Source organism: Rutilus rutilus (genome assembly GCF_951802725.1).
Source record: "Rutilus rutilus genome assembly, chromosome: 7".
NCBI lineage: Eukaryota > Metazoa > Chordata > Actinopteri > Cypriniformes > Leuciscidae > Rutilus > Rutilus rutilus.
The window spans coordinates 41,443,847-41,665,924 of NC_140221.1; the positions used below are offsets into that span (position 1 = coordinate 41,443,847).

General features: G+C 36.9%; 7 protein-coding genes across 16 annotated transcripts; 5 read left to right on the forward strand and 2 right to left on the reverse strand.

The window, feature by feature from the left end:
- Positions 1-2,109: 2,109 nt before the first annotated feature.
- cldn26 (claudin 26) lies at positions 2,110-2,772 on the forward strand (the record flags this gene model as incomplete). The annotated part of the gene is made up of 1 exon (XM_084414257.1): positions 2,110-2,772. The coding sequence occupies one exon, from the start codon at positions 2,110-2,112 to the stop codon at positions 2,770-2,772; it is 663 nt and encodes a 220-aa protein (XP_084270383.1).
- A 9,451-nt stretch (positions 2,773-12,223) lies between these two features.
- On the forward strand, positions 12,224-50,108 carry aifm3 (AIF family member 3). Of its 4 annotated transcripts, none has more exons than XM_084415329.1 (20): positions 12,224-12,411; positions 26,097-26,323; positions 34,803-35,016; positions 37,544-37,653; positions 38,468-38,577; positions 39,060-39,104; positions 39,205-39,301; positions 40,869-40,981; positions 41,140-41,226; positions 42,191-42,282; positions 42,370-42,500; positions 44,682-44,797; positions 45,627-45,698; positions 46,116-46,179; positions 46,730-46,806; positions 47,052-47,169; positions 47,273-47,371; positions 47,501-47,576; positions 49,290-49,394; positions 49,652-50,108. In XM_084415329.1, exons 2-20 carry the CDS (start codon positions 26,293-26,295, stop codon positions 49,692-49,694), a joined length of 1,800 nt encoding a protein of 599 aa, XP_084271455.1. In that variant the 5' UTR covers positions 12,224-12,411; positions 26,097-26,292; the 3' UTR covers positions 49,695-50,108. The 4 variants fall into 4 exon arrangements, with proteins under 4 accessions (XP_084271455.1, XP_084271457.1, XP_084271456.1 ...); XM_084415331.1 differs by having other exon boundaries at positions 45,627-45,668; XM_084415330.1 differs by having other exon boundaries at positions 34,806-35,016.
- A 1,201-nt stretch (positions 50,109-51,309) lies between these two features.
- LOC311294444 (uncharacterized protein) lies at positions 51,310-68,452 on the reverse strand. Its single transcript, XM_084415332.1, has 12 exons — positions 68,293-68,452; positions 67,555-67,666; positions 67,012-67,105; positions 63,656-63,710; positions 60,296-60,436; positions 58,000-58,160; positions 57,539-57,637; positions 56,211-56,356; positions 55,944-56,115; positions 54,362-54,474; positions 53,705-53,792; positions 51,310-52,684 (listed from the first exon to the last, which is right to left on the reverse strand). The coding sequence occupies exons 1-12, from the start codon at positions 68,405-68,407 to the stop codon at positions 52,631-52,633; spliced, it is 1,350 nt and encodes a 449-aa protein (XP_084271458.1). The 5' UTR covers positions 68,408-68,452; the 3' UTR covers positions 51,310-52,630.
- A 364-nt stretch (positions 68,453-68,816) lies between these two features.
- On the forward strand, positions 68,817-77,498 carry vsig10 (V-set and immunoglobulin domain containing 10). Of its 2 annotated transcripts, XM_084414213.1 has the most exons (9): positions 68,817-69,407; positions 69,534-69,691; positions 69,972-70,262; positions 70,903-71,208; positions 71,352-71,636; positions 72,767-73,045; positions 73,931-74,048; positions 75,879-76,021; positions 77,006-77,498. In XM_084414213.1, the coding sequence occupies exons 2-9, from the start codon at positions 69,616-69,618 to the stop codon at positions 77,095-77,097; spliced, it is 1,590 nt and encodes a 529-aa protein (XP_084270339.1). In that variant the 5' UTR covers positions 68,817-69,407; positions 69,534-69,615; the 3' UTR covers positions 77,098-77,498. The 2 variants fall into 2 exon arrangements, with proteins under 2 accessions (XP_084270339.1, XP_084270338.1); XM_084414212.1 differs by lacking the exon at positions 68,817-69,407 and having other exon boundaries at positions 69,437-69,691.
- A 370-nt stretch (positions 77,499-77,868) lies between these two features.
- Positions 77,869-83,013, forward strand: wsb2 (WD repeat and SOCS box containing 2). The gene is made up of 9 exons (XM_084414214.1): positions 77,869-78,004; positions 78,151-78,325; positions 79,775-79,959; positions 80,097-80,228; positions 80,689-80,789; positions 81,292-81,482; positions 82,354-82,446; positions 82,562-82,675; positions 82,811-83,013. The coding sequence occupies exons 1-9, from the start codon at positions 77,971-77,973 to the stop codon at positions 83,010-83,012; spliced, it is 1,227 nt and encodes a 408-aa protein (XP_084270340.1). The 5' UTR covers positions 77,869-77,970; the 3' UTR covers position 83,013.
- A 101-nt stretch (positions 83,014-83,114) lies between these two features.
- On the reverse strand, positions 83,115-92,982 carry rfc5 (replication factor C (activator 1) 5). Its single transcript, XM_084414215.1, has 11 exons — positions 92,847-92,982; positions 92,216-92,280; positions 91,838-91,974; positions 89,378-89,457; positions 89,084-89,157; positions 87,342-87,501; positions 86,794-86,875; positions 86,566-86,695; positions 84,854-84,931; positions 84,396-84,450; positions 83,115-83,461 (listed from the first exon to the last, which is right to left on the reverse strand). Exons 1-11 carry the CDS (start codon positions 92,891-92,893, stop codon positions 83,365-83,367), a joined length of 1,005 nt encoding a protein of 334 aa, XP_084270341.1. The 5' UTR covers positions 92,894-92,982; the 3' UTR covers positions 83,115-83,364.
- A 1,435-nt stretch (positions 92,983-94,417) lies between these two features.
- ksr2 (kinase suppressor of ras 2) lies at positions 94,418-205,170 on the forward strand. 6 transcript variants are annotated; one of them, XM_084413830.1, is made up of 23 exons: positions 94,418-95,071; positions 105,015-105,155; positions 109,316-109,466; positions 123,280-123,315; positions 124,666-125,176; positions 146,472-146,647; positions 161,539-161,608; positions 163,729-163,812; positions 165,274-165,359; positions 165,849-165,866; positions 166,408-166,440; positions 166,718-166,827; positions 168,636-168,804; positions 169,865-169,906; positions 171,218-171,284; positions 173,634-173,682; positions 174,613-174,980; positions 178,151-178,247; positions 178,679-178,812; positions 186,126-186,260; positions 190,700-190,829; positions 191,095-191,228; positions 201,557-205,170. In XM_084413830.1, exons 1-23 carry the CDS (start codon positions 94,895-94,897, stop codon positions 201,561-201,563), a joined length of 2,925 nt encoding a protein of 974 aa, XP_084269956.1. In that variant the 5' UTR covers positions 94,418-94,894; the 3' UTR covers positions 201,564-205,170. The 6 variants fall into 6 exon arrangements, with proteins under 6 accessions (XP_084269956.1, XP_084269955.1, XP_084269957.1 ...); XM_084413829.1 differs by lacking the exon at positions 201,557-205,170 and having other exon boundaries at positions 191,095-193,480; XM_084413831.1 differs by lacking the exon at positions 201,557-205,170 and having other exon boundaries at positions 165,274-165,341; positions 191,095-193,480.
- Positions 205,171-222,078: the final 16,908 nt, after the last annotated feature.

Here is a 222,078-nt window from a genome sequence, read left to right on the forward strand (position 1 = left end):
CTGAAGCCCAATGCTCTTTTTCAGCCAATCAGAAAACTGCAGTCAAATACAGCACCTCTGATGAAATTATTCAAATGATAAGTTGACAGAGATGTAAAGAGTCCCTGAAAACCAAAGTAAGTTAAAGCTGAGATACAGCAAACAACTGAGATTTTACTCATCACACCTGCATTGGAGTAAAAGAGTACATATACCTATTCAAACAATGCAGTCAAGTAGAAAAGTTGCTAATATCTTTGATGCTTTCAAAGTACCCAGAATTATACTTAAAGTACAGTAACTAATTACATTTACTCAATGCTTTACACCACTGTAAGTTGAACACTTCACTTAAAAAGTCAAAATCGCTGACGTTCTCAAACAATATTGAATACAATATAAGCATTATTAACTGAAATGCTCGTTTGCTGTCATTCTCAACAGAACACCATAAAAGCTGAGCCTCAGACAGGGGTGATGAAAGAAAAATGAGCAGTTTTGGATGGCAGTACAAAGAGGATCATTCTCTTCAGAGTAGCACACACGCTGCCAGGGGCTGCAAGTGCATCTGGGCATCTCTCAGGCCACCCGGACTTTATTATTATCTGCCATTGTTAGTGATCGAACATATCTCGGATCATTAGCATCATTTTACAGTCGACTGAAGAGGCCCTTTTACATTAACCAGTTTTATTATTGCATTTTCACATAAGGTTTAGGGTTAAGACCAAAACCCCTATAGAGGCTCAGTTCTAAAGCGAAACTTGCCAATGATGGTCAAAGCATAGATCAATCCTTGACCTTTAACCAGCCAAATTATCTTCGTTTCAGCGTGTGGATCTGGTTACATCAGATATGGGAAGATAAGCCTGTGTAATGAAGTCTTCTAAGAGTAAGAAAATTTAGCAATGGTATTTAAGTGTAAGTTTAATTTAAAGTATTAACTTTTTTCTTATAGCAATTATGCAAGTTTCATTAACATCCATCTTGAAGTTTGACAGATTTTTTTTTTTTTTAACGAGCAAAGATGGAGGCATATTTTGTCAGGCTTTCAAAATAGAACTTTAACTTATGCCATTACCAGTAAAAAAACAAACCTCCCAATTATCTTATGGTAAGTAGATATGGCTGGGGTTTCTCCTTAAGTGTAATGTAAATTTATGCACCTCTTGATGGAAATACATATTGTGATGTTACTTCCATTGAGAGATGCATCAATTTTTGGTCAAGATCTTCTATTGACAATGCAAGAGTCAAGAACTCTGTAAAGTCTCCTCCGGCACGTCCTAAAGACTTTGAAGCTCAGAGATGCCAATTCATGTGTGAAAATCAAGTCTACTAAAGTCTAATTTAATTAGACTATTCATCTCTTTCAAAATATAATAATAATAATTGAAAAAAATCTTACTGACCTCAAACTTTTGAATGCTAGTGTATGTCTGTTTCACATTAATAACCTATGAGAGGTTAACACTTAAGGTTAGAGGTTTGCCATCTTTAAGCCTATAAAGGGGGAGATTGGGTGTTCAAGGACAAATGGTGAGGATGAGTATGGATGAGTTCAGCTCAGCGTGTAGGACAAGGTGTCCGATTTCCTGCCACTGGTCTCCGAAAATCAGAGGAGCTTCGGTGACAAAAAACCTGTGGTACATAGTGTTCTCAAAGCAAAATGCTGTTCATTCAGCTGCTACACGACACTTTGCAAAGTAACAGTATATCCTAAAACTCTTTAGAAACGCTTCTGAGTTATTATCAGCCAAAATTAGTAAGTGCATAGGCTTTTTTTATTTTTTAAATAAGTTTCTTTGAAGCTCCACCTAATCTTTTCTTTTCCCCTCAATTTCAATAATGTCTTATTGCGCTCTATTCAGGCTTCTTGCACAGACTTAAACCTGGACATATCGTATTTCCTCTTTAAAAAGCAGTTATTGTCCTCTGTTACGATATTCATCGGTTTGAAAAACAGTCCCGTCGTTGTGAAGGGCTGCGGGATTATCCGGCAAGAACAGGTGGGTTTTTATTAAAGCAAAGGAGGAGCCAGTCCAGACTAGACGAGAAAGGACGAGTTGAAAATCTGAGACCGCATCAGATGGATAGACAGACAAAGCCAGAGAACTGACGAGTGTTAATATGGTGCTGTTCACCACTAAGTTTGTCCAGAGAGCTTCGCTCTTTGTGTCCTTCGGAGGTTTAATCACAACGTTTATTACAACCTTCCTGCCACTATGGAAGACGATGAACTCTGATTTGAATGAGATGGAGAACTGGTATGAGGGTCTCTGGCACATGTGTATCTACACGGAGGAAGTCGGACTGCACTGCAAAGCCTTCGAGTCTTTCTTGGCCCTGCCACTAGACACTTTAGCTTCACGGGTTCTCATGTGCATTTCCATTGCAACGGGATTCCTCGGTGTGGCGGCTGCTTTTTTTGGACTCCAGGGTGTTGAGATTGGTGCCGGGCGGGAGAGGATGAAGAGGGCTCTGCTTATCCTCGGTGGAGTGTTTATCGTTGTGTCAGGGATCACGACCCTCGCACCCGTTTCATTGATGGCGTACATAATGGTAGTGGAATTCTGGGATGAGAATCTTCCTGATGTGATGCCCAGATGGGAGTATGGAGAGGCCATGTTTTCTGCCTGGTTTGCTGGACTTCTGTTGGTTGTTGGAGGGGCTTTTCTCTTTGTTGCCGTCTGCATGGGCGATCATGAAGAAAAGCTGCAAAGTAAGATTCTCGCTCGTAATCAAGAACAGCGGCCGAGAACTCAGTATTACCGAAAGACGGAAATCTTATAGCTTCGATTTCATCTTAAGGCTGGAAAAATTCAAGAATGAAACTAAATTTAAAAAAAGGCCGGACTTGTTATGAAATATTGAATTTGTTTGAATCAGAATTATGATTGCAATAAGAAGATTTTTCATGATGATCATCACCCTCAAATGCTTCAGTTCTTATTTCATTACAATTGGTCTCTGCAGACTTGAGAGATTTGAGAGTCGTCATCCTGTAAAGAATACTAAAACTCTGCAAATCTTTTGGGTTAGGGTTGCACAGGATGGCAGCTGATGCATTTGCTCTTGCATTGCACCAAATCCTCATGTAATGTTATGCATGACTTGGAAGAATCTGGACAGAATTATTCATGTTCTGAAGCTTTTACGTGACTTTCAAAACTCTATGGAAAACAAATCAGTGGCCTCTTGGTACTTTTACATACTGATAGATTTAAAAACATTAATAAAAATAAATCAAATAAAAATGTGCAATAAAAAATTAAGAATGTGAAATTTGTCTTTTTTGTTTATCAATTTATTTGATTTTACATTTATTTTGTTTTATTTATTTTATGTTGTTTTGATTTGTGTGTAAATTTTTTTGTCACATTTTTTATTATCTAACATGTTTATCAATAACGATAGCAGTGCCAGTTATAGTTAATGCTGTAATGCAAGTTTTGCGATTTGAAAAAATAGGAAAATTTTGGGATCTGAGACTATTCTGTGCAGAGTCTTTGTATGACATAAAACTCATAAGAACTGAAAATGACAAATATTTGAATGGTCTATTTGTCCTAGTCAAAATATTTGTTCCTAAAGGGATAGTTGATGAAAGTCTGTCATCATTTATTTACCATCAAGCCGTTCCATCTTCTTATCTTATCATCTTTCTTTGTGTTTCACAGAAGAAAGTAAGTAATAAGGTTTGGAGGTACATGAGGGTGACAGAATTTTCATTTTTAGATGAACTCTCTTTATGTTGAATTCTGTATAATTACTGTTAAATCAAGCAAGGTATTGTATAAATTGATGAATCATTGAGGTTATACAAAATAAAAGTGTGTGATTTGATCAGGCCTCACTCCAAAGGCCTTCATTGTTGTGTAGTGTTTTGGGATAGAAAAGATTGTGTAGCCATCCCTAATGGATATTTTGGCATCAGTTAGAACAACATTAAAAGAAGTATAAAGGAAATGAAAGAAGGCAGATTGGGAGCGACAGACCACAGTTGAAGCACAAGTTGGAAAACAATGAATTCTTTTTCCTCGTCTAGGACAGACATGCTACCTTTTAGCCGTCGGCTAATCTTGGCAGCGAAAGAGAGCTAGTGTAGAGTTCAGATAAGAGTTTCCTCTGAAACACAGAGGTGAGTGGGTTCAAATGTAGAGAAGGTGTGCCTTTGGCTTACGGTCAATGAGGGTACATTCCTTAAGAGCTATACTCTACATCAGAATTTGCCTACTTCTATATATAGTAGGTGAAAAACATTATGTGAGCTGACTGCTATGTCCGAATTCATAGTACTCATAAAACAATCGGTGAAAAGTACCCAGATGACCTACTAGATCTGGTGAGATCCTTAAGAGAGAGAGAAATTAATACTTTCATTAATCAAAGACACATTAAATTGATCATAAGTGACAACGTTACAAACTTTTTTGTGTGTACCATTTCCACAAAAAAGCAGCACAACTGTGCTGTGCAACTGCGCACAACATTGATAGTAAAAATAATGTTTCTTGAGCAGAAAATCAGCATATTAGAATGATTTCTGAAGAATCATGATGTGACACTGAAGACTGGAGTAATGATGCTGAAAATTCAGCTTTGCATCACAGGAATAAATTACATTTTAAAATATATTCAAATAGAAAACAGTACTTTTAATTTGTAATAATATTTCACAATATTACTGTTTTTGCTGCATTTTAGATTAAATAAATGCAGCCTTAATAAGCAAAAGAGATTACTTTCAAAAACATTAAAAAATAATGTTTAATGTTAATTAAAGTTTTCAAACTTTTTACAGGTACTGTATATTTTTGGAAAGAGATTAATACTTTAAGCAAGGAAGCATTACATTGATCAAAAGTGACAGTATAGATATTTAGAAAATATTTCAATTTCAAATAAATGCTGTTCTTTTTAACTTTCTATTTATGTAGGCCTGTCAGGGTTTCTACAAAAACATTAAAGGTATAGTGGAGGATTTTCTTTTTCCGGGTGGATCATCAAGACTATTGGTCCTCCTAGTTGTCAATCATTCTGGTGATATGTTTACGTAAGGCCGTCGTACGTGCTCGTCCCTAGGTAATTTTCGCTTTCTGCGCATGCGCACTTTCAGGTGTATATGTGTGGTGAGCTAGCCTACGGTTTCAGCCATTCATTGAAGCTCGCCGTTCTCACCGGGTTTTTTCAAAATGTCTGAGGGTCGCAAGAGAAAAAGTGTCTACGAATTGTATGACAAGAAGAGAAAGGCCTCTGAAAAAAGAAACAAGACCAGAGTGTTTTGGGGAGAATATTTCACACGCTGGCGCAGTGGCGTAACGAGCCAACACCAGGCCCTTAAGCAGGATTATCAAGGTGGGCCCCCCTACTACAACACGTGATGACGCTACGCGCACAAAAAAAATAAATAAAAAAAAAACTGCTGGTGATGGCGCACCATAATAACACATTGTTACTGTTACTGTTACTGTCACTGCTATATACACATAGGCCTAGGTCCAAATACATAAAAAAAGATGCTCCCTTACATTATAGCTGCATTTAACCACGGAGCTGCTACTACCAACGGTCGCTTCAGGTGCTTTACTCGCTTCACTCTCTTGCTCCATCTCGATCTCCCCCTGTGTCATCTTTTTAAAGAAGCTTCCTATTTTTGGTAATTTATTAATTCATTTATCAAATTCCTCTTTTCGTTTGCGCTTTTGAAAGCCACTTTTGTGTTTAAAATTTGACGACTCCATATCTGTCTCAGGTTCAACGTTTTTTACTGTTTTGCACGCAATGCGGGGATTCCCCAGTCCCAATTCGAAACAAATTACACCAAATTCATCATTGTTCGTTTCAAACATTTATTTAATGATCAGTCAAATATGTTGTTGTCATTATTTATTCAAATCAATTCGCAAAAAATTAAAATGCGATCAGACTAAAAGTAGTAAAATGTGATAGGGGGACCCGGCTGTCAATCAATATCTTCCAGTAACGCGGGCGGGCCCCTGATTGGTCCGGGCCCGTAAGCAACCGCTTACCCTGCTTACCGATAGTTACGCCTGTGCGCTGGCGTGCGCTAAAAGCACAGGTTGGGCTTCCCACTGATGCCTCAGTCGTGAAGTTTCTACTCGACAGGTAAAGTTTGGCATGCTATTTGGAGAAATCCATTTAAAATCACTGCTAGTAAAAGTTAATGTAAGCTATGATTAGCGATGCTAGCCCTGGCACAAGTCACGCACTCGGCTCGTGCATGCTCTCTCGTGCACGCGTTTAATAGGCGTTCCCTCTCGGGAGCAGCTAGAGTGTTGCGCATGTGCATTTTTTCAAAAAGTGGAGAGGGCGGTTCTTTTCTAAAATTCGGGAAAATCCTCCACTATACCTTTAATAAGCAGCACAACTGTTTTCAACATTGATAATAAGATACATTTCAAATCAGCATATTAGAATGATTTCTTAAGGATCATGTGACACTGAAGATGTGACATCTTTCCAACCCCAAAATTTTAATATTAATATCTAATTTAATCTAATATATTTTCATAAATATATTTTAAATGTCATTGTATTAAACATGCTGTTTTTTACTGTTTTTTTTTTTTTACTATCCAACTAGGTATAATAACCTGATAAATAAGTTATTGTGCCCTTGAAAATCTACAGCTATTGATTCTTCCAGGACATCCACTGTCTCCAGAGGGGTTTTAGGCTGAAAAGCATCCCTACCGGAAGAAGACATTAACATTCATAGCAGAGAATGAGGCTAATTCATAATTCATTAGATCTCTGATCTACTGCATAATATGTTGTGACCTGTATGGCTCTTTATACTGGGACAGGCCATGTCTGGGACACTTTGGTGAAGGGAATGAACTCCTTATGAAATGATGTTTGTCCCTTTATCCTTGAGGTGATGTTTCCTCAGCTCTCCTTTTACCAGCAGAGGGCCTCACAAGTAGATGTTCTACCAGGATCTTTGCTTCCTGATGGAGGAAGGCCTAACTTTGTTTGTACCTGCTGCCAGATGTTGCAAAGATGTCAGATGGCTGTAGTAAAATCAGACTGCTGGTTTCAAGGCTGAATCCCTAATGCATTGGTTGTTATTTATTGCTGCCTTATAATGCATTGTGAGAGCATACTGTTTTATTGTACAAAAGTGTTGTTTTAATCTAAATGGCGAGCACAACTTTAATCAGTGAATCATTATTTCAGGTTTCTTTTAGATGAGGTGCGCCCTTTCCCATAGCAAACTATTCTCTGATCCAACAGCATATTTAATGAATATGAAATCAGAGAGGTTCCCTTTTGTGATGACCACAGCAAAAAGGGTTTCTCAAAGCCTCATGACCCTTTAAATAATATTTCAAATGTAAGTATCTTCAGACATCCTTTTACTTTGCCCCTTTTACAAAGGCAGTCAGACACACACAAAGGAGAAAAGACAAATCAACATTTTTGCATAAGGGGTGGTTGCTAAAGTTAGTGCATAGCCTAGATGGTTGCTAGGGCCTGATTATTAGCACATTGCAATGCAGGGTGTTTTTGTTTATGTTTCTATGCAGTTTTTTAGGGTGTTCTGGGTGTATTTTAGCCAGCTAGGGAGTTCTGACTGTTTCTTTAGCACATTGCTATGCAGTTGTCACTGTTTTAGTTTTTTTGCATGTTGCTATGCAGTTGCTAGGATGTTCTGGGAATGTTTTAGTAAACTATGTAGTTATTAGTTATGTGTTCTGGGTGTTTTTTAGTTGAGCTGGGTAAAAAAAATCCATTTCTCGATTTTAATCGATTCTTATTTTGAAGAACCGATATCGATTCTTAAATCCCAAGAATGGCTCTTTCAGTTTATGCTGTTTTTATTGTTGTTTTATCATGCCTGAATATTGTAGTGCTCATGACATCCCATAAATCGCAATAAGGTTTGATACTACTGATATAAAACAATGTCTCAGCTTTCACATTCTGTCAATTTTATTACGAAATTCAAATAATATAGCCTACCGTTTTGGCGCTCTTTAATGTGACGCGCGGCCTTCAGTTCAAACGAAGCGCACGTGAACTTATCATCTCTTCCTCTTTATTGCTAGTAGTTACAGCAGGAAGTAAACATGAACGAACATCCGAAGGTATGTTGACAGATACAGTAAAACTTACCGAAATCCGTATCATGTCTCATGAAATCGCTCAATCTGTGTTTGAACCGCGGAAAGATGTCAATTAAACCGCTACTAAACAATCGGTCAAGAAATTACATTTAACGTTACCTAATAAAAACCATTCAGTGTCCAAAAACTCGTCAGTCATCTTGGAAAATTAACTTTTTGATATATGCACTATATTGCTGCTGCATATTCATTGCATTTCTAACGTTAACTGTTCAATAACTTCAATATTTAATATAGGCTATGTTTTTTTTTTTTTTTTTTTTTTTTTTTTTTTTTATTAATCCTCAATAACATAAGAACATTGACATGGAATTACATACAGATACAAATACATATTTGTAGGCTATGTTTGAATAAATCCGTCATGTTTTTATGACCACCATTTAACTCTTTCCCCGCCAACGTTTTTTAAATAAATGTGCCAGCCAGTAGAAACATAATTATGTCATTAAAAATGTATTATATATATATATATATATATATATATATATATATATATATATATAATATAAAAACTTCCTTTTAAAATCAGATAATTTAACCTTTATTATAGTGGTGTACCAACTTTGATACCAACCAAACTGCTTGTTTCCACCACAGAATAAAAAATTAAAAAAGGTAGGCCCTAATTGCGACTTTTTATCTTACACTTTTGACTTTTTTCTCGCAATTGCAAGTTTATATCTCAGAATTCTGAGTTAATAGGCTAGCACGCAATTGCGAGTTAAGTCAGAAGTGTGAGATACAAACTTGCAATTGTGAGAAAAAAGTCAGAATTGTGAGATAAAAAGTCGCAATTTGCCCACCTTTTTAATTTTTATTCAGTGACGGAAACAAGCTTCCATAGTTTACAGCATTCGTTGAGAGAATTTTTTGTGCCATACTGTACCTGATAGGCCCCAATTAATTGATATCAAATTGAAATTGAATCAAATAGCAAGTTTGTCAATTGAAATCGAATCATGAAATTTGTGTCAATGCCTAGCCCTATTTTTAGGGCATGCTGATACATGTTCTGGGTGGGTTTTAGTGTATTGATATGCAGTAGCTAGGGTGAAAATCCATTTGCTTAAAGCTGCAGTCCGTAACTTTTTGGGGTTAGAAGAAATGATCCAAAATAAATGTTTGAGCAAGTACATAACCAGTAGGGGTGGGGAAAAAAATCGATTCTTAGATGAATCGCGATTCGGGACGTGGACGATTCTGAATCGATTCACAAATGTCAAAAATCGATTTTCTAAAAAAAAAAAAAAAAAAAAAAAAAAAATTAATAACGTAACATTGAAGGAACGCAAAAGGCGGAACTCTGAAGCGGACGTGCAGTGCGCGGACAGTCTGTGGCGTGCACATAACAGAGACGCGCACATAACAGACGCATGATGGCTGAGCGCCAAATCCGAACGGCACCAGAGAATATCTTCGTTAAAAGCTAACGTATGGAACATTGGCAATTTCATTGTGATCTATTTAGTATTTTTTTTGTATGAGAGCTAATTTCTGTATTGTTTAGTTTTCACATCAATATGCTGTGTAAACCGATCTGATCTGTATGCAATATGTGCAATGCCAGTCACAAAAAGTTACATTTTGACTGTAAGTTACTCTCTGCACTCTGCAGATGTTCATTCACTTTCTTTGCTATTTTTGATTGTGGTATACAGCAAACATTTCAAGTCATAACTCTTTATTATTTAGTTGTGTATAAGTCAAGAGCGACTTTGTATGTAACTAATTATTCAGAATATGCATAAGTCCACAAGCATTATACGTTATGATAGCTTCTGGTACATAATTCTATATTTTTGAACGAAAACTGTTTGTGAATTTGCTACAGCAAAACGTTTTTTTTTTTTTTTGTCTGAAGGATTATATTGCTCATTGGAAATTACAAGAGGATGTTGGTTAGAAGTCTATTATTAAATTCTAGAGATTCAGAATATGCTGAAGTTTGTATTAATTTACTACAAGTATGCTGCTAGTACAGGCACACATTTATTTTCCTGTTGGTTCTCAGCAATGTTGGGACATATGCTGGCAAATGTAACCTTACAGGTGACTTGCCAAATCACTTCCATTTGTTTTATTAATACAATTAATATAGGAAGTATTGGAAGTAAGTTCGTTATGGGTCATCATAAATACTTTGCTTTAAAAGTACCAAGTTAAAATATTTTTTTTGATAAAAGGCACTTCCCTGAGAATTGAACTTAATAAATGTGAAAAAGACACTTTAATGTCTCCGTTTGTCATTCTGTATTGCAAAGCAGATGAGAGTAGATCATGATCAGAAACCTGATTAGAAATCATTATGAATAAAATCGAATTGTTTTGAATCGAAAATCTTTTTGAATCGAAAATCGATTTTGAATCGAATCGTGGCCTCAAGAATCGGAATCGAATCGAATCGTGAGATGGTAAAAGATTCCCACCCCTAATAACCAGCCAGTGTTCAAAACTATCTGCTTGCCTTAGCTCGATTCAAAACGGTAAGCTTGTAATAATGTTTTTAATTCCAGTGGTACTGGTGGATTTCCACTGGAAATTCGAGCACGTCTTTGCGTCATTACGTCACATCTGTACACATAAAGAAGGTGTCTTGGCTAGTAGGCTACATTGTGTGTGAGGATGTTGGAGGTGGAGATTTATTGTCTTTTCTCTCAGCACTTGATATAGCCTAAGTAAACGTATCAATTTGATAGCGGATCCAGAAAGGTTCAAACGACAATCACCAGTGACAACTGGAGATTCACCCGTTGTAACACGCAAAAGACTTCGGAAAGTGGCTACAGAAAAAAAGAGACTGCAACCGGGCCCATGCGGAAACAAGGACAAATATCGGAAGGGCATTAAATGTAGTCACGCAATGCTGATGTTGTTAACGTTAACAATTTGAGAACAAAGTATAATTTGCACGGTTTGACGTGATATGATAAGCGATCGTTAGATTTAATCAGCGCGATTTACTGCAATGTTTTTTTTTTCTTAGTTGGTCATAACAAAAGTGGATGTTACTTGTTCAGATGACATTTTCCGGTGAAAATTCTTATGTTGGTAATACCTCCAAAAAGTAGAATCTGTGATTGCGAATGACAGTATCCACACCGGCACGGCGACTGACAGCCGCACATTCTCCTCAAAACATTGGATTCATCCGCGCTGCGCCGTGCCGAGGCACAACCCACGTAAAGTTGATAATTCCGCGGATAACTGCAATTGCAGATTTCGAACAGAGATGGCGACAAAGAGGAAAAACTACGGACTGCAGCTTTAAAAATAATAGCGCACTTCTTTTCCACACCTATCTTTTAGTTATTTTCCACAGCACAAACAGTCCAGGGTGAGAAAAGCACCTGCATCGATTAGTGTTACACAGAGATTTTTTCAAATTCCTAAACCTAAGTATGAGCATAAATAAGAGTGATAGTCTTAGCAAGTGCCACTAATGAGCACTAATGATCCAGAATGATCATCTATTCTACAGGGACGCAGACAGGCAGCATGCAGCAATGAAGTGCGAACCTGAGATTTGATCTGCTAAAATGGCAAGTTAGCCCCATGACGTGGTACATTTAGGAGAGAACAAGCTCAATAAAAACTAAGGAGAGTAAAAGAGATCACGGGTGCAGAGTGATTTAGATAGCGGTCAGCTAAAGGGAAGCAGATTGATAGGTTGGGGGAGTGACACAAAGGAGAGACGGAGTTGCAGGAGGGGGTGAAGAGCGAAAAGGGAAAGTGGAGCGCTGGGAAAATTCATGCTGTGTTAGCATCCCTGAGCAACTCTATCAATACTGCATACAGCTGAGTTACTGGCAAGAGTCCTGCTGCTGCAAGCCTGCAACCCCAACCTCCGCCAGAGAGAGAGAGAGAGTGAGAGAGAGAGAGAGAGAGAGAGAGAGCAGGAGTGAGTAAAAAGAAAGAAGGGGGTAAAAAGAGAGGGTGTTTATGAAAGACAAGCACAAAAGTGAGTGAGAGAGAGAGAGAGAGAGTAAGAGAGAACAGTTCTTACAAGCGCCTCTGCTTTCTGCTGCGTGTGTGTGTGTGTGTGTGTCAGAGGTTTGTGGTGGGACTGTGTCTTGATCTTGGGCTACTGCAGTAAAAGCGCGAGGAGGAGGCAGGAGAGGAGAGTGCTGCGCTCTGGAATTCTCCACAGGAAAGAGGAATAACACCAATCCAGCTTCACAGATAACATCTGACTGAAAACCTAGCGAAATTTCAGCGGGATCCACGCCTCTTGCCTTATGCAGAAAACTCTGAGCACACCTGATTGAGACAGGACCAGGTGAGTAGAGATCATGAACTCTCAGTTTGTTAATGTTATGCAATTCAGATTGTAATCTGCTAGAACATGGAACTGTGTCTTATCAGATTTAATGACTTCTGCAAGAAGATAAGATAAAGGAAAGCTCAGTACGTGTGATATATTGAGGTTGAATTTTGCACTGGGAAGCGGTTTGGTCATGCAGATTTGAGGTCCACAGCATTGGAATAGTACAGCATGGTGCATTGAGATCTCAGGTGATGGATGAACTTGTGTAAACTTTAATTCTCTGACGTCAGCTTCAGTTTTTCTTTCTATTTACCCTATTTGGGGTTCTCACAATGATGAAAACGATTGAGGACCCCCATGAAAACGAGATGTTTCATCTCATGGGGTTTATCCTCTAATAAATGTTCATAAATAAATAAAAACCTAGAAATATCAGGAGTTTTGAAATTGTGAATTCTCCAGGCATGGAAAAGCCATGGGAATTTCTATTGTCAATTTTACTTTTAATTTACATTTAAGACATTAAATTAAGATTTAATCTAGACAAATGGCTCTTTGTGGGTGCAATCATTATACATAATAAAAAAAAATTATTAAATCTTCTAAAAAATGAAGAGTTAAGATGCAAAAGCCTCTAAATGCCATCTGAAATTTTCTTCTAGAATGATAATTTTTATCAAGCTTGTATATTTAAATTCAATCATTTCACTTAAGTGGCAATGAAGATTACCTATTAATTGTCATTTAAGTGAAATTACTGACCTTAAATATACAAGCTTGATAAAAATGATCATTCTAGAAGAAAATTTCAGATGGCACTTAGAGGCTTTTGCATCTGAACTCTTCAAATACACATTTAAATCCTTATTAAGTAATCAATAATGACTGGAAAATCATAGGAATGTGTGGGAACTTTTTTCTATATCCGTTTAAAAGACATGAAAAATTTAGATATTTTCATGTTTTACACTGTAAAAAAAAAATCTATTTCTAAGTGAAAGTTGCTTCAAAGTAAATCCTACACCCATTTTTTTTATCAGAGTATTAAAGATAAAAAGGATATGAAAGTACAGCTGAGCTTTACAGTATAATAAAATCTTTGATATTAAAGGATATATCAAGATTTCTCCCATTCCTGTTCAGACTTAAAACACAGTGTTGCCTGTATTCTTTTTGTTTCCCTTGTGGTTTGTATGAAAATATAAAGATTGTTTTGTCTTTGAACGTTTTGGACACACACTTTTTCAAGCACCATTTTGCTTTGACGGTTAAAGTGAATATGCAAGTGTGTGCCTTAACCTATCTAAATTCCACAACCAGATCAGCGCTGAACTCCACTGAACTTCTGATTATGGCAAAGGCTTACAACGAGTCACACACAACTTCCAGCTGAACTCATATATCAGAAGAAGCCAGAGGCCCACTTGGGTCATGATGTTTGTTTGTTTCTTCTTTTCAGAGCTCGTAATGAGGAATCTGATTAGCTGTAAGCCAGTATTTGAATTTCATTTGCACTGTAATAATCCTGTGGCAGCTCGGAGTGATAAACTAAGTCAAACAAAAGCCTCTTTACATCTCACTACAACTCAAGACCGCTATTGTAGTTTTGGGGATTAACAAAGGAAAATTTTATTGCTCAGACACTGTTCTTTAAGGGGCCTACGGATGGACCCTGGGGGCCCTTGGATCTGTGACCTTCACTGTAAAAAATTATCGTAATTTTAACGGTAAAAGACTGTAAAAATGCTACAGTGAAAAACTGTTAATTGGTTAACAGAAAGTTTCCGTACTATATACGGTAAATAACTGTGATAGATCTAACCGTACATTTAATGTAATTTTACTGTAACATACCGTTAAATTTACAGTTTTTGAAAGTGAAAAAACAACTCATTGTATCATTTACAGTGAAAAACCGTAAATTGACATTCCCACAATTCCCTGTGACACTTCACATTTGGTGTATTTTTGTTGAAATAACTATGTTTGTTTCTTCATAGTTTTCTTCATTTTTTCTAATCAGTTATGTACATTAGGGGTTTATGTTACATTTAATGTTGTTAAATTAATGTTTATTGCATTTTTAAAATTTCATGTGTTACCGTGATGGTGTTTAATGTTTGTGTGAATGACACTGTGCAGCTTCTATATATATTAGTATTAGCTCTCTTGTGGAAGAACTGCTTATGTTGAGCTTTGATTGATCATGTGACTCTCATCACTGCTGTGATTGGTGGTTATCAGTGTAAAAAACAGATATTAATACTTCAATAGGACGGGAAATTAACATTATATCATATTACCGAAATCCAATGTTAAATATACAGTTTTTTTCCGTAAAAACAACGGGAAGAAAGACCATTTTTTTACAGTATTTTTCCGTTTTTTAACAGGAATTTTCTGGCGCCCCAGCTGCCAGAAAATTACCGTTTTTTTACGGGTTTTTTTTTTACAGTGTTGCTTATTTAGATAGTCCACTTGAGACATTCCACTTAATATGAGTAACTTTACCACTACATGTCAACTAGCAGTCATTAGAGTATTAGGAGACTGTCTTTCTTAAAGGGATACTTCACCTCTGGGAAGATGAATGTGTATTTAAAATAGGTCATTTAAGTAGAAGAAATGTGAAGAAATTTTTGAATTTGGAGCTTTCTAGACTGAGAAAAGCCAGAAAATGTATTTTTGGCTTATGTGGATGAAAGACAACAACTCCCAGAATGCACTTGCTTCGCTGTCTTAGGAGGCCACGCCTACCGGTAAGAGTGCGCAGTTTAAAACAACAAAGCTAGCCTACGTGTACGTGATGAGTTTGCGAGGGATTTAGAGATAGCCCAAAATGTCCGGGATTCGGCTTTTGCGTTGTACAGTCGCCATTCATTCATCATGTTTACTGTGGCGAGCAGGACGAGGCTGACGGCCGCGGGAGAATAGCGCGAGGCCGGTGGCATGATTACTGAGACGCGCCGGGTCTCCCATCTCTCACGGAGGAGCGGGAATTTTTCTTAGCAATGGTAAAACGCACATCAACCGATCACTTGTTTAGCGTTCATGTAAACACTACATTCAAATTCACCAATTGGAATGAATTCAGTTAGATTGAAACAAAAGGTGTGCATGTAAACAAGGAATAGCGACCGCAGAAAGCAAAAGCTGAATCCCGTACATTTTGAACGATCTCGCCCGCCGGACAAGTCCGGGAAAAGGAGGATGGTTACTTACTCAGCTTTCTCCTACTATTCAGCTTTCTCCACAGAACAAGAGCCTGCTAGCTTAACTTCCAAAGAGAGACGGCTGACACTGTGTACATTCTGACTGAGTGAGATCCCACCCTGTATGGGCGGGCTGAAAACATGCGGAACAACGCCATCTACTGGCTGTAGTCTTTAGCCTCTGGCCAGAAAATCCTCCGATGACGCAAAATGACGATTTTTGCGTCATCGGAGGATTTTTTCCAGACAAAAAATACATAAATCTCTTGTCTCAGGGGGATATGAGGGTGGAAAGCATGGTAATTCGAAAATACTACAGGTTTTCTACTAATACAAAGCTTAATGCTAAATCCTGAAGTAACCCTTTAATATCTGCTAACACTTTATTTTGATGCTCCTCAACTTTGCAACTACATGTCAACTTATTCTACTAACCCTAACTTAAAGGGTTAGTTCACCCAAAAATGAAAATTCTGTCAGTAATTACTCACCCTCATGTTGTTCCAACCCCGTAAGACCTTCGTTCATCTTCGGAACACAAATTAAGATATTTTTGATGAAATCTGAGAGCTGGCTCACTCCTCCATAGACTTCTAGGTGACCGAAACTTGCTGGCCCAGAAAAGTTATTAAAGACATCGTTAATATAGTCCAAGTGACTCCAGTGGCTCAATCTTAAGTATATCAAGTGACGAGAATACTTTTTGTGCGCAAAAAACAACAAAAATAACGACTTTATTCCACTATTCATTTCCTTCTCTCTGGGCTTCGAGCAAGTGTTTTTGCTCAGCGCGTCTGTGTTACACGTCACCACGTAGGCTCACTATTGGCCGACGCTGGTCATGTGTGTGATGCGTGTGACGTACAACACAGACGCGCTGCGCAAAAACACTACGTGAACTAACTCGAGGCCCAGAGAGAAGGAAATGAATAGTGGAATAAAGTCGTTATTTTTGTTTGTTTTTGCGCACAAAAAGTATTCTCGTCGCTTTATAAACTTAAGATTGAGCCACTGGAGTCACTTGGACTATATTAACGATCTCTTTAATACATTTTCTGGGCCAGCAAGTTTCGGTCACCTAGAAGTCTATGGAGGAGTGAGCCAGCGCTCAGATTTCATCAAAAATATCTTAATTTGTGTTCCGAAGATGAACGAAAGTCTTACGGGGTTGGAACAACATGAGGGTGAGTAATTACTGACAGAATTTTCATTTTTGGGTGAACTAACCCTTTAACAGTCTACTAAAACTCTAATGAGAGTTAGTTGACATGTAGTTGCAAGGTTACTTATAGTTAGTAGAATGTCTTAAGTGAACATTAGATAATGGATTAGCTAACAATATGGGCAATATACTTTTAAAGCATTTATTAATCTTTGTTAATGTTAATACAAATCGAATTGCTCATTGTTTGTTAATGTTAGTTCACAGTATTGTTAGTTCACACACAAAAAATAACTTTTTGTTTTAAAATGTATTAGTAAATGTTGAAAAATTAACATTGGCTATGATAAATAAATGCTGTAGAACTATTGTTCATTGTTCGTTAAATAATGTAGTTAACCAATGCTAACAAATTAAACCTTATTAGACTTATAATTCAGACTTTGGCAACTTTGCTAACCTTTTTATGTTATTTCATTTCGTTTTATTTTTTTAAAAAAATTTTCAGCAGTTCTTGTTCCTATAAATCAAAAATGTATTGCATTTATGACAAGGTGCCCATCTCTTAAAACTCTTCAGAAATGCAATACATTTTTGATTTATAGGCATGAGAACTGCTGAAATATTCAGCTGTGAATTACAGGCTATCATTAATAATAATCAGGCTATATCATAAATTAATATCAATCTATCAAAGTGCTTGCGCTGTTTCCTGACATGCAAGTCTCTAAATGATATATCTAAGTGCAAGCATGTCATTGTTTGCTTGTACAGCACGTCTGTTTCAGACTAAATACAGCAAATGCTTACAGTACATGGCATCCCTGACTGAGGGTACATGTAAATGTTCTGGTGTAAACACTCAAACAATGCTGTGATGCTTTGCCTGTATTCCTCCAGCATGTTGATCAAACAGCTGAGCTGCAATGCCACTGCTTATGGTGGTGTTGCTTTTGAATAAATCTAGAGACAAATAGCAGTGAATGGAAAAAGGAAGAGAGCAGGATGAAGGTTGACAAACATTAGGTGTGGTTCTGCTTTGTTGTGAGTGTTCGCACTCTGATTTATCTTCCTTCGATCAGGGGACACTTTATCTTCTTTAGATCAGGGCAAATGGCCTAATGTTTAACCAAAACACACTTGATACATAAGGACTGTTGACAGCTTGTATGATCTTGCTTCAGATTATTTCCACCATCTATTGTGTGTTTGAGCATCAAATTCACCTTACGGGATTTTTGTCTGTAAAACTTTATCTGCCAGTCAAGTTTAGACTCAAAATATCAAATATAAGATATGCCGCCTTCCTTGGTTAATTTAATGAGAAATGTTTGAGTTCATATTGAAATCTCTGACTTTTGATTACAGACTTTGGTGTCTTGGTAATTCTGAGCACAGTTTGAGACATTGTTGAGGTCTCTTCTGAGATTCTTGGGGTCTTTTTCTCAGGAGAACAATCTGAGCAGCAGCTAAAGTTATATTTGCTCCTTATTCTAGGAGAAATCTCAGAGTGTTTTTTATTCTTGAGTGTTTTTTATTGGTTAGAATTTACTTGGGAATTTTTCATAGGTTCCTAAATTGGCCACACCCACTGGAAGTTGAATTGCAATTTGAATTGGATTGACAGGAAGAATAATTTACTAAACGATTCAAAGAAAGTCAACACAGGTAATGGATTCTGTGAAATGACGTGTGCTTCCACACCGGCCCATACGATGGAAGTTCAATTCTTAAATATAAAGAAGTATATAAAAAATAGCATACAATTTTCTAGGCCTACACTATTTTGGGGTTGGTAAGATTTTGAAAAGTTTCATCAAGGCGGCATTAAATGTGATAAAAAATACACAGTAAAAATATTGTGAAACATTACAAATCAAATATAACTTTATTTTATTTGAATATATTTTATGTGTAATCTATTCATGTGATGGCAAAGCTGACTTTTCAGCATCTTCAGTGTAAAGAAACTTTTTTTAAAATTATTATTACCATCTAAATACTAAAATTATTAGATATTTTTGGCTAATATTTTTGTTGAGCCCTGATGCATTATTTTCAGGATTCTTTGATGAAAAGAAAACACAAAAGGACAGCATTAATTTGAAATAGAAGTCTTTTGTAACATCATAAATGTCTTTACTGTCACTTTTGAGCAATTTAATGCATCCTCTCTGATTTTAATCATTCATTTTTTTTAAAGGCCTATAAAACTAGTAAACTTTCAGACAAGGCTTTGACTAGCCTTCATTGGAAGTTTGTCTTGACGATCCTTCCATTTCTATTTAAAATGACACTCATTGCAGCTTTTTATTTTATTTTAGTGCATTTTAATTGTACTTTTTCTAATGCAAATTTAATTCACAGTTCAATTCTGCATGCTCAACGACTGTGTTATTCACTACTTTTTTAAAAACGTTTTCTCATATTAATGAATGAATGATTGACACTGTGTGGTAAAAATCATGTATTTACAGCTGACACATGCTTCCATTTGTGGACTAGTTCCTGAAACCATCCACTGCTCAAATCATGACTGTGGGGCTCGCGTGTCAGTCAGAGTCCAGGTGATAAACCGTGTGTGTGTGTGTGTGTGTGTGTGTGTTGGTGGGGGGGAGGTTGTGGGTGTGGGAACTGGGAAGGGGACAAACCTGTGTCCAGAGAAGCATTCATTCAAATGTACAGAAAAGAATGATGGATCGGAGACGGGCATGATCATACAGTAGGTATATTGTTTTTGTCATTGTCCTGTCTGGAATCTGGATAAAACAGCGCAGTCAGTCAGTGCTCAGCGTGTGTGGACAGTTGTGCTTGTGTAGGTTGTCTCTCAAAGGCTTTCAGGAGGAGATAAAATGCTTTTGCAGGCTGTTTTTTTGGAATGGTGTTGCTCGTTTTAATGAAATGGTTTTAGATTGTGGGCCAGCGCTGCTGTTATAATGCAGTCTTAGGCCAGCTTTGCCGGTACATTGCAGTATTGTGAGTGTAACTTGTAACTGTCAAAACGATTTGGGTGGAACAGCAGGGGTAGAAAATGAAAGTCTGCTGGATCAGTAAAGATCCTGAGGGAGTCCAGTGTCTTTTCTGAACATTGCCATAAGAAAATATGACTGCTCTTTCATAGTTCTTGAGACTAAATGGAGTTAATTATCAACTATGCCTCCTAAAATAGACAGAAATGAGACGTACAGTAGGGTAGTAGTTACACATAACATGCTCTTTGGCTTTTTTATTAACAGCATCAGAGTATTTCAGGTCATAATGTACACTACTGTTCAAAAGTTTTTGAAAGAAGCCTCTTCTGCTCACCAAGCCTGCATTTATTTGACCAAAAATACAGTAAGATTACAGTTAAACATTGGGAATTTTTTTTTTTTTATTATTGTATATACTGTTTGAAAATATTTTGAAATGTCTTTTATTCTTTTAACATTATAAATGTCTTTACTGTCACTTTCGATCAATTTAATGCATCCTTGCTCCATAGAGATTGAAAAATAATCTTACTGACCCCTAAAGTCTGAACAGTACTGTATATGACTAGGAATATGAAATATCAAAGGAAAAGTATATATTTTAGGTACTGTGATGGATCAGCATTTAATTTCGATTTTTCGCCATTTTTAATCACCATTTCACCATTTCATTTTTAAATAGTCCTGCTTTTTTTACATTATTTTTACTAATTTGTTTTATATTAATTATTTAGTCTCTCAATTAACATGATCATAATAAGACATAATACGATTTCATGTCACCTGCTCAGTAATAGTTTAGAGCCATACACTTTTATTGCACTATATGAACAGAGTTATGAGCAAAGTTAACACGACAATAATGCATATACGTTTGTTTTTTTAAATTCCGACGTTAATGCAGGCTCAAGGTGACCCTATGAATCACCCATAATTTAAGCAGGGTTGCCAGGTCCACAGTAAACATTATTTGTAGCTCGTCTCCCATTCAATAATCGCAGAGAGCTTTGCACTTTAGTTCTGATGAGAAACGAAGTCTCAGCTTTCAAATTCTGTCCATTTTATCACTTAATTCAAACAATAATTGGTGTTCTGACGCTCTCAAATGTGACGTGACAGATCGCTGTAGCATCTCAGTTCAAGCAGTTAGTTGGGGGAGTTTTTACCCTTAAGAAAATCATAATGTCGGTATCGGCATTCTGAATAATCGGTATTGGTATCGGTGGAGAAATTTAGTCTCTAAAATATACATTTGGTAGAACCGCTAATGTATCTAAGAGGTGTGCAGAGTAAGGGCCTATATATATATATATATTTATAGTCTTTTACAAGTCTTTTGCTGGATCTTCAGGTATTGCGGTAGCTGTAGATAGTGAGTCTGCCAGCCTGTTTACAGCAAAGAGTTTTTGCTTTTGGCTTAAGGACAGACATAACCGTAAGCGAAAGGGAGAACTGCGTCATATGTTGTGAAGGCTGAAAATCTGATTAACCTACTTTAGGGGAAAAAAGTGAAATATTTGGGGCTTGCTGCCCGATTTCCCAGAAAGGACAGCAGTTGATCCTACAAAGAAGTTGGTAAGTGACTCACTCAATTGTAAGCAAAGCAATGTGACAATGTAACACTTTTAATAGCCTGTCCTAATCAGTAATGAGTATTGTGACAAACATGTAATGTAGTAAAGTTGTTTGTTGCTTGCTTAGTGGGGGAATCTGATGCAACCTGTCGTGAACATCGACATCGACAGCTTGTATTTTGCTTTAATAAAGCCTATTTTAAGATTTGTTGCATTGTGATATTATGGCACATTTTCCTCTGTCATTCTCAGTACTATAGTGCAATAAAATGTCATTCTCATTAAAATTTTTTTTATTATTATTCATAGATCCTTGTATTATTTGTTGTACTGCCTTTAATTGCTCATTTAAATCTAAATAATTGTATAATAGTTTTTTTTTATTATTAATTACTGCATTACAATATTGAGCATAAAAGAGAATTACACAAAACTGATGGTAATGAGAATTTGCTTAATTTTCATGAAAATAATGTCACAATGCAAAATATAATTTCTTATAGCATTTCTTTTGATTTTGGAGTGAATAGTGTCAAGGACATGTTGAGATTCACCCTACCAGTAGCTTTTAGTGAGGATATAGGTTTACTGTAATTGATTAATATATCGTAAAAGGGCACGAGAGAGAGAGAGAGAAATAAAATCACCACCTTATTTATTTACCTTCATGTAAGCCATAAACAATAATGCATTATACATAGCTTCTATAGACAGATTCACAGTTGCTATGGAGATTTTCATAAATTCTTCAGGAATAGCAGAAGTGGCTCTTTTCTGCCAGCAGGAAGAGGGAGGCAGTCTATTTTTTGCTTTTTGTTACAGGCAGTGATGCTTTTGGGATTGATAAAAGTATGTGTTTTTTTTTTCATACTGCTAATCTCTATTTACAATAAACAAGGCATAGCAGTGCAAAGCTCTGAGAGCGATAAGAGGAGAATTTAGCGCCAAGAGAGTAAATTCTGTTTAATGTCTTTTAATGTGATTCACTTTAAAATGTGCACCGTATCCAGCAGATCATCAAAATCTATTTCTTGTGGCAGCTCTCAAAGCTTGTGTTTGAAAGGTTCCCAAAGTTTGGTGCTTCTGCTCCTGTTTTGTTTGTGGAACATTTCCTTTCCTTTAAGGCAAACTTTTGTTTTTTACTCGCCACTTCACAGACCTTTGGGTGTGATGTGAATATCAAGTGGCTCTTGAGCTTAGACACTGATGCTGAGGCATTTAAGCTCATGTTATATGAGGCTGAAATCAGTAGTTTTTATATTGAACTCTTTTTCATCCTCCAGTGAAACAGAAACAGAGACAGTAAGAAAGTTGTGTATTCTGTGAACAGAATACTTTGAAATCTGTCAAACAAGAACTTCTCAAGTGTTAGTGAAAGTACAGTACAGATGTCAATGAGGGTAATGGTTAACTCTGGAAAAGGGCTGAAAAAAGATTCAAGTGGAAAACTGAGAACAATTAGAGTTTAAGATTTTAGAGTTTTATTTAAGATGCATGCGCATGCATATGTAAGAACACACACATTGGGCCCTATCTTGCACCCAGCGCAATTGACTTTGTACACCGACGCATGTATCATTCCTATTTTGCACCCGCGCAAAGCGAACTTTTCCCTCCACAGATGCACGTCGGTTAAAGCTGCATTCAGTAACTTCGGGATTTCTTCGCTGTATTCTCGCTTTTTGCTCGCAGGTTTCTCTCTAGAGCTCCCCCCCACAGCTTCGGAATAGATATTTGACAACACTGTTGTAAAAACTCGTTGGCGATTCTCAGACACCAGAGGCTAGCAGATCAACGACATCAAAGCAGATGGGATATTCTTTAAAACGTCTTCTTCATTCGGGTTCGAACAGCGTGAGGGAGCGCAATAATGACAGCATTTTAGCAGATTTCTTTTGGCCGTAAAGCAATTGTTTACATCGCGAGACCTGATATCACGCGAGACTTCCTGACGCGGCGGCCGGCGGCCCGCCGGCTCAAAGTTGCAAGTGCGCATTTTCCGCTCAGGGGCACCAGGGGGGTGCGAAACGACCACCATTCAACCCGAAATAAGTAATATAACCATTCCAATGACTCCGAAGCTGTTCAGTTAAGGTAAAAAAAGTTACTTAGTTCACCTTTAACTAAGAAATACACTTGCGCTCCCCGGGGCGGTTCAGCGCAAAGAGGAGGCGTGTTCCGGCGCAAACGTTCCCTCATGCTATTTTACAGGTTTAGAAAACAATTGCGCCACTAACCGAAAAAACACAGTTTAAAGTCAGTGGCGCGTTGCGCATGTTATTCATATGCTATTTTAAGGGCGAATGCTTGGCCTTAATCAATGTAGTGTGTGCACAACGCGCATATACTTTGATTCTCTCAATTTGATTCTACAAACAGACGCAGCAGTTATCATTTTTGCAAATCATACATTATTACGATAGATAGATAGATAGACATTTTATTATAAAAGCATACATCTAGCTTACACATTTACCCAAATTATCATACGCCTGTTTAACCGAAGTTAATTTTGGTGTGTTTCTCCATCCCCAACGTCCCTGACGAGAACGTCGGTCTCCTCGGCCTTGAACCGCTCCTGTCGTGCGTCTGGCAAATCCGGCGTTATAATAGGAATCCGCTTTAGAACAAGCGCGCCTGCTCTTAAAGGGAATGTGAGATGTCGCTCTGATTGGTTTATTTCACGTTACGCCCAAACCACACCTATGAATAATGAAGCTACTTCAGACCAACCCCTTTTAGATTTGCGCCCGGCGCAAGAGTCATTTATCCCGCCGGGAAAATAGCAACAGCACCAAGACCTGCCCACAAAGTTACTTGCGCTTTGCGCTTTGACACTTGCGTTTCAGATCGTTAAAATAGTGCCCATTGTCATTCCATATCTGATGGGTTTCCATGTTTTATGGGGGAACTTCCATAGACATAATGATTTTTATACTGTACCAACTGTATATTCTATCCCCTAACCCTAAACCTACCCATCACAGAAAACTCTTTCTGTTTTACATTTAAAATCACTTAATATGATTTATAAGCTGTTTTCCTCATGGGGACCAAAAAATGTTCCCACAAAGACAAGGATTTGGAATATTGCCATCATTTTGGGGACATTTTGTCCCCATAACGTAGGGTATAACTGCACCACACACACACACACACACACACACACACACACACACACACACACACACACACACACACACACACACACACACACAGACACACACACACACACACACACACACACACACACACACACACACACACACACACACACACACACATACCCATCATGACTGAATTTCTTATTATTATTTGCTTTAAATATATCTTTAGTTACAGTGATCCATCACCCTGGCTTATAAACCTCTGAGCATTAAGAAATTATTTTAACAAAAACATTACACCTTCACCTTTAAAATTACCTCTCCAACAGGACCAATTGTATTTCTGTCCCCATGATGGATTCTTGCAATTCTCCAAGATGACTTTTGAATTCACTGTCACACTCACCATGCATACAGAGATCATAGATCAACGTCAAACATGCAGTTTTCTTGATTCATATTAGTTCGTATTGAAGCGGCAAGGGGCTATTTGCAATAAAATGATAGTAAGGTGTTATGAACCGTCTGACCTTAATGTTGTTACATTCTGTTGGCTAGCTGGGTTCCCATCATCATCTACACTTTTACAACATTTGCATATCATTAGACTTGACAATAAACATCTGAAGAATAGCCTTATCGCTGCAGGTTCAAAGAGAGGCAAGAGGCAAGTCATGGACAGTGACTCAGTGGGAATGTTTTCTGTTTATATCCTTGTGTTACATTTTTAAAAGACACCAACAGTCAGAAAGAAGTGGTCACCATTTAAAATAAATCTTTCTTAATTTTTTATTGTTTATATTTTTATTTTTATTTTTTATATTTGCTTTGTTTTTTGTTTTTGTTTTGTTACCCTAGCCAGATGTCAAACTCCCAATGCACAAACCACCAACTTATTTTTTAATTAATCGCTTTTTTATTGCCAATATCCAACAGCTTTTAACGAAGACCTTCCCCTACTTCCTAGAAAACCTGCAGATAGATTTTTATGTGAAGAATTCAGGACATTTTTCCCGGGAAAATTAATAATATATGACCTTTACGTGCGCTCCCGAGAGCCTCTCTTCCGTTCTATGACACATTAAATGAATGCTTATACAATGTTTAAGATAATGGCGAAAGAGCTATTCTGTAATGTCAGTGTGTCCTGTAAAGAAAAGGGTTTAATTCAAACTATAGTCTCACATAGCCAGATCTATAGGCTATAGTTTATAGCCTGTCCATGCTGCACAAAAATAACCAAGGTCCAGGCCAGAAAAAAAGTAAAATGTACCCAAACTTATGAAAATCATTGTTCTGATGTCTGAATAGAGTCATGCTTAGTGCAGTGAATGGACCTGTATATGTGTTTATCAGCTGTATTCATTGATATTGCCCCTGCTGGGGTGGAAAATGGTCAGTTTGAATGTTGATCCAGGCTGGAGGCAGGTTAATGTTGCTCTGGTAGGGTGGATTTGCTGTTCAGCAACAAAACTAACCTGATGAAGCTGTTTGGCTGAGAACATCTTGCTGGTTAAACTTGTTGTAAGCCTGGTGGGGACACCAGCACATCAGCCTCCAAAACACAATAAGTACTGGTCGGGCTGGTTCAGTAACAAAGCAATGGTGTGTAAGAGGAAACTGTAAATTAGATGCACACAACCAAACTGTTACATTTTGTCTATTCCCAGGCTGTGTATCATGTACAGTCGCTGATCTCTGAGATGGCCGTGTGGGCCAGACGGGCCAGAATTTCCCCCCTGCAGCGCAGCCACCACCTCCTCCAGGGCCAGCGGCCCACCCTGTGCATCTGATCCGCCCAGCCCCGCTAACACCCATCCTGGGCTTCCCTCTCATCGGGCCACCTGGCTTCACTCCGGGCCCATCATGGGAGGATGCCTTTCCAAACCCAAACCAGGTGATGAGCATATAGAAAACCCTCAGTCTGTGTAGTGTTCCCCGTTGATTAAATCCTGTAATAATTGAGACTTGTGTCTCCACCTATATATAGGTCAGTTAACGTGACCCCTGACTGCTGCTGTGATGTGGTTGTGATCCTCCAACCTCCTTTAGTGCTGGAGGAATTTTAATGCTCTTAATTGCTGTGTTCAAGAGGATTAGACAGTGGAATATGAGTTGTGTTTTGAACGTTTCACAATGTATCGCTGTTTCTCTTCTATGGCGACTGGGGGAGGGGGTACTACCCGAGGGCAGGGAGCACCGAAACGACTTTCATCTGTCCAAAGACTCAGTTGTGAAAGCGTGATTGTGGGTGTTGGATTTCAGAGGGCGCAGAGAGAGGCCGAACGGTCCAAGCCAGTCAGTCACTGTGTTTGGAAAAGAATATGACTTTCTATTTTATACTAGGAAGTTGATTCACTCAATGATTTTATCACAAACTGCTCTTGCAGGTTAATCTATTAAGGTTCCTTTCATCTCAAATACAGTGAATGTGGGTCATTCTCAAGAGATGGTGCCATTTGGGCTGGAAAAGTTCAGGATTTTATTCAGCAAAGATGCATTAAATTGATCAAAAGTGACAGTTAAGACATTTATAATTTTACAAAAGAAAAAACAAGCAGCACAAGATAATAATAAGAAATGCTTCTTGAGCACCAAATCAGCATATCAAATAAATGCAGCCTTGTTCAGCATTAGCCTAGAAATCTAGACGCACCCTAGCGGCAGCAAAATGTATTTTGCAGCCAGGGCAGTCTAGCAACTCTCCATTGACTTTCGAGCTGCAAAAAACTAAATTAGGTCAGGCCAATCACGTCGTGTATAGAGTAGGCGGGGCGGGCTTAACATAATGACGACAGAGTTGCGACGGTTACCTGCCACTTGAAAACAAAGAATGACGGCTGATGTAGGAGAACAGTCTTTGAATCGGCTTTGGCCGCGACTCTGGACGACTTGGGGTTAAGTTTTTCTTTGAGAAAAGAGCATAGAACAGCACTTAAGTCATTCTTAAAAAAAGGAAGATGTGTTCGTAGTTTTGCCGGCCAGATATGGCAAAAGTTGAATCTACCAACTAGCTCCGCTGTTGGTAAAAACGCTCTGGTTGGTTGAAGCGCTGCCCTATTGCATGCAGAGGGAATTTGAAGGACAGCCGTTTATCCCGCCCCTCGGATTGAGCCATGTCTATGGTGAGTTGCCAGACCCAACATCTTATGTAGGTCTGGCTTGCCAGGCTAGTATACTGTATATGAAGAGTTCAGATGCAAAAGCCTCTAAATGCCATTTGAAATTTTCTTCTAGAATGATCATTTTTATCAAGCTTGTATATTTAAGTTCAGTAATTTCACTTAAATGATAATTAATAGGTAATCTTCATTGCCATTTAAGTGAAATTATTGAATTTAAATATACAAGCTTGATAAAAATGATCATTCTATAAGAAAATTTCAGATGGCATTTAGAGGCTTTTGCATCTGAACTCTTCATATATATATGGTTAAATATTTGGTTAAATTAAAACAAACTCTGGTTCGATTGCTCTGTTAGTGCGGTTCATTTGAATAAGCGTGAATAAGTGCGCACCTAACAAGCGGACCGAGAGCGCTGAAAAGATGGGTCTAGGTCCGCTTTCAAATGAACTCTGGTGCGGTTCAACACGGACCAAAGAAATGTAAATGAACCAAAAACGGGACATGACGTTGCAAGATGCGACCCTAAAGAGGACAAAATGCCCATCACAGTTCGGTACAGGCATCAGATCTGCGTCTCCTCGCAGCAGATCTTTGTTTGTATGTGTAACAATACAGGGATTTCTGACGCTGTTTTGACTCCTTTTACACATTTTTATAAGCTCTTCACGAGTTTGGTCAAAATACCATCATATGTAGCTACGCACATTCAACGAGCACATTTATCCCAGCACACAGCATTGTTTTGGATGTTCTGAAAGTTCCATCATGAATTATACGTAATAAAAGCCGACCAATCAGGTTGTGAACATATCCCTGTGCCTTTAGGTTCGGTGTTAAAATGCCATGAGTGTGAACACACCCTTAAAGTGTATGTATGCACTACATACTAAGACTTTTTTTGTAATTGTCAAATGTCAAATGCAGTTAAAAAGAAGGTGAGAGAAATTCTGGACTTTTTTGAGGAAAACGTCTTAAAATACTTTAATCGAGATAAAAGCAAGTTTTAAGAATAATATTTAAATAATTATTAAGAAAATTAAAATGTAAATAAATGGGGAAATGCAATTTATTTTTTAATGTATTTATTGAATGTATTTTTCCTGCATTAATCACAAAATAGAATCCACCAAATAACATGACTATGTTTCTGTATCCTGTTACATTTTATCAGTGGTAAGTCATAAATGGTACCGTGTTTTAAGAATTATCAGTATTTCAAACTGCTACAAAAAAAATTACATTTGTTAACTTTGAAGCAGTATGATGTTGACTCAAAATCCAAATTAATGAAAACCTTTCAACCCGTTTTGTTGAGCTGTCACTGAAATTAAAATGATCAAAGGTAGAGTGGGAATGGGAACATGATGTAGATATTAGAGCACTGGACCTATTGCTCAATTGAAGCCCACTGCTGAAACGACTAAAATGTACACACCTTACACATATTTCATGATTGTCGTTTATGCCCATAGATAATTGTAGGCTAAATAAGGGAATGAGATTTTGAGTGTGGTTTCTTGCATTAAATGAGCCCTTAGGGGAGTATGTTCTCTAAATGATCTGTCAGATGTTATTTTCTCTGTTCTGACACTGAAAACAAAGTGTCTGGAGCCAGCTCTGTGATGGCGAGTTTTCTTTCCTTTCCTCTGCCGGCTCAGTCATCTTGCATGATTTTCCATTGATTTTAATTAAGCTTCACTCAGCAGGTGTGAATTCCTGTGTGATTAAGGCATAAGAAGCAGGTCCTCAGCACATTTTTCCGGCCAGAGAGAAAGCCAGCAAGATCGGACTGTAATGGAAGCACATTGCACAATCGCCTTCAATAAAGACTGTGTGTATACATTAAATAGTCCTTCACTTATCAGTGTTCTTCTCCAGCTTATTATGATATTTCTTCAGAAATAAGCTCTGTACTTAATTATACACTCTTAAAAAAATGTATGGCATTTATGGTTCCATGAAGAACCTTTAACAACAATGGAACCTTTCCAAAGGTTTTTTTTATATTATTAAAATGTTCTTCACACTAAGACACTGAAAGGTTCTTTGGGCACCGGAAATAATTCTTCAATGGCATTGCTGTGAAAACCCCCTTTTGGGGCCTTTATTTTGAAGTGTATATTAGGTTAAATTTCACTTGAATTTGCTCTGAAACATTGTATCAAATTAGCTCTAAAGAAATCTTAATAATCAATAATAATAACTAACTATTTGGATCAGTTAATACAATTAACTTAAGGTGTAAATTAATATTACAATCAATTAACCTGTATGTCCCGTGAACACTCAGTGTTAATTGTTTATTTATTCTAAGAAACGTACATTTCTGGGGTATGGGAAATGTCTTTCTTACTTTACAGTACTACTAAGAGCAAGTAGTCAAAATCTGCATGATTAGGGACTCCAGTATATAATGAGCTTGAAACACTGACAACTTTACGTGTGACATGAACAAGATTTTATTAACTAGAAGAAACACTTAAAGGTATACTCCACTTTTTTTGGAAATAGGCTCATTTTACAACTCCCCCAGAGTTAAACAGTTGAGTTTTACCGTTTTCGAATCCATTCAGCCGAACTCCGGGTCTGGCAGTACCACTTTTAGCATAGCTTAGCATAGATCATTGAATCGGACAAGACCATTAGCATCTCTCTCAAAAAAATGACCAAAGAGTTTCGATATTTTGCCTATTTAAAACTTGACTCTTCTGTAGTTACATCGTGTACTAAGACCGACGGAAAATGAAAAGTTGCAGTTTTCTAGGCTGATATGGCTAGGAACTATACTCTCATTCCTGCGTAATAATCAAGAAACTTTGCTTGTCCAGCAGGCGTAATGATATGATGCAGCGCCTGAAAATTGGTCTAATAGGTTAGACAAACTTAGTCCCGGTCACGTTGGAAGTTACAGAGCTGGGGACTATTTTCAGGCGCTGCGTCATATCATTACGCCTGCTGGACTCATGGTACGGCAGCAAAGTTTCTTGATTATTACGCAGGAATGAGAGTATAGTTCCTAGCCATATCAGCCTAGAAAATCGCAACTTTTCATTTTCCGTCGGTCTTTTTTTATTTAGTTTTAAATAGGAAAAATATCGAAACTCTTTGGTCATTTTTTTGAGAGAGATGCTAATGGTCTTGTCCGATTCAATGATCTATGCTAAGCTATGTTAAAAGTGGTACCGCCAGACCCGGAGATCGGCTGAATGGATTCGAAAACGGTAAAACTCAACTGTTTAACTCTTGGGGAGTTGTAAAATGAGCCTATTTCCAAAAAAAGTGGAGTATCCCTTTAAGCAAGAGGTTATAGCATAGTTTGTAATTCAGCAGATCAACAACCTTGAGCAAACCATCAGTTTAGTTCTAACACGCCCTTCTTAAAAAGGGGTAAGGATACTTAATGTATCAAATAATGAGACTAAGTTTGATACTTGCATGTCTCGCCCTTTTGAATTAAACTGTCCTGATGCAATTTGTTGAGGCTCCAGTTGATCTTTGCTGATGTTGTCTTGATGAGAGAGAATCAGTGTGATTCAGAGGATCTTTGGTGAATGGAAAGACAAGGCCTCAGCCTGGCACAAGCTTGGGTCCTTAGAAGACTTCTAGTTCAGCATCATCTTCACATCAGGATTTCAGAAAGGGACTAAAAGAGTAAAAACGTGATCTTCTGATCAGTGATTTTTAAAGCGTGAAGATGTCACACCCTCTGGTGGGTTGTGAGCCAATAAGAAGTTGTTCTCTTTTGAGGGAATTTCTTTACGACTTTTTGTTCAAGCAGGCCTTTGAACATGTAATTTGATTGGGTGTTTGACAAAAGAATCTTCAAGATTCTTATAATACTAATGCTTCACAAGGTTAGCTAAATTAAAGGTGCTCTAAGCGATGTTTTAGGCCGAAACATTTTTTGTCACATACAGCAAACATCTCCTCACTATCTGCTAGCTGCTTGTCCCCTGAACACACTGTAAAAAAACGTGGTCTCTGTAGACAGCCCAGGCTCCACAAACGGCAACAAAATCAAACTGGCCCAACCTGGCCCATGAAACATAACAAACAGTGTTCCAGCCAATAACTGACAAGAATGATTTGGGGGTGGGGGTGTTAGTGCGCGTGCACATGAAGGGGGTTGTGGGGAGTGGAGGAGAGAAGTTAGCTAGAGGAGAGATGTCCTAGACAACAACAAAGACTAACGTTAGAATTATATTCTCTTTAATTTTGATATGGCCGACGCATGACCAAAGAGACGACGTTCCGATGAACAAATAGCAAAGAAGTATATTGTTAGAAGGAAGCACGGAAGGGAGGGGGAGGGAGGGAGGGTCGAGCTAGCCTCCGTTTTGTTTGACAATACTTCGAACGTCAACAAGAAGTGACGTCACCCAACATCGCTTAGAGCACCTTTAACAAATGGGGGATGAAGATTGGAGTTTATAGAGACTAAACATGCTACACATGATTTTGGTTAACCATAGTATGCAAGTCTGAAACATGAATCCAAAAGAGTTGAATGAATACATAGGCCAAACCACATAAAAGGAAAATCTATGTTTATACATTTCTCAAGGGGTTATATATAGAATATATAGGATTAAAAGGGTTTATTTCTCCTTCTCAGCAAGAATTAAGTGAGAGTCACAACTCTCTGCAAATTCCTTTTGGGGTCGTAAAAAGTCTTATCAGTCTCAATGTGTCCTGTAACAGGACACCGGGTTCTGCCAGTGTGTTAGCTTCATTTGGGATGTTAGTTTTGGGGTAATTTTCATAGATTTTTGTTGGGAAAGTGAGTTTGCTGGATTATTCATTAAATATAAGGAATCATTTGTGTGTGTCTGATTGGTCCAGATGCTACAACATCAAACATGACATGTCTGTCTGAAGCTAGTTTCTTAATGAGATACCTACATATTAAATATGCTATCTATTTTGTCATTGCACATAATTTGTCTTGGGAGTTCAATATGGCAACATATGGCGCTTTTCCACTGCATGGTACAGCACGGTTCGGCTCGGTACGGTTCGACTCGGCGCGGAACGGTTCGGCTCGCTTCGCTTTTCCACTGCGTGGTACGACTCGACTCGGTACGGCACGGTTCGGTTCGCTTTAGCTCGGTTGCTTTTCCATTGCAGTTAGTACCGCTTCAAAATGGGTGGGACTGATCGTTATAGTTGCCGCCTCTACTGCCATGACATCATCGTAAACGCGCCACATTTCAAACGCACAACACAGGGGATGGTGCTCTTGATTCTCGGCATGTGGATGTTTTTAAATTAAACGTTCTTATAATGGTTTCCTATATGGAAGGAAAATTCTTAACGTGTAATTAAACGTTGCGTTCATATTCTGGGCTCATCTGATTTTTTGTACATAGCATAGCCTACTTTATGATTTTAGTATCATAATGATTAATAAATGCACGCACAATTATCCGTGAACTTGATTTGAACAAATGCCTTTCAACTTGTGTGTGCAAAATTCAGAATTAAATGAATGTGCAGCAATCTTTACAAATAGAAAGTCTAGGCCTAATGTGTAACTGCCATTAAAAAAGCGCATTTAGTTAATGTTATGTTATTTTTTTTTTCCATCTGCCTATGTTGATGAAAAGTGAACAGCACGAGTAGAGAGACATGGAGCGAGTCAGACATAATTTTGACCACTTCATTAAGTTTTGTTTTGTAGAAAGCATTTCTTTAAAGTGAATTTCGTTTTGTATAAATTGTATCTTAATTTTAATAATTTTTTCATCAAACAATTGCCTGGATTGAATAAGATGCAAAATAGACAATTTAATCATTGAGGCGCCCGAGCGGTCACTTGCATTGTACGTTAACTGGAGCGCATCTCATCCTCAAATACACAAAGCTTGAAATGTCTTTAAACGAAATAATTCAAAACAAAAAGAAATAGGCTACTCTCTTATGTAATCCATTAGGCCTATGTGCATTTCTCTCTATAGGCGCGTTTACTACGAATATGGCGATCGTCAACTTCGTCTTTGCCATGCAGAGACAGACACTGACAGAAAACACTATTTTATAAATAAAAATCAGTGCACGCGTTTTAATAAAATTAAAACTTTAATTGTGATCATTAAAATAATTGAATATTAAATATTTTGTGGCCAAGGTTTATGGCCTCATTTATTAATAGTATATATATATAGGCTATATATAGGCCTAATTTTATTAAATTGAACAAGCGCAAAATTCAGCATTCAATCAAATATTCAAAAAGACTTAATAATAATAATGTTATTTCAACATAATATCTCGTTATTTCGACATAATGTGCGTGCAACAAGCAAGATGTGCGTTTGTAAATCCAGGGACGCGTGCAGTGATTTTTATTTATAAAATAGTGTTTTCTGTCTGTGCATGGCAAAGATGAAGTTGACGATCGCCATATTCGTAGTAAACGCGCCTATAGAGAGAAATAACATTATTATTATTAAGTCTTTTTGAATATTTGATTGAATGCTGAATTTTGCGCTTGTTCAATTTAATAAAATTAAAACTTTAATTGTGATCATTAAAATAATTGAATATTAAATATTTTGTGGCCAAGTTTTGCTCATTTATTAATAATATATATATATACACACACACACACACACACACACACACACACACACACACACACACACACACACATATGTGTGTGTGTGCCCTCAGCACATGCGTTAAAAATTATCCGGCGCCGCCCCTGACTGCAAGAAACAGTTTACAAGAAACTTTTTAACTGCAAGACACTACAGCGTTGGCTGTTGTCTACTGGCTATTTAAATCTAGCGGGTTTGTCTCGTGCATGGTCTCGTGTCGCAAATACAATGACACTGGTAGTGACGATTCTGTCTGACCAATCAGTGATCTTCAGTGTTTTCACGTCACATTTTAGTACCGGTACGGTACGCTTGGAACCTCAACAGAGGTGGTACCATTTAAAGCGAGCCGAAGCGAGCCGTACCGTACCGTACCATGCAGTGGAAATGCGCCATAAGCGTGCCGTACCGAACCGAGCCGTACCGTACCATGCAGTGGAAAAGCGCCAAAGCGTGCCGTACCGAACCGAGCCGTACCGTACCATGCAGTGGAAAAGCGCCAATATAAATCCTAATAAATTGTTACTAATTGCTTCAATTAAAGATGACAGGGGATTTTATTTGAATTTAGCGAACAAATCGATCTGTTATCTAAAGAACAGAGTCTTGTCTTATTCTCTTGTACTTATATCATGCAATTTTTTTGCAGTAGAGGTCAAAGTTGAGCTCAATCTTTTGGACAAAGAGAAGGAGGTGGACCTGATGTCTCCTAATGGAAAGGCCAGTCCATTTTCAGAATGCAGACCCAACGGATCTCTGGGACACTGTTCCGACGAGGACAGCATGACACTGCGGCCGCAGCGTAAACACAGAGATTTCATAGAGGCGTCTGTCTGCCACGTAAAAGACCTTGAGAATGGACAGTAAGTTTTTATTTATTGCTCCTATAGGGATTTTTTAAAAGTCTTTGTTAAAAATGTATAAGCCATGAACCAAGCCAACCAGCTACGAGGTGAATCATAACATTATTAAATTTGATTTGAAGACTGTGTACTTAACGGCTTTAGTGAGGGAATGAACGACAAAGCATTGTGAACAGCATAATCGAATTAAAAACCATGGAGAAATATGAAACTACAGTACTCATTTAAAAATGTTGATATATATAAAATAAAAAAACTTTTGCAATAAAATTTGCACATATATACAAAAATGTAAGTATTTTGAGAGCGTAGGGAGACCATCTTGATTACATCATTCGCAGTGCTTCATGGGAGTGGGCGGAGCTAAGGAGTTCTTTTGGGCCGTTTTGATTGTTATGACTCTTTCTGTACAGCGTCATTTGGTAATGTAGTTTTCACCACGAAATCCACTGTTAAACATTATTTTAAGAATAAGTTGAAACTATGTGGGCTGATGGCTTCAACAGAAGCAAATACCATGGATTAACATCCTCGTAACTAACAGTAGGACTGTCTTTTAAGGTTTATAAGGTCCCATAAGTTTCCTTATGGAGAAAATGAATGCAGTTTTTACTTTCGGGACCTGGCTGTTGCACTCAATACCGAATTTGCATATCCTTGAGTATCATTAGCAGAGATAATGAAGAAAGATTGATTATTTTTCTGTTCACTCATTAAAAACAATGTTTACAAAAGGCTGACAAAAGGGTTTTTTTCTCTCAGCGATGCCATAAAACAGTGGTTCCCAAACATTTTAGAATGTCGTACCCCCTGGGGCATCCTTCTGCGTACCCCCTTTCTTCCACTTAGACTGCAGTCACACCTTTTCCCCCTTAAATGGATTTTCTGGTGCATTTATTACCTTTATAAAGGCAAAGTTTTTCTAACCCTTTTAAATGTATGTGTCAAGTTTTATGTCAAATTATTAAAATTCTATGAATTAATTTATTAATATAATAAATAAAGCAATAAATTAAACTAAATCAATCATTTCAATCAAATATATCAGTATCAACAAAAGCCACTGAAGTGGCACAAGCTGCATGTAGATGTATTTATTCCACACACTGTTTATTAATGCTGCGTAGAGATGGCAAGTATGCAATTACAATGGCATGAATAATATTATGAGGTAATGTTTATAAATTATGAGATAATGTACATTAAACTTTTTTTTTTCAATAGAGAAAAATGAAATGATGGTAAGTGATGAAGTGATGCTTTTAAATATTAAATTAAAACCGCCAGTATAGTGGCCAGTATAGTCTTATGAGTGAGTCATTAATTCATTTATTCATTCAGTAACAAAGCAAGTGGCTGCATTTATGAATGGGTCATTGAATCATTGACTCCACCGATTCGTTCAAAGCCGCGATTCGTTCACTAACGAAACACCGCTGTGTGTTGCCCGGAGACGCCCAAGAGTTCTGCTGTGGCTTTCATCGGGACTATCATTTTGTTGCAAAATAGAGCAAACAATATTGTCAATATTTGTGTTTACAAATTGTCACTTAATATTACCTTTTTTGTTAGTTTAACTGTTGGTTAAAATCAGTGTCACATTTGCAATCATGTGTATATATTCAGAAAATTGCATTCTTGCTCATATAATTTAGCTATTATAACATTAAAAATAAAACTCATACAGGGCACATTTTGTATCGAAGAGAATTTGAGTCTTTATTCTATCTCTATGCACAGCTGTGTCTATATTTGTTCTTCATGCAAGTAAGTGCTAAAACCCCATGTTTACTAATAATCAGTTTTAATGTTATTTTAAGGTGGTGTACAATTAAATGAACGGCAAAACTCAGCATTTTGTTTGCGTACCCGAGTTTGGGAACCACTGCCATATAACCATTTTGGGTTCTTAAAAGAACCTTTTTTTTATTCGTGTGAAGAACATTTTAATAATCTGAAGAGTTTAATCATTTGTGAGTTCTATGGATGTTGATGGTTCTTTATAGAATGCCAAAAAACAACCTTTAAGAGAGTATAGTAGATGTCTTTAGTACATCAACTAAGAATTCAAATAAAGTCCCTTAACACCCAATTAAATCATTTGATGAACAATTTTCTTTGCTATCTTAATGTATTCCCTATTAAAATAAGTATTTGAGCCATGAAGTCAGCTTTTTGCTTTTAGTTTACATCATAACTCAGCAAAACTAAACTGTTAATTGCCAGACATTCTCATTCTTAAGCGCATTTTATTGGACAAAAGTTTGCAAATACTAATGAGCGTAAGTGATGAATATTTTTGGTCCAGGAAGAGAAAGATTGTACATTTTAAATGCGTATATCTGTATACCAGGAGTACACTAGCATATAGATGTCATCAAAGCTTATTATGGATTTAAGGTTGTCAGTTTTTCCCCTGTTGGTGGCGCATAAATGACATACTTCAGTCCTTTGAATGCATCAGTATTGGGTTGTGTTTTGGACGTTAGAGCTGTGCTGATCATATTTGTTCTGTTGTGTTTGGCAGAATGCGTGAGGTGGATTTGGGGGCAGGTCGTGCTCTGCTTATTAAGGAACATGGAGAATTCTTTGCAATGGGACACAAGTGCCCACATTATGGGGCTCCACTGGTCAAAGGTGAGGGGCGTCCTGTGGAGCTCTCCTGGTCCTCTACATTCCATAGCTAAGGATACTAATGGCTCTCAGAGATCAACTATTTGAACTGAATGTTGTCTATTTACTTAAATATTTAGCTGTATTTTATAACATGCTGCTATTAAACTTGCCTTCAGGGTTCCTATGCAGTTTATTATGGAAAAGTATGGAATTTGATTTGAGTAATTTCCAGGTCTGGAGAAGTATGGAAAAAAGAAAGCAGAGTATGGCCTACTATTGCCCCTATTTATTTTTCTATAATAGAAAATTAAGAATTTAATGAACAAAAATGTATCATAGAAGTGTGTTTTCATGGCAACTGTTAAGTGATTGTCAAACACGACTGAATTCAAGGTGCACTTTTTCATTATGCAAAAATGCAGGTTATAAGTGTTTTGGGTTTCTTCTCATGATATTCTTAGCACCGTATTACAGAGCCACTGAAAAGATGTTTGCAAAAATAAAAAATATGCAGACTTTCATGTGCGCATGAGAAACCATTAAACTTAGCATAGACAATGCACAATGAGCCACCTATTGCAACATCATCCCATTTCACGGTGTGGTTTCTTGGCCGCCATAGAGTGTGTTAAAGCAGACCTAAGGCCTTGAAATATGATGTACTGCCCTAATGAGAGCCAAATTTTAACCACTTTTTTACAAAAAGTAATTTGAGTCTGGAAAAGTATGGAATTTTGAAATGGAAAATGTGTAGGAACCCTGTGCCTTATCAAATAGCAAAACAGATCGTTCTTTCAGTAATACTGTGTATTAAAAAACAATTATTCTCTACTAGGCGTGCTATCAAAAGGACATGTGCGATGTCCATGGCATGGGGCATGTTTTAACATCGCTACGGGTGATATTGAGGATTTTCCTGGACTAGACAGTTTGCCTACCTTCCAGGTAACAAAAATATATCATTGAATTACTTTTTTAATTTGTGATTTTAGTGTATTTGCAGTTTGGAATTTTGATCCTATATTTAGAAAACAATATAAGTATGAACTTATTGATGAATCGTTTAATTCAATTCAATTAAAGTTTATATGTTTAGTTCTTCAGGAAGCAAGGAGTATTCTGTTTTCAGTCAGAGATGAGTGAGTCAAAGTGATTTCCATATGGAAGTAATATGCAGCTATAAGATAATATAAGAATCATGACTTTTGTGTGAAAGTTAAACAGGTTGATGCACAAATAGGGAACGAAATCTACTGATAAATAAAAGAAGCATATTTCCAAAAAGACATAGTACGTGGTACATATTGCTCATCAGAAGAGAGAAAATGAACCTCAGTATGTGTCATCACTAAACAGTGGGGGTGTTTTCATAATCCCACTGTTATGTAATTATCTGCCATGTCAATTTTCTTTCCTCATTATTTCAGGTCAGAGTCGAAAAGGAGAAGGTGATAATAAGAGCAAACAAGCAGGTAAAGAGTCTCTCTGTGTCTGGAGTATGTGTGTAAAGAGAGTTAAATTTAACAACAGTTGTAAATGGTAATGTGTGGGAAATCATCTGTTTCCTGACAGGCCCTTCAGACTCAGCGGCGGTCAAAGGCCATGTCAAAATGTTCAGCTGTCATCAATTCCAGCACTGGATTCAGCCACGTTCTCATTATTGGATCAGGTTGCAGCCATAATGTTATAAAATGCACTAACATGGGGGCAAATTCACTAGATAGTGTTGTTCTAGAGAGGAATCAATCTCGGTGCATATTCATTAAAATGATGCATGTTTACCATAATTAATTACTTAAAGTATTCCAGACACAGTGCTATTATAGCGCACATATACAGTAGGGCTTTTAAAACTGGACTTAACCCTGGGCTATCGTTGTTCTAAACCCTGCTTTTAAACCCGGGTAAAGGAATATTTAACACTTGTGATTTAACCACTTATTACCCGGGGTTATGAAACCCTTAGCATCGCTTTTGCTGTGCCAAACCTATACAGTGTGAAACTATAGTGTTAGAATGTTAATGCTAGATGCTTAGAAACCTACAACCAACTGCGTGCCTCATGTTCACATGCTTAGACAGTCACGGAAACACTGCGTGTTGTATAAATAGGCGCTTCAGCGTTTGATGAGAAATGTAACATGGCGATGGAAAACATGTCAATTGGAGTGAAGAAGAGACAGTTTCATTCTTACCTTTATAAAGACCTGAAAAAAACCTGACAGGACAGTCGGGCAATCTATAGCTATGAGCTCTTGCACACACAGCTCTCGCGCACAGCTAATGAAGACGTTAACTCGTGGTTTGGGAATGTATCGTGTGAAACGTCATCTTATGAATACCCAGGATTTATTATTAACCCCCTGGTAAATTATGAGCAGTGTGAAACGTGAAGCAAAATAACCCAGGATTCCTAGGGTTAATGACCCAGGGTTAATGCTTTCAAGTGTGAAAAGCTCTTGTGTCTAATTAAACTGGATTTCAGGGAATATGACGGCATTTTTTGCATTGAAATACAGTGTGCACTCTTTACTGGATTCACCCTATGATGTTTGGAGTAGTAAACCTTTATAAAGCTTACTATACATGTGTAGCTTACTGCTGTTGCTTCACAGTCCACTAACCTTGTCAACTGGGTTATATACAGTATTCACAGTAAAACATGAATTGCTTCCTGCTCATATTGTTTAATCTATTTACATGTGGGTGACGTAACTTGATGATGTACCATGAAATGTACTTTAACATGCCTTGACAAAAGAAAAGACTTACACTGAGCCATTCCTTTACATATAATTTCCTGTCCTGATTTAATTTTTATTTCTTATTCATGTTTTATGGCAGATAAGGAGCTGAATTTCTACATTTGTTACAGACTAGACAGGTCCAAAGTTTGCATTCCATCTTTAAACATAATACAATGCAATTACTGATTGCTAAGTTAAAATAGAGACAATGTAAGAGAAAACATCCAAAGCATCGGCTAAAATCATGCATTTATATTCAGATTAGAGTTCAAGATAAAGACAGCCCACTAGTCTTTCACACACACAAAAAACCTTGACATCTCAGTCAGCTCAATAAACTACACATACACTTACATCACAACATGTGGCATGTTAACAATGTCAGTTTTTGAAATTGAAATTACTGTCAAAACTGATATTAGTAAAGCAAATGGTCTTCAAAAGGTTGTGTCAGCACCTGCTCTGACCTCTGTTGATGTTCTCACTCAGGTCCTGCTGCTCTGGTGTGCGCTGAGACGCTGAGGCAGGAGGGCTTCACAGACCGTATAGTGCTGTGCACCATGGACAAACATCTGCCTTACGACAGGCCTAAACTGAGTAAGGTTTGTACACAGAACAGTCCATAGAACAGTGTGAGATTTAAGGTTTACAATATAAAATTAACATAAAACTGTTTTTCCAATATAAATGTTTCTCTTGACCTCAAATATGCTAAAATGCAGCTGGTATAATAATATTGATTTGATGCTTTTCTCTTCAGTCTTTAGAGAGCACAGCTGAGCATCTGCAGTTGCGATCCTCTGACTTCTTTCAAGTGCACGACATAGAGATCCTTTTAGAGAAAGAGGTGAGACCCTTTTGCCTGAAATTTACTAAGGTTTACTTCATTTAATGAGGAAAAATAGGCTACATTTCTGCTATTTCTGTCCAGCAAGTGAAACAGATGAACGTGAATCTGGCAACGTTTTATTACATTGGTTGTTGTACGTATCGTGGTGGTTCGGAAATGAAATGTCTGGGGAGTGGCGCTAAAAGTGTTAACAAAAGCACACGTGAGATAACCATGCGATTTCAACTTGCTTCTACAATCGTGTAAAAGTGTTTTGAGGTCAGAACATAGTATTGTACAAGGAACTACACGAAAATAAGCTTTTTGTAATCGATAATCTGCCCCTTTCATAATTAGTTTGAAAAGGAATAAAGGTTGTTGGTGTTTTACTGACTCTTTTCAGCTGGAAACGGCGGTGAATTGCATAGGCATATTTGTCGAGTTTTGCGGCATGTTTTTTCATTGAGCATATGGTGGGGGAAAAAAGATCAGTATGATTCTAATCTCTTTCAGCCCATTACAAAAAAGTACTGCGGTGGTACAATGGTACAGTGATGGTATCAGATGGTAATACTATGGTATTTTGAAATACTTCATGGTACACTATTAAAAGTGAAGGTTCTTTATTGGCATTTAGGAGTCCATGAAGAACCTTGACCATCCATGGAACCTTTCCATTGCACAAAAGCTTCTTTATAGTGGAGCAAAGTTCTTTAGATTTTGAACATTTTCTTCAAACATGGTTCTTTTAAGAACTGTTTACTGAAAGGTTCTTTGGAGAACCCAAAATGATTTTTCAATGGCATTGCTGAGAAAACCCTCTCATGGTATCTTTATTTCTAAGAGTGTACCTCCAAGAATACCATGATACTTTTTGGTACCGTTTTATTAGTGATATGACCCAGCATCTCAAGTCTAAATATGTGTAATTTTAACAAATGTATATGCAGAATTACATAAACTGCCATATGTTTCTTCATAGGTTGTTTCTGTGGATGTAAAGACACGGACTGTGATATTTCGGGATGGTTTTAAAATGGAGTATCGAAAACTCTTCATTGCCACAGGGAGCAGGTAAAGGCCACACATGACTACCTATTGGTCCTATGAGTATTAAACAAAATGTGTTGAATTAATACGTTTCATCCTTCATCTTTATAGACCCAAACCTCTGAGCTACAAAGGCAAAGATGTGGGAAATGTGTTTCACCTCAGAACACCAGAGGATGCAAACGGCATCGCTACACTCGCCAGCAGTAAGAATGCCGTCATTGTGGGAACCTCGTTTATTGGTGAGAGCTTATGGAAAATGTACACACAGTTTTTTAGTCTCTGTTTAGTTGAATACGTTCAGTTACATGTCACTAGTCACTTGCACTAGCCACATTTCTTGTGTTCAGCTATACAGTGGCTCCAGAAAGCATGTAGACACTTAGTGTTAGTTCACCTGAAAATGAAAATTATGTCATCATTTACTCGCCCTCATGTCGTTCCAAACCCGTAAGACTTTTGTTCATCTTCAAAACACAAATGAAGATATTTTAATGTTATCTAAAAGGTTTCTGTACCTCCATTGACAGCTACGCAACTAGCACTTTGACGGTTCAAAAAGTTCATAAAGAGATCGTAAAACTAATCCAAATGAATTAAGCGGTTCAGTTCAGATTTTCTAAAGAGACTGGACTGCTTTATATGATGAACAGATTGAATTTAGGCTTTTATTCACTTATAAACATTGAGCAGCGAACATAAACAGAAGCTCAACCGAACATGCTTGATGTGCGAGAACAAACCTCATTGGTTCTTGAGGAAGCTCAAACGTGCTGCGTAACACGAGAATGAACCTCATTGGTTCTTGAGGAAGCTCAAACGTGCTGCGTAACATGAGAATGAACCTCATTGGTTCTTGAGGAAGCTCAAACGTGCTGCGTAACACGAGAATGAACCTCATTGGTTCTTGAGGAAGCTCAAACGTGCTGCGTAACACGAGAATGAACCTCATTGGTTCTTGAGGAAGCTCAAACGTGCTGCGTAACACGAGAATGAACCTCATTGGTTCTTGAGGAAGCTCAAACGTTCTGCGTAACACGAGAATGAACCTCATCAAGCAAGCTTGCTTGAGCTTCTGTTTACCATACCTGATGTGCATTGATCAATGTTTATGTGAGTAAAAGCCTAAATTCAATCTGTTCATCATATAAAGCGATCACGTCTCTTCAGAAAATTTGCACTAATCCGATCAATTAATATGGATGAATGAAAGTCTTACTGGTTTGGAACAACATGAGGGTGAGTCAATGATGACAGAATTATCATTTTGGGTGAACTACCCCTTTAAAGGATTAGTTCACCCCAAAATGACAATTTCCTAATAATTTAGTCACCCCAATGTCATCCAAGATATCCATGTCTTTCTTTCCTCAGTGGGAGAGAAATTATGTTTTTTGAGGAAAACATTTCTGGATTTTTCTTCTAACAATGGACTTCATTGGTTACCATCATTTTTAAGTCCAAATCAATGCAGTTTCAAAAGTCTTTGAAGTGTTTAAACGGGCTGTACGCGATCACAGCTGAAGAAGAGGTTGTTATCTAGCGAACCGATAGGTCTTTTTTTATGTATTTTTTATAATTTATAGACTTTTTACCTTCAATAGTTCGGATTGAGCTGATCAACAAACCGACAGGGAACTACGTCATCACGTTGAAAGGTCACGCCGGCGCCGGCAGAAGTACCGCCCCACTGTTTACAATGCGACCGTACGTAGGAGGATAGTTCAAATAGTATTGTTTCATAATAGTATTTAGTATTCAGTGAATATGAATATGAATAGTATATGAATAACATTCTGATGAATATGAATAGTAGTTCAAATAGTATTGCAGGCGCCGGCGTGACCTTTCAACGTGATGACGTAGTTCCCTGTCCGTTTGTTGATCAGCTCAATCCGAACTATTGAAGGTAAAAAGTCTATAAATTATCTTCTTTTTTTTTTTATGACCTATCGTTTCACTAGATAACAACCTCTTCTTCAGCTTTGATCGCGTACAGCCCGTTTAAACACTTTTGAAACTGCATTGATTTGGACTTATAAACGATGGTAACCAATGAAGTCCAGAAATGTTTTCCTCAAAAAACATAATTTCTCTCCCACTGAGGAAAGAAAGACATGGATATCTTGGATGGCATTGGGGTGAGTAAATTATTAGGAAATTTTCATTTTGGGGTGAACTGATCCTTTAAAGCCACACTTTAAGATGAATGAATGGATACCTCCTGTGAGGAAAACTGACTTCATACATCCACTAAAATCACCTTGACGTCAGTTGAGGTTAAAAATCATTGCAAAAAAACAGCATTTGTTTGCCGATGTCAGTTGTTTCAACAAGATTCAAACATTTTAACTGGTTTAAGTGTCCACATACTTTTTTGGTCTACTTTATGAAGAATAAAGTATGTGATATGCGGTGTTCAGGTATGGAGGTGGCTGCAGCGCTCACAGATAAGGCTCACTCAGTGTCTGTGATCGGCATAGAGGCCGTGCCATTCCGGAAAGCTCTCGGAGAGAAAGTGGGGAAAGCTTTGATGAAGGTGAGAGAATATCCATCCATCCATCCATCCATCCAGAGAGAGACTGAATATACAGTATATATATATAATATATATGAAGAATATCAAGATTTAAGCATACAGTATATACAGTATTAAATTTAAATATTTAATATTTTAATATTTAAAATATTTAAACATATAATAGTAGATTTAAGCATCTTAAGTAATCTTTGTATACATATATAAGCATTTATAGTAATCTTTAAATGGTGTACATCAGAGATGCCCAAACGATTTTCTACGAAGAGCTAAAAATCAAACTTGATTGAGGGCCTTGGGTCGAAAGTAAATGTTGCATTATACCCATTATACAATGCAACACTATATTATAACATAAAAAAAAAAAAAATCTAATTCACTTATATTCTGTATATTTTAAAGCAAAAATGAACTAAACAAACAGATAAATATGAAGATATGCTTAAAAAAAAAAAAAGGTGAAGTGTGAACCTTTAAAGCTTAGAAAGCTAAATTATTGTTTTAAAAAAGTTTTAAACAATACAGTTTAGTAAATAGAAAAGCAGTTGTATTTGCTTAGGCATTCATTTTATAATACTAATTGTATAATAGCAAAGTTAAGCATGTTTAAATTAATACATTTTAAATCATTTTAAACTTTCAACTTTTATAAAACTGATTGTTGTCCCTCACCATCAATTTCCTACATTGCTGTTTCATGCATTTTATATCAAATATATGATTATGTTGTCATAATAAACTCTGACAGGCTGAAATGACTCACTGACTGTATTTTATCCCTTGCTGTAACCACATTGCATTATTCTTTTCTTTTTGTTTCTCTGCTCAGCTGTTCGAGTTGAACAGGGTGAAGTTCTACATGTTGAACGAGGTGTGGGAGATGCGAGGGCATAATGGACAGGTATCATGAAAGTGAGAGAAACAGGAGTTCAGTGAAGTGTAGGTCTCTCTCTGTCTCTCTGCCTCTCTCTCTCTCTCTCGTTCCTGTAGATTGATTTATTACACTTGCACTCACAGTGGCTCTGCTTAGCTTTGAATATTTTCTAACGCAGCTATTGCATTAATGGAGTGGCCCTGGGCTAAAATATAAGCACTTATAACACGAGAACGCTACACAGCCAGTGAAGTAAATGTATAATTGAGATTAAGCCGAATTGTGATCTGTTATGAAATTACACTTTTGATAAATATGTCTTTCCAAAGAAATAACATAATGAGATTTGTATGCTGTTTTTGAAGTCACAGTGGTCAGAAAGTGCCAACTATAAGAACATAAATGTGAAATTGAAATATTTTTTTGTTTCTTTTGTTTCAATAGTTAAAAGAAGTGGTTCTAAAAAGTGGCAAAGTGTTAAGAGCTGACGTCTGTGTTATTGGCATAGGTGAGTCAATGAAATCACAGAAATCCGGCTTTCCATTTTTTCCTCTCCCTTCATTTCCTGTTGCAAGTCCCATTGTACTCTTGACTATATAACAATAAATAAATGATAAAAATGTTTATATTTTTCAAAAGAAGTCTCTCATGCTCACTAAGGGTTCATTTATTTGATAAAACGGTAATATTGCAAAATATTATTACAATTTAAAATATCTCTTTTCTATTTGAATATATATTAAAATGTAATTCATTCCTGTGATCAAAGCTGAATTTTCAGCATCATTACTCCAGTCTTCAGTGTCACATGATCCTTCAGAAATCATTCTAATATGCTGATTTAATGCATAAACATTTCGTATTATTATCAATTTTGAATATATATATATATATATATATATATATATATATATATATATATATATATACGTATATATATTTTTGTTTTTACAATTATTGCCCACCCAGGAAAACATAAATAACACATTATAAATAACACATTACTTTAAAAAATACTTGTTTGTGTCAGGGTCCTGATTATAAGTGTGTGTGTTTAGGCTCGGGTCCAGCCACAGCATTCCTGAAGCAGAGCGGAGTGCACATGGACTCCAAAGGATTCATCCCAGTCAATAAGGTTCAGTCATTCTGCAATACTGCATGTCACTGTATGTACTGTACATCTCTTACTGCGTTATAACACACACTATCATCTGTTACCAAACTGTCTGTTTCTGCAAGCTGTGCTAATCCTCCCATACTTATTTCTACTGTATCAGTGATAAATAGTTGTTTTAGTGCGATGACCTACATGATTACATGATAATGAGTCAAAGGACAATGTCATAATAGTGTGTAAACTTACACCTTTAACCCTTTCAGACCATGCAGACGAACATCGATGGGGTCTTCGCTGGGGGTGACGTGGTAACGTTTCCTCTAGCTCTACGCAGCAATAAGAAGGTGAACATTCCCCACTGGCAGATGGCTCATGTGCACGGTACGACCTGTAGCCCGTTGGGATGTGCTTATGTCAAATAATGTTTAATTCATTCAGCCATAATGAGAACGAGATTTTGACATTTTTCCATCTTCCACTGCAGGTCGAGTGGCTGCCCTAAGCATGATGGGAAAGGCCTCAGATATTAAAACGGTGCCTTATTTCTGGACAGCCATGTTTGGGAAAAGCATACGATATGCCGGTAAGGACAAACTTCTAGCACTGAAAATACACTTGATGAAGAACACTCTAGACTCAGTGAACGTTTGACGTAGTTTCAGCGTCAGCGCTCCCTTGATGCATCTCAAGTGCTTTAAATCTTGTTGTCAAGGTTATGGAGAAGGCTTTGATGATGTCGTCATCCAGGGAGATTTGGATGAGCTGAAATTTGTGGCATTCTACACAAAGTGAGTTTATTTGATCTTTATTAAATCATTAAGGGCAAGATTTACTGAACAGGGCAAATTAGCATGAACGCAACTCCATAAAAGCGCTAATGGGAGTGGAAAGTTCTGAGCGTGATCTACTGACGACGCGCAAAATAAAGACCACAGACGCAGCCGGATCATTTCCATAACGACCAACACAATCTACCAAGAGCAAATTAGAGTCTGGTTTCAGACATGCTTTTTTGGGGCATTAAATAATGGCACAAATACCAGTAAAATTGACGAGCACAAACCTTAAGTCACCTTGCGTGATTCATTTAAATACTCTTCTCCTATACATTTTGCATCTGAAAGGGAAACTCCTACAAATGCATTTGCAATAACGTCAGCCGCAAAATTAACCCTGTTCACGTTTTTTCTTCACTGCGTGTCTTTAGTAAATCCTGACAGTAGTTTTTTAACGCCAAAAGAGGGTTTGTGCTGGTGCAAGCTGTCAGTAAATCTGGCCCTAAACTTATTATTATTATGTACTAGATTTTTTTTATTTCATGACAATACTATTATTGTATTAATTCATTTCTTTATTGGATTGTTAAAATTTATAATTTAATAAAATTATTATCTTGACACTGTTTTGACTCTCGAATTGTTACCTCTTGATTTTGTTATGTCACTGAAAAATCAATAAACAAATGTAATAAATAAATAAATAAATTATTATTATTATTATTAATATTTGATTTAATTATGAAATTATATAAACAACTAAAGTTTTATATTTGTATATTTTTATAAATTATTATTATTTATAATAATAACAACGATAATAATAATAATTTGTGGCATTCTATACAAAGTAAGTGCATTTGATCAAGGCATTTATCATTATTAATGACAGCTGTAAGACATTAGTCATTCTGATATTCATTGATGCAACTGATCAGAAAACATGACTTTAATACCTTACACACTAGTTTTGCACAGAAAGCATTATTGATTCGTTATACTGTATTTATCTTGCATTTCAAGTCACACTAAACTTCTAAAAATGAGTGGCGGGGACTAAATCATTTGTAATTTCTGTTATTAGTTTTGGATATTGCTCACTATGTTAATTAGCACAAAGATAATGAGTTTATGATTTTTCTAGACATAATCTGCACGATTTACATAATCTACAATCTTAACTGCATTCTTATTTTCTAAAATCGATTCATGTATATTTATATCACAGATGAAAGAAACGGATCAGGAAAATAGCACGATTATACTTGTTTTTTTCTCTCACAAAAATACTAAGCAGAACAACTGTGTTCAACATTGATAATAATGATAATCATAAAAAAAAATGTCTCTTGAGCAGCAAATCATCATGTTAGAATGATTTCTGAAGGATCATGTGACACTGAAGACTGGAGTAATGATGCTGAAAATTCAGCTTTGCAAAACGGGACTAAATTACATGTTAAAATATATTCAAATAGAATAGTTATTTTAATTTGTAATAATATATTTTACAATATTACTGTTTTTACTGTATTTTTTATCAAATAAATTCAGCCTTGGTGCATAAGATACTTCTTTCCAAAACATACTTTTTTTTTTTTTTTTTATGTTTTCAAACTTTTGACAGGAACGTTATTCATTTCTATGAAACTATATTGTTGTTGTTATATTGAGTGTTCAGCTGCTGAAGCTCAGTGCTCTGTGTTTAATCCACCGTGATTACAGGAGTGAGGAGGTGGTAGCCGTGGCCAGTATGAACTACGACCCCATTGTGTCACGGGTTGCCGAAGTCTTTCGCTCTGGAAAGACGATTAGGAAACGTGACGTGGAGTAAGTACATTTTCTAGTTTCACAGAAAACACTGACTATAGATGTACTAAGGTTTAAACATGACACGGCAACGTATAGACATGAAATCTGGCACTTTTCCTTTCTTATTTTACATTTATCTCATTTACCAAAAATGTTTTTTTGAGTAGTTTTAAGTTTAGGTAATGATAACCCTGACACAAACTCAAACTCATTTGATCATTCTCAGCTAGAAAAGACAGTATTTAAAAATCTGCTTTGTATTATTTTCTCTGCAGGACAGGAGACATGTCATGGCTGATAGACAAAGGCTCACAGTGAGAACGTGCACATTGTGTGTTTTCCTTGCCAAACTCGGACGATCTCCTGTACCAGATGTAGTCTGTAGTGCTGCAGCTGCAGTTGGTTAAGTGGGACACTACATGGGAGACGTGTGCTGTCCTAAAGCGAGCACCTGGGCCGTGCCGAGGACGTCGTCCCCGTGAGGTGGAACCTCTCCAGGCCTGGATTCATTCACAGCGCTAACAAATGAGCCATACCTGGTTTTTACCCTCTGTACTAGACAGGACAGCTCTCTCTCTCACTCTCTTTCGCGGATTGGTCGACTCGGGCCTCTCTGCTTTTGCATGAAGCATCTGCCTGTACACAGTGTTCACAGGAGAGCCGTTAAGGGGAATTATCATATTTTATTTTGTACGTGCGACTTTGTATATAGCTGTTACCAGAAGAAACGTTAAAAAAAATAAAAAAATAAGACTGCACTTTTTCTACCGAACCTCTGCTACTGATTAGCCTGGCTACGGGATGTTTGGCTCTCATCGAAATATGCAGCCCCATGCAGCTTCGCTCGCGGCAGTTTGTAGATGTAGAGAGAGCAGATGCATGATAATTCATATGCATAGGGCATTCGTTTTCATTAAGAATTTCCCAAAGGATTTTAACGTGGGATTATTATTCAGGGAAGGTAACAAGGTCCATATGTCAATGAATATAAATCACATCATATGATACCATATATCGCAATTTACATGGTAATTGGGAGAATATCACAAAACCATAATAAAAAGATATATATAAATAGCTTAAAAGAAAAGGAAGTCTATTTTAAGACCTTTATATATATTTTTTGCATTGTGACATTTTCACAATGTCATTAAAATGTAAATATATATATAATTAATAAATAAAACATACTGTTTTACACATTTCAGTATTTTTAATTATTTCAGTAATGAGAATTTAGAGGGGGATATATATATATATATATAGCACACTTCCCCCCACATTCTCATTACTGAAATGTTTAATTTATTACTATTATAACATTGATTTTTTTTTTTTTTGTGACTTTTCTCTTTCAGTCATTTTCTTTACACATTTCAAAATATAACATGATTTAGCGATGAACTATGACCTGGACATGTTATTGACAGACTTCATCGATCTTTTATTCAACGCTCCCAGCCATGAAGCATTTCAAGTTCAGATGTCTTGTAGAATGTCCATGGAAATATAAAGCGATGCAGTCATTTTGAATGTTCTGACTGAAGCATGAGCGCGTGCAGCAGGACTGGCCTGAAACACTCGCTGACCTTTAACGATGACAATATACCTCTTGCTCATGGGAACTGTGGTTGCCCTGGTAGTTAATTGCACAAGACGACAAATATTTAAATCTATAACTTTATCTATAGAAATGCTCGTATTATAAAAGTCGAGGCCTGTATTTTTTTGACTAATCGTAAAATGATTTATTGATGACAGACTGATTGATTGATTTGTTGATTGTATTTTTAGATATGTGCGCAATAATAACGAATGCTTTTCTTGTAGCTCTGACCTCCTATAGCTTTTCTTTGGTACTAACTCAGGGATCGGAGGTTTCAGTCATATGGGACAGGTTCTGGTGGAATACAAAATGATGAATAAATTTGTTGCTATAACATTTTATTGTGCTTTTTGTTCTTTCAAATATACTTACACAAGCAAGCTATTTATTACAAGACAGTGGAAATACAAAGCGTTGAGTCAATTAAAGAAGTTTTTTTTTGTAAGACGGTTAAAAAAATCAGCATAGCTAAAAAAACATTTTAAAACATAAATTTAAATGTTGAATTTAAAATTATATCCATTTGTAAAAGCACTGTGAAAACATTAAGAAATATGAGTATTATTGCAGCCCTAAGAAAGGCGTTTTTGCAGTGCTGAGGTAAAGGCATTTTCTTTTAAAAGTCATGGAAGTGCTATGGTTTCTTAAAGGGATAGTTCACCCAAAAATGAAAATGTTGTCATAATTTACTTTCAGTTTATGGTCCCCATTGACTTCCATTGTTTGTTTTTTTCCATACTACGGTAGTCAATGGGGTCCGTTTACCCATATTCTTCAAAATATCTTTTGTGTTCAACAGAAGAAAGAAATTCCTACAGGTCTGGAACACCTTGATGGTGAGTAAATGTCGACAGAACTATCCCTTTAAATTGACATTTTCTTAAATTTACATTTAAAAAGCTGAAATTTGTGATTTCACCCTGTATATATGGACGGTTAAAAAAAAAAAAAAAGGATCTCAGTCATTATCCATCTTCAAAACCAGCTAGTCCAAAAATGGTTTGACTGATGCAAGTTCATGGTATTCATAAAACAATTCCCTAAAAAATAGCTACAATTTTAACATCTGTAGGCGGGCATCACTTCAAACCCCTGATAACCACTACAAAACAACATATATAAACCACATAAAATACACAGACAAACATGAACATGCAACAATACATTCACAGTTTCTTCTGTGGCTGCTGGGAGAAATTCTTCTGTTACATCATATCAAAAGTAGAAATGTCACTTTATAAACACCGAGTAGAGAGAATATAAGGTGGGCATGGCAAGCGTACCTTTGGTTTCTCCCACAGGGCACCTGGAGATCAAAAGAAGGCTAATGTCTCATGATAATTGGCGTTTCTGGAGTCATTATATGCTGATAATAAACAGTTCTAGGTCTGATGATAAAAAAATGCTTCAAATAGAAATACTAGCTGGTGTAAGAGAATACTGAGGTCATGTTTGTATGTCACATTTTGTTCAACACTTCACATTTAACGAAAAGGCACCTATTTGTTTTTTTATGATACAACAATGAAACTGCATCAGTATTTTAACACACACACACACACACACACACACACACACACACGGATGTGCTTTATATGAATTATTCTGACGACTCTGATGTGACCAACAGCTGTCATTCCGGCTTCCTTCAGAAATCATATTCTGCAGCACACTGACGAAGATACTCCTCGTACAGTTTCCGCTAAAACAAAGATGACAAATATTACGAGATTAGAAGAAGATAAACATCATCTGCAATCCTTCTAAAGGGATACATTACAAATGCAGGCTGTTTTTATGTGATACTCTCACATCCTTGCTGAAAAACCAGCATAGTCTAGTGGTCAGCTGGTCTGGTCTAGTGGTTTCAGGGGGGTTTTAGGCACTTGTCAGCTGGTCATTGTAACAACATTTTATATATATATATATTTTTTTTAATCATATTTAATGTATAGGTCAAAATTTGTTCCAAAATTTTCATAGGAACATTTTAATACATGAAAAGTGCAAATGAAAAAGAGTGTGGAATCGAGCTGCAATAAATCAAGAATTAATAAAAAAAAAAAAAAGATTTGCAACTGAAGTTCAAATCAGAGACACTATTTATTAAAACACACTCGTGTTGAAAAGTTTGAGGTTGGTAAGATTTTACGATGCCTTGTAAATAAGTCTCTTATGTTCACCGAGGCTGCATTTAGTTGATCGAAATACAGGAAAAAAATATTATGAAATATTATTACAAATTAAAATAACTGTTCTATCTGAATATATTTTCAAATGTCACATGATCCTTCAGAAATCATTCTAATATGCTGTTTTGATGCTCAAGAAACATTTCTTATTAATCAATGTTGAAAACAGTTTTGTGCTTAATATTTTTGTGAAAACATTTTTTTCAGGATTCTCTGATGAGTAGAAAGTTCAAAAGAACTGCTTTTATTTAAAATAGAGATTTGTAACATTACACATGCCTTTACCATCACTTTTGATCAATTTAATGCATCCTTGTGGAATAAAAATAACAGTATGGTAATTATCAACACAAGGAAGGATTATGAGACTACTGTATGGCTATATAAATAGTGTAATAATGATATTCACAGTGGTGAATATTGAATACATCACCTAACCCTACTGGGGAGATCAACAAACCACTTCAGGTTGGATTAAGCTGATTTGTTGAACATTGAAACATCGATAGCAAAGCTAATGTATGTCGTACCTTCTTGGATTTGAGGACGTCCTGGATGTAATCACTGCACTCCGCCAGTTTCTTCTTCTCTCTCTTAGTAAGCGTCTTGCTGCCCTGACTGAAGGAGATCAGAGCATTCATTAAACTCATGAGGTGACCATTACAAAAACGGGATTCAGAAGTCCTGCATACGTCACCAGAGAGAAGTCTGTCGTTTTCACCGAAAGATCCAGTTGACTAAACATTATGAGGTCAAAAAAAGTTTTTAAAAATGAAACATATGAATTGATCACAATAAGATCTATAATATGCAAGTTGACATCTTGAAAACAAAGTTGGTCATTTTGCATTTTTTTAACCAATAGTATATTTTTGCATTGAAAGTGAAAGTGGAGAAAAGGATGTTAAAAACTTCATTTGTTGCACCAGAAAAAAAGTCAAGTTAAACGCATTGCATTGTGGGATATGTTCTTTGCATGCTGTATGCTCTGTTGTATAATAAGGTATCTGGCTATTCAATATCTACAGAAAAATTGCACACTGTTGAGTAAACAGTAATGTTAGTATGATATTCCAAAATAGCCAAAGGATAAAGCGCCAAATACTGTAAATAAATATAAATGATAAAAGAGTTACGGTGCCCCCTAGTGACAACAAAAGGAAACGATTAGAGACAGGTTTGCTCACCGTGCAAAATATTTGGCCAGAAAGAACATGAAGTAGCACAGAGCACCGAAGGTGAGCACAAACCACATCTGCCAGTCTTCAGGAATCCAGTCCCACAGATACACCACTATTCCCTATTAAAACACAAGCACACACACACAAACAGAAGAAAAATCAATTCAACCAAAAATGACAATTCTCTCATCATTTACTCACCCTCATGCCATCCCAGATGAACATGACTTTCTTCAGTTAAACACATACTAAGATTTTTAGGAAAATAATCAATCTCTGAGTGAAGGGGCGGAGCTCGGTTCACGTTTGATGAATCAATGTCTTCTGAAGCCAAACGATAGGTTTATGTAAGAAAACAACAATTTAAACATTTAAAGCGGCCCCACCGCATAACAGTGAAAACAAGGAATGACGAGTCAATGGCAGGGAAGCGTTGTCTCATAAATGACAGGAAATTCAGTCAATGGCAGGGAAGGGGTTAATAAAATTAGTGTTTTTCTTACACACATCAATCGTTGTGCTTCAGAGGACATTGATTCGTCCAGTGGGGTTGTATGGTGTAAGGCCCGCTATATTGGTCCAATTGCCGGTTCGCCAATACACGGGGAAGGTATCACGTGTTCTGTCCTCACTCATGCAAAGTATTGGTTGGTTAAATTTGTAATACATTGATCATATGCATTTACTCGTTACTTCATCTGACTCCATAAATGAAAGGTTTTAATAACATCTGTGCCTCACTAAAAGTGAGCGAATGTATGACTATTCCTTTTAACCATTAAATGAACAATGTCAAAATCAGTTAGAATCATCACATGTAACAATTTAATATTTCAGATATCAGAGATCAATTCCACAATCAATTCAAATATCTAGAACATGGTTATACATTGGTTACACCAAATAATCTTACCCAGCTTGTACGGGAGAGAGAGAGAGAGCGAGAGAGAGAGCGAGAGAGAGAGAGAGAGACAGACCACCTATTCCATTCCTGTCCAGCCAAGAAGAGCCCAGAGAACACCTTCTTTTATCCTGTTTGACCAGGTGACATGGGGGATGGGGGCGACCACCCTCAAATGCAGGTGACATGGGGGATGGGGGAGACCACCCTCAAATGGCTCTGAACCAGTTTTCTCTAAACTTCTATAAACCTTATTACCTTTTATTTTATCTATCTGGATATGAGATATCTGTACCACTCACTTTGAGACATTTTGACATTTCAAATGACACCAAAAACATAACAGTCAATGATAAACATTCACATTAAACCATGTTCTTGTGTGAGTTCCTAGTTGTTTTCCGAGAGGAAGTGAGGCCGCATGGGGGAGGTGCATAGACCGGGCCTCGACCAGTATTTTCAGTCTTACAATGGATTATCGTCACGCTCGCTGTGTGTGGTTTTTCAGCGTCAAATGAGTGGCACTTATTCAGTGACATTATATGGACTATTATTTTTCTGTTTGTGTTTATCAGAAGAAAGAAAGTCATATACATCAGGGATGGCATGAGGCGGAAAGCATTTTCATTTTTGGGTGTACTATCCCTTTAAACAAAATTCCAGAAAAACACAAAAATGAGTACATACTGTGGAAAAGTAGAGCATTTTAGCCAACCCCTCTCCTACAAGAGTGTCCAGTTCCTCTGGAGCGAAAGTGCTGATGATGAAGCTGAGGATGAAGAGCGATGGAAGGAAGATTCCCAGAACTGCGCACAGGAATGAATTAAAACGATTGCTTCTATTACAGCTCGCATTCACCCTGAGGGAAAGACAAATCCATGCGAAGCTGATAAATATTAGATTACATATATGAGTCATGGTATAGAACAGATGACGTGATGGATGGATGTGTACCGGTCCTGCTCCAGTGTATGGTTGATAGTAGAGATGACCAGGTTACAGTCTTTCTCCAGCTGGTCAAGTGTTTTCTGCACTGCCTGGTTTATGCTCTTCTCAATGGTCTCACACACCTCATCAATCTGGTTGATGCATCTGCTGGGCTGCACACACAAACCAAAATCAATTTAAATCATTTTATATTCACTTTATATCAACAATCTATACTAGCAGTGTCATGTGCAATTGCATAGTAAAGCAATAGGCTATAAGAGGCTGTGCTATATTACCACATGTGAGCTGAGGGGTGTTATAAAAGTCCTAAACAAACAATTGATATAGTAATATAGCTATTTATCATAACTATAGGACGTTTACAGTTGCCAAGCAATGTTACAACCAACATTTTGCAAGAGCTGAATTAATGGAGTGATGAAGCAGTTTGCTGTCATTACCAACAAAGCCGCACGTGGATGCATTTTGCCGTTATGAGTATTGATATAGAAACGAATCATTTTGAGGATATGAACAGCTCATAACAGAATATCAGAGTTATTTTGTGATTACAGTAATTTTGTCATTTTTTCATTTATCCTAGGTAAACTGACTGATATCGCAGACCAAATATACACCAGCATTTAAAAGTTTAGGGGTCATTTGGGGATTTTTTTATGCTTTTGGAACATTTGATCAAAATTACAATAATAACGGTAATACTGTGAAATATTATTACAACTCATTTCTATTTGAATATATTTTCAAATGTAATTTATTCCTGTGATGCAAAACTGAATTGTCAGCATCATTACTCCAGTCTTCAGTGTCACATGATCCTTCAGAAATCATCCTGATTCTGATTTGCTGCTCAAGAAACATTTCTGATTATTATCAATGTTGAAAACAGTTGTGCTGCTTAATATTTTTTATATTCATTCTTTTTCATGAAAAGAAAGTTCAAAAGAACCGCGTTTATCTGATATTGAAATCTTTTGTAACATAAAGGTCTTTAGTGTCAATTTAATGCATTCTTGCTGAATATAAATATTAACGGGACTGAAAACTTTTGAACAGCAGTGCATTATAAGCGGCCTGAAATCTTAGCTAGACCACTTAGTAAGAAATCTTAATAGAATCAGCCAATTTTATCTTTGTAGCTTTAAGACAAGTGTCTAATTCTGTTTAAGAGTCTCTGTTAACAGTAAATGCTGCAGAGAGACATACATCCATTTCCTCTGACACAGCAGTGCATCATGGGGAGGCTTCCATTGCTCATGTCTGATTCCAGTTCTAGGAGGGAAACCATAGACATTTAACCAACATGGCAATCTGTTACCATCATTTCTTACTTTTTGAGGGTTGGGGATGTATATCGTGGGCATTTCAAAGCCACATTTGTTGAGTCCAGGTCTCCTGCACAGCTCTTGGACAATCTGCATCATCACTCGCTGTGGGAATAAAAACAACACCATGTATAAGTGTATAACTGACGGAGACATTTGACCTTAAGATGAGTTCATGTTGAATAGAAACTCCCAGAAGATTAGATTTGTAAAGTCAACATGACATTTGAAATCACCTTATTTACTTTATTAATACATCGTCCTGTAAAATCAAATCCCATTCTACATTTTATTGCAGACATAAATATATCAGATTCCTGAAGTAAAACAGGTTTGAATGTTCATATTGACTTTAAGGGCAGTGAAGGCACACACACACACACACACACACACACACACACACACACACACACACACACACACACACACACACACACACACACACACACACACACACACACACACACCTGTCTGTCCGTTTCTCGTCCAACCTCGTCAGCTTTGCTCAGGTAAAAGCGCAGTTTGTCTCCACACTTCTCACTCAGCTTCTCAACGATGTTCAGTGTACGCTTGCACAACGCCTGTCCCATCGGGTCGAAGAACACGAAGACGAGGTCTGCCTGCTCACCTGGATACACACAGATATGTGAAATTACATTCAAATAAAAGTTGTGTGATTTAACTTAAAACCACACTCAAATGCATTAGGAAACAGAAATGCCACTGACATATTGTCTCATCAGCTTAAAAAAGATAATCAATCTTAAAAGGTTTGACAAATTTGCCTTCCAATGTTGACATTTCCTTCTGAAACAGGATGTTGGGTTGGGACATATCCAAGGGCTTGTCCTTTTTTTGAAATAGCCAATAAGCTTTAATTTAAGCCACAAGCCTGGAAGCAGGATTTGCTACTTGCTACAATATATAATTGCCACAATCCAATTTACTACATCAATATTTATTGGTCCATTGTCTTGTACGAGAAAGACTGTACACTTTAAAATCTCTTGACTTAAATCATCTTAACGATGCTCTAGTATACTTGATTCTGATTGGTCAATCGTCCAATGTGTATATCCACAGTTTTTTGTCAAACACTAGTGTGAATTTATAATCATTTATATCCTATTATTATATAATATTAACTTGTATTTATTTCATTTTTAGTTTTAACATTTTTAGTCAACTTAATTTATTTCAGTTTGAATTTGCATGTAGGGGAGAGTGGGGTGAGTTGTGCCAGTTTTTACTCAAAGTGACTTTAAAGTGAGGCCATGGCAGTAATGCCTTCAACTTAAGGATGTACATATATTTCAGGATGTGGTGCATCCCTGAGAACAATAACTTTGGATCTGAAATAAATTGTTTCAGAAATATAGCTCTTGGGAAAAAAGTGGTCTCATGGCACAACTTGCCCCTGGTGCGGGGGAAGTTGTGCCTTTGGGGGAATACATTGGGGGTAAATTGTGCCAGTGATTTCTGAAGTAAAACAGAACATTTTAATGTTATGAACCGTAATGCTATATGAAAGCAAGATAAATTCAATACACAATTACTCATTTAAGGTTTATTTAGATATTGTCACCCTGGAATACCATAGCATGCGTTTTTCCTACTATGGTCAATTGCATAGGGATTTTGTATTGAACATAACTCTGGATCACAGTGTCATAGAGACAAGGGGCGGGCTCATTTTACTCAGACGACCAATCAGTCTCTCAGGATCATTGTGAAGCTATCAAGCTATGCCCTAGCAACCATTTAGAGCACCATAGCAACACAATATATGATATTTGTGAATTTCAGGCAAAAAGGCTTTGGCAATAGATGCCTGTTGACATAGCGCTGTCAATTATGTAACATATAAGAATAAAGTGACTAGGCTAATTTCTAAACATCCTATCGTGACATAGGCCACTTAAAAACGGAATAAAACTTCTCTTTAATAACATAGTGCAAACTCAAAACTGAAATCAGTGTTAGCTAAATTAAACAAATAGCAGGCAGGCCTAAGTCAAACAATGATGAGGCATGCCCATCTCCTCACTTCTCAAGATTATCCCCTGTGAGTATGTAGGTCTAGGTGGTCTGGATCTGGCACAACTTAACCCAGGCCCTTTGGCACAAATCACCCCAGACCCACAAGTTTGAAAAACTAGCATGATCCAGCAGTTAAGAGCTAACATCATGCTAACTGTATAGACTCATTGTGTAGACTACTAAAGCACTAAAACATGTGTGAAATGTTTTCAAACTTGTCTATAATTGTTCAGACACTACAATCAAAAAACCTTAATCATAGAAATTTTACTTTGAAAGGGAAAAAACAGTTTTTTGCACTAAAATGTGCTTAACTCTCATGCCATGTGTCTTTCTTCTTTGGAGGACGAGTAAAAGTGATTGCTTTTCAAAATGATGTGGTCACATGACCAATTTCTTCTATGGTTTTCCAGAAACAAGGGTGGAACTACTTCCCCCCCCCCTGGCACAAATCACCCCACTCTCCCCTACCCTTTTTAAGTTGAAATTTTCCCATCTAATATTTTTATTTAGATTTATATTAACAAAGATGATTTTTAATAGTTTTAGTTAACATTATCAACTCAATAGTGCATTGTCTAAAAGCCCAAAAATATTTAAAGAAGTTCCTCTTAACAGAAAAAATGGCCCGGCTCGTTAAAAGAGCAAAACCACCAAGAAAATTCCTTTTTAAAGAAGGCTATAGAAGACAAAATTGTCCAAAACGATGAGACACAGCCTTACCAAAAGAGGTGATGGCATTGTTGACATCAAAAGGGTACACCATATCTCCATCCACCAACCCTGGAGTGTCCACAAACGTCACCAGGCTGAATTTCTTCTGCTTGGAGGTGGAAATCTCAGCGCTCAGGTAATCCGTGACACCTACAATATACAACTGCAGGCGTTTATAAAACTGCGCTGGAATTAGAAACGTTTATGGATTCATCATGTGGATTTTATGAGTAACAATCTGCGCAGTTGTTTCAAAACTACATTTCAATAAATAAATAAAACATGGTGATGAATTCTTATTGACTCATTGCCCTTCAAATCTGATTCGTCCCACTTTCCTGATCACGGCCTCTCTGGTGGTCTGTTGTAATGGTTACCCACAACAGCTCTTCAACTGGCAGCTTTAAGGTACAGCCACATAAAGCTAGCCAGTGAAGAACGACTGTGAAGCAACGCCAGCCGGCCAATACTTCAAAAGCATGTACAGTAACAACATGCTCACATTTTCTAAAGATTGCAACTGGTGCTTCACTGTGCAAAAGTCATTGCCACAATGGTTACTTACATGTTCTGAATGATTTTAGCACGTTCTACGTAATTGCTAAGGTTTTAGGTGGTTTCAACTAAAAAATATTCAGTTTTTTTTGTCATCAGGCAGGTGAAAACCAACCATAGGTTATTTAGAAAAAGTAACATCACACCTGATATCCTTGAATCTGCATAGAAACTACATCATGTCTCATTATGCTACCTTCACAACACATCTGCGGTTCACACTGAAGCTCTTTATAGTGGCCGCAGGTGTGCAGGATCTCGCACAAACCCCATTTGTTCCGTCTCATCTACATTCACCAAAGGTGCACCAACACACCCTCAAATCTGTCTGTCCATCTCTCTCTCGCTCTCGACTGCTTTCTCTTTCCTATTACAGAAAATACATCGATTTTAAACGTGTGCAGTAAGACCTGCAGGAATTCTCTGGTCAAACGGTAGGTCACAGAGACTTAATGTTTCTTCTAAACTTCCTAAAATACACAAATGTTTCCAGACAGTAAGACTACAAAGATATAAAATGGATGTAGATGATAAAGTGTATGATTTCTCTTTCCTTATGAGTATTCAAAAGTATGAGTTCAGCAAGATTTTTAAAAGAAGTCTCTTCGGATCACCAAAAGCAGCATTTATTTTATGACAAATAAATAGTTATATTGTGAATTATTATAACAATTTAAAATAACATTTTTAATTTTATATCTATTTTTAAATGTATTTTAAAGTATAATTGATTATTGTAATGGCTATATTGAATTTTCAGGCTGAAGAGAAATATAAATTAATAGACACAAACGAGACCATTACTTACATACAGAAAGAGTATTAAACTATACAATTAATGTGGATGTTTCTAGATAATTGAGCTTTTAATGAGAACTTGATGATAAATAATTGAATTCACACTGAAATGCTCACCAAGGCTACATTTATTTGTTTAAAACTTCAGTAAAAACTGTAATATTGCGGAAATATTATTTGTTTGTTATTTTTAAATGTTTTAAAATGAAATTCATTCCTGTGATGCAAAGCTGAGTTTTCAGCATCATTACTCCAATCTTCAGTGTCACATGATCCTTCAGAAATCATTCTAATATTCTGATTTGCTGCTCAAGAAGCATTTCTTATTATCAATGTTGAAAACAGCTTAATATTTTGCTGCTGCTGCTTAATATTTTTGTGTAAACCATGATCATTTTTTTCCAGGATTCTTCATATGTCCTTACTGTCACTTTTGATCAATTTAATGCTGAATAAAAGCATTAATTTCTTGAAATCTTGCTGACCCCAAACTTTCATTCCACAGGCACTACGTAATTAAAATCAGATTTAGTCGTGTGCATGTGATATGCTCAATAATCACTCAGGGATCTTTTTTAAGGTGAAAAGGTAACTGAGAGATACGTCTCACTTTGCTGACACTGCTGCTGAAAGGTGCAAGGAGATACTGAGGGATCTAGTCCACTGGGGAAATGTCAAAGGTCAAGAAAGTGCAGCATCATCTCCAAACTGCAAAGCAGCACCACTGCGGAGAGACCCGAGCCATAATGATAGTATCAAACTTTTTGAGGTAGGACAAACCGGCCCAAACCACACCCAAACAATGCACCAATCGCAAATCTCATTAGCCTTTCCTACACAAAGCCACACCCTAACAACCACACGTTTGAAGCCAATCAAAACCTTCACTGCGACACCTTACGGAGGTTTTCAAGCGCACGAAAACTTGTTCATGCTCTTCAACTTGGCTAAAAACTTCAAACAAAGTAGAACGAGATTCATATAGACAAAAATAACCAGAAAATTGTGTTTTTTACTTTAAATAAAGTGCAATGTACATGAAAATGGAAGGATGCATGCATGTTTTACAAGTAGAACGCATCTCGTAATTATATCAGGCTCGTGATACAGTGTGTGAACGCCATTTTCATTTCACATATGTTCTGTGTAACAGTAATGTGGGAAGCCATTTCTCCCTCTGTATCCCACCAGTGCTGCACTATTGTCAATGTGAATGACTCATTCTGGTTCTCTGCACCAGGTGAACCCACACTGCCCACTGAAGGAAAACTGCACGATCACTGATGACCTCTGACACGCCCAAAGATCACTCACCTACACCGACGAAGACATCAGCTGGACTCTTACGTAAATGCACAGTGAAAAGCGTTAAGTCAGCAGAGTTTATCGAGGAGCATGTGAATGAGATGTGTTGCTATGTTTCGGATACAGCGCTGGCCGTACATACGCTCGCATGAGTCAGTGTGTGGTGTTAGTCATAGCTGTAAACTCTCCTGCCTCGACTACACATTTGCATCAACCTCAGTCTAATTTCGAAGCAATAAATGAGGGAAATAGCTTAAGAGGTGCTATAAACTACAAACATTTGAAGAGTAAATTGTGCTACCATGCGGCAATAATCAACACCTATGTTGTTATTTATTCACATTCGATACGCATGGAACAGACGAAATATTCCTATTCGTGTTATATGAATATTTTATGTACGCACAGAGAAATACAGGTGTGCAGGACTACAAAAATGAATTGCAATGTAAATCAAAATGATGAACAGGTAAATCAGAGCAACATACATCACCAGAAATCCCTAAAAATCACATGTAAAGGTGCTGAAATATTGAAATCAATGATATTGGATTTTGAGACGTTGATAAACGATGTTGCTTATGAATTATAACATCTCTACAATGCCGATTAAACCTAAACGTTCTGTTTAATATATTTAAATATACTGCACATGAATCTTTTGACAGCAGAGTTAAAGTTAAATATCAATCTGAGATTAGAATATCCTACCTTTGAACTCCAGTAGAGGTCTGAAATGTGGGTAGAGGTGTAGCGTTGCATTTCCCTGTAAGGAAGAGAAGCAAACATGTTGAGAAAGGAAAGATAAGACACATTTAAAGAGGAGTATGTGGTGTGAAGTCAGAAGCCAGGCCCACTGTAGGGAGGCTCCCTGCTCTCTCTCTCTCTCTCTCTCTCTCTCTCTCTCTCTGCAGGCTGGGTGATGATGGTGTGATGCTCTCGGACACACTGCAGCTCTCTTCCTGTTCTGCTGGTAGGCTCTTCCTGTAAAGAGCTGATAATGCTTTCATATCACTCCTTCACCGCGATTACATTACTCACGTTGAGGTCTTCTTCATAGAGACGGAGAAGGAAAGAGAGAGAGGGAGAGTCCTATACGCTAGGGAAAAAAGACGCTGTGTCTTTAAGACAACTCCTCTGCTTCCAGAAGAAGCGACTGACTGAGCTGTGATATTGTGTACGCTTTCACCACATGCACGCATGCACAATTTTTCTGCTTCCTTCTTAACACTGGATCCATAATCTGCATCCATCAGAAGAACACTGCATTGCTCATGGGTTGCTCTTTTATGGAGAACTAAGTTATATTTTAAGTATCTCAGATGTTTCTCCTACAGTTCCTAAAGAGAAATATAAATAGACACAACTGAGACCATTGCAGAAAAGCTATCAAATTAAAGGGATAGTTCACCAAAAATGAAAATTCTGTCATCATTTACACACCATTGAGTTTAATCTTTTGTTTCTCTGTTGAAAACAAAAGAAGATATTTTGTAGAATGTCGGTAACCAAACAGTTGCTGGTCCCCATTGACTTCCATAGTGTGAAAAAAAGAAAGAAGAAAATACTATGGAGGTCAATGGGGACCAGAAACTGTTTGGTTACCGACATTCTACAAAATATCTTCTTTTGTTTTCAACAGAGAAAAAACTCATACAGGTTTAAAACAACTGAATATAGTATTAATAAAAAAAAGCAAAAAACTTACTAACCCTATAACCTTTTAAACATTAGTGTATGTAAGATTATTTAAGCAGCTAACAGCTATATTTTCTCTCTAGGAGAAGAAATAGAGATATAAAGAGATCTTATTTGTTCTTGTTCATTTCTGTAGGTCTATCTTATGTTCTTTATTTAACTGGTACATCTGAGATGTTTGAACTGCGGATATCATTGCACACAAATGCAAGCCTTCACAGACGTCATCACACATCAGAACGTCAGTTATTAGTAAGCTCCAATGGAATTTACACCGGCAGAATTCCACAGAAAGCTTTACAGATTTCAACTCCTATGCCGGGATAATATTTTAGCTATTTTGATAATGCTACAATCAGCTACAAGTGAAGTGCAGCTTTGTTTGACGTATTTGACCATATTTCAATTAATTCTGAAGAATTTCCTCCTCAATTAGCTAAAAAAAAAAAAAAAAAAAAAAAATGAGATGGTGTCTGTATCTACTCACAATGACGTTTATTGGACTTGTGCCATTAGAGATGAAAATAGAGTGAGAACAGGAAATAATAGGGAACAGGATTGGGCAGGATTTTCTTGCTCTGATTTGAGGAGAAAACATGCTGAATTCTGTGGGATGGATTTAAACATGTCAAAATGTATCAAATTAATCTGAGCCTATGACACTATTATTGGTGGCTGAAAGCAAACAAACATTTCTTTAAAAATACTGTCTCTTTATAAGTACTAAAGCTTCGAAAACAGGTTCAGCTAATGTGTTTTCCTTGGATTGATCTCTTTGCAGCTTGGTTTTGGCAGCTGGTCTTAATGACAACAGTGTCGACATTTGACCCATGAGTCATTATTAATCGCCTCAGGCTGCGTCTGAAATCTTAGACTTGTTGCCTCGCTGCGCTATCAGGCAATGACTTTGCAGGCAGCGTTTGCCCATGAAGGCATCTTAAGAAACTGATTTCTGACAGTCTTCTGAGGCAGAGTAACGGATTAATGATCTACAGCAAAATAAAGAGAGCTTTGGTGATAACTCAGTGAATATTTCATTAGTACAATAGTACTTTCTCGCTAGAAATGACATTAGAAATGGAAAACGTTTGTCAAAAACGTACATTTACACACAAACTGACCAGCAACCGCAACTTTCAGACGCCATCTTTATTTTTGAGCTCAACAGTCACAGAATGGAACGCACAGGATGGTGGGATATCGAAGGCAGCGAAGGATAGGATACATCTATAATGCCTTAAAAAATCAGTCAGATGAAGGTAACTCAGGAGACGGGAAGTGATGCTAACATTGGATAAGTACGTGTCTTGAATTCCTCCTACCTTGGAATGTGTCCTCTGAACATTCCACAAATGCACTTCCACTATTCATCTGTTTCAGTCATGTGACTTTCCGCTCATCCGCCATATTTATGACCATCAGGAGGGCAAAGTAATGGCAGTGAATTCAAAAACTCACAAATAGAAGATGTGTGTATATATGAAGAGTTCAGATGCAAAAGCCTCTGAGTGCCATCTGAAATTTTCTTCTAGAATGTTCATTTTTATAAAGCTTGGATATTTAAGTTCAGTAATTTCACTTAAATGACAATTAATAGGTTATTTGCATTGCCATTTAAGTGAAATTATTGAACTTAAATATACAAGCTTTTGCATCTGAACTCTTCATATATATCCTCTGTATGTATGCATTATCTGTGCTCATCTGCTGGTATATGGAGATGGATTATGTATTAAATACATATAAATGTCCTTGAATGTTAGATTTGGTCAGGTATGCAAGGGTTATTATCGTCAACTAAAACTAAAACTATTTAAAACATTTCTGTTACTTAAAAAAAAGCTGAAATAAAATAAAATATAAGTATTAAAGAAAATAATAAATGCTGCCTTGGCAATAAACTGAAATAAATAAATTAAAACTAACACTGAAACTGAAATAAAAAATAAATTAAACCTAAATAGCAATATAAAAAATAACAAAGTAACAAAAAGCACATAATGAACTGACTAAATATGAAACTAAAATTTACACAAATATTAAAAATATACAAATTCAAAATATTAATTAAAAAAAATAAAATAAGAAAAATAACACTGCTAACTTGAATTCTGTAAAAAAAATATTCTGAAACCTAATGTGGATCAAATCCAATGATCAGTATTTTTTCTTTTCATCTCTGTTCATGTGTTTTTATATTCACTGCCATTACTTTGCCCCGCTGTTGATCTTACATATGAGCGAAGCGGACTATATCGGATAAATATCTGCGCTAATAATCAAATGCAAACAATATTTGCTACATACAGGGTTTTTTTAGCAGCTTTCTCGCAATAATCAAATTTCTGGTGAGCTGTAGATGTACTTACTGTTAGTGACTCTCGTTTTCTTCCACTGGTTATAAACGTAAAGCCTTGAGTCTCTATGGCCACACCTGTCTTCTGTATGTGCTCCTCCACATACCTGAAAGATAGTCATCCCCTTTTTATTAATATTTTTATCCCCATTTACATATATTTTATTAAACCTCTTTTTATAAAAGTTTTATTTCTAGACCTTTTATGTCCTAGTCACGTAAAGTAATACAATCTTAAAACGACTGCATTTCTATAATGATTGTGCATTTTTCTAGTTTCTACGCCGAGCTCTAAAATATTTTATCCGGTAGAAATTGTGAGTAAAACATATTTTTTAAATCCTTATCTTTAATAATAATCCTTTTAATACTATTTTTGTGGACAATGAAGTCAAAAAGGTAGAGAACCACTGTCTTAATGTTGAGATATAACGAAGAGGAAAAGAAAATGTGATTCTCAATAAAAAAAATATGCGTGTCTGTTTAATCTTTAAAATGACCTCCAGATCATTTTGGGATATAAGATGTTTTTGATGTGAGAGGTGTGATTGATTACCAGTTAATGAAGGAGCTTTTTCCGGCAGAATGGTTTCCCATGATCATAACTATAATCTTTTTCCGAGGAGGTAACAGTCTCACTCCCAAACTCTCTGCCATTTTCACCAATCCTGTCAAACACATTCAGACAAAAAGGGCTTCGTTATCAGCAAATGATTGCTTCTCAACAACAATTTAAAGATGCAAAGAGGGTAATACTATAATACTTCTCATAGTATTAACTTCAATTACATCTATCTATCTATCTACACACACACACACACACACACACACACATGTGGGAGTGTTTAATAAACATGCACCTGTATACTGTAAATACTGTAAGGTATATGCCAGTAAAAGACCTTTCAGTTTCGATTAACTTGAAGATCTTGTATAATCACCGATTTACATGTACTGTACTATTACTGTACTGTACTGTACTGTACTATGGACCCATAATCTGCAGTACCGTGACAAGCAGAGACAACTGGTCAAAATCCGGTGAGCTGTGCCTACATAGTCATGGCATTTATCATGTAAAGTCCGAAACTGTCTAGGTTGGCAGTTGACTGTATTTAGACACCGCCTTCTGAATGAATGGCACAGTATAAATATAACTAACAATATTACATATCTCGGACGATGAACTTTCAAGATGATTTGCACCTTACTGTGTTTCATATGGTTTTAGATCATATCAAAGACAAAAGAGCAACATCATGTGTTTACATATAAATGTGTACTCGTTACTTACCGTTCTCGTTGTCGATATATAAAGTGTGACATTCTTTTAGTATTCTTTCACTCGGTGTTGTAATGGTTGACTCCAGAGGATTTGCAACAGCTCGTGGCTTCTTACAGCCTGACATATTGGAAAGCGGGTAGGACTGATTTTCAACGGCAACAAACGCGGGGGAACCAAAATAATGTCGGACACATGTAGAAGACGTCAGAACTGCAAAGCTTTGGCGCCCTCTAACGGAGGTGAAAATTGAGTTGCACAAATCAGCTGATACCAGACTGTAAAAAAATAGGCTAATACTAAATAAAAATAAGTAATATAGCAAATATTGAATAGTTTTAACGTAGTATTTAAAAAAAAAAAAAAAAGGAATTTAAGCGAAATACCATACTAGACCTACATTAAAGAAATATATACAGGTTTGGAACAAATGTAAATGATAACAGAATTTTCATTTTTAGGGGAACTATCCCTTTAAGAAATCAATCGGGTTAATTTAACTGGCAACAATAACTCCAGAATCAGCATATCATTACATATACCACAGTAATGCATGGTTGTTGGACATAATATGAGTGATACTTTGAGAGGGATAATAGGCACAATGTAGAGTAAAGAGGACCTTTGGAGTTTGGAGTTTCTGAACAGAGTGTGACTTTGTGTGAACCTGATCAACCTGCAAGACTCGACTTTGGGGCACCTTGCATGTGAAATGTGGTGTGTGTCTCTTTACAGGAATAGTTCACCCAAAAATGAAAATTTTGTCATCATTTACTCACCCTCATGTTGTTCCAATCCTGTAAGAGTTTCTTTCTTCTGTTACACAAAAGAAGAAATTTAAAAAGAAAAAGTTGAAAACCAGACAGCTGACGGCACCCATTGACTTCCATTGTAGGAAAAAATAATAATAAGGAAGTCAATGGGTCTGACTAAAGTCTGATTATTACCAGCATTCTTTAAAATATCTTGTTTTGTGTTCAACAGAAGAAAGAAACTCATAAATGGTTGGAAAAACATAAGGGTGAGTGAATGATGACAGTTAAATTTTTGGGTGAACTATCCCTTTAAGAGCGCAGGTAAGGGTGTGGTCAAACAGCAATTTCAAAGTTTCCGGGAAAGAAACGCAAGTAAGTAAACAGCCGGATTGGTTGAAGATGGCCATGAGTCAAACGTAACACACAATACCTAATGCGAATTTAGAACGGCCACGATTTTATCTCAATAATATTTCTGGTTATTTACTTAATTCATAGAGAAGCTTTTGATGCGTTTTGCTGCGAAACAAAAGGAAACTCAATCGAATTTGCAAAGGAAAATATTTTATCCCATAATCCGATGGGACATCCAGACAATCCTACAATGACAATAGCTGCAATAGTTCTATATCTGCTTCTTCTGTCACATCAAACAGGTGAGTCAGGTACATTTATTCTGGCTTCAAGTCTGAGATATTCTTAGTATTTACATGGCACGTGGATTTCCAAGAATACCATAGTACCTGTCCAAACACCATGGTGGTACCCTAGTACTTTTTGGTAATTATTTGTAAGTGACACCATTTCACTTCTAGATCAAGTACTGTTTACAATTGTACCGTATACAAAAAAACATGGTATTACCATAGTACTTTTACTGCATATTTGTAAGTGATCCCAGTACTGCTCTAAACCACATTGTCCTTCTTCCTGTAGTGTCAGATAAGCAGGTGCAGCGGTATGTTATCGGAGGGAAAGGTGAGAATACTACACTTCAGTGTCTTGACCAGCCAGTCAATATATCTTCAGTTCTTTATCAGTGGAAGAAAGATGGAGCTGTTGTTGCAACCCTCAACCCTTCGAATCCATCCAAGCATCTTTCCATTTTAAACAATGGTTCACTGAGGATCAGTGGCCTTCTGTATGTTGATGAAGGCCTGTATACATGTGAATGCAAGAGTGACAGCTCATGGCAAACTCACTCAAACATCCAGCTTAAAATTGCCGGTATGGTGTTATGGATATCTAAATCGTACTGATGTGACAATGCAAAGCTTTGATATGCAATAGATGTCTTTAGTTTCTGTAAGATAGAGAGTCCGACTTCAAACAGGTTTTTCTGGTTTAGCTGCTATGCATGAACCTAGAAAACCACCACCATGTGACTGAACATAGCCGCCATACATAACGACGACTAACTGAACACAAGAAATAATCAGTCTAGTTCCTTTCAACATTTTAAAGATTACAGAAATAGGAAATACACAAACCATACATTACCTCTCAACAGTTTTGAAAGAAATGAATACTTCTATTCAGCAAGGAGGTGTTAAATTGATCAGAAGTAACAGTAAAGACATTTATGTGTTGGAAAAAAATGTTGATTATTATTTTTTATTTTATTTTATTTTTTATAGTCCTGAAAAAAGTATAACCATTTCCACAAAAACTATTAAGCAGCATAACTGTTTTCAACCTTGACAATAATAATAATAATAATAATAATAATAAATGTCTCTTGAGCAGCAAAATAGACAGATTAGAATGATTTGAAGGAGTAATGATCCTGAAATTATTGAAATGAGATGTGGTTTGTGAGAGTCAAATGAATTAATATTAATGTTTGTGCATTTGATTTATATTTCAGGTGGTCCAACTAACATATCACTGGACATAAGACCAGCAACTCGCCTAAAGAATGGAACATTATTTGTCAATAAAAGTTCAGATGTGTATTTTAGTTGCTCCAGTGAGTCTTATCCCTCACAAAACTTGACATGGACAGTTGAAAATTTGGCGCAGGATAATCCTGACAGGGCGTCTGGGAACAATTTGCCCCTTGAGTTCTCCATAACCAAAATCCAGCCACAAGATCAAGGGATGTACACCTGTACATCCCAGAATACTCTCTCCATGACAACTGTGAACAAGAGCCAGGAACTCCTAGTTTACTGTATGTTTTAGAAATGTATTCTCATAAATGGTTCTTTCATTTTACCTTGAGAATATTTTCAATAGTCATTTCCTCTATATAATTTGTTTTGTTTGTTAGATTTGTGATGTATAGGCTTTAACTGTCTGTAATCCCTTTTTCAGACGCTCCAGAGAGGCATCCGGAGTGCAGTTGGGAGGTGGGAAATGAACCATCAGATGTCTTGTTCATATGTACCTGGTATGGAGGTTACCCTGTGCCCAGTCTGCACTGGCAAGAGGTCTATAAAAAATCAGTGATAGCCAAGGGTCCCACGATCAACTCCACGTCCCAGGAGACAGAACGCTTGGAGGTCCATGTGAATAGGCATATATTGCTTGATAAAGAGGAAGTGAAGTGTACTGGACATCATGTGACTGGAGTGGAGAAATACTGTTCTTTTAACCTTGGTAAGAATCATTGAATGCATCATTTAATGTATATGTCCCAGATTATATGCATTATAGGCCCAGATATGTTTTCATGAGGTTTACCTTCTATACTTACAGGGTTAGTTCTCTCAGAAATGAAAACATTGTCATGAATTACTCGCCCTCATGTCGTTCCAAACCCAAAAGATATAAATATAATCGGAGAGCTTTCTGACTAAATCGCTCAATTCGTATGGATTAGTTTTACAATCTCTTTATGAACTTTTTGAAGCATCAAATTGGTAGCTCTCAAATTTCATTAAAAATATCTTCATTTTGGGTTTCGAAGAGTCTTACGGGTTTGGAACCACATGAGGGTGAGTAAATGATGACAAGTATTTTTGGTTGAACTATCCCTTTAGATGAAAGCCTTCACTGTGTTATTTTACGTTTCTCAGTGTATTGACTTTGAAGAAACACAAAAATATTGGTTGAAAGATGAAATGTTGAAAATAGTGCCTTTTTTAGTTTTTTTTTTTTTTTTGCATTTCCTTTTATGTACATGACCATTAACATTTTGGGGTCAGTAAGATTAAAAAAGAAAAAAACAATACTTTAATAAGTTTCATTAAATTTATATTACACTGATGAAAAGGGACAGTGAATACATAATGTTGCAAAATATTTCTTTGAAATAAATGCTGCCCTTTTTAACTTTTATCAACGCGTCCTACAATAAAAAATGAATAAATTACATTTTATAATGTATATGTTTATAACGTTCATTTTAAATTTGAATAACATTACACAATATTGCTGTTTTTACTGTATTTTTGATCAAATAAATGTAGCCTTGGTGAGCAGATGAAACTATAAAAAAATCGTACAAACTTTTGAACCCTAGTGTACATTGTTCTTATATCAGCCCAGGTATTACTTAAAAGTCAAATTGCAATTTGTTTGAGTGGGCCGACATAACCAATGGTGTGATGGACTGCATATTTGTTAAAAAAAAACTTTAAAACAGTATGTGCAATCCCATTTGGTGCCACTAAGGTTTCTTGATCTTTATCCATTCCCAAAATAGTACCGTTTGTGTTTTTGCTTATCATCCTCTTTTCCACCCATCTCCAGCTGAATTGAAACCATATATTTGATGTGTCTTCCAGAGATTCCGTATCCATTAGGAGACCCCTTGGTACCGGCTCTGGAGGGCAGTACTATCACCCTCAGCTGTTCTGAGACCAACGCTCTCCCACCAGCTAAGACTGTCTGGAAGAAAATGAATGATGTCATCAACAACACCATGAAATATATTTTGTCTGAAAATGGACCCACTTACAAACTCACTATAATCAATGTAACAAAGGACGATGCAGGGGTCTACTACTGCTACAGTGAAAACCCTCTTGGCGCAAGAGAGCTAGAAGTGATTCTAACTGTGGTTTGTAAGTTACAAACTTGAATTTTTCATCATACTTTTTTTAATAGTATCCTAGCATCCTTAAGTATCCTTTTATCCTAGTTAATACATGTCCAGATCACATTTGAACTAAAATCCAACATAAAATAAAGGATAGTGAAAGATGAACCTAATTTTTCGACTTTTAATATTTTTGCAATGTAGCAAAAATATATTTTCCCTCAAATTCCCCATGAATTTTTTTTTTTATTTTTTTTTATTCGATTACCTTTATTCTGTATGCAGATTCTCATAGTAATACAACACTTCTTTAAGGATGACATTTATAAAATCACAGATTTTTTGTTATTTTAAATGGTATAATTTATATATATATATATATATATATTCATTCATTCATTCATTCATTCATTCATTGCAATAATATATATACTGTGTATACATACATACACAGTATATATGTTATTGCATTAATTGAACATTATCTCATTTGAATTATGGTAGAATTTGGGGGGAAATATTGTCATGGTGCATCTTAATAGTCCTTACAACAGACTTCATTTTCTATAAGAAAAATAGAATTTCTTAGAAATATGACCCAGACATGTTCTTGCCAGAATTTGTGGGGTTAAAGCAGATGCATAATGATTTCACTTGTTTAAGAACGAGACGCGTGTTTTACATAATACATCAGAGCTCAGATCCGGAGATACTTCAAATACTAGCAATGCTAAAGCTTTGACACCTGTGCATGAATGTGACCAGACAAGATGTTTCTGACATTGTTCTGTAATACCTCTCCCTTTCCCCCCAAAAGTATCAAATCTTCTCCCTCAAAATTTCCTTTCCTTTTTATGAGAAGTAGTTTCAGACTATGTACAGTTTGACAGCATTTCATCTTTATTCTCAGCCTCTGCAGATAATGGAGGGGCCGTAGTTGGTGTCTTTGTCTCCATTTTGATAATGATGTTGGGAATCGTTGTCGGTGTGACAGTATATTCAAAGCGTGATAGAATTTGCATTGGTAAGTATTTTTCCATACTGTATACCTAAATAAAACTGCTTTAATGAAGATTCTTTATGTAAATGGTTTTTCTTTTATTATTTTTCAGGTTTAGGATTTAGGTAAGTTTGACCACAGAACATTACTGCAAAACATTACAGCATTACAGCAGTATTCCAAAATCTAAGTTTAGTGTTTTCCCACATACAGTTGTAATCAAAATGATTCAAACCCCATTGCAAATCAGGTTTATTGGCAAAATTTACAGACTTTCCGCTGTTTGCAATGAACAAATCAAACAAAAGTAATTGAAATAGCTCAACACAACAAATGTTTCAAGTGGTTTCCCCACATCAACTTAAAACGCAACTTTTACTGACTTCTGTAGTCTCAGAATTATTCAACCCCTTCATGGCAAGCATCTTTAGTACTTAGTAGAACATCCTTTTGCTGTTATGACCTGCTGCAAACTAGATGTTTAACCAGACACCAGCTTCTAGAAGCGTTTCTGAGGAATCTTAGCCCATTCCTCATGAGCAATAGCCTCCAGTTCAGTAATGTTCTTGGGTTTGTGTGCTGCAAACGCCTTCTTCAAATCCCACCAGAGATTTTCTATGGGTTTCAAGTTAGGTGACTGATGGCCACTGTATGATCTTCCAGGACTTCTTCTGCAACCAAGCCTTAGTGGAATTTGAGCTATGCTTGGGATCATTGTCCTGTTAGAAGGTTCAATGACGCCCAAGCTGATGGCATGACGTTTTCTCCTAGGACTTCCGGATACTACAGTGAATCCATCTTGCCTTCCACACGCTGCAGGTTTCCAGTGCCAGAGGATGCAAAGCAGCCGCAGAGCATCACGAGCCCCAACATGCTTAACTGTAGACAGAGTGTTCTTTTCACCATATGCTTCATTCTTCTTCCTCCAGACATACCGCTGATTCATAAGGCTGAAAAGTTCCAGTTTTGTTTCATTGCTCCACAGAACAGAATTCCAAAACCTCTGTGGCTTATTTATGATTTTGAGCACTTTTATTGTGCTTTTGGGTCAGTAGTGGTGTACGTCTTGGAGTTCTGGCATGCGTTTAGTACGCGCCTTACTGTGCAGCTGAAACCTTAGTAACTGTTGCTTCCAAGTCTTGCTACAGGTCTTTTGTAGTTACTCAAAGGTTTTTCTGAACCTGCCTTCTCAGAAATCTGGTTGCAGCTGTTGATAGTAGCTTCATTTTTCTGCCCCGTCCAGGTAGTGTAACCCCTGTTCCTTTAACTTTGAACTTGCGAACTATGCTTCCAACGGTGTCTCTAGGAACATTTAGTTCCTTCGCTATCGTTTTGTATCCTGTTCCTTGTTTGTGAAGGGCGATGATATCTTCTCTTAACTTTTTGGACCTTTTTGATTTTGCCATATTTCTAACATGCAGTCAAACACTCAACAAACCTAGCCAGTTCAGATATTTCATATGTTCTAGCTCAAGCACACCTGGTGCAACTAATGAAGCCCTTGATGAGTTGCATCAGGTGTTCTTGAGACAACACCTGTTTTGCAGATTTTTTGATCTGTTGTGAGGGATTCTATTCAGGAGGTTGAATCATTTTGAGAATGTGGAAGTCATTAAAAGTTGCATTTTCAGTTGAATTTGGAGAAACCTCTTGAAACATTTGTGTTGAGCTATTTCAAATTATTTTGTATTTTTTTATTTTGTTTGATTGCAAACAGCTGAAATTCTCTACATTTTGCAAATAAACCTGATTTGCAGTGGGTGTGGGTGTTAAATAATTTCAATTACAACTGTATAACGTGTCAATAAGGATGTGTAAAGCTGAGGCATTATACTAATAAATTTCATTTTTTTTCTAGTCGTTTAGATGATGACAGAGGGGATATACTGAGTTTAGTGGACTCGGATGAAGAGGAAATTTTCAATGATTCTGTTCCACAACTCCCTCCGGTGACAAACGGACATGCGACCACACTCGTAGAGATTCACAGAATACCATCGAGTAAGTCAATGGCTTTCTGAATATTGTTCAGACTTTTTTGTTTAAATATAAAAGGAATTTACACTGTTAAGCCAAAAAATTATGACCATCTCCTAACAAGGCCACATATTAACGTCTGGGTAGATTAGATGATAAGCAAACAATCAGTTCTCGTAATCAACTTGTTGGATGGGAAAGGTATAAAGATATGAGTGACTTTGACAAGGGCCAAAGGAGTGTGATGATTCATACGGACATAAATTTGGCAGTGCCACCTACCTAAACATTGTTGTAGACCAGAATTACAGTCTCACTTCTGTAACATATCTATGTAAGTTTGTAACAAAACATGTATAATGCTAGCCTATGGTCTTCGTTGGGACAACATCTGCTTAGTATTTTGACCCGCCCTCAAACACCGTAGTTGTAGCTGAGGCCTGGAAGAGTTTGGTTTGTGTTGTCAACATGTCGAGAAGACGTTGTTTTCTGTGCTGTGAAAGCAAATCCACTTTGCATGCACTTCTAAAGGATGAGGACTCGGGTTTGAATTGACACAGTAAAACTGACGCCATCGTTACTGTTGGTATCAAGTGCTGAGGAAGCCCCTGGAGGTGAACTTCAGATATGGTAATAGGCATTTTGTTTCCGACACAACAGACTGAGCCATCTGACCAATCAGAGCAGACCAGGCTCTCGGAAAAGGAGCGGTTAAGAAAGACCGAATCCTTGATTGAACCGTTTCAGACACTGTGAGAAAAGAGGTGATGCCGAGGTGTATTATGAGAAAATTAAAATGGTTTTTGACCTTGGATGCATGTAATCCTATTTTAGGAGACCTTCAAAACAAAATTAGGAACGTTTAAATCTGCATTAAATTCTCAGAGAGAATGTATTTTCTCTAGTTATTCTCAGCTGTAAAATATACAATGTTTGATATTGATGATGAATTTTATATTCTTTGTATTTTCTAATTTGCTGAAACAAGTCTATATGTTTATTTTATAGTTGATCATGACGATACTGCAGACAGTACCGAACACAACGGTCAAGCTCATCCAGATCAAACCGAAGCAGCACATCAGTCAGAAGACTGTTAAGGACCAGCTTAAATATACAGAAAATCAATTCTTCAAAATTGTGAATTGTATTAAATTATTTGTTCGTTTTTTGTGTGGTATTTTACTTGTATAATATTCTAGCGATCCGTGTAAAGAACTTAAAATTTTAAGGAGGCCCTGTCTTTATGTTCAGTATTAGTTTTTAATACACTGGTTTCAAATAGTGAAATCAAAACTTTTACTACTTTATACTACAGTATGTTTGTGAACTGTTACAGAATGCTATTATTAATGAATTAGTTTTGAATGATTGCTTTCCATGAAAATGTATAGGTGAATATGTCTGGGTCATATTTCATGGCGAAATAATGAATAAAAAAAAAAAACTTAAATAATTATTGGAAGCCTTTTTTGTATCATTTCAATTTAGTTTACATTGTGAAATAATTGTTATTGCAATTAAGCACATCCACTCAATTCTCATTACTATAAAACATCCAGATATCTTACTTTTTTTTTTTTAACCAATGGTGATTTCTTATAAGATTGTAATACAGTAATGACATCACTTTTTTCATATTACAATTTTTCGAATGTGCTTAACTGATTCATCCATATATAATTTCAGTAATGTAGGCTATAAAAAAAATAGTTACAGGAAACTAGCATTTACGTAACGCTGTATGAAATAACAGATAAAAAGCACATGATACATGCACACAATGACAGTGTTGTATTTGAGAGCAGCTAGGACACATAAAACACGCCTTAACCCTTACCCTGTAAAAATGCAGTAGACACACCTACTGTGCTCAGAATTATGCAGAGTCACGTGGTTCGCCCAGAGTCAAATGAATCCCTGTGTAGAGGTGAGGCGACGGGTTACTATTACGAAGATGTGATGATAAGAAGATGTGCACTTCGTTTCGAGGTTGTACTGTCAAAGGTAAGGCGATTCATATAATTTAGATGATATATAATAATGTACATTTGGTATATGAAGAACATGCCTTTTTATATTAGTAGTAAAGGAGTAGTTCCGGCTATGCGCAGCTTGTCTCTGTGTGTGACAGGTCTGTTTTGTTGTGACAGAAGCGCATGAGGATGATCTGATCGCGGAGCTGAAGCCCGCTCTCCTCCCGCGTCTGTACGGCTCCTCCGGCTGCGAGACATGGAGCGTCCGCTTCTCCCCGGACGGGTCTTATTTTGCCTGGTCGATGGGCTACGGCATAGTCAAACTCCTACCCTGGCCGCTGACATGCAAAGAGTGCGTCTGAATTCATTAAATAACACAATGAGTTTAAAGGGATAGTTCACCCAAAAATGAAAATTCTGTCATCATTTACTCACCCTCAAGTTGTTCCAAACCTGTATGAGTTTCTTTGTTCTGCTGAACACAAAGGAAGATCAAAGATTTTAATCAAACAGATCTCAGTCCCCATTGACTTCCATAGTAGGAAAAAATATATACTATGGTAGTCAATGGGGACCGAGATCTGTTTGGTTACAAACATTCTTCCAAATATCTTCCTTTGTGTTCAGCAGAACAAAGAAACTCATACAGGTTTGGAACAACTTGAGGGTGAGTAAATGATGACAGAATTTTCATTTTTGGGTGAACTATCCCTTTAATGGGCCTAATAATTGTATAGTCCTATATAAGCTTAAGCACCATAATAAATGACTACTCGTAGCCTACCATGCTAAAATATACATAAAAACATTTTCGTTACTTTAAATCCAAAGCAACATTTAGATTTTCATTTAGTGTAACGGTAACACTTTACAATAAGGTTCATTAGTTAACATTAGTTAATGTATTAACTAACATGAATTAGCAATACATTTGTTACAGGATTTATTTATCTTTGTTAATGTTAGTTAATAAAAAATACAGCTGTTTATTGTTTGTTCATGTTAGTTCACAGTGCATTAACTAATGTAACAAATACAACCTTTTAATAACGTGTTAGTTAATGTTGAAATCAATATAAACTAAGAATAATAAATGCGGAAGAAGTATTGTTCATTGTTAGCTCATGTTAACTAAGGTAGTTAACTATTGTTAAGTAATGAACCTTATTGTGTTACCGGTTTAAACAGAAGTATTAAAACAACAAAAACTGAAGCAACATTTTTTTTTTCAATAAATAAATACTAAAACCGACAAAAACACAACAAAATTACTAAAACGTTAACTAAAATAAAAATAAAAAATACTTTAAAATACTAATAAATTTATATAAATTAATTGACAATTCTATTTTATGTATCAGTTTTATTTATTTATTTATTGACAATACTATTTTACTACAGTCCTTATAAAAAATACCAGATTATTAATTCCAGATTACCATAGTCCTTACAAAAAAAGTACCATGATATAATCATGTAGGCCTAATGGTAATATCATGGCATTCTTTGCCATATGGTACATGAATATACTAACACAGTACCATGGTTGCACTTTATTTTACAGTACTCGCACTTTCAATGTGCTTACAGTGAGTGTACTTACCCACAAAAGTACTGATTAATTTAAGTTAACTACATGGGTTAAGTTAAGGTTTAGGGTTAGGTTCAGGGTTAGTACCTAGTTATTACCCAGTTAGTGTCATTACCAAGAACAGTGAAACAGAAACAATGATGGATGCTGATTCAGAACATCTCCTACTTCGATGTAACTCACAGCTGAAACTTCTTGTCTGTATAACAGTAGTGCTGAAGCTGGATGCAGTGAAGAGAAGACGCTGAACTGCGGGCAGATGGTGTGGGCTCTGGCGTTTGGACCCTGCCGGTCTATCCGCATGGATGTTTTACATCAGAACGCACGTGACCACGAACTACTGCTGGCCGCTGGTCTGAACAACGGCGCGATCCAAGTGTGGGTCGTCTCAACTGGTAAGATTGAACTCTGAGTCTGCACTCACCATCAAGAGCTTACATTGGTCTAAATATAAACAGGGTGGTGGAACACGACCTGAAGCACATGTAGTATAAGATTTGAATATGTTAGTAAACCCCTGTTCTGTCTTCAGGAAACCTGCGGTTTACTCTAACCGGACATGAAGCTCCTGTCAGGGATTTGGTCTTCACTCCAAATGGAAGTCTTACGCTTGCATCGGCCTCCCGAGACAAAACATTAAGGATATGGAACTTGGCAAAGAAAGGTTAGAGCATCTGATGTGGAAGAAACTTAAAAAAGAGTTGAAAAAAAGCTTTCATGGTCTTTAATTCTGCACTTCTGAACATTGTATTCAGGCACAGATAGAGCCCGAGTGGTGCTCAAGCATCCGCCCTATTGGTCTCTGATTAGATAAGTGTCCTTTTTGCAAGACATTTATTTTATAGTTCTAAACAAAGCAGAAACATTGCGTCTCCCAGCGATGTGTTGTACTTGGTGAAAAGCCGTTCACCTCCCAGCAACACACAGCGGTGTTTTGTTCTTGAAGCATACACTGTTTTTGAACGAATCGAGCGAGTTGATGATTCAATGACCCATTCATAAAGTCAGCGGAAACTTGCTTCTTTCATGAATAAATTAGATGCTTTGAATGAATCGGTTAAAATGAATGATTCTGTGATTAAAATGTCTGTGCACGGCCCTGATTGTATGCTTGATATTTGCAGGCTTTAGTCCCCATGTGCTGCGGGGTCCAAACTACTGGGTGTTCAGATGTTCCATGTCACCTGACAGCAGTGCGATCGCCTCGGTTTGCAACCTCGACTCTGTGAGTTTCTTAGTGCGCTACAGTGTTATTTTAGTAGTTTTTATATACTATTTTTGTATTTATTTTGAGTTTTTATTGTATATATATATATATATATAGAGTCAGGTTTTATTTTTAAATTTTCAGTTTTCATTTTAGTTTAAGTTTTAGTAATTTTGCTTTTATATTTCAATTATATATAATTAAAAAAATATATTTCTATTTAGCTTTTTTAAGTGTTAGTAAGTTTAATACGTAAAAAAAAAAATCCCAGTTAGTTGCCAACCTTTCAAATTTTTTTCAATATATGAAGAGTTTAGATGCAAAAGCCTCTAAGTGCCATCTGAAATTTTCTTCTAGAATGATAATTTTTATCAAGCTCGTATATTTAAGTTCAGTAATTTCACTTAAATTACAATAAATAGGTCATTTTCATGGCCATTTAAGTGAAATTACTGAATTTATATATATATATTTATATATATATATATATTATATTGTCTGAATGTCTTCTTCCCAACAGAAGGTGTATTTGTGGAGCTTGCGGTCCTACACCTTCATGAGACACCTTACATACGACCACGAGCGCACCATGGCGTCATGTGACTTCTCCCAGGATGGAGCGCTGCTTGCGGTCGCTTCGTACCATTCCACCACAGGCTGGTGGCTGGACCTGTGGGACCCGTACACGGCAGATCTCCTGACTAGAGTAGAGTATGTTGGCAAACCAAAATGTTCCTGTCTCATGCCATTTCTTTTTTACTATAATGAACTTTAATTTTTAAAAAAGAAGGATTTTTTCACATTTTTTAAACGAAAATTTAAGCACGAAATCTGGTTTTGTGTTGTTTATTATTGTCTATTTTTTGTAACCATAATATGGAAGCTGGTTTCCACCACATTAAAAATTGAAAAGGTTATAGCAACTTTTTATATGACAATTTTGAGTCTTTTTTTTTCTTAGAATCACTCAATTTGGACTTTATAACTCACAATTGCAAGTTTCTATAGAAGTAAAACATTTTTCAAATTTTTGGCACCAAAAAGTTCCAGAAAGTGTCAGCAAAAAAAAAAAAAAAAAAGGTTATGTAAAAGGTAAGGTTTTTAATCTGACAATTCTGACTTTTTTCCCTTACAATTTCAAATATCACAAAATGTTTGATCTTTTCAATCTTTTTTTCCCTCAAAATTGAGAGTTTCGCAATTCAGACATTATAACTTGCAAATTGGGAGTTTATACACAATTCTGAGGGAAAAAAAAGTCAGAAAGATATCAATCTTTTTCTCACAATTGCGTAATTCTGACTTTATTTTTCACAATTCTGACTTTTTATTTTTTGGCGAATTGCGAGATATCAACTCGGAATTGCAGAAAAAAGTAATAATTGTGAGATACAAGTTTGCGATTGCGAGATACAAGTTTTTTTTTAACCTTTTTTACTCTGTGGTGGAAACAAGCTTCTATTCCATAGGCTACTGTAACATTAAAAGCTGAATGATTTGATGTTTTTGAACACGTAGACAAAGACAGTATTGTTTCTCATACTTGTCATAATGACGTAAAAATACTTTGTTCTCTTTCCAGAGACTGTGAGGTGTGTGCTTACAGAAGTGACAATTTACTGACATCTCTGAGTTTCTCTCCGGTTAGCCTGCAGCTGGCTTTCAAAGACTACAGGTGAGCAGAGAACCATCCATTCAAGATCTGAGATTTTCAGACGACATTCTTGCGACCTCACACCCGATCGTCCACTTTCAGTATTGTTACTGGTGACACTTGTATTGTCCTGCAGGGCGTTGCAGATCTGGGACGTGGAACGAGATAAACTGGTCACCAACACCGATCACAGTCGCGCTGGTGGTGTGTGCTGCGCTTTCCATCCACACGGGGGCGTCATTGCTACAGGGTAATGCAGTTCACACCAATGTTTTGGAACAACATTTATATTTAGTTATGGCTCACAATGTTTAATCTTGAAACGTTAGGGCTTGTATACTGGAACAAATATCAGGACCTTAACACATGCCCCATTTGTTTATAGGTGCAGAGATGGACAAGTCAAATTCTGGAGAGTTCCTCAGCTTGTTCCAAGCCTTGGGCATCTGTGCCGGGTTGCCCTGAGATTCTCTGTTTCAACCTATCAGGTGGAGGCTCTTCCTTTGCCCAAAAAAATCCTGGAATACCTTACATATAGGGACATTCCAAAGCAAAAGATCATATATTGTAAAGAACACTGCCGTTGACTGAATAGAAGGAAGGTTTGTGGGTCAAACTTTGCTTTAGATGTTGCATAATTTTCTAAGATGCCTAATTTCCCCAGACTCAAAACAAAGAGACATAAAATTATGATGCTGTACTTGAAATATTTATTTAAAGACTTTTATTTTTTACATAAGTAATTTGAAAATGTAGCATTTGTTTGACAAAGAACTGAAAATAAACATTTAAAAAAATATTACAGGGCTCTGAACAGTTTTTGTTGTTGTTGTTGTTGTTGTTGGTCAAACCAACATGAAGTAAAGTAAAAAGAAGAAGAAGTAAAAACTTCCTCTCATGACATCAAACCCTTTCATGTGACAAGTGTGAACCAACAGTCTATCCGTCGCTGACTACTATGTCTCTAACAGCCTGGAAAGCAGCAACCATTGAGCTCAGCTGGATCTTCTCATTGGTTCCCGAGGACAGACGATACCTTATGGTTTAAAAGGAAAGAACAGAAATTAAGCTCAAGAATATAATGTACAAAAATATAGTAAAAACAGTAATAATATGAAACATTGGAATTTAAAATATCTGTTTTCTGTTCAAATATAATTTATTCCTGTGATCAAAGCTGAGTTTTCGGCATCATTACTCCAGTCTTCAGAGTCACATGATCCTTCAGAAATCATACTAATATGATGATTTATTATCAATGTTGAAAACAGTTGTGCAGTTATAACCTATGATACTTTTTTCAGGATTCTCTGATGAATAAAAAGTTAAAAAAGAACGGTATTTCATACTTTAATTCAGCAAGGATGTGTTAAATGGATAAAAAGTGATAGTAAAGATTTCTATTGTCAGAAAATATTTCTATTTTTAATAAATGCAGTTATTTTTAACTTTTTATTCATCGATGAATCCTTAAAAAAAAAAAAATCTCACCGGTTCCAAAAAAAATATTGAGCAGCACAACTGTTTCCAACACTGATAATAATCAAATCAGCATATTAGGATGATTTCTGAAGGATCATGTGACACTGAAAACTGGAGTAATGATGCTGAAAATTCAGCTTTGTCATCACAGGAATAAATCATATTTTAAAATATATTCAAATAGAAAATCATTATTTTAAATTGTACTACTATTTCACAATATTACAGTCTTTGATCAAATAAATGCAGTTTTGATGAGCACAATAGACTTCTATCAAAAACATTAAAAATAGTAACGTGTCCAAACTTTTGACCAGTATTTTGTGTGTGTGTGTATATATATATATATATATATATATATATATATATATATATGGGAGTGGTGCTGTTTGGTTCATTCATAATTAACAGTAATCAAACCAGTGATAAATAAACTGATCTCTTGCTATACTGATTTACTAACAACTTGACAAAATGAATGTACTCACTCAATATCTGCAAGTTTTATAAGCAAACCCATGCGGATAGATGGAGGGAAATCCACTGAAATAGAGACACAAAAACATTAGAGCAAAATAACCCACCTAACTGTCCTATCAAAAAATAATAATATTTTCTATAGTTCCAAAACTAAAACACCTATACATGCTCTGTGATAAATATATTGATATACAGTTATGATATACACATTTTTGCTGAATATAGCTTAATATGTAGTGTGTTCTGTGTGTGTGAAGCATGCTACACTCTGCTACTTATAACAGGCGTCCTTTAAAAACAAGAACAACCGGTTTCCATGGCAACCACAAAAGGATCTCCATGGCAGCGAGGGCAGGGAAACATCTAGCGCATCACTACAGCAGTTCTGATGTGTTCTCTAGGCCTCAACTGGACTCTGCGCTGCTTTAGTTCTTTAAACGGGAAACTGTTTACAGTGTGCTCTTACCGCGGTGAATGAGAAGATGAACTTCAGTTAAAATGTCGTTAAGTGCCAGACCTTTCAGAGTTTTGAGCTGCAGAATTTCTGTTGAACCTGGTTAAGGACTTTTGAAACGTCATAAGCTATATCAGCAAGTTCTCATCACAATGGTATTCTCATAAACCGTTAAATATCCTTAAAGCTACACTGTGTAATTTTTTAAGTTGATTCTTAGCAAAAAACACTTTGTTCTTTCAAAATCATATGTGCTCATTCATGTGTAATTACTTCCACCAACTAATCAAGTATTCTCGTAAGCGTAGAATCTGCCATTCAGAATACATACGGCGAGTCGCTCGAATGGCGGCAGCCATGTTGCGCCTCCATCTTGAAAATACATTAGCCAAAGAGGGACATACCTGGAAATTCAAGCTTCGCCTTTCGCGCTTTAACACTCATTGGCACCGTGACGAATGCGAGGGGGAGATTACTCGCGACTGCCGGCAGATTCGAAATAATACGGCCACCGTAGGAGTTAAAACGCCCTCGGAATGGGAGGGGCTAGAAAGTAATATTCAGTTGGTAGTCATAAACAATTTCACCACTAGATGGGAGAAAATCCTACACAGTGTAGCTTTAATAAAAGAATGGTTTTATTATAAATATCAATATTAAAAACATTTGCTTCTATAGTAATATTTATAAAAGAAATTTGATCAGTGATATTACATGTACAGACCACAAACGTAACAGATTAGGATATATGGAGCATTTGTGGTCATTTTCCTAATATGGATTTATGTTAATTTGTAAATGTGCATATTTTAATGTAAATTTTACTAATTCATTTATTATTATTATATTATGTATATTTTAGTTACTTTGGTGGAAAGGGTTAATGTGAGGAAAATACAATTACAAAATTATTATTTAAGCTTTTTGTTAATGCTTTGAATAAGATGAAAGAATAAATGAATTTTGAATCTATATTAAGATTAATAAACAATCTCCATTATAATCATTAATAATAATATTTTTTGGTGTTAATAATTTTAGAAAATTTAATTCATATATATATATTTTTTTTGCTTTTTTTATCTAAAGCAAACTGGTGACTTTTTACCCGATCACATTTCTTATCCCCTTTACTAACTTATCAATGAAAAGTCAGAAAAGGAGAGAGAAAGAGAATCAGGTGTGGCTTAATGAAAAATATCCAACGGGACTGTTTAAAAAAAATATATATATATAATAATAATAATAATAATAAAATGCTTGAAATTAAGAATAATATAAAATACGTCAAATTAAAAAATATATATAAAGAAATATTTTAAAATACTACAAATATTTAAAATTAAGAATAATATAAAATAGATAAAATATATGTAAAATAAAAATAGATCTTTATCAAGAACAGACGTTCTTGCATTTTAAAACCTAGAATAAAACATCCAGTTATTTAATAAAAGCAGATGCAGTCAAAATTGAGCTTAAACTTTCTAAATATTGTCTAAAAAAATAAATTAATTTGGAAATTAATAATAATAAAATAAACTACATGAAACTAAAATAAATACTTATTCTAGTAGAGAGGTAAGAAATATTACTGGGTAAAAGAAAGTCACCACTCGCTTTAGATCAGCAATAAAAAAAAATTGTCAAAAAGACCACACTTTTATATTCATGTTTTAAAAAAGAAAAGCTTGAATAAGCAATCACTGTAGTAAAAAGGATACGGTTGTACGCAGTGGTGAAGTCTTTATTGAGGGCCCAGTCCAGTATGTTGGCGATGTCTGATCTAAGAGGATGTCCAGTGCATGTGTACACCGTCTCCTCCGTCACCTTCCCATAGGCCATATGGGTGCTCTACACATCAAAACATATACAACACATTTTTCTCAAGAAAATTCTTCATGCCAGCAGCAATCCAAATAAAAATCACCACTTTTTCACACGATACACACCTGTAAAATGTTTAGTGATCGTCTCATGTCTCCTGTTGAGAGGGTCACAATGGCCTTCATGCCATCTGGAGTGATGTCAATGCTATCGGTGAAAAACCGTGAACAAAACAGATTTTTAAATATTTATGAATCTATGCTAGGGAAGCACAATGTTTGGTTTTATTAGCTCAAAGATGTCGGTGCTGTCCTGCGCCGGAGGGCAGAGCCGATATAAAACGCGTGTTTGTGTGTGAAGAGTTTTTTAATCAAATGGGCCATAGGGCTGGGTCACTTCAGCCAGGATCTTTTGTGTTCAGGGTCTTTTGAGTGGATCCATCTGATGATTCAATTCTGGTAAAAACACTAGAAGGTCTTAATATTGTCATTTCAATGTTGCTCTATCTACAGATGTCTTGCTTCTTTTTACATCAAAATATTAACAACTAGATTTTTGCATTTTCTGAAGAAAATGTGAGTGAAGATTTCTTCAGAATGCAATAAATTAAACATTAAATTTCATTCATAAATAACATCCACTTGACCTGGATTTGATGTGATGAGCTTCTCACCTCTCCTGCTGTATCACATGCTCTATTCTGGGGATCATCTGGCTCTGGGACAGGGGGCCGAAACGAAACCGCGTGCATCGAGACTGTAGCGCAGGTATGATCTTTGAAAGGTAGTTACAGATCAGACAGAAACGTGTGTTCTCCGTGAACTTCTCAATGACTGAGAGAGAGAGAGACAGAGAGAGAGAGAGAGAGAGAGAGAGAGAGAGAGAGAGAGAAAAAAATATCAGGTGTGGCTCAATGAAGTCTGCACAAATAAATCTCCAAAGGGACTGCAAAAAATAAAATAAAAAGATAAAATAAAAATGATGGCCTGGTTTCACAGACAGGGCTTAGATTAAGTCAGGATTAGGCCTTAGTTATATTAGGACATTTAAAGGGATACTCCACTTTTTTTGGAAATAGGCTCATTTTACAACTCCCCCAGAGTTAAACAGTTGAGTTTTACCGTTTTCGAATCCATTCAGCCGATCTCCGGGTCTGGCGGTACCACTTTTAGCATAGCTTAGCATAGATCATTGAATCGGACAAGACCATTAGCATCTCTCTCAAAAAAATGACCAAAGAGTTTCGATATTTTTCCTATTTAAAACTTGACTCTTCTGTAGTTACATCGTGTACTAAGACCGACGGAAAATGAAAAGTTGCGATTTTCTAGGCTGATATGGCTAGGAACTATACTCTCATTCCTGCGTAATAATCAAGAAACTTTGCTGCCGTACCATGAGTCCAGCAGGCGTAATGATATGACGCAGCGCATGAAAATAGTCAACCCTATAGTCTACCGAGCTGGGGACTAATTTTCAGGCGCTGCGTCATATCATTACGCCTGCTGCACTCATGGTACGGCAGCAAAGTTTCTTGATTATTACGCAGGAATGAGAGTTCCTAGAGAGATGCTAATGGTCTTGTCCGATTCAATGATCTATGCTAAGCTATGCTAAAAGTGGTGCCGCCAGACCCGGAGTTCGGCTGAATGGATTCGAAAACGGTAAAACTCAACTGTTTAACTCTGGGGGAGTTGTAAAATGAGCCTATTTCCAAAAAAAAGTGGAGTATCCCTTTAAGTAGCTTTTATAAATGTGCCTAAGAAAAAAAACATTACTGGTGTGAATCTTGAGACAAAACAATGACACTGACATATTTTAAGATATGTTTTTATCATGAAGGTATTTTAAGATATGTAAGTGCAAGTTGCAAGTTAGTCTGGGACTAGGCTTAAGCCCTATCTGTGAAACTGGGCAAAACTGGTCGTTCTTGCATTTTAAAACCTATAAAAAAGTATAGTTATTTAATAAAAGCAGATGCTTTGTCAAAATTACCCTTTAACACTCAAATCACACTGCTCTCGTTCATGTCTCAAAATAAAAGACATTTTTTTTGGCATTTTTTAAATAATGAAAAATATCTGAAATGAAGAATAATATAAAATATTAAATTAATAATATTTAAAATTAATAGCATTAAATTAAAATAATAAAATAGATCTTTATCTACTTAGATATTCACAACAGACATTCTTACATTTAAAACCTGTATACAAAGCATGCAGTTATTTAATAAAATCAGATGCATTGTAAAAATGTATCTTAAACTCTCTAAATATTTTTTCCAATCGTAAATCCCACTGCTCTCGTTCATGTGTCACTGTGGACAGTGAAATGGCAGATCCCTATTCTTCTGCCATCGGGCCATTTGGGGGCTCAGCAGGCGAGCTGATGGAGGGGCAGATGGTACGCTACCTCTCCTCAAAGCATTCTGTGCGTCCTGGGTCATAGCATCCGCCTCGTCCAGGATCACCAACTTACAGCCTTTCCTACAAGGAGCAAACACAAAGAATGATCAGTTTTTTTACAACAACAGTAAATATTTTAATGCAATAAAAGCCAAAAGACCAGATGTCATGCAATATGGAAACAAATACAGTAGTAAACTTGCTACATGAAAATTAAATTATTATACTGTTGTGTGTGATGACATTATCATACTATACAAGTTGTTCATGAATGAGCTGTAAGGGTCGGTACAGTTCTTACTTGAAGATGGTTCGCGTGCTGGCAAAGCTGAGGATCGGCCCCCTCACCACGTCTATGCCACGGTCATCTGATGCATTGAGCTGATGAAGTCAAATGTGTTATAGTTCCAATAAAAAAAGATTTGCAACAAGCATATTTATTAGCCTTAAATGAAAAGTTCACCCAAAAATGAAAATTTGTCATCACTTATGTTGTTCCATACCCCTAATGAGATTCTTTCTTCTGTTGACTGTAGCTATTGACTTCCATAGTATTGGATTCAATATTTTTTTTATCTCTATCTATTAAAGGCCCATTCACACCAAAAAGGATAACTATAAACATAACGATAACTATATTAGTGTCACACCAACGAATGATAACAAGTTCTTTTAGTCCAAGTTTTTTATTTATGAAGCACATTTAAAAACAGCCACAAGACTGACTAAAGTGCTTGTTGGAGCCATTTAAGTTTGAATGATTGAACTGTATTTAATGTAACTTAATTGTTGACTTAAACTATGATTTAATATATGATGAATTTAAAGAGGATGACTTTTATTTTGTAAGGTGACTGAATAAGGAAGTGGGCAGATTGGAATCATGTGTGAATGTGGAGAGAGCACACAGCTTTCGACCACACTTTGTTTGATTGACCAACATTAACCTTTTTTGTTGCTCTTTTTTGGAAATAAATACATAATTTACCATTTATATTGGGTATGGAGGCCATTTCTTGGATTATGTGCGTCAAAGAATCCCTTAACCTTTACACAAGATGGGTGGCTTTCATTTTGGATTAATTTCTGGACAAAAAGCCCCTACCGTGCTATACAGATAGCCACTAAATTATAAACACTTACAACTTTAATAACATTGCAGAAATTTAGAAGCTGAATGCAGAGAAGATCTTGGTTAGGTCAAAACCGTAACCAAGCCGTTCACACAGAACGCATTTTTCCATTGTGAGAACGCAAGTTTTCCATTGTGTTCAATGTAAACAAGCGCTAGCCGGACATCTTTGACCGGTACAGTCCTGTCTGTCACAAGAGAGCTGCATGTTTAGAAAGCCATGTAAAGTTAAAAGAAGTTCAACTTTTAAAGTGCCCTTATTATGCAATATTAAAGGTTCCTAATTTTGTTTTGGAGTCTCCTACAACAGGTTTACATGCATCAAAGGTCAAAAGCACTTTCATTTTCTCATAATATATATTGTACATCATCAAATTTTTCAATGATTCTCAAAAGAAGTGTCTGAAGATTCAGTCTCTTTAAACTTCTCCTTTCCACGAGCCTACTCTGGTCTGATTGGCCAGATGGCCCAGTCTGTTGTGATTGGTCTACCGCTTACATCGCGTGTCGGAAGCTAAACGCACATTACCATTACTGAATTTCAGCTCCGGAGGCTTCCTAAAGCTCAGCGATTGTACACACTGTGAAGACAGCAAAGATGATGTCGATGAGACCGATGATGAAACATTGGAAGAACTAGTTATTCAACCCGAACCTCCATCGCAAGGACAAGTCGAGTAGGACGTTTCTCAGTGTTACACTACTCCGTTTGACGTACATTGAGATGTTGCCGCTGTAATACCCCACCATCAGCAACAAGTGTATGTCCATCAACAAACCTATGTGTATATTTCTAATTTATTGCAGTTCACATGTGGGAACTGTACTATTAACTGTATCATAACTGTACATACGTTAGCCGAGCATTAACGTGAATGACTGATGTAATATTAAAGTTTGTAAAAAAAATTTTTTTATCATTACTCAAATGAGTAAGAGTGATCGACAATCTGCATTAATGGACACAGTTTTAGGTAACACAGCGGATTAACAGAAAGTAATAATGTGAGTTAGCCGGTTAGCTGGAGACTTACACAATATAAAGCACAAAATTACATATTTTGAACACCCAGTAGAAAATATAAACATCAATAATTATTCTTATATATTATATATAATTATTTTTAAACACAAAAAAGTACTCTGTGTGATCGGTGCTTCGGCTCTTTCTATTAAACTATGCATGGCAAACTATGCAGGTTTGTTGTATGCTGCTTTAAATGCCCGGAAGCAGGATGGATTCTGATTGACTGTCATTGTTTTTATCGTTCATCAGCTAGAAATAAATCATTCTGAAAGTGATTCCAACAATATTGTTTCTCTGTGGCGTTATTGTTATATTTGTGGTGTGGACTCTGCTATTCTTTTTTTTGTACTTTTTTTAACTACATCTTAGTCATTATCGTTAGTTGTCGTCCTTGGTGAATGGGACTTTAATAGTATAATAGAAATGAATACTAAACTGTGATCATAAATTGATGTCTGACTCAAAGAACATCAGACAAAACTAACAATAGACCTTTTTCAACTAAATTAAATGAATGATAATATGTTTTTTTTTTGTCATGGGGAAGATTTCGCCAAACATGTGCATTTGGAAAACATCTGTAATAAAAATATCTACAGTACCTCCAGAACCATGGAGTTGAACTCTTTATCTTTGTACAGCTGTTTAGCACATGCTAGAATAGTAGAGGTCTTTCCTGTTCCTGGAGGTCCATAGAAGAGCAGATGAGGCAGTCGGTCTTCACTGATGAACTTCTGGACTGTGAACGTAAAAAAAATGAACGTAGACATTTATTAAAATTATTACATTTAAATAAAATGTTCAAGAATGTACTGGATGTACTAGTGAAAGAAACAAACTGAAATTGAACGCAGATACAACTCAATTTTAATATATAGTACATTGTAAAGTAGTATTACAGTGAACATCTTTATTTGTTAATAATAGTAATAATAATAATGGCAGAGTGCAAATTATAATCCATACATATCACTGCTTACTTGTGCTCAGGATATCTTGGTGAGAGATGAGATCGTCTAATGTCTGTGGCCTGTACTTTTCAACCCTGAAAATCGAAAATTAATTGTTAAATACTTTTATAATTTTTTGTTTCATCATTTGAGTTGCTGTCACTTAAACAACATATGTTGTTTAAGTGACAGCAACTCAAATGCAATTCTCTTACCTTTTCAAAATGAACCATAGATTACCCCATATTAACATCATGGTATTATTATAATGATAATAGCTATCATTACAATTAGATATTAATAATAAAGAACTTATTTCAGATATTTAGCTCATTTTGCAGTGAATTGACAGATTCCCTTGAGTAGTCATTGCTTTTCTCCATCAGTATAATGTCAGCTGTCATCCCAAAAACCTAAATTATTCTGGCTTATCTATTTTCATACATACTGCACGAAGAGCTCAACTACAGCCAGTGGTTGGTTATTATTATTCATAAATTCATTATGGTCATACGTGCAGAATATGTAAACAAAGCAAAACTGTGCAATGCTGCACATGTCGGCTAAACAAAGTCTCAAGCAGCATTAACACCTTTTATTTATAATTATCAGCTGATAACAAAAGAGCGAAATTTGTACTGCCAAATGCAAATTAAATTACCATGGTAAATTTCTCGTCTGCTGTTGTGCTTTACTTGTTGATGCCATTCTCTTGTATTTTGTTCAATCACCCTTTCGATGTGTCTTGGCGCGTTTTTCTGACTATACGGAGACCTCCATCCGCGAGCGTCACTTGCTGGCAGTCTGTTGACCAATCAGAAGCGCGCTTTAAATGAAGGCGGGATTTCACGAGGAACTGGCTTACTGTTATTTCATAATAAGAGTTTAAGAGATAATCAAAGTCATTAGTTAATGTTAGCTGTGTCTGCTATGTACTGTAAATGGTTCACTTCTTAACGCATCATGTTTAAAAGGATGGATTGATTTATATACACATTGTATTCCCTAATACGATATTGCAGCAGTTACCGTGAGTAGGCTATTTAAGGGTTTTCACAAACTGATAAAGCACATAAAGCTTTTTGCAGGTTTGATTTTTATTAATAAGAAATGAAAGATATGTAAGAAATGTATGTAAGAAATGTAATTTCACTAGGTCCACAGAGTAAATTAAAATTAATAAAAAAATAAAGGTTAAAAAGTAATAGTGTTGTTGAAAAGTAAATTAGAAAATAAAGATAATTAAAAACTAAAGGTAAAAAGTGATACAATATTTAAAAAATCAGTAATACTAGGTAAATCAGTAATCTCTAGCCTATTTCAAAAGTTAAAGGCAACATATAATTTGTGCAAGTTTTTTGCAACCTGTAAACAATAGGCTACACACACACACACACACACACACACACATGTTGCGTTTTCCTTTTTTTATGGGGACTTTCCTATAATGATTTTTATACAATCCATCACAGAAAACGTTCTGCATTTTTACATTTTCAAAAAAACATCACTTAGCATATGATTTATAAGCTGTTTTCCTCGTGAGGACCAAAAAATCTCACGACAAGGATTGTGATATTGCCATCTTTGTGGGACATTTTGTCCCCATAATGTAGGGTATACCTGAACCACACACACACACACACACACACACACACACTGACTGCAATTCGTAATCATAAAACCCATGTATATACTGTATTATGTTTTTGCAAAATCTATTTTCACACATCAAGCTCAGTCTGTTGGTCTTTAGCTTGGTCAGGTGTAAATCAGCTATGACAAGCAAACCACTGGTCAAAGCTTGGGGGTTTTTAAAACAAGGAAACTTTAATATAGCCTACTGTAAAAAGTGAACATGTACTATTTTTTCCTGCCTCTTAAAATTACTTTCATTGCTGTGTAACCCAATGTAATCAGGTTGAATCTGTCAAATAATTTTTTGGAGTGGATCTTGTCAATCGTTAAGTACACTTGAAAATGCATTAGGGTAGTATGTCCGGGCTTACTGCCCTAATGTAGCCTACTTCCAAGTGTACTTTGTTTATCCAAGTACGTATTTCCAATGCGTGTGACAGGCAGTTAAACTACTTTTATAAAACATGACCATATAAAACAGTGGTTTGATAGGAAAAGGTTCTCGGAGTTCAAACAGTGAGCTCACTGCATTGATGCTTATCTCGCGAGAACTCTCTCCCCTGCTTGTGTCGGCGGTGCGATGCTGCTGATGCTGTTGCTGTGAATTTGATTGACGCGAACATGTCGGTGTGATGGGGGAGCGCCGGGATGCAGCCGATGATGCTCCAGAAGGGGAATACATGCAGTCAAATCAGACGTTATCGTTAAGAAAGATCACCAATCGTTCTCCTTAATCATCAATGACAAAGATGTCTCAATTTGTGTTGCATTTCACAAGCGCGCAATGGATCTAGCTGATGCCACCGCAGCGAGGTTCTGATTTTTATTTTTTCCTTCCTTCCTTCAATGTATGTGTATCATGGTAGAGTCAAGCTGGAGCATCAAACATAAACTGTGCAACCCTGATGACAACACCGTCAGGACATCAGGATATCAACAATGGAATCGCCTTACACGTAGAGTCTAGTTTTTCATGATCACACAATTAAACGCACGATCTAAAGTGTTTTCTGATCTGATTGAGCGAAAAAAGTAGCCTGCACATAAGAAAAGGACCACTGCTCACAAATTATGGACGAGGAGAATATGACCAAAAGCGACGAGCATCATCTGAGTTTGCAAAAAGCCTTGCAGCAGTGCGAACTGGTGCAAAACATGATTGACATTAGTATCTCCAGTTTGGAAGGTCTGAGGACCAAATGTGCCACATCCAACGACTTGACACAAAAAGAAATCCGAACGCTGGAGGTAAGCAAGCATCCATTTGCCTGAGCCCAAATGTGAATTTTGCACCCCAGCCCCCCTGCATTTCTACAAATGTCACGAGAGCATATGTGTGCGCGGGTGCATGCACATTATACAATTTTGCATCTTTAAATGAGTTTCAAATTAAAGTTGCATCTCGGGAATTGACTGTATTGGCGAGATAAATGAAGAAGCTCGCGCTGCAGTGAGAGGCGCGAGCTTGCGCATTCTGCAGGTGGTGAAGAAGGTGGTTCGTGCGCTCGCGCTGCTAACATGGACACCGAAAGGGGCCTATTGTTGACATTAATTTATATCCTCGTTTTTAAATCATCCGCGTCATTAAAACATTCGTACCTTCAATATAAACATTGCATTGTTTTAAATTATGTTATGTAACAAGAGTTAATGTCCCAGATATATTCTTCATGAAGGCAGTGAAGGCTGGTGGTCGACCAAATATGTTTTTTTTGTGTGTTTTTTTTTCAAAGACTCGATATCTAGATCAGGGTGTCCGATAAATAATTTCAGCAAATTAGACTTGAGGGAGAGCGAGGAAACACATGTTGTTTAAATGTTGTTTTTTCCCTTTATGTCACGTGTCTCAAACTTAGCAATGGTATGGTAGGATTGCGATTTTTCTTAACGATTTCCGGTTCTATTAGCCATTAGACTCGGTTTCATGCTGACTTAAAGGGATAGTTCACCCAAAATGTAATTCTGTTATAATTACCCACCCATGTCGTTCTAAATCCGTAAGACTTAAGACCGTTCATCTTCGGAACACAAATTAAGATATTTTTGATGAAATCGGAGAGCTTTCTGTCCCTCCATTGACAGCTACACAACTACCACTTTGACGCTTCAAAAAGTTCATAAAGAGATAAAACTAATCCATATGAACTGAGTGGTTTAGTCCAAATTTATGAAAAGACTCAATCTCTTTATATGATGAACAGCTTGAATTTAGGCTTTTATTCACATTTAAACATTGATCAGCGAACATAAACAGAAGCCGAACTGAACCTGCTTGACGCACAAGAACAAACCTCATGATGCGTAACACACGAGAATTAATCTCATTGGTTCTTGCACAGCACGTCAAGCGAACATGCTTGAGCTTTTGTTTTACACAACTGATGTGTGAGCTGATGAATGTTTAGGCCTATATGTGAATAAAAGCCTTCATATGCTTTTCTCGCACTTCAATGGTTTAAAATCACTTGTTTTTAAACTGCAATACTTAAAAACGCATGCTAACGATAAGCTTTCGTCACTGTGTAGCACAGCAACGTCATGTGAGTGTAGCCGCGATAAAAACGATAGTCCAAAATTTCTACCGGGTTAATCGTGTCTACCGGTATATCGTCCACCCCTATGTATGATATTACGCTGTAGCCACATTGGACCAGCGGTTTGGAAAATGGATGGATGGATGATTCAGCTGCGGGCGCCATCTTCTGGCGAGACGCGGGAATTCATTCGGCATGACCGTCACAGTGCATTATGGGTATTCTCTAGCTGTTGAGTGTACATGAGTTGTACTCTTGTTATTGCGGTGCTGTATGGTATTGAATGAGTGCACTCAATAACGTTCACTGTGGTTTCGGAAACCACCACAAATGGCTGTCCCTTCAAATAGTGCCCTATTTAAGGGTATGGGGGCAATTTCGATCACAGCCCATGTTTTTGATTCACTATAAAGAACTGGTTCTTAAGATAAATTTTTTCATTAATCTATCTGACTACATTGGCCGCTCAGTATGTTTCTGGTTTAAACTACTAAAAAGAACCGGCTCATAAGAGTAATGCATTTATGAATCGGACTACAGGTTACGCTCAATATTTTTGTTGTTAGCTTTTCAGCAAAATGTATACAATAAATCAATTAAACAGCAAAAATGTTGCCTAACATAGGAAAAAATATCAGACTATGGTTTTGAGAGATACTGCAATTAACAAATTGTTTAAAATTACAACATTTAAAACACCAGTTTTGAATAAGGTGCTTGAAATCAACATACAAAACCACTGCTAGAGAAAACACAGTTGTGCAACTGGACTTGTAACTTGAAACCTTAGTTACAGAGATATAGTCCTTGTGACAACTTCCCTGTTGGACACATAGCCCTGGGCACCTGTTTGAATGGATGGAGAATTTCACACTAAACCACATCCAACTGCAGTTCTGTGTGATTTTTGGCTCAGATTTCCTCCCAGCAGTCAGTTGTTTGTCTTCTATTGCTCTGTTTCAGCGTGTTTAGGCCTCAAATACTTCTTTACATTAGACTGGGTCTGCTTAGATGCAAGAAGTCCAAAAAGTGATCCCTGCTTATGGGCTTGATGTGTAGGTACTGTATGTATGACACTTACTATCTTGGCTATAGTTATTTTGCGATTAGGTCTGTGTTTTTTGTGTATGATTATACTTTTGATCATGATTATGTGCTGTTGCATGTGTGCTGGCATTGCATTGCATTTATCCTTTTTTTTACTCCACCAAATAGTCTGCTTTTCAACAGCTCCAGTATATTTGTGCTCTGTTCACTTGACGTGGGGAAACCCATTTTCCCGTTGGCTGTTGATTGCAGCCGTCACTAGTGTCAGCATGTCACAATGAAGCACTTTGTTTGTTCATGTTGATGGAATAATAATTACAAACATTAGATATTATCTGGGGGTTCTTGCTTGTTTACCTGGTGATGGACGTGCATTAGCATCTTCAATTTACCAGGCACCAGTGATGCTCAAAGCGTAATATGCCATTTGGTTACATCGATACAGTGATCCCTCTTTAACTATACGTGCTCACCCAAAAATAATAAAAACTCATTCCAGGTTTAAAGGTTCGGTAAGCGATTTCTGAGAAACATTGATGAAATTGGATCTGTCCGAGCACCATAACACACTTGTAGCCAATCAGCAGTAAGGGGGCGTGTCCACTCTTGATGGGGGAGGAGAGAGAGTGAGCAAGAGGGAGATTTGAAGAAAGACTGTAGAAAGAGAGATAGCTGAGAGACATTACAAAAGAGAAAAAGTCAGGTGTCCTTCACGCTTAATGCAGGCAGCATCTGGGGTGCTTCACTTCTTAGTCTTTTTATACTTCTTTTTGGGGAATTCCAATTCCATTTCGTCCATCAACTGTCGCCTACACTGTTGTCTTCTTCTAGCACTTCTGCCCTTCTTTACTGTAGCCTTCATTACTTCCACCTCTTCTTGTGATTTCAACACTTTCTCTTCACCTTCGTGCACCCTTTCATTGACCTTTATTGTTGGTTATTCACCATAATAAACAAAGGAAGTCAAATGCAGTTGTTTATACCCTACATCTATGTCAGTATTTCAGGTACTTTCCACTCATATAGCATTCAAGCATTTTTATATTTAAACATGTATGGCATTACTGTAAAAGCAAGCAAAATAAAATTTCTTTGAAACAGCCAGATAGCAATATCAATATCCAAAACAGCGGGAAGGCCTGAAAACCTAATTTAAATGAGCCTATATAGCCTAATAGGCTAGACAACTATAGCCTATACATTTGATTTTATAAGTTGGTAATGTTTCAACTTGATAGTCTTGAAAGTTTGTTAACATGGGGTGTGTACAACATTACAATATTTTTGATTTCGTGATCAGCGCAGCAAAAATAGACCCGGCCCTGAAACCCACGCTTCACTGCTGCTACTGTTCCAAGTTTAATGCACTCATTGGTTAAAATGGAAAAAATATGTGCTGCTCACGCACCGCTCATGGTTGCAGTGTGAAATGACCATAACATTGGTTTTGAGTGTGCGCTGCTGGCGACTAACAACGAACTCTTGCTTACTCCTCCTGTGTACTGTATGTTCATTTTTTGTTCTTCCTTGTCGTTCGTCACCTTCACTTTATTTTTCGAGAAACTTTATTTTGCGTCACTTCTGCTACTCTTGCATTGAGTGTTTGTGCATTTTTTTGGGCAGAGCAATGAAGGGAGTAGGGCTGAACGATAAATCGAATTTTCATCGTCATCGCGATATGAACTCGCGCGATGAACACATCGCAACAGACAGCCTGACACGATGAATAATGCCTGGTTCAGATTACAAGATTTTTGTGTCTGTTACGATAGTCACGGTGTCAGATTACACGATTTTGACTCCTAAAATCTTGTCGTGTCCTGGACAAGAAACATGTCAGACTACACGTTGCTTTCCGACCAGTCATCGCGTGTCGTCACACGCACACATTCACTCGCAAACATTCACTCGCACGCACGCACACCGACGCCCGTTGTCGTTTACGAATCCCCACGACACCCTACGTCAAACGGATCGTGCCAAAATCGCGCTAAAATCGTGTAATCTGAACCAGGCTGGTAATAAACGTTTGACCTAACACGCAAAGAACCTATTAAAGCAGACTTGGGAACAGTATAGCTAACATTCACATTTGAATATTTAGCGCAAGTCATATCGTCATCGCAATATTAAACAATGTTATCGCACATCGCAGCTTTTCCTCATATCGTGCAGCCCTAGAAGGGAGGGGTGTGTTTGATTTCAAATAGCCTATCAAACAGTGTTTAACAATGATTCTCAGAAATTGCTTACTGCACCTTTAAAGTATATTGCAATTATAACTCTGTCCTTCAAATACATCAGATAGGCTACTGACTGAATCTGTAATATTTTATAATCAGGGATTATAATTGATTAAATGCTGTCTTCTAAATGCATAACATTCAGTGTATGTTAATGTTAATTGGTTAAAACAAGCATATCAAGCAAATCCTTTACTTACAAATTACATTAGGAACTACATTGCTTCAATCCACTGTATTGGACAGATGTGTAAATCTCTCTAAATAAAAAAAAGATTGGTGATTATATGTTTGTTTTTAAAACTAAATTTTGCGATTTAAAAATATATACATCATATCTTTATTCTGTTGAATAGATTATGGAATAGGTTTGAAGTGGATAAAAATATGATGCTGTAATTTATTGTATTGTTTAAAAAAAAATCTTGCTTGATCTGTAAAGCACTTTGGGTCGACTTCTGTTGTTTTAAACGTTGCTACAGAAATAAAGTTGACTTGACTTGACATCAAAGGATTAAAGCAGGGTTTAAAGGGAAAAAAAGTTTGGAATTCCCTGGGTTAAAGAATAAATCTGTTTTGTTCGCAATATAACGAGAGAGTGATGTGTATTGTGACAGGAGTTTATAATTCAGTTTATTTGGGTCAGTTATTTTTTCAGTTCAGTCAGGGTATTTAGTTCAGGTAGTGATTTGAAAACTTTGAGAGAAAATGCATTTGAAGGAACATCTCTAGGCTTTAATCTTTGCATTTGAGCTGGGACCCACAGACAACATGCTTTGTTTTCATATACAGTAACATTCAGCAAACAGTGTTGCCAAGAGAGATCACCCCAACACAATTAAAACTGAACAGACTTCTGGATGTAGATGGAGAGTGTTCAATAAACTGATAATGCTGAAACGATCAAATAGCTGATACTTATTTACTCATTAGTTTAAAAGGTCAAAATGTATCTTGATGGCATCCAGTTTCTGGATGATTTGTCAACCGTAATCCTTTGTTCTCACTATGAGTGTTACATGTATGACCTTATAGGCTCACTTGTGGCTCACAAAAACATATTTTGCTCTATGTTATACATTTTGTACATTGTGAAAAACAAACAAACATAGAATTTAAAAAAGGGCAACAGTCAGTTTGCATTACTTGCGAGTTAAATAATTAATTAATTTACAGATGACTAATTCAATGTTTATGTAGATTGATTATAAGTTGCTTTTTTTGCACGTCATTCTTTTAATCATTCGTGCATCCTCTCATGTTTTCTAATAATTTGTATTTAATTCAATGTGTTTACTTGTCAGTATCTTTGTAATTATTTCTGAGTGAAAATTTCTTCTACACCATTTTTCCCCATGTGTGAAATCACATGTGGAAAAACTACTTATGAAATACCTTTCTAAACGTGAAAACAAAACCCACAACAACTGTGTGAATAAAACTGTTAAACAGTCAAACAATGCAACCATATTAATTATTCATGCCCCAGTGCATGCTGGGAATGGAGCTGAACCACAAAACCTTTATTCGGTGTAAACCTATTTAAACTCAAAAATGCATTATTCTAACTTACCTCCTGCTGTGCTTTAAAAATCATGACAGAAAAAGCATTTTTAGCAATATTTACTTGATGTAAGAATCTTTTTTTTTTACACTGTAGTGCATTTATGCTTTTTGTCTACCAAATAGTTTTGTGAATAGTTAAGTCTGCAAAATAGGTCTCTGTTTACTAATGTGTTTTTGTACAGTTTTTTTTTTTTGTCACATTCTAATGTTTAATATAATTATATTGTATGTTATAGAATTATACCCTTTATTCAAAACTGCATCCTTGTTAACCACTGGATGCTATTTTAACCATAAAGAGAGATACAGTATATATTACATAAAAGAGAACTGTAAGATGCTATAGAAAATAGCTAGTGTGTCTTGTGAGTTTTTTGTGTTCTTTGTATTCCTCCACAGACATTGCAGTGACATCACTGTCTTGGGAAACTTGTCCAGTTTAGAATATTCATGTTTTTTCAACATGCTTAAAATCAGCTCAAAAAGATCATAAAATATTGAATGACATTAAGGACAGACACAAATGCCAAGCATTGCATTTAGAGTTTGCTTATGGATCTGCATGCGTGTCATACAACTAATTATACTTCAGTTATATATGATAAAAAAATACACAGTTACCTTGGAATCTGCACACATTTTAAAGTCAACGTTGAAAATTCTGGAATATTGATTTATCCATGCACATTATTATTATTATTATTATTAAAATTGCGGATGATCTACTACTTCCAGCGAGATTCTGAAGTGTGCAAAATTTATTTTACTGTCTATGGCAAAATTATGGATACTTTACTATCCCATGAGGCCACGGGAGAGGATTTATGAATGTCAGTGAAGTGATGCAACTGACGCTGGTAGTTCACGTGAACATATGGCTGATGTAGTCCGAATTTCATTCACTACCCAAATATTCATACCATATTGAACGTTTATTTAACGGTCGCAAAGTAAGTTCAAATTCAAATGTAGTAGGCCTACTCAGACAGTATGCGATTTCGGACGCACCTTTAAAAAAAAATAGTGAAGTTGACTATCATTGGTTACTGCAGGCTCTATTTGACCCTATGAATCATCCGTATTTCAAGCGTTGCCAGATCTGCGCTTCGGCGCCTCCCAAGAGCTTTGCGCTTTGTTGTTTCTGATAAGAAACAAAGTCTCAGCTTTCAAATTCGGTGCATTTTATAACGCAATTCAAACAATAAATGGCTTTTTTTGACGTTCTTAAATGTGACGTGACAGATCGCTGTAGCAGTTCAGTTCAAGCGACAGCATGAAAATGCATGCATGAACTTCAAAAGGTATGTTGGAAGATACAGCACAACTTATAGAAATGTATAATGTCTCATTTAATCGCTAAATCAGTGTTTCAACCGTGGAAAGACATCAATAAAACAGCTTGTGAAAAATTTCACCTAACGTTACATTTACCTCAGGTTATCCAAAGTTATCTAGTGTTCACAGTTTGTTAGTTAGCTATAAAAAACACTAGAGAAAAGCTTATTTACTGTTAGTAGTTATATGTTTGAATAAATATGTCATGAAGACAAGTGCTTATGAAAGCTACATTATGTGCTACAGAGTTACAAACATTTCAGTTTTTATTTTAATAATAATAATTATTTCTGAAAATAAATAGCAGTTGAATACATAAGAGGGCTCTGTTGTTAATTTTAACCTCTAATATTATATTAATGTACCAAATGTATCGGCAGATATCATTCTGAATAATTGGCGTATCGTATTGGTGGAGAAATTTAGAATGCTTCTCAATACTCCAGTTGATGCTTTCTCATTGATGTCCTCCAGCCCTTGACCCGGAAACTGATCGAACTTAACCATTTTGAAAGCCATCTTAGGCCCTGTCCCAAATGGCACACTTCATATGCACTTTCGGTCTTGTGGACTCCGCATGTCCGTTAAGTCCGTGAGACCGTAGGGTGTCCCATTTGTCATTTTAGGCCTCAGAAGGGTGCTCGTGAGCGGCCTTTCGCGCTTTAACACTCATTGGCACCGTGACGAATGCGAGGGGGAGATTACTTGCGACTGCCAGTGTTGTGCCGAATTTCGACCCCCGCCAAATGATTACCCCCCTAGTATTGGTAGGTTTAGGATTAGTTGTGGGGGAGGGGTTAGGATTAGGGGTGGGGTTAGGATTAGGCAATCAGGTACTGACTTCAACGAGGGGGGTAATAATTTGGCAGGGGGTCGAAATTCGGCACAACACCGGCAGATTTGAAAGCCTGTTGAAGATGGAGGATCACGCCTATTCTCGAGGACATGTAACAGAGTCGCCAAGGAAGCGAAAGATAGAATTCAACAGATCAACAAGACCAAAGTCAATATTGGAAATTATGCAGCCTATGCTGTAAACATTGTCTTACACTATTAATCTCGTACAATATACAGAATAACGATAGCACTGATACTTTACTGATACTGTCTCACTGGTTACTCGTCTTCAGCGTGTCCAGAATGCTGCAGCGAGATTTTTAACAAATACCAGAAAACGGGATCACATAACACCTTTATTGATATCCCTTCACTGGTTACCAGTTAGATATAGAATACAATACAAGGTGTTGATGTTTGTTTTTAAAGCACTACATGGTCAAGCTCCTGAGTACATAAAAGACATGTTAATTCCCTATCAGTCTCAACGTCATCTTCGCTTCTCTCAGAACATGCTCCTAACCGTCCCACGGTCTCGTTTGAGGCGTAGTGGAGATCGCGCTTTTTCTGTTGCGGCTCCTGCACTCTGGAATGTGTTGCCACTGTCCTTAAAAACCTCATCAGGCATTGATATTTTTAAAAAGGAATTGAAGACTTATTTATTTAATCAAGCCTTTGGCGTTTGATTAGGTGTGAGAACTGTGAGTGATTTGTTGTTTGATTCCTTTGTGTCTTGTTTTAATGTAACTTAATGTCTGTATGTATCTTAGAATTATTGATTAGCCTACGTATGGACAGCACTTTGGTCCATTCTAATGGTTTTGAAAGTGCTTTATAAATAAAAGTTGAGTTGAGTTGAGTTGAGTTGATACTTTATTAAGATTAGCTTGCATTTGTTTGGGAACCTGATAGCTGATAGCAATGAAATGGTACCAAAATAACGAAAACGTAAAACTATTATTCGTTTTACATAGAGGTCATAACCTACATGTTAACTGACTAAATAACTAAATGCAATTTGTAATAGTTTTCTAAAGTAACCTCATCACTTGAAGGAACACTTATGGACGAAGTCGAAATGGAAGCCATGTTAATTTTGGAATAATACGGCCACCGTAGGAGTTAAAACGCCCTCGGAATGGGAGGGGCTAGAAAGTAATATTCAGTTGGTAGTCATATACAATTTCACCACTAGATGGGAGAGAATCTTACACAGTGTAGCTTTAATCAAAATAACTTCCAGCAACATCTCTTCTCTTGTGACAACCTGTCACTCACATGAGATCACAGCAATAGCAAACCACAATGATCCAACCATCCCGTCTATTCCTGATGGATTGTTCGAGAAGCCGTTTCACTCTGATATACATCATAATAGTGAAGAAAAGACAATATTTTTGTAAACATGGTGATATAACATTTTAAGCATGTGCAAACAGAGCTGAGAGTGCTACACTTTGGGAGTATTAAAGGAGAAGGGAACTTTCCGAGTGACAGGTCTTCAAATGATGTTGATATTGCAGAATTTAATGCACATTCTGCGTGACACATTGGTGTAAATTCTCAAACTTATGACATATTAAAGATGTTAAAATATGAGTGCTATATAAAGTCTTTCTTTCTTTCCAGGGTAAACTGGTCAAGTACTTTAGTCGGCAGCTCTCTTGCAAGCGTAAAGTGTCCTTACAGGAGCGGAATGTGGACCTGGATGGATTCCCGCAGCTGGGACATTGGTTCCGTATTGTTAACATGAGGAAAGAGGTTATCGAGGTATGTACAATCCTGTTTGTTTTGTCCTCAACCAGTTAAGTGCAAACAGGGGTGGGTGATATGGCCAAAATCTTATATCACGATATTAGTCATTTTATTTCACTATAACGATATATATATCATGATATAGTTATTTTTGCTTTAAATAAGGTTTTTATATCATCAAAAAAATTTATACCATTGAAATTTCACAACTCTTGTCACCAATTTCAATATCACAAAAACTAATACTAGCCTACAATACAACTAATACAAACAAACAATAAACCTCTCGGTGACACTTTACTTTGATGGTCCCATTTAGACATTGTACTAACTGTAAGTAACATTGCACCTACATGTCTATAAACTCTCATCAGAGTATTAGTAAAGCATTAGTAGACTCTCTGCTTAATATCTGCTAACACTTTATTTTGATGGTCCCTTAACAGACATTCTACATACTATAAGTAACTTTTTAACTACATGACATTTTAGTAGCTTTTATAAACGTGCCTTAGAAAATGACAATACTGGTGTGCATCCTAAGACAAAACAATGGCACTGACATATTTTAAGATAAAAATAACTTTCAGTTAAAACAGCTCAAACATGCATTTTAGTCTGGGACTAAGCTTAAGCCTGGTCTGTGAAACCAGCCAAGAATGTCTAAAGGGGACCACCAAAATAAAGTGTAACCAAACTCTTGCTGAAGCGTTCTGAACAGCCAGTGAGAAAATAAGAACAAAGAAACTACAGTAGAACAAAGAAATAGATCTACCTGAAAAACTTACATACTATAAATTAATCAAATGTATAAAAAACACTACATATCTTCACTGTGTAAATTAAATATACATTTTTATTAAAGTGAGACAAAAGTGATTCAGTCAAGAGCAGTGACAGATTTTTTGGTTTGATTAACATTAATGACAGACGACGGCAGGTAAATTAGGCTGCTGTCACTTTAAAACCGGATGTACAGATCCAATATACTGTTGCACATGCGTTTTCTTTCTCAACCGTTTACGTTCATTTAAGACATAAATGACTGTGTTTACAAGAATACTTGCAGTTCAGAAACGGCTTTAGTGTGCGCGTCTCTCTCAGACAGTGCTCAGAAACCATCTCTCAGATAGCCCGCATATAATGAAATTAGCTCTCTTTCACTACGTTTCAACGGTTTAAAATCACTTGTTTTTAAACTTCAATGCTTAAAAAACGCATGCAAACGATAAGCTTTCATGACGGCGCTGCACAGCAACGTCACGTGAGCGTAACCGCGATAGAGACCATAATCCAAAAGTCTAATTCAACCGTTAAATCGTGTCTACCCGTACATTGCCCATCCCTAACCCTGTCCCACAGTTGATTTCCTTGTTTAACTCCATCATGCAGTCACCTCAGACTTCATGGATTCAGTTCAGAGTTTGAAAATATCATGGATGGATCCGATTGTGGCAAACAGTAATGCTATCTTTTAGTACAGTGGTCTTAACTCTGCTCCTGGAGGGCCACTGTCATGCAGATTTTAACTCAAACCAGCGCCAACTCTCCCGCCTTGAAGTTTCTAGTAATCCCGGAGACCTTGATTAGCTGGATCAGGCGTGTTTAATTAGGGTTGGAGGAGCTAAACACTGCAGGGAGTTTGAGACCACTGTTTTAGTATGTGCTATCAACACTAAGGTTATGGTTAGAATTTGTTTTAGGCAACCATCTCTGTGATTGACATGACTAACAACATCTTTAGAATCGGCCACAGGGCGTGTTTGGGCGACACAAAATATTGCATAAGAACATGTCAATAAATATTTTCCTGAAGTTTTATACTGACAATTTCACTCCTCTTAATTGCTTAAAACAATTATATTGATTTAATTACACTCTTAAAAATAAAGGTTCCCCAAAGAACCTTTCAGTGAACCGTTCTTAAAAGACCCATTTTTTTCTTAGTGTAAAGAACATTTGAATAATCTAAAGAAACGATTTACACTATAAAGGACCTTTTGTGCAATGGAAAGTTCCATGGATGTTAAAGGTTCTTCACGGAAACTTAACCGTGTTACATTATGTAGTTTGATTCTCAGTGTTTGATTCCAAGCTGAAATTGATAATAGGAACTTCTCAGAAAAAGATTTAATAAAGCTAACAAATTACACACATTTCAGGGTTTAGGCCTAGCTGTGAAATGTATTACAAGCTACTATGTCTATACAAAGGGAGTTAAGAAAAATGCCAGAAAACTAATAGGAAATAAATAGAAAAATTTGATATTGTACACTTAAGTGAAATTCAGACATGAGTGTGTGGAGAGATTATGTATAATTATATGTTAATGTGTCAGTTGGCCAGTGAGAGCATCTTTATGAAGGATCTTTGGGGGAAGTAGCTCATTCTGAGCCTCCCCGTGCAGTATATTTCTAAATATTTCCCATCTAATGGGAAGAAACATTGTAAACATAAGGTCTCTAACAGAAGATACTCTAAGGCCTTGAGGTTTTTCTCCTGTGCCGCTGTCCTCAGTGCTGAAGCGTTGGCGCTGTCCAATGTGCTGAAGCCCCCTGCTGATGTGGAGAAGGAAGTGCAACAGTCGGTTAGAAATTAATTATATATTCATTTATCCTATTCCAATATCATATTAATTTTTCTTCATAGGGGAACTGATTTTGAACAGTAACTTATAAACATTTAAAGACCAACCTACTGTGAGCTACGAGTTGTTGTTTTTTCCGCAGATTTAAAGCCTTTAGCCCACATAATTTCAATTTATTTGTTTCTGTATATATAATCTACATCTTTAAATCAATAGTTTTATATTATATCATTCGAAGTGCTTCATGGGATTGTAGTTCTTTCCCTCATTAAAGCCGTTGAGTGCACAAGTGTCTTGTACATTTGCAATTTTGTCCGATTTCAAATCCTTTTAGATTCAAGTTAAAGTTTTTAATGCTTTGATTCAACTCGTAAGCTGGCTGGTTTGGTTTATGGCTTATAACTCTTAAACAGACTTTTTAAAGATCCCATTGGAAAAAGTGAATGGGGAAAAATACTTCCGGGACCAAGGCCATGAGAAGAGTACATTTGTATGAATTAAAAGCTAAACTGATGTCATATTTATTTTACACATCTCCCAAGAAAATAAATGTGTATTCAAGATGCTGAAGTTGAGTGTTTAATATTTTAATTTGAATGTATGTCAAGGTTTTAACCTGTAAGAAAAGCACTTAACCTCAGGTTGCTCCAAGGTTATAAGTTTATTATAATTTACTGTTGATAACAGCATTAGTAATTGTATGTGTTGCTGCATTATATGCCGATGAGTCCAAGTTAAGTCTTATGTCATGAGTTTTATAAACCCTTTCAATTAATTTAATTATTAATTTACTCAAAAAGAGGTATTATTTCAAATGATTTCCTTGTTCAGATCAAGTCATACTTGTATAAATATAGTACTGTATGAAGTTTTACAAAAGAAAATTGTATCATACTTCATATATTTTTTAAACGACTCTTTTTTTTTTTAACATGGACATGTTTTTTCTTTCCATAAATGCCCTCTGAATATTTCTTCTGCAATTTCTCTTTGACCCCCCCCCCCCCAAAAAAAAAGTATATATATACTATTACATATTTTCATGCTAAGGCTGAATTTATTTAATATAACAATACAGTAAAACATTAATATTGTGAAATATTATTACAATTTAAAATAACGGTTTCCCATTTTAATATGAAATGTAATGGGAAATCCCATTATTTTAAAATGTAATTTATTCCTGTGATTTTTCAGCATCATTACTCCAGTCTTCAGTGTCACATGATCCTTCAGAAATCATTCTAATATGCTGATTTGCTGCTCAAGAATTTTTTATCATCAATATTGGTAACAGTTATTCTGCTTAATATTTTTGTTGAAACCCTGATGCATTTTTTCAGGATACTTTGATGATTAGAAAGTTCAAAAGAACAGCATTTATTTAAAATAGTCTTTACTGTCACTTTTGATCAATTTAATGCATCCACACGGAATAAAAATATTAATTTATACTTTATACGTTAATTTAGTATTAACTTTAAAAAAACGTACTGACCCTGAACTTTTGAATAGTAGTACTATTTTTTCAACTGGCATGTCTGAGACTCCATCACTGATCAGTTGTGTGTGCGTGTCTTTGTTGTAGGAGATCTCCCCAGGTGAGCTGACTCTCGAGGCTCTATTGGAGATGTCGGATGAGCAGGTGTGTGAGGCACTGCTGAAGTTTGGAGCGAGTGATGAAGAATGTGCTCGGCTCAATGCCTCGCTCACATGTCTACGATCAGCCCACAAATCAGGTGAGTTCACAGGATGCAAACATCACCAGACTGTTCTGAAAGTCTGATCTATCTATCTATCTATCTATCTATCTATCTATCTATCTATCTATCTATCTATCTATCTATCACTTTATGGCAAAAAGAACAGAAAAGTATTAAAGCACATTGTAGAGAATTACTGGAATAGATCATTAGAAGGGAGTATTCATAGTTTTGTTCACAGTTCTGGCATGAGAGAAAAGCTCTACCAGAGAACATCCAGTAGAGGGCAACACAATGCTGAGTTTCATTATTGTGGACTGGGGTGTAAAAATATCTTCATATAACTCAGTGTCATATAATGCATCTGATTTTACTTAATATGATGCGTTTAGTGATATAGAAGGTTGTTTTTGTGTGAAGTTTTTTATTTAGTATTTTAGTTTATTATATACAGGCGGGATGGAGTGGGGAGGGAGATAACAGGGATTTTTAAAATAAGTCTCTTATGCTCATCAAGGCTGCATTTATATGACCAAAATATAGTAAAAACAGTAATATTGTGAAATATTTTTTACAATTCATTTGAATATATATTTTCAAATGTCATTTATTCCTTTGATGTCAAAGCTGAATATTCAGCATCATTACTCCAGTCTTCAGTGTCACATGATCCTCCAGAAATCATTCTAATGCTGATTTGCTGCTCAAGAAACATTTCTTATTATTATCAATGTTGAAAGCAGTTGTGCTGCTTAATATTTTTGTGGAAACCCTGATATTTTTCAAGATTCTTTGATGAATCTGAAATAGATTATAATTGTAATTACAATTATACATGTGTTTACTTACACTTTTGATGAATTTAATGAATTCTTGCTGAAAAAAACTATTAATTTATGTTAATCTTGCTGATCCCAAACTTTTGAATGATAGTTTATATATAACAGAGATGTATACATACAAATAAAATATTCCGCTGTAATAAAGTTAATATGCACTCACCGGCCACTTTATTAGGTACACCTTGCTAACACTGGGTTTGACCCCCTTTTGCCTTCAGAACTGCCTTAATTCTTAATGGTATAGATTCAACAAGGAGCTGGAAACATTCCTCAGAGATTATGGTTCATATTGTCATGATAGCATCACACAGTTGCTGCAGATTTATCAGCTGCACATCCATGATGCGAATCTCCCAGTTCACCACATCCCAGAGGTGACCTATTGGATTGAGATCTGGTGACTGTGGAGGCCTTTGAAGGCACCAGTTTGAGATTATTTAAGCTTTGTGTGACCGTGTATTATCCTGCTGGAAGTAGTCATCAGAAGATGGGTTCACTGCGGTCATAAAGGGATGGACTTGATCATCAACAATGTCTTGTTCTTAGCTGACTGGTGTGTCTGATATTAGCCCGTCTGCTTCAAGGCTTTTCTGCAGACCTTGGTTGTAGTGTGTGGTTGTTTGAGTTACTGTTGCCTTTCTATCAGCTGAACCAGTCTGGCCATTCTCCTCTGACCTCTGCCATCAACAAGGCATTTTCACTCACAGAACTGACGCTCACTGGATATTTTCTCTTTACCGGACCATGTAAACCTTAAAGATGGTTGTGCATGAAAATGTCAGTAGATCAGCCGTTTCTGAAATACTCAGACCAGCCCGTCTTGCACCAACAACCATGCCACGTTCAAAGTCACTTAAATCACCTTTCCTTTCTATTCTGATGCTCAGTTTGAACTTTATCAGATCATCTTGACTGTTGTCTGATTAGATACTTTTTTTTATTAATAAGTTGAACAGGTGTACCGAATAAAGTGGCTGGTGAGTGTAGTTAAACTACTATAGTATAGTATTACTACTACTACTACTATTGATAAAAAATAATAATTGGAAATGATATGCACAGAAATGTTTTACAAATGTAATCATTTGTCACCCTATAGAAGCTTATATTTAAAAAAATGATTTGCTATAGTAACACAAATTATACATTTAATCTAATTTTCAGCAGTATATTTTATGCTTGAAACAAGAAAATAAAGGGTTTTAAATAAAATGAGGCTTTTCATTGCAGTGAGCTTCAGGGCTGTGTTTTTCAGAGCTTGTTCGTTGTGTATGTGTTTCTACCACTGGAGGGCAGCATTGTATTACTATGCTCTCTAAATACAGAACAGTTTGATAATGGTGTTAGGTAACCTCACACTTTAAATGAACGGAAAGATCCGAACGCAGTGTTTGTCCTCTGCCTCCACAGCTGGAGATGATTGTTCCTGCTCTCACCTGAAGAAGATTTGATTGAAGGAAGTGTTTCTGCTGCAGATGCTCTAATCTCAGTAAAGTTTAAGATGTCACCAGTGTGTGAAGTTAAAAGAGCTCGATAACTGATGCTAAATCACTTGAAGGACCGGAGCCTATAAAACCACATCTTGCACATAATATACACATATGTGGCCAGAATTATTGGCACCCTTGGTAAATATGATCAAAGAAGGTTGTGAAAATAAATCTGCATTGTTTATCCTTTTTTTATTTAAAAAATCTTACATTTCGTTGGAGTAAAATTAATGAATGTGGGGGAGGGAAATCAAATTATGAAATCATCTCAGTAAAATATCTCTGAAGTATAATCCCCTTCATATGTACTTTGTTTATTTTTTAAGCACACCAAGGTGACTAGGAACATGATATTCTCCAGCCATGACTTCTTGTTTTACTGGAGTATGAATATGAGGAAACACAAAGGCCAAATTCCCTTTAATCATCCATCACAATGAGTTAAACCAAAGAATATAGTTCTGATGTACAGCTAAAGATTGTTGAGCTTCACAAAATAAAAATAAAATAGCTAAAGCATTGAAAATCCCCTTTTCCATCATCAGGGCAATAATTAAGAAGTTCCAATCAACTATAGATGTTACAAATCTGCTTAGAAGAGAATATATTGTCTTAATGCACGGTGAGGAGGAAAGTTTGAGTGGCCAAAGACTCCCCAAGGATCACAGATGGAGAATTGCAGAGATTAGTTTCGGCGGCAGTGGCTCAGTGGTTCATGTAGGTTGTCTACAAACCGGTTGTCTATCAATCCCCGGTTCCACCTGACCAAGTGTCGAGGTGTCCATGAGCAAGACACCTAACCCCAGCTGCTCCCGACGAGCTGGACGGCGCCTTGCATGGCTGACACCGCCGTCGGTGTATGAATGGGTGAGTGAATGGGTGAATGTGAGGCTATATGTAAAGCGCTTTGGTGGCCATAGGTCTGTGAAAGTGCTATATATATGCAGTCCATTTACCATTAGTTAAGTCTCTGGGTCAGAAAACCTCAAAAAAAAAAAAAACAATTCAAACAGCACCTAAATAACCACATGTTGTTTGGGAGGGTTTCAAGAAAAATCCTCTGTTCTCCTTCAAAAACAAACTCCAGCATTTTCAGTTGCCAGACACGACTGGACCTTCAAAAGAGACTGGATTCTATGTTCAGATTAAACAAAAAAATTTTTTTTTGGCCAGCAAACCCACCAGATGGGTTTGGTACAGATGGGGATGAAAAGTACACCATGTGAAGGAATAAATACTGCAGGATTTTTAATGTTGTGGGCCTATTTTTCTGCCGGAGGTCCTGGACATCTTGTTCAGAATCGGATGCATGGCATCGTGGATTCTATCAAATACCAACAGATCAACCAAAATCAAAACAGATCACTTTTGCTAGAAATCTTATAATGAGCTGTGATTGGTTCTGCCATGTCCATTCCAGTCCCCTGACCTGAATCCCAGAAAACTAAAGAGTAGAGCTTATCAACATGAAATTAGGAAAATTAGGATCTGGAGAGATTCTGTATGGAGGAATGGTCTGTGATCTCCAAACTCATCAGGCATTATATAGGACTCAAAAGCTGTTATATTGACAAAAGGAGGTTGTAAAAAGTATGAAATGAAAGGGTGCCATTAGTCTTGGCCAATGTGTATTAGAGAAAAACATTTATTTCATAATGAGATTTTCCATTGTTTTACCTGAATGAAACATTCGATTTTTATAAATGTTTAAATAAAAATTCTTGAATGAATTTTCACAGGCTTCTTTGATCAAAGACGAAACTGGAAACTCCGGGAAACTTAAAGATGTCTGTGTTGACCAACAGAGGGCAGCAAAGCTTTTTCAGTCTGTTAGTATGTTGTGTAAATGTTATAAAAGAAACAAAGGAGAACTATTCTGGCATGTTCTTTTGCAGGTGAATTATATTACACATACTACTAGTGCTTTAAAAAAAAAAAAAGTTACCTTATATTTGAGTGTTTGTTTACAGGCTATTCTCTATCTGCTCAAATTGTGCTGGTATCTTGATAAAAAAAAAAAAAAAAAAAGATAAAATGTAATGCAGTTTGTTGTAATTGAATCTCTTTACCAATTTCGTGGTACCCTCTCATTGGATATTTCTTTCCTCCATTGACTCTGTATTTGCTTTGAGTAGCGTTAGTGCGGCCGCCCCGGAGTGCCTGGATTTTCTGGAACGTGGATTCCCGCTGTGATAGTGTTCAGACACAGCGCTAACCGCCGATTGCACTGTTGAAAGTGAGATCAGGCTGGGTTGCTTTGTTTTAAAGACGGGCTTAGAAATGCTGGTAGCTTGTTGAGGACGCAGCATGGGTTCAGCAGAGGTGCCACACAAGGACGACGGGGGACTCCAGCTGTCGCGAGAGTGTGGTGTGTGTAATTTAGAAATCGCACCTCTCTTCATCTTGATTTATTTTTCTTTAGCGCTCTCCATCTCCGTCTGCCACTATATACCCCCCTTGTTCTCATCTCTGCTGTGTCTTTATTCAGATTCTGATTCATTTAAATGAATAGGTCACCTAAAAATGAGAATTCTGTCATCATTTACTCACTGTCATTCAGAACCCACTTGGGACATTGTTTCTGTTCTGTGATCCAAGCTGCTTTTTATCCAATGACTAGGGATGTCGAGAAAGATTATCAGTGAATAAAGACTTGTACAGTATGTCGGTCTGTTTCTCACATAATGCTATTATAAGGATTTAGAAGACTTAAATATGATATAGTACATGAGTCATATGGGCTACTTTTAAGATGCTTTATGGAGCTGTGGTCACCATTCAGTCTCAGTTTATGAAAGAAAGCATGATGTTCGATTAAACCTTTTATTTTGTGTTCCATGTGATTTACCTCACACCTCACTGCTCTCCAGAGAGAGAAAAAAGTAATTTTGTCAAGCAGGGTTCTTGTAGGCAGAGCAAAGCAGCGCAGGGGAATCAGTCATCTATCTTTTGTTTTGGGATTTCTGTCTTATCTTTTAAAAGACGTACACCATAGTGAAAGTGGAAAATCACATCTCAGCCATTTCCCAAGACCTTTAAATAGTATGTACCAGCTTCATGTTCAGCATGTCAGGATTTATACATCTACAGTTTATAAAGATCAGCTGTATTATAATACTGCTCATCTTGCTATTTAATTGACCTCCCATTGTTGAACAAAACTCGAATTCTTCATCGAATTCACTTTTGAATAGGCATTTTATACATTATAAAAAGGTTTTTTTTATTACTGCAGAGCGGCTGTTTGACCAAATCGCCATAATTGGCATAAAAACATTATGGTGTTCAAACCATGTTATTTCCAACATTCTTAATTTCTCAGACAAATCCATATTGTACAAAATTTGTTTACTTTTATGTATTTGCTCCAGGCGAGTATGGTGTGTTTTCAATAAATTGTTAGTGCAGTTATTAATGTATACCAAGAGTTAGAAAACCCTACTTTATTCACGGGTGCCTCTGACCTCAGAGAGATATTTATTCACTTTGAGCATCTCTTGGACATTTAAACATGATTTATTTTTATTTTAATTTATTTTTGACTGAAGAAGAGAGATTGCATACAACTGACAGCCACACATAATGATTTGAAGGCAGTGCTGGAGGCAACGCTCAGACACTTAAGAGTTAATTAACCGAAGTAAGAAAAGATAAATGCCTTAAAGAGTGTAATTTTGTTCAAATGTATTATCTTGAGTCAGTTAGCATGCTGGTAAGTCACATTCGGGATTCTAATTGTGTCCTTGTTTTTTACCCACAATCCTCCCCTGCAGGCTTCCTCATTGTAAATGCTGCTTATCATCCATATTAGTGTGTAATTGGAATGTATGTTTTCAACTGCCCACAAAGGCAGTCATTCAAACAGCGTTATAATCTGTTTTTCAGAAGTCATTGCCACATATATTCACCCAAAAGTGTCTATTTTCGTAAAAGAAAAATGTTCCGCGATGTTCATTGATCATTTCAACTTCAAATGTGTGTCCAGGAATGTACTTAAAATGGGATGTTCCAAATTACCAGAAAAATTCCATTTAGAGTTTCAGTGTAACAGTCTGTTAGAAGTTTTGGTAACACTTTAGTTTAGGGTCCAATTCTCACTATTAACTAGGGGTGTAACAATATATCGTGTCACAATATATCGCAATACAAAAATGCAACAATATGTATCGTGGATAGTTCACCCAAAATAAAAATTACCCTGTGAGGATTAATTACTACATTAAACTACAATATATTATGTTGAATATAATGTATAATAATGGGGGAATATTAGTCGGCCCTGATAATGCTTATGTTATAAGTCTTATGTTACCAGTAAAAAGTGGCCTACATTATTTTAAATATATCTAGCCAGTGACAGAGTGCAAGCATATTCGTCTAAAATAATTCTGTATTTTCAGGTTCAGAATCATGAATATATTTATTCTGGTGTCACCACTGTCCAAGCCTATTCATTTACACCCACAATGTTATATCAAATTTAGCATTTAATCAACAGTACATTTTTTCTTAAACTTTTATTATATGTCTTGGAGTATCGCAATAATATCGTATCGTGAGTTCAGTATCGTGATATGTGTCGAATCGTGAAATTAGGGTATCGTTACACCCCTACTATTAACTAATTGCTTATTAGCATGCATAGGATATTGGCTGTTTATTAGTACTTATAAAGCATATTAATGCCTTATTCTGCATGAGCATATTCTACATCACTTAATCCTATGATACCTAAACTTAACAACTACTTTACTAACTATTAATAAGCGATATTTATACTAACTATAAATAAATTAGATTTGGAAAATTTTGAATTTTTGAAGTAGGAAAAGAAGCTGTCAACAGAGCTTACTTTATACCATTCAAAGTTTTTAATGTTTAATGTTATTCTAATATTCTGATTTGCTGCATTTCTTATTATTATCAATGTTAAAAAAAAAAATCCCCATAAAAATATTTTTGGGGAAACTGTGATGCATTTTTTGATCAGGATACTTTGAGTAGAACGTTCAAAAGAACAGCATTTACTTACATTTATTATCTTTTGTAAGATTATAAATCGCTTTTGATCAATTTAATGCATCCTTGCTGAATAAAATTGATTAAAATCTTTTTAAATCTTACTAACCCCGAACCTTTGAATGATATTGTAAAGTGTAACACATAAAATGCCTTTTATATGCATGTAAAACAAAGAAGTACATAGTAAAAGTACAGTTCCTCTTGGTTAAAAACATGTTTGATTGGAGAGACTTAGTCATTTAAAAATATTTCAAATGTCTTTTTGATTTGATACTTGTGTCATTTCCTGTCTGTCAGGATTCTGGCGACTATAATTAGCCTTGTCTTGACACAAATATCACTGCTAAGTCATATACATAGTCATCGTGTAATGTAGTCAAAGTCATATTGCTTTATTATTAGAGCAGAACCTAATTAACGGTATTGGGAAATGATAATGTATGGGGACACGAGTCGTCTTGACACCTCTCGTGAGTCGTTTTTGTGACATTAATGGCAGTATCTTCGACTTGTGATAATGGCATTGCTAATCGAGATGCTAATAGAAGCATCCATGTGTCCCTTTGTAGCAGTTGCATAAGGCACTGTTGCTAGGCAATGGTTGTGACTGCAAATGTATTGTTTCAGAAATGTTGACATGTTCTCATTAGGATTTACTGGATGGATTATTATTGATTGACTTTCCTTCTTTGTGTTCTGTAGTCTGGATATTATGTCATTAGTGGTGTTATAAGGCTCATAGTTAGGGATTTGAACCAACCTTTAACCCTAAGTAAGCAATTTGGTCATGTAACTCGTCACACACTGTTTGTGCTACAGACCTCAATGGAATTTCAACTGGAGCGGCTTGATTTCTTAGCACTTTAAGCAATGATTTAGACCTGGTGGGTGATGAAACAGTCAAAAAAATCCTATAGATTTGCATATCTTTGTAAACGACCATGCAGGATAGCAACTGCATAGCAATACAGTATATTAACAACCACTCAAAACACATTATAAACACAACCTCATAGCAATATCTTGTCAAACTCCCAGAACACTCTAGCCTTGTGGCATCAAGTTCTGCACATGAGAGGAGTTGATTTGTTGATTTGTAACTCAAAAAGGCAATGAATTTAATCAGGAAGAACGTCTGTAACACTAACTGCGAGGCAATGCGCGTCTTCAAGTGATATTAATTATGTAGGATTAAATCTTTAACAATTGTTGCTTGCTTTAATAAGACATTCATCATCTCAGGAGAACAAACACTGAGGAATTATTGAGAGCTCTTGCCACAATCGACTGCACAACAGACAGATTCATTCACACCTTTCTGCAGCAAGACAGAGGTGAATCTTGAGGTTGAAAATTGACGACAGACAAAACTACATGGGGTGGTGAGATGAGGATGTTTAGAAAAATACATATAACAGCTTTTTTTGGAGAACAAACAAATTTTTTTTTAAATCTTTGTACTCATTTCAGGGTGTTACTACCCTTAAGAAAAAGTTTATTGAAGTATAGTTATTTTGGTCACACTTTAGTTTAGGGTCCAATTCTCACTATTAACTACGGCTTTTGCCTCAATAGACTCCTAATTACTGCTTATTAATAGTTAGTAAAGTAGTTGTTAAGTTTAGGTATTATATGATTAAGGGATGTAGAATATGCTCATGCAGAATAAGGCATTATTATGTGCTTTATAAATACTAATAAACAGCCAATATCCTAGTAATATGCATGCTAATAAGCAACTAGTTAATAGTGAGAATTGGACCCTAAACTAAAGTGTTACCCTTCTTTTAAACTAAAAATGAGAAAGTACTTTTTATGTACTTCTCAGAAATACATATTCTTTTGTGTACGACTTAGAAATATACAGTGCTATGCATAAGTTTAGACACCCATACTAAAGTTGACTAAAAAGAGGAATAAAAAATCATCTTTTGGAAATTGAACTTAATGCCTTAATAAAAAAAAAATAGGAAAAATCCAACCTTTAAGGACACCAATTTTCTTTGTGAATGAATAATGTATCGTAAATAAATAAATGTTCTTCCTTAAAATACAGGGTGCATAAGTTTGGACACCCCTATGTTAAATTCCCATAGAGGCAGGCAGATTTTTATTTTTAAAGGCCAGTTACTTCATGGATCCAGGATACTATGCATCCTGATAAAGTTCCCTTGGCCTTTGGAATTAAAATAGCCCCACATCATCACATAGCCTTCACCATACCTAGAGATTGGCATGGTTTTATTTCAGTTAGCCTAATAGCTAATTTGATTTGCATTGAGAGATGATCTTATGGAAAGTACTCCATGCCAATCTCTAGGTATGGTGAAGGCTATGTGATGATGTGGGGCTATTTTAATTCCATTAATAGTGTAATTTTCATGGTGATATCTAAAGGTTAAATTTTTTACCCTATTCATGTGAGAAAAATAATGAATAGGCGTATGAATAGGATATATTTGGGTCTTTTTCGGAACTTTCCCCTAATGGGATTCTTTGGGGCTTTTTTTTCCTTACTCAGGACATATGGAGGATACAAAATCAGTTGAGTTTGATTCTGTTGCAATTTGTTCACGGTTGACCCCCATTTTGGCTTAAAACGCCTGGACTATATATATATTTTTTTTACTTGGCTTGGTTGAATTCCGATGTAGAATGCTGTCTGTTATTTCTTGATAACAGACCGCTGCATAGTAACACACCGTTGCCATGAAAAATGGACACGGAACGGACTATTTTCTTTAGCGGAAGCAATATAATCGTTTTTAAATCAATAAACTCCTTTTTAAATCAATATTTTGTGTCAAATTATTTATGTATTTTGTAGGTAGCCATGTAATAAGTGAGGCGGTTGTTATAGCGAATAACAACCCCAAAGACAGGCTGATTCAAGTTCAGCCTGTCGGGGTTGTTATTCGCTATACATTATCCTTTACATAAAGTACAGTACTCGCTCCAGCCCTGCTCATTCACTCTGTTTGGTTTCATTACAGTGCTCCTTAGCACTGGGAGCTCCCTCTGCTGTCCATAAGGTGCCTCTGCGCACCAGCCATTTCAAACCCAGCCTCCAGTATTTGGGCCACGCCTCCTTATTTGCATACACTCCTCAATCCTCAATCCTCAAATGCCCAATCCTAAATCCCCAAATTCCCAATCCTAAATCCTAAATGGCTAAATTATTAAATGCCCAATCCTAAATACCAAATTCATTTTCGATTTAGACTTTTAGTTTTCGACTTAGACTTTTAGTTTCAAATTTAGACTTTTAGTTTTCGACTTAGACTTTTAGTTTTCATTTAAGATTTTTAGTTTTAGACTTTTAGTTTTAAATCTGACCCAATAATCTCTCCATAAAAATGAATGGGAGGAGAGTATTTTAATGAATCATGCAAGGTGATTTACTAAGGTTTCCAGTAGTCAATTATCTGGTATTTGCGCCATTATTTCATATGCTTTTGTAGGAGTTTCCCTTTCAGACGCACAATTATTGGAGGAGAGTAAATGAATCACACAAGCTGATTTACTAAGGTTTGCAGTTGTCAATTAACTGGTATTTGCGCCATTATTTACCACCCCAAAAAGGCAAGTCTTAACACATTTTGCGCCTGACATGGCACTGAATTTGCGCATTGTAAGTAGAAAGTAGATCGCTTTTTTTAATTTTGTTTATTGCGGCTGCACGCTAATTTGTTTAGTAAATCTGGCCTAATGTCTTCAACTTCTTTCTAAGTCCATATATTGTCATTTCTGGTCAATGTCACACTATAAAAATGAACTACACATTTAGGGTAAGTGTTTAGGATTGTTGTTTGTTTGTCACTCATTAGAAATCACCTGAAAGAAGGAGAAGGATGTTGTTTAATGATCCTTCGAGGCTATATGCTAAGTATTAGTACTTGTCAGCTGAGTAGCTGGTCATTGATTTCTCAATCGCGCACGCAACTAGACATGGCAAACGTCACACATCTCCCAGCGGGTCAAGTGGTGTCCATGCCTGAAACTTTGAAACTTCGAGTAGCTTGTTTGTCATCTCTTTGCTGTAATTAAAAATGCTCATTTGAGCATCTTCCAGGCCATGGGGTGGACTGTGAGAAGTGTCCTTCAGCTGTGCCCACTGGACCCCTCCTTAGGAGTAGCAAACACTTATCTCCCATCATGCTCAAAGAGTGGGAGTGTGTCCCCTAGAGCGAGCGTGTCTTGTAGGGGGGTTGGGGGGTTATTAAGAGCCCTTGGATTCATTTGTGCACAGTGAACTGTGACCGCTGAGCCGCGGCCCAGGTAGAAACCACAAGAGGGAAGCTCCTGTAATGATGTTTGTGTGTGGAGTTGGTGGATTGTGGGTTCAAAGCAATTACTGATTAACAATCTTTGACCATTTTTGACATTTCTCTCTTTTTTCCCCCAGAAAGTTTTATTTGTAAACCATAACTTAGTGAAGATATAGTTTTGCAATGTGTTTTGCAATGTGACCTAAAGTTTACTACATTTACCCTGACTATTGTGATGCCCACGTGAGCGGCATGCATTCAAATCCGGCTTGTGATATTCCCTGACCGTGTCCTATATTAATAAAATGTATGCAAAAAAATCCACACTTCAAGAAAAATGTAATAGTTGAAATCAGAGTTACACATTTTAACTAAATAAAATTGAAGCCTAAATGTGTAGTCATATCATGTGTCTGTTGTTCAGGGAATTTTCATGGATAAAAGAGTCATTTTTATAGGAAACCATACGAACTGGAATTTCATGTGAGAGTGAAAGATTTCTCACACAGATTTTGCAATTCTAAATTACATATATTTCAGAAACATAATGTATAACAAGAATCTGGTAACACTTTACTTAATGCCTTTATGTATAATGCATTGAAATCGCTCCTTCTTATATCTGTGACTTAGTCAGCCTGTATGCGCCTTCTCGTTCCCTTCGGTCTACGGATTCTCTTACTCTTCAGCAGCCTCCCTGTAGATTAAAATCTATGGGGGAGAGAGCTTTCTCTGTTGCGGCACCCAGGTTATGGAATGCAGTCAATGCACTTCCTCTTACTGTTAGAGACGCTCCTACATTAGCCAGTTTCAAGAAGTTGTTAAAAACACATCTTTTTAAAATTGCTTACTTGAACTGTCATGACTAGTATTTTATTGGGTTGCACTGTAATGATTATTTTTACTCCTGTACTTTGTACTTTACTTGTTTTATTGTTTGTAGCGCTTTGGGTTTCAGAAAAGCGCATTATAAATAAAATGTATTATTATTATTATTATTATTATTATTATTATAAAGGTATTCATAATGTACGTTTAATATTTTCATAAATAATTGTAACCAAAGTTTGACTGATTAAGGATTATAGAATCTGTTTTTAATTGATTATTTAAAATATAATTATACTTTCTTAAGGTGTGTTATATAATGTATCAAAACTGTGATTACAATTATTCATGAGACCATCCAATGCATTTTAAAGTGCATCACATGCCATAATTAATGCATTAAAATACTTTTATAATTCATAAAGGCTTTAAGTAAAGTGTTACTGAATTTCTTTCTTTCCACTGTTTGACTTCAATTACAGATTAGACTTTTGTGAATATTTTGAATGAAAGACTCATTTTGCTCATATTTACCAAGGGTGCCAATATTTGTGGAGCCCAATAAAATTGCAGCAAAGTTAACATGCATTTTGGGAACACATCATTTAATAAGGTGCAGAATTAAAGCAATATACTTGAATGAAAAATGTAACCACTTTTACAATTAACCTGTTAGGCGAGTTTGAAAAAGAGTTGATGTTCTGGAGCACATTTCACCGTACGGGTTTCCATCCATCTTCCTGTCGTTCAGCTATTCTAAATAAAGGCACCATCAATCAAATCACAGCAAGCCTTGCTGCTCTCCCAGAGTTGGAAACATTTTCCTCAACTCACTTACTTTTCAGTCTCCTGAAAATACATATGCTCAGAAAATGGGTTAGCCCGAAAAGACATCTTTAGACATCTTTAATGTTTTCTGTTTGTTCGCTGTAATGCAGAGTTTAACGCCAATGCACTGACATTTACGTCAACACCAAATTATTTTTGAGGGAAGGTCAGAGAGAAAGAGAAAGCTAGAGAGATTGTGAAAAACAGGACATGATGGATGATGGTCATCCTCTGGAACAAAAGGTGGATCACTAATAGATAAAGTTCACTGTGAGCTTTGTGTTTGTGTCATCTTTTGTTCTTCTATATTATTGGTGTTGGTGATTCTATTATGAATGGGATTTGCTCTAAGATTCAAAGAGGGTTACATTTAAGATTAATTTGCTCTCAACATAATAATTAATGATAGTCCAAAGGCAAATATACCTGAATCTAATTAATGATAAATGGGATAATTTCTTAATTGCTTTAGTATTGTTTTTAGGTAAGGGCCATAGAGAAATCAAATGAATATGTATTGAATTGCATTTAAATATGTATTAATGAATTTGCATTGTTTTTGTTTTTCAAGAACAACTTGAGGAGGACCAGTTACACAGTAATGGAGGTGAGGCACCGTCAGTTTCTCTTTCTCAAATGTGTCTTTTGTCATAGTAGTGTTTGCGTATCAGTCAACTTCAGTACTCATTACATTCAGACATTTCAGAATCACTTTGCTCTCAATCACACGTACCCTTTCATCTTTCTGTCTGTTTGTCATGATAGATGCAGTCTGAGTCTCTTCACTGTTGACATCCTTCATCTGGCACTTGGTATCAGACTCATCTTCTCTTCTCTTCTCTTCTCTTCTCTTCTCTTCTCTTCTCTTCTCTTCTCTTCTCTTCTCTTCTCTTCTCTTCTCTTCTCTTCTCTTCTCTTCTCTTCTCTTCTCTTCTCTTCTGTCATCTCATGCTGTCTCATCTCATCTCTTTCTGTTTGACTGATTAAGGATTACATAATCTGTTTTAAGTCTTTTTAAAAATGGATTCATTTTCAAATTATTCCAAGTTATTTTGGTAAATACTGTTTATATATTTTTATCAAGTACAAACTGATTCATTTTCAAATTAATTAAAATTATTTTGAGTACATATTATGTAATATATATATATATATATATTTTACAGATTTATTTATCAAGTTCAGTTTATTGGTTGAAACTGATTAATTTTCAAATTAATTATTTTAGTTAATATAATGTAAAATAAATATTCATTTTTCAGATTTGTTTTTATCAATTTTATTTGTTCAAAATTATTTTTTTAAATTGTCAAATTATATTAGTAAATATGATGTAAAAATAAATATTCACTTTACAGATTTATTTTTTGTCAATTTAGTTGACTCAAATTTATTCAAATTTATTTGTTCAAATTGATTCATTTTCAAATTATCTTAGTAAATATTATGTAAAGTAAATATTCATTTTACATTTGTTTTTATTAAGTTAAATTTAATTGTTCAAAAAAATTCATTTTCAAATGAATTATTTCATATTATTTTCATAAATATGTAAATTAAATATGTAAATAAATAAATAGTTATTTTACAGATTTGTTAAATTAAGTTTCATTTATGTTCAAATTGATTAATGTTTTTTAAATGAATTATTTCAAATTATCTTAATAAATATATTGTAAAATTAATTTTCATTTGTGTTGATTCACTTTGTTCTCTAAGATATCGGCTTTAGGCATAGAAAAATCAACAACCGCTATACGCGTCTAATTTTGTCTCATCTCATCTTCGTTTTTCCCTTCTCTTCTTATTTCATCACCTGTTTACTTCTCACCTCTTCTTTTCTTATTACTTCTCATCTTATCTCATTTCTTCTTCTCCAGTGTTTCTTCTCTAACTTACCTATACCTCTTTATTCTGGCCAGTACAAACCTCCACCTCTCACACTGTGTGTCCACAGGATCCAAGCAGGACTGGTCCATTCAGTGGCCCACGTCTGAGTCGGGTAAAGAGAACACCCCAGTGGGGCCGTCGGACCCCAGCCAGTGGGTCCGTCTCCAGCTCTCCCAGAGCCCCAAATTGCACTCGCGCTATAGCCAGCACTTGTGCCAGAGCCCCCAGGCCCTGGCGCCCCCTTTTTACTCCCCTCATCTGCATTCAGACCGGCTGACCGTAGACCCTCACTCCGGCCTCTTCCCCTCGCCTCTGGATACGGGACATCACTCTCTCCCTCCTTCCCCCAGACAGAGGCACTTTGCCCACACCCCTCCGCGGACTCCCTTAGTAGTGAACACCATGACCCCTCCAGGGACGCCGCAGGTCAGGCGCAGGAATAAACTGAAGGCCCCCGGAACCCCACCGCCCGCCAGCCGGAAGCTCATCCACCTTCTGCCGGGGTTCACGGCTCTGCACCGCAGCAAATCCCACGAGTTCCAGCTGGGGAACAGAATAGATGACGCACAGACACCCAAGTGAGTCATAGTGCATTTTAAATGTTGATTTGCCACATGTTTGTCTCTAGCTCAGCAAAATCATATGTATACAGCATTTTAATGCATCGTAAACATGTTTTTGATGCAAAAGCCAAAAGTAAGGGTGCAAAATTAGGCTTCCCTTCTAAAATGCATCGCTCAATGCTCATGTAATCCCTCACAGTTACAATCCCAGAATGCACTGATTAATTAATTAATCAGCATATATATATATATATATATATATATATATATATATATATATATTATTATAATTTTTTTATTTCATTTAATAAATTTTTTTAAATATATGCAATTCCTCCATCTTGAATAAAAGCCAAGCTTAGTGCAATGCATTCTGGGATTGTTATTATATATATATATATATATATATATATATGACAACCCTTAAAATATACTTGCATTTCTTTCATATTGGAAACTATTAATGAAACACTAATAAAACAGCAGTTCTGTGTAATTCAAACCAGGGTTAACTAAAATTAAAACTAATACCATAATAGACTAAAAGAAAATAAGAAATTATATCTAGGAAACTAGCTGAAATAAATTAACTTAAAAAAAAATGTAATAGTACATCAATGATACTAAAATAGCACTGATTCAAACGGTATTTGTGTATTTTGTTTTACTTATTAGAGTATCATGTAATTAGTCCAGGAAAATGTTAGTGGTAAACTATTTTGGAATAATCTGAAAGCTCTAGACTCTCAAAGACGCTGTTTTTGTGTGCATGAATAATCATTTTAAGAGCGTAACTAACGTATGAGGTTTCATGATGCTCAAGTGCCTTGTGTTGTCTTGCGAGAAAGAAAGAAATAGAAGAGTAGAGAGACATTACTTCCTAGCTTAGATCAGTAAACTGGATTAAATGGCATTAGATCAGTGATTACCAGTCCCCCTGCTCTGATGTGATCCAGACCCTTTCCATGCCCCTTTAATAAGGGCCTGGACGCTGAGAATGCCAGCAAATAGGGAAATCCAATCAGGACAAAGCTATTCCGATACCTCCACTAGACCTGATTTGGGACTTGTATTGTTCATTTGAGACTTTGCTGATTTCATGCAGAGGATAGTTTGTGAACAGGCACTGATATGTTTGCGCAAGGAGGTCATCGTGTTGTATAATTAACCTGTCTCATGAAGCAATACATTTAGGCGTGAACATGCATGGCATTTAAAAAAATCCAAGCATAGCTCATTGTCAAGGCCTATTGTTGGATTTTAATTTATGACCAGCACTGGAATTTGTTTGTAAATAAGAGTTAGTCAGATAATCAGCTCATCAGTTGTGAATCCAGATCTACTACATTTTAGCCTCAGCCTCAGGTCAACGGTGAGACCATTTTCTTGATTTATTTTTCCAGCATTCTTGGTCTTATGTATAAACTAAAAATGTTTTGGTTAGTGAAATATTGTGCAAAAAGCATCATAAGCATCACTAATACATATACATCGGTTGCCCCAGTTAGGATGTAGATGTTGGGCGTTTGTGTGGAAATAGTGGATGCATAATGACTTTTGCTGTCTGAACAGTTAAAAGTAAGTGAAATGTATTTATATAGCACTTTACAAAAATGCACTGTACAAAATGCTTTACACAATATAAGAACACAATCATTAAGAATACATTCATGAATAGCTATACACAATGTATGAACAAGCAAAATGTAATATAAATATAAAATATCAAACCCCAAAACACACAAAAAGACATCACTAACGACATTTAAAAACAGACACACATTCAGTAGATCTAATATCCAAAGGCAAACTATTCCATAAGTTTGGAGCCCTTACTGAAAGCCCTTTTGCTTTATATTTGGTTCTTGGAACAGCCAGCAGTTTGTTTAAAGAAGATCTAAGACATCTCACTGTTTTGTAAGGTCAAAACCATTTAATGCTTTGTATGTCACCAATAAAATCTTAAAATCAATTCTAAAATGAACAGATAGCTGTATGTAATGTAAAGAAGCTAAAACAGGTGTAATATGATTAAATAACTTTGTCCGTGTCAATAGTCTGGCCGCAGCATGCTGTACTAATTGTAAACGCGATAAAGTACGATGATTTAAAGAAGAGAACAAGGCATTACAATAATCAAGACTGAGGATGAAATAAAAGCATGAATAAGCTTCTCTATATCATTAAAACTCAAAAACCGCCTTGCCTGATAAAAACAAGTCTGAACCAACTTCTTAACATGATATTCAAAGGTAAGATTGGCGTCAAAATAAACACCCACATTTCTCTTTAAAGGGGTGGTTGATTATGATTTCACTTTTTTTTTTTTCTTTAGTTAGTGTGTAATGTTGCTGTTTGAGCATAAACAACATCTGCAAAGTTACAATGCTCAAAGTTCAAAGAAAGGGGAGATATTTTCTTTTAAAGAAATTGCTTTTTGAGGACTACAACAAACGGCTGGTAGGGACTACATAACATTCGTCACTAACCCTAACATTTACATAAACCCCACCCCCGGGAACGCGATTTATAGATTATCATGACAGAATATGCTAATCAATGATTAGAAGATAGTTAACAATCCACATCAGCTACATAAATGTAATCATAAACAAAAACGTTTTTGAAATTTTCAGGACACAAGCTGTTTAAGCTCCGCCCTCTATGCCGGGAGCAGCTGCTCATTTGCATTTAAAGGGACAGACACAAAAACGGTGCATTTTTGCTCACCCTCAAAAAGTGACAATTTTATTATGTTATATAAAAATATCTGTGGGGTATTTTGAGCTAAAACTTCACACACACACTCTGGGGACATCAGAGACTTATTTTACATCTTGTGAAAAGAGCATTGTACCACCCCTTTAAAGCAGGGTGGATTCTGATTGGTTGTCAATGTTTTTATCGCTCATCAGCTTGAAAAAAATCATTCTGAAAGTGATTCCAAAGATATTGTTTGTCTGTGCCATTATTGTTATATTTGTGGTGTGGCCTCTGCTATTCTTTTATATTTAGAACCATTTTTATCGTTATCGTCTTTGGTGTGAATGGGCCTAAAGTCTCTCCAAAACACCTTTCCACAATTTATGAAGGTTTTCATAATACATTATTTGAAACGACTAATGAGCTTGTCTGTCAAACCCACATTGTTTCACTGCTATTGTTGAGGAGTACTTTCTATATAAAGTCTTAGTGGCTCATAATGGTTTGTTTCATCACCAGTTGCAGGACATTCTAACCACAATTGTTTTATGGCCGTATTTACATATTTGCATAAGCTGATTGAGAAATGCTGTGTTTTCAATTCCTACCTTAATAGATGATGTGTGGTGCTACAGATATCTCATTAGAACAGCTGTTTAGCTGAATCATAAAAAGAGGAAATAGTTACTAGAACAGGTAGTATATTAATACGTTTTACACCAACTTCCTATTTCAGTCACAATGGATTTGGATTTTCTGTTGGTTTGATAGGATCACAACGAATGAAAGATGCTTAGCTTGTGTGCAGCGTGTGTGCAGATTGATTATGAATGTATCTTGTTGAGGGAAGATCAAAATTTACTTTCTTTAAGCATGTTGCTGGTCTTGTGACTGAATGAATTTTGTGAATAATTCTTCAATTACACAATTTGTTTTATTATTTACACTACTGGTCAAATTTTTGGGTCTGGAAGATTCTTTAATGAGTTTGAAAGAAGTCTCTTTTGTTCAACAAGGCTGCATTTATATGGTCAAAATACAGTAAAAACAGCAATGTTGTAAAATATGATTACAATTTTAAACAAGTGTTTCTGTTGTAATATATTTTGCAATGTATTTATTCCTGTGATGCAAAGCTGAATTTTCAGCTTCAATGCTTTCATTCTTCAGTGTCACATGATCCTCCCAAAATCATATGCTTATTTGCTGCTCAAGAAATATTTCTTATTATTATCGGTGTTGAAAACAGTTGTGCTGCTTCATATTTTTGTAGAAACCATGATAAATTTTTTGGGGATTCTTTGATGACTAGAAAGGGCAAAAAACTGCATTTATTTGAAATAGAAATGTCTTCACTGTGACTTTTTATTTGCATTTTAATGCATCCTTGCAGAATTAAAGTGTATATATATCCCATAACCTGAGACCCAGACACCACCCAGGCCACGTTTATGTGGTCTCGAAAGGTCTCAAGACTAATACTGCCATATCACGACTCCAAATCTGCTTGTGTTAATTAAAAACCCCAAGATAAAACTCAAGAATCATCTACTAATCTTTTATGGAAGAACTTTTATATTCGAGAGCTCAGGGACAAGTTGTTTGGAGTCTGAAATTGTGTTGCTCTTCAGGAACGGGCTCTTTTTGACGCTCTGGAAAAATGTTCGTCGTCTCGAGGGACAGAAGTGGGCATGTACCCGAGCTCACCATGTTTCTTCCTCATAATTACAGACCTTTTGACAGCTCACATTAACCTATGACCCTCACACACCGAGACACTCACGTCCAAACGCACACGCACTTTCAGAATTCCTAATGATGGATTTTTAATGAGACCGGACAGAGGAATTCTCTCACCATTCAAGTGTGCATCTAGCATATGAGAAGAATCTGTATTATGGAGACTGTGAGAATGTGTCTATCCTTTAGTCGCCTCATAAAGAGCCAACATGAATGTTATTTTCTCCCTGCTCATCATTCATGGTGTCATTTGCACTGTGCAGCATTCTTTCTACTTGCCGGCTCCTGTATTGTATCGTGTTTGTGTGTGAGGAGATATTTTTGAAAGGCGTTAGAAGCGTGAAATGCTTGGCAGCTGTTTCTATTATATCTGGCAGGTTTGAAGGCGAAAAACGGCTGGAGCGGAGAAGCAGGAGATGATGAAATTAGGGTTGTTTGATTTGCATGTCATCTGATTCTGCCTTTGTGATTGGATTGTAACTGATAGGATTTTTTAGAATCATTTGGCATTGTAATCTGTTGAATATGATTTCAATTTTGTTTTATCTGTCTCCATTTTTATGCATTAAACATATTCTTGTCAGTGTTTGTGGTAGACAGATATATCGGTCAGCCCGATTCATCAACCAGTGTCCGACAGTATCAGCATTGGCTAATATCCATCTCTACTTGGCTGAATAAGAGAAGTGTGTCAGTTTCAATGTTTTTTGAGGACCTTTTCAATAGATATTAGAGAGTTTTTTTGAAGGGTTGGGGGGGGGTATTTATGATGAAATACGAATTGGTTTAATCTCTGCAATTGTTTTACATGCATGTTCATATTTATACACACACAAATATAAGCAGCACAACTGTTTTCAACATTGATAATAATAAGAAATGTTTGTTGAGCTGAAAATCTGCATATTTTAATGATTTCTGAAGGATCATGCGAAGACTGAAAATTCAGCTTAATCACAGGAATGCATTAAATTTTAAAATATACTAAAATAAAAACAGTTATTTGAAATTGTAATAATATTTCTCAATATTGATAAATGCAGCCTTTATGACCATAAGAGAGTTCTTTCTAAAATATTTAAAAATCTTACCGACCACAAACTTTTGAACATTAATGTATATATGTATGTCGCTATCTATATATGTAATTTTTGTTAAATAATATATAACTATAACATATATTGAAAAATATATATAAATAGAATATGTTTTTTGGTGAATTTATAATTTATATGTATATTCCTGAGGTCATTTGATTCCCAGCCCATCTTTGCAACGCTCAGCAGTCGTCACATCTTAAACTTTTTTAGCGTGGAGTGGATGGCTATTAATTTTGCCTATGTACCCGGGCCACCTCTCTCTCTGCCCTTTTCAAGCTGAGTGCTGCTCTCAGCTGTAGAGATAATTAGCAAGGCTTATTTGCTATGCTAATGAGCGTCAACATGCATCTGCATAAAGGCCAATGTCTCTCCGGGCCTCTGTGCTAGTCAACTACTTGATGAGCCGGAAGACAGTTAGCTACTTTAAAACTGTAATTTCACAAGTTACTCATGTTTTAAAGAAGTTATACAGTCAAAATGCATTGAAGTTAATTTTCATTGGTTTGATTCCCAGGGGAATGCATGAGGGTCAATGAAATGATGTGCATATTTTTGTGTCTAAGTGCATTATTTAGTTTTAAAATTATTTTATAAATTCACGACCTATATCACTTTATTCTACAAAACCTAGTTAGTTTGAATTAAGTTTGAGTACATTTAAATAGCACATATTTTTTTGTTTTTTTTATCTTAAACCCCCAACTGTCCGAACGTATCAAGAAAACTATTTAAAATGGTGTCTTGATAATAATAAATTAAAAACTAAATACTATAGCATCATTTAGGTTTGAAACCTTTCATCTACACTAATTTTATAAATATCAGTAGTTTTAAAGCTGTTGAGATAATTGAAAAACTTTTGTCTAGCAATTTGTATATTCCCACATTTCAGGCTGGCACGACTGCAAACATGGCTCTTTCATTGTGAATTGACAAGGTAATAACGGTAAACATGAGAATGCATCATCCAGAGGAACCCAACTGAAGATTGTCCTTATGTGTGTGATGTAACCAGATTTCACAATCGGTTCAAATTTGAAAACTCTTGTAGTCTTGGAGGAACTAAACAGTGTGTTCCTGACAGACTGGGAAGAGAGGTGCTGCAAGCCTGCATCAATGTGAAATATGTGCAAAAATAAAGCGTTTTTTGGACATTCTAGTAGACCCCAAAAACAAAATCAAGACTTTGTAAAAGAGCATAATAAGGCCTCTTTAAGTTGCTCTGTAGAACTCTAGAACTGCGTCACGCAGATGACATTTACTTATCCTATTTAATATGAGCGCATGCAACTTTATACATGTATGTGAGAAAGCTTACTTTTATGAAGTTGTCTAAAAGAATATATTATATATACACTCCTTCATGAAAGTTAAGGTCTGTTTGTGCAGTACTTAATGAGAGTGTGTATATGCGTGGGAACGGCTGTCTTTATGGCAAATGTTAAGCACTCCTTTATTTATTCTGATGAGCTCGGGAGACTCTGATGGAGAAATGGAGTAAATACTGGAGAGAGGACTGGGAACAGGGTGGAATATGGAGGAGGAGGCGCATAAATCACGCTGTGAAGCCTTTTCTTCAAGTAATTCCACCATGGATTACTTGAAATTGGGAAATTTGCATCCGCCTCAATGCGAGCCGCTGTGTTTGGATTGATTAGGTCTGTTACCTCCCCTTTACTCCTTCTTCCTGCACATCTCTCTTTTAATGAGAGTGTTTTTTTTATTGCTGAAAACTTTTGAAATGAGATGAGGAGCAGACCTGTGTTTGATCATCGTGTTTAGTTCAGGGCTATTGAGGCGTCTGGGAATCTAAAGAATATGGAAATAGGATCATGTCTCTTGGGCTTACAAAAGTCATACAAAAATGAGAGACTCAAGCATATTATGATGCAAGGGAATGCCAATTCACAATTTGTGTAGACGTATATAAAAATTAGATTTGTATTAACATTGTATAAACTCATGTTTTGCAAGTATTAAAATAAGACCATTTTTAGTTGCGCAGTCATACTGATTTTTGTATAAAGACTTTCCATATTAATTGTTATATTTGAAAATTCTAAGTAATGTATTATCATGCAGATGAGTCATTGAATAAAGAATAAATACACACAGACAGAATCACCTTTCCACACTGAAAAGTAATTTACATAAAATTTGATGTGTGATGAAATCTTTTCTAAATTTCTGGTTCGGGGAAATGGATTTATTTTTCCTATCACTGTACTTTCATCAACATTTAGACCTAACAGCAAATGTTTGTTCATGGCCAGTGGAAGATTGAAGTTGCTAATGAACAAAGGGGCTTTCTGTGTTTTTTAGATGTAAATGAGTAAATGATGACAGAATTTTCATTTTGAAGTGCGCTATTCCTTTGAGCCACACATAGAAATGTGTAAATATCATTACGTTTGTGTCAAAGACTGCATTTTCCATTATCCTCCCTGGCACCTAACCACACACACCTGGAGCTCATCTCGCCCACATCATCAGCATTGTCTGACCTCGGCTGTGTCCGAAATCGCCCCCTATACCCTTAAGTAGGGCACTATTTGAGGGGACAGCCGTTTGTAGTGGTGTCAAATCCATATTACACCTTAACGAGTGCACTCATTCAATCCCACAATGCACTGCACTATCAAGTGTACAACCGATAGAGAATTAAAAAAGGCACAGCAGTGCTGTGCAGTCTTAAAAGCTCTTTTAATGGCCTCTATCTTCAAAATGTGCACGAACAGCTCATAAATCCTCATGTCCAATAGAGTCCCAATACTATCTGAGTCAGGACAAACCTGTTCCTCTCTCAAGACACAAATCACGACTCTAATGCTGACCTGCACCTGAACTCCGATCTGGTCAAATTTCCCAATTCTCATTATCATACATTTTAATGTTTTATTTTTGAGTTTGCAATTCTCCGTATTATCATTAAAGATTCTCCATGCTGTATTACAATCACCATGATTTAAAAAAAATTATAAATAAATTTGCATTGTAGCACTAGCACATTAAATACAGAACAAATACTACCAGGATGTATAAATTCTTTACATTTTAATTGATATATACATTTTCACAGACTGTGATGATGCGTTTCCACAGTTTTTAACATTTTAAATCTTTAAATGTTATATTTTCATTATTAAAAAATGTAATGTAAATTTATAACAAAATACATTGTGTTTCATTACCTTGGCATTAAATTTCAGAAAACTAGTTTATAAGTTAGTTTGCTGTGCGAGTATTTCGAATGCAACGGCAAATTTGACATCTTTCTCTCTTCTGACCAACATAATCAATCTCTCCAAAAAAATATATTTGTTGTAGGTTCAGTTCACCGGCATTTTACCCAACTATATGATGACTTCCGCTTCTGACAAACCCGGAAATGTGAAAAGGGTCCATGTAATTTTTCTTCTTTGCATTTTTTCCTTTTCAATTTTGGGTGAAAGAAGACCTGAGTGTGTTCTTGACAGGCGTCACGAGTTTCACTCAGCCACAGTTTTTTTCTTACAGTGAATCTGACTTTCTCTCTTGCATTTTCTATGCATTATATGTGCTAGGGCCTAGGCTGTAAATCTCCCTGCACATGCGTTTAAGCACTGTGTGTTTGAGGGATCGGGCCATTAAGCAAACCTCATCCATGTTAATGCCAGCCTTTTCTTTCTCCATCCCATTAATGAGCGGTCAGGTTAAAGGCGTATAAGCACCAGTGTGGCCGGTTTCCTTTCCCCAGTCTGGCCTTCGTAATGAGCCGCTCTCTTCTCCCTCCTGCACAGATTGGAGTCATGATTGCGAATTTAAATGAGTGTTTAAGAGGGACCGGCCTCAGTTGCATCCCTGCGTATCATTGATTTATCACAGCCGTGAACTACTGGCGGGAGTCGAGCTGTCGGACACAAACCTGCCAGGAGACCCTGAACGGGTATCTGGAGACCAGCTATATCAATGAATCAGATCCCACTTCCTATCTGCCTTTCATCTCGGTGATATGTATGCAGGGCAGTCTGACTGAGATCTGAATTATTACTCCCATCACAGTAGGAAATGTTGCTCATTTAAAGAGACACACACTCATTTATTAGATTGTTATGAAATTCCCTTTTATATAATATCGCTTTATCTTTTTTTCACTGTACTTATTAGCTTAATAAGAAAAGAAGAAAAAGTCATAACAGATTATTAACCTTTCTTCCCCTTCAGAAATTCACCATGGTAACTGTCATAGTTACTGTTGCTTGTTATTTTTAGGTGATTCAAAGAACAAAAAGTGTGAGAAATAATGATATAGTGTTTATTAGCTGCTGATTGGCATTTTATCTGAAACTATGGTTAGCATGGAAAGTTTTTGTTTTTAGTTTAGGTAACACTTTACAATAATTTCTCATTTGTTAAAGTGCCCCTATTATGCTATTTTAAAGTTTCCTAATGTTGTTTTGGAGTCTCCTACAACAGGTTTACATGCATCAAAGGTCAAAAAACTGTTTCATTTTCATTTGCACATCACCACATTTTCAGTGATTCTCAAACGACTCGTCAGATGAATCAATCTCTCTAAATCCCTCCTTTCCACAAGCTACTCTGCTCTGATTGGCCAGACAGCTCAGTCTGTTGTGATTGGTCTACCGCGTGCAGCGCGTGTATCGAAAACAAAAACGCCCATTGCCATAACAACGTCAGCTCTGCGTGTCCTGAGGCTTCCTACACCGTAAACTAAACACAATAACGAACAATGACATCGATTGTACCATATCAATCTGAGCGCGAGTCCAATAATGAAACATTGGAAGAACTAGTTATTCAGCCCGAACCTCCATCACAAGGACAACTCGAGCAGGACGTTTCTCAGTGATACGCTTCTCAGTTTGAGGTACATTATGAGATGTTGCAACTGTAATTCCTCACCATCAGCATTAATAAGTGCATGTCCATCAAACAAACCGATTATTTTACTTGTACTTATTTATTTACTGAGTATTTTTCAAATTTATTGCAGTGAACATGTGGAAACTGTATCAATAACACTTCGTAAAAGTCTGAAGTAGTCGCTGACAGGCACGTAGGAGATATGGCAAGGTGACTTAGCGTCTCGTTCCCTCTTCAGGGAACCGAGGTTACAGTCGTAACCGAGGCATTCCCTTTCAAGGAAACTCGCGCTGTGTCGGATTGACGCTGAGAGAACGTCTATACCAACGCCACCATAGCGACAAGTGTCTGTCAGTGTGAAATCGCGAGGAGCAGCACTAGGACGAGAGCACCTGGGACCCTGGTGTAGAGTTCAAAGAATAGAACCTCAAAAATGTGTGCGGTGAGGACCAACCTGCCGCATCACAAACATCTTGGAGAGCAACTCCTGATATAAGGGCCTTGGAGGCCACCGTACTCCTAGTAGAGTGGGAACGGACAGCCATAGGTGAAGGCTATCCGGCCGACTCATAAGCAAGTGAGAGAGCCTCGACCACCCACTTGCTCATTCTTTGCTTAGATGCAGGGGGCCCGAAACATACGAACAGCTATTTAGATTGACACCACAGGGCAGCTCTGTGGACATAGGCATCTAGCGCCCGAACTGGGCATAGCAGATTATTCTTTTCCTGGTTTGAGTACTGGAAAGGAGGAGGACAAAAGGCCTGCAGCATAATAGATCTGGCCACGTTAGTGGTGACCTTTGGAACATAGCCTGGTCTAGGATGAAGGAACGCTTTAACCATGCCAGGTGCAAATTCCAAGCACGAGGGTGCAACCGGCAGTGCTTGCAAATCTCCTATCCTTTTAAGAGAAGTGATAGCGAGGAGGAACAAAGCTTTCAAGGGCAGAAACTCCTCCAATGGCTCGAAGGGAGCCAGGGAAAGGCCTTGAAGGACAATGGCCAGATCCCATGTCGGCACCCTGGTACGAACTGCAGGCCTCAGCCTCAGAGTACCACGGAGGAAACGAGACACCAACGGGTCTTTACCCAAAGACATTCCACCCAAAGGAATGCGGTAAGCACCTATGGCCACCACATAAACCTTTAAAGTGGACGGGGATAGACCTGCAGTGAACCGCTCCTGCAGGAACTCCAGCACTGTACTAACCGGGCAGTTAACTGGGTCCAACTGATGGTCACTACACCATGAATTGAAAACTCTCCACTTCAAGGCATAAAGTTTCCTCGTGGAAGGAGCTCTGGAATGTAGAATGGTCTCCACAACCTCAGTTGAGAGACCCGTCCCTATGAGCTAGGCCCCCTCCGAGGCCAAGCCCACAGGTTCCACAGTTCTGGTCGGGTGTGAACAATCGAGCCCCCTGCTTGGGACAGAAGGTCCCTCCTGACGGGTAACTCCAGCGGAGGCCCGTTGAGGAGAGACACTAGATTGGGGAACCATACTCGGCCCTGCCACCGCGGGGCTATAAGAAGTAGGCGAATCTGCAGAACTCTCTCCAGACCTCCCGGGAGCAGAGCGATCGGGGGAAAAGCATACAAACGTAGCCTTGGCCACGTTTGTACCATAGCGTCCAGTCCGAGAGGAGCTGGATGCGTGAGGGAGAACCAAAGTAGAAAGTGAGACGTCTCTCAAGACGCAAACAGATCCACTTGTGCCTGGCCGAACACCCTCCATATCTGCTCCACCACCTCGGGGTGGAGCCTCCATTCCCGACTATATCCCTATATACCACAGGAGGATTTGGTGTAGGGTTGTGCCGATAGACGATAGTATCGTGTATCGACGATAGTCAGAGATATCGCTGCTGGCAGATGCCTTTGACGATATCAATACGATAATTAGCTCGTTTTCCCATTAATGTATTAAATCATTATTATTATTATGAAGCTAGTATTGTTATTAAATTATTTATGAACTACAATTAATTTGCCTTGCCTAAATTCATAACGACATTCACCACATAACCACACTTGCGACATCACTTGCGTATGAGATCCATTCACAAATTGTCAAGAGTGCTTGTTTTAACAGACGCATCATTCTTATACAGAGCCAAGATGAAGACGGCATCGTTGTTCGTCAGTATTTTGTTTCCATAGCACATTAACAAAACATTTAATGATACTAATAACACTAAAAACAATACAATTACAAAATATTAATGATAATATCACTAAAATTATACAGGCCTAATAACAGTCTTTAGTTCACGAACGCAGCACAACTCTGCCGTCTGTGAAAATCAAAAGCAACTTCAAACACTTGTTTAACAAGTAATATTCTTCTTATTGTTTCACTGTCAAAAATGTAAGCCCACAAGAGAAATATTAAGCCAGTAAATTAAGATAGGTGCTATACCGTTATATCCATCGTCGTCTCTGAGAGAACGCGCCGTTAATGCAGTGAAAGCTCAGTCCGTTTCTGCTTTCACTTTCAGGGAATGAGCGTGTTTACGTGCACGTTATTAACTCGATTATGCTGAATAAACTGACAATGCATGTCATGTAAACACATTAACCCGTTTTCCTTTATCGGAGTCAAGTCATAAGTTTAAGTATAACCGATCGACTTTTAAATATTTGCCTCGATTTCTCCCGGCATTTAAAACACAACCCGCGTTCTGGGCTTATTGAAGTGCGATATGTGAAGTGCATACAGACAGAGAGAGCACTGGTAGGAGGACATATATCACAAACTCCGACTCTTTCTTGACCTAAGAAATAATTAAAACGTGTTCCCATCTCGTGCAGAAGTACACTCAAAATGCTGCATCTGTAACGGCATGAGAGGATAATGTGCGTCCGTACATTTCCCGCTGACATGTTGAAATACTCTGAGTCAGATAAAGAATGATTAGGATCTTTTTTTACCTCACTATACCAGGAAATAACCTGATTTAGCCTATTAATAAACACTCCACCTTTGCTAGCAAAATAGAAAACAATTCTCATATATAAAACGAACTAATAAAACAAGCAAATTAACGAGTAAATAAGCAAGTTAATAATCAAATAAGTAAGCCCCGCCCCCCTCACGATAATATCGTGTATCGCCGATCTCACAGGCTGACGATAGGACGGGTGCGCCAGTTTGCAGAGTGGACGCAAGCGCAAACCCCCCTGGTGATTTATATAGGTGACCACTGATGTGCTGTCTGTGCGGACAAGCAGAGATCTGCGAGGAAATTTTATAGAGCAAGAAATACAGCCAACATCTCCAGACGGTTGATGTGCCATGAGAGATGGTGGTCCCTCCACAGACCCTGAGTTGAGCGCCCTTCTAAGATCGCTCACCAGCCCGTTAGAGAGGAATCTGTCATTAGCATCTTGCGACGACAAGAAGCTCCCAACACGGGACCCTGGGACAGGAACCAAGGTTTCTTCTACATAGCCAGTGCACGTAAGCACCACCGTGTATCCCTGATCATGCAAAAGGGGTTGCCCCTCGCGGGAAAGCCCTCTGGTCCTGAGCCACCACTGCAGGGGTCTCATGTACAACAGTCCAAAAAGTATCACGTTGGACGCTGCTGCCATCAGACCTAACAGTCTCTGAAACTGTTTGACAGTGAGTGACTGGCCTAGCTTTATTCTTTTCACAGCCGAAAGTATGGACTCTCTGCGTGCTGGTGACAGATGTGCCTGCATCGGCATTGAGTCCCAAACCACGCCTAGAAAGGTGGTCCTCTGTAGTGGAGAAAGCACACTCTTCTTGGCGTTTAGCCGTCTTGTATGTGGCACGATTTGTCTCAGTGTTAACATTTTGAACTTTAGCTGCATGATGTTTCGTTCAGCACTCGAAGATCCAAAATGGGACACAACCCCCCACCCTTCTTTGGAACTATGAAATACCAGCTGTAGAACCCGGCTTCCCTGTTGGAGGGAGGTACATATTCTATGGCCCCTTTCTCTAACAGGGTTTTCACTTCTTGCTCCAGTACCAGAACCTGCTCGGGCCCACCATGGTGGATAGGACCCCCATAAACCTGGGCGGGCGAGACCCGAACTGAATTTGATATCCTCTTTCTATGGTCTGCAGGACCCAACGAGAAACATTTGGCAGTAGCTTCCACGCTGCCAAAAATTCTACTAGTGGTACCAGCCTCTCGAGACTGGCCTCTGGTTTTTGTTGTGCAATTAGCCCGACGCCCTGTAACGGCGAACTGGCAGGGAACGACCCACCTGACTGCTCTGGAGCCCTCCTCGGAGGGGGCGGGCATCCCAAGGCCACTACGTTTCCGGGTGGTCCGTGAGATATGTGCTCGCCAGAGACCGCTGCGCCCTGAAGCACACGAGGTGGCAGGGTTGGCAACTCCCCTGCCCTCATCCATCTCTCCTAACAACTCAGCTTGGTAGGCCTGCAGCAGTGACATAGTGTGAAGGCATGCTGCAGCCTGACCAGCAGCTGTGTAAGATTTACCCACCAGTGATGATGTGGTTCTGACTGGCTTAGTGGGTAATGCCGGGGACTTTAGGGAAGATGTTGCTTCGGGGGAGAGATAGCTCGCAAGCGTCTTTTCCACTTTTGGCATCTCCCCATAACCGTGCTCTTTATAGTTAGATATAGAGGACTAATTAGATGTTTGTGCACTGTACACTCTATATGAAACCAGTTTCTCCCATGATCTCGACACCTCAGTGTGAAGATCGGGGAAAACGGTAGGCCCTGGCGTTGAGGTTGTGAATGTGAAGGCAGGAAATACTCAATCTCTCAACCGTTCTTGTCACAACCTCAACTAGCTCTTCGAATGCATGAGAATGAGGTGGCGAAACCTCCGATTGTATTTGGCTGAAAGGAGAAAGTTATATACACCTAGGATGGCTTGAGGGTGAGTACATTTTGGGATAATTTTCATCTTTGGGTGATACTGACTAACCCTTTAACCTTTTAATGAGTAATAAATGCTGTAGAAGTATTGTTCATTCTTAATTCATGTTAACTAAAGTAGTCAACTAATGTTACCTAATGAAACCTTATTGTAAAGTGTTACCTTATTCTCACTCTTTCATAATCTTGCACAACAGTTGCAGACGAACGTAATTACAAACTTTGTTTGTTCTCATTTACAGTCTATGTTGTGAGTCTCTTGCTCTTTTCTTGAATATAAAACCTTAAGTAGATAAATTATATTGCCCTCCTGCTCCTCTCCTTCACCTTTATATGGCACATTTTCCCACTGTTCTGCAGAGCAGAGTTACAAATAATGAGCGTAGCTGAGGTGTAATGAAGCTTAACTATCCCTGTTCCTCCCTATTAGCACTGCTCTTACTGAGGGGAGAGTCCACGGTAGGCATTACGCTCCAGTCTCACATAACCAGTCTAGCGGCATTGAGTTCACTACTCATTACTGCATAGTCCAGAGAGAAGAACCGCCCACCTAGGCAGGAAGATGCCATTTGACCGATATAAAGTGGCCAGCTGCAGTTTGCTTCAATAATGTGATGTTTATGGGCAGATTTTGTGTCACAGGGCAGAGTTGTGCGCTATTCAGAATTTAATTGAGAATGCCTTTTGAATTCCAATCCAATTAGTACATTTATTTGAGGTAGCAAATAGAATACATAATTGCAATTCAAATTTGAAAGGATGTAAAATTAAAACAAATTCATATAACTAATTTTTAACTATACTGAAAACAAACAATTGCAAAGAAACAGTAAGTAACACTTTGGATTAAACATGACATTTTTCAAGTAGAAAAACTGAAATTGTATTTTTCTGTAAAATGTTATTTACAACTTTACTGCAAAAATTCAAACGGAAACAAGATTATTTTTCTTTCCCCATTGGCAGATGCATAGACTTTTTTTTTACCGGAAACCAAGACTTAATATCTAATGTCATTTTACTTATCTAGTGAATGCATCTTGATTTAAGAATGTGTAGATATTTGGACCGGAAACAAGACAAAAATACTAAGAAAAGCATTTTTTGCAGTGCTCGAAAAATGATTTTTTTCAGTGTGGAATAGGAAAGTTTGTCAATATATGAATGTTGGCTTGACAAAGTCTTGTTTGAAAGTTTTAAAATAAGATGGATGGCTGGTTAGATTGATGGAAAGATGGATAGATGAGGCCCATACATAAATATACAGTATATAACTGTTAAAGTACTCTGCTAAAGTACCAGTTATTTTAATTATATGGTGCTTTTGAAGGCAGGCATTACTATTATTATTGCTCATACTTAGGGTTAGTGATTTGAACAAACCCCAAATTTTAAGTACTAAACTTTCATTCATATTGTGAAAGTTGTGTTCACTGTCTCCTTACCTGATATGAGCACTGTTAGTATCACATGTGCATGATTTCTAAAAATAACTGTTGTAGAGAAGCTAATTGGTTTTCGTTTTGTAGAAATGGCCTCAAGTTACTAGCTGCTTGATTATTTTCTCTTTAAAATATAGTTTCTGAGGTTAGGAGTAACAGCATGTCAAGGTCTCTCCGTCACGTTTCCTGCTTGCGTCATGTTCCAAAACCTTCAGTACTGCATCACACACTCACTCACTCACTCACTCACTCACTCACTCACTCACTCACTCACTCACTCACTCACTCACACACACCCTCAAGAACATCTGCTGTCAGTATGTGTAATGTCCACACACTAATGCCTTGCGCGCTTGGACACTTTCATATCATTGTCATCAGTGACAGCATTGCCACACACACACAAAACAAACAGATCATTTCCAAAAAACGTTGACAGCTCTACAAAAACAACACGCTCACCGGGGCTGCTTTCATTGACAGAGTCAGTAAAGCATTGGAGTTGCATTATTTTCCCTCTTTGGGAATAAATGTTCTTTAAATGTAAAACTATACACTAATATAATATATGCTATTAATATACATTCTTTTTATATTTTAAAATAATTTATTTATTTTATATTTCTAAAATGTAATAGAAATGATACATTTTAAATTCTTTTCTTTTTTTCTTTTTTTTATGTTACATTTAAAAGGATAGTTCCCCCACAATTGACAATTCTCATTCAAAAATGCATCATGACAACATTTGATTTTTCTCCAAAATGTACCGTTTATTCCTCTGGTCTGTAGGTAAGTGATTTATTATTTAATTTAATTTAATTTTATGTTTTACATCGAAAGGGATAGTTCACCCAAATTGACAATTCACATGCAAAAATGTATCATGAGATTAATGAAATTATTTTAATTAGAACATTCTCTTTATTCCTGTGGCCTGTAGGTCAAGTGAAATGGAAATTATATATTAATATATTAATTTTATTGACTTTATTGAATAGACACCTATTTTTAAAGTCTATTCAATGATTTGGTTATGTTTGAATTATCTTCATTTTGGGGGCCTTTCTCAAATGTCACATTTTTTTTATGACAATTTTTATCAATCAGTCGACTGCCGTATCGATTTTTGTTTTGTTTTAACATCCATGTCAGACCTCACATGGTGTAATATTTTGATCAAATGTCAGACTATTTGGCACTTTACACCTAGGGCCCTATTTTAACGATCTGAAACGCAAGTGTCAAAGCGCAAAGCGCAAGTAACTTTGTGGGCGGGTCTCGGCGCTGTTGCTATTTTCCCGGCGGGATAAATGACTCTTGCGCCGGGCGCAAATCTAAAAGGGGTTGGTCTGAAGTAGCTTCATTATTCATAGGTGTGGTTTGGGCGTAACGTGAAATAAACCAATCAGAGCATCATCTCACATTCCCTTTAAGAGCAGACGCACTTTTTCCTTGGCGTATTGCTATTATAACGGCGGATTTGCCAGGCGCGCGCCAGGAGCGGTTCACAGCCGAGGAGACCAACGCTCTCGTCACGGCCGTAAAAGAGAGAGAAGTGACATTGGGGATGGAGAAACACCCAAATTAGCTTCGGTTAAACAGGCATATAATAATGTGGGTAAATGTGTAAGCTAGATGTATGCTTTTATAATAAATTATTATATTTATAATAAATTGTCTATCTATCTATCTATCTATCTATCTATCTATCTATCTATCTATCATTTGTAATAATATGATTTGCAAAAATGAAAACTGCTGCTTCTGTGTAGATTAGAGAATCACAGTGTATGAGCGTTGTGCACTCTATACATTATGGTCAAGCATGCGCCCTTAAAATAGCATAATGAACAACGCGCAACGCGCCACTGACTTTAGACTAGGTTTTTTCTGGCCAGTGGCGCAATTGTTTTATGGAACAGTAAAATAGCACCAGGGAACGTTTGCGCCGGAACACGCCTCCTTTTTTGCGCTGAACCGCCCAGGGAGCGCAAGTTCATTCCCTAGTTTAGCGACGTGCTTCTGTGGAGGGAAAAGCGCGCTTTGCGCGGGTGCAAAATAGGAATGAAACATGCGTCCGTGTACAAAGTCAATTGCGCTGGGTGCAAGATAGGGCCCCTAGTCTTAAACCGCAAGACAATAAAAAAAAAAAGCAAGATGGCAAAAAAAGGAAAAAAGCTAAACGTATAAAAGAAAGAATGGAAATCTGTCATCAGTAGTTTGCTGCCAGTCTATTTGTTTGTTTTTGTGCTGTTCTCTGTCTCCCTTTTTTCTTTGCTTTTGCGTTCACACACCTCACCGTTCTGCTTATCCCTGCACAATAAGAAAGCTTCTCTCACACACACTGTCAGGATTTGTCATATCCACACACTAATGCATTGTGCTCGCCTCTCAGAGTCCTGCACATCGTTGTCATCGGTGGTAGACACGCAAACACGCTCACAATGCACCAAAACATCCAACCATTGGTGAACTTTAGTTCCCTTTTTTGGATTATAATCATTCTTTTTACTAAAAAGAATCTTCATGTTTATGATTTGCTTTATTTTGGAAGAGTTCCCATTTTAATTTGCTATTAGTTTACATGTCTGCATCTCCCTCCTAGTTCAAAGCTTTATAAACTTCAATGCTTTTACCAAAAGGACAACACATTAAAACAGGGTAAAATCAAATGCAATGTGTTCATTGATTACATTTAGAAGTGGGTTCAGAGAGTGATCTGAGTCTGACCAATGAAAAGAACCAATCAGGGATGGTTTGATGCTCACACTTTTCTTTTGATGTCAACTCAAGCTCTTTCTAATATGCTAAACAAATGTTTTGCAGTCTAGTTAGACTTTAATATTGGGTTGTCAAACACAAATTTGGCTTGTGAAGGAGTTCAATCTGGCCCTGAATTATAGCATGCTGTTCATTTATTATATCAATATGATATATTCATAATGTTGTATCTTTAGTTACAGCAGGACAGATACGTTTTTTTAATTTGATGTGTTATGTGTTAAAGGGATAGTTCATCTGAAAAAGAAAATTTGTCATCATTTACTCACCCTTAAGTTGTACCAAACCTGTATGAGTTTCTATCTTCTGCTGAACACAAAAGAAGATATTTTGAAGAATATGGGTAACCAAACCATTTACTTCCACAGTATGGGGGAAAAATAATACTGTGGAAGTCAATGTGGCCATCAACTGTTTGGTTATAGACATTCTTCGAAATATCTTTTCGAAGTCTATACCGTTATTAGATTATTATGTTGATTATTAAAATGATAGACTTAATGAATTTAAGAGAAAGGTGACATGATGATGTTCTCTGAACAGTAAGACATCTGCCCTTGCAAACATGCACCCACCCATTAGTTTCAGAAAACCGCTTACAAGAAGTGTTTGAAGTTTATATATATTCTCTTTATATATATCGCTTGTCATGCATTGGAAATGCAAATATAGCGGTCAAATCCAGCAAATCCTCGCCAAAACATGGCATGGACCACTTTGTAGCTGCATTTCTTCCACTTCTTAATAATTAATTTATACATTTAACATAGCAAGTTATTAACAACAACGTTATTATACATCATTTTCCTGAACATATGTCATAACAAAAAGTCATAACAATAACAAGTCATAACATAAATATATTTCAGTGGTGTATGAGAGATGGGCAATCCGCCAAATGAGGTGCTGGATCGTATATCAGAAGCGCCGGATCCAGCTTTTTCTGGCACAAATTAAGCCCTGGGTATAATGTGTTTTTTTTATTTCTGACTGAGCCCTGATGATAACCTGTGGTCTTTTTATTCTTTTGCAAACAAACGGTTTCTCACAGATGCCACCAACAACTTTGTTTAACAGTGTTAGATTGTGAGAAGTACAGCTTCAAAAACTGTAGCATGAAATGTCTTGTTGGAGCCTACATGAGTATAGGGCTGCAGGATTATGACGAAAATCATTCAATTTACCTTTAAATGCTTAAATTAATATAATTTACATTATAATTCCAATGCTTGTTTTGTGAGATATTTTGATTGCATTTTAATCACTGAAGCGGTCAATGCAAGTCGACACGACTGAGCCCTGCAGTTCAACGCAAGCTCACTGACTGTGTGTTTAAAATGTTTTTTGTTTTAATTTGCTCTTACACAATGTCTAATCTAGTTTTTCACAAATCCAAAATAAATTCAAATTACCAATGGTACTTTGTGAAAAGAAGTACAACATAAAACCTTGTTGATTAGGATCAGTTGTCATTACTGAAGGGCCTAGCGAGTAATTTCTCTAATCATTCTCTTAACTAACTAATCTGTGTCTAGATACAACGCTCAACCAACCCATATCAAGCCACTCAAGCCGTAATTTTAAATAGTTCTTTCTCTCTTTTTTTGTGCATCCTTACATGAGTTTGTGTATGCGATGTGGGTTTACTTAAGTTGAGTTTTTGAAGCTAAATCTGTCATGGAGCTTGATGTGCAAGTGTGTGTTTGGAAACCAGATAAAACATTGTAAACATTGTGATCTTGTCTTATTTTGGGCTCATTTGTTTTGTTTTCTCTAACTCTCTTTGTAGAACAAAAAAAAAGAACAAGCCGTTGAACCTGAAGATCCACAGCAGTGTTGCTGGGAGCTGTGAAAACTTGCCGACCCAGCGCTCTCCTCTCCACTCCGACCACTCACTTCGCTCCTTTTTTTTCCCTAATTATGTCCCTTCGACACCACCGGTTCACTCCGACACCCCCTCAGCAAGTGAGTAAACACATCCATTCACCTCTGTGTAGGACAACACATTATTTTGGCCTATACCTTAAACACAGTTGATGATAAGTTAACTTCTGAAGAACCTTGCATGGTGCAAGTGATCCTTTGCTTGTAAATAAACACATGCAAATATCCAGATTGAGCACCAAAGCAATCTGCCGTCATCATCATATCAAGTAAACACAGAAGCATTAAGGATGCTTTACCCAAAGATACACTACTGATTGAAATGAATGAATAATATATATAATATATATTTATTTATTCATTATATAATGCCTTACAGATTATTAGTTTAAGTCAACGGGTAATCTGAATTCACCTTTGCTTTATTTTCTTCATGCATGTTCCTGGTCTTATTGTGCACATTATTCCAAAGAAAAAAGTTTGACTTCATAATCTTTCATTAAATTTGAATAACTTCCTCTGCTTAATGTCCTTTTCTGCACCTACCTCTATTCTGGTATGGAATGCTCACTTAAACCTTTTTGATTTTTGAGTTTTATTAAAAGTTTGAACAAAAACCATTCTGATTAAAAAAAAGAAGAATGTTTTTGCTCATTGAATATCCTGAATCATATCGCCTACTAGAATTAAAATGGGTTATAAAGTATGATTCATGTTGAGAACTGTCTTTTCAAATATACTTAAGAAATGCATAGTATTTACTAATTACTTAAAGGCATAGTTCACCCAAAAATTAAAAATTCTGTCATCAATTTCTCTCATGTCGTTCCAGACTTTCTTTCATCTTTGAAACATCAATTTGTCCCTCCATTGAAAACATGCTTGCACTTCCATTTGCCAGATTTGAGTGCACTATGTATGTTTGCTGATCAATGTTTAATGTGAATAAAAGCCTAAATTAAATCTGTTCATCATATAAAGGGATCGTGTCTCTTCAGAAGACTTGGATTAAACTGCTCAATTCTTTTGGATTTCTTTACCAATCTCCTTAAAGCATCAGAGCTTTGGGTGAATAAACTTTCAATGAAGGGGCAGAAATCTCTTAGATTAATTTGTGTTCTGAAGACATTGACATCTGCGTGTTTAAAGACATTGAAACTCTTCTAGGTTGGTCAACACCATTAGATCACAGTTAGTGTAGACAGATGTCTGATGACGCATGTCGGGCAATTACAACTTTCTTTGTCGTTTCCTTTCACAATGTGACTTCCCTTCTCATCACCTATTAAAGGGCAGCGTCCCAAACCTACATGTGTCCCACGACACCTGGCAGCGTGTAAGCGCATATTGTCCAAGCCCAATATCTACACCGGGGGCCTCTTAGCGTGGGCTATTAGAGGAATAATGGGCCGAACGGAAGCAGTGTGCATGTGAGAAGACTGGAAATTACACAAGAGTGACGCAAAAGACTGAGATTGGAATGAGATTATCGTACAGATGGAGGGAAAAGTTTTGACTGCTTGTTTCCAGAATTATGAATGAAAGACCCCCTCCAAGTTTTGGCATTCTGTTGAATGCTTTGTACATTGTACATACATCCAGAGAGGTAACTGATTTATTTTTATTTCAGTTTATTTTTATTTCAGTTTATTTTTATTTTATTTCTAGTTAGTAATTTTAGTGCTTCGACCTAAACTAAACGAAAATTTGAAATGTTGCCTTGGCAACTAACAGAAATACGTTTTTTCATATAATATTTATATTTTGTTATATTTCAATGAACTTAGAGGTATTAATAGTTGATAGTAGTAGTTTTTAGTAGTAGTAGTAGTAGTAGTAGTTTTTGATAATAGTAGTTGACGATAATAACCAGTGTTGGGAGTAACGCATTACAAGAAACGTGAGTTACATAATCAGATTACTTTTTTCAAGTAAAGTAACGCATTACTTTTAAATTTACAGAGGCGTTTCGTGCGCTGTGTAAACATGATCGTCATTGTAGTTCTAGACTAAATGTGAGCAGGTATTTACTCATAAATTTACTCACAAATACAGATTCAGTATTCCTCAAAATGAATAAAAACAGTGAAATGCAAACTATTAAGCAAACTTGGAATAATTAAAATGTTGAATGACACCTAATTTATGCATTTAATCTCACTTCATTAACCAATGTCCTTGATGTTGATCTTGAAACATCACATTTAAGTTTCATTGTTTTAAATTTATTTCTGTCCTGAGTAATTTCATTTTTGGTGTAAAAGGGCTTTTACATTGCCAAAAATAGAAATGTGTTATTTTGTTATTAAAAAACAAACAAGCCCAGCCCCGGTGAGAAAAAGTAATGCAAAAGTAACTAATAACAACCTTGCTGTTAAGACAATTTTTTACCCAAACAACCAAATTCCTCCAGAGTTTGGGACGCAAGGGCTTGTTGTGAAACAAGATGAAAGAACGTTATAGTTGAATTTCCGATAAACCAGTTGCAGGTTTATAATCTCATTGGGTTTGTGGCAGCCTCTGTAATGGCATTACTTGCATTCTGGACGTCCCGATGGGGCTCCAGGCCGGACGCGGTGGCAGTAACCAGGCCTCACGAGTGTCGTCAGCCCTGGTAATGCGTCTGCTTTTTCTGCATGTGGTGACAGTATTATTGTACACAGCAAGCAACAGTGTGCCGGAGGCCTGGGCTTCACGGTTTCAAGCTTCTTGACATGCACACAGGATACAAGTAGTGTGTGCAATACTTTGAAATGATTACGTGCAGTTTAACTGTTAACTTTTAACCTCACAACTGAAGAAAAAGTCGCTGTTTGGATTTAAATTGGCAAATGCTTAAGAGTCAATGATTGGATCATTATTGCAATGATTATTTTGTTTCTAGCATATTATATGTTTGGCAACAGTTCTTCTAACACTAATTGATGGAGTGTGTAGCTTTTCATTTCTTAAACAACCATGCAGGAAGACACATCATGGCCATATTCCAGGATGACAATGTAAAGATTCGTCAGGCTCAAATTGTGAAAGAATGGTTGGGAGGGAGCATGAAGAATCGTTGAGTCCAGATCTTACATTCATTGAAAGTCTTTGGGATGTGCTGGAGTAGACTTTACAGAGTGTCTTGTCAATACAAGATCTTGACCAAAAATTGATACACCTCTTGATTGAAATAACATCACAACATTTATTTCCATCAAGAGGTGCAAACATTTTTGGTCTGGATCTTGTATTGACAATGTGTTAGATTGTCCTTTTGAATGAGATGTTTAAACCGAGGTCCTGAATCTCTGTGGTCATTTAAAATTCCATGGCACTTCTTGTAAAGAGTAGGGGTGCGACTCCAGTGTCCTGTCCAATTTCCATCCATTGGCCCTTGCCAATCATGGCCTCCTAATAATCCCTTTCCATTGAATTGGCTCTATCACTCTCTCTCCGCTCCACCTATAGCTGGTGTGTGGCTGCCGTCGCATCATCCAAGTGAAGGCTGCACACTGGTGGTGGTTGAGGAGAGATTCCCTGATATGATTGTAAAGCGTTTTGGTAGTACATATGAAAGCGCTATATAAATGCCTCATTCATTCAATGCAAGAGTCAAGCACTCTAAAGTAAAAAGCTACACACTCCATCAATTAGGGTTAGAAGAACTGTTGCCAAACTTGTAGCATGGTAGAAACATAATAATCACTGCAATAATGTTTGAAGCATTTGCCTATTTAAATCCAGACAGCGACTTTTTTGGCCGTATATAATAATATAACTTCACAAGAGAGAAGGCCACTTTTAAAGGGATAGTTCACCCAAAAATGAAAATTAGCCTATGATTTACTCACCCTCAAGTCATCCTAGGTGTATAAGACATTCTTCTTTCAGACGAATACAATCAGAGTTATATAAAAAAAATTCCTGGCTTTTCCAAGTTTTATAATGGCAGTGAATTGCTGTTTCTGTTTTGAAGTCCATAAAAGGGCATCTACAGGTATCTATCATAAACGAACTCCACACAGCTCTGGGGGGTTAGTAAAGACCTTCTGAAGTGAAGCGATGCGTTTGTGTAAGAAAAATATTCATATTTTTATAAAACTCTGATTGTATTCATCTGAAAGAAGAATGTCATAATACACCTAGGATGTCTTGAGGGTGAGTAAATCATGGGCTAATTTTCATTTTTGGGTGAACTATCCCTTTAAGAGACAGATAAAACGTTTTAGGTTACGTATGTAACCCTGGTTCCCTGAAGAGGGAACGAGACGCTGCTTCGAGACGCTGTGGGAACCAGGGTGGGAATTATGTAATTTTAGGGGCAAGGCCATTTGGCCTCCACCTTTTTTTTTTTTTTAGGGGCACCAAGGCCATATGACAGGGCACAAAGGCCATCGTACAATTCGATGGTTTTCCCATTCAGATTGATACCATAACATCCTAATTTGGAATAAGACATGGATTATGACTTTTTTAATAAAAAAAAAAAAAAAATTAATGAGAGAGAGAGAGCGCCATTACATCCAGAAGGTATACACCCTCACACAACAATAGAAACAACATAAATGCTAATAAAAGCATTCAGAAACAACACAAATGCCAATAAAAGCATTCAGAAACAACACAAATGCCAATAAAAGCATTCAGAAACAACACAAATGCCAATAAAAGCATTCAGAAACAACACAAATGCCAATAAATTAATAATTTCCTGCATTGTCGAACGCTCTTCTTCATGTGTTTCAAATATGGACTATAATGTTCAGTAGAGCGCCCTCAGGCTGCTGGTATGAATTGAAAACACAGCACATCAGTATACAGCGCTTATAATGATTACATCGACGCATTTGGCTATAAATTCAATAAAATATTATTCCTGTCAATAGAAATCTGATGTAAACTGAGAATATATCAATATTTCTCCAAATCTGCACACTTTTGAGCTAAAAGCCGTGAGGGACGTTGTTTTGTGAATCGCTTTCATGACGACAGCACAGGAGTTTTTTATGAATGGGAGCGTCTGACGCTCATAATTCATATTAAAGGTATCGACTCATTTTTGCATTTCATAACTCCTGACACAAATTAAGACATAACTGTCAATATAAATTTCTCAGAATACAATAGTGTTCAAATACTGAAACGTGAGTCTTATATCTTTTTAATGATGTAAGTTATAGTTTGTCAAGGTAATAACATTAAATCTTATAGTAACTTTGAACTATTAAAAAAAAAAAAAAACGCTTCAGTGCGCCGACGCCGTTACCTCTGGAACCTTGCATAGGGCCCTTTTCTGAAAAGGGCACTTATCTACTAGCAAATAGATTTTGATATTTTTAGGTCAAACCGTTCTTGTCTGTCAGTCATATAATGCAGGTCTATGGTCACGGTCTCAAAGAGCAGCCAACCACAGAGTCCAAATTAAAACAATTCCCCACCATCGTCCAAATTAAACAATTCCCCGTCGTAAGTACACATTGATGGCCTAAGACACGAAACGAGCGGTTTGTGTGAGAAAACGAACAGTATTTATATCGTTTTTACCTCTTGTAACAGCGACGTCCAAGTGATCTGAGGGCGCCCGCGCTTCCTGCTGTGTGACGTGTGCGCAGACTGGTGCATAGATAGACATATAGATTTCGCCTTGGCTACGGCAGTTCATGAACGAATGCCGTAGCCAAGGCGAAATCTAGTGTATATATCTATGCACCAGTTTCGACAACAGAGTGTCGTTCTTCTGTTGGTGCTGACGTTACATGATTTTTTCACGGGGCATGAAGGCCAAAGTATAGGGCAACGGCGGCCATGGCCGCGTGGCCGCGGTATAATTCCCACCCTGGTGGGAACGCCTCTGCATGATTGCATCATGAAGCACGTGTATAATCAGTCCAGTGGAGAGACGAGACATCATAGGCGGTTGACGTCATTGACCAGGAAACTATGAAGCACACCTGAAAACAGACGGCGCTAGCTTCTGATAGGCTGAAGCAAGTCAGTCACAGGCATGCAGGGAGTATGGCAGGGCGACGAAGCGCCTTGTTCCCTCTTCAAGGAACCAGAGTTGCATACGTAACCTGAGACGTTCCCTTTCAAGGTAACTCGAGGTGCGTCGAGATGCTGTGGGAACACTATACCCACGACACCATAATAGCAAATGCCTGTTCTGTGTGAATTCATTGCGCACACTAAGAAGCAAGCACCCTAGACCCCGAAGTGGAGCCTAGATCCAAGTCATAAAATCTAACAAATGTATGCGGTGAGGACCAGCCTGCTGCATCACAGATGTCATGGAGGGAAACCCCCGATTATAAAGCCTTTCAGGCAGCCATTCTCCTGGTAGAATGGGCCCGTACAGCCAAAGGCGAAGGCTGACCAGCCGCTTCATAAGCAAGTGAGATAGCTTCGACTACCCACTTGCTCATCCTCTGCTTGGATGCAGGGTAACCTTTTCTGGGTGACCCCGAAACAGACGAATAGTCGATCCGATTTACACCACAGGGCAGCTCTGTGTACGTAAGCATCCAAAGGCCGCACAGGGCACAGCAGATTAAGTTATTCCTGATCTGGTGTATTAAAAGGTGGAGGACAGAAGGCCTGCAGCACAATTGGGCCCGTAACATTAGTAGGGACCTTAGGAATATATACCCGGCCTAGGGTGAAGAAAGGCTTTCACCACAACAGGTTCAAATTCTAGGCATGAAGGAGCAACCGACAAGGCTTGCAAATCTCCAGTTCTCTTGATAGAAGAAATAGCAATGAGAAATAAAGTTTTTAGTGTAAGGAACTTTTCTGAAACCTCTTCAATGGGCTTGAAGGGAGCCAAAGCCAGGCCTTCCAGTACAACTGCCAAATCCCAAGCCGGTGCTCTAGTGCAGGCCTCAGCCTCAGGGTGCCATGAAGAAAATGAGTAATGAGAGGATTTCTCCCCAATGTGTGTGAGAGAGAACCACATGGGACAATGCGTTGTATCTGACGATGCGAAAAGGTCGACTTGAGCTTGACCGAAATTCTCCCAAAGGAGCTTCACCATCTCGGGGTGCATTCTCCATTCCCTGGGCCTCAGCCCCTGCCTTGACAGGATATTCGCTCCCTGATTTAGATGCTCCGGAATATATACTGCCCTGAGAGACAGTAATTTCCCTTGGGCCCATAGGAGGATCTGATGAGCCAGTTTGCATAGGTGACGTGACCCCCCTGATGGTTGATATAAGAGACCACCGATGTGTTGTCCGTGTGGACAAGCACATGGTGACCTCTCATGTCTGGCAGGAAGTGCTTGAGAGCTCGAAACACCGCCATCATTTCTAGCCGATTTATGTGCCAAGAAAGTAGATGGTCCTGCCATAGACTTTTCGCCGAGCGACCACTCATGATCGCCCCCAATCTGTGAGGGAAGCATCCATCGATAGCGTTACGCGTCGACAAGAAGCCCCCAGCACTGGGCCTTGGGCGAGGAACCAAGGTTTGTTCCACATGACTAAGGCACATAGGCATCGCCGCGTGACCTTGATCATGTGAAACGGATTTCCCCTCGGAGAAAACCCCTTGGTCCTGAGCCACCACTGCAGGGGTCTTATGTACAGGAGGCAAAAAGTTATTACGTTGGACGCAGCTGCCATGAGACCCAACAGTCTCTGAAAGTGTTTCACAGTGAGTGACTGGCCTAGTTTTACCCCATTTATGGCCGAGAGAATTGAAGTAATACGTGCAGGTGACAACTGTGCCCGCATCGTTGTCGAATCCCATACCATACCTAGAAAAGTGGTCTTCTGAGACGGGAGGAGCACACTCTTCTTGGCATTGAGCCTTAACCCCAGCATCTTTATATGGGACAGAATGACATCTCGATGCCGAACCGCAATCTGCTCGGACTGAGCTAAAATCAACCAATCATCGATGTAATTCAACACGCGGATGCCCTGGAGTCTCAAGGTAGCCAGAGCTGCATCCATGCATTTTGTGAAAGTGCTGGGTGATAAACCTAGGCCGAACGGAAGAACCCAATATTGGTATGCTTCGCCCCCGAAAGCGAACCTCAGGAACTTCCTGTGATGAGGATGGATGGATATATGGAAGTAAGCGTCCTTCAAATCTATCGTGACAAACCAGTCCTCGGACTGAATCTGTGACACGATCTGTTTGAGTGTAAGCATCTTGAACTTGATTTTCTGAACCCTGCGGTTTAGTTGGCGCAGATCTAGAATAAGACGCAACCTCCCATCCTTTTTTGGAACAATGAAGTACCGGTTGTAAAACCCTGACTCCCTGCTGGGAGGAGGAACCCTTTCTATAGCCCCCTTTCGTAGAAGAGTCTGTACTTCCTGCTCCATAACTAGAGCCTGCTCTCGGGGTCCACCACCGTAGGGAGGACCCCTAGAAATCTGGGCGGACGAGAATCGAACTGAATTCTGTAACCCTTTTCTATTGTATGCAGAACCCAATGAGATATATTTGGCAGTAGCTTCCACGCTTCCAGAAATTCTGCTAAGCGAACCAGTCTCTCGAGACTGGCCTCTGGATTTGGTCGAACAGTCACTTCGGTGCCCTGAAGCGGCGAACCGGCAGGGAACAACTGAACTGACTGTTCTTGAATTGCGTCAGTGCTGACTTCATCACAATCATCCATGTCCCTAAGCAGATCAGCCTTGTATGTTTGCAAGATTGACATTGTATACAAGCATACCGCAGCCTGACCCGCTTCTTCCACAACCTCGCCACCTCAGTATGGAGGTTGGGAAAAAACGGCAAGCCCCGACGAGGAGGCTGTGACCTAGATGGTAAATCTTCACAACCTTCACAAGCTCCTCATCAGCAGGGGTATGAGATGGCGAATTCTCATAATCCCCTGCATCAATGCTGACGACATCCAATTCCTCAGAACTGGATATTCGCAGGACTGGTGCCTCATCCCGGGGAGAAGAAACCGCTGCTCGTGCTTCTCCCTGAGATAAGGCACTGGATCTGGCAGGTGAAGGCTGAGATAGGGCTGGGCCCATCTCTAACCCCGCTGTCAGATCAATTTGCAAGTCCCAAGGGGAGCGCGCACCGAACCGTCCTCCTCAAAGAATGCCCGGCGGGAGCGGAACGTCCTCATGGACAGCTTTTTGCAATGCTCACAGTCAGCCCCCTCAAGAACTGACTGGGCATGCTCCACTCCCAAACAAGCAACACAGAGCTGGTTTGTGTCCCCACCCGTGATGAAACGAGGGCAGGGAACAACACACCGCTTAAAATCTTGCTTGCTCGCCATTTATTTATATATATATATATATATATATATATATATATATATATCTTTCTGTGAAATATTGTGCTTGCAATGACAGACAACAATAAATAGACAGGAACAGTATACAGAGAGCGCTTGCTGAAGGCACAGATCTGCGGTCTGTTTTCAGGCGTGCTTTATAGTTTCCTGGTCGATGACGTTATCCGCCTATGACATCTCATCTCTCCATTGGACTGATTATACACGTGCTTCACGACGCAATCACGCAGGAGCGTTCCCACAGCGTCTCGACGCAGTTCGAGTTCCCATGAAAGGGAACTGACAGGCGTGGAAAAAATGCATAGAGGCGATAAAAAAGAAAGAAAACAAAACACATTAAAAGTACAAAATATTACTCACAAAATATACAAGTTTTTAATTGATATTTGATCAAAAACAACTTAAACAGAATTGTGACAAAACAACTTACAAGCCTAAGTCTCCATTGTTCTCCATTTACTTTTATTACTTTCTAAAAAGTTTGAGGACTTTTTTTTTTACTCTTCCATACATTTTGAATAGTGTGTCAATTTATTTTCTAGCTATATAGAATTTTTTTTTTAACTAATGCAAAAGCCAACTCTTGACTGTAATTTCTTCACTGCAACAATTTATCCCCATGACACAAAGAAGCAGTGCAGCACCTTTATAACGCCATTTATCTGGCTGTCAGTCAAATCCATAGAATTGTTTAAGAGCAGGTCAATAGCTGGTGTTAAATGTACTTCGTGTCACTCACTCATATTTCCCTATTGAAAATAGCCTCAGTTGAAATCTTAAACTTTAAATCCAATATGGTGCTTTATTGTGGTCTGGAATAGTGGTGGATCACTATGTTAGTCATTGTTTTACAAATCATTTTGTTTAGTCTGTCTGTTTGTAAGATGCCTGTGATATGTATATCACTAACATTGGCATGTGATTGGCTGATCGTGAAAATTGGCCAACTGTTGCTTCATCTGGCTCGAACAAACTCCTGCTTGTGATGTCATGTCTAAATTTGATAGCTAATTGAGCGATTGAGTCAACATGTTGGTTTTTAATGACTGGCTGTTGGTTCAAAAAGCAAAAGAGAGAAACGTATAATGTTTTTCTGCAAATTAGATGCCTGCCTCTAGTAGTTTTCTTATTTTTAGCAATATTTGCACCAATTAAACACAAATTTGCCTGCTCTGTTGTGATGCTGGTTTGTATTCACAAGTAGGTCTGTTTCTATGCCTGCGGATAAAACATTTACCTGCTGTGAGACAGTGAGTTTGTTAGGTAAAATTTTAACTCTGGTCTGTAATGAAAGACTGCTCTCTTTCTCTCCGCTTCTTCATAGGATGAAAGGATTTCAAGTAGCATGTACATGCCTTGGTATATTAATATGGTGATCATTCTGTATCATATCAAAGTACAATGGTATTATTTGATAGCATCTGTATGCCTTGGTGCCGCCACAGTACTTTTTTTGATGGATGCTCTCAAACTACTGTTTGAAAGTCTGTTGTCAGATGTTGCATAATTTTTCAATTGGCTTTTGTTTCAGTTTAATCTTTACCAATGTATTTTATTATTATAGTAAATGTAAGATTAGTTTTGTAAAATTTCTGGAGTTTGTTATAATTTGCATCATCTTCTTTAAAACTTTGAGTGGTTACCGTAGAAACAGGCAAGGAAGGGTTTTGTCTAACATTATCACTGCAGTATAATGCAGTTTATACTATTGGTCATTTGTTTTTTACCTATTAGTATTTACACACTTTAAACTATTTTAAAATAACTTGTATTATTTTTAACCATAGTGTATTTATCACCTGTATATATATATGTATATATATATATATATATATATATATATATATATATATATATATATATATTACATATACATACACACACACGTATTACAAGTCTTACAGGCAGGTCTTACAATTAGGTAAATAAATATAACCTCATATGACTGCTTTCCACATGTAAATAATCTAACTGTAAAATAATTGACACACATGACATATTTCTGTCATTATTTATTTAACAAAACTCTGCCAAAATGCAGAAGCCATGGGTGGCAAACTAAGTACAGGATGGTTCCATAGGAATAAAGAGGGTAAGTAGCAATCAGATGCTGCTAATCAAATGTCTTTGATTTACCTGATCATCAGCAAGTGCAATCACCTCTATAAAAGCAGACGTTTTTGCAGTTCACTGGTCTGGAGCATTCAGGTGTGTGTTAACACAATGCCAAGGAGGAAAGACATTAGCAATGATCTTAGAGAAGCAATTGTTGCTGCCCATCTAGGAAGGGTTACAAGGCTATTTCCAAACAATTTGAAGTCCATTATTCTACAGGAAGATTATTTACAAGTGGAAAACATTCAAGACAGTTGCCAATCTTCCCAGGAGTGGGCGTCCAAGCAAATTCACCCCAAGGTCAGACCATGCAAAAAATCGCACAACATCCAAGAACTAAACCTCAGACTCTACAGGCCTCAGTTAACATGTTAAATGTTAAAGTTCAGGGCAGTAAAATTTTAAAAATGGGACAAGTATGGTTTGTTGCATCTGAACAAACCACAAGACTTCTGGAACAATGTCCTTTGGACAGACGAGACCAAAGTTGAGATGTTTGGCCGTAATGCACAGTGCAAAGTTAGGTGAAAACTAAACACAGCATATCAGCTCATACCAGCTGTCCATCACGCTGTTGGAGGGTTGATGATTTTTGGCTTGTTTTACAGCTACAGGACCTGGGCACCTTGCAGTCTTTGAGTCGACCATGAACTCCTCTGTATACCAAAGTATTCTAGAGTAAAATGTGAAGCCAACTGTCTGATAGCTGATATTGGGTCATGCAACAGGACAATGATCCCAAGCACACCAGCAAATATACAACAGAATGGCTGAAAAAGACAAGAATCAAGGTGTAGCAATTGACTTTTTTTGACTGGCCCAGTCAAAGTCCAGATAACCTGACTGAAATGTTGCGGCGGGACCTTAAGAGAGCTGTGCAAATATCAAATGCCCACAAACCTCAATGAACTGAATCACGTTATAATGAAGATCGGGCCAAAATTCCTCCAGAACGATGTGAGTGACTGAAAATGTCATACAGAAAACGATTCCTTCAACTTATTGCTGCTAAAAGTGGTTCTACAAGCATTTGTATCATAGGGTGTACTTAGTTTGTCACCCATGGCTTTTCCAATTTGGCTTTGTTCGTCTGAGGTTGTATTTACCTAATTTTAAGACCTTATTATGTTCTGATACGTAAAACCATAAAATTCTAAAGGGTGTCCTTTCTTTTTCACATGGCTGTGTATATATACAGTGCTGTGTGTATATATACAGTGCTGGGTAGTAACTGATTACTTGCAATCTGGATTACGTAATCAGATTCCAAAAATTAAGTACTTGTAATTAGATTATATTACATTTTAAAATCCTCATAATCAGATTACAGTTACTTTTCTATTGATTACATGATTACATGTTATTCTCACAATGGCAGTAAATTATTCATTATTCGTAAATCATTGATTATACTACTTTGCTATTTTTTAAATTTTCCTTTCTATAAAGTCTACTGCTTATATACGTTCAGAAGGTCTTCCAGATTTGTGGAATCGCACACACTGACCAGCCAGTAGTCATGTGACTAACCACACAGCCACACAGCATTTGATCACTGGATTTACAGAAATCATTTCACTTTTAAGAAGTTTTCTTAACATTGCAACATTGCATATCTAATCATCTCCTGACAAACACATTAATTATAATTTTGATTATCACTCAGTGAGTCATTTAACCATGCACAATGGTTATGTAATATTTAATGCACTTTTATGTTTTTGATAACAAAGAATGGAATATATATTCTTTCTCTTTGTATTTTTATATCAATATGGTACAAGAATATCCTATTCAAATCAATGTGATAAATGAGTTCAAAATTAATCTAAAAAGTAGTCAGAAAACATTACCTAAAATGAGTAATCTAGAGTACTAGATTAGGTTTTAAATGGGATTTGAGCAAAAACATATATAACATGTGTATATATATATATATATATATATGAGAGCTTGTAGAATGCGATATTTTATAATGGATTTTAATACTTAAAGATTGAAAGTTTGGGACTGGGGCAAGAGTAAAACAAGAAAAAGTAAAAGGTAAAAAGTTTATTGTTAGCTTCATATAACAAAAAGTTGAAATTAGTTTTGATAAAAATCAACCCATGGGGCATTAAAGTGCCCTTAGTTGGAGAAACACTCGTATACAGTAGTTATACTGTTTTCCCTCTCTAGATCAGTTGTGTTTCAACAGAGGCCCAGCACTCCAGAACAGAGATCATATCAAAGCTCTGATCTAATTTGGAACACTGTGTACATCCTTGATCCTCCTGTAAGACGCAGCCAAGCAGAATGCAGAGGTCACAATAGAGATACACTCGCATCCGTATTTGATATAAGCCTCATGGAATGCACATTGACAGAGGCAGTCATCAGGAATCTCAAGTGAATATATAAGTGGATGCAATCAAATGCAGAAATCTGGTTATGAACGCAAGACTCCTCATATTTTTTCAGACAGTATTTTATGCTTTTAGGATAAGGCAGAGCAGATTATCCTGTTTGTGTGTGTGTGTGCGTACTTTTCCTCGTATCTCCCTGTTAATCATAAACAAATGGAGTATAATTGAGCGTAGACAATCTGATGAATGGTCTTTTGAACTAGCAGTGCTGTGGGAAGCAAATGCAATTATTGTTTCACAAGTCTCCATTTAGGTTTTTATCAGATCTCTTCCATTTGAGCGATGACAGAAGACATCAAATTTCAAATCTTCAAATTCTATCAGATTTATCTTTTGTTTTAGCATTTAGGATTTATATGTTAAATAACGATCCCAGGTTTTTTGAACTTCCGTGAAAAATTTGGTTTGGTTTTGCCTCTGCGCTTGCTAACAATTCATAATGAAGTCACTATAATGTTCAAAAGTTTAGGTCAGTAAGTCTCTTAAGCATATTAGAATGATTTTGGAAATATCATGTGACACTGAAGACTGGAGCAGTGATGCTGAAAATTCAGCTTTGCATCACCGAAATAAATTATATTTTAAAGTATATTCAAATAGAAATCCATTATTTTAAATTGCAATAATATTTCACAATATTATATTTTTTTTCTGTATTTTTGATCAAATAAATGCAGGCTTTTGATGAGCTTAAGAGACTTCTTTCAAAAACATTAAAAATAGTAATGTTTCCAAACTTTTGACTGGTACTGTGTATACACATATATTATACATTACTTGTACAATCTCTGATATGTGTAAACATCTAACCACAAATCAATTTAATTCCACATTAATGCGTCAAAATTCTTGTTAATCATAAATAACCTTTTTTAATCCAAGTAATAGGTCATGATTGATAATAAATGTATTCATTATTGAACATTTGTGTCTATTATCATATTGTTTTTGCTACGATTTTGTTAGTTTTGAAAACCTCTTAACCATGGTAAAAGTCACTGTATGGCTTCTTGTAACTTATTGCTTTGTTTTACAACAATTTTGTCGCTCATCCAGTCAGGTTTGGGAACTGGAATTATAAAACCTCTTTTATGTGCTTTATGAAAGAGATTTTTAGGTTTATAACTGTCTTGATTTTTTTAATACCCTGTAATCTGTATTTACAAGTTTTAATTCTATTTTCTTGTGTTTATCTAATCTAGATACTCTCTCTGTTCCCCGCTGGTCCCCTCAGATACCTCGTAGAGACCTTGGCAACTCTATAAAACACAGGTGAGTTTTGTGCATGCATGAGTGTGTGGTAGTAGTTACAATATGTCAAGCCAATTAACTCATGTGGTTGTGCAGCTCCAGTCATGCCTGCTCACATCTGACGACTCGATTTCCCCAAGTACCACTGATCCCAAGTCAAACAAAGAGCCTGCGTTTGTGCTTATACAACAAAACACTGAAGATTTTGTGATGCAAGTTATAGGGCCCTATTTTAACGATCTAAGCGCATGGTCTAAATCGCACGGCGCAAGTGCACTTAGGGCATGTTCGAATCTACTTTTGCTAGTTTAACAACGAGAAAAATGGTCTAAAAGGGTTGTCCCTGTTCTCTTAATGAGTAATGGGTGTGTTTTGGCCGTAATGTGTAATAAACCAATCAGAGTCTCATCTCCCATTCCCTTTAAAAGCCAGTTGCGCTCACGCCATGGTGGATTTGCTATTTACATGGTGGAATTTGCACACCTCGTTTTCAGACCAGGCAGCCCATGGGCGCAAATGCATTTGCTATTTAAACAACGTCCCTCAGGACGTGAAAATGATAACTGCGTCGGGCTGAAACTAGCAAAAAACACTTGCCGCATTGCGCCAGCTGTATGATAGGGCCATATCAAAAGACATGCAAAGTTCACCAATGCTAAAAAATGCCTTGTTTTTCACGTCTCCTTTTCCTCATACTTTAGATTAAGGCTGCATTCCAAATGGGATAAATCCGCCATCAAAGGGCACTTTGGAGTGAGAACAATCATGGCCGCCATATTGAAGTCATGTGTGCTCAAAACTGGTCCCTTCAGAGGCCCTGTTCCAAATGGCACACTTCATATACCCAGACAAATGTGACACCCTATGGTCTCATGGACTTCACGATCAACCATTGCAAGTCCACAAGACTTCCACAAGAGTGTCCCATTTGTCATTTTAGTATTCAGAAGGTGTTCGCAAGTGTCCCCTTTGCAGCCGATATGCGCCTTCGATGCGAACTTTTGTCGAGCCCTCACATAAGTGAGCTCCACAGGAGACTTCTACCCAACAGTCAAAGCGCTGTCACGTCACGGAAGTGCAAACTCGTAGAAAGACCTCAAGTGTTGGGTATGCCATTTGGGACAGGGCCAAAATCAAAGGGTATAACTGATGGACTCTCCACTCCCATGATTCTTTGCCCAGGCAAGCAGTATACATATTTGTGCGACGGTGCCTCCTTAGTTGGCTTGGCAAGATGACACATACGTTTTTTGGTCCACTACACCCTTCACCCCTTCGAAGGCCTCACTCTGGGGTAAACCCTTCGAAGGGATTAGGGTATAGGGATGAGCCCTTCAGAATGGAATGCAGGTGTGGAAATGAATGTCAACATAGATGGACAACTGCCACAGTTTCAAAACGCAAGCAAGATAAACAGATCCAAAAAATTGAAACGCTCATGTCAACTTTAAACTGAGATGGCCACGGTGATGTGAGCTGCGTACTAAAGCCAGCCTCCTCTTTTATGAGACAGCACGGCTTCAATCTAATGAAGACACTTTGACACTGTCAGAACCCATTAGTCATATTCTATTAACTGTCAGCTTCTGTTCATATCAGAGAAATAGATTGGCAAATGCACAGTGACCCTTCAGAGGAACTCCATTGCAGGAGATTTGAATGGCCCTTTCATTGTGGAGAACAGCAAATGTGGCTACATGTAAACAAAAAGAAAAAATAGAGCGCTTGCTATACAATTCTGCTGAACAATCGCCAATGCATCCATATGGCCTTTGTCCTCACGTATATTTGTCAAGTGCGGATGCTCAGTTGAGCGCAAAGGAGATATTGAGAGATACTCGGTTACTATTAAATTACCCTGAACTGAGAATTACTGCCGAAGTGTCTATCTTTGGGCATATGCTGCACATATCTGTCTCTCGATGAAAAGGTTACTTGGCAAACGTGATCGCTGCAGTGACACATTCGCTCTTTCATCTGAAGAGTTTAGGAGTGGTTGTCAAAAGGTCAGAACCATCTGTCAATAGTTTGACAGCGAAGCAAAACAAACCCATGTGGTCTCATGCATTTTAAAAATGGATGAAATTAGATTCTAAAAAAGGGTCATTAATGAATTGCGTCACTCGTTTGTGCTTCTGCAGGTTTTCCACGAAGTATTGGATGTCGCAGACGTGTATCGTGTGCGGGAAAGGAATGCTATTCGGCTTGAAATGCAAAAACTGCAAGTAAGTGCTTAAATGCCACAAAAAAATGAATAAATCATGCTTTTGTTAATCATAAGCATGACATAAAAATTGGAAATTATGAGATACTAAGTCATAATTATGTGATAAAAAGGAGACATTTAACAAAACGATAAGATACTAAGTCATAATTATGTGATAAAAAGTAGAAAGTTTGACATAAAAGGTCAACATTTAGATAAAATTAAAATTTAAAGAAATTTAAATGATGAGATAAGTTATTATGAACAAAAAGTTATGGCTTTTTATTTCATAATTGATTTATCAATCAATTTAAATTATTTTTTAATTTACTTTTATCTCATAATACCAATTTTTTATGTCATAATTTCAACATTTAATGACTTTTCATGTCATTTTTTTCTTATGTGGTAGAAATGGGTTTTCATATGTTTATGTATATGATGATTTGACAGAGCACAGCGCACCGTTTTATTATTTGTTTGTTAATTGTTCCAAAGGTGTCTGAAAATAATTCTAGACATTTATTAGCCTGTTCTAGAAAATATATAATTTAACAACCATTTCATGTTTCCTAACCCCTTAGTGGCACCAAACAGCTTATAGCATAAATGGCTCAGCATATTATAAACCTGTGTTAGGAAACGATCATTAGCTAATTAGTATTAGATATGGCTTGGGCCTCCCCTTCAATGTAAGTATGTGAAATTTTTCACCTGTTTTATTATCAGCTGAAATTTCACAAAGTGGAAATCCTCTGAATGATAAAATGGGCCAATAAAAATCCCATTGACTGATATTGAAACCATATCTGTCGATCAGAACTCGGACCAGTAAGCAACCACCCAGATACAAAAAAAACAAAAAAAACATTAGCAAAGTGCTAAAATTCAAGCAATGGTTGTGATGAGTTTTGCATGGGCAGACACTACTTACGTTTTCTTGAAGATCAAAAGATAATAAAAAAATCAAGTCATTTTTGCAATTCTGTCCGGTGCCGCTTCCGATGCAAAAATTACATGCTGAATCTCTGCACATCATGTGTAGGCCATAACTGTCAAATGTTAAATATATACTCCACTATTTATTATCATTTCTTAAACCATCTCTTATGAATATACAAATCTCTGAAAAGGAAAATTCCTACCATTTCAGCTTTGTAAAGATGTGATTTGATGTTCTGGTTTTCATCAAAGCCTCTTTAGAATTCTGGGCGAGACACTTTGTGCCTGCAGTAGTGTCAGTATAACATTCAAATTGAGCATAATTATCATTATCATTAAAAGATTATTTGAATAAATTACTTTCCTAATAGTTTCCACTCTACCACCCTTGACTATGGCATCTTGTTACTAAGATACTTGCTGGCTTTTGACACCCTCCAAATGATGGCTGCATATTAAGTGTTTGTTTTGAATATTCATTGATTTGCTTGTACAAGAGCAAACTAATAAACATTTCTGTCATGCTTTCTTTTGTCAGATTGAAGTGCCACAACAAATGCACCAAAGAAGCACCGCCCTGTCATTTACTCATATACCACAGAGGAGGTAGGGAATCATTCAGAGGTATTTAAACTTTTATGTTTTCTTCTTCTTCTTTTTTGTTAACTCCATGAATGAATGCTAAAATCCATTGTATCACACAAGGCAGGCCATTAATTATGGTTCAAATATGATTTCAGAAACTGCAATGTTCCTATACACAGCATGTTTTCAACCTCATAATTCCTTTATATTCAATTGAACATATTTAATTACAGGCTTTATCTGCATATAAAGAAAAACATTGCATTTTGAAAATTGGTTCCCAAACAAGAGAATGTATTTAAAGGGAATAATTCTGGGAACAATGAAGAATGTTTTTTTTTAAAAGACTGTCATAGTTAGTGGCTTCACATCTGCTTTGCATTAATGTACTAATTTGTCTTGTTCTCTGTGAAGCATTATGTTTAACCTTCAGTCTGCAACCTTCTTACCATTTTTCTCTTTCTTTTTTTTTCTCCAACTGTGTGCTGTTTTCACCACCTCATCTTTCCCTCATTTGTGATGTTGCAGATCAAGGAACATCTCAAGGTGAGGGAGCAGGTTTGTGCCCCTTAAGCACATTATTTCCTTTTTCATACCTACAGGTTTGTTTTGGCAATGTTTCAAGCGTCATATGAATATATATACTACAGATCAAAAGTTTGTCGTCTGTAAGATTTTTTTATGTTTTTGAAAGAGGTCTCTTCTGCTCATCAAGGCTGCATTTATCTGATCAAAAATACAGTAATAATGTAAAAGATTATTACAATTTTCTATTATAACCCTATATTCCTGTGATGTCAAAGCTGAATTTTCAGCATCATTACTCTTCAGTGTCACATGATCCTTCAGAAATCATTCTAATATGATGATTTAATGCTCAAGATTTTTTTTTTTTTTTTACTATTATCAATGTTAAAAACAGTATATTTTTGTGGAAACCTTGATAAATTTGTTCAGGATTCTTCCTGATCAAAAGAACAGAATTTATTTGATATAGAAATCTTTTGTAACATTATAAATGCCTTTACTGTCATTTTTGATCAATTTGATGTGTTCTCGCTAAAGAAAAGTACTTATTTCTTTAAAGAAAAAAATCCTACTGACCCCATTCTTTCGAGAGGTATTGTATATCAATATATTACAGTATATGAAAATATGAATATATATAGCATAGCAAATATGTTTACCCAATTTTAAAATACTTTCTACTTTTCTCTGCTATATTCCCTGGTCGTTGCTGTGATATTTCTGATATATACTGTACATAATACATGGTTTAGTGGCTCTTCCATTAAAATGTGACAAGACTTTTCAGAGTTTTTCTGTTACCGTGACAACTGCCTCTTGTTACCGTGGATACTATGCTGTTTCTCTCTCGCTCTCTCTCTCTCTCTTAGCTCGTCAGCTCGTCAGGACCGAGTCGGTACCATGTGACATAAACAACCCCCTCAGGTACTCAGACCTCCACATTAGCCAGACCCTCCCCAAGACCAACAAAATCAACAAGGTAAGAATAGTTACGTAGCATTACATCTAAGCAAACACATCTCAACCCTACATCCCTCCACGGTCAACAACATTACAAAACTATCTCGGGCAGATTGGCACTACATGTCCTTCCTGTAATTTTCAACACGTTTGCTTTTGCTTTTTATTGAAATAAGTTGCATCAAAAGCAATTTTTGCAGACCAAAACCAAACAACCTTCCAGTAGTTTTCCACACAACTGGTTTTCTTATACTGTATGTGTATTGGAAAACAAAGCACGACTAGATGAGCGTGACATTTTTAAGACAAGTCTATCTTTAAAAACGTGTCTTGAGAACCCCTCGTTCAATTCCATTTTATTGCGCTTTATTTAGCTGCTTTTAAATGCAGGAACACGTCCTCTGACTGTGCTCTCCTGTGTGAAGGGAACTGACTTCATATCCAATAAAAATCACTTCAGAAAAAGCTGGGAAAAAATAACTGCGAAAGAATATGCTGCTACAGGATGTGTACCTAATATATCTGTCAAAGGAATAACTGTGACAAAGTATAGTTCACTGCAAATTTAAAAAATGTTTAATAATATGAAACGTGTAACTTTCTGTTATGAACTGTATGAAAGTCTTAAAGTCAGCATGAAACGGAAGTTGCAGGAGTTTATCCAACTTTAACAGCTTCTCGAACAAGAAAAAATGTAGGGCGGGACTTGATTATTTCCATCAGGAATTGATTGGATGGTTGTGGTTTGCTATTGGTCGATATCTTGTGAGTGACAGGTTGTCCCACCCTCAGGCCAGTAAAAAAACACGTTATCAGAGATTAGAAGAGATTTTGCTGCAAGAAGGAAGGAAAGTTATTTTGATTAAAGATGGCACATGAATTAAAAAAATAATAATGTTGTGCATGGGTTAATCATTTATAATATATACAGCAATATTCCAAAAAATAAGAATGGTCAATTTGGACAATTCATGGCGACTTTAAGAAGTATTTTTTGTATCCACCTTATTTTTAAGGTAAGAACCAGCACTGCCATTTGTAACTTGAATGTTTGAGGATTCTGGTGTCATTCGTTTCCATTTTACCTGTACAAAAACAGCCTTTATTGTCATAATCATAAACAAACTGGTTTGTTGCCAAATAGTTTTACCGTTTACTGTACTTTGTTATTCTTCTATTTATCTACCTGTAGCGGCTAATAAATTGGAAATCTTGCATAATGGTATCGGTTTTAAAAAGTTGCACTTTGCAACTCTTTTTCAAAAGTTATAAAAATGCATAAAATTGCAAATGTTATATTCAAAACGCATAAAATGTTTTTAGTTGAAAATGGTGTTGTGTAAACGGCCCCTTAGTCATGAAGGAATTGAGCTGCTGCGTCTGTGCACCTGAAGAACTTTCCACTCCCATCAGCGCTTTTGTGGGATTGTGGTATCATGCTAATTTGCCCTGTTTAGTAAATCTGCCCTTTAATCACCAGAAATAGTATCTAAAAAGCCTGGCATAATGACTGGCATAGCATAGAATTGGCTAGTGTTTTTTTGTTGTCTTATCAAATATACAGTACATGCCACTCAATCTTGCTGGCTATTGATGTGTTCCTTTTTCCAACACAATGTTGGACAGTTTTTCTAATGTAGCACGACTCTCCAGTTTTCAGCCCACAGGAGATCAGGTCTACAGCCGCCACACCACTGGTTTTTGATGAATATTTTACTGACCGTGAGAATGAAGCCAGGTTTACTGATGTCTGACCGTGCCAGTAATGAGCAGAGAGTAGGGAGTGTTCTTTGTGTGTTACGAAAGGTCTGTCTCTCTCTGTTTCAGGACCACATCCCTGTGCCATATCAGCCCGACTCCAGCAGCAACCCCTCCTCCACCACCTCCTCCACCCCTTCATCTCCTGCTCCCCCTCTGCCGCCCAGCGCGACACCCCCGTCTCCTCTGCACCCGTCCCCGCAGAGCGCCAGACAGCAGAAACAGTCCAACCTTACAGGTACCAACCCAAAACACAAGAGCATTTGCGTTTCATTTTAATTGTGGTCTGGAGCCCTGTGCGCATGATTTGAAAATGAACCAAAGAATAGAAAATCAGAAAATTGTAAATTGCTCATTTGATTAGTGATATAAAAATTGTGCAGAAATATAAATGTTTGTTAATTGTTAACATTTCTTAGTTATACATTTGTCAAAAATCATAAAACCCCCCAAAAATTCCTGATTTAAATTAGACAGCACGTTTACATGCACACCAGTATGCTAATAACTTCCAAAAATCAGCTTATTGAAATAACCCGTTGTCCCGGTTTATATGCAAACCAATAACCCGGCAATGCAAGTAAACTGCGTTTACAAGACTTTATTATTAAATCAGGTTATTCCCTGGTAGTGACGTCAAACCACACCTAACCACTCGCACATCTGACTCTGAGTATTTCATATGTTATGTCAGTTGTGATGTTAAATAAAGCATTGAAAACCCAAGAGTATTCCAAAATGTCAGTGGGAAACTCATATTCTCCTCTCATGCAGTTACGGATGCAGCATTTTTATAATTTCTTGGGTCAAGAAAGATGACATATATTTTGATATATTTCCTCCTCTCCTACCGTGAAACGCTCGCTCTGTCTGGGTGCTCTTAAATCCACAGAAAAAAGTAGGGCGGAACTTGATTTCGTCTTTCGGGAATTGATTGGATCGTAGGAAGTTGGGCGTTGCTATCTACATGGAAGCAGATCTGAATGCCATTTTGGAGTCAGTTGGGGAGGATACACTTTTGACCTTATTCCGATAAAAGAAAACGGGTTAACGCATTTACATGACCATGTGCATTGATGGCTTTTTAAGCATGAACGGGTTAAGAATGTGCATGTAAACGTGCTGATGGAATCCCAGATTTTTTATGTGGTCTCAGACTTTTGGACATTTCTGTTTCTATATTCTCTTTGTGATAAACTGTGGTGAATTTTGCAGAGCAATAACACACGCCAATAATCACCTGGGGGTTTGTTGAATTTTATTGAATTCTGTCTGCTTCTCTCCTGTGCTCCTCTCAGCATCTCATTTCTACAAATACAAGCAGCAGTTCATCTTCCCTGGTAAGTGTGTCATAATTGCTCATTACCCCTACCCATAATGCAGCGCGACACACCGAGGCAAACTTTTTTTGATGTCATTTTTATACCATCTTTTCTTTGAGACGCAACAAACCCTCTCCCTCTGTCTCTCTTTCCTCTTTCCTCTTCTTGTCGTATCTTAACCAGCAATGCTGTATTCTATAATGATGGTTCTGTTAAAGGCGAGGTCGGCTGATAAGTGCCTGTATTCTGTGGGAGGCACTCAGCTCGCTGCATGTTTTTGATGAGCGCGTGGAGGGAGGAAAGCCATGGTGTTGTTGATAGCCTGATAGTTTAGATAGTGGCTACTGATGGCAATTTAACTGGTTTAATCCAATGAAGAGAACACCTATGTGAGGTGCTGAGATCACATTGTACCTTTAAGAAGGAAACATTCCGGCCAGTTTTATCCATTAGACAAAAAGGAATTTTTTTTAAAGGAAAGTGTTTGTTAAATGAGAATCAACTAGGGATTCACCTTTCCTGACAATAAAGCATAATATATTTGTCTGACAGTATAACATGTTGCTTACTTGCCAAATAAATAAATCAATGGACATTCAGTTGGCTTGAGTTGAGATTTTATTGGCAACATTTCTTCTAACCCTAATTGATGGAGTGTGTAGCTTTTCATTTCTCAAACAACTATGTACTGTAGGAAGACACATCATGGCCATATTCCAGGATGACAATGTCAAGATTCATCAGGCTCAAATTGTGAAAGAATGGTTGGGAGGGAGCATGAAGAATGGTTGAGTCCAGATCTTACATTCATTGAAAGTCTTTAGGATGTGCTGGAGGAGAGTTCTTGACTCTTGCATTGTCAATAGAAGATCTTGAACTAAAATTGATGCACCTCTTGATGGAAATAACATCACAACATTTATTTCCATCGAGAGGTGCATCAATTTTTGGTCATGATCTTGCATTGATAATGCAGTTCTCCTCCTGCTCATCCCAAAGACTTTCAATTCTCAACATTAGAAATGTCTTTAATGACACTTTTGATCAGTTTAATGCATCGTTGCTGAATAAATGTATTATAAATCTAACTACCCCCAAGCATTTGACCGGTTGTAATTCTTCAGATGTTTGTGTGGAAAACACATTGAATCAGCTTTTGACTGTTGCAGTGTAAGTCAGAGAGTTAAATGTTGTTCTCAGCGGTACTCCTGCATGTTTCCATCAATTTATTTCCCCATTAGTCTATAAAAATACACTCTTTTACAAATGTCATGTTCTCTCTCATCTCTGCCTTGTTGTGACTTATCTTTTAACTCTTTCTCTTTGTAGACGTGGCCCCTGAGGTTCCCACCAGGGCCCCTCAAGTCATTCTACACCCTGTTCTGTCTGAGACTGGGTAAGTGTGTGTTCATATGTGTGTGTGAGTTTGTTGATTTGACATTTTAGGATGCATTTAAACATGATGAAAATCAGTCTGCCTATGTAGAGCGTTCCAAACAGAGGTTGTAAACAGCAAGAGTAAAGTTGTTTCCTAAAATGACACACTATACACTATGCACATAATATACTGTTCACTATGTACTCTACCATGAAGTGCATGGATTTTATAAGGTTATTTTGTCATCCAACATCTGAGTGTGATAGCCCCGCCCCTTCTGCTACGTAATTAAAGCCGCGACAGTTGAGTGCATAAAGTGCCCAACATTCCATGCTTTATTTTTTCTGTTAATTAAGTACAACATCTGGGTATTTATAGTGCACTTTTTGGGGGAATTTTACAGTGTAAATTAGTGCAAATGCATGTAAATCAAATATGTTGATTACTTATCTCTGTAACACTTTAGTTATTAATAGTTTTTGCATTAACTAACTACATTTGTTACAGTATTTATTCATCTTTGTTAACGTTAGTTGAAAAATACAAGTTTTCATTGTTAGTTCATGTTAGCTGAGGTCCATTAAATAATATTAACAGATACAACTTTTAATTTGAATAATGTATTTAATATTTAATGTATTTATTTTGAAATAATGTATTAGTTAATGTTGAACATTAACATGAACTAAGATTAATAAATATATTTTTCATTGTTAGTTCATGTTAACTTATGTAGTTAACTAATGTTAATAAATGGAACCTTATTGTAAAGTGTTACCATTATCTTTTGTTAAGGCTGTTGTGGAAATTTAGGTTAAAAAAAGGCTCTAATTACCTCTGGTTTTATTTAACCTAACAGTGTTCTCTGAAGGTCACATGTTAATCAGCTTCTGTTCAATCTGAATGCAAAATTATTAGTAGCATAAAATGTAGATTACTGTATATATTGTTATGTTGAGTTCTTGCCCCTTAGGATGGAGGTCAAATACCATAAAATGTGGAATTATTATGATTTTTGTCACTTATAAAGACATGCCAAGACCATTTAACATTGTTTATTACTATACAAAAGTGTCTGAAATGTCATGTTCTGTCCTGTACTGTCTCTGTGCGTATTTAGAGCGATGCCCAAAGAAAGGCCACAGACATGTCAGACAGTTACGCCACGGCTTGTGTCTATTTATAGCAGATATGAGCATTTTAGATTACAGAATTATTAGAGCAAAAATATTTGTGGTGCAATAGTTGATGTGACTGAAGACAAGTCTCACACACACACACACATGCTCTTTCGCCAAACAAAGAGTGGGCTTGAGTTCACGCTACAGTGATGATATCAACCATATCTGAGTATGTTTTGGAAAACTCAAAGACCCATAAAGAAAAATTGCCTTTTTAATTAACTGAATCAAGATGTAATAACTTCAGAATTTTTTAGATATATATATATATATATATATAAACGGCATTTCAGTTTCTGTAGTGCTTTGACAGCAGTATGTATTGCATTATGGGGTATCGTAATGCAGCTGTTGTTTGACATGGCTGTAGAGTGCAATTGTTTACAAGCATGTATGCATTAATGCCCTGACAGATCTTCCGGCACTGTCCTTCCATATTTTTCAACCCAAATAAGGGTCAAAGGCGTATTAACAAACACATTTCTTACCACAGACTTGTGTAAGGCAAGTCATCCAGACTGAATAAGGCCTTGAGATTTATGCAATTTTAGACACTGAATCTCTTTTTGTAAGTGGAAGATGATGGTTATATATCTACTGGCTACTAAGGTCATGGAAAAGTTTAAATCCTTATAATTTTCAGCTGCCCAGGCTGAATTGTATTTTATACAAAAAGTGGTAATAGAAAATAGATTAGTCTTAGACTATTTTGCCTGGTATTTGTCTGTGATATTTATGTTTATGGTGATTATAGAGTTACGCAGAGTCAAAACCCGGAAGACTAATTCACCATGGGTTCCCTCAAGATTTTCCTAAGGGGTTTTAAAATGAGTTTATTCAATTTATGATGATACTTGAATGTTTTTTTCTTTATAAACCCCATTATCAAACTACATAATCCCATAGAAAATCTCAAGGGAACCAGTGGTGAATTAGTCTTCTGGGTTTTGAGGTTTGAGGTTGACTGAAGGCAGCTCACAGGCTACAGAGCCTGTGTGAACCACTTTGGAAGCTAAAAATATGAAGATGAACAAACAGAATTTTTTATGTGATCCTTTCAGATGGCCGAAAGTAAACAATGGATTTTAATTAGATTATAGGCCTTTGAAAATGAAACATTGGTTCGTTCTGCTGAGGTAAACGACCCTCCCTGTGCAAACACATTTTCTGTTTTCTCTTCACACAGTACCAAAGTGAGTCCCTTGCTACAAATTGAGGTTGAGCCAACATCTGATGTGAGTCATCCGTCTTCTATTGCAAATGTGTACAATCATATGCTAAAACCTGAGTACAAACACTCTTAAAAATAATGGTTCTTTATTGGCATAGATGATTCCATGAAGAACCATTCAAATCAATGAAACTTTTCCATTGCACAAAAGGTTCTTTACAGTAAAAAAAGTGTATTTAGATTATTAGAATGTTCTTTACAGTAGGAAAAAATGATCTTTTAAGAACTGTTTACTGGAAGGTTCTTTGGGGAACCAAAAATGGTTCTTCTGTTGCATTGCTGTGAAAATCCCCTTGTAGAACCTTTATTTTTAAGAGTTTTAGGATTCTATCCATCCATTATTCTTTATATATCTATCACTCTATCATCTGTCTGTCTGTTAATCTGTCTGCCTGTCCATCCATCCATCCTTCCATCCATTATTCTCATCTGTCTGTCTGTTAATCCATCCATCCATCCACCCATCTATCGTTCTATCTATTATTCTTTATATCTATCGCTCTATCATCTGCCTGTCTGTTAATCTGTCTATCCATCCATCCACCCACCCATTATTCTTTATATTGATCGCTCTATCATCTGTCTGTTAATCTGTTTTATAATCCATCCATCCATCCATCCACCCATTATTCTTTATATTGATCGCTCTATCATCTGTCTGTCTGTTAATCTGTTTTATAATTCATCCATCCATCTGTCTGTCTGTCTGTCTATCATTCTATCTATTGTTCTTTCTATTATTCTTTATATCTATCACTCTATCATCTACATGTCTGTTAATCTGTCTATCCATCCATCCATCCATTATTCTTTATATCTATCACTCTATCATCAGTCTGTCTGTTAATCTGTTTTATAATCTTATAATCCATCCATCCATCCCTCTTCCTCTCTGTCGTTTATTGTTGTGTTTATTGTTCCATTCATGTTTCAGAACGAGGAAGGCAACGATGAGGCCGAGGGCTCAGCGGACGAGTTTGAGGAGATGAATCTTTCCCTCTTGTCCGCACGAAACTTCCCACGTAAGGCCAGCCAGACCAGCATCTTCCTGCAGGAGTGGGACATTCCCATGGAGCAGCTGGAGATCGGAGAGCTGATTGGGAAAGGCCGGTTTGGACAGGTCTACCATGGACGCTGGCACGGAGAAGTGGCCATACGACTAATTGACATTGAAAGAGACAATGAAGAGCAGCTGAAAGCATTTAAAAGAGAGGTGATGGCATACAGGAACACGCGGCATGAAAACGTGGTCCTGTTCATGGGAGCGTGTATGAGACCCCCTCATCTGGCCATCATCACCAGGTAGGCTTGAGCAGAATTTTGTGAGTGACGACAGCTCAATATTTCCGGGGCCTGACTATATCTTAGTGGGAAGTTGACTCACTTTTCCTGATCTTCTCTAATCAGCATGACCTCATAGCTTGCATTAGTAGCTGCTTTCAGCTTCATTTGAAACAACATGTCATTGGCCACAAATGTATATGTAAGTGGCTGAATTTTTTCACTTCTCAGGATTCTCAGAAGACATGTCAGCATTGGTTTTAGCTATTAAAAACAAGTGCTACTATAACATACTATGTCAACAGGAGATGGCCAATATTATTTCCTTCCTCCTGCCACACAAATTGGTGCTTCCTGTTTGTTTGTTTGCAAGCATATACTGAGATTTTTTTAGATCTTTTCTTTTTCTATAATTGAAGTGTTATCAAAATGTCTGATACCATTGGAATTTCATAATTATCATCACTAATTTCAATACAACAAAAAATCTATACTAGCCTTAGTAAAAAAAAAAAAAAAAAATCTATCAAGCTTACTGAAGACAGGTAAACAATCAGTGATAAAATAACATAACTAATTACAAACAATAGGACAAAACTACAATAAACAAAGATACAAATGAAATAGACCTACTATATAAATTGTATAAAGTAATTAAATGTACAGAAACACTGCATAGTCTTCACTGTGTAGCTTAAATATATATTTTTTATTACAAAAGTGATTCAGTCAGGAGCAGTGAGGAATTTTCCCTTTGTCTTTTGTTGTTTGATTAACATTAATGACACAAAGCAGCAGGTATATTAGGATGCTGTCACTTTAAGACCGAATGCATTAATCTAATATACTGATACACATGCGCTTTCAACTGTTTACATTCACTTATGACAAAAATGACTGTGTTTGTGAGGATACAAGCAAAGATGGGCATTTTGACACATAAGTGTGTGTATTTGACCGTTCAAAAATAACTCAGTTCAGTACTCTCACTCTATGAGCGGCTTCATGTGTGCGCGTCTCTCAGACAGTGTGTGCATATACCAAATTAAGTTCTCTTTCGCTTCTTATTGCACCTCAACGTGTTTGTAACCGCGATAGAGACGGTATCCCAAAATCCTTACCGGTTGACTCAATTTTTTACCGGTTAACAAGCAGTTGAACAAGTGTATCTAATATAGTGGCTGGTGAGTGTGTGTGTGTGTGTGTGTGTGTGTGTACACACACACACAAACAAACAAACAATAAATAATAAATCAGCCAATATTTAAATGTACATCTGACTTGTTCAGTATTTAGTAGTTCATTTCCAGTAAAAATTGCCAAACAAGAATCATTTCAGTTTATTGACAAATAGTTTTCATTTGGCCAAACACTGGTAGACATTTATTAATGTCTAATCCTAACTAATTTAAGCGCATGATTTTGTGTATTACTATTAACAAAGACAAAAGTTATAATGATTGTATTCATAGTCCTTAATCATAGCAAAGCAGGCCCAAACAAACAAATTGAGAAATAATTGCTTGAAATGGGCTCTTTCTTAAAAATAAACATTGACATAAATATTGATTGTTTTTCTTAGCATTGTCATGAGTGATTATGCATTGATTGCTTTCCATATTACCCCTGCAGTGTGGAAAAAAAAGTTTGGCTTTTGCTCACAAATGCTGTGTGTACAACATAATTGCACCGGAATGTCAGAGGCTGTTATTATTTCGAATAGTCTGTCTTGACATTATTAGTGTTAACAGCTGAAATGTGATGCACTCAAGACATTTCCTTCGTGACGGCATATATACAGAGTTCAGCATTTGCATTTGTACGTCACATTTTTGAACGGTCCCACACTGTAGAAGGCCAAAAGGCCAGAGTGATGAAAAATAAATGAGCGTCATACCCTGATGCCTTTATGAATATGTATAAAGGGAGGAAGATGGCAGCCCGGGGAAAGATGCACATGTCTTCGTCAGGTGTCACAGTAGGAGCTCGGGTGTCTCTTTCCTCCTTCCAGCCGAGGTGAAGTTCATGGCTCTCTCAGCATCATTAGTGACAGCGCTCAAATCTGCTTGCGTGCAAATACTGAACAGCATGTTGAAGTATGAACATGTATCTAACACATGTCATATGATAATGTAGGTTGTAGGTTCAAACACTGCAAGTGGTGATCCATGAACTTTTACCATTGTGACCTAGAGCGAAGTGTTCAACCACAGGTTGCTTCAGCGGGTTTGTCAAATGACCCTACCTTCATTTCCCATCATTCTCAGTGGCAGCACAAGAATGGAAATGGATAAAATACATAATATTGCATTTTGACTGCTGCTTTTCGCCTACTGTTTTCACAGGATGTTCTTCATCAACAAGCTAAATTACATTCATAATTTATAATACATTGATAAAATACAATCATAATTTAAAACGTAACTAGATAAAAACGTTCAAAACAATCTTGATGTTGACTTGAGAAAGCCTGGCAAACATTTTAAAGTAGTTTTAAAATCTTGAAGGTTAAAGAGACCATATTATGCACTTCCAAAGTCTTGATTTTCTTTTTAAGTGTAAAAACCCCCCACATTATTTCCCCCATATTTTACATTGTGGCAGCATCTCTCTTCCCAGTCTGTCAGTAACGGTTTAGTTCCTGTCTCTATGAAGCCCCGCCTTCTGAAAAGCCCAATGTGCACTGATTGGTCAGCTGGACCTGTGTGTTGTGATTGGTCAACCGCTTTGAGCGTGCTTCGGAAATGTCACACCCCTTAACATAACCACAAATGTCAAAATACTACTAACGCAACTGAACTTGGCCTCATCCCTTTGTTTTACATATGCCTGGGGCAGGAATTATTTAAATGAGGAATATTGTGGCGTGTTCGTTCCTCGAAGAAAACTCAAGAGAACAATTGAGTCATTTCAGGGAGTTCAGAAACAGAGCTTAATGATATATAGATAGATGGATAGATTGATAGATTGATAGATATTGTTTTGCATTTTTGCTGATAAATTGGGAAAATAGTCAAATGTTTTTTGCATGACCCTGTAATGTTACTGTTCTTTATTTCTGCAAAGATCCTTTTGAAAACCTGCAATATGCACAAAGAAGCTTTCCAGTCTACATGAAATGAATATATTTTGATGTTATGATCACTGCTGATGTCTAATAAGTGTTCTTTTGTTGTTTTTCTCTGTTGTAGCTTGTGTAAGGGCAGGACCCTCTACTCAGTGGTACGAGATGCAAAAGTTGTTCTCGACGTGAACAAGACTAGACAAATCGCACAAGAGATGGTGAAGGTAAGAGTTACTGATGTGAAGTCAGGGTGAAGACTGTTTGCTAAATGTCAGATAAAATTGATTCAGCAGTCATTTTGAAAAACATGGTATTGCTGGAAAGCTTTTATACTGTATGTACCTGTACTGTTCCTTTATACAGCCTGTGATTACATTTAGGGCTGGACGATTAATCAGAATAAAACCAAAATCATGATATGGTTCTGGTACAAGCAAGCAGCTCATGAGAAAGTTTTTTTTTTTTACCTTTAAAGTCTCTTTTTCACCTATAATGTGCATTTGGGAAGGTGCTACAAACAAGCACAGCAAACCTGGAAGCTTTCCCTCCCTTTTTAATCACATTTTAAATTGCAAGTTTTATCAGGAAAAAAAATCACAGTTAGGCTTTTTACCACAACATGCACTCCTAATTACTTTAACCTCTTTTTTTCCAGGGCATGGGCTACCTACATGCCAAAGGGATCCTTCACAAAGATATGAAATCCAAGAATGTATTTTATGACAATGGGAAAGTGGTCATCACTGACTTTGGCCTGTTCACAATATCTGGTGTTCTACAAGCAGGCAGGTATGTAAAAATACACACAAACACACATAATTAAGACATGTGCTATGTTTTCGAAAAAAATCTCTTCTGCTCACCTAGGCGGCATTTATTTGATCAAACATACAGTTAAAAACAGTAATATTGTGAAATATTATTACAATTTAAAAATAAATGTTTTCTATGTGAATATATTTTAAAATGTAATTTATTCCTGTGATGCAAAGCTGGATTTTCAGCATCATTACTCCATTCTTCAGTCACATTATTCAGCAAGGATGCATTAAATTGATTCAAGTGAGAGTAAAGACATTTATAATGTTACAAACAAAATTCAAATAATTGCTGTTCTTTTGAATTTTGTATTCATCAAATTGAGAAACAAATTTCTCAGTATTACTGTTTTCACACTATTTTTTATCAAATAAATTCAGCTTTGGTGAGTAGAAGAGACTTCTTCCAAACTTTTTACCGCCAGTGAATTTGTCATCAATACTTTTGATCTTGTATTAATTTGTTCACTGAGCTTATTGTTGCGAATTCCGGAATTGCCTCGTTCGCATAGGATACATTGCCTTAAACAATGGCCAACATTAGGTTTCTAAGGCCCTGTTTACACCTGGTATTAAAGGTGCGTTTTAGTCGTTCTGATCACAAGTAGAAGAGGGAGACACATAGGCCTACCCGTTTACACCTGGTGTTTTAATCCGTCTCTTTTGTCCACTTTCAACCACTTCTGTCCTGATTTCTTCCAGGGGAGGGTCTATGGGTACGTAAATGTATGGCCTTTTTCAGATCTTTTGGTCTAATGGACTAAATAAGCTCACGCAATGTACATATGAATGCGAACGGAGACGACGGAAAAATATACGGAGAGCATCAACTTTCGTGTCTGCTCTGACGGCCGCAAGACCACACCGAACGCCGTGAGTGTGTGTTAGAAATCAGGAACGGTGAGAGAACATTGTGCTTGGTATGTTTTTTTTTTTTTGTCTTCAAACTAAATTTGGGTCTCCAGGTTTAATTTGGGTTTAAATTCCGTCTGGCTAGCACGCTTCCCATAATGTTTACGCATTAGTTCAGTAGGCGGAGAGTAGACGGTCTTTTGCGGCAGTTCGAACACATTCGCGTCTGCACTACGAAAGCAATCCAGTTGAATGCGTTTTCGGCTACCTCTGGAAGTGGTCGAAAGTTGACAAGCTCTAAACCTTTTAGACCCCGTTTACACCTGTATTTAGCGTCGTGACCACTTGTGATCGGATCGACAAAAACGCATCTTAATACAGGTGTAAACAGGGCCCAAGAAGGCAACATGATGTTTCTGGCTACTGTACCTTTAACGCGAGTGTGCCTGTGATGCTGTAAAATGCTGTCTAGATAGGTTGTTCACTGAAATCGAGAGTAGTCGTCAGAGCTCTGATTATAAGCTAGGTTTCGTCTGTAAAAGAGTGACAAATGTACAACCCATCACACGCTACATGTGGCAGGCCATTAATAACGTCCTTAAATTCCGTAATGACTTTCAGAACTGCTTATTAAAAACCATAGCCTGTAATTATTAAAGTGTGGGCCACAGAGCTAAATCCAATTTGACCTTCAGTGTTCTCATGGTTCTTCATAAATGTATGCTTCAATGAGTTGAAGTAGCAGCAGATGTTATCGACACGCGTTTGACAGAACTTCAATAACTTTTATCAGGGAAACTCCCTTTAGCAATGTCAGTGCACTGCAGAAATATAAATATATATTCATGTCTAAAAAAAAAAGAAGTTCTCATATAGTACACGTCATATGAACTATTTTTATGCTTTTTAAAGCTTGACAGTAACAGAAACATACTTTACAAAATTACATGAAAGACATGGAAGCCTGGCCAACACATCGCATGTGCAAATTCCCGTTGTACATACTTAAAGAGGACCTTTTATGCTTTTTTTTTTTCATTTTCAACCTTCTTTAGTGTGCAATGTTGCTGTTTGAGCATCAAAAAGCTAAAGTCACTCCAAAGGGAGTTATTCTCGATATCAGTAAGCACTGTTTCTGAACTTCCCGAAATGCCTCGATTGTAATCTTGAGCTTTCTTCTGGGAACGTACACGTCACAATGTTCCTCATTTAAATAATTCCCACCCAAGGCATGTGCAAAATAAAGGGGCGGGGCCTGATTGAGTTGTGTGTTTAATCTCGCAGTTAAGGTAAAACACACTCAAAGCAGTGACCAATCAACACACAGTCCAGCCATCCAATTGGAGTCAACTAGAATATATTTTCATGCTTGAATGTTCAAAAACAACTTATTTTTCATATATTTTACATTGTGGCAGCACCTCTCTTCCCTGTCTAATGTGCTCTAAAAACAAAATCAAGACTTTGTAAAAGGGCATAATATGACCTCTTTAAATAGTTTTTACTCACCCTCTTGTTGTTTCAAACCTGTACAACTTTTATCTGGAGAACACAAGAGGAATTTTGAAGGATGTTGGGGTCAAAAACACCATTGGACCCCAATGACTTTCATTGTATGGACAAAAAAAAAGACTATTCAAAATGTCTTCTTTTATGTTTCACTAAAGAAAGAAAATCATACAGGTTTGGAACAACATGAGAATTTTCATTTTTGAGTGAACCGTCCCTTCAATGTTACACATTTCAGAACGCAACAATGCGTGAAATCGAGCTTTCATTGCTAGAAGCATTTCCATTCTCGTGACGATGAGCACGAGATACATGAGCAATATTTTTGAGTCTATCAACTGAGCAAGCGTTTCCCTTAGGTCACTTCATTTCAGTTTAAATTAAAAAAACAATATTCAATGTTACAGATATTCTGTTAATTTATGTTTTAATGCCAATTTTCGCCAAGTAATTGAATCAATTCCCCCTGAGTATGTGATGCGGGTGAGGATTTTGGCATTCATTTATTTATGATTGAGAGTCACACATTGAAAAAGCACAACATTTTTCTCAGATCAGTACTGAATAACAGCTACCTTGACATGCTGTTTGGCTCCGTACTAATCACCTCCACCACCTTCTTAATTGAGTACCACACAGTCCTTACAAATAGGACCGCTGTCTCTCCTTCAAGAGACAAAGACTTAAAAGAAACCTTTCTCCGCCACAGTCCTTTGAACAGGAAAACCCATGAAAAAGGGTGTCTGATGTATGCGTTATGTTGCTCTCTTGCAATGTATTAAAAGGAAAGATCCTCTTCTTTATGGCTGAATGAACTGGAAGATATTCCTTCCTCCGGGCAAGGCCATTGAATCACTGTGAACAGTGGCATACGTTTGATTTGTTTTGTAAATTTGTGACATACTCCATATGTCTTGATTATTCACCAGTTTTGAATGGGCAAACAGAAGAGTCATAAGAGGACATCTTATACAGTGCATTAAATTCAACAGGCTACACTGCAAAATCATAACTTTTCCATATAATAAAATAATTGTTTATTTATTATTATTATAATATTAGGTAACACTTTATTTAACAGTGTCATTGTTACATATGTTACATGTACTTGCCATAGTAATAACAGTAAAGTATGCATAATTACATGCAACTAACCCTCAACCAAACCCTAACCCTATAGCAAGTACATGTAGTTAATTAATATTACTCAGTGCTTAAATATATAAGTACACTGTAACAATGACACCTTGAAATAAAGTGTAACCTGGCTAATATTATTATTTATTGTTTTATAATAATAACATTTATTCCAGCATTACAGCAATGAGGGAAATATGATAAATGTGATGTCATGCTAATTTAATTTAATGTCATTTATTAAATTAATACTGCCATGATTTACATTTTACCGTGTAATAACTATATAGTTTTGTAATTTGATTTTGCATTAAGTCAGATATATCTATTTTTAGGAGTATTAAAATGTACTTGCAAAATTAAGCACATTCAATTTAATTTAATTTAATAAATACTGCCGTAATGTATACACACACTTCCATTTACATAATTATATAATTTTTACATTTATAATAATAACTTATTACAGTAATGAGAATGAGGGAAATATGATAGACCCTGAGTGTCATGGAAGGCGCCTAATAAATAAAATGTATTATTCTTATTCTTATTAAATATGATGCCATGTTAATGTAATTTAATACTGCCATGATTTATACACACTTTACCATTTAAATACTTATATAATTTAATAATTTGTACATTTATAATAATATTTTTTCCCCCAACATTACAGCAATGAGAATGAGGGAAATATGATTAATGTGATAAATTTGGTGTCATGCTAATATAATTTATACACACTTAATCATTTAAATAATTGTACATTTTTACATGCATTACTATAACTTTTTTCCAGTATTACAGTAATGATAATAAGGGAAATATGAATGCGATAAAGATGATGTCATGTAATAATAATGCCACAATGCAAAACATCTTAATAAGACGTTAAGCAGGAAAAAGAGTTTCTTTCTTTTGTGATGAAATCTGTCCTAAACATGTTCTTGACCGGTTTAGTGAGATTCAGCAACATCTGAACAGTGTTCAGTCCTGAAACACTATTTGAATCTACTTCTTTGTTTTGATTTTATATGTTTATTAGTGTATTAAGACGTTTAATAAAGTCTTTGGCTTTGAAAGTGCTGAAAATGAGAGTAAATTATCTGGGGCAACATGAAGCGTTTGCCACCGCTGATGGCCGTGTTGATGTTGATTTGGCACTCGTCCCGTTTGTGTTTGCGCGTCTCGCCTCTTTGAAAATGTTTTCATTGGCATTGAAAGCAGTAAATCAACATCCCCGATGGAGCGATATTACAAACACTCGCGCCCATCGGTTCATCTGATTATGAGGCTGATTTCGCACAAGTGTGTTTACGTATGTTGGCAGTAATCACCGGGAAAAAGCTGACGTCTCCACAGCGACAGGTTTACATTGCAGCCATTGTTGATCGAGTCTCTTGGATCGGCTCACGGTTGCGTTCTGATCAGCCCACTTCTACACCTCCGCAGCCATGTGAATTATTATCAGGAGTTATTAGGTGGAAGGGATAGTATTTGAGAGCGGCCATCAGGGACGTGCAGGCTCTAGCATAATTATGAATTGTTTATCTGAAAGGCATAAGTCTGGCTCTTAATAACATGATTTTACATTAGTTATGTATTATGATGACTCAGGACCTGACTAGGTATTGTAATAAGATCTGATTATTCTGGGATTTGGTTCTGTTTGAAATTCCACATCCATGCAAGGCAACATTTATCAGGCTATAGTGAGGCTGTGGACAAACTCGTACTGAAGCATCATGAAATGTCAAGGTTTCTTTATGAGGGTTTGAGTCTTTTTGAGAGATGAAGTCATTGGAATTTTACTCTGGACAGTCTGACAGGCTGGCCAGATTTGAGACAATAGCAGTTTTAATGTTACGGAAGACCCAAGAGGTCATGCTTTTGTCTTGATCCTTGCCCCTGAATTAGATTTTTTGGGGGGCTTTTTTTCTACTTTTATGTAGGTATAAAAACACCGTCCCCGCAGACAGAGATTAAGCCTAGTCCCAGACTAAAATGCATGTTTGAGCTGTTTTAACCGAAAGCAACTTGCAGTGACATATCGTAAAATATGTCAGTGCCATTGTTTCACACCAGATATGTAAGTAATGTGTGAGCACATTATGTGCATGTGTAAGTAAGCACACCAGTAATGTGTTTTTAAGGCATGGTTATAAAAGCTACTTAAATGCCCTAATTGAACTAAGGCCTAATCCTGACTTAATCTAAGCACCGTTTGTGAGACCAGGCCATTATGTCATATTTTATGATAGATATATTGCGTTCATTTATTAAAATGAAGTCTTACTCTGCATATTATATAAGATGTTGCATATATAAATATTCATTAGACATATTTATAAATAAAGTATTTTATATACTGTAGTTTTGTGGGCACTTGTCTACTCCATAAGCTTACAAGTCAACTCTGTCAGACATAAAACCTGATGGAGTTGACAAAACTGAACATTTTTCCAACTTAACCTTGTATAAAATATAAAAAATATATATATATTAAAGATTCCAGGACTATGTGTCCTACTGTGAGATCCACAATGAGCAGGAAATAATAATTTTTTAAAAATTTTTTATTAGGCTTTTTGTTATTTTATGGAAAATATAATTCAATAATTACTTTTTGTATTGTTTGATATAGATGTTTGATAAATTATTTTCAAAAATAAAAGCAATGAATGTCCTGAGTATCCAGATTTCCTTTAGATGTAACTTTTTTTTATTATTATTATGTAGCTGAATTTCTTTATTTTTAACAGAAAGAGGGCTTTTGTGTGTATGGACATGTTTTGTCCCTTATCTCAAGAATCAGTGATACACAAACACACACAATTTTGAACGGTAGTGTATCACGGTTTCCACAAAAGTATTATGCAGCACACCTGTTTTCAACATTGATAATAATAAGAAAATACTGTAAAATATGTAAATAAAATAAGAAAGAAAGAATTGTAGGGGGTATTTTTTGTCAATTTCGATGGCATTTTCCCCAAGCCTCATTAATTCTGCCCCTGGTTTGGAGGTATATTATATATCATGGGTGATTGAGTTTGTTTTTACTTGGATCAGACATTCAGTCAAGCTGAAACAGCTCTGTCTCAGTGATAGACCACTTCCAAATCCACGTCCTACACTTGAGAACGAGGCAACTACTTTATCATTGTACAGGGTTCATAGGTTTTTAAATCGGTCCAGTGGGAAACAAAGTTGAGTTTACAAGTTTCCAGACTGCAGCACTGTGTAAAGAAAAAGTTTCTTGCCATTCAATCTTTGAAAAGTATCGAAGAGTTTCTGTTTAGTAGCAACTATCAACTTTGTTTTAAAATTGGAAATAGATTTAGAAATAAAGTATAGAGCTAAAAACTGATTGTGAATTGTGTAGCTCAGATAATGACAATTTAATGAGAAATGTCTTTGTTGAGATCTGAAACTACAGAAGATACATCTGAGATTTCCAGAGTATCTGTTTTAGAAAATGTTTTGGAAACAGGAGATTAATGCAAAAGTCTCCATTTGATCTGTCTAGGGGAAAGGAAGTTCAAAAAGAGATCTCATTTGTAGACTAGACTTCATGTCGATAATCGGACTATGCAAGACTAATAGTCGCTTGCCCTCTATTGTATATCTTTGACAGTATTGTCCCTATAATAGTCTTTTGGTTTGTTTTCTGACCTTTTGCGTAGTACAAATAAATCGAACTCAAAGCATTGGTGTGTTGTGACTGATTATGTATTAAACTTCAGGTTCTTCCCTCCCTCTCTCTCTCTCTCTCTCTCTCTCCAGCCGGAGAAAGGATAAGCTGCGGATCCCAAGCGGCTGGCTGTGTCATCTGGCTCCTGAGCTCATCCGTCAGCTCTCCCCCGAGACCGCAGAAAACCAGCTTCCCTTCTCCAAACAGTCTGACGTCTTTGCCTTTGGGTGGGTCTCTCTCTGTCGCCAATCACTTGCTTCTCTGCTTTATGTCACTCAGGAAACCAACAGAATCCATTTTTATGTACAGAAATAAGCTTATGAGCGTTTCTCTCCACATGTAATGTGCTCTTATAGTGTCAGCATAACCATTTTTGGATTCTAAATCTAGAATGTAATCACATTTCGTTAAGAAAAGTGTTTAAAACATGAATTGCGTTGCATTAGGACAATTTCAAACTGAATGGCATTTATTTGAAAGTAAGCACATTTTTTACGAAAAATATTCATCAAAAATAAGTTTGTTTGGGTTTATTTTTTAATGATAAAATAATATTGTAGATATACACTACCGTTCAAAAGTTTGGGGACAGTAAGATAAAAAAAATTAATATTTTATAAAAAATGTATTTAATTAAGCAAGGATGCATAAAATTAATCAAAAGTGATAGTAAAGATGTTTATAATAATATAAAATATTTCTAATTCAAATAAATGCTGTTCATCAAAGAATCCTGAAAAAAATCACAGTTTCCACAAAAATATTAACTTTAAACATGAAATGTTTCTTGAGCAGCAAATCAGCATATTATAATTATTTCTGAAGGATCATGTGACACTGAAGACTGGAGTAATGATGCTGAAAATTCAGATTTGCATCACAGGAATTACGCTTAAAATATATACAAATAGAATACAATTATTTTCAACATTTCTTTTAAATTTCACAAATTTAAATCAAAATTTATAAACAAATAAATGCAGCTTTGGTGGGCATAAGAGACTTCTTTCAAAAACATTAAATTGCAATAAAAACCGTACTATTCAAAATGAACTTGAACTTCATTTATGTATCCACTATGTAACCACCAGTTGAATAAAAGACAAAAGCAGAATGTCTCAGAAAAGTGACTTCAGAAAATCTCCAGCATCATTTGCATGCAGATGCCACTTCGTTTGATATATTGTCTAATGCAGTGGCATTCATCGATTTATAAGTGTCACTTAAGCATCCAAATACATTTTGGATATCCAACCAGATAAACCGTTTAAATCTGTCCCTTTAATTGCTACAGTGGCCATATGAGAGTACAGCTCAGCTATAGTATCAAATGTTATGAAAATGACATTGTGAATGACCACACATGATCATGAAATCACAGTCTCATTTAGGATGAGGATTATCAAAGAATTGATTCACTCAGTGCTCAGCTTTCACTAATCAGAATGCATTCACACGAGACGGCATGCGGAACTGAACCTCCATCTGTACTCATTTCGACCTGACCCGGGCCTTTCCAGAGGCAGCGAGTGTGTGGGCCAAATGAATAAAAGAATGGATGGATGGATGGTTGACGAAATGAAGGAATGCTGCTCTGTTGGGTCCTAACACAATTGCGTCCTCAGCTGTTCTCTCCATATGGAGGCTCTGTCACACTGTCATTCTATGGGAGCCAAATACAGCACCCACGCAAGCCGTCCAGCTGGTCACACTAAAGGGACATTACCTAGAGGTGACCCCAAAGCAATGCTCCCTATTGTCCCTTCTGCCTCCTCTTTTCACTTCCGTTGTGTTTTAATGCGGCAGAGAGTTCGCATTGGCTTTTAACAGCAGCTGTGGGATATTTTATGCCTGTAATGCTCTCGTGTTCTGTTTTATGGACTTTTTCTGTATGTACAGTATGTACTGTACAATACACTTCCGGTAAAAAGTTTTAAATATTTTTTGAAAGTCTCTTATTTGATAAAAAAATACAGTAAAAAGAGTAATATTGTAAAATATTATTACAATCTAAAATAAAATGTCAGCATCATTTCTCCAGTCTTCGGTGTCACATGATCCTTCTGAAATCATTATAATATGCTGATTTGCTGCTCAATTATTATCAGTTATTATTGGTGCTTAATTATTATTATCATCAATGTTAGAAACTCTGATCCTTTTTTCAGAATTCTTTGATGAATAGAAAGTTCAAAAGAACAGCATTTCTTTGACATAAATGTAATTTGACAGCGTTTTATTATAATGTCTTTACTGTCACTTTGGATCAGTTTAATGGATCCTTGCTGAATAAAAGTATTATTATTATTATTTTTTAAATCTCACTTACCCTAAACTTTTGAATGTTTCCACAAAAATATTAAAATTGTTTTCAACATTGGTAATAATAAGAAATGTTTCTTAAGCAGCAAATCAGCATATTAGAATGATTTCTGAAGGATCATGTGACACTGAAGACTGGAGTAATGATGCTTTGATCACAGGACTAAATTACTTTTCATAAAAATATATTAAAATAGAAAACTGTTATTTGAAATTCTTATGATATTTCACAAAATGATATGATAAAATAAATAAATGCAGCCTAGGTGAGCTTAAGAGACTTCTTTCAAAAACATTAAAAAAGCCTAATTATTCCAAACTTTTGGGGCAAATTCACTAAATGCCCTTATTTACCAACCACCCGCAATCCATTGTCATTCTTTCTATGTAAATTAGGCTAATTATAGTATGCGCATTATTCAGGACTGTTTGCCTGGCACAATCAACTTTGCTTTCTGTGGGCGGTAAATTAACTGTTATAAAAAACAAAAAGAGGTGTTTATATACGGTTTCTAGCGATCATGGCAGTAGTAATTCATCAAATGATGATCAAATGATGTAGAAGACGCTATCACCGGGCATATGTCCAGATTCGCACTTTCAGCATTTTTGAGAGATGATTTAGGTGTCTGGATCACAGTGGTGAAGTCATACAGTCTCAGTAAAGTACACACCAGATCACGTGCAACCAAGCACTAAGAAATCACCTGCAAGATTGGCAATGCACCATGCAAATTGCATTTGCATGCAAATAAATGACACTATCATTGGGTGAAAATGCAATTCATTCTTAGTGAATTCCCCACTTCAGTATTGCAAAAGCAATCTCAATTACATGTTTTTTTTCATGTCTCTCTCTCACGAGTCTCAGCAAGCTGCACGTTTCACGTTTGGCTTTAAATTGCAGAGCTCGGATGATTGGCCTTTTCAGCAGGGCTCTTCGTTCAATGATTGTTAATTAGCTCTTAAGTGTGGTTTAGTAAACTTTAACACGAGCACGCTCTTTAGAGCAGAATACTGTGTTTTTCAGCAGTCAACAGCACCTCAAAGTCATTTATTAATTATCTCGGATGACTTTGACTATATCGGCTTCAGGGAATGCAAAGTGATGTAGTGCATCAGTAGTACTTTAAAGCTTTTGAACTGCTGTATTGCGGTCTCTTAGAGCCCTCGTCCTTACACACACACACACACACACACACACACACACACACACACACACGTGATATACTTGAGGAGTTCCATCTGACTTTTTGTTCTTCTTAAGTTAAATTATAATTAAGATCTACATTTTTTAGAAACATTTGAACATGGAATATTAATAACAAAGCAGATACACTCTCAAACTTGTAAACACATACTTGGAAAAAAACTGTCTTATCATTCTTAAATTAAGCAAATTATATTTTAGAATGATGGCTTTATTCATTTTATTTTATATAAATAATTTATTATTTATTTAAGACTTTTTTTGCCCATTTATGAACCAGAGGTTTACTAAATTTGTCAGGGCATTGCATTCTTAAATTAAAAATTAGATTCAATTTATTAGGATTTGTAGATTTATTCATTTTATATAATTTAAATAATATATTTTAATAAAGACATTATTTGGCCTATTTAGTGTAGAGTTTTCCTGTATATTTACATTGACCTTTTTTTGTGTGTGTGTTTTAAATTTATAGATGTAGAAATAATTTATGTAATGCTATTTCAGATGTTCCTAATTTAGTTTTGAAGGTCTCCTACAATAAAATGTTCAGAAAACACTAGAATTTTCTCAGAACATACATTGCAGCATCACCTCTTTTCTCACAGTGTCTGAAACGGATCGATAAAGGGATTCCTCCTTTCCGAGAGCCTACTCTGCTCTGATTGGTCAGATGGTTCAGTCTGTTGTGATTGGTCTACTGCTTACAGCGCGTGTCTTCTCAACACTGCTTCTTCAGGGCGGGTCAAAGTAGGCATTGTTTGCGGGCAGCCACTGAAGACCATGCATTATGCAAATTTGTTACGAACCTATGTAGGTTCATGCAGGAAGTAAGACTGGAATCACTAACGACTCGTTTCAGGATCGGTTCTTACATTTGGGAGACATAAACCCCATTGTGCACTTTGATCTTTGAAACTTTGCAGACATTCACACTACATTACATACAGTAACACACTACATGAAAGGTAATATCCGAAATAGGGGCACTTTTCAGCCCATTTACAAACCCTTTTTGATTTGCTTTTCATAGGTTTTATTATATTAGTGACAACATTTTTATACATTTGGCCCTCACAAGTATAGACAAACCAGTACATGCACATTAACACTCGTATGTGTCATATGTTTCAGCACTATCTGGTACGAGCTCCATGCGCGTGAGTGGCCCTTTAAGAACCAGCCAGCTGAAGTCATTATCTGGCAGGTGGGAAGTGGAATGAAGCCCAACCTCACTCAGATAGGCATGGGCAAAGAGATATCCGTGAGTATTTCCATATACCTCACTAATGCAGATAAGCAAAACATATGGGAAAGTCTGAATACTACCAACTTTACACAAACAAAGCTGTCAGAATATATTGTGCGAGTCACATGAACCACTTTTATTGTGCTTTTATGGAGCATGAAAGTCCCAAAAGAAGCTGTTCAATCTATTTTTATTGGAAAAACCGGACTCGGGACATGCTTGACTGGCTTTTAGATCGTGTGAGTGATAGTATATGAACAGATTCTTCTTTCCTGTGTAGGACATCCTGCTGTTTTGTTGGGCGTATGAACAGGAAGAGCGGCCCAGCTTCTCCAAGCTCGTGGAACTACTAGAGAAACTTCCGAAACGCAACCGTCGCCTGTCTCACCCAGTACACTTCTGGAAATCAGCTGAGTATGTGAAATGAGCTAAACTCAAAAATGCCAGTTTATATACAAAAAAAACCGAATGAACAAATAACCCCAACAAAACAATCGTTAAAATGGAGTCGGTCGACGCGACTGAGAGAATCTATCGAGAGTCGCTTCTGGATGGTGCATGTATTCTGCTGTATTTAGCAACGTTTCCTAAAAGCAGTGATCATTTAGCATATTTAGAGCACACAGTATTTTCTGGTGTATCGTTTGGTCATGAAAGAGAGATGTTTTCTCTTTTTTTCAGTTGTTGTTTTTGCTAAATGTTTGATCTGTTTTGCATATATCAACTGCTTGTGATTATTTCTCATTATCTTGAATGAGTCCACTTTCAGTGAATGTTGTTTTCTTTCGTCGAACCTCTGCAATGCATTTTTATAAACAACTGAAACTAGTGTTATTTCGTCTGTATTGTTTTTTTCTTTCCTTTCCTTTCTGAATTTAGTCATTGGATGAATGTATTTATTTGTTTTTTTCGATTTTGAAAAATGTACCTTTCGGAAGTTGTTTTACGCTTGTTTATTTTCTGTCATCCATGCTGTGTATGTTTCACAGAATTCCATCCTGTCGTTTGCTTATTACGTGCGGACGTTCCGATCACAAAGCTTTACCGTAACGCGGGGAATGCGAATCATTTCTCTCCCTTCCCGTCGCGCTGTACAGCCGTCACTCATTTACTCGCGCGGTCGGTCAGCATCGCCTATGCGGAAAGATGCGTTCGTACAACGGCGCCGTAATCGAGCGTGCCGCCGCGAGGCACGTACGTACGTATGTATATTATCGACACTTGAATTGTATCATGCCTGACTGTGACAAAAACAGAACTGCTATTCCTGAGCCTACAAAGAAAGGGATAGATATAACGGACTGTATCTATCACACTTACAAACCTTTTCTTATCAGTGCATACTTACGAATGTTTTAGCATAATTGAAAGCTTTGCGTTGTTTGTACTAGGCTACACATTGTTCTATTGTAGAGAATATACAGTACCATGAGTAACAGTGCACTTTTCACCACGACGGCATTTGTATATTACTATTAAAAATCACATCTCATTAATATGACTGTTGCATGTTGCAAGTTCTGGAGTGTCCATGTTGTAACACGGAACGGTGATCATGTCAAAATGAGTGTGAAGGTTGGTGTCGCTAGCTAGGTATGGCTTAAACAGAACCGCTATCCCGCTTTCTCCACACCATGCACTCTGGGTACAGACAATCTGCTCACTTGTAAAGCCATGGTTTTTTGGGTCATGAACAGTGCCAGTGCTCACAAAACTTGTTGCTGCTGTTATTTTTCAAGTATATTTTAGGATCACGAAAATACAGATGTTGTTAAGTGGGCGTTTATATTTGTACGGTCGACCGTTTTTACATGCATGAGAACATTTTTAGGGGATTTGTTCACGTTACGGACCCCCCCGAATACAGTACCACACGCATAGTAGTTTTACAAACTATGACTAAATAAAAAATGACAGCTTGTGTGATAACCTGAGAAAGTAATACAAATATGATCAGGCCTTGTAAGGCGCAATTTTAAACCTAACTGTGCTATAATGTTTATATATATTTTTTGAAACGGGGGCTATGAGGATGTGTTGGGACAGTGTTTTCACGCTGGGAATGATGGGTAATCACGAGAAGATTGGATCTTGTTAACAACCATTAGCAGCTTCCATATCAGGCCTATTTAACAGGCTGTAGATTTTGCTTAATAATCTGTTGCTGTAATTAATATTCCAGTCACTGAATCCGACCTCATTGTCATCTCTTATATTTCTGCCCCATTATGAATGTATGAATTGTTCTGTGTGTGTATGTGTGCGTGTTGTTGTTTTCATTTCTTTTATTCGTCTTTCTATCCATCCATGCATTTACTTGGTGGTCGTTGATTATTTACCATCGCTCTGGTTTACGTTTCTTTTCTGATATTGTGTGCGTGTCTTCGCAGATTTCTTTGATGGCCTCCATGATTGATTTTTTTGTATTATGTATTTGTTGTAAGTATATATAAAGCTTGTATTTACTGATGCCTTATGGTCCATGGCTTAGCGACTGGTACACATCACAAGCTCTTTCTTTGCACTCATCCTTTATGAAATAAATAAAAAGGTGTTGATTTTGGACTTTTGTTTTTTGTTCGTCATTTCTTTTTGCTCCTTGTCATGATTCATGTTTTATGTTCACAGAAAATCTATATTGCATTATGTAAAAAGCTTTAAACAGGAAACGTTGTATGATAAGGTCTTACGTGGTTAAGTAAAGAATAAATTGATTGTAATTATTTTAATGAGTTGGATCGTGAACAAAATAAAGCTTTTGTCACTTAAACTTAACAATTTTGAGCAGCTATACCAAAGTTACTAAATCACACTATAAATATTCACAAATATCATAATTAAGAATCATAATTCTTGATATCGGATTTAGCCTAAGACTTCATAATGTTGGTTAGAGATAAAGAAATATGGCTTAAAACCTCTGATCTATCCATTTTTGGTAACACTATCTTGATGGTTCACCTTTAGACTTTCTGTTGATTATAGAAGAAAATGTTCTATATAGAACCTTAAAAGGATAGTTCATCCAAAAATGAAAATTAATCACTTTTTGATGAAATCTGATTGATTTCTGTCCCTCCACTGACAGCTACGCAACTACCACTTCAAAAACTTCATAAAGAGATCGTAAAACTAATCCATATGAATTGAGTGGTTTAGTCCAACAGATTAAATGTAGGCTTTTATTCACATATAAACATTCATCAACTCACACATCAGTTGTGGTAAATGGAAGCTCAAGCATGTTCACTTGATCTGCAAGAACCAATGAGGTATTCTGATGTTACGCAGCACGTTTGAGCTTCAGCAAGAACCAATGAGGTTCAGTCTCGTGTTACGCAGCACGTTTGAGCTTCAGCAAGAACCAATGGGGTTCATTCTCGTGTTACGCAGCACGTTTGAGCTTCAGCAAGAACCAATGAGGTTCATTCTCGTGTTACGGAGCACGTTTGAGCTTCAGCAAGAACCAATGAGGTTCATTCTCGTGTTACGCAGCACGTTTGAGCTTCAGCAGGAACCAATGAGGTTCATTCTCGTGTTACACAGCACATTTGAGCTTCAGCAAGAACCAATGAGGTTCATTCTCGTGTTACGCAGAACGTTTGAGCTTCAGCAAGAACCAATGAGGTTCATTCTCGTGTTACGCAGCACGTTTGAGCTTCTGCAAGAACCAATGAGGTTCATTCTCGTGTTACGCAGCACGTTTGAGCTTCAGCAGGAACCAATGAGGTTCATTCTCGTGTTACACAGCACATTTGAGCTTCAGCAAGAACCAATGAGGTTCATTCTCGTGTTACACAGCACGTTTGAGCTTCAGCAAGAACCAATGAGGTTCATTCTCGTGTTACGCAGAACGTTTGAGCTTCAGCAAGAACCAATGAGGTTCATTCTCGTGTTACGCAGCACGTTTGAGCTTCTGCAAGAACCAATGAGGTTCATTCTCGTGTTACGCATCACGTTTGAGCTTCAGCAAGAACCAATGAGGTTCATTCTCGTGTTACGCAGCACGTTTGAGCTTCAGCAAGAACCAAAGAGATTTGTTCTCGCACATCAAGCAGGTTAGGTTGAGCGGCTGTTTATGTTCGCTGATCAATGTTTATATGTGAACATTTCATATGGATTCGTTTTACGATCTCTTTATTAACTTTTTGAAGCGTCAAAGTAATAGTTGCGTAGCTGTAAATGGAGGGACAGAAAGCTCTCAGATTTCATTAAAAATATCTTCATTTGTGTTCTGAAGATGAAAAAAAGTCTTACGAGTTCGGAACGGACATGAGGGTGAGTAATTTGAGAATTTTCATTTTTGGGTGGACTAACCCATTAAAGGGTTCTGTAAGGTGCTTCATATATAGAACCTTTTAGGGGCTCCCATCATGGGACCATTTTATGGATTTTATTTGAATTCATTTTTCATTTTAATAAAATTGTATGAATTGTAAACATAGTTTATCACTACAAAAAGAGTGGAAATGGATTCTTTAAAATTGAGTCAAGAACCCCAGGGTTCAATGGTGAGTTCAAACTTCATTTTTAGAGTGTAAGTAATGTTGCACCTACATGTTAACTAACTCTTATTAAAGTATTAATACAGTATTAGTAGACTATGTGCTTAATATCTGATAACACTGCATTTTGATGGTCCCCCAACAGACATTCTACTGATTATATACTATTTGCAAGTACGTCAACTTATTCTACTAACCCTGAACTCTTAACAGTCCTCAACTAATACTCTAATGTGAGTTCGTGGACATGTAGGTGCAACATTACTTATAATCAACAGAATGTTTAAAGAGGACCATCAAAATAAAGTGTAAAAAAGGGTCAACATCAAGAACTAAAAATGTGTATTTAAAAGGATCACACATGACATGTCCTTCCAAACCCATATGTGTTTCTTTGTACTGTGGAAAAAAATGCATTTTAAATGTACTGGTTGTTCACTCTTGTGCAGTTTTCCTCGTGCATCTTGTGTGTTCCACAGAAGTAAGAAATTCATACAAGTTTGAAATGACACAAGATACCATTTATATTTTGGGGTGAACTATCCCTTTAAGGTTTTGGGCAACAGACAACATGTGACTGCATATGTCAAACATCACATCTCTATTGGCTAGTCTTTCTAATGAGAGAATTATGTGCTCTTGTTGCTCCCAATCTCTCCCTCAGCTGATGAGTTTAATTAGGGCAAATCACTGTTTAAAATACTAAATGAGGTGAGTCTGAAACTTACTACAGATATATGGCTCAAAATGACATATTTCTTAACAGGTATATTCTCAAATATTTTATTTAAAATGATGTAAGTATTGTTTAAATAATTCTTTTTTACAATATAACATATAATAAACATTTTAATACACATTGTATAATGCCTCATATAATTTCAAGTAGGACAAGTAGTTAATAAGTATGTCAATTCAAAAATATCAATGTTTTCTTTAAAAAACCTTGGTTTCACTCAACACATAATAGAAATATGCAGAGAACAAACTTGACCTGAAACCTTCATCAGGAAGCGCCTCTCAGATCCTCCAATTACAAGCAGATAAACTCATTTAATTCCCTGGATCAGAGTCAGTTGAGCATTAGTGCTTAAGAAAGACCTGTGGAGTACTATCATAAAAGACGATAAATTATTAGCAGGGGATCCTTAAATGAATTAGGAGCAGTGAGTGAGAGAAAGAAAGAGAGAGAGTGCATGGTAAAGGAAGTGAAATGATCTGTCTTTTCAGTAGATATGCACGCTGTATATATTTCTTATTAGAGTTATCTGTTCCAAAACCCAGTGAGCTGACTACAGAAGGAGCATTACTGTGCAAACGCTGTATGCTGCCTTGTATCATTTTTAGGGAATGCAATCCCACAATGCACTGTGAAAAGTTCAGTAAAAGTAGAGAAATGTCTTTAATAAAAATAGACATGATATGAATAGTCTAGTGCGATTAAAAATGGATTATTTTGCATAATATAAATGGGTGTTTTATGTATTAAAGGCACACTATGCAGTTTCCGTTTTTCTCAAACAGTGACCCCTAGAGTCACTGTGGAGTACTTGTATTTAACATTACTGTCGTAAATACCACTCACGCAGAGCCGTTGCCGCACTCTTCCGACCGCGCTTTCTTCATTTTCTTCGTCGACTCTGCCACGATTCACGTCTGAAATGCGTGCTAGTGTCTTCCATAGAGGCTGCTTCATATGTTGTTGATGTATGTGACGTCGTGCCGTAAAGAGATTTGTCGGCTCGCCACCTCTGAAACTTGCATTGCTGGTTTTGCCAGCGGCGTCCCCCCCTTGCTTTGCTATCGGGATGGTTCGACCTACTACGAGTTTGTTTACCATCGAAATGATTTTGAAGCTGTTATATTAAGGTACAAATCTTGCATAGTGTGCCTTTAAGTTCATATCAAGAATTGTTTTGTTTTTTAAATAAAAATAAAGGTTCTTTACTGGCATCGATGGTTCCATCCCAGCTAACAAAAATATGTTCTAAGAACATTAAGATAACGTTCCCATTAAGTTATCAAAATGTTATTTCTGAATGTTCTCCGAATGTTCAAAACGTCCAGTTTCTTGTTTATGTGAAGGTTGGCAAAAACATTAAGGGAACATTCAATCTGATCGTTTTACAAACATTATAGGAACATTACTTTTTGAATATTGAATGTTTTGGAACATGTAATAACATTTGAAAAAACGTTAGATGAATGTCTAACTAAACGTTTCATAAACGATGTACTAATAATGTTTTTGCGCTAACGTTTTGAGAACGTAACTAAAGACCAGATAAAGATGAATGAGCATTCTATTAATATTACTGGAAGAATGTTTGAACTTTGAGAGAACCTTGCCATTCCAATCCAGTTGGCCGGAAACAATATTATGAATTCTAACAATGCAATGTTGTGAAAACATGAATGTGAACAAACTTGAACGACGCTCAGGACAGTTAACAGCCAGCGCTGCATCATCACGAAAGTGTAAGCCTTAACAATTTAAATATTCAAATTTACTCACACACTGTTTGGGAAGTATAAACATCCGTAGAGCGCACCCAGAAATCCACGTTTCAGGCAGCACACGAACACTAAACTGAACTCTATTTCACACCTTCTTGCACTTGATAGGACAAATTCACACAAAATGATGTCTCGGCGAGTATCCTTGTAAACATAGTAGGTTATGTTTTAAGTTAACGTAAACAGTTGAGAAATAAAACGCATATGTAACAGTATCAGTATATTGGATCCGTGCTTTAGGTCTTAAAGTGACAGCAGCCTAACATTCTGCTGTCTGTGTTTTTAATGCTCATCAAACAACAAAGAGCACACTGTAAAAAATCACTCACTGCTTTTGACTGAATAACTTTTGTATCTTTAATATGGATTAATATATCTTTAATTTAAACAGTGAAGACTATGCAGACTATATTTATAGCATATTAGTTAGTTTTAGCTGTGGTATCAAAATTGGAAAAGGGAATTGCCAGTTGGCAGGTGTGGCATAAAGTTAGTTTTAGGCCCTGATTATTGCTTGAGGAACACTACAGAGTGTCACTTTTGAGGTTTCATTTCATTTATGATGCTGCCTTAAAAGGTAGCTGCCTGTGTAGACAGCAGACACTAAGTTTTGGAACAGAGCTTGTATTCAGAAGCACAGAACAAAAATAAAAAATATATAATGTTGTGTTTTTGAACGTTTTGAACGATCAACATTTTGAATCTTCCATTTTTGACTTTTCTCATTTGACCAAACCCCACGTATAATTTCTCTCACCCATAATAAGCATGTCGTTCTGAACTGGGATGCGCAAACCAGGCCTGAAGGTAAATGACATTTCCAAACCTTGTTGCTGCTACATTCACATTTGTAAAAAAAAAAAAAAAATAATAATAATAGACCTGTATTGATGGCCTCAAGCTGAGTTTACACTGAAAATGAGCATATTCGCTCCAATCTAAAAGGTGTCCAGTCACAGGTACTGTATCAATACATGTCTTGTCTATGTGGGAGGACTATCTGACCAATTTCATGCTTCAGATGTCTAGTTTAAAAGTCATATGCGCAGGAGAGTCGAGGTTTTTCTTTACCTCGCTGATGACACCCACACACTTCACTGAGCTTGTGCTGATTAGTCACGAACTTGGGACAAAAAAGGAGAGAGCTGTGAGAGAATGAGAAAAGGTTAGATTTAAAGGTGGGTGATAAAAGAGTGGTAATGCTGTACCGCACAGCAGGGCTGGAGATCCACTAGCAATGACGGTGAGAATGCTGACGCAGACTTCTCATCGTGCTCGGGGTTTTTATTGTGCAAATTTTAGGGTTTAAGGCCAAAAACGTACTCAACACAAGTGCTCAAATGCAGATGCAAATCCTGTGGCCAAAGCATTGCAAGTGCACAGTCTCTGTAAGTGTGCATTTTTGTGGCATTAATTATTGTTAGCATTTAGCTACACTTCGACAGTTTGATACATTTCTAATTCAGTCAGCAGGATTCTCCATAGAAGTTCAATGAAAGTGTCGATAAAAGAAGGCAGTTTAAATGCCCTTTCATGTCATTAAAGGGATAGTTCACCAATTTTTTTTTTAATTCTGTCATTAATTACTCACCCTCATGTCATTCTAAACCCGTAAGACTTTCATTCATCTTCGGGAACACAAATGAAGATCTTTTTGATGAAATTTGAGAGATTTCTGTCGCTCCATTGACAAATATGCAACTACCACTTTGACTCTTCAAAAAGTTCATAAAGAGATCATAAAACTAATCCATATGAATTGAGCGGTTTAGTACGGAAGAGGATTAGGGCCAAGCAATAATAAAAAAATAAAACCATCTCGAGATTAAAGTCATTATAATGCGAGATTAAACTCGTTAAATTTCGAGAAAAAAAGTCGAAATACAATTTTGAGAATAAACTCATTACATTTCGAGAACAAAGTCGTTGTGTTTCGAGAAAAAACTCGTTAAATTTCAAGAAAAAAACTCGAAATACAATCTTGAGAATAAACTCATTACATTTCGAGAACAAAGTCGTTGTGTTTCGAGAAAAAACTCGTTAAATTTCAAGAAAAAAGTCGAAATACAATCTTGAGAATAAACTTATTACATTTCGAGAACAAAGTCGTTGTGTTTCGAGAAAAAACTCGTTAAATTTCAAGAAAAAAGTCGAAATACAATCTTGAGAATAAACTCATTACATTTCGAGAATAAAGTCGTTGTGTTTCGAGAAAAAACTCGTTAAATTTCGAGAAAAAAACTCGAAATACAATCTTGAGAATAAACTCATTAAATTTCGAGAATAAAGTCGTTGTGTTTCGAGAAAAAAACTCGTTAAATTTCGAGAAAAAATATCGAAATAATCGTGAGAATAAACTCATTCAATTTCGAGAATAAAGTCGAAATGAAATGTAGAGAATAACGCATTCGATCAGTGTTCATTGCATAGCCTACTGATATCAACCTCATCGAGATTTCGTGATTTCCAGGATACCATAAGACGCATTATTAATCGTTGTTGGTTGTGTAGGCCTCCATCCACAGAATGTAACGACTGTAACCATCTATACAGCCATATAATGGCAATGCCGTACGGTTTTAATTTATCATAGCTGTCCATATGCCAGAGTGCATTTGGGCCAGCTAGTCTCCTTCGTCGAAATTCCACACCTTGAGGATCAACAAGTTTAATAATGCGTCTTATGGTATCCTGGGAAACCACGAAACCTCCATGAATTTCATGTTGGACAAAAGCGAGTACATCACGCAAATTGGACTGATTTTTTCTTCTAAAAAGACCTAAAGTTAGCCGACCTAGACCTAAGAATGTTCTATTCATTGTTACTGAAAGAAAGTCTAAAATATAGCTTGACTAAGTGATCCAACTCTGCCATGTCCTCTATCAGTAGGCTATGCAATGAACACTGATCGAATGCCTTATTCTGTACATTTCATTTCGATTTTTTTCTCGAAATTTAACTTGTTTTTTCTCGAAACACAACGACTTTATTCTCGAAATTTAATGAGTTTATTCTCAAGATTGTATTTCGACTTTTTTTCTCGAAATTTAACGAGTTTAATCTCGCATTATAATGACTTTAATCTCGAGATTGGTTTTTTTTTTATTATTATTGCTTGGCCCTAATCCTCTTCCGTAGTTTAGTGCAAATTTTCTGAAGAGACATGATTACTTTATATGATGAACAGCTTTTATAGTACACTGTAGTTGTATTAAGTACACTGCATAGTTGCAAATTAATGAGAGTCAACTGACAGTTAGTAGAAGGGAGACCATTGATGTCTAAAGGGGACTATAGTTTTATATTTTATTTCAGGTAATGTTTAATAATGATTTTTTTTAAATGGTTTTAGTTAATGATAACTCCGATTTGGCTCACTGAACACAAATAATGCTCCTTAATTAACTCAGCAAAAACTCACAGTTGATTCCAATGGTTTATGTTAGCATGTTGCTAAGTATCGACACGACACTAAGCATAAAAATAGCCTTAAAATCTGGTCTAAAGAAGGCATGATGTCGCTGGCTACTTTTAGAAACAGCTTTTGTGTCATATGCGCACCTATAATCTCTGAAAATGTTGTCTAGGTAGGCAGCTCACTATGGGTTTGGAGTTAATGTGTTTCTGTGTGTATATTTTTAAACGTGTCCCATCAGATGAGGAGGAAATAAGCATCATTTCTCATGCTGGTTTAACTTCATCTGTTTTCCTTCTCATAGGCTGTGACAGCGATGGGTTCCCGTTCTTCAGAAGGCCTTTCTCTCTCTTATTATCTCATCTGGACTGCATTGTCACAATCAATCAATCAAGCCCTGGAACGAGTTCTTACCTCATAGTCACGTGACAGGAAATCTTGACGCCGGCTTCCTGTGGGCCTTACGATCGACGGACTGAGTTCAGTTTAGAGAGCCCTCGCATTGTTATGCAGTCTATGCAGAATATGACTGGTACCTTTGGTTAGATTTTGATTTCCAAAAGAGGCGGCATCTTCTTCGTAATCTGCATAGACAAAGCCCATATCTGTCCTCCATATAAAACATGTCAGCTATCAACATCACAACCATTCTGGAGATATTCATGCTGTATTAAAGGTGAAGTGTACATTTTTATACTATAATATCCAAGTTAAATGTGCAAAGACAAGTAGGCAATAAACAAGCCATTTACCATGGTGGCTTCCCAAATATCTGCTCTGTTTCTGAAACCGTTTACCTCAACCATTGGTGTGATTTGGGAATGAGGAAACCTGTTTATTCAAACAACTGAACGTAACTGTGACTTTTTCAGCAGCCGGTGTTTTACTCATTTATTTCCTTCTAGGGATTTCAAATAATTCTTCAAAATAGTGTTCTGAGCCTTGAACCAAGACAACCAGAGAACATTCCCTGATAGCTGGAAAAACTGTATTTCGTGGAGTAAAAAAAGTACTTGGTTATGATGTTCCTCACTTGTAAGTCACTTTGAAAAGCATCTGGTAAATGAATAAATGCAAATGTTCTCATCCCAAGATGGATTGCAAATGCATAATAGAATCAGAAATGACAGTCCAATATAAAACTATTCACTTTAGTATTTGTATTACAATACAAAGTAACTCTTCAGGATTATGGGTCGTGTAATTCAGAAATGATCAAGCAGGGATGCGAGAGACACTGGTACTCGGAAAGATTTGAATTATGCTTTGTTGAATCTTTAAAACAGAAATGAGAAGAATTAAAAATATCAAAAGATTTTAACACTTATAATTCTGAAAATATTTTCTATTTAAAGCGATATCTAAGGTTTGTCAAATTACACTACGGTTCCAGTTTTTAATTCATTCTTTTATTCAGCAAGGGCACATTAAATTGATCAAAAGTGACAGTGAAGTCATTTATTTTATATTTCGAATAAACACGGTTATTTTGACCTTTCTATTCATCAGACTCCAGAAAAAATGTATCACAGTTTCCACAAAAATATTAAGCAGCACAGCATTTCAACATTGATAATAATATAAAATGTTTCTTGAGCACTAAATCAGCTATTATAATGATTTATCAAGGATCATCTGACACTGAAGACTGGAGTAATGATGCTGAAAATTCAGCTTTGCCACGACATTTTTTAAATATATTCAAATAGAAAACAGCTATTTTTAATTAATATAATATTTAACAATATTACTATTTTATTGTGTTTTTGATTCAATAAATGCAGCCTCTGTGAGGATAAAACACTTTCAAAATCCTAATGACTCCAAACCTTTGAATGGTAGTGTATGTACAGAGGATAACACTAGCAAAACAAATGTGCATACAGTACAGATATGTCCTTAGCACAGAGGTAGACACACGTGACAACAGTAAACATTAAATCGAACGCAGTTCTAAAATAACAGATTCTCACCAGCTGGAAAGAATACTTACTTCTGGAACCAAATGCTGCACTATGAGAAGGGAACAATTGTTTGAGAAACCTGTTTGGAAACAGTCGTTAGTTATGCAATTACACACTTCACCTTTAATATCTACTTCATTTAATCTTTCATTTCTCTCTTCTGTGCCACATCACTGCATATGCTACTTCAATGCCCAGGTAACTTCATCCCTTCACGTAATGTAAAACATACACAAATATACGCTTACACTCGCCCAAACTATGCTCTGTCTCTGTCATCTGATGAGCCCGTGTCTGTGCAGGAGCCGTTCAGGTACGCAGCCGCACAAACCCTCGTTTAATTACATCACTCTTTGCACTCAGGACAGTCAAATGAACTCACTGACATTTTCTACCCATTGGACAGACATTGCTAGTTGAACTTTATCTTTCAGCATAATAAATGATTGCATTAGTCAGACTCATACGGGAGAGGTAAGAGGAGGGCAGACAGGTGGGATGTGCTTGTGCATTTCTTTGTGAGTAATGTCGAAGATTTGAAACTTTTATTAACAAGTCATCAGCAAACATTATTAGTGGTGTTTGCTAAGCGAAACATCACAATTCCAATTCCAATTCCAAATACTCAATAAACAAAGCAACTCCAAGAGGGTCATCACACCGTCAGTGCATTTTACTTATGGGATACAATACAAACTTATGATTTCATCTGATGGATGATAATAAAATAGGCGACCACTGTCAACACCCTACCACTGTGGCAATGAGTTTTGCACAGTCAGACACCACTATATATAATATTTATAAAGAAATGACATTTATGCATTTGGCAGACGTGACTTACATTGCATTTAGCTCAGTTCATGCGTTCCCTGAGAATCGAACCCATGACCCTAGAATTGCTAGCACAACTGTTTGAGCTACAGGAATACTATAAAAAAATTATGACTACGGAGCCCCTAAAGGGACATGGTGATGGAAAAAAAATGAGATGGAAGAAAAATTACATTTCAATGCTTTTGCGTTTGCTTGGGAGATAATGTGAGCGAATGCAAAATTTCTCGGGGGAACGCGAGAGAACGATTCAAGTCAAGTCACCTTTATTTATATAGTGCTTTATACAATACAGATTGTATCAAAGCAGCTTTACAGTGATAAACAGGGAAATAATTCAATCAAATGATTCCATGTCCCTTTAGAGGCCCTGTAGAATGCACATTATCTGATAAGCAATATGCAATGTAATAATGTTTGTTCTTCATTTTTAACCTTTGTTCTCATTCTTTTTCCCTTACTGTGGGAGTGTTTGATCATTAGTATTTGTAGAGCAGGAAGATGAGCTGATTGAGCTGTGCAGCGTTACATGAAAGCATGTCGTCAACAATAACCTGAACCCGCTGCAAGTCAACATGCCTCTCAGAAGCATCTGATTAAAATGCAAAGCATTTAATTACTTATGACAGGACGTGTTTACCATCACGTTATGGCATAAAAGAAGGCCCCCCCCCCACACACACACACATAACAGCTGATTTCATAATTCCACAAGTCGTTAACCAACGCAGAATTGTTAATTTTTCAGCGCACCCTGCTTTGAGGCACATTTTCATGTAATTTTCAACGTAGGCGAATGATTTGCTGCTTTGATAATTACCAAATAATTCACATTCCGGATAATTAGAGCAAACAACCCTGTGAGCAAGAGAATTCATTAACAATCTTCACCTCTGATGCTTCGTTTGAAAGGCTTATCACACATTCCATCTCTCTCATGGCACTCATTTGTAAGACACTTTGGATATCATCTGATTAGCTTTCTGAACGTTTCCTGGATTCTGTGGAGGGAGAAATCTTTGTTTTTCTTTAATCAGTTCATTACGGTTATTTACATTTCATTTCATGTGGCCCGTTCTGTTGAATGTGATTTAAGTAATGAATTAAACCAAACTTTACTGTAGATTTCCCATTAATCGGTATTCTGAACTCTACCCTATGGCCTCCCTGTGTACACAGTGCTCGATCTGGCCAAGATTTTTGGCAATTATTATCAGTAAATACTTGCCATGAAGATTCATACAGTCTGGGTCAATGAATTGTGCTGTATTTGCTGGAAGTGCAATGGCGGACAGAAAAAGTTCCTGCCGTGAGAACCTCGACTGTATCCCAGAATCCCTTGTGCTGCAAAAAAAAAAAAAAAGGATGAAAGGAAACACGTCATGTCAATCAACATCATTGCAGAGAGTTGCACCATCAACCATTGCACACAATGTAACATAAAAACAAAAGGCAAAGTTAGAAATATTCTAGTCTGGCCAAGAACCGGCGGTTATTTCTTCATTCAAAAATTAAATTGCGTTTTTTGAGGGAAACATTACAGGATTATTCTCCATATAGTGGACTTCAACGAGAACCAATGGGTTGAAGCCGGTCCAAATTGCAGTTTCAATGCTGCTTCAAAAGACTACACAATCCTAGTCGAGGAATAAGGGTCTTTTCTAGAAAATTGATCGGTCATTTTCTATAAAAAATAAAGATTTATATACTTTTTAACCACAAATGCTCATCTTGCAGTAGCTCTGCGATGCACCACGCATTACGTAATCACGTTTGAAAAGGTCAATTGCAACATAGGCGAAAGAACCGATCCAGTGTTTACAAAGCGAACATGCAAAGACTAAGTTGAATGCCCTTTACAAAAAAAAAGGTAAAACAACAATGTCGGACGATTTTGAAGTTGGAGGAGAAAATTAGATGGTAATGTGTGACCTTTCCAACGTGATTACGTAATGATTTCATTAATATGTAATGAAAATGACCATTCGTTTCGCTTGATAAGACTCTTATTCCTCGGTTTGGATTGTGTAGAGTCCTTTGAAGCTGCATTGAAACTGCAATTTGGACCTTCAACCCATTGGTTACCGTTGAAGTCCACTATATGGAGAAAAATCCTGGAATTTTTTTCTCAACATTTCTTCATTTCTTTTCGACTGAAGAAAGAAAGACATAAACATCTTGGATGACATGGGGTTGAGTAAATTACCAGGACATTTTTATTCTGAAGTGAACTAATCATTTAAATTCTATTTTAGATATTCCTAATTAATTTGCATTCAAACGAGTTACCAATGTGAGTATATATAAGTATACATCAGTGAATTATGAAATATTTTATGCTTTAAACTTATAGCACATGCTGTAAATACTCAAGTGCAGTAAGATTTATTTCATAACGTCTAGGTTATGTATGTAACCCTGGTTCCCTGAGAAGGGGAACGAGATGATTCGTCATGGAGTTGACTCTATGGGGAACGCCATCATCGTGACCGTGTCTGAAACACATATACCAAACACACCAATTCATTGGCTGACTGCAGTCATTGACATCACAAGCAGAGCACTTGTGAGTATAAAAGTAATCAATTCTTTTGTCTGAAGGAGACATGCAGGCAAATCCTATGACGTGACGGAGCATCTTATTCCCTTCTCAGCGAACTGTCCAAACCTAGATGTTTTCTCATTAATGTGGAAAGGCACTTCCCACGGCATGCTGAGGGAATGCCTTCCTCACTAAACTGTGAATATGCACAAACATAGTGGGCAAAGCCTTAATTGACTATACGGATTACTTACTATAGCTGGAGTCCGAGCGCGTCAACCCCAAGGGCGCATCCAAAATGACTCAAAGACTTCTTGGTGGTGCTATTCCCTAATGCTGGGGCCACACCACAAGATATTCGGGCCGGTTTCTCTCCTTCCCACAATCTTAAGTGAAGTCTGGATTATCTTGATGGCTCTACAGATTATTTTATCAGATTTTCCTGTGGTGTGAGGTATGTTAAGAGTGACCGAACCTGCTTGGAAGAACGCCAGAGCTGTCCCGATCGTGAATCCGATCCGATCCGAAATTCCGATGTGTGGGGAGAACCCAGAGGACAAACGTGCACATACTCTTTTGATTGTCAGGTGGAACGAAACGATACCCAATCAGAAAGCGAACTGACTGAAGACGGAAGCATAACAACCGCAGTCATAGCTCATTTACATGTAAAGTCCATGCTGCTTTTTTCCCCGTGAATTTTCCGTGCTTTTTTCAAAAGCATTCCAAACACTATCGTCCGCCATGTTTATTATGAAGTCTCACGAGATTTTGCGAAGATGTCTTCTTCACATCACGGCATACCACACACTATATGAAGATAAACTGTTAAATCTAGGATTTTTTGTCCTCATGTTTGTGGTCTCTCACATTTTGAAAATCTTAGATTTTAAATATCTTTTAGTGTGGCCCCAGCATTAGCCAATATCTCCCAATAGCAAGAGAAGATACCCAAGCTTCTATGCTTTATATCAAGGGAAATTCCACCCAATTCAACCTTTCTCCCTCCCATGCGGGACAGGCGTTTGCCTAATAAGGCCCCAAGAGCAAAGCTCTAAGGGAAGATGGCCCAGCTATGTCAGCATTTTGACAAATTCTTAAGGGAGTAGCCTACCAAACGGAGTATATCAACTATGACCTTCGATATACCAAAAGTTCCAGGGGGAGAATGAAACCCTCAACTTCAAAGAAAGGATGCAAAGACGAGAGCTGCATAATTGCCAAAGACTCTCGCCATCAAAAGTGGAGGGCCACTGTCCTGCAGAGTTTAGCTCCAACTTGCCTCAACACACCCGCCTGGAAGTCCATAGTTTGCCTAATAAGACCTTCAATAGCTGGTCCAGGTGTGTTTAATTGGGTTTGGAGCTCTACAGGACAGGAGCAGGATTGGACACTCCTGCTATAGAGCAATTAGGGGAGAGCGTTCACACCCTGCTTGAGCAAAGGCATCTCTCCAGGATCCATTATAAAAAGACTCCATTCACTCGTACAGTATACATTTGTAACGAGCTTCATAATGGTCATTATAATGAACATACAGTCATATACAAAAATGACATTACATATACAACATGTTTCTGTATCAGGCCTCATCAGTAGCTTTCACAGAAGCCTTTTGTTTTTGACCTGCTTTCCTATTTTTGTTTAGTGTTGCTCATTCGGTTCATGCCATTCATAATGATTAATCTAACTGTGCTCCAAACTCCTTTCCCACACATTTCACCGCCTCATGGAGTTTCCTTTCACAAAACATTGTGAATGAAAATCACATATTCTGCAAAAAATGAGGATAAATGGCTGTGTACATATTGTACAGTGATATTTCTATAGTTTTTCTACTCTTGTAAGCAAATGGTATTTATAACTGCAGATGTCATGAATGTCAGCTCTGGACCGCTGCAGGCCTGGTTACCAAATATGTGTTTCTGTTGTGCCGCTTTTGGTCAGGTTATACCTTTGCTCGCAAAAATAAAGACTTATTTATCAAAAAACCAGCGACAGATTATGTCTTTGCATGATTTTTGACAAATATGTTTAAAATTATGTATCACACATGAGAAGAAGACACCAGTCATTTCATTGGCCTAGAAAAATAAACCAAATGTCACATTGGGTTGATAATGAAATTTGAGTTTTGCAAACTTTGCATGGTCTGAGGTGAAGTTAGCCAACTTTTTTGCATGTGAATAGAGGAAGGTAGTGCAGGTTAACAGTATAGTGGCTCAGTAGGGGATGTGAGTCATAACTTGATTCCAGAAAGTATTAATCTTCCGAATTTCAATGCTTGTTTTGATATTGAAATTAGATCATTAATGCAACAAAATTCCTATGAAAATGACCTTGGGGCATGGGTCATGAATAGACATGGGCTATTTTGCCTGTAGGCTATTTTAACAAAACAAAGCAAAAAAACAATTTCCCCAACAGATTTATTTTTCATCCTGATGTTAGTTCACATGATTATGCAAACTTACATGTGTCTCTGTAATACCGTACTAGATGCATTAGGTGACTTTGCTATATTGTACTGTACATTTCCCCTCACAAATCACAAAAGAAATCTGAGAACTGTAATTTCTAATTCTCAAATAATATGCTGAATACAGGGGCCCCAAAAAGTATTTGGACACTTAGGTTATACCTATGAACCTCTGAATGTCATTTAAAAATAGTAAACAAAGTGGCATTGGCAAACAAATGCTGCTATATTTTCTGAGCCATTTGGGCAACTGGTCTAAAGGTAATTTTTTTTTTACCACAGGTAATCACAGATTGAGCCAATCACATGAATAGATAGATATATGTAACCCCTCCACCCACTCTGTGCGGGCCTCGAACTCGGGTTTCCGGCGTGAGAGTCAGGCGCTCTAGCAAGGAGGCTAAAGACTGCAGCCTTTAGCGTCTGTCACTATAGCGCCTATTGAGATCAGAGGAGTGAGGTTTACTCGCACAGCAACTACTAGCTGGCCTCCGTTACATACATATATATATACATATATGTATGTATACAGTATCTCACAAAAGTGAGTACACCCCTCACATTTATATCTTTTCATGGGACAACACTGAAGAAATTACACTTTGCTGTAAAGTAGTGAGTGTACAGCTTGTATAACAGTGTAAATTTGCTGTCCCCTCAAGATAACTCAACACACACCATTAATGTCTAAACCGCTGGCAATAAAAGCGAGTACACCCCTAAGTGAAAATGTCCAAATTGGGCCCAAAGTGTCAATATTTTGTGTGGCTACCATTATTTTCCAGCACTGCCTTAACCCTCTTGGGCATGGAGTTCACCAGAGCTTCACAGGTTGCCACTGGAGTCCTCTTCCTCTCCATGATGATTTAGCAAGGCAGTGGTCGTCTTGGAGGTGTGTTTGGGGTCATTATCATGTTGGAATACTGCCCTGCGGCCCAGTTTCAGAAGGGAGGGGATCATGCTCGGCTTCAGTATGTCACAGTACATTGTAAGGGGTTTTACAGTCAAAGACGCAGAACCAGATATGATGAATGAAGACCCGGAGTCTTTAGCTTCAGCTTCAAGACTCACATGGACTTCGTAGGCCGCCCCGCTTACAGTTACAAAGATCACAGCAGTTATACCCTTCACCAAGGTCTAAGCTACGTCCTTGCTTCAGGTTGAATGATTCTCATTGGCTATGAATTTTACACACATATACAGATAGACTGAAGCATCGATTATGCAGCTGACACTCGGACCCTGAAGTTAGGCACGTCGTGACCTTCAAGGTCTCTGGGTTGCTGGGCGCCAGCCTGTCCCAAACAACAACTCAGTCAATCTCCGATAATGCCAGTGGTTCCTTAACCAGCAACCAAAAAGACTAACAACACACAGCTTTTCCAAGGTTGGATTTGGCCAGGCTCTAACTATAAACAGGAGAGTCGTCTCAAAACACCAAGATAATGCGTTCTTTCTCTCAAGGAGAGGACACTTTAGTGTAACGCAGTATAGTAAAGCTTTAACAAAGAAATGGTCCCTTAAACTATAGACTTCAATGACCCCTGTGACCATGTTCGTCAGAGTACCCTAGAAAAACAGATGAATGTATTGACAAATGTTGAAGACATTTCTTAACAAAACAAAACATAACATCTTTCCATATTTCATTTCTGGAAGCCTGGCTAAATGAGCAAGCACTGTTACTGCATTCAGATATCAAATACAGACATTAGAGAATGCTCAGCACTCAGCAATGCTGGCAGCACTCATACATCTGTTTTGCAAAGCCAACCTCTGGATATGATGCTGAGCACGTGCACTCAACTTCTTTGGTCGACCATATATATATATATAAATTATTTTACTTATTATTATAAATTCAATGTTAATCAATAAAATGTTTACGTAATATAAATGTATACATTTTATATACCATGCAGCAATATATCAAAAGTGATGTAATGATATATGCCTGTGGTATGTGTGGGTTTCATACAATTTTATACAGTAAGTAAATCTCTTTTAGAGTTTGGGAGCAAAGGAACTGGATGCAGTCAATGACATGAAAGGAGAAACTGCCCTGCCAACATTTTAATTTTATGCTTTTAGCTCACTCTGAGCCACTGAATGTTCCTGTGGAATTTATATTTCCGAACGCTGTGATTAACTTATGACCCTTTCTCTCTCTTTACATTCTGAAGGACAAAGTAATGCAACCCTGTGCTAATGGGTAGCATCATAATTTTGAAAGGGCAGAAAGTCACAACATAATCACAGGATACTGAAGTTTACGGTTCAAACGTGCCGGCGGCAGTCTGGTTAAACTTGTCTTGCACCTTTCATAAAACCATTAATCTCACTGACAGGTAACTCTACCTTTTGATACGCCCACAAGTTTTCAAAGTGTCTATAAAGTCCTAACCAATATGTTGTGGTTCATCCATCAACATCAATATCAATTGATTGATTGTTTGAACATAATCATGCTTTCATCATTAAGCAAATGGTGTAATGGTGTCTTTTGGAAGACAGACAATACGCTAATTTCCACTGAACTTACACTGCCGTTCAAAAGTTTTTAAAGATATCACTTTATGCCCACCAAGGCTTCTTTTTCAGTAAATGCAGTAATATTGTGGAATATTACAATATGCTATACATAAAAAGTAGACTGAAAGTATATGTTCTTATTTTTAGTTTAAAAGAAGTATGCTACTAGCACACTTGAATAAACTTTGTAATGCAAGGTTAGTCTATATGCTGGTTATTTTCAGCTGGACAAAAACTACTGAATCTTATCCACAATATTTGGGCCAAATTCAACATTACTGTATCCTTCACAGATAAGGCAGTCTCATAATGCACTACGACAAGCTCTGTGAACAATTCCACTTAAAATGATAGATGAAGCTAGAGAAACTACTACTTAACTTAACACACTTTTAATATACTGAAATGAATTTGATTCCAAAAGTATTGATAACTTCAGCGCTGCCACATGCAGGAATGGGATTGTCTCATGAATTCAGCATGCATGTCCAGTTTATTTGCATGAAAACTATTTTTAAACCCAAATACAGATATAATTGCTATTCTGCAGCATGTATTACAGCAGGTGCCAGGTTTGCCCTTTTGAGCCTGGACAAAATTACCATCGCAGCCATTATCTGACGGTGCAGCGGCAACAAAACCACGAGGCCCTTTTAACAGAAAGGCCACGTCATATTGAACTGGTGATGAACTGGCCCTCTGCATATTGAAAAAACAGAAGTGCTGATGCTTGGTTTCCTATATTACAGTTAATTCTGTCAATCTTGTCTTTCTCAAACCTCCGTATTAACTACTTATAAATACACATAATGCTAATGTAGCATTAGTATAAGTATAAAATACCTGGATGTAATCAACTCAATGAGAGAATATAATTTGTTAGTATACTAATATATTACCAAAGTTTTTCTCAATCCTGCTCCTGAAGATCACTTGCACTGCACATTTTATTTGTCTCTAACCTATAGGGAAACACCTTTTCTCTCTTTTTTGTTGTTGTTGCTGCATGGCCTGTGCAGAGTTTGCCATGTATGATTTAGTCATATTTTGTGTATGAGGATTGTCACTATAATATATTGGTATCACTATCAGGACAGATCAACAGTATGTAATTCTTGGTACTTAGATGAAGCAGTGAAGACAAGGTCCCAACAGATTTATTGTAGTTCTTCCCTCAATGAATTGTTTGTGTGAACATAATCATGCATTCATCATTATGCAAATTATATATTGGATTCTTTTATAAGATACTAATTTCTATTGAACATATGCTACTGTTCAAAAGTTTGGGGTTGGTAAACATTTTTAAAATGCTTTATAAAGAAATCTCTTATGCTCAACTTGGCTTCTTTTATTTGATCAAAAATATAGTAATATTGTGAAATACTATTACAATTTAAAATAACTGTTTCCATTTCAATATATTATAAAATGTAAAGCTGAATTTTCAGCATCATTACTCCAGTCTTCAGTGTCACATGATCCTTCAGAAATCATTCTAATAGCTGATTTGTTGCTCTAGAGACTTTTAATTTTTTTTTTTTTTTTTTATCAATATTGGAAACAGTTGTGCTGCTTAATATATATGTGGAAACCATGATAAAAAAAAATTCAGGCTTTGATGAATATAAAGTTCAAAAGAACACCGTTTATTTGAAATATAAATCTTTTGTGACATTATAAATGGATTTAATCTCACTTTTGATGAATTAATGAATCCTTGCTGAATAAAAGTATTAATTTCGTCCAAAAAAAAAAATCTTTTGAATGGTAGTGTATATTTAAAGTCCACATGAATTCAAAATTGACCATATTTACTTTGTTTGCCTAAATTGTTAGTTTTGTGGTGAAAAATTCATCCATGCAAGTCAATCCACACAAAAAATTTTTTTGGCTTTGTAATCTTTAATCAAAATCTGAAAATGCCCCTCCCCTCTGCCTTGGAGGACCTTCTCTGATGACGTATGTTTGACGGCTTGGTTTGGGAAACGCTTAACCACTCCCCTCAAACCGTTAGTCTGCTATGAGCGAGAGATGGAGAGGAGGAGCGCTAGAGTAAAACCCTGCCCTCTGTTCAATATTCCTTTTCACTGGGAAATACGTCACAGCACTGGAGAAAAGTCGTTTGCAACTTCCGGTTCACGCGGACTTTAAGTACATTTATTTGGCAAGATATGCAGAGAAACCAGAAGTCAAAGAATAGTTAGGTTGTACATTTTACTGGAATACATTAGTTCATGCAGAAAAGATTGTGGTGTCTTTCAAGCTTTTCTCTCTATTATAGTTGAGAATTTACATGAAACCTTGTTGTCAGGGTTTGGATGGTTCAAAAGGGTCAGTTAGCCTTAAGGTCACCAGTAGATGCCTTTACGACAGCATTCCGCTCTACATCAAATGGACTTTTCCCCTATCAGCTATGTCATCAATTACTTGTGGGCACTGTCACTTAGTGTTCAACCATAAATCTAAACTTATCCATTAACTACAAACTTTAAAAGGTGACAGGTCACTTTAAAGTGACTTGAAAACAGGGACAGTCACTTTATGGAGCAACCTGGGGTTAAAGGGTTAGTTCACCCAAAAATGAAAATTCTGTCAGTAATTACTCACCCTCATGTTGTTCCAACCCCGTAAGACTTTCGTTCATCTTCGGAACACAAATTAAGATGTTTTTGATTAAATCTGAGAGCTGTCTCACTCCTCCATGGGATCGAAACTTGCCGGCCCAGAAAGTTAGTAGAGACAATGTTTAAAATAGTCCAAGTGACTACAGTGGCTCAAGTTTATCAAGCAATGAGAATAATTTTTGTGTGAAAAAAACACACAAAAATAATGACTTTATTCAATTATTTATTTTCTTCTGTGTGGGCCTCTGACGCGAGTTCACGTAGTGTAACAGCGCAGGGCAACGTCAGAACGTAGGCTCACTGTTGGCCAGCATCACATGCATGACCAGCGTCGGCCAATAGTGAGCCGACGTTCTGACAAACAACCCAGAAGCGCTGCGCTGTTACACTACGTGAACTCACAGAGGGCCACACAGAAGAAAATTAATAGTTGAATAAAGTAGTTTTTTTTTTTTTTTTTGCACAAAAAGGTGAGTAAGGTGAGGCTTGAGGGTGAGTAATGTGGTAATTTTTCTCTATTTCGCACCTTACCTACCTAGTAAGCCTACCTGGGTCTCGTCTACCATCGACGTCCCCTGGGTCTCGTCTACAGTCGACGTTTAATCTATCAATATGATTGGTTCAATTGGTGAAAGCAATGGAATAATAAAGAGTGGAATATAAACAGTTTTGTATAATACTGTATACCGCTATAGGCTACTGATACCCTTCAGACTATGAGATCAGAGTCAGTGAGGAGCGTTTCTGACTTCAGAGGTCCAGGGGCCGTACTGCAGTCGCTCTCATGCCTGACATGCCACTGAGACTATGATTACAGGCAACATCTGTCACATTTATCTCGAACATACAGTTATCTACCTAAAATGCAGCTGACCTGTCACAAATCTTTTGTCAAAAATACCCCCATCTACGACGTCAGAAGGCTGCTATCATAGATTTGTCATGTGAAATATTACAATTCGGCTTCAGGCAGTAGCTACCCTTGGTCAGGCTGACAAAAAAAAAAAAAAAAAAAAAAAAACCTTATGCTATTTCTAGTGAAATCTATTCTCACAATATTTCACACTATCTCACACAAGGTTTAATGGTTTTTATTTTGAAGGATTATTATAGTGTATACCTAAAACTAAAACCATAAAAAACGAATTAATAACGGTACAATGTAAGATTTTTGTAATAAAATATTCAAAAACCACTTTCACAGTGTGATATATTTCATGCAGTTGTGTACTTACATTATCCCAAAAGTTCCCAAGCATTTGTAAATCCAGAGAAATTCCAGTTTTTAATAAAGGCTTGTCCCTGGTCATTGTCGCCTATCAATGACGTAATATCCGCGCTATCCGCGGTTTCCGCTTGTAGAAACCATAGATACATTACCTAGATTCCTCATTAGCGGCCGTTTCAATGGTCCGCTATATTAACCGCTAATGTGGATCTATGCATGCATATCTATGATACAATATCTCGCACACCGCTGTTGTGTCTTTCAGTCATCATGGCAGCGGCGGCTGGCCAATAGAGGGCGCCGCCCCCCCATGAGCCAGACCACAGTTTAAGAGCCACAAGCAATAAATAAATAAATAAATAAGTAAATACATACATAAATTATGTATACAAATTGGCAATATTTGTTTGTTTGAGATATTAAATACACTCAATATATGTGAAAAATATGACAGAAATTCAAAATGTCTGCTTTTTCTACACTCCCCTCCACCTGTGTGCACGTCTCATCAGCTCTGGGGCGCTGGAGAAATGGCACAGGGAGGCGGGTCTGTAGAGCAGCTTAGCCAATTGCTGATTTAAGTTATAAATGTTTGACATAAACTCGCCAATCAGCGAGCTCAAATCTAGTCAGCAATGGGCGATTCTTTTAGCGCCCCAAGAAGCGTGCCCACCTCTATCCGACAGCAGGCTAGCGATAAAGGGAAGCAGTGCGTGCGAGGATCCTCTCGAAGCTCTTACTTTTTAAAACAACGGGTACAGATCCAGCATGGACAGTTACCGGAGCGAGGGATATGAAGCACCTGTCTGAGAAAGTTACTAAACAGTTTGAGTTTCAAATGCAAATGGAAAGTTTGTGCAATATGTTTGTTTTTGTGTAAGAATGCCTCAACCTTTTAATATTGGCACTAAATAAGTACTGACTTTTTCACAGATGAAAGAACATGAAACATGGAAGAACCATACTGATAGGAATGGTTGATGACAGGATTTTGTATTTGTTTCTTACACCAATGATTCTCTCCACATGTATCCTCAGGTAAACGATGCGTCTTGTTTCCTCTACATCCTTCGCTTCCAGCTGCTGTTGTCCCTTTGTAAATGCTGGAACTTTTACGTCAGCACACATCAATCCCACACTCTCTTTATGTCAAAGCCTCGATCCGCTAATACCAAGTCACCTGGCAGTAATTTGTCCAGAAATCCACAGTTCTCAGTAATTCGTTTGTCACTGGTGCGCCCACTCCATCCTTTGGAGATGAAAGAAATGACTCCTTGTGGAGTAATGCTTATTAGGTATTTCAGAGTGTGACTGTGCTTGTAACTTGAAAACGTCTGTGCCCTTGCCTGAAGATTTGAGGGTCGTTCAATAAAAACGTCAAAGCAGTCCACAATGGCAGCAACGCGATTTCCAAATGCCTCCACAAACTTGTGTGGCATACTGACTCGCAAACTCTCTCTGTCTGGCCAGTGCACAAGTGGAGACAAGCGGGAATACAAAACACTCACAGTTTCCTTAAAGGCAGCACTAACAGTTTCTCTGTGCACACTGAATAGATGGGCAATGTGTTGAGTTGGTAGATCCAACCTGAGACGCATAAAGGTGAGAAGAACCATCTGAAAAGGTGTCCGTTTTTTTTCTTCCTGGAAGCAGAAGTGGCATGATGTGGCACAACAAAACCTGAAAAATGGCATAACTCGGCTTTAACATTGTCATCTTTAAAAAAGTTTAGCAAGTTCTTGCTTCAGCTGTCTGTTTTCATTTAGTAGGCGATTTATTTCATCATGCCTAGACTGACAGATCTCACATTCCTGTACTCCGTGGTCATGAGGATTTTGTACTGGGTCATCATCTTGTCGTGTCCGCTCCCTCTCCTCCACGTCCTGTCTCACCTCCTCCATTTCCACTTCCTCATTGAAAATCTGTTAAAGAGTGATTTTTATTCTTTTTATTGAACTTTCAAATAAAAAGAAAAATCCTCAAGACATTTAACAATTGCCACATTTCGCAAGAGCAGGGGGGTACGCAGGAGGATGTTAAAAGCCTGGGGTACAACACTCTAAAAAGTTTGAGAACCACTGGGTTAAGGAATAGAACAAAATCAACATCAAATACACAATACACATACCAAGGGCAGAAAGTAATATACAGAGGTCACTTACAAAGTTAGGTTAAAGATACAAACAAAGAGGGATTCAAACAAACAACATATATAATAAGGTAGAATTTACAGACTGTGAGCTGAAGAGTAATATTCAGAGAGAAAAAAAATGTTAAAAGGTTTTTGAATGAGAGAAGAGTGGATGCTTGACGGATGTCTTGAGGAAGAGCCACAACAAGACCTGATGGCTCCTATGGTTACCAGACTATTGAAACTGACTGAGTATGGAACAGCCCCACCTATGATATTTTTCACCAGCCGCCACTGCATCGTGGTTCACGATTATAGATTGGCGAGTACATAGATCAACTTAGGCAAGCAGGCTTTGGGAAAAACTGAGAAATAAAACAAGGATCAATATCGGCGTGGCATTTTCAGGATGGGAAGAGTTCGCAACAAACTTGGACTTGATCTGTCCACAGAGACTCTGCTCTTGCATGCGTTTTAATAGACAGGTAAGCAAATATATGTTATTTATTGTACACTACAGTTATATTGCACTTTGTTTGTACTTCAGTAACGGTCAGATACGGATGCCCTTCCCATAGGTGGATCTTGAACACGAGATGATGAAAGAGAATGCTTTTTATCAAGTCTGGTGACCCAAGTCTATGGCAGTTAAGTTAAGCATGTGTTGCACAAAAATATTTAGCAATTACTTGCAAATACTGTGGGTTTGTTCAAATGTACTTTTAGTACGATTGTTTTAAACGTGTAAAACTGCGCAGCATTAACCCACCAAATAATTTGACAAATAGTCACATATTAGTAACAGGCGTTACATTTCACGTAGGCCTACCTGGCAGCTAATTCATTCCGATGACATAACATAGTGTGATCAAATGTACAGGTAATACAAAAACTAATTTACTAGCTGATATATAATTTATATGATTCCTGAATTCTATATCTGGATGTTGAAAACGACATTTCCCATCGTTCCACTCTCCTTAATAGAGTCATCAAGCTTCGTCTTTGTTATTGTTTTGAAAATGCGACCTCTGGCGGCGAAAAAATTACATATTGTAGCTTTAAATAAATAATAAGTTAGGCAATTTCGGAGAGACTAGCAATACAAGCTAGCTTTGAAAGCATGAGACCCCACCCTCCCATCAGAGAGTCTCCAAGCCACGCCTCCTTCAAAACACATGAAAGCATAATTAATTAAAATTACAATAATATCAACATAAAAAAAAAAAACGTACAGAGCTCTGGTTGTAACACCTGACTGCTTCAGTTAATTTCAGCGTTGATAGAGTTGCCAAAGAAACGCACAATTCCAAGGACAAGAACCTCACGGGTTGCCGTCTCTTAATTATAGTAATTAGTCACAACATGGCGTGAACGTATGCAGCATAAGCTCGTTGTTTTGGTTTTGGTTTTGATGACGTGATGTCTGCGCAATGGAAATACATTATGTTGACAGGCAGGTAGGAAATCAAAATATTTATAATAGTAAAATAGTATTTCAGTGATACTAAAATAGCACTCAAATTGGTGAAATGGGCCATGTGAACTTCTTTGAACAAAAGGTCAGATTTTACAAAACGCTCTTTGAAATGAATGTCATGCTGATAACATAATTTGTATTGAACGAATGTATATTCCATTAGAGAAGAATACAAAATAGAAGCATTTTCACTAGAAACATTAACATATATTTAAAGACTAGGCTATTTCAATTTCAATTTTTTTTTTTTTTTTTTTTTTTGTGAGGTAAAGTTACCCATCAATGAAAACTATAGCCTACTCTAAAATTGTATCTGAATCAAAATAATAATACATGGTTAACAAGAAAAATATTTGTTCTGCTAACTGAAAATTTGCTGTGTTAAAGATTCTGACCCTGTATGAGAAAGAACAACATAACCAACAATGAAAAAGTTTCCATGGGAACCAGAGGTAAAAAATAATAATCATACATTCACATAAGGTCATACATTCACAAGTGTGTGTGTGTGTGTGTGTGTGTGTGTGTGTGTATATGAAGAGTTCAGATGCAAAAGCCTCTAAGTGCCATCTGATATTTTCTTCTAGAATGATCATTTTTATCAAGCTCGTATATTTAAGTTCAGTAATTTCACTTAAATGACAATTAATAGGTAATCTTCTTTGTCATTTAAGTGAAATTACTGAACTTAAATATACGAGCTTGATAAAAATGATCATTCTAGAAGAAAATTTCAGATGGCACTTAAAGGCTTTTGCATCTGAGCTCTTCATATATATTCCAATCAACCAATCAGATTTGAGGGATAAGTTTATAGTTAGGAAATGATAGATGAATAATATGTTATGGCTAGAGTTAGGTTTATGGGTATATATATATATATATATATATATATATATATATATATATATATATATATATATATGTATGTGCATGTGTGTGTGTGTGTGTGTGTGTGTGTGTGTGTGTGTGTGTGTGTGTGTACTATATATCACCTTTACAAAGACAAGAATTGGCAGTGGCAATGTGTTGCAATGTGACTCTACCCACAATCCCTCGCAAACTGAAATATAGCTATAAAAAGAAATGCCAAAATAGTAACATTTGTAATTTTAGCTAAATGTCTTGAGTTTCTGCAGCTTTCATTGAGAGGTTGCATGTGTAAATGTTTGTTTGCTGCTGCTTTGTGTGTGTGTGAATTAGATGAGTGTAAGAAGAAAGTGTGTATGTGTGTGAGTGTGTGTGTGTGTGTGTGTGATGAGCCACAGTGCACGGTTTCATTATAGGGCAGATGGCAGCACTCAAGTCGGAAGTGACTGACATAATGGCTCGACCAGGCCGACAGGCCGTGTGTGTGTGTTTGCATTTATTCACATCAGAGATTGAAAATTTCGACTGCACTTGCCAATGCACAACAGAATCCATTCAGATTAAAAAAAAGATATACTACATTTATAGCTAGTCAACATGAAGTGGTGCTTTTAAGGGTTATTTTGAATGTTAGTAGATAAGTAAGACATTATCTGGTGGTCTCACGCTTTTATTTTGATTAAAAAAATATTTTATAATATTTTTTATACTATTATTTTTTCTGTTTTGCGCTGCATGCTTTAACAATGCATATCACATAGCTTATTTATTCTAAATGAAGTTTAGTTTGTAATAAATACGGGCTCGTTTATTAAAGTAATCAGAATCTCTGATGTGAGTCTGTGGTCAGTCTGAAGCGTGTCTCTCCTCCTGCGGTGCAAATTCATATTCGTCTGTTTATGCTGCCTGTATAAATGAAGATCCTGTCAGAATGACACACTGCAAAACAATATTAGGGCTTATGAAAAAACATCTAGCTTGCAATGTATGCATGGCGTCGACACCAGAAACCTTCATTCAAATGTATTATGACTGGTTCTGAAGACTAGATTCAGTTTGTCATGCTGCATCGAGAGATTTATTTAGTAGAAAAAGCATCTCACCAAGAAGATTTTTATTTTATTTTTTTTAAATATGACCTAGGTTCAACCTCTTATTAAATGAAAACATGTTTTTGTACATTGTGTGGGCGTTGCTAAAATAAAGTTGTAAACTCAAATATACAAGCTGTACTCAAATATAAAATTGGCAGATAAAACTTCATAATGCAGTGTGCATAATTATTATTCATTTTCTATAATTAGTTCTAGAGCTTTTAGTATCCTGCGGTGAAAAGTTTTAGCTTAGTGTGGAAATTAACACTACAGTATGTTTGTAATCTGCTATAGAAAGTTTGTGTGTGTGTGTGTGTGTGTGTGTGTGTGTGTTCTTCTCTTCTGCTGCTTGGCCATGTAATGCAGGAAACCTTTAACACTAATCTTTGAAGGTCCACAGATAAAAGCATTCTTGCTTGGCATATAGCTGTTTTTGTATTTTTATTGAATTCAAAATGAAAAATAAAACTTTGATCAACAGATCTTCATGTTGCATATGAATTCAGAATTGATCTTTGACAGTGAAACATTGATTTTACTTATTACTTCAACTCATTGAAAAGGATGCAACAACATGCATTTTTTGTTTTGTACAAGTACTGTAAAAAACATTGCAGCCTTACATTTTTAAGTACAATCAACTTGGATGTTAAAGTTATTTCAACTTAAATTACATTCAACTGACTTTAAAAATTAGTTGAATCTTATGTAACTTATATATATATAAAAAAAACCCCGCATTTTGATGAGTTAAAGCAATGTAAAAACATATGTTGTCTTAACTTATTGATCATATAAATATTTATATTTTTTTACAGTGAACGACCAGGGTGAGTTTAAACAATAAAAAACATAAATGCATTTGTGCATTGATTTATTGTGTTAATCATATTTGGTTGCTCAAAAATCAAAGAACGTCTCATCTTAAATCAAATTATAAACCAGACCTGACCTTTTACTGTCTTGCCTCAAAATAATATTTTTTGCAAATTCTGTATAGTTATTTGTACTCCACTTTATCTACTCACAGCTTATACTGTGTTGG

Bases quoted from the DNA above. Each gene is read 5' to 3' on its own strand.
- aifm3 (XM_084415328.1), top strand. From the start codon at position 34,382: ATGACACTGGTAGTGACGATTCTGTCTGACCAATCAGTGATCTTCAGT. The intron at 47,372-47,500 runs GTAAGGACAAAC...CTTGTTGTCAAG, and splicing joins GAAAAGCATACGATATGCCG to GTTATGGAGAAGGCTTTGAT. The intron at 49,395-49,651 runs GTAAGTACATTT...TTTTCTCTGCAG, and splicing joins ATTAGGAAACGTGACGTGGA to GACAGGAGACATGTCATGGC.
- LOC311294444 (XM_084415332.1), bottom strand. From the start codon at position 68,407: ATGTCAGGCTGTAAGAAGCCACGAGCTGTTGCAAATCCTCTGGAGTCA. The intron at 56,116-56,210 runs GTACACATCCAT...TCTTTCCCTCAG, and splicing joins CATACACTGGAGCAGGACCG to GGTGAATGCGAGCTGTAATA. The intron at 53,793-54,361 runs GTGAGCAAACCT...GATCTCCTTCAG, and splicing joins CTGGCCAAATATTTTGCACG to TCAGGGCAGCAAGACGCTTA.
- vsig10 (XM_084414213.1), top strand. From the start codon at position 69,616: ATGGGACATCCAGACAATCCTACAATGACAATAGCTGCAATAGTTCTA. The intron at 71,637-72,766 runs GTAAGAATCATT...TGTGTCTTCCAG, and splicing joins ATACTGTTCTTTTAACCTTG to AGATTCCGTATCCATTAGGA. The intron at 74,049-75,878 runs GTATTTTTCCAT...TTTTTTTTCTAG, and splicing joins GATAGAATTTGCATTGGTAA to TCGTTTAGATGATGACAGAG.
- wsb2 (XM_084414214.1), top strand. From the start codon at position 77,971: ATGTGCACTTCGTTTCGAGGTTGTACTGTCAAAG. The intron at 78,326-79,774 runs GTGCGTCTGAAT...TCTGTATAACAG, and splicing joins TGGCCGCTGACATGCAAAGA to TAGTGCTGAAGCTGGATGCA. The intron at 82,447-82,561 runs GTGAGCAGAGAA...ATTGTCCTGCAG, and splicing joins CTGGCTTTCAAAGACTACAG to GGCGTTGCAGATCTGGGACG.
- rfc5 (XM_084414215.1), bottom strand. From the start codon at position 92,893: ATGGCATCAACAAGTAAAGCACAACAGCAGACGAGAAATTTACCATG. The intron at 92,281-92,846 runs GTAATTTAATTT...TTCGATTTTCAG, and splicing joins CAGACGAGAAATTTACCATG to GGTTGAAAAGTACAGGCCAC. The intron at 86,876-87,341 runs GTGAGAAGCTCA...TTTCACCGATAG, and splicing joins CATGTGATACAGCAGGAGAG to CATTGACATCACTCCAGATG.
- ksr2 (XM_084413829.1), top strand. From the start codon at position 94,895: ATGGACGAGGAGAATATGACCAAAAGCGACGAGCATCATCTGAGTTTG. The intron at 171,285-173,633 runs GTAAGTGTGTGT...CTCTTCACACAG, and splicing joins CCTGTTCTGTCTGAGACTGG to TACCAAAGTGAGTCCCTTGC. The intron at 178,813-186,125 runs GTATGTAAAAAT...CTCTCTCTCCAG, and splicing joins GGTGTTCTACAAGCAGGCAG to CCGGAGAAAGGATAAGCTGC.